Raw genomic sequence first — 280,312 nt, 5'->3', positions numbered from 1 at the left:
TCAAGAGTCAGATCTCAGTTGTCAATGATTGAGCCCTGCATTGGGCTCTGTGCTCAGTGGGGAATCTGCCTGAGATTTTTCGCTCTCCTTCTCTCTCTGCCCTTCCCCCCTCTAAAAAAAATCACTTTCTGAGATTACCGTTTGTGAAATTTTTTTTTTAAGTCTTAAATTCTTTTTTTTCAGGTTTTATTTATTTATTTGACAAGAGAGAGATCACAAGTAGGCAGAGAGGCAGGCAGAGAAAAGAGGGGGAAGCAGGCTCCCTGCTAAGCAGAGAGCCCGATGCAGGGCTCGATCCCAGGACCCTGAGATCATGACCTGAGCCGAATGCAGGTCATTGGGCTGCACTGAGCCCACCCAGGTGGGCTGAGTCACCCAGGTGCCCCCATGTTTGTGAAACTTTGATCACATGTCACCTTCACAATTTTTGCCATGTACTGTACTGTACCATTTTTCTTCTTATTTAGATAGTATTTTTCTTTAAATTGAAAAATCTTTTTCTTTAAATATATATATAAATATATAGAACATAGAAATAAATATGTATTATATATAATGTCTTTTCAAATATCTCTATACATAGTGTGTATTTGTATTTATAGTATATATAATTTTTAAGTATTTATATAGCATATTACATAATAATATGATATAATTATATATATTTCCATATCACACATATATTGGTACATTTATAAAATATGTCACTGGTTTAAATGGAGAAACAGTGTTTTTCTGATACATATTCAGATAAAGGCATTGTTACTTAAAATAAAACTTAACACCTGAATTTCATGTCATAGCTAACATTTGGGGAAACATTAATGAGTTTATACTTTAGGCAGGAGTCCTTTTTACTATCTCAGATAGCTGACAGGCTTATTTTTAAAGACCTCGTGAGTAGGTTTTATAATTGGTCTTAATTACAACATGAATACAGACTCTGTAAAGGTGTGATCTTTTGTCTTATTCAGTGCCTCATAAATATTTGTGGAATTAATGAATTGCTCTCTCCCGGCATGCCATGCTCTGGGGGTGCGATGGGAACTGTCATGTTGTGTCATGTTATGTGCTCTTCTGGTTTATGGTTAGTGTGCGGTGCATGTAAGAAATGGCAGAATGGAGGAGAATGTGCCGCTTCTAGAAAATACACTGAAGAATAAGGAGTTGCATTGGCTGGTCATAGTTACCTCTGTTTTCAAGGGCTTGTTTCTCATGTTATTTGCTTTTGATACTAGGCCATGTCCTCATTCACATTTTTCCCCTTGCTTCTGGAAGTTTCCCTGCAGATTATTTTTGAGTCATGAGGTTTTAAACTTTTGCAGAGGGTAGTGCTGATGCCATCACAATATAATTAGAAATTTAGAAATGTGGGGTAAAATCCAGCTAGGGTATATTTGGCTTTAGTTAGATCTGCAACTTACATAACCAGCAAAAACTCGGTCCCAAATGCTAAATGTTGCCTATAATTAGAAAGGCCCACTTTTATAATTGATAGTTAAAATTATTGTAACTGGTACTTAATGGGCTTACTTTAGGTATCCTTATAATCAAGAATGAGGAGGCAGCCTGTTTATGTCTTTCAAAGTAAGATTCACAAAAGTTGTCCCTTTAAGAAAATAAGGTCACTTTATGAAGCATGATTCTCTCATGTTCTGCTTTGTTAAATGACATAGTTTGTAAGTTTTCAAATTGCCATCTGCATGCTATAATTAGAGCAGTATATTTTTCTTCCAAACATTTGACAAATTAAGGATCCCAAGGTCTCAAACATAACTTTTCACAGCATGTGCATAATGCTGGAAGCTTCTGTATACATCAGTTCAAGAGGATGATAGGCCATTCGTCGGAAAAACAAAATTAAAAAAAAAAACACAGAGAGGACTAGGCTTGGGGTAAAAATACGTGAATTAAAATCATGGCTCAGCCGTGTGTGGGGAATTCTCTGACCTCCTCTGGGCCTCAGTTTTCCAGTTAAGAAATGGGAACAATGGGAAAGGCATGAGGGGGTCTGGAAGGGAGGAGGTTCCCGTTCAATAAATATGTTCCTGAGTTTGTCCCATGTCAGGTCCTTCCTAAGTGTAGGTGAGACAGAGAAAGATAGGATGAAGCCCAGCCCGCAGGGAGTTTGTAAGACAGGAAAATAGGGATAATTACATTATAGTATAGAGAGGGAGTGTGTGTGAAAATAAGCATGGCGGGGTGACCGAAGATCAGTGGATAATCATTTCGTTATTCATTCAACAAATAATTGATTGACTACTTCTTGTGTGCCAGAGACTAAAGAGGCTGGAGATTCACCATAGACTGGAACGATGCATGCCATTTCATTCATGGGAGGGGCACAGGTTCTGGGGAAGGACAAAGAAGGCATAGGAAATAGAGAATCAGATCCTTGCTTTAAACGTGTTGACTAGAGAAAGCCTCTGCAATAAGATCCTGGAGCCAAGACCTGCGCGGAGGTAAGAGGGGAACCACGTGCCAGGCAGACACAAGTGTGACCTACAAACCTTGAGGTGGAATGTGCTTGGGGAGAGGTGGGAGATGAGACTGGGACAAAACATTTTAGGACCTTACAGTCCTAGTAAGGATATCAGGTCTTCATCTCTGTGTATCGGGGAGCACTAGGTGGTTTTAGGCAGTGACATGATCTGAATTATGTATTTCGGAAGTATTACCCTCTTTGCTTGTGTGGGACAAGGGGGTGGGCGGGAGAGAAGGTGAGAAGCTGGGTGGACGGCAGATGCCATGAGTCCCAAAGCAGAAGGCATTTTCCTTCGGGATGTAACGTAGTAGCTAAGGAGGGGTGGTCAGAAGCCAGGGGAATGCCAAGCCAGCCCTTGCCCTGTGGAGACCAGTATGGAGGAATGCACAACGGCTCTTCACTAGCCTACAGAAAAGCAGTGCTCTCAGGGAGTGAGCATTCAGTTGGTACCACAAGATAGCGCCCAGACCAAGTACATGGAGGAACTGGAGGAGAGTCTGGTAACCACGTGACTGATTTTCCAGGAAGCAGGAGGTTTTGGAAGGGAGGGAAGTAGAAGGAGGTAGAGAAACACAGTACAGCAGGAGGATGAAGAACACTTGGGGGACGATAGCTGGCCGGAGGAGCTTCCATATTTCAGTACGGACAGTACAGAGCTGGGGTGGGACAGCTGTGGATGTAGGCGGGAGTCAAGCTCCTGTGTGGCCACGTCACGTTTCCATGTGGCTGCAAGGAGGGCTATTGGCAAAGGCAACCTCATGGTGAATGCAAATTAAAAGCTCCTTATTTATAATTTTTCCTACTATATATAAATTAGTCAATGTGACAGTCCCACTTCTAGAAATTGATGATCTCAAATAGTTACGGATATGTGCAAAAGTTTAACTGAAATATATATAATACAGCATTACTAATAATAGATTAATTTTTAAGAGTTGAGGTATCCAGTAGTACATATACACTGGTAGATATCGTATGTCTTTCTAATAAAATATTATATATACCTTTACAAGCACATTGCACATATATTTACTAATATGGGAACTATTCATGATACACTGGTAAGTTAGCAAAAGCAAGTTAAAAACAAATATTATATTATATTGTATTATATTATTTTATATTATATTATCCCACTTAAGTCTGAGGGGGGTCTCCATTATCTGAAATTTTCTTATCTCAATCCTATGGTTCAAGAGAAATGAAAAGTTATTGTTAGGGTGTCTGGGTGGCTCAGTCGGTTAAGTGCCCCACTCTTGATTTTGGCTCAGGTCATGATCTCAGGGTCATGGGATCGAGCCCACTGTGGGGCTCTATGCTGGGTGTGGAGTCTGCCTAACATTCTCTCTCTCCCTTTCCTTCTGTTACTGTAATATAAATAAAAATATATATAATATATTTTATATATAATTTTATATATAATTTATATATATTATATATTATATATTATATATTAATCTATATAAATATATAATATATAATAATATAAATTAATATACAATATATTATATAATATATAAAATATAATTATACATGTTATATATATTATATATAATTTATATATATTTATATATAATTTTATATATAATATAATAAAGTTACTGTAATATAAAATGGTTGATTAATAAGCTACCTCGAAAAGTAGTCCTTGCTTAAATATCCCTCCCTCTTCAACACTGATATTCATTACAGTAGTGTCCTGATCGATAGAAAGTTGATTTTTGGATGTTATAAATATCTAAAAATGATCAAAAAAGGGACCAAATTTGTCAGTTATTGTAAACAATAAAAGAGGGTTCTACTCATCACCAGTTTCAGTCCCAGATGGAATTCTCCCTACATTCTGTCCTTCATGACGGTGTAGGCACACTAACACAGGTTCCTCCTGGACCTGACTCATCTGTAGGCTACCCCTTGTTCCAATATGGCAGACATGCAAGGGAGTGGAGACGGGCCTTTAGGTGAGGGCAGAACAAGACGGATATAAAGCCAGTGGTAACAGACTTGCATTGTGATGAGGGTTCAGATCTTCTCAGTCCTGCTGGACCTCCCTTCTCTTATCCCCAGAGAAGTATAATGTAAGAATTAAGGGCCAGAATCTGGATCAAACTACAGATTCTTAGGAGTCAAATGCACTTGGACTGGTAGTTATTCTCTTCACTCATCTGTAAAATGGGTTCAAAAATACTTAGCTGTTTCATAGGATGGATGTGAGTCTTCAACAAGATGGAATGCGTCAGGTGTTTAGAACAGGGCTAGGCACACATGAGGCTCTAATTTTGTATTAGTTACTATCTCCACCACACCCCCACCGATATCATCATCATCCCATCCTCACCATCATCACACCCCCCCCAAGTCAGCAGCAACATCCTAACAATAACGGAATTTATAATGCCAACTTTCAAACTGGACTCTTCTAAATGATTTCATTGTTTGATAGTTTTTTTTTTTTAAATCCTATTTCAACTTATCAGGTGTATCACAATCTCTGATAATCTAATAGCATCTGTTATATCATAATGCCTTTATTATTCAACACTTAGCATTCAAGAACCATCATTACTCACTAGTTAAAATGACAATATTTTTATCGACCTGCTGCATTTGCATTTTCATCTTTTTAGATAAAACCCCTGAATTTGGGTGTTTAATTTTTCAGAGAATTTGAGAATAGACCATCAGGATTGATAGATTGGAAATCTTAAACTAGTCCATATCAAAAGCTGTATCTTTCATCTCTGAACCTGTAATCTTATCTATCTGTCCCCCGAAACCAAGGGAAATGCATGCTCATAATACATTATTCAGGCAGAAGATGCCCACCCAATACGTCTTCAACTTCTCTTACTAAAAGAGTCTATGATTTCAATGATGAAAGCCCTGCACTCACCTAGAAGTCTACCTTTCCCATTTCCCATTACCTTTCCCATCATCCCGTGACTAAAGGGTTCACTATATGACCAGTTCAGGCTTGAGATGTAAATGGAAGTTACTTGGTGGGACTGCCTGGAAAGCACATAAGAAAACTCAACTTAATATTCCTATTTGGGGGCGCCTGGGTGGCTCAGTGGGTTAAAGCCTCTGCCTTCGGCTCAGGTCATGATCCCAGTGTCCTGGGATCGAGCCCCGCATCGGGCTCTCTGCTCAGCAGGGAGCCTGCTTCCTCCCTTCTCTCTGTCTGCCTACTTGTGATCTGTCTGTCAAATAAATAAATAAAATCTTTAAAAAAAAAAAAAAAAAAAAAAAAAAAAAAAAATATTCCTATTTGCCCTTTCTCCTTTTTCTGGCTGGAATCTGGACGTTAATGGCTGGAACAGTGACAGCCATCTGGTTATCACGAAGGAAACTTAAGAGGAAAGCCACGCACTAAGAACTATAGGGAAACTGAGACCATCAGAATCACCATACCAGTCCTAGATGTGATAGGTTATACTAACATATTTCCTTTTCATAATAAAAATCTTTTCCTTATTCTTACAACCAATAAATTAATAAATTTGTGTGAAGCACATACTACCTGCCAAGAAGTATGACAGACATTGTGAGAGATGCAGTCTTTCAGATCGCTTATAAACTGGCAAGACATTTACAATCCAGTGTGCGGTTTCATTACATTAGTGTATATCAGTAGGCAAAGCCTGAGTATTGCAGTGAAGTTGTAAAGGACCAGCCAGACTTCCCCTAGGAGAGCATGGCTATGTATTATCCGTGCTTCATATTTGGTAAGAATCAAGCCTAGGGGCACCTGGGTGGCTCAGTGGGTTAAAGCCTCTGCCTTCAGCTCAGGTCATGGTCTCAGGGTCCTGGGATCGAGCCCCACATCGGGCTCTCTGCTCAGCAGGGAGCCTGCTTCCCTCTCTCTCTCTGCCTGCCTCTTCCTATTTGTGATCTGTCTGTCAAATAAATAAAATCTTAAAAAAAAAAAAAAAGAATCAAGCCTAAAATATGCTCCTACAGGACATCATATTTTTTAAAAGTTCTTCCCCCACCCCACGAAAAAAATGCCATTTTCAAATGATAAGTAAAATGCATTTTAGATGATTGTCCCCAGATTATTCATTTCCTGTGGAATAGATCACTACACACAGGAAATGTTCTTTTGAACCATGCATGTCTAAGAAAAGCCCAAATTCTCGAAAATAAAGTTATATATCCAAAAGCCAACCCCATAAAGTTTGTTTTTCTGCATACTTTGTAGGCTTTTGTGAGCCTACAACCATGCCTTTCGATCTCTCTAATGTTTCAGCTCCCATAAGGAGCCTGAGTCCTTGTGGGAATAGTTATCAAGGGAATATTTGTGACTAAAAACAACCCATCTCCTGGGAATTCTCTGCAAAAGTCACAAGGATGACCTTTAAAGATGAAAGAATTTCCTCAAAATTGTATTTATTTAGTTTGAACATTGCAAAAAAAGTTAAGATATAACATTGACCACAAACCCTGAATTTCCAGAAACAAACATGGGTTTGGGAAAGACCTGAGGGTTATTATCATGTTTTTTGTTTGTTTGTTTGTTTGTCATTGAGTCTTATGTCAAGACATTCAATGGCTATAGACTTTTGCATCTTTCTTATCCTGATGATATAAGCATAACATTCGTTCGTTCACTCATTCATTCAACAATATAGTTAGATTCCAGGCACTCTTCTTGGTGCAAAGTTAGAGCAATTAACAAGATAGAACTCACGTCCTGACGAAAGGAGAAAAGCAAAATGAAGTTTCTACATAAGCAAAAATATAATAATTTCGGGCAGTTCTGTGAAAGCAAAAGGAATGAAGGAGTTGACTAGTTGGTAGGGCACATCTTAGAGTGGTAAGAGAGCCTTTCCACAGGAGAGCATTTGTGTGCAGATCTACATGATGAGCAGTGGTGCACTCTGCAAAGATCCACAGAGAAAGCACTCCTTGGAGAAGTAATAGCAGATGCCAATGCCCAAAGGTTGGGATGAGCTTGAATCGTTGAAGAAGCACGGTGAAGAATGGAGAGATTGATGAATTAGATCAGAAAGGTATACAGCGATTGAAACATGTTGGGTCTTATCAGCCACATATAGGACCTGACCTATGATTCTATTCTATTGGAAAGGTTAAGGACAGCAAGACAGGATTTGACTTCTGAAATGCTATTCTGGCCGCTGCTTGGGAAACGAATTGAAACAGGACAAGAGTATCAAGCCGAGAAGCTGCTTAGGGGACCATGACCACTATTCAGGAAAGAGACTGTGGTGGTTTGGACTGCCCGGAGCCGTGAGGATTGTATGCTCATGTCTTAGACATTGCATTCGCACTTCAAGAATGCTAAAACTAACAAAAAATTTCGCAAAGGGACTATTATTCTGATTTTCTGATGAGAAAATTGGAGCTCAGAGAGGTTGAAAAAGTTGCAAATAGCAGACTCTGCATCGAGTCAGGCAAATTTCAGATTGTGCTCTACAGTGCTGTATTATCACGACTTCAAGGAAGCGGTCGTTGGAGGTTTTCATGGGAGGGATGGTGGGAATGAAGGCACATAGTCTTAGGATGTGAGACTGTCTGACTGTCATCAAGGGGGACGTTTTGCTCCACAGGCCTGTTGAGAACAGGGAAGGATTGGAGATTTTTATTCTACTTGCATGGTAACAGTTTCATGGATGCTGCTAGAAGACATGAGGCTCCCGGGTCAGAGACAAAGGACTTTTTTCTGCGCGGCAAACAGCATGAGCTTTGACTCTTTCTTGGCTCCCTCCTTGCCCTCCCAGTTCCACGGGAGAGGGTAAAAGGAGGCTTTCAAGCAGTGGGGTCCAGGTGGATTTGCGCTGCAAGTGAGGGACGTTGAGCTCAGGGAATGTACTGGGGTTACACTAAACTGTAAGCAAGCCTGCTTGCTACCGGGGGGAGACGGTTCCACAGGCCTCAAAGTTGCCGGCTATTAATGGAACCCTAAAAAGCGACCTGAGCAAAGAGCGGGCCATCAGGGCCTTAGGTTCCGGTCATTATTTTCAGCAGCAATGTGTTGGAATGCTCATGGCCCGTGGTGACTGCCTCTTCCCCTCCAGGCCTTCCCTCATCCCAAAGGGAACAAAGCCATCTTCCTCAAGACTGACACGGGAAGTTGTCCCAGATTTAACCCTTACCCTGTTGCAGAAAGAGGGAGAGAGACGCATAAGAAATCAGAGCGCTCGGTAAGGGTTTTGAATGATTCTGGCTGCAAGGAAGGGAACGTTCCCTCGTCAGAATCTTGGAGGAGGGTTTCATTTTTTCACATAAGATGAAATTCTGGCCACAGGTGATTTGTCGGTGATGGTTTGGCGGGTCCACGATATCTGGGCTCCAGACTGGCAGGCATCTCTGCAGTCTTCTGAACTTCCCATGTACAGTTACAAGATGGTCCTGGCTCTTCTGAGCATGGGTCCTTCACCGAGTTGTTTCCAGAACATTTCTTTACCAGTCTGTCCTCTTGTCAGAGGTGAAAACTCGTATCCTCCTGGGGCCCCCAGGGCATTTATGCTTATATCTCAATGGCCACACCTGGGTCCCATGACCACCTGGGTCCCATGACCATCCCTAGGTTGTGGTCTGCTCCTCTCTCTCTCCTGAGAGGCCTCTGCCAGATATTCGAACGCAATCAAGGTTTTGTGAGGAAAAAAGGGAGGTGTTGGCCATTGGGTTGGCACTCTTCCACCCCCATTTACTTTCTGGCATTTAGACAAGGGCGCTGGGCAAGAAGGATGACCTGGAATCCTATAATCACTAAAGCAAGGAGCGGCTTTGTAGGTGGTTTCCCAGGGCTGACCATGAAGAGAGATTGGGTCATTCACACCAGCCCCGTGTGGGGATGGACACAGAGCCTGCCAATGAACCTGGCAAAGAACTCCACTTCGGTGAACTTTAAATAAAGAGCACAAAGGGGGACAAATGGGAATTATTTTGTAATCTGACTCAAAGCCTTGCATGTTCCTAGTCACTGAACAGAACGAGGAGAAGGTCTTGTCGGCATATGTTGTCAGTGGGCTAAAAGCAGAAGGACGTGGAGAGGAAGCTGTTCGTTGCCTGGAACCTGTCACGAAAATCCCAAACAAGCAAAAGGAATGCTACGTTTCTCAGCGGGTGAGGCAGCCTGGGACGCAGCCCGGCCTGCTTGCTCACAGGTTGAGTCAGCGTCCCATTTTTTCCCTTTTAATAATATTCACCATATTGACAGTCATTTGCAGGTTTTTAAGTTCTGCATATGTTCCCACTGACATAATCCTTCCTTTTTGCCTCCCAGAGACCTCGTTCAAGAAACACCTGAGCTAAGCCAAACAGCAAACACATAAATGAAAATTTTCTTCCTTTGTGCATTAATCAGAACACCTCTCTGGAAATTTCTCCAGGCTCTTGCGTGTAAAGCACCGTACCCATTGAAATGACGGTGGCAACATTAGGGAATTAATTGTTAGGAACTGGAATCAATCATGGGATATTTTTCACTGAGAATTAGGTTACACTATTAGGTCTGTAATATATGGTTTAAAGGTTGTTGTTTTTTTTTAAGTAACTGAAATTACTTCTTAGTTATTGTAGGTTTTTTTTTTTTTTGGACTTGACAAACACAGCACATTTATCACACAAGGAGTCATTTTTAGAATTGATTAGCTGTCCTAAGTGTTTCTGGAACTATGAATGTGTTTTTATATGGACAGCTGTGTGTGTGTGTGTGTGTGTGTGTGTGTGTGTGTGTAGGAAAACTAAATGGACTTAACAGATGGATCCTATAGGCAACTGTTTCAAGTTTTGGCCCAAATAGGGGCACCTGGGTGTCTCAGTCATTAAGTCTCTGCCTTCAGCTCAGGTCATGATCCCAGGGTCCTGGGATGGAGCCCCGCATCGGGCTCCCTAGGAGCATAGGGCACAGCGAGGAGCCTGCTTCTCCCTCTCCCACTCTCCCCATTTGTGTTCCCTCTCTCACTCTCTGTCAAATAAATAAATAAAATCTTAAAAAAATCTTTTTTGGCTCAAGTGGTAATATATTTTCAACCGATAATTATCATTGTAGATCTGGTGTGGGCTGGCGGCTCACAGTACGGCTCTAAACTCAGACGCTGGGGGTTCAGTTCTCATGCTGTCATTTGACCTTGGGGAAGTTACTGAATTTCTCTGAGCCTCAGTTCCCTGATTTATAGATTAATAGCAAATACAAGAGTCATATTAATAGCAATAATGAGAATGATGGTGATGATAGCAGCTAACGGTAATTAAGGGCGAGGTTCTGTTGTAAGCACTTCCGTGTTCACTCATTTATTGTTACTAATACTAATAATTATAAGGGTTTACAAGGATAAAAATGCAGTAGTGCCTAACATAGGACTTCATATGCTGTAAATATTTCAAAACATGTATTCGCCAGAATCATATTAATTGACTAAATGAATTAGGCAGGTCAGTCAAAAGGGAGCAGACCAATTATGCGTCTAGACCCAGCCAAAGAACTCCAGGCTATGTTAGTTATTTATTTCGGGAGGCAATGCCAAAGTGTTGTGGGCGAAGGATTTTAAATTATATCCTTCCCTTACCGGAATTCACAAAACACATTAACAGCAAGGGATCCCTTATCTAGATTCTTTAAAACTGGAGCCTGAACGATTTCCACATGTTTGTGTGTCCATCTGCACGTTTCTAGCTAGAAGCTCAAGAGTTTAATTAAATATTTGCACAACAGACTTTTTCAGGATCGTTTGGGGAGGACAGTTGTACCCCCTGCTGCCGTCGCAGATCGGCTCCTCACCCGGTTGGCGTGTTCCTTTCCGGGCCTGGCACACAGCAGCCCTGAGCGGCATCCAAGGGCACCGGCACTCACTGCGTGGAAGGTTCCGATCGGCTTTCTGTGCCTTCCGGTTTCGGCAGAGTTGAGAAGCCCTCCCCTGTTGACTTTTTATTAATGAGCAGGGCACACTGGCTGCCACCATTCATCCATTCATTCATTCACTCACTCCTCCATTCTCCAAAGAGCACCCAGACAGGTCTATGCGGAAAGTGAAGCAGATCACAGACATCCTTAAATGTTGGAAAGCTTCAGCACTTTCTCGTGCTTCGGGTGAAACCCTGTCCCCTCACCTCAGGCGTGAGCCCCACATCCTGGCAGGCCTTTTGTCCTCGTGTTGCATCACGATCCCTGTCTCTCCGCTTCAGCCCCATCTGTCTTACTGTGTTCCATTCGAGGGGCCAGACTCACCACGCTTTAAGGCCTTTCCACTCCCAGCATGCTCTTGTCTACCTTTTCCATGCGGGGCTCAGCTCCAACACTTCCACCCCGCGGGGGTTCTAATGGACCCCGCTCAAAGGAACTCTCCCCCAGTGCCTGCAACGGTGCCAAACACCTAACAGGTGCCAGTAGTTAATTAACTCAGATCGCATGAATTATGCTTCTACTGCGTGCAAATTACTCCCTTTTAAAGAAACTATGTAGGTGTATAATTAAACCCAGTGAGGCCTCATGAGATTATAGCTGAGCTCTTGGAAGAGAGGCAGTTTTAGGGATGGGTAGTATCGGAGGTGGTGGGCTCCTGTTTAGGTGGGCACAGGAGCCCGGCAGGGAAACAGCGTTTGAAGTCACTTCCTGCTCCTTTTCAGAACAGGAGAAAGAGGGAGAGGTGTGGCCCAACTGAAGAGTCATGCCCCGCCTTAAATAATTCAAATTCAGTTTGAAATATAAAACCGAAAACTGTAGTCTTGGCCACGGAGTCAGCTGGCTGGTTTCTAGTCCTGGATGCAGCGCTCACTCTGCCCATTGCTCTCCTACACGTTCTCTTTCTTTTCTTCCATCCGACATTCCTAACAGCCCCGGAGGAAGGTACTGGAATTGACATCGTTTTCAGATGCAGTACCTGAGCTTTCGAGAGGGGGGCAGACTTTCTCTGTAAAGGGTCAGACAGTACATAGTCTAGGCTTGGTAGGCTCTCAGGTCTGTGTCTACTCTTCGGCTCTGACTTCGTGGCTGAGAAGCAGCCAGAGCCATGATCTACACAAATGGCTGTAGCTGTGTTCCAATAAAACTTTGTTTACAAAACAAGTAGTGGGCCAGACTTAGCCACGTACAGTTTGCCAGCAGGAAGGAAATCTGCGTGCATTTGAACAGCAGCCAAGTGACAGTTATGGTCTGGACTCAGGTTGTCTTGATTCCCAGACGGTAGGTCTCAAATACTGCGTTTCCACACTTACTGCCCTCTCCTTTCTGCTGGCCCATCCCGTAGGTCAGGGGCACCACAGTTTTTTAATAACGGTAATGAACATACTGACCGCTTACGACACACCAGGCACGATTGAAGGGATCTGTGTCTATAGTCAGGGGTTTGATCCCTATGGTGTTGAAGAAAGAAGCCAGGACTCAGTATCTGAAATAAAAAGTTGAATTTCTCGCTTGCTAGGAAGGGACAACTGCTCTGGTTTCGTATGCCTCTGAACAAGCAGAGAGAGCTGAGCCTTTAACGGTTGGTTTGGGGACGTGGGGAGTTCAAGGATGGGTGGGCTTTCAGAAGCAGAGTTGAAGGGTTGGTCGCCTTTAGCCCTCTGGGTCTGCCTAGTTGTCTGAGGCTGAGTTGCCGTGGATAGTTGTAGATGGATTTAAAACCAGTTCTGGTGATTACTTGGTCCTGGTATGGACTAAGGTCAAAGCATCATCAACACTTTCTCTCTTGAGTTTGGGTACTAAGAACTTTTTCTGTGTACAGCAGTCCTATGAGGGAGACACTCTAATTACCCCCTGCTTGGTGTAGGAAGAAACAGGGCACATAGAGATGACATGACTTGCCCAGGATCTTAAGGCCGGTGAACGGAGGAGCCAGGATTTTAAATCTGAAAGGTTGGATCTGTGTTCTCTGCTCTCCAAGTGGACCTCTTCTGCCTCCTGTGCCATGTGTTTCTTTCATGAGAATTGCAGGTTGGTCACGCACGGGCACATCAAGGAACTCCTTGTTTGAATCCATCCATTTTATTCATTTCAGCTCATCATTCCTTCCCACCTCCGTTCCCTCTATTAGGTAACAAATGGCCACTTAAAAAAGAACAGTCACAAGGCCAAATTCCTTGATGTGAAATGCAGTGCCATTTAAGGTAATCATTCCTAGTACTTCGGCTTCTAACTGAAAAGTCAGGCTTGCTTTTGCTAAAAGGTTAATAAGCAGAAATCTTGACTTCACAGTACATCAGGACAGATAAATGACTACGTGAAAGATAATGCAAAATTACAGCCTACTTTAACCCTACCGGGTTTGTTCTTGACTCTGAGACAAGCCTTCCAAAAGGTTAAATGGAAAATTAAGGGAAAGACAAGTCTGTCTCTCTGCAAATTCATGTTCCACCTTCTACGGCTCACCAGACTCAACAGTTCATGGCCAGTATGTACAGCAGAACGAGGAGAATTATACGTAGAGAGTTATAATGGTCTCCAACTGGACGACTGACTGACGCAGAGGACAGAGGACGTGGACTTCATTCCGTTTTCACCAAAAACTTAGGTGCAAAATCCTGGGAAATGGGTTGAATCTGTCCCTATGTATTTGTTTCCTAAGGCTTCTCTGAGAAAGTACTGAAAACTGGGTGGGTTCAAACAGAAATTTATTGTCTTACAGTTCCGGAGACCAGAAGTTTGAATTCGAGGTTGTCGGCAGGACCATACTGCTTCTGAAGACTCTAGGGGAGACTCCCTCCCTGCCTCTTCGAGCTTCTGGTGTTTACCAGCAATTGTTAGCTTTCCTGGGCTTACAGATGCATTACTGCCGTCTCTGCCTGTGCCGACACGTAGATACACTCCCTGTGTTTCTGTCACTGAGTCTCTTTGCTTCTTGTAAAGCCACCAGCCATATTGGCTTAAGAACCCACTCTACTTTACCTTGACTCGTCTCCACCAATTATATTGACAATGACCTTATTTCTAAATAAGGTCGCATTCTGAGGTACTGGGGGTAGGAACTTCAGCATATCTTTTGTCAAGGGACACAGTTCAACCGGTAACACCAGGATTCCATGTTCTCATTGGTTTTATGATAAGATTGCTTTCTTCATAGGGGTACTAAAGGGCAGATAATGAGATTCAAGTCCTTTGAGGAAAAAGTACTCTGTAATTATTAAGCATATCACTGACAGATTAATCGAAAAGATGACAACTTATTCATAGGACAGGCTTTATGAAGTCTAGAATTCTTTTACTACCTATACACACCAACTGACATCCTTTTTACAGGAGCTGAGCTCCCCAAGGTGTGTTTTTGCCAGAATAATAAGTAACTTCAAAAATAAATGAGATATACACAAAGGGAATGATAATTTCTGACCTAGATGTGATTCTGCAGCAAATTTCAGAAATTACTTCCTTTATGTATGGACTGGACCCTTCTTAAGAGAAAACCAGCTTCTCCCCCGAGATGCAAAAGATTGTTTCTTCTATTTGTTCTGGAAGAAAGAAAGTTTTCATCAGCCTGGACCATCCATATTTGGCTTTTTCACTAAACTTGTAGAAAAGAATGTCAATTCAGACAGTAATTTTTATGGAGATGCAGAAAGTAGGCCCAGATCTCTCGAGAAGTAGTGTTGGCAGAAGATAGGGAAACAAAAGCTCCCAAAATCTTGTTTTGAGTTTCGTTGCTCATTCACTCATTTGTTATCGAGCCCCCCTGGATGTCGGGCAATGACAAGGGAGATACAAAAATATGTAAGGTCTGGTCCCTTGCCCTTGGGAGCCCATAAGCAAGTAGAGAAAGCATGTCAAGAAATAGGATAATATGATACGTTCCATTGAAGAAGTTATTTCCAAAATGCTGTGGAGATAACTGCTGTCATTGAAGGAAATCAGGGAAGGTTTTCTTGAAGCAGAAACAACACAAGCAGGGAACGTGATTGTGCAAAGGCCAAGCGGTATAAGTCCCTTACAACCTCTTCTGTGGCTGGAGTGTAGAGTGTCACGTGTCTTCAGGGACCATATTATAAAAATTTGAACTCAGTCATCAAAAAGTAATAATCTTCTTTTATTTTCTTAATATTAATTTTTCTTCATTTAAATTAACCTCACCTTGGGGGCCCATGGGTGGCTCAGTCAGTTAAGCCTCTGCCTTCGGCTCAGGTCACGATCTCAGGGTTCTGGGATGGGGCCCTGTGTTGGGCTCCCTGCTAAGAGGGGAGTCTGCTTGTCCCTCTCCATCTCCCTCTCCCTCTACCCCTCCCTCTCATTCATGCTCTCTCTCTCTCTCTCTCAAATACATAAATAAAATCTTTAAAACAAACAAACAAACAAAAAAACCTCAGCTTTTTACACAAAACCTAAAGCAGCGGAAAGTACAGTATGGAAGTTAAAATCACCTTTAACCTTTATATCCAGAGATATATATTTTGTGTTTTATGAATGTTCTTCAGTCTTTTCAGAAATTATCCAATGAGTTCGATATAATGTATTTAATTTTAGGGGTGCCTGGGTGGCTCAGTCGGTTAAAGCCTCTGCCTTCAGCTGGGGTCATGATCTCAGGGTCCTGGGATCAAGCCCCACATCCGGTTCTCTGCTCAGGAGGGAGCCTGCTTCCCCCTCTCTCTCTGCCTGCCTCTCTGCCTACTTGTAATCTCTATCTGTCAGATAAATAAATAAAATCTTTAATGTATTTGATTTTAGTTTATTATAATGATAAGGTATACATACTTATGTCTGTCTCTTTCTCTCTCTTTTTTCACTTAATTGTACCAAGGACGTTATCTGGAAGAAATTTTTTCTACATAGCAGTGTAACATATCTACATTTTTAAGAACTCTGGTACTCTGGTAGCAAGCAGAGGTTTCTACAGTCTAGGAGAACATCAAGATGGCTTAGAACTCCTGCCATTCCTTGCTGCCAAATGATTGGTGTTGATGTGTTTCAACTCATCATGTGATTCACAGAAATCAAAGAAATGGCTCCTTTTTTTTTAAAGGGGCATTTTAAGTGATACATGGAAAGGACCATATCTTGAGAATGAACATGTAAATGAGGAAAAATGGCAGGTTTTTAAAAATTATTTAATTAATTTATTTGACCGGGGGTGGGGGGGCATGGGGGACACAAGCAAGGGCAGTGGGGGAGGGAGAAGCAGGCTTCCCACGGAGCAGGGAGCCCAATGCCGGGCTTAATTCCAGGACCCTGAGATCGTGACCTGAGCTGAAGGCCGATGCTTAGCGACTGAGCCACCCAGGTGCCCCAAAATGGCAGGTTTTAAACAGAGTACTTATTTTCTAAAAATAAGCATTTCTCTTTATTTAAACTTCCAGTCGGAGCATGCTGACTCTGTGATGCTTTAAACCTGAGACTTCCATAACCGGCATCATTACAAGCCCCACAAGCTTTGTTGACAATATAATAGCCATCTCAAATCATCTGTCTGGAGAACAATTCTTGGATCAAAATAACATATCAGATTTTTAAAATTTATCCTTGAAATAATAATAATACCATTAGGCTGGATCAAAACAGGCCCAGTAGACATGAAATAAAAACTCTGCCCAGGAGTGTAGGTTTGTACAATGTCCTCTAGGCTTTGTCTAATTCTAAGATGGTTGAATGTTTTTAATGTGGAAAATCCGTAGTTAGTTGCTGTTTCAGCAATATTTAATAACATTCGCAAATTCCACTAAACCAGAGAGTTCACAGTTAAGGGAATCAGAATGATTTTTTATTTTGTCTTAAATTAGAGGCTGTCAACTATTTTTAAATTCCCCATGTCACAGTGAACTGACAGTATTCATCTATGGTGGGGGAAAAAAAACAACCTTGATTGTTATCTAGAGGGAAAAACCAAATTATCTCTAAGGAAACAAAAGTCAGGCCAGCTCCAACCTCCCGTTCTGGGAAAGAGAGGATTAGGAAGCAGAAGCACTGACCATTATTGAAAGGTACTTTCTGGGAAGAGGTAAAATCCTTACTTACCTACAGACATCCAATCGAATACACGTTAGAGGTTTTATTTTATGCACATGAAGGATACCCAGGCTGATGTGATAGCTAGTCAAAGGGAAAGTCCAAAGAGCCGAGATTTATCTAGAGTGAAGAGATGTTGAGACAAGCTGTAGTCAAAGATGAGGACTGTTTTTTCCAAAGAGTCGGAGTGAAGACAGTTTGAACCTCTCCCCCACGAAGACACACTTTGCACATGTCTCAGTGATCTACAACTTGCAACTTGCAGCGTCAGAACAGAGCTGGAATCTGATAACTCAGAGAATGTGCTAGACCTGTGCAGCCTTCCACGGAAGCAGTTTTTAATGCCGTGATGTAGAGACCCATCTCCCACTGCCCTCTTGTCTTCTGGTGCCCACTACTCCAGTCTTTTGCAATTCTAAAACCCAGGATCCAATGAAATGAAGGCTGCAGGTTTAGGAGGGGGAAAAAAAGATAAAAAAAAAACCAAACCCAAAACAAAAAAAGCAAGAATCTAGGGTCAAACACTCACTCTTACTGCTCAAGGACAGTGGACACTTTCCCGCTGCTCTATAAACTCCATTTCTCTAGGCATCCACTGTTAATGATAGACCCTGGTTTTTGAGACTTGAAGGTTTTACAATTAATAGAGCCCTTTTTCAAAAGAAAATGGGGGCCTTTGGGGGGTTCAGTCATTGGGCATCTGCCTTCAGCTCAGGTCATGATCCAGGATCCTGGGATCGAGCCCCACATTGGGCTCCCCACTCAGCGGGAAGCCTGCTTCTCCCTCTCCTACTCCCCCTGCTTGTACTCCTCTTGCTGCCTCTCTCTGTCAAGTGAATGGATAAAATCTTTAAAAAAAAATTTAAAAAATTTAAAAAATAAAAAGAAAATGTGTCTAAGATTTTGAATTAGATAAAGGGCAAATTAGATAAAGGGCAAATATTTACTTAGAATGAGAAAATAAATATGAAAAATAATAAATGATTTAAAAAATCATAAATCACAACTTAAAAGCTTACTTTAAAAAAGCCATATATGGGGCACCTGGGTGGCTCAGTGGGTTAAGCTGCTGCCTTCAGCTCAGGTCCTGATTTCGGGTCCCGGGATCGAGCCCCGCATTGGGCTCTCTGCTCAGCAGGGAGCCTGCTTCCTCCTCTCTCTGCCTGCCTCTCTGCCTACTTGTGATCTCTCTCTGTCAAATAAATAAATAAAATCTTTAAAAAAAGCCGTATATGCCCAACGTGCAGCAAAATAGCATAGAGTTCATTTTCTTGTTAACGGATTCACGCCTCTGTAGCTCCTTTTTCCCTACATTTTTTATTCATCTAGCTTCTGATCAGCCTATCATATAATGATGATTTCATGATTTTATTTCTAGAGGGAAAATGGAAAGGTAATTCCGGCTTTTTTCTACTGTGGTCGGTTATTTCTGTTCTGAGAGTCATTTTCTGTGCTGTTCCGTCTAGATCCATCAGACCTCATTAAGACAAGATGAGTCACAGGAGCTGAGATGTGATTTAATACACTTCTACTCAATTTTTGTGTCTTACACACTATGAATTCAGGAATTGTGAAGCGCTGTTTCTCAGAATTCCCACCAAGAAGAACGAATGTGTATGGTGTGTTTATTGTTACGTATGCTCTATTTTCTTTCTTTTTTTTTAAATTTTTTAAAAGATTTTTATTTATTTATTTGACAGACAGAGATCACAAGTAGGCAGAGAGAGAGAGGGGGAAGCAGGCTCCCTGCTGAGCAGAGAGCCCGATGCAGGGCTCGATCCCAGCACCCTGAGATGATGACCTGAGCCAAAGGCAGAGGCTTTAACCCACTGAGCCACCGAGGCGCCCCCGTATGCTCTATTTTCAAGTGGATTCTCAATGATAGAGACCTTGGATGTCAGAATTTTTCATAGCTGGTCATCTGACTCTGAGCATTTCAAGCCTCGTTTCCCATCCGTGGCCCATGCACTTGTGAGGTCAGGAACATGTTTCCACTGGGATCCACTTCTGCCTTTGCATCTTTGTGTCTTTGTGAGGGAGCCAACCCAGGAGACCCAGAGAATCTCTCGGGAAGCAATTCCCACACCAGGACAGTGAGCACGATGTTAACACACCAATGATTATGAATCCCATACCTATATCCCACAAAAACCAAATAGGTGTGTCTTAAATTCACCTTCCCCTTAGCCAGATCCAATCACTTTAATACCACCCGATGACTGGGATGTGTAACAAGCAGGAAGATGGTGGTGAAGGAAGCGTTCTAACTTAATTGTGCCTAAACACCTCACTCTCACAAACTATGGAAAAACACAAAAATAAGTGTTTGTGTGAATATATTGCTAATAACCCTCCCTCATTCCTCACTATATCCCCAGTGTCTTGACCATTACCAGGATTATAATAGGCACTCAATAAATCTCTGCTTAATGATTAAAAAAAATGCTTAAGGAAGCAGTATGAAAGGAAGGATATGTTTATGGGGGCGGGGTTGGTGCCCTCAGGGGATGCTTGTATATATAGAAAATACTATTCAAGAGGTTGTTTTGTTTTGTTTTGTTTTGTTTTTAAATAGTATTCAATTTATTGCAGTTCAAGAGTAGTAAATAATATTCAATTTATTAAAGTTATAATCATAAAAGAAAAACTAACTCTCGGGCTTAAGTTTAGCTCACAAATGTATTAAGCTTAGCTTGCAAATATATCTGTGAGCTCAATATATTTTAAATCGAGCTAATAGAGTAATCACTTTCATGGGATCTCTGACAAATATTTGGTTTCTCTTATAAGCTTAAATGCCTCAAATATTTTAAACGGCTTTTATAAATGTAACATATTCGCTTTCTTTAAGTGTCTCCCAAGAGACTGTATGAATAAAAACCATCTTTCTGTATAGTTACCATGTCTTTTTAATTTATGAATATTTAAGTTCACAAAAATTTTAAGTTTTAATTTTGTTAATGTGTTCCAAATGCATATGTATAAAGTACATGCAAATTTATTATTTACAGAAAGCTGTTAATACTACGGTTTTGTTACTCTTAAATTTTAAGACTTAGCTTTAAGGTTTAAGAAATCTATTGCCATTGAAGGGGATATAGTTCTCATTCCCACGAACCGGAATGATCTGTGATCAGAGACTTTGCCCAGAGATTCTGTCCACTATGGGTGATCACCCTGCTGGGGCTCACCGAGTTCCACCTTAATTTCCTCCTGTTTTTGGAACTCCAGAATATGACTGAGTAGCCCTCTTGCCCTGAATTCATGTCCATTCACAGGCTCTGTGACTCTCACCCAACTTGGTGGCTCGATGTAATTTTGCACTTGCTTTTTTCCTTCCCCCATCTTAAAAGTACACGGCATTGCTCTTTGCCGACTCAGACTTGAGCATTTGATGAAATTTTAAAGACAGAGAAATAGAATTTCCACCCAAGGATAAACACTCCTCTGCTGGATGAGCTCGTTTTTTAAAATACGGATTCTCAAATTCGTACCACCGGTGGAAATGTTGAGAATGCTATCCGGTTGAGTTTTGTATACTTCACATGGCCTCTGTGTGATTTGCATTTAAACTCATGAGGTCGTTCCACTGGCAGCAGAGGTCAGTACCTTTCCTAAAAATAAAATCAAAGCCACCCTCCTGCTATTTGTAAGAATGTGTCAAAGAATTTCAGAGAAGGAGAACGACAGTCAGACAAACTGCCATGGAACAAAATAGGTGAGATTTCATTAAATGTAGTAGTAACAGTGAACACAAATTTTAAAAAATAACTTTTTTTTTACTTGCCCGTATTATGATATTATTTTTTTTTAAGTTTTTGTTTAAATTCCGGTTAGTTAACATACAGCACCGGGTGATGTACAGAATTGTTGAATCACTATTTTGTACATCTGAAAAATAACTCTTGATTGACAAGGTGCAGAAAAAATGAATAATAGATCTATGAATTGAAAATCTCAGGTTACATAAATACATACTAATAGATACTAGAAGAGGTAGGATGGGAATGATATAAAACAATGTGCTAAATTTTCCACCATAGATGTTTATATGCTTATAAAAGCTGATACAAAGGTCAAAAGTGATTATTCAAAGGGCAAGGATGTTGTAAACTCATCACCATCTTTATCATTATAATCTTATATCGTATATCATAGTAACAAAAGCCAGAAAGGGAAGGCTCTAGGGGAAATAAAAATTGTTTAATTTTTTAACTTGTACAAGAAGTTAGACTTTCAAAGATAGATTTAAATATATTCACAAAATTGTAAAATTTACAGCTGGGGGGGAGTAAAAAGAGGATAGTGTTGACTGCTGACTCCCCAAAGAGACCATTAAAATAACCTACAGATCAAGCAAAGCCAAGTTTATTGTTTACTGCAGTAAGGGATAGCAGAGTCTCTGTAGCATCTCTAGAGGGGAAAGTCAAAAGCGGACGTCTGTGAGGTGGTTGTGGTCTGATTTCAGTGGATCTTTCAGTGCAGGGACCTCCCTGGGATTTGGCAAAGTTTGTGATGTCGTTGAGGAATGATGGATGTGGAAAGGCGAACATCTTGAAGTGAGTCTTCCCAGAATAAACAATAATTTAAGGAAGCCACTTGAGCAATCTATTGTTTAGTAGGAAGAAGAAACTACTGTTCTTTGTCCTGAGGGGAGAAGGGGAATAGTCTATTGTTTAGATAAATGGATTTTCAGCAGATTCCTCAAACAAACAGTAAAGTTATTTGCAACTCCATTTTTCTGGGCAAGAATTTCCTGGCATAATAAAGTCATGGTAATGTAGAGAGTAAAGTGGGTTGATGTAGAGAAGAGCTGTTGTCGACAGCATTTTTTAATATCAGCATTATTAAAAATTAAAAAGAAAATACAGCTTATGTATAAATGGGGGAAAATGAAATGTAAAAGGAGTATAAAATCAGAAAACAAAAATTAAGCGGGCAGGAGGAAGACCCAACTTACCAGTAAATGTTAAAAGTGAAAATGAGGGGTGCCTGGGTGGCTCAGTGGGTTAAGGCTCTGCCTTCAGCTCGGGTCATGATCCCAGGGTCCTGGGACTGAGCCCTACATCGGGCTCTCTGCTCGGCAGGGAGCCTGCTTCCTCCTCTCTCTCTGCCTGCCTCTCTGCCTACTTGTGATCTCTCTCTGTCAAATAAATAAATAAAATCTTTAAAAAAAATGAAAGTGAAATACATTATCTAGTGAAAAGATACATTCCATTATATACTAACTGAATACGAACATATTTTAACATCAGACCTATAGATGAAAAATAAAGGATGAGGAGTGATGTCTCAGACCATCACAAGAACATTGAGAGGGTATATTATATTAATCTAAGACATTAGATTTCAAGGCACAATTTACTGATGTGAAGGAAGCTCGTTTCATTTTGGTGTTACAAAACTCAACAAAAAAATGCAATCATGGATCTTTACGTGCAAAATGAAAGGGCATGGACATATATAAATCAGAAACTTTTGAGGATAGAGTGTAGGAGAAAGGAACTAAGGAAGTGTGTGTAGTTTGGGGTTAGGACAGGTATTGAGAGAGTGAGTTGGGTGGGGTGTGGGAAGGGGTCACAGGTGTGGAGGGAAGACGAAAGACTGCCAAGGGGTCAGGAGAACGGCCTCCGTGGTCAGATGTGAGAAAGCAAATCGTAAAGTGAAACCATTTTGAGTATCACTGAGTTGTGTGGTCCAAGAAGAGAATTCACGTACAAGAATTCAGGATTCCTGGGGCGCCTGGGTGGCTCAATCCGTTAAGCATCTGCCATTGGCTCAGGTATGAGTTCAGGGTCCTGAGATTAAGCCTGCCTTGAGCTCCCTGCTCAGCGGAGGGTCTGCTTCTCTCTCTCTCTCTCTCTGCCCCTCTTCCCACTTGTGTGCTCTCTCTCTCTGACTCTCTCTCTTAAATAAATAAATGGATCGTTAAAAAAAAAAAAAAAAAGAATTCAGGATTCCTGACAAATCCACCGGTATTCAGACCCAGCTAGAAATGCAGACTCCATTCAAGAGTGCAAGCAGAGTGGGGGTCCACGATTCTAGGAGTAGACCGAGTTAGGATCTTGAATGTCACTGGAATGTAAGGTGGCGGCACATGTGACCTGTCAGGCCGACGTTTCGTATTTTCTGTGGTCCACGACAGAGCACCTCTAAGGTGGAGCTTATGATGAATGACAGTATTACTGAGACGTATCAATGTCCCAGGCTTTAGGAAACTCCAGCATCACAATAGGCAAGCCCCAAACTGATCTGAATTTAAGGATAGCGGCTTGGGGCTTAGCCGGACTCTCAGCAGGACAGGGATCCCAGCCTGTACACGCTGAGCGGACACCTTCCTCTGTTCCATGCCCCCCTGGGTGCCAGAAAGATTGACAGGTGAGCAGAATCAAAACCACATTACTTATTTTATTTTTATTTAAATTCAACTAGCCAGCTTCTGACTTCTTTAGTTTCAGATGTAGTGTTTAATAATTTATCAGTTTTGTATAACACCCAGTGCTCATCACATCGTGTGCGCTCAATGCCCATCCCCCATTACTTCATCTCCCCACCCACCTTCCCTCCAGCAACCCCCAAGTTTGTTTCCTAAAGTTAAGAGTCTCTCATGGTTTTTCTCCTTCTCTGATGACTTCCTATTTTGCTTTCCCTCCCTTCCCCTACAAATCCTCTGTCCTCTTACGGATATTCCATACATGAGTGAAACCGTATAATTGTCTTTCTCCATTTGACTTATTTCACGCAGCATAATCTCCAGTCCCATCCATGTTGATGCAAAAGTTGGGTATTCATCCTTTCTGATGGCTGAGTAATATTCCATTGTATATGTAAACCACATCATCTTTATCCATTCATCTGTCGTTAGACATCCGGGCTCTTTCCATAGTTTGGCAACTGTAGACATTGCTGCTATGAATATTGGAGTGCAGGTGCCCCTTCAGAATACTACACTTGTATCTTTGGGGTAAATACTTAGTAGTGCAATTGCTGGGTCATTGAGTAGCTCTATTTTTAACTTCTTGAGGAACCTCCATACCATTTTCCAGATTGGCATACTAGCTTGCAAAACCACATTTTGCCACATATTTAATTTGTAAAAATTTACTTACAGAATTTAAAAGACTTTGGTGTATTCAACTGGAAGTTTTATAACTCCACAGGAAAGATTGTCTCAAAATAAATAAATAAAATGTCATTCAAAGACTCTTTAGAAGTGAAAGTCAAATTCTGTGAAACCAGGAAACACAATATTAATTTTTAAAAGATTTTGTTTATTTGACAAAGAGAAAGAGAGCGCGAGCACAAGCGGGCGGGGGGACAGCAGAAGGAGAGGGAGAAGCAGGCTCCCCGCTGAGCAGGGAGCCTGATGCAGGACTTGATCCCAGGACCCCAGGATCATGACTTGAGCCAAAGGCAGACGCTTAACTGACTGAGCCACCCAGGCTCCCCCAACAATATTAAGCTTTTACAGTTTAAGTTAAAAGGAAAAACTAGATTTTTCTTTCACTTTTATTTTAAAATACTTAAAGGACTTACAGGAAGTTGCAAAGATAGTACAGAGAGGTCCCCTTCACCCATTTTTTTTTTTTTTTTAGCAGGTAGGTTTTTTTAATTTGTGAGTTTCAAAAAATTGAGTATTAACAAAATTAAATAAAACGCAAACATGTGGATAATTTTTTTTTCCTACAAGTATCCTGTGTGTGAGTGTGTGAATGCATGCGTGCATATGCACGCACTCAATTCCTCCCGGGACACTGAAAAACTCCTACTAACAATAGCTCATATTGGGACACCCTGAGTTTGACCAGTGCTGGGGACATCCAGCTAGACCTCCCCAGTAAACTGTGGAACAGACTGGCTGAGCGTGTGTCCTGCCCTGTCCCCGGTGTGCCCTGCCTGCCTTCCCCCACTCACCAGCATTGAGACCTTGAGCCTGTCTCTTAACCTGTGCACCGCCACTCTCTCACGGGTGACAGGATCGTGACAGTAGTCGCTGCCACACTGGGTTGTTGGGGGGTTCGGTGAGCGGATGCGTCGCAAGCTCCTGGCTTGTGCTTGGTACACTTCTGTTCTGTACTCAGCCTGTAGGCCACTGTTCTTATACATCTGGTTATGACCTGGGAGAGAGGTCGCAGTTCAGACATGCATTTGGGAAGCATAGGCAAGGAGAGCCTAAAGAATTTGCGTAGAATGAGAAATAAGAGAGAAGTCTACAGACTCCCAAAGAACACCAGCATTTAATCTTTTTTTTTTTTTTTAAAGATTTTGTTTTTATTTATTTGACACAGAGGGAGAGATCACAAGTAGGCAGAGAGGCAGGCAGAGAGAGAGGGATAAGCAGGCTCCCCGCTAAGCAGAGAGCCCGATGTGGGGCTCGATCCCAGGACGCTGAGACCATGACCTGAGCCGAAGGCAGAGGCTTTAACCCACTGAGCCACCCAGGCGCCCCAAGAACACCAGCATTTAAGGCATAGAAAAAGGAGAGGATCCTGGACAAAAACAAAAACAAAAACAGCTAAACAAAAAGCCCCCCAAAAGAAGGAGCACTCTTAGATGAGGAAGGAACATTGATATGCAGCCGTGGTCACAGGGGAGTGGGCATGGGGACAAGCATATAATCGAAGATCCAAAGGCTGACCCACATACGGAAACTGGATCTATGACAGGCGAGACCCTGCAGATTGATGTGGAAAGAGGAACGTTGTCAGTGGTTTCACATGGAAATAAACGAATTGGATTCCAGTCTTCCATGACACAGTCATTCACAATGAATTAAAGACTTAAAAGTGAAAAGCAAAACTTTCAAGCTGGTGGAAAATGTGTTGTAAAATATTTTGTGACATTAGGATCCTGAAAGATTTATTTAAAAAGACACCAAAGTGATTATGACAGAAATGATCAAGAAGTTTGACTCCATTAAAAATTAAAATGACTTGGGGCACCTGGGTGGCTCAGTGGGTTAAGCCTCTGCCTTCAGCTCAGGTCATGATCTCAGGGTCCTGGGATCGAGCCCCGCATTGGACTCTCTGCTCAGCAGGGAGCCTGCTTCCTCCTCTCTCTCTGCCTGCCTCTCTGCCTACTTGTGACCTCTGTCTGTCAAATAAATGAATAAAATCTTAAAAAAAAAAATTAAAATGACTTGTGTAAGACTGGTGAATCACAGACCCATACCCCTGAAACAAATAATACATTATATGTTAACAAAAAAGTAAAATAAAATAAATAAAAAATAAACTATATAATTTGAACATATTTTCATTTGAAATTCAAATTAAAGTAAATGTGTAAGATTTTACAAACAAAATAATTTGTTCTCAAGAAAGTTATTTTTCTTCTAAGATACTAAAATGTGTTAAAAAATAAATATAAATTATAATTAATAAACTTAAATTTTTTTTTAAATTAAAACTTCTGTTCGTTAAAAGACACCATAAAGAAAAAGAAAAGACCTCAGGCCAGGAGGTTTTTATAACACTTAACCACTGACAAAAACTTGTTAGCTAGAACACACTAACAAAAATACAGTAACGTTCGACCCCACTTTCACCAAAGAAGGAAGTTTAAGATCACATGTTGATATCCAGAGAGAAGAGCATTCTAGCCAGAAGAAGTACAAGGCTCCCAGGCAGATATTTGCGTGTCTTGTCAAAAAATAACAAGAAGGCCAGTGTGCTCTATCCACTCTGTTTGTATGCCAGATAAAGACAGGTAAGAGTCTAGATCATTATTTCCATGTCTTGTAATTTAATCTTTGACTTAAGAGGCCAGCCAGCAAGATGCTTCATGAGAAAAAACTAAAATATTTCATCATATAGGGGACAGATTAGAGTGACCGAATGAATTTTGAGATTAAATATTTTGATTTTGATTAAATATTTATTTGATATACACATATCAATATTTATTTGATATACACATATCAAATAAATATATGATAAATATTTATATTGAATTTTGATTAAATATTTAATCATATAGGGGCTGATTACAGTGACCAAACAAATTTTGAGAGAAAGGGACAAAGTATAAGATGAGCAAAATTTAAGATATTTTAGGCAATTCAGTATTTAATTTATCAAGACCACATCAAGTAAGCATCTGCTCAGGGCCAGGCCCTCTGTGAGGGACTGAGTGAGAATGCCTCGGTACCTAATAAGGAGAAGTGATAAAAAATGTAACGTGTGACGTCATAGTAAACATAATGTTTATTTATTGACTTCTCATGCTCCAGACACAGAGCCTTCAACACAAGCTTACCTATCCCCACAGTAATCCTAGATGGTTGGTATTATTTATCCCCAATTTGAAGATGAGGAAATGAAATACAAGGGAGAGTCCGTAATTTGTTTAGAGCAGGGTTTCCCAACGGCGGTGGTATTGGCATTCGGGGCTGGGTAATTCTCTGGCGTGGGGCTGTTCTGTGCATCGTAAGATTTTCAACGACCTCCCGGGCCTCTGCCCACTGGAAGCAAGTAGCTCCTCTCCCCCCACGGTTACGACAACCCAGATGTCTCCAGACCAGTTATCTCCTGGGTGACGAAAGGGTCCTGCTGGGGGAACACTGCTTCAGAGACAGAGTACACACTGGGGTGGGACTTCAAACCAACTCTTTTTGACTCTAATGGCCAGAGTTGCTGGTTGTTTCTGTTTGTTTGCTTGGACTTCTTTATCAAGTGTACAATGTCTCTAGGAACAGGAGTATCTTGGGTCCTACCCACTGATGTTTAACTACCTTCATTGAAGGCAATATCGTGTTGACCTCCAGATGGCTCCCACCAGAGGAAGAGATGCGGTGAAGGCACGGCAGACATTGTCTGAGGTTTCTACCATTTGTTCAGTATCTCAGGTAATGATATCCCATTAAATGATAAATAACAGCCTGTAGACACTGTTTGTGTTGCTTTACTTTCATTCACTCATTCACTCATTCGTTCATTCATTCATCAATGCCCGCCTTGCCCGAGGCACTGAGGCTCATCGTGGACAATTCAGAAAAGTTCCTCCTTGTGCTCCGTTTCGTAGAGGGTGGGGAACAGACAGGAGACATGGTAACACATCGTTCAACAAGGGAATGTCAATTTGTCATACGTATTTTGAAAAAATGAAACGGTTTTATGAGGGCAAGTGACTTGGTTAGAAGGAGCGTGTGAACTGGGATTCAGAGATCGCGAGAGGCTTCTCAGAGGAGGTGACACAAGCAGGGGCATAATCACAAGAAGGAATCAGTCCTATGAAAATCTGAAGGGAGAGTTTGAGAAGAGAGGAACAAGGAAAGGTTAAGACGGGGAGGTGGGAGCGTGATGTATCTCAGGAATGGAAAGGACTTTATGGATGGGAGGGGAACGTGCAGGGCAAGAGGTAGCGGACATCAGGGAGGTGCATGAGGACCCACGGGCGTGTTTGACCTTGCCGGACAAGGAGGAGTGTGGCTTGTATTCTCTGTGCGTGCTGAACATGATCTTCCTGAAGTCGCTTCGAGGGGAAGGCCAGATGTAGTCCTTCTTTGAGCTCAACTGCGAAAGCAATGTCCTGGGTGTCCCTGCTGCTATCCGTTTTATGTTTTATGTTTTACGTTTGCAGTGATTTAAATGGACTGATGTAAGAGTTAGAGTTTGAAGCTTACAAGGGAAATCAAAGAAATATTTAAAATACATTAGTTCAGTTTGTTGTTCTCCCTGCAGAGCTTCTGCAAAACAGATTTTTTATTGCACTTGTTCCTTAGAAGGTCTGTTGAGTGTTTGAATTCATAAAGAGAGCCCACAAGCAGCTCTAGTGTTTTTAAGAATTTTGATATTGTCAAGGACTGTCAGTGATTGTAGATTTTTTTAAGAGAGATTTTATTATGGTGGTCATCTCCTTTCATGTTTTAGGCATAACAATTTCATGCCTATTGCTGATAATGGGATAAAATGGAAATAATTTAGATGTCCATCAGTAGAGAAAGGAGAAATAAAATGTATTATGGTCAAATGATGGAATGTGATTCAGCAGGTTAATGACCTAGATCTACATGGATCAACTGTGCAGGCCTCCATGAAATGAGGAGGGGGAAAGGTAAGTTGTAGGACAATAGGTATAGAAAAATGTGATTTTTTTCCTGAGCTACATTGAGATATAATTGACACATTACATTGAGTAAGTTTAAGGTGTACAAGTGTTGATTGGATACATTTATGTATGGCAAAATGATTACCCCCAGAGCCCACAGCATGATGGCATGAGACAGAAGGGGCGTGAGAATACTTTGGGGGATGGAAGATACATTTATTGCCTCGATTATGGGCATGACTTCGCCGGTGTACACGTATGTCAGAACTTGGGAAATTTTACATTTCACATACCCGTGGTTTGCTCTCTGTCGATTATACCTCTGTAACAAGCCATTACAGACTGTTGTGGTTGGTCATTGATGTGAAAGCCTAGGCTGGCAGCAACTTTTCTTCCTTACTAGGACCTACAAAGTGGTGGTACCCTTTGAAATGAAAGGCGTCTTATATTTTTGTCAACTACAGCAGTAAATGCCTTTGGTCTGAGATTCCGGTGGCTGAACTTTTTGCTATTTTCAGCTAAAAACATGCTAACGGACAAAATAGGAAATACTGCGGGGGGCGGGGGGAGATGTCAAGGAGACTGTGGATCTGTGTTTAGCCATGTTAAGATGGTAGGATGTTGGGATAACTGGTGACCCCCAGTCATTTCCTTACGGGTCACTCCGTGCACTCAGGCTTTTTTCTCTGATCCATTCTTCAAGCCTGCAGCTCCTTGCTGGACACTCCGGCACTGAGCCTGGCTCATGGCTTCCCGGAATACAACCTCCATGTTCCCACTTGCTCATCTTCTTGTGAAGCCAAGGGCCTGTGACTCAGCTCTGGCCATTGAGATTAAAGTAGAATTGATGTGTGCAGCTAATACAGTCACCAGCTGAAGAAAGGCGTCCTTAAACTTGCCAATGGATCTGTCTGTTACATTTTTTGGTCCATGTGGCTGTCTTTTTTTTTTCTCGCCTTATAATTCATCGACCCGTAAACTATGTTTTCAAAATAAAACCATCCCAGGCACAATTCACCGAATTGTATTTTATGAGCGAGGAGAAAATGATGCCTCTTTGGATGCCACCACTGTCACAGGCTGAGCCTCATTCTGATGCAGGCTTCTTCTGTCTTTGGACACGTCATTCAGGCTTTCTGCTTCAGATCCCTCAGCTGCGAAGTGCGGATAATATGACAGGGCTCATGAGTGCTGTGAGGATTAATTAACATTGGCAAAGTGTTTTGAACATAAGACGTTGCCCTCTTCACACGTTTTATCCGGGGACTTCAACGGACTGCATCAGCGAGGCTGGTCCCACTTATCTCTGTTTTCCAGATCATGTTGTGAGTCTCTCGGTGAACTAGGGCAACAGGTCTGGAAGACCTCTGGACTACTGACCTTCTGATCTTCTTGCCACAACCCTGGATACATGCTTCATTTTGAAAAGGAGCTCTGTAGATGCCAAGTGTCTTTGTCGTCTACTTGCTTCTCTTGGTCTTTTTCATGCGTTGGCCTAGATCTTCCTGGATTAGCTCTGCACTGACCTACAGCGGGGAGGGCTCTTCTCCTCAGAAAAGAAACTCGAATATCTGGGAGAGCCTAACGATCACAAGACTCCTTTTTTTTTGGTATTCTAAATCAAGTTCACTAGAAGATTAGTTTTGCTTTTGTGTCCTTGGTTATATAAAGACATGAGGACCACCCATGTAGGAATAGTCATCCTACTTTTAGAAGTTGTATTTAGGATTTATCTATTAAAAAAAAAAAAAAGCACACAGGAGAAGGTTGACATCTCCAATACTCCCACAACAAATAACTACCACTACTATTTTAGTGTGGGTATCTTCAACCTTAGTTGTTTTTTTTTTTTTTTAAACTCATTTTTTAAAAACCAGGCCCTCCTTCATAGATCATCTATAATACACTGAGAAACCCTGTTATCTTCCAGGACTCATTTCCCAACACCCACTTTTCATTCTCCAAATCCAGTCACTCTGACCTTCTGGGCTAGATGTTCCGGATGTCCTTCTGTCTGGGACACATGACCCCTGCTGTCCTTCTCCCCACCATCCTCTCTGCCATCACTCAGGTCAGGACACCTTCGCCTTCCTATCCCAGCTCCCAATTTCTCCACCCCCCCCATCTCCCAAAGGGGCCAGGTCCTGTCTCTTTGTCCTTCCTCAAACAGCATCATGTAACTTTCTTCTGTGCATAATTTGATACATATTTGAGTATTTTTTTTAATGTCTGTGCTCCTGATGGATTGTCACCCCCTCAAGCTCAGTCTGATCCTTTCCTGTCTGCTTCCCTGGCTCCTCAGCGCCTAGCAAGCCTGGCTCAGATAATGTTTGCTTGATGAATGAATGAGAGGGAATATCCTTTATGTGCATTCTAATGGCTTTGGTATGGGTTTGTAAGAGAATGGTAAATGTGACTTTCCTTGTTGACTCAGTTTCAGCAGAAGCCTCAAAAGCCCAGTGGGGGGGCGAACATTAGAAAAATTTCTGAAGCCAAGTGTTGGGCTCTCTGTGCAGAAATTGCAAAAAGAGCAGCAGCAAACCATTTGTCTACATTCATTGACCGCGCACCCCCAGCTAAATAAGCCATTGCGATTCAAGAGTTTAAAGAAGGAAGGTTCTTTGGCAGAGAGTTGGTTTTCTTCTCCCGTGAGACAAGGAGGGAAGATCTCTCCCCTTACTTTATAGCAGGGGAGTGATTTTCAAGTGGATCACTCTTGATCACTAGACATGAGTCTCTAGAAGCATAGAGGACACAAGGACTGGTGGTAGACCCAATCCTTAATATTCTAAAGGTGGAGGCCTGGGGTCAGCTGGTTGACTTGCCTTGAGGCAGAGCTAAGAGCAGTGGCCGCCCTGGGAGTGAACTGACCATTCACTGGCACGGATGATACTGAGTCGAGTTTTTCCTTTGACCAGGTAGGGCTTGTCTTAGAATAAATCCACCAGGAGAACCAACTGCAAGGGGCAAAAACCCAACATGGGCCTGGAGCTTGAGACGCTGGGGTGTTCACAGCCCGTCTGAGAAGGGCATTGGAGATAGAATTCTTAGTGGGTACATCTCTAAGGAACTCACAAAAGCTCCCTGAGAGAAAGAGCAAACATTTCATGTCTTTGCCCAGAGGGCATCACCTCCAAGGCAAGACTTGGAGCAAGCAAAACTTTCCTTTCCTTCCACACCACCCCCCACCTGAGCTCCATGGAAGCCTATAGTTACTACACAGAAGAGAGGCAGAGCAGAAAACCAGTGAAGGAGCCATCTCCGAGCCCTGCCCTCCCAGTCCTGAACTGGGTTAAGGGATAAAACCTAAATCGAATGATACTCAGTGTTATACGGCTATTAGGCTGAGATGACTCTTTATGACCTCGTAGTAGCCAAAAAAGCCAGAGACCTTCTGGAAACTTCATTCAGGTTTAGAGAAACAAATTTTCAATAAGCAAAGTTTAATGGGAAAAGAGCATACCAGGTGGATCCCAGTTCCTTCAGAAATTTGCTTACATGTGTGTACCTGCTTCCATGTAAAATAGATGTTTAGATGCAGACAAATTAATATACATGTAGATGATATGAAGATAGTTATCCATATTATCATAAATAATGCTGTTGTGAATATTCTTGTAACTAAATCTTTGTGCCTTTGGATGCATTTCCAGAACTGGATAAGCAATTATAAAAGTTTTTAAAAATCTCTGATAGATATCACTATGCTTCAAAACAGTGGTATCAATTGATATAAATTTTTATTTTCAGTGGAAGGTTCATTTCTCTTTTCTTAAAGATTTTTGGGTACAGGTCTTTAGAAGTAGATTTTTTTATTTGGTCTTACCACTTCCAGTCCAGTGTCCAGTCCACTTCCAATCTATTTTTTATTCATCGGAGAGAATAATGTTTTAAAAAAAATACAACTTTTCTGGGGTGCCTGGGTGGCTCAGTCAGTCAAGCATCTGACTCTTGGTTTTGGCTCAGGTCATGATCATAGGATCCTGAGATCGAGTCCTGTGTCGGGCTCCACGCTCAGCATGGAGTCTGCTTGAGATTCTCTCTCTCTGCCTCTGCCCCTCCCCCTGTGCACTTTCTCTCTCTCTTTCTCTCTCTCTCTCTCAAATAAGTAAATAAATAAAATCTTTTATATATAACTTTCCTGCATTTGGCTTTCTCAAGGGCTCTTCGTTCTAGCTGGAATGCACTTCCCCAACGTTGCCCATAGCTTCTTCCCATCTTTCGTGTCTTAGCTTAAATGTCACCTCCTCCGAGAAGCCTTCCCTGACTCTTTCTTACTGAAAGTTGGGCTGTTTATTACACCCCACCCCCCATAACACACCACTTCTGTTCTTTAAACTGTCACCGATAGTTATCTAAACTGTTTATCTGCTTGTTTTTTCTCTCTCCAACTGGGGCTACAGGCTCCATGGGGGGACAAGATTGTGTGTGTGTGTGTGTAAGCTTATTGTGGACAGACCCCACCCAGAGCAGGTGCTCGGTCAGTATTTTTTGAAGGCAGGACAGAAGAAATGAATCAGTGAAAGACAGAAGCAGACCTGCTTCCAGGTTTTCTCTCAGCTGATTTCTGTGTCATCTTCCAAGTCATCCTTCCTTAGCTGGGTAACGACTGGTGGAGAGGGACCTGGCCGCCCAGCAAACAAGCTCTCTCCTTGGTGACAGCCAAATCATTTTCATTAGCACGGTCTCCCCTTGCCAGAGGAAAGGCTGTCTGTTTCTGGCCTTGCCAAAGCTCAAGCTATTTTTGGTAAAGACATCGGACAAGTGCCATTTCAGCCTCTGCCTTGGTACTTTGTGGTACCTGGTGAAAGTAACACCTCCTTGGGCCAAGCGTGGGAGCCCATCCTCTATTCTGGAAAAGTGCAGAAGCCTCTGGATTTCTGTCTGTCCCGGAGAGTTTTACAATAATAACAATAATGTTAATAATTGGCTGAATGGGCTACAGAGGGGATGGCATGAGTCATTCATATTTCAGGCTTGAGTGGGTTCCCACTTTGAAAATGGCGCAGTGGGGGGACCTGTGGGTTAATTCTTGGCTCTGCAATGTGACACGGTTTTGTTCCTCATCGACACGATGTCCGAAGAAGAGCAAAGTGCTACTGTATGTAATTCATTCTGATCTCACGCTTACTTCATTTTAATGCAACCAACTCTTAGTCCCCCAGCTTAGACTGAGAGCAGGGGATTAAGTATACTCAAAATGAGTATGATTACCACTGTTGGCAGAAGGGAGTCTCAATGCTGAGCAAACAAACAAATAAGCTTGAAGTGTTGGAAATGAGTTAAAAACAGGGATTGAAATAATGATTTTTAAAATGACTAATTTTTTTTTTTTTTTTGAGAGACAGAAAGAGGGAGCAGGGGGAGGGGCAAAGGGAGAAGGAGACAAGCACACTCTGCACTGAGCTCAGAGCCCTATGCCGGGGCTTGATCTCAGGACCCCGAGATTACGACATGAGCCAAAATCAAAGAGTAGGATGGTTAACCGACTGAGCCACCCAGGTGCCCCAAATAATGATTTGTGCGTGTGTGTCACCCTTCTCCTCAGTGAAACTGAATTGTGTGTGACTGTATGTCCATTTGGTGTGAATTGTGCACTGTGCAAGTCTATCAGCACAACTTACATTGTATATCTCTGAATTCCTCTTTTCCTCTTCTGCCATGGTTGTGTATTATGCGATTTGGACAAGTACAAGTGACTGTCCATCATGTGATATTTAAGGGTTTGATTTAACAAAAAACAAACAAATAAAACCATATATTGGGTTCCATCCTGCAGTTAAAAAAAAAAAATCACTCATCTTTTCCCAACCAGTTTGATATTTTCTAGTTTGATTCTAGTTTCCTCGTGTCTGACTTAATTATTTATGGATATGGATTATACTCAACATTAATTATCATGAGATGTATTTCTCAGTTTCTGGTTTTGTCAGTAATTACTTCTTTTTTCTTGAGCCATTCCCCTCTAGGCCCTTATGCCTCCACTCCTTCATTCTTGGTTTCTATGAGACTGTTGATTTGGTCTACAGAGATGTGTTGGACAAATACCTTCCATAAACACGTCTATTTCATGGCAACCATGGATAGCATTTTTTTTAAGTTCTAAGCCTTCAAAAAGAACTCACCAAATGATTTTATCATTTCATCCTTCTTTGGTGAGAGATTGAAACTTAAAACATCATTTATAGCAAATGACAACACATGACAGAGCAAATGATTTATTAGATAATAAAAAGAGTTCTCCTCCCAGAGTATTTGCCTTTTGACCGTCCCAACTTAGTCCTCCTATGACACATTCTTGGGTGATTCTCTTCCTTATCTGACACCTACCAAACCAAAGTGACTAAAAGCTAGAGTTCTTGGCCAGAAAGGAAAGATTTATATAAGCTTAGAGTTGAAAGGTCTTCAAATCTCATCTGGTCAAAGTAGTCAGCACTCAATAAATGAACTTTCTTCTCCCTAGCTCTGAGTAGGGGTCATCCAACCTCGGTTTGGTCCCTCCTGTGAACAAGAACCATCTATTTCTGATGCTGTCTTTGTGCCTTTGCAGATAGGGCAAATTATAAGATCTTCCTTGAAGGAAGCAAGCTGCCTCCCTCATGACCTCTGCTCTTCAGAAGGGCTATAGGACCAAGCTGTCCTAGTATCACACACATCTTCCTTCTGTCCCTGTCCAGCGGTACCTGGGGCAAGTCTCAATTTGTTGGAGCTTCAGTTTCCATGTGTGCCACAGGAGAGATCTCATTATGACATGTGCGTGATAGTACCTATTTCATTATTCCTTTAACAGGATTAGGACCACGTCTAGCAGCCTGGTGCCCCATAAATGTCAGTGGGTATCAACCCAAGCATGCTTCAGGAGGGTCGTGCAGTCGGGGCAGTGAGTCCAAAATCTGTTTCCCCTTTTCATCTTACTCTATAGGCAGCACCGCTTCATGGTTCTGAGGGTGAGCTCCATTGCTAGGCTACTGGGGCATAAATATGGGCCCGGTATTTACATAAGGGAGGACGTATCTCATGGGTGCAGGGGAGTTGAAGTGAGTTCATCCATGCGAGTGGCTTAAAGCCTTGCCGGGCACCAGAATTTATCAAGCACCTGCTCCGGACGAGGCTTTGGGGGTCCACCTATTAATGAGGCCAAGGGTTAGCCCCTGGGAAACTTACATTCGGGCGGGAAAGACAGGCTCAAACAAGGAAAATGTAGCAAATGAGATCACCAGGATGCCAGGGGAAACCGGAGGAAGCTCTTCTGTGGCTTCAGGTGGGGCAGGATCCCTCCCCGCCTATACCAAGGTCAGGGCGAACCATGGCAACACCGCCACCCGCACAACAAAAAAACCCAGCCCTTCTCGGGAAAGAGATGGGGCTGGAGAGGCGGGGTAGGCGGTGGCTGTGATAAAGTGAAATTTCCTCTCCTCCTAAAATCAAACACCGGAGCGAGAGGAGAGGGCGCGTTCTCTCGGCAGGCTGTCCGCGAGGGGCGGGGGCGGGCCGGGGCGCGCTCGGGGTCCGGGAGGAGGGGAGGGATCGGAAGGGGAGGCGGGTCGGGCCAGGTGGGCGGGAGAGGAGGGGAAGGGTGCGGGCGCGCTCCAGGGTGTCTGCCCGCGGGGGGCCGCAGCCGGGCGCTGGGACCCGGCGGCCCCACCTCTTGGGGGGGAGGCCCGCCCCTCCGCGGTCCTCCTTCGCTTCCCTCTGCCTCCTCCTCCTCCTCCTCCTCCTCCTCCCCTCCCCCCTCCTCCTCCCGTCCCCCCTCCTCCCGGGCCCCTGGAAGAGGCAGGGCTGGAGCCCTGAGCAGCCGCCGCTCCTCCTCCCGGCAGGCCGGCGGATGAGTCAGCTGACGGCGGCGCCCCAGCCTCGCCTCGCCGCGCCGCGCGCTCCGCGCTCCCCCGAAGTGGCTGCGAGCCGGCCGCCCACTTTCGGGGCTTGGGGGACAGACAAAGTGATGCGCGCCTTCTAGAGCCGCGCGAGCCGCCGCCGGAGCCGCTGCGCCGTGTCAACTTTCTCCCCCCACGTCTGCTCCCGACCCGGCCCTTAACGCGCCCCGGAGCCGCTTCGGGTGCGGGCGCCTGGGTGAGGGGGGGCCGCCGGCCGTCCAGGATGGCTTCCAATTTTAATGACATAGTGAAGCAAGGGTACGTGCGGATCCGGAGCAGACGCCTAGGGGTAAGGATCGATCCTTTTTCCCCCCGCCCCTTGCCTTCTCCCCGTGCGTTCAATTGTCCCCGTCCTCCGCCGGCATCCCCGGAGGCTGGCGGGAGAGTCCGCGGCGCGTGCGGGCGGCTGGCGCGGGGGTTTTCTCAGCCGAAAGCCACGTCGCCTGCGGCTGCCCCCGTGAGGCCGGGTCCCGGCATGTCACGGATCTATCTTTATCTCTCGGATGACTTGGCTTTCTGGTGGTGGCCGCGTGTTCGGCTTCGGGAGCCGCTGGAGCCCATCGCCTGGGAATAAATATTTCTCGGTAGCCAAGGGACTTGGAGCCCAGCACGCCGGCCGGGGGTGCGGAGCCTGCCGGATGCCCCCGGTGCCCCTCTTCCCCCTCGCCGCCAACTTAACTTTTCCAGGGGATGGATGGGAGGCTGAGAAAGAGGGCAGGCGCTCTCGCTGTGAACGAGGTCGGTGACCCTCTGACCCCAGGGAGAATTTGCTGCCAAGCGGAAGGTCCCTTCCGGCGTCCGGTCCTGGACGATGACCCGCTTCTGTCCCAGGTGTTGGCCAAGGCGGTGTGGGCTGGGCCTCGGGCCAGGCCAGCTTGGGGCGGAGACCCGAATCTGAATTTTCTCTGGTCCTTATCCGGGGTGGTGGATTTCTGTTGCTGTAATACCCACAGGGAGCCCGCTGCGAGATTCTCTGGGGTGGAACATAATACCTGGTGCAGAGCGCGCTCCCCATAAATATGGACCGCGAGAAGGAATGAATGGATCTGAGGGTGCTTGCTGGGGACAGAGGTTGGCACAGGGATGGCTTCTCTCTTAAAACTCCCTCTCTTTTGCCCCCCTTTCCCTTTGCTCTGCCTTGATAGGACTTCAGAGAGAGCGCATTTTGCTTCTCTTTGAGATTGAGGGATGAGGAAAGAATTCTCCAGAGACCCGGAGGATACTGGAATGATTTTTTTCTCCCCAGATTCCAACCTGTCTCGTTTCCCTTTGCCTTGTGTCAAATATTGTTGCTGGGTTTTTTGTTGTTGTTGTTTATTGGGTGTGTTTGGATGCTGGCATTGGCGGGGGGGGGGGTGGGTGGGCAGAAAGTTTACTTTAGTAACGTCTGAAATCATATCCCCAATGATGTTCAGTGGCCACACTGGGATCGTTAGTTACAGGGATAAACTGAACGTCTTTCCCCACAAATACATGTCATTAGCACCTTTCTGTTCCTTGGTTTTTGTACTTTCTTATGTGTTAGATAATTTTACTAAAAACTGAAAAGAAATTTCAAAGTGCTAACCAGCGAGGGAGGATGAGAGGAAACATCTGTAATTATTAGAAACTCTTGCCTGATTTGTTTTGACCCTTTGCTTGCTTGCTTTCTTTTTTTCCCTGCTGGTTACCATGTTTCAGCAATTACGTCCCATGTTATTGTGAATATATACATATATAATTAGGAAGAAATGTAACAGGATTCACCAATCCCTACCGGCCCTGTGCAGGTTTCTTTGATCTTTTCTGCCATGCACATATAATCATCAGCAGGAGCAACTATGGTTAGGGTACTTACTTAACTTAGTGACTCATGCAAAGGGCAAGAAATAATAGGAGTTTTATGTTTATGATAACCTTAAGGGCCAGCTGAGTTGTTACCGTTTTAAAGGGAGCACTAAAAACACCATTCTAATTTTAGATTTACTCCATCACGTCAGTTGAGGAAATTGATAAGAGACATCCATTCTGTGTTAGGGAGCATTCCAATAGGAGGAAGACATGCATTATTAATGCACAAAATGTGAATTATTCATAAGGATCAGGGTGTATGCCAAATTGTGACACGTGGTGATTTATTTGAAAGACTAGTTATCATAACTTCCTAGTTTATGGTAATTGAGATTATTTTTCTATAGGATTACAGCTGACATAATATGGTCCTATAAATATTGTGCCAATGTTTACAGACAGATATTTGAAGCAGAAGGAAAGGAAATACAATTTAGTTTGTATTCATTTTATATTGTACGTACTGTATATTGGATGCCAGCGAGCAGTCTCCTTTCCCAGGATCTCTTCATCTTGTCTGCGTTACTACTCAAGTAGATTTGAGTATCTACGGAATGATGCTTATTATTGCTCATGGAGAGACACGTCAAAGATGTAATCAACAAAATCTGATTGTGCTTATTAATAATTTATTAATACCAGTTTATTTTTTAAAAGTCTTCTTATGATGTAATTGATTTATAAAATGAGAGAGGCTGATTACACAGTTGTCAGAAAACACTACAAACTGAAGTTTTCATGGAGGTCCCAAGTAATGAGGAAGAAGGCTTCAGGGAATGGTATGGACCCTTTGTCCAAAGTGAGGAATGTCAGTGGTATTAATCCAGGCTGCGTAGGGTCTGAAACAGCGTGTGTCTTGTGTAAATCTCAGCCAGCGCTGGGGCATCACTTCTGGTTCAAAGCGGGCGCTCATACATGCTCGTTGGACTACAGGGTGATGTGTGACTTTGCCGTTCATAAGCCTCTTGAGGAACTACTATGACGTAGTCATTTTATTAATGGAATCCAGACAAATATCTGTGGATTAGAACCATGTTTGGGAGGGTTTATAATTAAACAAGAAAACAACCTTTCATGGTAAGCAGCTGTTGTGCCAAGGAATGCTCCCTCAGACTTGGAAAAGGAGGAAAGAGCCATTTCTGCTTCTGTAACTCATGAGCTCCGTGACCTCAACCTCTCTCAGCCTCAGTCTCCTAATCTGTACAATGAACACTATTTCATGATGTTGGAAGCATTGACTGAGATCATATATGTGAGAATGTAATGAAAGCGTAGCATTGTTTCTCATTGTGTTATTTTTTTGATGAAATCAAAGGTGAGTTAGGATTGGCGGAAGGATATGGGGATTATAAATCTCTTTATGTCCAGAAGTGTCCAATGGTATAAATGGTTTTTCAGATCTGGATGTTTTCATTGAGTGAAGTTTTTACAAATTCTGTACATTTCAGTGGTTTTACAGTGGGACACGAGACATTTTAAGACTCTCTCCATTCACATGAATGAAAGATAAATGGTCATGTTTAGTTGGGATCCTATATAGTTTAAGTTGATTAAGCAATCATCTTAATACAGACTTTTTTCTGTAAACATCAAAAGGCTTAATGAAATTCAACTCCTTTAATTCAAAAGTCTCAGTGTCTTTACATCTGCATTCTCCAGCTTAATCTCCGTTGGTTCATGGAGGTCTCGAGCTGTGTCCTGGATGCAGGGTTTGCTCAGCAATGTCTGTGCCACAATTTAGGGGGCTCTGGGAAGGGGGAAGGGAGCAGTTGTCTACAATTATCTGGCGAATCCACAGAAGGCACTAAAAATGCATTCTTAGAGGCATGGTGAATCAGGCAATTTGCAAGTCATTAACCTGACTGAGTTTACATGGTGTCCTATAACTGGCCTCACTTGGTTTCTTACTTTGCAAGAGAGAGAATTTCCAATCAATAATTGCATGCTTCTGAGTTTAAACTCAGACCTGTACACCTCATCTACATGCCTTTAAATCACATCTTGATGCGTCTGTACACCAAGGGCCTCTTCTGTCTAGCCTGCCTTTCCCACCTGGGCATTTAGGAGTTTCATACTCGACGCATCCAAACCCTTGGTTGTTTCCTCCAAACCGCCTTTTCCTGGAGTCTGCATCTCCGCCACTAGAGGTCCCTGCATTTTAGTTGCCCTGGTTAAAATTAACCAGGCAAGGAAACGAATAGCAAGCAAACCTCTGTTGCACTTCTGTCTTCTCTTACTTCTCTCCCCACAACCAATCCAGCATGAGATCCTGTGGGCTGTATTTTTGAAAAATGCATCTACAATCTGTCTTTCGTACTATCTGCCACTACCATCCTGGCCCAAGTCCCCATCATCTCCTTCCTGTAATGTTATAAAAATCTCCTCATTTGTCCCCCTGGCTGTTCAAACCACCAATGCCTTTCCATGCAATTCAGGGGAAAAGACTTAGATGGGCTCAGAGGCCCTTTGCTGACTCAGAACCTTTTCTCTTGCTGTTCCCTCTGGCTGGAATGCTCTTCCCCCAGGTATCTCTTCCCAGCTGGCTCCCTCATCCCCTTCAGTCTTGTCTCAAATGCCACCTGCTCCCTGAGGCCTTCCAGATACTTAATTCTATTTCTTGCCTCCTCCTCCCCCATCTCTTTTCCTGTTTCTCTTCCCCCACATCCCTTCCATTTCTTCTCTCTAGACTTATCACCCCCTCACATACTGGACTGTATTTTACATGTTGATTGCCTGTATCCCTCAAAGAGCACATGAGGCTCTGCGGGGCTGTGACTTCTCTATCTTTTAATTAAAGCTGAATGCCAGTGCTGAAATCATGCCCAGCACTACATCAACAGTCTTCTTGATGACGATTTCTTGAATGAATGAATAAATGAATGAACGAATCACCATGAACTGGTTTAAGAGCATACACTCTGACCTGAGACTGTTAAAATCCCAGGTCAGCGACGGGTTATATGGATTTTTGGTGAGTTCCTTCACATTTGCAAGCGTCAGTCTTCTGTAAAACCAGGGAGACTCATAGTACCCACCTTATAGTTGGTCCTCATAAAGGGCTCCACACAATGCTTGACACAGTGGAAACCTAATTCATGTTTATTACTGCCCTTTCTCACTACCACGGCTGTTAGGGATGATGAGGCTTAGGTGGTTATTACGTTTATTTACTGCTTCTTCTGCAATAACTCTCATCCTTAAAGAACTTGCTGTTTAGTTGGGAAAACAGACCTAACACACGTTGCAGTAATTAATGGATAAGCGCAAATATTGCTTGACAGTGATGCTAGGTATAGAAGGAATATTTGCCTTTGTAAGATTTTTCATGATCCTTGGATAAATGGAACAGATCATCAGAGACAAAGAAACTCATCTCCATGAAACTTCAGTTTGAATGAGCTCATCAGACGAGGAGGGATTTCTGTAAATTTGGGGGTCTTTCTCTTGGGTGCTAGAGAATGGATTTGAAAAACGGGTTTGTTAATGGCTAGAGTTTAGGCAGAAATATTTTCTCACTCCTTTGCTTCCCTGTTTGACCCGACCCAGTGTGACAAAGCAGCTACAATATTCCCTTTAGGTTTTGGGACCTATAGATGACCCACAGATGACCCGCCGTTTTAATGACAAAGTTATAGTCATAACATCGAAATTCAACCATTCAGGAAGCTACACGGAGCACTGTTTTTCATCCTCAAGAAAAAGAGGCTTTGGGGATAACTTTGTAGTGGTGAAATTCATGATCACCTAGACTGAATACACTGGCCTGTGTCCAGACCACTCAGCGTCTTGGCCCCACGTGAATTGACTTCTCCAATTCCTGTGTCAGAGGTGCTGTACAGCTGGTATTTTCGTCATCTTTACATGATGGTCTGTGTGGATGTTATGATTAATGGTGCATAAAGTCCAGCCTTCCATCGTCCTCACCCAAACTGACTTAAGCAAAGAATGGCCGATTTAGTGACTTCATGTGTAGACATAAGCCAGATTACTGATGGCATGATTGTCCCCACATCTGCTGTATTTTGCCCCACATCTGCTATATTTTTTTGGTCATATTCATTGACTAGAAATATTTATTTCTTAAGCAGCTTTGTAATTTTTATGAGAAATCATGATCTTGGGTATTTTAAGAATTTAGTTTTCATTTGGTCTGTATTTGCTTTCATTTGTTTTATCGTTCATCAAACATTTATGGAGTGCATACTAGTACAAGATCAGGGTAAACCACCTTAAGTAAGACAGGTCCGGTCACTGCCCTCAAGGGACTGATGGTCTGTTATTGGACTTGTATTGTCAACATGAGATTAATATAGTCACTGTACTTAAGGATGAATTAGTCTGAGTAACAGATAAAATATTGAAGTGCAAAGATCTCTGCAGAAACCGCCCTGTTCTGTTTTTGTGAAATGAGGAAGGTCAAATTTGATTTTCCTCTTAACTCCAGGAATTTGATTCCAGTTGGGTGGAAATTAAGCCTTTGGAGAGTCTAAGCCGGGAAGAGATTATGATGCCTCCTTCCTGCAACCTATGTTCCTTTGAAACTCAAAATGAAATTGTGAGTTTAGAAATGCCACAGATATGTGTGAACGTTGAAGTTTTAAAATAGCTTCTTTCTAGGATGCAGATGGCTAAATTTTGAGTAAGTATCTGGAAGCTGATCTTTGCCAAGCAGTAGGGGGGCTGTCTTTATTTTACTAGTGTTCTGTGTCTTTCTTCACGCCCTGGTTCCCAGAGAACCTAAATGTTAGCTTGTGTGTATTATGCTCTTGTGTGGAGTCCTTTAAGTAGGTTCTGGGGATAGGACGCAGGTGAACATTCAGGAGTGAGGCTTTATAGCTTTTATCAGATTCCTGGTGATGTCCAGACCACCTTGCCCCCAGGCCTCTCACCTTCCACCCCCTACAACTTCAAAAGATTAAGAACCACTGTCTCATTTTTAAAATTTTTTTTTTTAATTTTTAGATGATAGTAGAGTCACATGCAATTGTAAGAAAGAATGCAGAAAGATCTCTCATACCCAGTTCCTCCCAATGGCAATATTCTTCAAGTATACACTATAGTATTATAACCAAGATACTGACATTGGTACAATCAAGAGAAAGAACATTCCCTCACCACAAGATCCTTCTTGTTTTTTTATAGCTTCCCCTACTGCTCCCCCTCCCACAGCCCTAAAGCCCTGACAACCACTAATCTGTTTTTCATTTCTATAATTTTATCATTTTGAGAATATTATACAAATGGAACCATATGGCGTATAACCTTTTGAGATTTGGGTTTTCTTTTTTCCTTTTTTTTTTACTCAGCATGATTCTCTAGAATTGTTGTGATTGTTTTGGGTATCGTGGTTCATTCCTTCATATCCCATGCAATGGATGGACCATAGTTTGCTTAGCCATTCATCTACTGAAGGACATTTAGGGTGGTTTCCATTTGGGGGCTGTTACAGAAAAAGCTGATATAAATGTTTGTATGCAGATCTTTGTAGGAATATAGGTTTACATACCGTCTAGATAAATGCCCAGGAGTGCCACTGTTGGGTGGTATTGGTATTTGCATGTCTAATTTTTTAAAGAAACTGCCCAACTGCTTTTCATAGTTTTTGTACTGTTTTGTGTTCACACCAGCAACATAGAATCTGGTTTCTCTGTGTTCCTGCCACCATTTCATGTTGTCACCAGGTTTTGGTGTCCCTACTATTTTTTATTTTAGACATTCTGATACATGTGTGGTGATAGCTCATTGTGGTTTTGATTTACATTTTTGTAATGGGTAGTGACGTTGAGCTTCTTTTCATGTCCTATTTGCCAACTGGATATACAGTTTGATAAAATGTCTGTTCATGTCTTTTGCCCATTTTCTAGTTGGGTTGTTTGTTTTTTGACTGTTGAGTTTGAATGTTCTGTATATATTCTAGGTATCAATCCTTTCAGACATGTGGTTTTTAAATGTTTCCACTCAGTAGGTAGCTTGTCTTTCCTACCTTCTCAACAAAGTCTTTCGCAGAACAAAGGTTTTTAATTGTGATGAAATCCAGTTTATTCCTTTCTTGCTTTTGTGGATCATGCTTTTGGTACTAACACTTTGCCCAGCTCAAGATCCCCAATGATTTTTTTCTAGATGTTTTAGAGTATTACCTTTTACATGTAAACCCATGATCCCTTTTGAGTTAATTTTTGTGTAAGTTGCACATTTAAGTGTAGATTCATTTTTTGCCTATGGACGGCCAATTGTTGCAGCATGCTTTGTGGAAAAGTCTTTTCTCCATTGAGCATATTTATGTGTTTTTATTCATAAGTCATTTATTCTGTTCCATTGCTTTGTATGCCCATATATATGTAGCAGTATGTCTGTATATGTCTATATGTATAGCTATACAATAATCTTGAAACAGGGTAGACTAATTCTTCCCACTTTATTTACTCTTTTTCAAAATTGTTTTAGGTATTGTAGTTCCTTTGCCTTTTGATATGGAATTTAGAATAATTTTGATTGTAACTACCACAGATATTGCTGGGACACGCTCCCTCCCTCCCTTTCTCCTTTTCTTCTTTTCTTCCTTCCTTTCTGACTTTCATAACTGAATTGATGTATTATTTTTTTCCGTGGTGGAAGTAGCATACATTTGAAACTGACACTTTTGCTTGGATCTCAACTTGGCCACTTACTGATTTTTTGGCCTTGAGAAAATTGCTTATTCTTTCTGAAATTTTGCTTCATCATGTACAAAAATGAGGATAGCAATATACTTCTCACAAAAGATAAGTATATCAAACTCTTTTTTTTTTTTTAAAGATTTTATTTATTTATTTGACAGAGAGAGATCACAAGTAGGCAGAGAGAGAGAAGGGGGGAAGCAGTTTCCCTACTGAGCAGGGAGCCCGATGTGGGACTTGATCACAGGACCCTGAGATCATGACCCGAGCCGAAGGCAGAGGCTTAACCCACTGAGCCACCCAGGCGCCCCAAGTATATCAAACTCTTAATCCTGTGCTTGACTCATAGGAACTTAATGAATGCTGATAATGTTGATTTTTATTTTTTTAATTATTGAAAGATTGAGGTGATATTTGTTGTTCATTGTCTGTAAGAACAATAAGCCGGTAAAAATAAATTCACTCATCTCAGCAGAAGAGTCACGGTGTTGGTAATGAAAAACAGAAGGCATTTTTAACTTTCCTCTTGCTGTTAACTTTAGTAATATATTTTTATAACATTGGACTCATTTAAGAGTCACTCCTGAAACACTGTGTTAGAAAATATAGAATTGGCCCAAACAGCAGACCTTTGATTCAAAGACTGATCACAGTATTTTTTGTCTACCTACTCTAATAGTGGCCCTCAAACCTGGGAATTATATATCTTGAGAGAAAGTAATTATTAGGGCAGTCAAGTAACATTGAATCACAAGATAAGAAAAATGTTACTTCTTAATCAACTTGTCTCAAAGAACAGATGCCTTGAAGTTCTTATACTTTTAAAATTATATTTATTTTATTTTTGTTTTTATTTTTAAAATATTTTGTTTTTAACAATCTCTGTACCCAACATGGGGCTCGAACTTACAACCCTGAGATTAAGAGTTGCATGCTCTACCAACTGAGCCAGCCAGGCACTCCCTGAAGGTCTTTTAATAGGGAGAACACCGTACTTAGTTGCAGAGGCTTCGGGTAACAGTCCTATGTTTTATTGTATTCATTAACTTTATATTGCATTAAATTTTACATTTACCTTCAAGTGATATTGGTTTTCCATTTAAGATAAAAATGTGTAGCTTCCTTTTTAAATAAGCTTATTTAATTTAAAAAGTAAAGTTGTTTAACGAATCGCTAACTCATAGTGCAAGCATACCACAGAGTAGCAAAAATTAGGAAGGTAATGGCTCCTGGGTGGTTCAATTGGTTAAACTTCTGCCTTTGGCTCAGATCATGGTCTCAGGGTCCAGGGATGGAGTCCCACGTCAGGCTCCCTGCTCAACGGGGAGTCTGCTTCTTCCTCTCCCTCTGCCTGCTGCTCCCCCTGCTTGTGTTCGATCTCTCTCTCTCTCTCTCGCTATCAAATAAATAAAGACAATCTTAAAAAAAAGTATGAAGGTAGGTGGTGGAACTCAGTATGGCACAAATCCAAATGTTGGCCTATGCATGACTGAGCTTGGGAGACTCAATGACGATTGTACTTCTCTTCCTAAGTAGGTTCCTCAACCCTTATATGTAAAGCTTATACTGACCATATTGCTTGATTCAATACAAATACTTAAAAAATTGGTTCCTAAGAAAAAATATCCCAGGTACTCAACACACCCTCTTTAAAAAGTTCTATCTGTTATCACCATAATGTATATGTCCCTTCTCACCTAAAAACCTCCACAAATTTATCTCAAATTTGCCTAAACCTTTCTTTTGTTTTTTTCTTCACTCATGTTTACATTGAGTACTTTAGTGGTTAACAGAAAGAAAAATGAGTTTGTCTTATGAATGGGCTAACTCAAATTAAAGCACTGGTTTAAGTTCAGAGCTTTTCCGTAATACAAGTTTCACTATTTAGGAAAGCTATTAAAGCCTTAAAATGCATTTTATTTTCTTAAAGCCACTCAATAAAAGAAATTTATTTTAAAAACCTTCAAGAAATCATACCTCTCTGAATCCCCTAGCAAAACTGACTCTTCATGTGAACAGTTTCTTTAGGGCTCAGGTTTCCATCTCATGGGCTAATCTGCGAAAGAACCACTTTTTAAGCCCAAGTTGTATTATACCAACATTGACCCCAGATCTAGATGTTACAAAACTGGGCTAGTTCTCAACATCCATCAGATGGAAAATGTGGTGTGAAGTGAAGTTGGAAAGGAACATTTCCTGGGGAGTTTGCCCTGAGAGGTCTTCATCGGTTTGAACAGATCTCCATTAATGGCTCTTCTTTTCTCTGAATTTCTCCTGCATGGCTCTCTCTTGGTCTCCAGATTTTAACTTTATAATTCCTGCCTCAGAACAACCTGCCAGGACCACCGCATCTAAAAAGTCTTTTTCTCACATCCCTCTAGAGCATCCTTCTAATTTAAGAGTATGAATAGGTTTTTAAAGATTTTCCTAACTTTTGTGCCAGATACTTTTCTTCATAATATTTTTGTAGGTTATTTCTTCTCCTACGAGGGTTTAAGTTTTAGGAGGCTAAAGACCTTAGCTACCTAGTTCACTCTGTATCCCTAAGCTCTCTGCCCATAGTAAATGTTCAATATTTGCTGACCAAATGAATGAGTGATTTTGCTACAGATCAGAATAATAGAATGAGATATTCACATTATATCCCACTTAATTTTGTTGTAGATTTTGTGCTGGAGTGGCAGAATGTTCTAGAATTTCTCATAATTGCTGTTGGTATGTAACCTGCAAAGTCAGTATCAGGGAATATAGCAATTAATGCTGGAGGTTTAGACTGTGACCCCCTTAAAATTAAATCTTACTTGGTTTCTTCTTGTGGTAGGCAATATGTATATTGGATTCAGATTAGAAAGTACAAAGTTTGTACATTGAATAGTAAGATTTCCTTTCAACTTTGTTCCCAGGAATCTAGTTCCCAGAAGCAACTACTGTGAATATTCCAGAATAGTCTATGTATAGCTAGTTTTGTATGTGCATGTGTGCGATATATAATTACATACTGTTCTGTGCTGTGGGTTTCTTATTCAGTAATATATCATGCTTTTCAATTATTAGACAGGATTCCAGTGTATAAATAAATTCTGTCCATTTATTTAATTACTCATTCTTCTTTCTCCCTTTTATCTCTTATTAAATATGGGCATGAAGAAGGTGTTTTGTGCCCATTTTACAGATCACAAGACTGAGTGCCCGAGGGTAAGTTTTTGTCCAAGTCACATAGCTGGTATACAGCAGAGCCTAAGTTTGAGTCCTAGCTGCCTGTCTGTTGTGGAAAAGTTGAGTAATTCTTTTTCTTCCCTGTGACAAGCAGTGCCACAGATGACCCCTCCTCCCACCCAGTGGCGAGCATACTAGTAGATGAATTCTTAGAAGTGGGACTCAGTGTCCAAAGTTTATTTACACATTAAGTTTTATCAAAGTTGCCTTGCCATCTATGAGAATGCCTGGTTCTTCTCATCTTGCAAAAGTATGCTTTGAGAGCTTTTCCAAGGTTTTGCTAATCCAGCAGGTGAAAGACGGACCCATTTGTGCACGGATTTTCTCCAGTCTGAGGTTGAGTTCTTGGCAGTTTTATAATTAGAATCTTTTCAGTTTTGTCGTCTTTTTTCTTTTAGGGTAACATTCAACTTTAGTTATTACTAGGATTTAGTAAGGAAGCAAGGATTTGCTTTATTAGAAAAGCACCTTCGTGGGAAAGGCTATGCAGAAATCTTTCACGTAGAAGATACAGTAAATCATATGTTTACTGTGACTGTGTTTTTAATTTTTATTCTAAAAATAAAATTATAAAATGGAAAATTTGATCAATATCTTTTGGGTAACAAGATGTTTACTGAATCAAATAAATAAATATTGACTAATGCAGCCTTTATATATTGATTAATGCAGCTGGTATCTTTATTAACCTGGTCATATTAACCTGTAAGATACTTCAAGTGGGTCTGGCTGGGAGGCGGGATGAGATAGCTAGATGCAATTGCTGAATAATCCATTTATGTGGAATATTAATATCCTAGATATTAAGAACTGCAAGTCCTTGCTTCCTGCGGCACCTTGAACTTCTCTTCATCTTTTTTTTTTTTTTCAAGATTTATTTATTTTATTTTAGAGAGAGAGCATGAGCAGGGGGAGGGGACAGAGAGTGGGGGAGACAAGCACACTCGCACTGAGTGCAGAGCCCGATGCAGGGCTCCATCCCAGGATCCCGAGATCAGGACCTGAGCTGAAACCAAGAGTTGGCGGCTTCACTGAGCCACCCAGGTGCCTTATCTTCTCTTTTCTTCCTCCTTTTTGTCATGTCAGTCTTGTGCTCTTACGGCTTCCTTTCACTTGCAATGCCCTTCCCTGAGTGGCTGGCCCTCACTTCGGTCATCAGCCTAGAAGTCACCTCCCCAGAGAACTGTTGGCCATTCAGTTGCAGGTGCCCCTCCCCCCAGGTATTCTTGGTCTCATCTCCTTTTTGTTTCATCCAGAATCACATTCCTTACGACTGTAATGATCTTTTAGATTACTCATTTCTTCGTCTCTCATTTTTTTCCTACTTACCTCTACACATCAAGAAGATAAAATTGTCAGTTTTGTTAATGGCAGAATTCTCTGTGGCTCAGGTAGTGTCTAGGCACACAGTAGGAGCTCAGCCAACATTTAGGTACAAGTGAAACTCTGAAACAACATTTGGCGTATTAAATTATGAAGCAGACAATAACCCTAACAGATAATGTATGTATGTATTTATAAATACCAAGGAACTCCAAGAGTTCTGTTGTGTTCCATTGCGTGATTTTTGGTCGTTGCCATTTTTCAGGATCCAGTTCGTAGTCCTCAGTACAGGCCTGGCATGTGGAGGAGAAAAACCTGGCTGGCATTACAAAAAAAAAAAAAGGCCTTTCTTTTGCCCTGTCCTAGTGCTGCCGGCCATCTGCTGGGACCGAGCTTGTCATTGAACTTCTCACACCTCGGCTTCCATTGCAGCAAGACGGAAGTATTAATGTCTGACCTTTCTGTCTCACCACCTGTCCACCTCTGAGCCAGAGTGCAGTTGTGGATGGGAAGAACATGCCCAAGCACATGACACGTTCTGTTTCATCCCAGGCAGGTCTTCCCAGGGCCCCCTAAGTGGAGAAAATAGAAGACAAAACTTGGATTCCATTGTGCTGTTTGGGTGAGACCCAGGACAAAACCAGATAACTTTGTAAATCTATTGTTTACCTTGAATTTCTAAAGATAGAGTTCACTATCTAGTGAAAAAGAAAAGAAAAAAAGGAAGGGAGGGAGGAAGGAAGGGCGTCCACTTTAGCTTTTATTGCTTTTATAATAATTATAATAATAATTTATAATAATCTATCTCTCTGTGTGTGTATGTATCAGTTCTTTTTAACTAGTGTTTTACATTACATGTACGTGGCAAATAAATAGAACAATGCAAAAAAGAATGGAGTGAAGAGTCAGTTTTTCTCCTACCCCATGCTTGTCTCACTTCCCAGGCATACCATTCTGGGCAGATACTTGTCTATTTTTGTAGAGATATGTGTGCATAGACATACATAAAAATGCAGGTGTTTTTGTATAGTTCATCTTGTACATATGGGTTCATATTTAATATTGTTGTATATCCTGTCTCTTTTCTTCTAATTTGTGTTGGAGCACTTTTCAGCACCTTTTATGGATGCCCATTGTTCATTTATTTGGCTGTTTCACAATTTCTTTAGTTAACACTATTAATGGACACTTGAAGGTAATGTCTCGTTTTGGCTAATTAAACGGTAAAGCAGGGCACATCCTTGTGCATACCTGTTTGCCTACACAATACTGTATTTCTAAGTTAAATCAAAAAAGGAGTTTCTCTTAAAAAGTGGTGTACCTTACAATTTTGATAAATAGAGCCGATTTTCCTTCAAAGAGATTGTACCAGATATGTCCCCACTGAGAGTGCTCAGGAGTTCAGTACTTGTTTCTGCCAGTCCTAAAGTGTGTGTGTGTGTGTGTGTGTGTGTGTGCGCGCGCGCACACGTAACTCTTGAAGGGTATTCTCCTGCCTCCATTCCTCGGCTCAGTCCTCCACTCCCCAAATCTATTCTGCTTACTGGAAATTGATCACCTAAAAAAATATCAAACCTAATCCTACCCTAATTCTATTTTTTAAATATTCTCAGATGCCTTCCCCTTACACATAATTATTCTATAATGTAATTCTATACTCAAGACATTCTGTGGTCTAGAGCCTGCCATATCTCATACCACCCATATCAGTGTTCAGATCAGTGCACCCCCAAATCAGTGCTCAAGGCAACTAGGCCATTTCTAGTTCCTTCACTGTCCAAGCTTTTTCCTTCATTACTATCCATATGCCTGCTGTTTCATTAATTAGAAAGTTCTTCCTCTTCCTTTTACTTTCTTTATTTTTTTCTCACCCCGAAAATCCCAGCTGGGATAGCCTTGATTTGGAGATGCTTTCCCTGACACTATAACACCCTCCCCCATCTCAGTGGTGGGAGGCCCCACTTGCCACATGTATCGCGTTACATTTAAATTAATTGAAATCAAATAAAATTTTAAAAATTAAGTCACCTAGTTAGACTAGCCACATTTTAAGTGTTCAATAGCCGGATTTCTTTAGGGGCTACCATCTTGGACAGTACAGATTCAGAATATTTCCATTGTCCTAGAGAATTCTGTTGGACAGTGCTACCTTATGTTTCTTCATAACACTCATTGCTGTTTCAAGATACATGTTTTGAGAATATTGTTTTAATGAAGGTAGCTTCACTAGTCTGTGAACTCCGTAAGGGCACAGCTTGGCCTTGTCTGGCTCCTTGCTTTTTCCCATTACAGAGGTTCTATAACTGGTGAATGAATGAAAGAGTGAGTGAGTGACTCTTTATTGTGCTTCACTGATCAGTAGACCTTCTGGGAAGGGGCCGAATCCTCCATGCCTTTACCCAAGTCCCCTTCACAATCCAGTTACGAGCCTTAGTGGGACCCTAATTCTTATACCATCACGATCCAGGAGGATTTGAACTTTGCCATCGGGCTTGATACTTCAGCATCCATTGCCTAACTATCAAAAGGTTGCCCAGGATTGGGTGAGACCTGTGCAGGGGGCATCTTAGTGGGCCTCCCAGATCTTCCTCCCCAACCCTCCACCCCCACTTGGAACTGAAACCTTTCTTTTTCCAGCTGGGAGTGCTCAGAGTGGTTTCGACGGACAACTTGCAACTATGCCCCCTGCTTCTCCCAAAGAGAGCTACATGGCCAAAAGCCAAACCTCTTTCCATGGGGCACAGCCCACACTCAAGACCTGCCCCATTTGGGATGACTCTGAGTGCGTGGTGGATCTTCAGAGGGCATGGTGGAGAGTGGGTCACAGTTGACATGCACCCTTGACTCCCTCCGAGGTGCTGCTCTCGAGAGCCCTTCTCATTGAACTTCCAGAATTCAAATCTCCTTCTTAGAATCTGCTTCCCAGGAAACTCAACTTGCAACAATCTGATTTATAATTGAAAATCTGCAGCTGTAGCTTAGCCTTCCAAAGAAGGATCCGTGATCTTTTGTAATATGTTTTTGCTTGATTTGTTGGCCCACGGATTCTGATTTTTACCTATTGTTCTCAAAACTAAAACGATTCGTTAATTTAATTTTCATAAAAAGTTTGGTGGCTTATTTCATTTATTAGGTTGTTAAAATGGTCCAGTCTATTCAATAGAATCATCTGATAAATGAATTTTAAAAATACCTTAGCCACTTTATTACATTGAATCTGGACTCCATAAATTATTAGCATCAGCCTTGATTTTTTTTTTGTTTTTGTTTTGTTTCTTGGAGGAAGAAGCTCCAAATAAACAGTAGGCAAGATGGGGCGCCTGGGTGGCTCAGTGGGTTAAGCCGCTGCCTTCGGCTCAGGTCATGATCTCAGGGTCCTGGGATCGAGTCCTGCATCAGGCTCTCTGCTCAGCAGGGAGCCTGCTTCCCTCTCTCTCTCTCTGCCTGCCTCTCTGCCTACTTGTGATTGCTGTCTGTCAAATAAATAAATAAAATCTTTAAAAAAAAAACAGTAGGCAAGATTTATATGCATATTACTTTAGCGTTTCTTGCCTGAAAGTCTTGATTTCAGTCCTTTTTCCTGCATACCTGTTCACACTGTCATAAAAGGGGAGTGCTGGTTATAGCTTTGTAGCCAGAGGGAAGATAAATGCTTTTGTCTGCGGGTTTGATTCTACTTTATTCCTGAACAGGGCACTTGGCCATCACGTAGCCCACTCACTGAGAGGAGACAATTTGATTTTTCTTCATAGCTGTCAATTTCACTGGGCAACTATGAATTTCTGGGGAACATTTGTAAAATAGACGGAGTTACAGAAGATATGCTGACTGGCAGATGTTTCGAGATTGATTAAAGATTTAGAAAGAAGTACATTTCCCCAGGCTGCTGGGCTCCCTTTTAATGAGATTGACAGTTTTACACATGGGGCTGAAAAAGTTCTTTATCATACAGAAATAAATTTCTAAAGTTAAATCCACTTGAGAGAGATGGATACAGGGTAAAGTGTGTGTGAAGAAGATTGGACATTTTACTGGTGTTTAACTTTGAAGCTTATTTTCTAGAGAAAGATGAAGTCGAATATTTCAAAGATGAAAAAATCCTTTTGTTAGACTAATTGCTCTAATATTAACTCAAAGAGTGGGGCAGCTTTCCACGAGTTCAGGTCACGCATTCCAGGGAACTTGTAATCGTGGTTTTAGATAGGCTTTAGGCACATGGAGATAAAAATTAGCAATTTTCATTTCATCTTCCAAAGGTTCAAGCTGAAAAAGGCATTGGCACATTGGTTGGAAAAATGACTAATAAGGAGACTATAAGAGTTATTAAAAAATATTTCTTACTCTTCTCTGACCTAGAGAGGCATGCAAGTAAAGGTTATACTAAATATAATATATAAAAAGAATAATGTCTTCAAGTTTTGATACTAGAGGATAGAAAAAAGAGCCACAATAAATAGACATCCATAATAAAAACAATTTGATACTGACTTTTCTGATCCCTGTATTTTACTGATGGGGAAACTGAGGCCCTGAGAGATTTCATGACTTCTCCAGAGCTCTGGCCCCTCAGGAACTGACCTGTGAGTCTACAACCTGGGGGCTAAGAGCATAAACCTCGGTGACAGGTGGCAGACAGATCTTTCTAGGCCTCTGACTTACTGTAATTTTGTTTATGTTTCTTAATCTCTCTTAATTTGTTCTCTCAGCTAATTGGTGTCAATAATTATGGTGCCTATCTCATAGGGGTGTGAAAATTACATAAAATAATTGATGAAGTGGATTTCATAGCTTGTAGGTTACTTTGAAAAGCAGATTTTGAAGTTGGAGAGCTAGGCTGCTGTGTTCCCATGGGTTCGTAAGCCACGCCCTCTGCCAGGAGAGTCGTGGGTGCTTAAGGAATCAAGGAGTGAACACCAAACACCAAAATATGAAGAGGCTGCTACTTGGATATACCAAAGCTAAACTTGTGATCCAATTAAAATGTTAATTTAAATAGTCTTGCATTCGAAGGACATCTTGGTATTTTACTCTTTGAATTTTTGTTTCCAAACTCTTGTAACTCAATTGTGAAATCATGTAATTGAGGTGTTGGTAAAGGCAGGAGTGGACAGTTGAAAGGTGGTGTAATCTGTTGTAAGGTGAAAAATTGCCCACTGAAAATCTGAAGCCTTCGAGTTTTGCTTTGTTCTGCTTTACTCCATTGTTGTACCTTCTGGAAGATTGTCCTGATACCTTGTGGTGTATGAGAAAAAGCAAATGGCAGGGGAAAAAAAAGGGAAATTTTGGTGCACATGTATTCACAGAATATATTACTGTGTGGGCATAGAAAAATGAAGAAAGGAATGGTTTCTGGTAGTACCTATTAGAAATGTAACCGTGCTTTCCTCTAAGAAGTGGGACCGGTGCAGGTGAGGTGAGGTGGGTGGTCATCTGCTTTTTACTCTTACGCTTTTCAACTTCTTTATTTATCTATTTGCTTATGTATTTTTATGATGCACATCCATATCTTTTGTAGTATAACAAAAACAAATATTATGACCCTAATTGGCTAGAGATAAAGAACAAAGAACGTTGGTTGGGAGATGAGACTCTTTGTGAATTCATTTTATTTAAAAATAGGTTGAAAATGCATCTTTATACAAGGGCATATACTTGCATATTGTGTTGTCCTAAAAGATACCATCCAGTAATGGCACTGACCTTTTCTCTTATGTAGCTGTTGGGACTTTGGACAGCAATGGATCATGTTCATTCATACGTAAAGCCATGCATTTGTCACTTTGACTGTGTATTTTCCTTTGCAAGAGAGCTAGCTAGGCAGCGGACCTCCTGCACCTTAGCATAATTATTATGGCTTGTCAGAAACATTATAAGACATCTTCCCAATTAGAATGAAATATACTTTCCTTTAGTGATCATTATTAATGTTGTTTTAATTAAGAGCATTGATAGCTCGGGGTTTCAGCCATATCTCACTCGCTGTGGTAAATTTGAGGATTAAATGGTCTTTTTATATACCGTATTATCAGAGGAACAATAGCAGCTCTAGTCAGTCAAGAGAGAAAGATGGGACTGGGTTCTTATGCTCAGCTATTTCAAGATGGCTGATTAGCTAGTGAGAGACAGTGGTCAGAATGAGAAAATGGGAAATGGAGGCTGGGTCAGATTTTTAGAGCAAATCAAGCTAATTTGGAATTGCAAGTTACCTTGATAATTTGTTCACTTCTAGTTTCCTGTGTTATTTTGCAAGTGTTGGTGTTTGCTTTTATGTAGCAAAATTACATGAACTGTTTTTGAGTTGTGGTCTTAACGATCTGTCTAAATTGCGTAACCGACATATATTGTTTAATACTATAATATAAAGCAGGGAAGGAGAGGATCGTGCCCCTCTGAGGTTTGAATCCAGTCTCAGCCCCTTGCAATGTGCTGTCCTTGTCCTCAATTTATAGATGAAGGAGCTGGGCTTACAGGGAATCATAATCTACTCAAGATGGCTTAGCCTAAGAACCAAAGGGGCGAAAGAGTTGAGGTCCATGCCTGTCTCTGTTTAATCTCTGTCACACTAATGCAGGTCTCTATACACAGTCCTTGTAATTTTAGCATCAGTAATAGGACTAAACTGAATGCCTTGAAATGCTACTAAAGGACTGCCTCTTTTAGATATTTTCTTGACCTATTTTATTTATCCAAGATTCTCTGAAAATGAGAAGAAACTTCAGACTTGCTAATGAGCAAAAGAACTAAAAGAACTGCATTTGAGTAAAAACCAAAATTTTATGACCATGTGAATGTCATACAACTGGCTTGAAAGACAGTGGAAAGATGATACAGCTGGGGTGTCTGAGCATTCTTTTTGTGTTTATTTATTCCTTAAGAAATAGACCGCTGGACTAAGCTAGGTTCTATAAGTGGAATCTTTAGAAGAATTTTAGTAAAAAAGATCTTTTCATTCAAATTAAGTTTGAACACTGGGCACAATGAAAATAGGAAAGACTACATCAGTGTCAATAAAATGTTTTCTGTCTCTTTATTGTTACTGTTTTGCTGGGTTTTCGAATGGTTTCCCTGTAATAATATAAACCTAAAACCCCAACAAGAAATTGTTATTTTAGTATATATACTTTACACTTTTTTCCATACCCATCTAAAATTTCACTTTGCCAAAAGCAAGGGACACAGGGCAAAAATGAACTATTGGGACTTCATCAAGATCAAAAGATTTTGCAAAGCAAAGGGAACAGTCAACAAAATCGAAGACAACTGACAGAATGGGAGAAGATATTTGCAATTGATATATCAAATAAAGGGCTGGTAGCCAAAATCTATAAAGAACTTACCAAACTCAACACCCAAAGAACAAATTCAGCCAAGAAATGGGCAGAAGACATGAACAAACATTTCTGCAAAGAAGACATCCAAATGGCCAACACACACATGAAAAAGTGCTCAACATCACTTGGCACAGGGAACTACAAATCAAAACCTCAGTGAGATACCACCTCACACCAGTCATAATGGCTAAAATGAACAAGTCAGGAAATGATGCTGGCGAGGATGGGGAGAAAGGGAAACCCTCCTACACTGTTGGTGGGAATGCCAGTTGGTGCAACCACTCTGGAAAACAGTGTGGAGGTTCCTCAAAAAAGTTGAAAGAAAGGAGCCTAGATGTCCAACAACAGATGAATGGAGAAAGAAGGAGTGGCATGTATATATGATGGAATATCATGTAACCATCAAGAAATGAAATCTTGCCATTTGCAATGACATGGATGGAACTAGAGGGTATTATGCTAAGTGAAATAAGTCAATCACTGAAAGACAATTATCATACGATCTCTCTGATATGAGGAATTTGAGAAACAAGACAGATCATAGGGGAATCATAGGGGAAGGGAGGGATCATAGGGGAGGATCATAGGGGAAGGGAGGGAAAAATGAAACAAGATGAAAGCAGAGAGGGAGACAAACCATAAGAGACTCTTAATCTCACAAAACAAACTGAGGGTTGCTGGAGAGGAAGAGGGTGCGAGGGATGGGGTGGCTGGCTGATGGACATGTGCTATGGTGAGTGCTGTGAATTGTGTAAGACTGATGAATCACAGACCTGTGCCCCTGAAACAAATAATACATTATATGTTAATAAAAAAATTAAAAAGATAAAATTTCACATCCTTGCAATTATTACATATTTACAATGTCATAGTCTGTGTATAATATCTAAAATGGATTGTGTTCTATTACAGATATTCCCCCAAAGGGTTACATAATTTTTAAAACCATAATTTTGAAGTCTATGATACTCCATTGAGTAGGTACATGATTTACTTCCTAGTTACTTCCTAGTAAAAACAGCTAAATTGTTTCTAATTCAGGTAACACTCAGGCTTATAATAACTTCGACCATGTTTCGGATTGTTCCCTTTCAATGGAGGTGATTAGGAGGCTAGAAAGTGTGAATATTTTTATGGCTCTTGATATACGTTGCGAATTAGCTTCCTTATGGGCCACACCAGTTTACACTTCTGTCAGCAACATCTGAGGGAATGAAGACCAGTTTTTAAGACTAGAACTCTGGCAGCAGGCCACAGACGAGCTGACGCTCTGTTTGCTTTGCAGTCACCCATTCACTGGTGATAGGACTGGGTTGAGGATCCCAAGTTCTACGACAAAGTCATACCTCTAGGCCTCAGTACGTGTTTTGGCTCTTAGCATAAGAATATACACAATGGGGGCGCCTGGGTGGCTCAGTGGGTTAAAGCCTCTGCCTTCAGCTCAGGTCATGGTCCCAGGGTCCTGGGATCGAGCCCCGCATCGGGCTCTCTGCTCAGCGGGGAGCCTGCTTCCTCCTCTCTCTCTGCCTGCCTCTCTGCCTACTTGTGATCTCTGTCAAATAAATAAATAAAAATATTAAAAAAAAAAAAAAAAAAAAAAAAAAAAAAAAGAATATACACAATGTTTTAGGGAAACAAAAGCAGAAATAAACTATTGGGACTACAACAAAATAAAAGCTTCTGCGCAGTGAAGTAAACGTTCAGCAAAACTAAAAGATAACCTACTGAATGTGAGAAGATATTTACAAATGACATCAACAAAGTGTTAGTATCCAAAATATATAAAGAACTTATAAAGTTAGACACCCCCAAAACAAATAATCCAATTAAAAATGGGCAGAAGACATGAACAGCAAAGAAGATACACAGAGGGCTAATAGATGAAAAGTTGTTCCTCATCAGTTACTGTCTGGGAGATGCCAATCAAAATGACACTGAGTTATCACCTCACGCCTGTCAGAATGGCTAAAATCAACAACACAGGAATCGACAGGTGTTGGCGAGGCTACAGAGAAAAAGGAGCCCTCGTGCCCTGCTGGTGGAAATGCAAACTGGTGCGGCCACTCTGGAAAACAGTATGGAGGTTCCTCAAAAAGTCGAAAACAGAACTACCCTACAATCTAGTGATTGCACTACTGGGTGTGTACCCAAAGAATACAAAAACACTAATTCAAATAGATGCATGCCCCCCCTTTATTTATAGGAGCATTATTTACAAGAGCCAAATTATGGAAGCAGTCCAAGTGTCTACTGATTGATGAATGGATGAAGAAGTGGTGTGTATACACACACACACACACACACACACACACAGAGGAATATGATTCAGCCATAAAAAAGAATGAAATCTTGCCATTTAAAATGACACAGATGGAGCTAGAGAGTGTGATGCTAAGTGAAATAAGTCAGAGAAAGACAGATACCATATGATTTCACTCATCTGTGGATTTAAGAAACAAAACAAATGAACAAAAGGGGGAAAAAAGATAAACCAAAAAACAGACTCTTCACTATAGAGAACACACTGATGGTTACCAGAGGGGAAGGGTGTTGGAGGACAGGGTATGATGGGGATGACAATGGGGATTAAGAGTAACACGCCTCATGATGAGCGCTGAGTCATGTGTAGAATCGTTAAATCACTACATTATACACCGGGAACTACTATACCACCGTATGTTAGCTAACTGGAATTAAAATAAAAAATTAAAAAAGGAATATATACAGTGTTTTGTGACTTCCATAATTCAGGCCCTCTGTAAATTCCCTAACTCATTTAGCAGTTTTATTATCGCCAGAGAAAAATGAAATAGGCTCTTTGAAGCAGTGAGCTGAGCTGTCTTTAGCACATTAATAACTGCTGCAAATGATTTCGATGAACTTTTTGGTTTCCTTTGTTCCAAAACTGGAGAGAGGACACATCATATCTATTTCTGAATTTTGAGCAAACTTTGCATTCCTCAGTTAATACTCGGAGTGCAGTTCTCTTGTCATGCTTGCCAACAGCAGAGAGCATCAGATTCGGTTTGTGACCTATTCCCCTTTACTGATTATTCTCCATCAAGAAAACGATCTGCATCGACTCTGAAGTTGGGAAAGTGGGAGCTCTTCTTAGTTAAGTTGTGTCCTGAATGAAGGGTACACCTCCGGCTTTTAGGCATATATGCACAGCACTACCAGAAACCACATTAGCGATCGAGACCTATTTCATAATCATTATATCAGTGATCTGTTCATTCCTGTCATTTAAAATATTTAATACGCTTATTCGCACGTGTGGGTCCGTGCATTTCACACATTCATTTATTTATCCAGCTCCTTTTTCTTGAGGACCTGTTATGTGCAAGGCTCTGTTCTTGGTGCCAGTAGCGAAGTGGTGAATCAGAATAAACTGGAAAGATAGGTTAACGATAAATGCGCTTGTTTAATCCATAATGTTAATGTTACTGTAACAGTTTTGCACTATTTGATTTAAAATTTTTATGGGAGTCACATGTTGGAACATTCGAGCATTAAAATTTAGAACGGATACACAGTGAAAAGTCTCCTTATAGCCACAAAAATATTATCCAAATGTGCAATCAGTGTTACAGATTCTTACGTATTTTTTGAGGCACATAGCAACATACACACATATAGGTAAGTTCCCATATGTGTTATGTTGTATATTCCATTTTCCACATCTGTGGCGTGTGTGTCTACACATTATTCTGCATCTATCCTGTGTTGCTTAATAAATTTGGGACACCTCTCCTCATCATTACTTATATAAGATCAGGCTCATTCTTCTTTTGCCTGGCTGCATGGTATTCCATTGTGTTAAATATTGTATTAACTTTGAATTCTTGAGAAGATTCATTATCTCATTTCTATGGCTATAAATAGGACTGCAAAGAACATCATTGTGCATAGGTTTCATTCCTTTAGACTTTTTTTTCTCAGTAAGTGTAATTGTGAATTTAAAGTGGAGTGAATTTTTAGGGCTATTGAAAAATATTTTAAAAATTATAACCCGGAAGTACAGATCCACAGTGTGTACAGAATACTGTATTTTGTGTAAGAAGTAGGCGGTAAGGCTATATATTAATATTTGTCTGTATGTGCTTGTGTTTGCATGAGAAACTAATAAATGTAGTTATAAACATGTACTGGTTCAGGGGATAGAAAACAGAGATAGGACCCAGGCTGATCAGTATATACCTCTGACAGTTCAAATTTTGAACTGTGTGAATGGCTTACTTATAAAAATTGTAAAATTTCAATTTTAACTATGAAGTTAAGAATTGAAATGTGATTCTCTATTATACTGCCATTTCCAATATATGGATATGAGCAGCTTTTTTTTTTTTTTTTTTTTTTTAAAGACTGGGCTATTGGAAAGTACTACCATCAAGTGAAATGTGGGAAGTCACAAAGTCCACATGGCCATGAATCTTGTTCACGGGTAGGATCTAACTCAGAGGTTTGTTGCTTCCGTCCCTGACTCTTAAAAACAATGGAAAGGTAATGGTATATTTCCCAGACCGCGGTGATTCACGTGTCCCCTCCACAGTCTTTATCATAGTTGCAGACAGCCTTGACTGGTTTACTTTTCTTTATGCTTATTACATTTTCTAGAAGTAGCCACTATGAAAAACCAGTGTCACCTTCCGTATACAGAAGCTGGGCGAGTTTGCGTTCCATCAGAACAGCAGAACCAGGAGGAGGATTTGTTTTCAGGATTCATTCTTAACGCATTTTAGGATCCGGTTTATGGGGTCTGGGTGTGTCCGATGCTGGAGGCTGACATCAGAAGTAAAGATGGACACAAAGGGGTAGGAAGCAAAAACAAACTGGTGCCTGTGAGGACGGGCTGGGAGTCTCTGATCGACAAAGCACCTAATCCACCATCATCAACGATGGGTGTGTCCTCCAAGGAAAAGATGGGAAGACGGTGCCCATCATCAAGGAGTTAAACAGACACTTGGCCCAGGTTTCTGAGGAGCTGAAGGAGGATGTGGCAGGAACCAAAGAAGCTGCAGCCCAGCTGTTGCCGCATGTCCACAATGTGAACCAACAGAGCCCAGACAATCCCTGACGGTCCATATGGCGCCCTGCACTGAGCGTCCAAGGTGTAAAAACAATACGGAGCTTCACCCCCTCCTAGATCTTGTGGTCCGTACTCTGATCTTCGCAGGGATCAGGCGGTTCTTTGAAAAGTATTTCCAGCCTAACTGAGTTGACCTAATATGAATCTACCCCAGAAGATAACTGTCAAAATAAATGCCTTGAAAACTAAGCAATATTATTGAATTCTCACTGGACACATGGCTCACTCGAGGTACTGATCCTGAAGCCCTCTCTTTGTTGAAGCGGAGGATTAGCAAATTTTAGAGAGGTTTTAAACTCATTACTAGCAACTGACTGGAACATTCTCCTTGACTCATTTGGAAGGATTGAAACGACACAATGAGGACCTTGCTCACTGTGAGAGTCCGTGTTACTTAGTGCCTTTGCCGGTACAGTTCTTTCTGGTCCTCCCACAGTTTAAGGAGTATGTGGTCGTGAATAGAGATGGTGCCCTGCTCTGTTCACTCGTCTCTGCATTTTCCCTTCTTAAGTGAAGGAAGTAACAAGGTGGGCGACAGTGTGGTAGACAGGAAAGGACAGAGCAGAGCTCCAGATGTGATTTTATCAGCTGGAGACCCAGCTCATGGAAGACCTGTCGTGGACACCCTTGAGTGCATAGGTCATCAGCATCAAAGGCTTGTTGGCTTTTGAGGGGATGGCTGGGAAACAAGCAGAGCCTGGCTCAGATCTCTGAGGGTTGGTGGCCATCTCCACTCATTGGAGTTCAGTTACTGACAGTAACTGAAATGTGGGGAAAAGGGAGCTAGAGCAGGGTTTGAAGCAAAGATTAAGAATTCAGAGTTGAAAATGTTCATTTTGACATGCCTGTTAGGCTTTCAGGTGGGAATGTAAATGCTTAGAATGATGGCAGCCACTTAGTAAATAGTAAATATTCGCTATCACTACTGTCATGACTGATGTTACTTTGAGAGCTCAGTATGTGTGTCTGTATATATATATACTTACTATGTGTCAGCACTAGAGAAACAATATTGGATGAGTTCTGTCCCTGTCTTCATGGTGCTGGTGGGGAGACAGATAAATACTCAGAAATTTTATGTGAGATCACAGGTATGGGGCAGTGTGGGGGAATTGCAGACACCATGTAGATCCAGATCATGGTTTTTATAAAATTAGTTATTTACTGCTTACTTAGTCTTTCCATATCCCTGTCCTCATCTATAAAATAGAGATATCAACTTTATTTTTATAATGCATCTAGGTGCTCGGTAAACATTAGGTTGGTATAAAAGGTGCTATAAAATCATTTGTTGGTTACGAAAATATTTGTTGAGTGTCTACCATGTGCCAGGAACTTGAATGGCATTAATGGCATAGTGTGAGCAAGACAGATGAAGACCCTGTCTTCCAGGAGGTCCTAGAGGACAGGGGTGGAGAACACATGGTAAATAAATGAAACGGTAGGTGGAGCTAAGAATTACATGAAAAATTCAATATATTCTAGGGTTACACTGTCCAGTAGAAATATAATGTGAGTGGCATGTATGCAATTTTAAATTTTCTAGATGACACATTAAAAAAGTAAAATGAAACAGGTGAAATTAAGTTTAATAATATACTTTATTTAATCCAATATATCCAAAATGTTATCATTTTAACATATGATAAGCATAACAATTATTAATGAGACATTTTACTTTCTTTTTTCCTAGTAAGTCTTCAAAACCTAGCGTTTTATTTATTACAGCACATTTCAAGTGCTTAGAAACTACATGTAGCTAATGGCGAATTGGAAATGGCTCATGGCTGCCATATTGGACAGTGCAGATCTAGAGTGAGTGGGTGCCTGCTTTGGATTGAGTGCTTAAGGAAAGGTGAGTCCTTAAGACAGGAAGGATCCAGCCATATAAAGATTTGGCAGAAGCCCTCCGTGTAGAAGAAAGAAGCAGGCGAAGAGCTTAGGACAAAAATGGGCTTCCTGTGGTAACTGAGAACAGAGCTATAAGGCCAGTGGGGCCAGAGCCCAGAAGGCGAAGGGAATGGTTATATGAGGTTGAGGTATGACACGAGGTAAGATCTTGTAGAATTGAGAGTCTACAGTGAGGGGTGTGGATGAATTCTGAGTGTGTTGACAACTGGTAGAAGGATCGAAGTAGGAATGAAAGGGTGAAGCTGTCACCAGCTGCTGGGAGGACAAAGGAATGGTAAGACACAAGAATGGAAGCAGCAAGTCATTGGAGATACCTCCAGTCCAGCTGTGGGACTTCAAGGATGGCTTGGAGGAAAGATGTCATACAGTGGATTTCTCCAGGCACAGCTGGGTTGAGACGTGATTATAAGACACAGAGGGTGTTTTTAGATTCATATGCTTCAAACTTTCTTGATGACATGATTCATTCAATTAAGGCAACTCTAATACCTTTATTCTTGATTATTCATTATGCATGTGCTCTATGACCAATCCACAGATTACAGTATTACATTTTAGTAAACTTACTTTCTTACTTACTCCAGACACACAAGCAAATGCAAGTTTTCATATTGTTTCCCTTCATGTGGCTGCACCCCAGTTTGGAAATGACTGTTGTGGACAGAGGGAAGGGCACAGGGGAAGTGAGACAGTGTGATGGCCGCAGCTCAACACATCTGGAGGGAAGGGTGTTATAAAGGAGGTGGGCGGGCAATGGTGAGGAATTGTTCAGGGCTGTTTCTACAGATCTGTGAGGGAGCTAGATCATGAAGAGTGTATATACGCCCTCAGAAAGATGTCGGCATATTTCTGTACACGATGGGAGGCCACTGGTGGGCTTTAAGCTAAGAGAGGTTAGCCACCATTTTGGTAAGCACTTTACATTCTCTTCTTATTTGTCTTTAACATACACAGAGCAAGAGCCGATGAAAGGGTTTAAGGCAAGATTATTTATTATGGACTAGAATATTCTCCTTCCCCTCTTCTCCATTTCTCTAATTAAATTCTCTAAATGGAAAACTCATGCCGGCAAGACTCTAGCTTTGATCAGAGAAAGAGATTTCATTCCTGGACAGCCCGCATGCCCTCTCGCCCTGACCTCTACCTCCCAACAGCTCCGGAAGAAAAACACTCCCTCAGGGCTGATCCAGTAAAAACCATCCACTTACACTGGAGACTTAGAAATGTCCACCGGAGCTTTCAGCAAGAGTACGGAAACTTTTGAAAATGCTGATTTATATTTCCTTTCCTTTGCATTCTTTGTTCTTTCACACCCAATGTCCTGGAAACAATGCTGTTGTAAGACACAAAGCTGTTCCTTTCTCTTGGCCGTGGGTTCTTTTTCTCCCTTCCTTGATAGGCTGAGGGACTGTGGGAGTGGCTGGCTCTCTACCACACTCAGTATTTAGCAGTCACACTTTATACCTAATCCTAAGATATATACACTTGAAATATCGTAACATTTAGAACAGCCTTTCTACACTTTGTACTTGTATGATTTTTAGCTTCTTACTAAAATTAAAGAGACAATAAACACTTTCATATTCAACTTCTGGTCATGGTGAAGAGAGGTGTTTTGTTGCTGATCTCTTTAAACCACAGCCAGAGATGTACACTCAGAAAATCACTTTATACTAATGACTCATTGGGCAAACGGACAATATTGCGAGAACAGTAAGAGAGATGTCACGAGAGCTTTCTAAATGGATTCGGCATGGGATCCCATGGCCTAGTTTGAGAGGGAACATTTCTCCGTCCTGATCTGCCAGAATCCAGTCAGGCCATCCCCTCCCTGCTTCGCTTGAGTTCACTCACATTGCCCTGGGTTGAGCTGGATTGGAAGGCTGCCTGGCTTTGTGCCCTCGCTGGGCCAGAGTGACAGTCCCCGTTTGGCCATTGGGAGCACACGCCATCTATGAATGTATCCATTGGATTTCACTTTTGGGCTTCTGGAGTTGAAAGAGCGGCCCGTCAGAACGGGACTGAGTCCGAGGGCTCAGCCAAACTGGCCCGATCAACAGTGCCTGCCCGTTGCACTGCACGGGACAACACAGAGTAGCATTTCCCTGTGAGGACATTCAGAGCCACCAGACTCCAACAACAGTGACAACGTCGGCAGTAATAGCTACCATTCCTTGGGTGTTCTCTGTGTATCCAGTGCTCGGCTAAACATTTTCATATACTTCTTTAGAAAGCCTTATTGTGACCTTGTGAGGGATGTAGCATGACTTTGGAGGATGAGTGTGCTTGTCCTAGGTGTGAATGCTGTCTTGACCACTTTCTTGTTCTGTGACCCAGTAGGAGTGGCCTAACTCCCGGAGGGACGCGGTTCCCCATCTTTAAAAGAGGGATAACAATAGTAGTGACTATCCAGAACTGCTGTATTAAGCAGGATACTGTAGTTTCTGGCCCATAGTAAATGCTCAGTAAAAGTTGTTGAATTTGCTTTGCTTACTAGCAAGGTGGGTGCGGCGGTTCCACAGCCCATATCCTTTCAGATTCTTAGCCAGTGGGAGAGAGAGATCATCTTTCTCCCCTAACAGTTGAAGAAATATTCTGAGCCTGACTCTTCCTGGCCAGAATTAGATCACAGATCTATGATTGAACCAATCCTGTGATGGGGTAGGCGAGTTGCCTTCAGCTAATCAGGTTCCTGTCTTGAACCTGAGCATGGTCGACCTTACCTAAACCAGCAGAGCCAAGGGGGTTTCCCAGGGAGACTCTGGGTGCCGTTCACCAGTGGGAGCGGATAGATGCCAAGTGACACAAACAGTAGAAATCCACTAGATGAATGAATAAATAGTGAGCAAATTGCTCCAAGAAGCTGCAGAGAAACCAATTTCCTTACCTTTTCTTTCTTTCTTCCCTTAAACTTTTCCTTCCGCAAATTATGCTTACTCAGAGAATGAAGGGAAAAAGAAAGATTTATCATCCTCCTGAGAAGATCGCCAACTCTAATGCAACCTTTTATATTTTCTGTGGGTCCCCTGAATATTGTGGCACATCAGTTATACTCAGACAATCATGACATTTAATGGTCATTAGCAGAAATGCTAAGGAAGTGACTCACTTGCACAGTTATACTTGCTAAGACATATGAATTGTGAATCTCATCATTATTTGGGTCGATTTGGGAATTTGATGCTGCCATTTATACCCTGTTTACTTCACCGTGGTAATGTAGGCAATGGCTTAAATATAGGCCCACCAACTCTACCTTTGGGATGGTGAGGGTATAAAATTGGTTTGGTGGGAATGTGTGGCATTTTTTAAAAAGATCTTATTTATTTATTTGATAGACAGAGTGAGTGAGAGAGGGAGAGAGAGAGCATGTGTGCACATGAGCAGAGGCATAGGGAGAAACAGACTCCCCCTGAGCAAAGAGCCCGAAGTGGGACTCGATCCCAGGAACCTGGGATCATGACCTGAGCTGAAGACAGATGCTTAACCGACTGAGCCACCCAGGTGCCCAGAAAGTGCAACATTTTTTTTTTAAAGATTTTATTTATTTATTTGACAGACAGAGATCACAAGTAGGCAGAGAAGCAGGCAGAGAGAGAGAGGAGGAAGCAGGCTCCCTGCTGAGCAGAGAGCCCGATGCGGGGCTCGATCCCATGACCCTGGGATCATGACCCGAGCCGAAGGCAGAGGCTTTAACCCACTGAGCCACCCAGGCGCCCCAAAGTGCAGCGTTTTTAATAGGAGACATTCCTATTGAAATACTGCACCTTGCTTTACTATTTCAAAATACACTTTCCAAAGGAATTTGCCGTGAAAGACCAGCTCTGAGTGATGATGATTAGATTTTGGCCTCAGTCGCTATGTATTTACGGCCACATGGTCCTGAGGAGGACAGTCATGAGAGCACCTAGCAGCTGTTTAAGCACAAGAACGTGGATGGAAAGGGAGAAAGGATGGAGGCAGGAGCATGGTTTTGTGATGGTTTTGTGGAGCGGGAAGCCTGTTTCAGAAGTTTTCCCCCGACTATTTCACACCAAGGCCACCATCCCTGACGGCGTGGTCGGTAGACACCACTGGACACGTAATGGATATCTCTTCTGCTACTTATTTACCAACAAACAGATCGCTGGTTGGCTTGGGGTCATGGCATACCAAGCTAACATGACTCCATTTCTCGGGTTGGGTCCGGTCACTCCATGGGGCTGCTAGTAAAACCCTTCAGTAAAGGTCAGAGTCCTCTGGCAACTCATCTCTTACCCTTTTCTCAGAGCGTAACATGGAAGGGTTGTCAGAGGTTGAGCAGCCATCTCGGGACCACAAGCTAAGAAGCCCCAGTAACTGGTTTTCTGTTACTCAGTTCCTAATAAGTAAAATAATACTTACGGTGGTTTATTGAATTTTAATTGAGGATGTGCTGTCTGCCAGGAACAGTGCCAAATGCTTGAACTTCATTATTTCATTTAATCCATACTCCAACCACATACTTAATGATAATCGCAGTAGTATCCCTGTTTTACAAATGTGGGAGCTGAAGCCGAGAGATTGTAAGTAACTTGTCCTTGAGTGGCTACGTGTGACGAAGGGTCTGTTGCACAGCAAAGCTTCTGCAAGATAGAAGCTGGCTTTTTTATAATGGGCTCGTGTGGTGACATTGGTAGGTAAAACTGAATGAAATATAAGCTAAATAAACAAGTAAACACGCTGCCTCCTAGGAAATGCTCACAGCTACACTTCATTTCAGAAGAATATGGAAATCATAGATTCTGTGTGACCCGGTAAAGAGCAGAGAAGTTGGTTCAGTTCCTTTGTCCCAGATTTTAAACTGGTCATCATCTGGGATCTAGCTTTGTCAGTTCTTCTGATTTTTTAAGCAAAATAAGAATTCCAGTTTTATAGGAAACTTGATTGTAAAATATTGGTTCTTTTTTCTTTTCTTTTCTTTAATGCTCTTTGGACAAAAAATTCTCCGTTCTCATTTGCAAGCTGCCATTTTGTCACTCCCGATCATTGATTCCTTTAATGTATTCCTTCGACAGAGTGTGGACAGGTTGAAGGTAATTCAGAAGTGAGTCACAAAAGAGCCAGAGAATAAGACTTTCAAAGGAAGGTAAAAGACACTGAGATGATTCAAGTCCGGGGCCGTGAGTTGGCTAATTAATATCAAGGAATTTAAGCAGTTGATGTTGACTAATTATCCTTTATTTTCTAGAGAATAGTACAAGAGGAAAATGGGTTTATTTTTTTCAAGGAGAATAATTATGAAGGAATAGGAGGAGAATTTCCTGGATACTGGGAGTTACTAAGTTTTAGGAAAAAAACCAAAAACCAAAAAACAGGAGAAAAGACCGTAAACTCTTAATTGGTAAAGTCTTTAAAAAAAAAAATAAGACAGCCTATCAGAGGGATTTGTTTGTACGGTTTGGATGACCTTGGATGCCCCCCCCCCCCCAACCATCTGGAATTGTGAGGCTGTGCCTCCTTTTACTGAAGGGGTCCAATGGCTTCACCCAACATTTTTGTTCCCCGCTGTTCATTGCAAGGTGCAAGGCAGGGGAAGGGCTGCGAGGTCCTGAGTGATTTTGGATTCTGATTACTCGAGAGAGTTTTTTTGCCTCCCGTATGCCAGCAGCGCTCCAGCTAACGGACACATGCTTTGAATACAGGGTTCCTTTTGGTGATACAGAAAAGGGGTTTCCCCCAGGGAAGTCACGTCTCCGGCTTGACAGATGCCAACTTGACATTTTCGTCCTCTTTCCTTACTCTGAATTACTCTGCAACGCCCTCCTCATTCCAGGACTGTACCGAGCATGAGAATGTGCTTTTCCACTTGTCAAAAGATGTCAAGAGTTTTTAAGAGTCCACAGTCGTTCTCCAGTTTTCAGATGGAAGAGGAATTCCAAGGATTCCAGAAAGGGCAGGAGATCTCTTTTCTTACTAACTTTGGCTCAGGTGCGCTTTAAAAATTTGAAGCTTGACAGGGTCTTGAATATTCCCTTTCCTTTTGCTGAAGAACCTCAAGTTATTTTAAAATATATGGAGGGTTGCCTAGTAACTGCAGCTTCACTAGCTGTGCAAGAGAAGTTTGCTTTTTTTTTTTTTTTTTCTTTTGCTCCTACAGAATTGGCAGGTCAGGGAAGAGTGACAGGAGACAGGGCTCGTTGAGGAATTAATGAAAATAAGGTGTCTCTTTGGGATTTGAGGTCACACAAAACCGATGTTAGTGGGGACAGGTAGCAGTAGGTTCCTGTCAGTGGTAATTAGGAGCAAGTTCAAGGACATCAGCTACCCCTTTATCTTTGTTGATGCTGAATAGTTTGAAGTGTATTGTAGAGAGTCGAATTATGTAAATGTTCTGTTTCTTCCTTTTTCCCTCGGTCTGTCCTTCCCTCCCTCCTTTCCTCCTTCCTTCTGTCCATCCATCCTTCTGTCATTCTTTCCTTCCTTTTTTAAAACAGCGTATTAGTCCGCTCACACTGCCATAACAGAATACCACAGATCGGGTGGCGGGGGTGGGGGGTGGTGCTTAAACAACAGAAATTTATTTCCTCACAGTTCTAGGGGCTGGAGGTCCAAGATTGGGGTCCCCAAAACGTTGCTGTCTGGGGGAGGTACCTCCTTCTTCCTTGTAGACAGCTGTCCTCACATGGCCTTTCTTCTGTGCGTGTGAGGAGACAGAGATCTCTGGTGTCTCTTCCTTCTTTTACAAAGACATCAGTCCTGTAGGATTAGGGCTCCACACTTATGACCTCATTGAACCTGAGTCACCACCTTAAAGGCCTTATTTCCAAATACAGTTACATTGTGGTTGGAGGCTTCAACATGTGAACTTGGCCAGGTGGGTGGGGGGGGGTGGGTAGGACACACAATTCAGTCCATAAGGAACAGCATGGACTCTCTTAGTCTCTTGTGGACGTGACTTTGGGCTCTGAGATATGGGTTAGTTATAATGGATTTCATAACTGACTTTACTCCTTGTGTTAATTCTGCTTCTTTTAGCCTGGGGGGGAGATCATTCATCACCAATCAGGATACGGTCTAGTTGGTGCTATCTCCTGGCTTTGTGGAGCCCGTCAAGATTTGCAACTGACTTGTCAAAAAGCTGAAATAATTGGACTTTGCCGAGTTGTATGGGGATGAGGAGAGTTTCATGAACTTCTAGGGGTCTCAGTGCACCTTCCCATATTCGGGGACAGTGTGTGTTCCCTCCCACCCCCCTTCTCTCTTTCTCTCCCTCTGTTTTAACACGCTTTGACCTGTAAGGAAGAAAGACTGAGGGAAAATTTATTTTAAGGGAAGGGAACTCCTGGTACTGTGTGAATCAGGGAACCTTGAATAAAACATATTCAGTAGTTGCCATCCCAGAGCCAGGAGGATGCCCTCAGGATAGTACGATGACCAAGATAAGACAAGATGCAAGGCAAGGACCATGCCCCTAGAACATTCCTTCCCAGTTGATTAAATCTCAGTCTTCCAGCCGTGGAAGGGCACTGAACTTGATAGAGGTGTTTTTGTTTTTTTGTTTTGTTTTGTTTTGTTTTAGGGAAGGGACCATGAATTAATAGTTTACTGAAGGGCTGGGTTGATTCACAGCGGTTTTAGGTATGCTGCAGGCACAGTTCGTTCCAGGAAAGTCAGCTACCATCCAACCTTTCAGAGATGATGACCTTGTTCTTTCACTGAATGTTCTCTGGAGTCTCGGCCTTGGATGAGTCATTGGCCAGCCTGCTCTGTCTTCTGAATTTTTCTTGTGTTCCCTTGAAGCCCCAGGCCATGATCGCCCGTCCTTCTCTTTTCTGTATCTGGCTGACTCTTCCTCAGTTTCTCCCCATTGACGTCTTCTTGCTTGGCTTCAGGAGCATATGTCACTGTAATGCTTTATTGTTAACTTTACATGAATAATGCAAAGCACGTTCTCATTATAGGAAGTTGAAACACTACAAATAAATGCCAAGGCTAGTGTCCCTTGGCAATATCATCCTGCCTTTAATTTCTTACCAGGGGTAACCATTGTTATTAATTTGCATAATATAATTACTGACAGTCTCTAGGCATATGCGTAAATGTATATAGCCCCAGAAACATAGTTATTTGGTACGTGTGTTCTTTTATGTAAATGATACCTTGTGGGGAGTGTTCTGTAGGTTGTTTTACTTACTTAGCTACAGAGAAATACATGTGCATAACCAGAGATCCAATAGGATGATGACCGCATCCAGCTTGTATGGTGGTATAAATTAAAAACAATATCTGCCCATTAACAGAGAGCAGCCAAATGGCTGTTGATTACGCATGCTGTGGGATTCTGTATAGTCTTAAAAAGAAGGAAGGAGCTATGGAATGAAATATTCACATGTGTATTTATATATTATTTATTTAAAATCTTATTTATATGTAAGATTGGAGAGATCATCTCTATAGACTATATGTCATATCTGTGTTTTTCCTGAAATTGCTTATGACGCGTACTGACATTTTTGACCTGTGTTTTTCCTGTATTAGACCGGGAGCGACAAGAGGGTAGGAGATGAAATTTTCATTTATGTCTTTCTCTAATCTACTTTTATCTCAGAGTGGGCTTTCAGTAAGGGCTGTTGGAGAAGTGAAATAAAGTATTAAATGGGTGAATAAATGAATGTGTTATACTTGGGCAAATAAGCGAAGAACCACGATAATAAATACATTTTTTAAGAATCAGAAGTAATTTTGTTAAGTTACAGGATGTCCTGTTCAGTGGTCAGAATAGTTCTATGTTTGGATTTGGTTCTCAGACATGGAAATTAATCCTAAAAAGATTTGTCTGAAATTTAACAAAAAACAAAAAAACAACCCTATATGCATTATGTTCCTATTGCTATTGTAACGAATTATCAGAAACTTAGTTGTTTAAAAGAACACAAACTTACTAGCCTACAGTTCTGGAGGTCAGAAGTTGGAACTGGGCCTTTGGGGGCAAACATCCAGAGGTTGGCAAGCTGTATTTCTCCTGGGGACTTTCAGGAAGACTGTTTCCCTGCGTTTTCCAGATTCTAGAGGCTGTCTTGTTCTCCTTGGTTCGTGGCCCCTTCGTTCATCTTCAGAGTCCGCCTCTCCATTCTCTGACTCCAGTGTCACGTGTCCTTCCGCTGACTTTGCCCTCTTGCCTGTCTCTTGTAAGGAAATGTGTAATGACATTGTGCCCCCTCGGATAATCCAGGATAATTTCCCCATATTAAACTCCTCCTCTCAAGCCCGTCTGCGGCTGTCTTCTGCCATGGAGGACAGCCTCTTCACAGGATCTGGGTATTAGGACATGACCCTCTTTGTGGGGATACTTTCTCGTCTACTGTAGTCGATCTTGTTGTTATTGATTACTAAAATCTTCCTTTGAGGTCGTATAAGGGGGAAGATCCTACCCTTGTCCCTTCGGATGCAGATATGCAGAGTTTTGAGCTTGGGTTCTGTCTGCGTAACCCATTTTGGAAAGTTAATTTATTTACCCAGCAGAGCAATCGTTCCCTCTACTGGTTGCCAATGAAGAGAGTCATGGTTCAGCCAAGGAGCGCGTACCCTGATGGGTTCGGTGCCTCCTGAGGAGAAGCTAGCTACCCAGAAATGTATGCTAGTGACACAGAGACGTCAGAGTGCTGGCCCCGAGCCAGCTGTCAGGTGATGGCATCAACGTTGTGAGTTCGCTTTTATGCTATCCGTGATGTGGCAGTAATTGGGCAGTGCCATAGCTGACAACGATCCCTGACACAGCCCATCTCGTTCCAGCTCTTGTTACTTCTGACTCTTAAAGTGGACAGGGGAAACAAAGAGAAAGGTGTGTATAATAGTAAAATGTTCATTTGCAGTGTGTCATGCACCCTGAGGCTAAAGATAGACAGCGTCTCAGAATCCAGCTCCCAGATGCTCATTTCCCTGTATGTGATTCCTTAAGTGGGCAGAAGTGTGTCTGGTTATATAACCGTGTTGTAGTGGGAAGAGGAGCTATATTTAAGTATGCATGTGGAGAACCCATTGTCAGCTACAGATACATATTTAATTACTGTAGAAAAAAATCCACAAATTTGAACATGATGTAGAGGTTGATTTTATTCAAATTAGGGTTCTAATTCAGTCTAAAAAGAACTGAACAGTGTTGTTTAAATGATTGCCTCCTAGGAGAGACAGTATGTGTATGAGTATCCATAACCCTGCTTTATTTAAAGAGACTTTTACAGCAGATGGAAAGCGGTAAGTGAGGGAAGAAAGTAATTTGCATTTAACTCTTTGGAAATACTGTAGCTTTAGGGACATTCTGTTGTCTTCTTTGGGTCTGGTGTCTGAAGTCCGTCTTCTCCTTCTAACGTCCTGTGCTAAGACCTTTATTCTCACAAAACTCAGGTCCTTCTAAGTGATAGAGACGGGAATTCAACTCAGATGGTTTGACCCCAGGTCTGTGCTCTGCACTGACCCAAGATCAAGCCTAGCAGGAAGTGAGTAAAAAATTAACACAGGCATTCATTCATTCAGTTACTAAATAGGCACTTACTACTGACTATGATCGGTTCTTACGCACAGAGTACGTCTGACAACAAATGGGTGTGTGGTTTTCCCACGCCAACCAGTTCTCCAACCCTCTTGACATCAGCTACTTTCCTAGAATTCAGTTCCATTCTGACACTAACTATCCAGAGCTTGGGCAGACCCCCTAGGTTAAAGGCTCACCCACAAGACTGCCCGCCAGTTCAGATGCCAATTGCAATAGTGGGTCCCCGAGGTTACCCACAATTCTCTCTGACTTAGCTTCAAATTGGGGGTTCCATGACCCCTCCTTGGGTTTAATAATTTGCTAATGGAGCTCGTGGAACTCAGGGACACCCTTTATTCTGGTAATGGTTTATTATAAAGAATATAAATGAACAATCAGATGAAAAGGTACATAGGGTGAGGGCCTGAAGGGTTCTGAGTCCAGAAGCTTCTGACCTGTGGGTTTGGGGTGTGCCACCTTCTGGTGGATGCATTCACCAACTGGATGCTCTTTGAACTCCATTGTTGAGGAGTTTTGTGGAGGTTCCATTCCATTGGCATTATTGGTCTAATCATTGGTCATTGGTCATTGGTCATCTCCAGCTCCTCTCCCCTCTCCCCTCCCTGGAGATGGAGTGGGGGATGGGGCTGAAATTCCAACCCTTCAATCACAGGGTTGGTTTCTCTGGCAACCAGCTCCCCATCTAAGGAGTCACCTCATTAGCCTAACCTCAGGTATGGTTGATGGGACTTATTATAAATAACAAAGGATGCTCCTCACCTCTTTCACTCAGGAAGGGGTTTAAGAACTCTGTATTAAGAAAACAAGGATGGGGGCACCTGGGTGGCTCAGTGGGTTAAAGCCGCTGCCTTCGGCTCAGGTCATGATCCCAGCATCCTGGGATCCAGCCCCGCATCGCATCGCATCGGGCTCTCTGCTCAGCAGGGAGCCTGCTTCCTCCCTTCTCTCTCTGCCTGCCTCTCTGCCTACTTGTGATCTGTCTGTCAAATAAATAAATAAAATCTTTAAAAAAAAAAAAAAAGAAAACAAGGATGGAGGCACCTGGGTAGCTCAGTGGGTTAAAGCCTCTGTCTTCAGCTCAGGTCATGATCCCAGGGTCCTGGGATAGAGCCCCGCATCCAGCTCTCTGCTCAGCAGGGAGCATGCTTCCCCCTCTTTCTCTCGGCCTGCCTCTCTGTCTACTTGTGATCTCTGTCTGTCAAATAAATAAATAAAATCTTAAAAAAAAAAAAGAAAAAGGAAAACAGGGATGAAGACCAACTGGATATTTCTTGTTATATCACAAGATCACAATACGGAAGATCAAAGTTTTTGCTGGGCTGTGAAATGTAGACGTTAGATTTAGTTCCTGCCCTTCAAGAATCTACAGGGTGGGGGGAACCCACTTTGAAACCAGCAATTAAGTCTTTAACATCCTTGCGTTTATTCTGCAACACTGAATTTAAAGCAGGTTTTTCACAGAAGCAAGTTCTGTTTTTACAAACTGTTGCCCGGGCTCGAAATTCCTCCTATTATCAAGTTTCTTGAAAGCCTTGCGCTCACTTTTAAATATAACATGTATCGGATTCATATTTTCTTTGTTTTGTAATATTCTTTCCATTTCTTCTGTTTGTTCGAGAATTTGAAAAATATTAGTTGCAAAAGCCCTAAAGAAATAGCAGGGTTGACTTGATGCCGATGTGACTTCCACCCCTGTGCGGTATTAAACCACGGAGTGTGATAGATCTGAGTTCTAACCCCTTCTGTGTCTCTTGTCAAGGTTTTGTTAGCATTTGGTTGACTCACTTGGGTTAACTTGGCCTCTGTGTCTTCACGTGCATAATGGGCATGGCTATGGATTCTTAGGAGGATCAGATGCTATTCTGTCGGCGTTCCCTGAAACACAGTAATGCCATAGCAGGTTTAAGTTCCGAAATAAATTAGAAGCATCCGTGATTTCGCAACATGCGATACCAAAACGGGCTCACCTCTGTGTGCACTGGAGTCATCCAGCTTGACTTTGAATGAGTCTTTGAAGTAAATCCTGGCTCTGACATTCACAAGCTGTGGCTTTGGGTTATTTATTGAGCGTCTCTGAGCTTTAGTTTCCCTCTTGGTAAAACAGGAATGAAAACAGATTTTCCCTTGTAGGATTGATGATGGTGAAGGTGCTGGTTGGGATGGCAAAGTGATGATGTTGATAATAATGCCTCATGGTCCTTGGTGAGCACTGCGCTGAGCACAAGCGAGCATCACCTCATAGTGTCCTCTGTGACTCTCTATGACAGGTACCATAATAATCTCATTTGTTCTGTTTTTTTAAAAGATTTTATTAATTTATATGAGAGAGCGCGAGAACGCATGAGTAGGGGAGAGGGCAGAGGGAGAAGGAGAAGCAGGCTCCCCGCTGAGCAGAGAGCCCGATGCGGGGCTCGATCCCAGGACCCTGGGATCATGATCTGAGCTGAAGGCAGACGCTTAACCGACTGAACCATCTGGCCACCCCAATCTCGTTTGTTTTAAATGGAAAGGAAGGAAAATGTGATTTAGCGGCATTATTGAATGTGTTCAGATTCACCAAGGTAGGAATTAGCACACGTAGGACTTCAGTGTAGACTTGACTGGCTTTTAATGTGCACCGTGTCTCATTTCCTGTTCTCATTGTCCTTTGGCAGTTTGAACTGCACTCTCTGGTGTGAAGATTAAAAAAGATGTAGTAGATATTAAATGTTGAGTATTTGTCCCAGACTAAATGCTGCATAAATACTAGGTATTTAATTAACATTGGGTTTATATTGTTTTTACTTATCTGTTATAATCTTTATTCCAATACTGTTATTCCCTTTAACATTAAAACCACCCAGAAATGACTAAGGTATTTATTCTCCTCTGCAGAGACACAAAAGTTAGCAGTGACCGTACCAGTGAAGATGAGGGAGAGACAAGGTTGCTGTTATATCTGTTGAAAGGCAGAAACAAATTCTTCATTTAGGTCTCAGTTTCAAGTCAAAATATGACTTGTACTCATTTTTTCAAATAACTAGTTTGTATTAAAAAAAAACCAACCATGAAGTCTGTAATACCATCCTCTTGGGATTCGGTTAAGAAAGAGCAATGGGTTGTTTAACCATGATACTGTACCAGTTCATTTGAGAGTGAATGATGCATTCAGTAAGTATTTGTGAATTTGGCTCTGCTGTGTAATCATCAATTTGTTTGATTTTATCTTCAAATTAATACTTGTTTTGACTTCAGGGAGACGTGATACATTAGAAATTGCATATCACCTGTGGTAACTCTGATTTATAGGCTTTTAATAACAGCCTATTTAAAATTCTTAAAAGAGAATTCCGGGGCTTTTTTTTTTTTTTTTAAGCATTTTTGTCCTTGAAAATCAAGTGTGTTGTAACTTTCATAGTGCACATTCCTGCCTACTGATGCTCATTGACCTAAAGCTTCTGCTGAACATCAAACTCCTTTTTTTTTTAGATTTTAATTATTTGTTTTTGAGAGAGAGAGAGAGAATGAGTTGGGAGGGGGGCAGAGGGAGAAGCAGGCTTCCCGCTGAGCAAGGAACCCAATGCAGGACTCAATCCCAGGATCCTGGGATCACGACCTGAACTAAAGGCAGACGCCTAAACAACTGAGCCACCCAAGCACCCCCGAGCATCAGACTCTTGTTGCAGTGCTCATGTCCCTGGGTCCCTTCCTCTTCCAGTCAGTTGGACCAAAGGTATCTCAGTCAATCTCCTTGCCCTGTTCCCCAAATATGTCCCTCATATGTTCTTCCCATCTCAGTTGATGGCACCTCCATCCTCCCAGTCGCTTTGACCATGAACTTGAAGTCATCCCTGACTCCTCTCTTTCTCCCACATTTCATTAGTCCTTCCTTAGCAAATTCTGTTAGCTCTCTGTTCAAAGTAGATCTAGGATTTAGTTCTTAGTGTCCGTATTATTATCCCTGTAAGTCAAAACTCCGTATCTTATTGGCTGGACAATGACAGCGGCTTCCGAACTTGCTCCCTTGCTTCTATCCTTGCTTGCTTCCTTGCTTGCTTTACTTGCTTCTTTGGTTGAGATGATATTTGAGACTATGAATTAGAGCATGCCACTATTCTCAAAATTCCACAAGTCTCAAATTTTATTAAGAATAAAATCCAGAGTCCATCCGTGGCCTCTGAAGTTTCACATAATCGTGCCATTTGCTCCTTCCCTGGTCTCCTTGACCACTTGTCCATCTGCTCTACAAACAGCGTTGCTTTTGCTTAATTATGGCAGGCACATGGCCTCAGGGCCTTTGCACTCACTGTGTCTTAGAATGTTCTTTATCCGTAAATGGCTCAACTTGCTCCTTTACATCATCTAGCCCTCTGGGTGAACGACACCTGTCAGAGAGACCTGTGAGCAGCCTCTGAAGTAGCACATGTCTTCTCCCATCGGCTTTACCATCCATTTTCTGGCTTCATGCCTTTTCCCACACTGGTTCTCCAATTTTCCAACACCAACAGGGTGTCCAACAATTCTATGCAGTTCTGATGCTGATTCCTAGAGTTAGTGCAGACCCCCATAGGCTAAGGGCTCTGCCCCACAAGACTTCCCCTATTGCAGTCGGGATGCCTAGGCTGGCCACATCACTGTCTGCTGACTACAAATTTGGGGCTCCCATGACTCCCTCTTCAGGTTCGGTAATTTGCTAGAAGAACTACAGAACTCAGGAAAACACTTTCCTTGCCTTTGCCAGTTTATTGTAAAAGATGTAACTCAGGAACAGCCCAATTGAAGAGAGACCTAGAGCAGGGAATGGTGTGGAACTTCCACGTCCTCTCTGGGCCTGCCACCCTCCCAGCACCTTTACCAATCCTGAAGTTTCCCAAACCCTGTCATTTAGGGGCTTCTATGGAGGTTTCATTATGTTGGCACAATTGATTAAGTTATTGACCATTGGTGATTGAATTCAATCTCCAACCCCTCTCCCCTCCCCAGAGGTAGAGGGAGTGGGGTAGTTGTACTACCCCATCTACTTTGAACAGGTAGAGGTAGTTGGAGCAGAGACTTCCAAGCCGTTCATCACCTGCTTGGTTCCTCTGGCTCATCAGTAGTCACCTCATTGGCATAAATTTAGGTATGGGTGAAAGGACCTGCTTATGGATAATAACAGATGCCCCTAAAACTCCTATCCTTCCAGTCACTCAGCAAATTCCAAGGCTTTTTGGAGCTTCGTAACCAAGAACTGGGAACAAAAATGAAATGTCTGTTTCTTAGACCACCCCCGCCAGCCTGGTTCATCTTGCACTTAGGTGTTGATGGTCTGCACCTGCTGGAAGTAAACTCCGCCCCGGCAGGGGATGTTTTCCAGTTGTGTTACTGCTCTCGTTCAGCACCCAGAACAGTGTCCGATGCCCTGTAGACACTCAGTCAATAGTCAATGAATATATTGAATGAGATACTTAATTGAATTAAATTGAAATGTGAATTAATTCAGGAGTTAATGGAGGAAGACCACAGAGAGAGGCTGAGATGAGTAAACACATGCACGTGGTCCTTGAGAGTCAGAACCATGAAAGAGAAAGAGGTTTTCTGGAGAGACGTCTGCTTTGAGTTTCAGTCCTTTGTGACTCTCTTATTTCTTTAACTTAGAAAATTCCATGAGCTTTGCGTGTCTCCTGGAAATAAATCCCTCTTCTCTTAGGCAAGGTTGAATGGGCTTTCCATTTGTTGCAAGCCAAAGTGCCTTGTCTAGTGAAATCCTAGTAAGCCTTGAAAAGTAAAAGAAATGTGCCTGGCACATGATCGGTGCTCAGTGAATAATTTCTAATGAACAAAAATACCCTTGAGCCCTCACCTCTCAGCCGTGACCCTGCACCTCTTAGATGAGCCCAAGTTCGATGTCTACCCATTTTGAGATGGTGGAGGGATGAGGCAAGGAACTTTGTGTGTTGGAAGAGGGGAGGACAGGCTGTGTAAGGAGCCATGACATTAATGCTTCATCAGGAAGAAGTGAAGGGACAACTTTGTTTAGGGTTTTGTCCTCTTGTCCTCATATATCGGTCTTTTCCACTTACTAAGCAAATATTTACTGATAAGTGTCCTCATGAGGATGCAGTGAAACTTAACAGGATTTGCACTTGAAATCCCTACGGCTCTCAGAAACCCCAGATTCTGCATTCCTGACTGTGTACTCTCCTTGAATAATCTGATTTTCGGAATCTCTGTTACGGTGATGAACAGTGAAATACAGACGATCGCATCCCCCCCTCCAGTAACTGCGCCGCGGAGTAGCAAGGAATGTGTTGGTGGTACTTTCTCCATTATTCATTGGGGGGAAAACTGAGACGCTGAGCAGTTAGGGAATTTATTTGCCCAGAATCACACAGTAGAAGGAGGGGAGGGAGAGGGTTTCAAACTCCGCTGCTCCCTGCTGTTCTCATAGCAAATTCACAACACACATCCTTTCTCGGGGTTTTGATATTTCCCCTCTGCTGTGTTTATCTTTCTTCATAACTTAATTTTCATTAAGATAATTAGCGTGTTCTTGAGCTTGTAGCTGACATTGGTCTCTATCAGGTTAAAAATCAGACCTTAACAAGAGAATGAAAAAGGTTGGGTTTTTATAGCTTTTCATATGCGGTTCCCGGGTGTAGTGGGCTTTCAGCTCTTTGGAGAAGAACATTATTCAAGGGGGTTCCTGAGTGGGTGATGGTCACCGTCTGGTGAGAGGGCAGGGCCAAGCTCTTGCCCTGCTCACATGTTAAATATTCCAAATGGCACCACTCTGAAGCCTGAGTTATTTATAGTGAGTCTAATTATGAATGTCCTTGCCCTGAAGGAAGCGTTTTCCCCAAGGGTGGGAGACTGGCTCACACAGTTTTGAGCTCTGGCAGGAAAAGGTACATTCCTGTTCTCCTGGTTGGAAAAACCTTTACATGAGTCTTCGAGGTGATGGTAGGGTCCCGAGAAATATTGTCTGGACGTGAGAAATCTCACTGAATGGACCCAAATTGATTTTTCTGGACTCGAGCATTAAAATTCTTTCTTCGTTTTTGTGTGCCCTTTGAGTATATTTATGCGGGGAACAATTCCTGTGGGGGGGCAGGGAGGTGGTAAAAAACCTCATTGAAGTGCCCCAAAGAGCAGGTAACAGATTATTCGGTTAGTTTTTTATGATTTTATTTCTCAGGGCTTCTAACAATGGTGGGACACCTTTCTGAGTGCGAATGAGAGGGAATAAAGAACATCGTAGATGCGCATCAGGTTTGGAGATGTCAGGGCCTATCATGTAATCTTTGGGGAGTTTCATCATCGATAGGATGGAGACAGTGATCATAATACCCTTGTGGACAGAGTGAAGTAGGCTCCGTTTATGTAGGAAGCCAGAGCCAAGGTGCTCTGTAAATATTGGCCGTTATTATACATTTGAAATTAAACCACATAAAACTCATGCTGCCTACTTTTACAACTTTAAGTGTATTATTATAATAATCGAGGCAGTCTTTTCACCTTTGGGGAGATCATAGAGGGGCTAATGCAGTGTGTTCAGGTCTTCTCTTGCTTCCCATTTGGTGATTTGATTTATTTTGAAGATTTGCCTACAAATTTGGGGCCAAAGTCTGAGAAACAAATTGCGTTTTTATTTTAAGTGTGTGCGCTCCAGTGGGTGATTTTTCTGGGCGAGTTCACTGTACAGGCTCCATTGTTTCCTTTCTGTTCTAACCACTTGTTCTAAGTTTTACTGGAAACCTAGTTGCTTCTTCTGATTCAAGTCCCCCATCCCCCGCCCCTTCTCTGATTGATCTCTAGCCCAGAGGTCTGCCTAAGAGCCAACCAGAGTCTTTTAACCGTTCCCCACATTCCTCTCTCTTAGGTTCAAAGAGGTCAGGTTTCCAAACGGCCAAACTGACAGTTTTCTCCTCCTTCTGGTGATGGTGTTGGATAAAACCAGGCTGTTTCAAGATCGCTTTCAGTCTGAGGGGTGTCCTTTCTCTGCATTGTGAGGAACGAGGCCCCAGACCTGGAACCTCGACAGTCTGGCGCCAGGATTCATGGAGTTCTAACTGGTGAATATTCAGGAAAGAAATGAATTTGTTCTCTTTGATCCAGAGCCAGCTGCCGGGGCTGCTGCTGGAAAGTGAAAGGAAATGTGGGGCCTGACAACTTGGGTATTAAGAACGTTAGAAATAATGATTGTCTCCTTAGGAATGAACTTTTTTGCTGTCGACTCGTAGTTATAAACCAAGTGAGTATTTGACAGAAACTGAGCACAGTTGGTTTAAAAAAAAAAAATGCCTTGAAAACACAAGAAAAGATGTCCAATTGCAGCATGCCTCCTCGAGCCATGTAATTAAATTAAACTGTGTTATTTCAGAAATACCTGGCGCCACTCCATCTTCCAATAATAGATACCTCCTCGCACACACGGCTGGGTCTGAACTCAAGAGAAGGCGGGCCAGCCGCCTGGCTCAGAAAGGAGCCTTTCTTTCTTCCCGAGCACCGGTGTCAAAGCCAAGCACGGTTTCGCATTCAGAGGTAGAGGTGTTTTCAAATCGATGGCTTCCCTACCACAAGTGGGTAATGTCTGTGAAATAATGAGATTTTATTTCTCACAAACAACGTCTATGAAGGCACAGTTTGCCTGGTCTCCTATTGTCCTGCATGGTGGTTCAAAATCGTCCTGGTTTCTGTACACGTCTGATGAGGATGCTGCGGTAATTGTGCTTGGAGCCTAAAGGGCAATCCAGGGAATTCTCTCATTAGTATTTCTCTCTGAAATGGACAGTCGGAGCAACTTGCCTGAAAACGTGGATTTGGTCTTCTGATGGCACAGGAGATGTATGCTGGCCATACAACCACAGGTCAGGGTCCAATGGCAGACTTTAGGGACCGTGTTTAAGAATTTGCCTTCTCTCTGGGAATGACGGCTTTCGGAGTTTATTTTATTATTTGTTGTAATAGCTGTTGTATGGCTTGCCAAGTGGAGATACATTGACGTGTATACTCCTGTGCTTAGAATTCCACGAAGCTTCCTTCCATTTGCAAATACCTGGTTGTCCCAAGAAGCACGTGCTCGCTTCCTTCCTCCCAGGAACCACAGGTTGTCCAGGCACTTACAGCTTCTGTTACACATGCTTCTTCGTATGGTCCATGAAGAAATCTCCTAACACTCGTGAGCCCTCGCCCCTGATTTTCTCTTCTCCTCAATCCCTTGCAACCATGAATCTACTTTCTGTGTGTGTGTGGATTTGCTTTTTTGGGCTATTGCGTGTAAGTGGACTCACACAACATGCGACCTTTTGAGTCTGGCTTCTTCTGTCACACTGCTGATGTTTTCAACTTTCATTCCATCGTACAGATAGACCACGTTTTGTTTATTCGTCAGTCGATGGACAGTTACGTTGTTTCTACCTTTGGATCATTGTTTTGTGTGGATGTCTGTTTTAATTTCTCCTGGGCGTTCGCTTTGCTTTTTCACTTAGCATCCCTGCCTCAAGAGACCATTTTGATAGATTCAGAGTAGCCTCTGACTTCTTGACGACGGCATGGTCATCTCTGACATTTGTGTTTTGTTCACCAGTGGTGTCATGGTGGGTATTCCCGTTGTTTCTAGTCTTTTCTAGTGCGAATAGTGCTGTGGGAACACTCTTACACACCCGTTATTTCTCACATATGAGACTACAAGGGTAAGCTCAATTTCTGGAATTACTGGGTCAAAGGGTATGTACATTTTGGGGGAAGATGTTGCCAAATTGCCTTCACGGAAGTTGATGGAACTCTAGTTCCATCTGTTATGAAGACCCTGAGGAAATATTTCTGTATGGATCTACTATAAAAAATGGTTGCGATCTCCTTAGTGATTGGCTTGTTTTCATCTTATGGAGCACTGACTCAGAACTCCTCAAGTGTGTATTGTGTTGCCACCATTGTTGAGTACATGGGATGGTATTAGATTTTTATGTTGGTGTTTTATTTTTGCTTATCTCATGGTATTGCAAAAGCATTACATTGGATCTTCACATTCTCATTCAGATGAGTCACGAGTCAACTTCAATTCTGACTTTGGACCTCAGAGCTCCGAAACTGCCATAGAGCCTGCCTTCTGGGCCAGGGAAGCTTTCCATTTTGGGCGAGTTTGAGTACCATCCACTACAGATAGAACATCTAGGGATGAACTGATGTTATAAGAGAAAGAAATTACCAACTCGGCTTCATTTCATAATGAACCAGAATGGGAATGCCTTTCCAAGGTCTTGGAATATTCAACAGCTTCCTACATGGCTTCCCTTTGGTCTAGAATTCAAGGAAGATGAAAGTTGAGTCCTTGCCTCCACAAAGCACTGTTGGAGACAGAGTCTTGGGGAAGTTGGTTCCAATTACTTTTTTGTGGAAAAGCTCTCATTTTCTTCCTACTCTTTGTAAAAACAAAGGCATTTGTAGCAAAACTTTGTAGAGACAGGTTTCTAAGAAAACAAAAAGAAGGAATTTGTGTGAAAGCTACTGGCTCTGCTAACAATCTTATTTATTTTTTAAGCATTCATTTATTTCTTTATTCCATTTGGGAACTTTTTTGTTGTGTGCTCGCCAAGATCCAGCCATCAGAGTGATGCAGAAAGCAGGCACTGCCCTTCACAGAACTTAGAGTCTAGAAGAGAGAATGAAAAATGACTGTTCAGTATCACTTTTTTATGAGGATGGAAAGTCAGAGTGCTCTGGGAGGACCTAAGGGAGGACTCTGACAATTTATTTACTCAGCAATTATGGAGTCCCCTCGGTGTGGCCAGCATTGTGCTGGAGCAGAGGATGAAACAGGCAAGAGTATAAACCAACACCTTCTGCTAATGGAGGTTGCACTCTCAGAAGAGCATCTATCACTTACTAAAGGTCAATTATGTTCCAAGCATTGTTCCAAGGTGCTTTAAATGTCGTAACTCATTGAATCCTCTCGAAAGCCCAGTGAGGTAGGTATATTACAGTTATCCCACGAAGCCGAGAGAGGTTAATAACTTGCCCAAGGCCACACAGTGTGTGCATCGTGGAGTGAACATTGGAGCCTAGGAGTTGGGTTTCTGAAGCTGTGCCCCTGACTTCTTTTGGATGTGCTGCTTTGTGTGGTCTGTGTGGGTATTGGCCTGGGGGTGACAAGGGAGGTTTAGTGAAGGTTTCCGAGAGGAAGTAACAGGACACAGGAAAGGTAGGGTGTGATATGGGAAGATTGTTCTCCGGGTGCAGGAAAGAAAGGGGGGGTGGTTTTGGCAAAGAAAGGTACTGATGGTGGGGGAGGCTGTCGGTGGTAGGTGTCTGGCTTGGCAGGAAAGTTCCATATCACGTGCACGCCTGGGCCTTCTGTGCCGGGATTGTGGCTGTTCTCAGCCTCTGTTGTGTTTCTTTTCCTACTGATTAATCCTTACCAGGCCACTTCTTCCTCTTGTTTTCCGCACTTGGGTGCCAGTGACTCTTCTCACCGGGCTGCAACTTGGGCAAGATGCCAGCGGGCTTGGCGAACTGCGGACTGGGTGGCATTTCCTCAGTCTTGGTCCAGACCTCCCGGTCCAGCACTAACTGCTGCCACCTGACATGGAAAATTCTTTGAAGTTTTGAGTATCTTGTCCTGGGACTACGGACATGTCTCAGCTTGTTGGGATCTGTGTCGACCTGACCCTGAAGTAGTTCCAGCACATGAACAGCTGACTTTGATCCATTCGTCCTCTTGAATCTGGGATAAAGGCTCTACTTTTGAGAATACTTTTCTTTATCTAACATTATCTTTTTCTCAGCTTGGGCACTATTGCTATTTGGGGCCAGATAATTCTTGGTCGTAGGGGCCTATCCTGGGCACTGTAGGATGTTTAGCAGCACCCCTGGCCTCTACCCATGAGAGGCTGGTAACATCTTCCCAGGTGTGACAAGTAAATAATATCTCCAGACATTGTCAAGGGTCCCCTGGTGGATAAACTTGTCCCCGGTTGAGAACCACGGATATAAACATACAGGACAATTGTTTATCATCTGCATCCTCTGTCATTCAATTATAGATATTTTTAACATGTTTATTTATCTGAGAAAGAGAGAGAGGGAGAGAGAAAATGAGCAGGGGGAGGGGCAGTGGGAAAGGAAGAAGCAGACTCCCTGCTGAGCGGGGAGCCTGACTCCGGGCTTGATTCCAGAACCCTGGGATCGTGACAGACGCTTAACCCACTGAGCCCCCCAGGCACCCCTAGATATTTTTTTGTAATCTAGGTGATATATAGTAAAAAGCCATTTCACGGAATTTTAATAATCATGGCTTTGAACATCTTTTTCTAACTTGTTATAATTAAATGCATATGAATGGTAATAATAAAATAATAAAACACAATTAAATGAATATATAAAGAACAAAATAATAATAACATTAATTAAACACTTAGAAGTATACACAAACCTGTGCATAAAGTACTAGTGTCACCATTTAACAGCTGGAAACCCATAAGTTCAAAAGGGTAAGTTATTTGCTTGAAGTCAGACTGATGGTATTTTTATTAACCTTGATTAATGCCAAACTTCCTATTTTTAGAGCTTTAGTTGTATCTTTCTTAATACTGAATTTATGATACAGCAACCAGTATTTTTTTTATTTTTTGATCATTGTTTATTATTAGATTGAGTCCACAATATAAATTATTATTTTTTTAAAGAAATGTCAAGATTAAAAGATGAAACTTATCTTCTGATTGACTTCTATAATTTTAGAGACAGTAAGTCCACAGATGCTGTTTTCAGCAAGTGTCTATGGACAGCACCTGTATTATAACTTCTTTAATAATCATCTCATTTTTTTGACAGCTCTGATAATGGCTTAGCTACGTGTCACTTTATTGTCAAGAGTAACTTCAATCCCTGAAGAATGAATTCGAAAAGGAAATGGCCAGTGTGCTGGGACAAGCAGCTATAAAATAAAGACGGTTCTGAAGTGTGGCTTTTGTTCAGATGTTGGGGATTTGAGCTCAGTGCAGATCATAGTCTGGGAGGCAGACAGACCTGATTGCAAGCGTTGACTCCACATTACATTAGCTAGTATGTTCCTGTGGCCATGGGCACATGGCTTCAGTCTCAGCTGTAGTGTTTTCACCCGTAGAAAGGGAAAATTAATAGGCCCTAGCTCACTCAGCATGGGTGACACCTGGGTCATTCTTGTCCATCATGTAGCTGATGCTCAGCGAAGGTTGATGAGGATGAGGATGTGTTCCAGACCCTGAATGCGCTGGCAGTGTTCAAATACCACTCATCTGTAAACAAAACCAAACCAAAACCAAAACCAAAAAAAAAAAAGCCCCAAACAAACTAACCACCTTGCCAGTGCTGTCAATTTCACATCTCTTCCCATCAAGAATAATATTTGCAAATATGTTTCTTTGTTATAAATCTCCCGTGAAAATCTGTGATGGATTTCTCAGTGGCCACCTGGGGTTCCTGCTCATGAATTCTTGGCTCAGAATTTTTTACAACATGACTGTTACTCTTCACCCTTCTGCCCTTCTCTGGCAACGTCTGTTCCTTGTGGGGCTTTTTGGGTTGCTTTTCTTTCTTTCTTTCTTTCTTTCTTTTTTTTTTTTGAAGAATGCCTCCTCAACCGTGGAATTCATTTCTCTTCCTTTCTTGCAGAGTGACATTCTAATTTTCTGTACTGAGCCTTCTCACAGAATGACTTTTACTCAGTGTTGTCCCAAAAATGTGGAGGACCAAGCCTTGTTGAAATGTTTCCTTCTGAAATCATTACAGTAAGTGCTCCAGAATGGAGCATTTTTTAATGAAAACCCCTATTTTTACATACGTATGTATGTATGTATTTATTTTTGCCATCGTGGGTTGATCTCTTTCCAGTTTGGTTAGAGCCTGTTTCTAATTATAGGAGCATATTTGCTTTAGTATATAGGGAAATATAGTCATTTTGAGGTTCTGTGGTTTTAGAACAAAACCCTTGATTTTTGAAAACACTGACATGACAAAGAGCGACTGACATCTTCCTCCATGGCACAGAAAGTAACATTTTGTGAAACGCACTTTTTAAGGAAAAATGTGATTATATGATTGTTTCTTTGAAAAGACTGTCCTTCAATATCATTTTAATGTTTGTATACTAAATAACCTGGACTTTTTTTTTTTTTTGTCTCTTGCTTAAAGATGTTAAGGTTGGTCTGGAAATGTCAGATCCATTATGAAATTCTAGAAATCTCTTTTTGAGTTCTGAGTGTGGCTTTTTTCCACTCGTTTATTTGCTCATTTATTTATTCACTCAGTCATTCAAAATAAAGAGATGAGAGCCTCATGCTTTCCTAGGCCCTGAGGATTCAAGGTAATTAAGATAAAATGTAATTTTTTTCTATATTCCATGTAAATAGTGGAAAAATCAACGAGGGAGATAATTTCAGATACTGATTTGAAGTTTGCGTGTGTGGGGGTGGAGAGTACTGTAGATTTGGGAGGTGGGAAGTTGCCTCTGCGGAGGTGACATTGTGGTCAATTGTGAGTCCATTGATGGTCTCAATTACTTCCATGACTTTTACTCTGAAACTTTGTTATCCCTGTCTGCCCTATTTGACCATGGGGGATGAAATATTAGCAAACTTAATACAGGCAGAGGCTTGATAAAATCATTTTATTCAGAAGCTATAAAAAAACATTTACCTTCTGCGCTGGGGCAGGTGAATAGGCATACCTTTTCCTGTTCTCCTGTTAAGTACAACTAAGACCCTGGCCATTATATGTCAATCAAACCTGAGAACCTGAAAGGTGGAGAGAAGGTAGGCAAGGTAGGGAACTTAGGATGGGGGAACAACACAGTGTTGACTTTCCTGGGTTTTCATTTTGCCTCGTATATGCTAGACTTAGAGCTAAAGAAGGGAGTATGCCAGAAATGCCCATAGGTACAGACAAAAAAGCCCCCCCCCCAAAACCCCCCCCCTTTTTTTTTCCCCACTAGCCAAAGGCCAGGAAATGAGGCATCCCAGCAATACAGAAAACTTTTGGAAAGTAACTACCCTGCATTAGCCAAACCCCATAGAATAGACTGTGGCCGCTTTCCAACCCACGCCAGTGAAGGTAGAATAAGGATCGTAGACTTAAACCCTTGAGAGAATGTGTAGAAGAGTATAAACTTCTCCTATACCCTCTTAATTGCTGTACCTGGGCACTGTGAATTAAGCTGACAAAAACAGGTATATGGGAGAAAAGACATACGGATATCATTGATACTTTTACATGCATGGGGACATCACAGAAAAGAAGTAAAAATCCAAAGAAATGGTTAGGTTTGACATCTTATATACCATTTTAACAGAGGGTGATAAATTGGGGAGAAGTGACTGTACAAAGGATAAAGGGGATTTGAGTTGCCAGGGATGGTAAATTGGGGGAGGGTGATTAGGAAATGTATAGTATATTAGGGTTAGTAAGGTTTGATATACAGATTCATCACAGTGCCATCTCTGGTCTTCCTGGCACAAGACGCAGAAACACCTAAAAATATAGGCTTATGTCACCTTTAAGGGGATATTTATGCCTTTCTCTTAGGCAGAAAGGGGTAATACAGACAGCTTTTCCTGTGTCTGCTGTTTCTCAGTTACTTTCGGCTCAAAATAATCTTATGCCAAAGTGGCATGTTTTAGGGTAGTATATTGTGATCCCCTTCATCTGTAACAAGGTGCTCTGTGAAGTGGTGTCTATGAAGGCCAAGTCAGGGGCCAGGACTTTCTTCCCCGTTGGTTGATAATTAGTTCTCTCCATCATGGTATCAGTAGAGACCTCATGGGGAGCCTGGACTTCTACAGTGAGGTCCTATCTCTTTCCCCACTAGGGTGGTGTCAGAGAAGGCCTATGGGAGAGTCCATACTTTGACTACTACCTAGTAGCAATGAGACCACTCCCAGTGCGGTGGGCATGAAGATCACATGAGGACTCAGAACTCTCATCCCAACTCAGGTGTAAGGAAGGGCCCCCTCACGTTTCAACGATTCCAAGTTGGGAGCCTGGATTTTGACCAATAGTAACAGGGAGGCACATGCTGCCTCCTACCTCTTCCCGTGTTGGAGTGGGGTTGGAGGAAGCCAGCTAAAATAGACAGTTTAACTACGATCCAGAAACTTGTAACACTCCATATGTCCACACTTGCATAACAAAATGTATTTGGTGCACCAAGAGAAGTCAGGAGACTTCAGACAGTGCTTGTCAACACCGAGATGACAGGCCTGCTACATTTATGTGGCAACGATGTTTAAGGAACCGTGATCAAAATTCTCCCACGAGTAATTACCAACATGCTTGAAACACATGAAAAAATTAGATCGTCTCAGTAAAGAAAGAGTTTTTTCCAAAAGAAATAAGATTGAGAGGAGAACCAAGTAAAAGTTTTAGAACAGAAAATATGATAATTAAATTTAAAAATTCAGTAGATGGGCTCCACAGCAGAATAGAGGTGATAGGGGAGAGATAAAACAATAGGAAACCCCAATTTGAACAACAGAGAGAAAATAGACTGGAAAAAAATTACAGAGTTTCAGGGACCTGTGAGACCGTAACAAAGGATCTAACATTCATACCATCCGAGCCTAGAAAGAAGGTGGAACTAGAAAAGTCCTGAAGAAAGAATGTCTGACAGGAAGTAGCGTGAGGAAGTGCACTTTGTCAGGTGCTGAAGAAAACAACCATCAACTCGGATTCTTACACCTACGAAGCATCCATCAGGAATGAAGGGGAAACAAGACATTCTCAGATGAAAGAGGGCTAGGAGAATTTGTCCCCAGATCTACTCTGAAATAATTAAAGGAATATTTCTAAATGGAAAGGAAAGGGTAAAAGAAAGAAGAGTGAAACATCTGGGAGAAAGAAATAAGTCAATAAGCAAAAATATGGGTAAATACAATAGGCTTTCCTGCCCCTCTTAAGTGTTCTAAATTATATTCTGTGATTAAAGCAAAGATTATAACGCTGCTCTGGTGTAGTTCTCAATGTATGTAGATGGAATTTTTTTAAAAAGATAATTATAAGCCAGAGAAGTATAAGTACATAAAGGGTGATGAAGTTTATCCTAGAGAAATGAAGACTTCTCTTCACTCAAAAGTCTGTGTGTGAATGTTTATGGCAGCTTTGTTCACAAGAGCCAGAAACTTGAAATGACCCAGCTGGCCTTCAAAGGAGTAAATGGCTGAAAGAACTATGGTATGTCACTACCAGAGAGAATTAAAACCTGGATGACTCTTCAGAGAAGTTTTCGGACTGGGAGAAGCCAAACCCAAAAGCACCTGAATGACTGAATTTATACAACATTCTTTTTTTTTTTCCCAAGATTTTATTTATTTGAGACACAGAGAGAGAGAGAGAGAGAGATAGAATGAGTGGGGGAAGGGGCAGAGGGGGTGAGAGAGAGAGAGAGAAGAAGCAAACTCTCTGCTGAGCAAGGAGCCCAATGCAGGGCTCAATCCCAGGACCCTGGGATTACGATCTGAGCTGAAGGTAGATGCCTCACTGACTGAGCCACCCAGGTGCCCCAAATATAACATTATTACAGTGTAAAAATTAGAGAAATGGAGAATAGATTAGATGTCGCCAGGGCTTAAGGAGGGGGTCATGCAGGAAGGAAGTAGGTATGGCCATAAAAGAGCGACATGGAAGATTCCAGTCTTGTAGGAAATGTCAGCATCCTGGCTGGGATATTGTACTAACGTTTCTCAGGATGTTACCTTCACGGGAAACTGATTAAAAATACATAGGATTTCTCTGTAGTATTTGCTACAACTGCATATGACTCTACGATTATCTCCAAATGAAGGGATAGATTAAAAAATAAAAAGCATCTACATTTTCCTGCTTGTTCTCTGAGACTACTGCTTGCTCCAGGAGAATAAGCCCCAGCTAACCTGTTGGAGAATCCAAGACAATGTAAGACAGAGCTGAGTCACGCCTCGCACACTCAAGAAAATCTGTGACTTGGCTGCTAACGTGTGAGTGAGCCCATCCATGATGAAAAAATGAAGCCAGGTCAGATCAGCCGTCATATTCATGAGGAATGATTCATGGTTATTGTTTTAAGCTACTAAGCTCTGTGGTGAGTTTTGCGCAACAGTAGTTAAGTGGCAGAGAAATTTCACCAAAGACCCAAAGTATAAAGGGAAGCAGCTACCTGAATGGTGTGGGGAAGAAAGTTCTGGCAGGTTCTCTCATCCTTTGTCAGAATGGCATGTACCATTTTGGAGGCTGGTGTGTCATGCATGAAACAGGAACTGGTGGGAGATGAGGTCCCGCAAGTTGGCAGGAGTCCAATTGTGTAGGGACAGGCTATGAACCTGGACCTTGGTCTTGGTGCTGTGGGTTTGGTGATCACTCAAAGACTGCTCTGGAAGTCACTTTGGAAGCCACAATGAGATCATTTCTTTTTTAACTCCACCAAATACTTAGTTGAATACATACAACCAAATGACAGTGTTCCACAAATGTCGTCTCTTGTTATTATCACTGTGTGCTAGGCATTGTTCTAGGGTCAGGGAGACTTAATTATCTGTCTCTGTACACTAGAAAGTATGCTTCGTGGACTTTGCTTTGTGCACTGCCATTTCTTCGGTGTTGGAATAGGGCTTGGTGCATAGTAGATGCTCAACAAATATTCACAAAATTAATGAGTAAACGAAAGGACCAACATGCGTGTTGTCCTTGTTTGCAGGCGGATCACCCCCTAACTGGGTGGGGTGAGTTACTGACTGCTCTGGAGGGCTCCCCAAGTAACGGAAGCACTTTAAATGCAGCCCTATGGGGAAGATGGTATTATTAATTCATTTTATTTTATTTTATTTTATTTTATTTTTTAAAGATTTTATTTATTTATTTGACAGACAGAGATCACAAGTAGGCAGAGAGGTAGGCAAGAGAGAGGAAGGGAAGCAGGCTCCCCGCTGAGCAGAGAGCCTGATGTGGGACTCGATCCCACACAGGGATTATAACCTGAGCAGAAGGCAGAGGCTTTAACCCACTGAGCCACCCAGGTGCCCCTATTAATTCATTTTATAATAGAATAAAATCTTGTATATACAGGCTCATGTAGACAATGTATATGTAACTTCCTCTTCATTATGTTCGATAATGTAATGTTAATATAAACTTAGTTGTTTAATAGACATGGCAAACTCATTGTATCCATCACCAAATTCCACAACATCTTTACAAACCCTGATCTCCTTGCAGGCTTGCTCAGCTGCTGGGAATTCCATACTACTTGCCTGAGCTAAAAACCCTGGAATCAAAAACAAAAACAAAAACAAAAAAAACCCTGGAATCATCCTTGAGTCTCTCCTTCCTCTCCCTATGTGCAGTCCAGTCCCATCGGTGAATCTTGCTGGTTCTGCCTTCCAACCAGATGACGATTCTGACTGCTTCTCACCCCTGCCTCACTATTGTCCTGGCCCCGGGACCCATCCTCTCCTTCAGGCCTTATTACAGTAGATCCTAAAGTTTCCCTCCTCCTGCCTTCAGACCCCTCCAGTCTGTTGACCATACTTCAGATTATGTTACTTCCACTCAAAAAAAGCTCACTTCTCATCTCATTCAGGGAAAAAGCCAATGTATGCGCATGCGCAGGCACACACATCTTACTGTCTTCTCGATGACCTGTAAGCCCAGCAAAGACGGCGACTTCTCCCTGTTTTAACAGCCGTGGCCCTGGTCAGTGCCTGACAGTGCCGCGCTTGGGGTAGGTGCCCAGGAAATGTTTGTCTGATGAATTAATGATTGATATCAGCTCCCAGACATGCCCATACAGAAGCTAAGATTTTCTGCTCTCTTTTTTTTTTTTTTTTTTTTTTGGATAGTGTGTGCTTTTTGTTTTTTTGTTTAGTTTTTGTTGTTGTTTTTGGTTTTTTTTTTTCCTAAAAGGCTAGTTAAAAATAGAAGCTAAATAAATGACTCTTGCTGCCTATGGCTTCTTGAGGCGGTTCTTTTGTTCCTCATCTTCCTCTCCATCTTCCTCACCCCTCGGCCCCTCTCACCCTGTCGAACTGGAGAACAGAGAGGAACTGGAGACTGAAGGAAAGGGGGCGTAACTTTCCTCTCTCAGCGTTGGCTCTCCTGACACTGGCCGGCTTTGTACGGACAACCAGAGAGTTTCCCTTGGTGATGAGAACCGTTTGTGGCAGATAACTGATTCCATGAGAGTTTTTAACAATTACGTATGACTTGTTTGATCATTGCTAAACTATGCGTGTCTGCATATTTACAACTGAAGAACATAGAAGAGGAAGAAAGCCGCAAAATAAGGCTAGAACGGTAGGAAGGGGCTAGTTCTTGCAGGTTTTGGAATGTCTTAAGACTTCGGTTTTTACCCCAGAGGCAACAGGCAGCCACAGAAATGCTTTAAGCTGCAGATTGATGCCCTCAGATTAACTTTTTAAAAGATCACCCCAGATGCCCTGTGGGAAATGGATTGAAATGCAGCCAGAGGGAAGCAGGGGATCTCTGAACCTCAGGAGGTGGTGCCTTGGGTCAGTGTGGCCATGCCCAGCCAAGCACTAAGGACATTCCCGGCTTAGCCAGAAGGAAAGTACACGGGACTTGAGGTTGCTGGATTGTGTTAAAATATGATTTTCCAAAGCTGGTAAAATCACAAAGAATGAACACGTTACGCATCCCGCTTTAGCTCATTAGTTAAATGAAAGAACAAAGCAGAATATTATGAGTAGTTCAAAGAGTAACCCGGAGAACCCACGCATTTATGTGCAAAGTAAAATGAATGTTGGAAAGGAGGCAGAACCTTGCCTTGTTGGCAGTGGGGGAAGGAAGTGAGTTGAACCTCTGCTTCATGGGACAGACAGAATTTGCCTCTTCATGGACTAGAATTATGTTGCATTTCTGTGAGTTATCTACAATGTAGATGCAGAATAGCACCCACAGAATCTGAAACAGATAATCCTGCAAGTGTATGTGCTAAGGAATGTAGTTTTCCATAAAAGCATGGATTTTTTTCCCCAGTAATTGCATGTATGAGTGTGTGTGTGTGTGTGTGTGTGTGTGTGTGTCTGTCTGTCTGTCTGAATGAGGGCTAGAGGGAAGGGTCAAATACAGCCCACAATCTTAAGCAACACGACTGAATAAAAGTATACTGGACTTCGGGGGAAATTGGAGGGGGAGACAAACCATGAGAGACTGTGGACTTTGAGAAACAAACTGAGGGTTTTGGAGGAGGGGTGGGGGCTTAGGTGAGCCTGGTGGTGGGTATTAAGGAGGGCACAGATTGCATGGAGCGCAGGGTGTGGTTCATAAACGATGAATTCTGGAACACTGAAAAGAAATAAAATAAAAGGAAAAACAAAGGGATGCCAATTAAAAAAAGTATACTGGAGTAGAAACAGGTTAAAAAGCAGGAATAGCCTACTTATTAAACTTAATAATTTACTAATAGCATTTTCTATAGTATAAATATTATGTGACAATATCATTTTTAATAATAGCAATTTCCAGTTTACAGACATGCCATAATTAATTAAATCAGCCCCTGTGGAACGTTGAGAGTATTTCCAGTTTATATGTGGAAGATCCTTATTCCCATATGTTTGCATATTTCCTTAATTATTCCCCGAGGGGGGAAGTTCCTAGAAGTAATATCTCCAGGTCAAAGGGTAGGCATAATTCTGCCTCTGGAAAGTTTGTGCTAATTTACCTCACCATCAGCAAAGGACTGACATAGCTAATTTATCGCCTGTGGATGCTTTTTAAGGCTTTTTAATCCTCTTTGTACAAGTTTTATTTTATGATTAATTATCCTGTTCTTGCTGTCTTTTTCTTTGCAGTGAATTTAAAATGTACCTTGCTACCCACTGTGCAATCTTCTCCAAATTAGCATTCCTTTCCTTACAGGTAAAGGTATGGGTAAATGATAGGCATGGGATCATGTTGTTTACTCATTAACATTTTTTCCCCTTCATGAAATACATAATTCTGAACCGGCTCATTATTTTAGGAAGTGGCTTGGTAGCAGCCTACAAGTTACCATTCCAAGGTGCAGAAGAAATCCTTGTATACGCTTCATCTATCACGTTCTGAAATCCCACAAAGATAGTCGTTTGTAGAACTGGGAAGTTAGAACCGCCTTGGTCTCAGAGATCATCCAGGCCAGAGCTCTCACAGTGTGGAAGGAGAATTCTGCAGACCCTGGCAGGCAGGACAGAGCGGGGATTATCTGCTGGGCTCCTTCCTGCCTCGTCTTTGGATTGCATCGTTGGGGCACTATTCTCTGTGGCCGTGGGGCCATCCTTAGCTACTGGCATTTGCTCCGTCTCGAAGTGATGGAGGAGCCCGAGACCGTCGTGGGCAGCTGGTCACTGACCGTGAGTCATGCACCCAAGCCGAGGGGCGGGCGCTCCTGGTGAAGGGCTGGGGCAGCCCCAGCTCGGTGACTGCAGGTGCCTGTGAGGAGGTGTTTCTTAGTTTCTCAGCCGGTCGGGGTGTTTCTTAGCAGCACCCGTAACTAATTGAGAATAAGAGGTTGCAGTTTAGCAAGGCAAGGAAGGCCAAGAAAAAAAGGAGGTACTTCTAATGTAGTTAGAAATACTTTGGCCTGTTTGGGTTTCTGGACTTCGGTCAAGCATACAGAATACTTTGTCACTTAAAGAGAGAAATTTAAAAAAAAATTTTTTTTTTAATTTTTAAAATCTGTGGAAATGTTTTAAGATTTTAAATTGTGAAATTTTTTTAAAAAGCAAACACTTTATACGAATTGCTAGGATACCTTTGAGTCCTAACCTGGGATGTTAAGACCCCAGTTGCAGACATGCTCCATTAAAAACCATCACTGGAGGGATGCCTGAGTGGCTCATTGGTTAAGCAGCTGCCTTTCGGCTCAGATCATGATCCTGGAGTCCTAGGATCCAGCCCCGCATTGGGCTCCCTGCTCAGCGGGAAGCCTGCTTCTCCCTCTCCCACTTCTGCTTGTGTTCCCTCTCTCGCTGTCTCTCTCTCTCTCTTTCTCTCTCTGCCAAATAAATAAATAAAATCTTTTTAAAAAAATTAAAAAAGTAAAAAGAAATAAAATAAAAACCATCACTGGAGATGAACACTTGGTGCCAGAGACATTACCAATGCAAATGTCACTCTGAAATAGCTAAGCTATAAAGTCGTCGTCCAGATGAAAGAGCATATGGTTACAACGAAATGTCTCTTTTTAGATTGGGATAAGCTTGAAAATAAACTTCATACAGACGGTTCGACCCTTGGCGTAAATGTATGCCTCTAGGAGTCCCAACTTTTCTGGAAAACTCCTGGGGTAATGGTTAGCTTGTTCTCCAGAGCAGGGCAAACCAAAGGTGAAATCCTGGCTTTTTTTTCTGCTAGCTTCATGCCCTGAAGTAATACTTAGCAAGTAACCTTCCTGAGGCCTTGTCCTTATATAGTGGGCACAGTGGGGCACCTGCTTCCCAGGGCTGGGCGGGGAGGGGGTTAACGAGAGAAGAGAATGCACAAAAAGGGCTCCGCACTCTGCAGTGGGAAGGTTCTGTGGGTGCTACGTGTTGATATTAAGATCCTGGATGAGAAGAGCGTTTGGTTTGTTTTGGAGAGGAGGTAAAAATAACATTAGCCCGTGAGCAGTGAGGTTAATTTAGCAGTGTGTGGCTGAGGGTGTATCTTGACAGTTGCAGAAAAGAGCCCACCTGATTAGAGAGAGGGGATGTTGGCAAAATGGAAAATCTACCTTTTCTCCCAGAGTGCGCCTTGACTTCACAACAAAGATAATGATCAAAAGCTAACTATATCTGAAGGCTAAGAGGGGATGCTATGTCGGTGCCTGGGAGAACTCTCTTCAGGACAGCATCCGAATTGATTGTCAAGGGGTAAATCCCAGACAGTGGACAGGACTCAGAAGGGTGGCGGAAGGCGTAGTAAAAGCATCATGTCCACATTTATAATGTAGTTTTATGTAAGTAAAATTTGGGCTTGTGGGGAGATGGAGAGTATTTAGGGATTCTCACCTGGGCTGGGTTCCCTCCTCATTTTCTCTTGAGGGACAAATGGATTTTTAGCTTCATGAAAAGGTCACGTGAGCTTCAACAGTTGACAAATACGGCCATAGACCAGAGGTTGGCAAACTGCAGCATGGCCTGCTTCCTGATTTTTTTTTTTTAATAAAGTTTTATTGGAAGATAACCACACCATTCATTTCTACTTACTCTCTGGCTACCTTTTGCTACAACTGTGGAGTTCAGTAGCTCCAACAAAGACCTATGATCATCAAAGACTAAAACATTTACCCTCTGACCCTTTACAGAAAGTTTGTTGACACTTGTAATGGACCATCGAGACCTAAGTGGTCACATCTTGCATAGGCTTTCTGAATTTTTCTTCAGTATACATGGAGGTGTATATAATTTCCAATTAACAGAAATTTTGTGACCAAAATTTGCTTTCTGTCACCTTTATGACTGTCCATACGTTCTCCAGAAGCTTTATTTGTGCCTCTGTTGTTCAACCCATTGTCACGAACTGCTAATAAAATTAGGAAATCAAAACAAATTCTTACTTGTTTCGGCTGCTTTGTTGGCCCTGAGAGTCTCGGTGAAATTACCAGACTGTTTTTTGTTAGGAGAAGAAGCTAGTAAAAGTGTCAGTGATTTGAAACCAGAGCTAAGCAATTATTAAGGGTATCCAATTTTCAAGAAAGACAATGGAAAAAAACAGTACAAATCATATAGGGTTTGGTGACAATTTAAGGCTGAAAATAGATGTAATAAGGCCACTACCAATAACGAGCAGGTGCACACTGAAGGAAATTGTCATGTAACTGCTAAATCTGGTGTCTCTCCACCCAGGTTGTCAGAGCTGTGTGATGTGCTTATCTTTTTAGCTTCAGCAGTGGCTCACGCAGATTAACTTGTCCAAATCCGGGACTTTGAAGATATTCACAAAGCCTCATATTTTTCAAATGTGCAATCTCCGATCGGCGTACACTTGTCTCTAGTAGTGGTGCTGACTTGTTCCCCCCGGGGACCCTTGGCAATGTCTGGAGATAATTCGGGTTGTCAGCTGGGTAGGAGGAGTGCAGTGCTGGTCTTCAGTTGGCGAAGGCCCAAGATGCTACTAAACATCCCGCAACGCGCAGGACACGCCACCCCCATCACTCTACGAAGAAATAACTTGCCTGAAATATCACTAGTCCTGAGATCGTGGAACCTTGATGCGCGGGAGGTGAGCTATTTCAAGATGAAATGTATTCGACCATCAAATTCTCTAACAGTATTTTTATCATTAGAATAATCTATTCCTTATGTTTAGTGAGAACTACACTTAACTGTTATCCTTGGGATAAAAATTTCCTCTTTTAAATAGAAAAAAATTTAGTTCAATCAATTGACAGAAAAGCGTTAACTAAAAAGTGCTACAGATGGTAAGTCGATGTACTATATAAAATACGAAGGAGATGGTTGAATGAATTAATTTTAAGGAGATGAAAAAAAACTGCTATAAACTCTTGAGTGGGATTGTTCTCGAATTGTCATCTTTTTAACAATGTCTGTTACTCCAGCGAGTCCCACGTGACCATGTTCAGGGAGTCCTGTTTCATTCCCATGGAAGCATACTGAGATATTCAGGGTAAGATTTTAATCCTCAGGTACTTGGTGGCTCTCCGAGAATTCTTAGGACAGAGAGTGTCCAAAGGTGAAGTTGTGAAGTTGTGAGTTCCTCGGAGCTCAACAGATTTATTTCTGCTTCTTTATCTCTCTTCAACTCATGACAGCATCTCACGCTGCTTGACTTCAAAGGCCTCTGTGTGCTCCTTTTGGGAAAGCACACATCTCAGAGGCCCTCCTCGTGGAGCATTTGTTGGTGAACTCTTCGTTGGCAGTCCCAAGTGGGAAGCACTGTGTTTTGTGCATCTTTATGAATATTTATGGCCCGGGGTTTGCAAATTACAAATAAAACACCTGGGGAACGTGTTAAAGAGCAAATTTGTCTGGCCCCACCCCAGGAGGTTCTGAGTCAGTAGACCTTGGCTAATCTCTAGGAATCTACATAATTAACAATTATCTTGAGTGATGCTGGACCAGTGCTGAGAATCACTGATGCGTGATGTCTGGCAGAATGAGGAATGGCCTTGATGGCACGATGGCTCCCAACTTTTGCATTATTTTTGTACCGTGTGCTTGTACGTTACAGACATCCTGAGCGGCCTTTTCATAAGCCAGATTTTGATTTTTTCCTTCTCTTCTGATGAACCAACATGATGTAATCTATTCCACGGTGATTTCCCCACCCGTAGGTGTATGTGAATTTATATAATAGTATTTTTGCAGTTGTTTGTAGCATTGCACTTTTGCCCTTACTACTTAATAAAACAGAAGAAAAACGAAAAATGAAAAAGATCTCCTAAGCCCACTACAGATGGATCAAAGGTGGGCATTATTGGGCGTGCTGAATTCGAGGAGTCTTTAGCTTGTGTTCGACAGCGTTTGGACGTAAGCCAGGAAAAGACTGGTTTGATTGTGGAGAAAATGAACAAGTATAAAAGGAAGTTAGAAATGGTATTCAAGAGTGAGTCTGAAAGTTGAGGCATAATTAGGAAATGTAAATTACCTTCCAAAGTGAAAATAATGTTTTGCTACAGTGGATACATTTTTGCGTACCGTTAGCATGCTCAATTTCTAAAACATTTTCCGAAGCACGCACAAAAGAAAGGAGTGGCCGGTTGTAGAATGACAGCCTATTTTCTGCACTCCTTATGGGAACAGAGTGACGGTTACTCCTGCTGTAATTACAGTCCTCTGGCGGTGATCAAGTTTTCAGGGAGACAGTTGTCTCCTCCATTATTCAGACATGGAGTAAGATGTTGGTAAGACTCCTGTGTGTCAGCCACAGGACTGAAAATGTTAATTTTCGTGGTGGGTTCACTATCCTGAGAACAAGTTTATGTTTGAACTCTTATAAGTGGCTCTCACAACTTGGCTTCTTAAAGTTCCTTAGTCCACTGTTTAATTAGACTGTGATCTGGCAGCAACCGAAGGAGGACTGGTATATAACAGTTATTAAATTAGGCTGTAATTCTAAGATTTTGCTTAATTATCTCTACAACTCTCCATGTAAACATTTTAAGTATTTTATTTTGAAATAGTTGTAGATTTATGTTCAGTTGTAAGAAATATTATGCAAATCCTGTACCCTTTATCCAGTTTCCATGCTGATAACGTCTTCAAAACTATAATGCATCATAACCAAGATATCGACATTAATACAGTCAAGACACAGAATAGTCCTCTTGCTGCAAGGATCCTTCTTGGTCCCCTTTTGTCAATATATCCGCTTCCCATCCCTAACCCCTGACAATCACGGATCTGTTCTCCATTTCTGTAATGTTGTCATTTCACGAATGCTATAAATGGGGTCATATAGTATGTATCCTTTTAGGTTTGGCTTTCCCCTCCATCCCACTCAGCATAATTATCTGAAGAGTTATTCATACTGTTGCAGTATTGATAGTTCAGTTGTTTTTGTAGCTAAGTAGTGTTCCATGATATGGATGTACCACCTTAGTCCACTGAAGAACATGTGAGTGTTTCCAGTTTTGCGCTGATCCGGATCAAGCTGCTGTGAACGTTTATGTTCAGATTGTGTGTGGGTATGTGTGGGTGTGTTTGGGTGGGGGGGATGTTCACATTTCTCTGGGATAGATACCTAAGAAAGCAACTGTGGGTCATACGTTGCTTGTTTAGTTTTTAAAGAAACTGCCCAGCTGTGTTTCAGAGTGCCTGTACCATTCTACATTCTGACCAGCAAAGTATAAGAGACCCAGTTTCTCTGCATCCTTTTCACATTTGGTGGTGGTACTTTTTTTTTTTTTTTTTCAGCCAATCTGATAGATGTGTGGTAATATTTCCTTGTGGTTTTAATTTACATTTACCTGATGGCTAATAATGTTGAACATTTTTTTTCTGTGCTGCTTCATCATCTGTGCATCCTCTTCAGTGAAATGTGTGTTCAGGGTTTTTGCTTGTTTGGATTTTCTTCCTTCCATTTTGTAATTGGATTGTTTGATGCTTTATGTTGAGTTTTAAGAGTTCTTTATGTATCCAGATACTAATCCTTTGTCAGATTCATGGTTTGCAATCATTTCTCCCCAGTCTGTAACTTGTCTTTTCATCCTCTTAATAGGGTTTTTCACAAAGATTTTGTGAAAAATCTTTTGTGAAAAAGTTTAAGTTTTGAGAAGGTACAGTTTGGCAAGTTTTTCTTCGATGGATTATGCTTTTGGTGTGAAGTCTAAGAATTCTTTGTCCAGACCATGATCCTAAACATGGTCTTTTTTTTTTTCCCTTCCCTAAAGTCTTATAGTTTTGTTTTATATTTAAGTCTATTTTGAATTTGAAATGAATATTTTAGGTTAAGATGTTTGTTTGTTTGTTATGCTTTTTTGTTTATTTGGTTTTTTTCCCTACAGATATTCAATTATTCCAGTGCCATTTGTTTGAAAAGTTACCCTTTCTCTGTTGAATTACTTTTCTGTTTCCATCTCCGTGCTTTTATATATCTTGTAAGTTCAATGACTATGCGAGATGGAAGCCAATAAAATCGATTTTAATTGTACTATTTTACTGGTACCTCTGGATATTTAAGAACTAATAATTCTCTTTCATTTAGTTTACAGTACCAATTTTTGTTAAACAAAACAAAATTAAACAAAAAACCCCTCTTTCTCATGTCATTAGAAATTCCTTCTGAAATTTATTTCAAATGATATACCTATGGTATCCTATAGATAGGTTAACATACGTATTACTGGTGTAGTATAATTTCCTATGTGTATTGTGTGTACTATTCATACTAATACATTTTTAATACAATGACTACCTATATTATCTTACAGGTGCATACATCTATATTGTATTATATGTATTTGTACCACATACTTAACTTGTGTAATAGAAATACTGTCATTAACTTGGTCCTTCATTATTATTGAGGCTTTAGTAGTTTCTATTTATTATTATTTAAATAATAATACTAGAATTATACATTCCACAGCATGAGGCATGTGTCTTACCCTCTGTATTCAGAGCAAAACTTCAACGTGGAGTGGAGTTCAATGTTCATTTTACAAAACGATTAATGAATGTTTAGTTTACTGAGTGAAAAGAGAAAAACAGAATCTGTTCAGCATTGCAGACAAGTAGTAGCAAACCTGAATTCCTCAAACACCTGCCAGTTACTAATAAAGTTGTAGAAGGCATTTTAAATGGATTATGGTTTGAATGGCCAAATGTTTTACGTGGACTTTTTGTTTCTTCTTAGTAGCTCAGAGGTTCTTAAGCTTTATAGTGCATAAAATTTATTTATGGGTTGACTATACAAAGCCACATAAACATGGTACTTAGAAGGTGATTTAAGGATTAGGGAGATAATTGTGATTGGATACTTACCCACATGTCTGCACTTGAATTCAGAATTCCTCTGTCAATTCTGGGCTGCATTTGGGCTTTTTCTTTAGGATAAATTCTTATTCTCTTAAGGGTCTTCATATTTGTTGTCAGGTGGCCGTTAGAGGTCACCAGCAAAGTATAAGAGTGCCACTCAGATCTCCGCTATCAGTGAATATTATCGTTAATGTACATCCTTATTAAATTTTGGGTTAAATCATCTCATTTTATTTTGCTTATGGAGAACATTGCTTTTCATTTACTCACTAGCTCTTTGCACTTTCCTCTCTTTGGTATGATTAATATTTTAGTGTCTAATTTAGTCTATATTGGTTATTCCCATCAAGGTAGCTTTGGTTGCTGGGATCAGAACTCCATTCAGCCTCACTCAGTTAAGAGTGCTGTTGATGGTGGTGGGTTGCAAGGGACACAGATGATTTCTAAGGAAACCGGAAGAAGTCAGCAACAGAAAGATTACAAAGGACTAGAATGTCTCTTCTGCCTGGAGGAGAAGTTATCTAGTTCTTTGTACCAGGTCCACTGCCTTACCCTCTGTATTCAGAGCAAAACTTCAACGTGGAGTGGAGTTCAATGTTCATTTTACAAAACGAAATTTACAAAATCATATTAGGCACATGATTCAATATGGTCGCCAACCTCTGTTTATAACCTACTAGAGTGGACCTCTCAAATCAGCCTGTACCTCAGTAATCTGAGTATCTGGGTTGGGTGTTCTGAGGGAGAATCTGGTTGATTTTGATCAGTCATTAGCTAGTCTAGTGTCTGGTCCAACTATTGAACCTCAGTTATGAGGGATGTCCTATGACACATAGGGGTCGTCTCTTTCTAGGGCTGACAATGAAGTCTTCAGCATATATTGGGCCCATGGTTTCCATATTTAATTGCATTTGAAATAAGAGCATGTACCATGAATGCCTATATTATTTGTGCTAATATGGGCTTTTTGTCTCTGGGACATTTTCTGAAATGTTGCTACTGATACTGTTATTGAAATGTTAAGAAATTTGCCCTCAAATATTCATTTTGATTGGATTCCAGTTCTTGAATGACATAATATGCCTGTTGTGGAAACAATTTTGGGTTTTAAAATTTTATTTTCCCAAGGTAGCCTCAGGCTTATGGATTATGAACACATTACAGGTGAAAACCTCAAAAAGAAAACATTTATATGCAAATGTCAGTAATATCTGACTCGGTGATGCTGAACTCTGTCTTTGTATTTCTTCCCAGATATATCAGCGATGCTGGCTAGTATTCAAGAAAGCTTCGAGCAAAGGTCCAAAAAGACTGGAGAAATTTTCTGATGAACGTGCTGCGTATTTTAGGTGTTATCATAAGGTAAAACTTGATTGTTGTGGCTTTCTAGAGATCTGTTCACAAGTAGGTAACCCGAGTTCATTGAATCTGAAAACTTGTCTAGATCATTTACCAGAAGTACAAATAATACTTTGTCCAAGGACAAAACATCTCTAAATTACTATTTGTTAATTGTTTAAAATAATGGACCACTGTAAAGTTACTCTTCTGATTTCGTACTATTTGTTGTTTTTCCAATCTGTAGTATAGAATTCACCATGTTCTTTTTGAATTTTCAATTTGTGTAGTAAACCTAACTCCACCATTGAATCCCCCTCACAGTAAAGATTAAGTCTCCATGTATCGAGCACATCTAGTGCCTGAAACAGATTAGATCCTTATTTAGTGCTTGAAATGGGGGGTGAGCGTGAGGGCAAGAACCTAGAAAATGGGTGAATGGCGAAGGAGCGGGAAGTTCCACTCATTAGTTCCTTTTCTTTAAGCTGGATGACTAAATTTCATTCAGTCTTGCAGTTTGAACAATGGTCGTCAGCTTTCCTCACTAAAAATAGGAACTGTGTGTTAAAATACATCCTCTGGGAGTAGAAAATGAGGGAAGATACAAGGCATACTTGAATTTACAAATTAACCATGTCTTTCTCTCTACAGGGCGATGTTTTTCATGGCCCTTGTTAATGGGCCTGTGTCTTTTCTATTTTCCTGAAAATATATAAAAATGCATGGTTTAACTTCTTTTTCCCCCAAGGTGCTGGTTATTTCTATTTTGGGAAAACACTACTCTTGTCTATGGAGGAATTATGTTTACTTTTAGGACAGAACATTTTAATGTTTCAGTTTTCAATCTTGAGATTCTGATCCTTATTTGATGAGATTTTGTCAGGAGTGGGGCTACCTGCCTTTTAAAATTTTATGTGAAACCAGTACATTCCTTAGCACAGAAATTTGGCTAGGTGATGGAAACTGAATGATCTTTCCTTTTTATGCAAATTCTCCACAGGTGGCGACTTTATGACTTCTTATTAAGGGGTTGTTGTTGACACCTTGGTTTATCCAATAATGAAAAGCAGTAGGGCAAGCTGTATTCCTTTGCAATTTAGAGAAATAAAGCATATGCCATGCTTTATAGGCACATCTGTACACACATAAGGGAAGAAAAAGCACTGAGCAAGACTTCTGAGATAAGGAGGGAAGGGAGTTAAGAATTATACCTTCCATGTGAACTCTTTCCCCACCGTCTCGTAAGGAAGCTCCATATTCCGAGGTCAGCTTCCTTCCCAGCCTACCATTAACGTAAGGGAGAAGGAACCAAAGGAAACCTCTTTAGGAGTCTAGAATTTCCTCCATCATTTCTCTTCCCTGTGCCACGCATTTCCACTATTCAGATAAGGGTGCTTGTCCTCAGGCAAGAGTTGTTGGGTTGCAAATCTATTACATAGGAGCGGTGATCCAGGAAGCCAGTGAGAGCACACCATTGAACCCTTGCAAATAATCTTGAGCCAGTCTCAGTATTTCTGTAATGGTGGAGTCGTCATGACTGGAATTAGTATACTCTTACACCAGAGAGCCCAGGGAACTCCCTCCTGAAACTCTTGGTGTCCAGACATTTTGGACCAGGTGTATTATGTCCCAGTGATCCCACGTGTACCCAGTATCTTCTCTAATAGTAAGGTGGTGAACAATGATATGGGAATGGCTTACTTCATATTTACTTGAGAGGCCTTGCCTTATAAGGGAGCTCAAAATGCCCGAGGGGTATTTTTTTTTTTTTAATTTTATTTATTTATTTGAGAGAGAAGGAGTGAGAGAGAGCATGAGAGAGGAGAAGGTCAGAGGGAGAAGCAGACTCCCCAAGGAGCTGGGAGCCCGATGCGGGACTCTATCCTGGAAGTCCAGGATCATGACCTGAGCCCAAGGCAGTCGCTCAACCAACTGAGCCACCCAGGCACCCCCCGAGGGGTATTTTTTTTTTTTTTTTTTTTAATCTCTAGGACAAAAGGAGAGCCTTCTCCAGGTTTCTGTTCCTTAACTGATCTCAATTCCTTCCCTCCTCCTCTCAGGTCCATCAAATCCTGGGGACCACATTTCCTACTCTGATTGACTATTTTCTTCATTGTTCTTTATTTCCTTCTCATTATAATTAACAAGGTCATCTAAAGGCTTCATCTCCTAAGTGGCCAGAAGTTGTGGTTCTGCATCAGCTCTCTCTTGAGAACCTCAGCAGGCTGTAACTTTACAGTTCACCATCTGCCACCACATGATGGCATGTTTGTGTCACCCCAAAATTCATGTGTTGAAACCTAACCCCCCAGTGTGGGGACATTTGGAGATGGGGCCTTTGGGAGGTGGTTAGGGCGTGAGGGTGGAGTCGTCATGACTGGAATTAGTGCTCTTACACCAGAGGGCCCAGGGGACTCCCTCCTTCCTTCCTCCACGGAGGACGCAGCCATCTGGGAACCAGGAAATGCGGCCTCACTAGACACTGAATTTGCCGGTGCCTCTGCCTTGGGCTTCCCAGGCTCCAGAACTGTGAGAAACAAATTTCTGTTGTTTATAAGCCACCCAATCTGAGGTAATTTATTACTGCAGCTCCGATGGACTGAGACACCATCATACTCTTGTCCTGTCTAGTCGTTGTGTGTGACCGCTAATGTTGATCAGTCCTTTCTTGTTTTGGTAGAGTTCCAAGTAGAGCATAGAAATCCCGGATTCCTCACAATCCCCTATACTGAATACAGAAAAATAAAGAAATAGGCTGTGCTTTGTTTACAGACCTTTCCATACCTACGAGGAGAAAAAAGATAAGTGATGAATACATTATAGGAACTCCCCAAATCCAGTCCATCAGCAAATGGTGTTGGCTCTGTGTTCAACATGGAGACTCTGCACATTCTCACAACCTCTTTCGCTACCACTGTGGTCCAAGCCACTGGGCTGCGTGATGGCTGGCCCTCTACAGTGTATTTAAAACACTCCTATCACATCATGGTCCTCTATGCAAAACCCTCAGCCAAGTCCTTATAATGGCCTACACGGTCACATGATTTGACCCCTTGTCCTGCGTTTCACCTCGTTTGCTCAGTCCTCCCATCCTACTTTACTCTGTTGCAGGCACCCTGGGCTCTTTGCTTTCCTGAGAGCATTGTGTGTGTGGTGTTTCCTTTTCTGGAATGCTCTCCCCACAAATATCCATGTAGTTCATTTCTCTGTGGTGTTCAGGTCATTGCTCAAATTTCTCCTCTAAGAGAGGCTGTTCCTTGATCTCTTGTTTAAAATAGAATCCTTTGACACACCCTCCCATCTCTGTTTTTCTCTTCAGCACGTATCACTACATGCATATTTGTTTGGTTATTTCTTACTGTCCTCCCTACACCACCACCATTAAATAAGGTCTACAAGAGCAGATTTTGTGTTTGTTTGTCTGGTGGCGGGGAGGGGGAGCCATGGTTCACTATTTAGTGATCGTTGCCTAATACATAATGGACATATTTTTAACTATTGGTTGAAAAGCAATGAATGTTATCAATAGATGAGATAGAGTACATGCAAATGGCTTTGTGTCCTATTTTTATTTAGCTTACCAAAAGAAGTCTGTACTTGAGACACCTGAAACCAGGAAAAGGAATCTTGGTTTGAGGGATATGGGGTAGATGGTAATGGGGGCAGAAAAAGCAAGGGTTGGGAAGTTTTGGGAGGTCAGACTCAAAAGTAAAACCAAAGTGGATTGTAATGATCCCCTCTGAATGTGAACCGAGTAAGGGACGATTGAGGACAAACTTGTCCTACTTCAGACTTCTACCTGCTGGTTTTGGAATTTAATATGTAAATCTTTGGGGACTGTGGTAAGCCACATTCTCTTTCATCTATAATAATCATTAACCAAAGTTCAAAGCATTAGAATGGAAGAATTATCTACATTAAGCCTCCAAACCCTTGATGAGTTCCTGTAGCCATTCATCCTCCTTACTCTCTCAGATCTGATACATTTAGTATTAATCTCTTGGGGGCATGTAAAAAGCCAGAATAACTCTGCAATATGTATTTTTTATCTAAATGCTGTGTAATTTATGAATCTTGATAATAAAATACTGAGGTTATAAGTAGCATGCTGTGACCAGATTTCAGAATTTATTTGCCTATAAATAAAGCAATTTCTGAAAGAAATGAGGAGCTGTCCATTACGCTATTTGATCCGTACAGAGCTGGTGTGGCATATGTAGCCACATTCCTCCCGGAGGAAAACTGTAGCATTTATGAGACCATAGCGCCTCTTTCATTTCATTCTTTGAGATATTATTAAGAAAAAAAAAGGCTGTGATGCTTGGGTGGCTCAGTCTATTAAGTGTCTGCCTTTGGCTCAGGTCATGATCCCAGTGTCCTGGGATCGGTCCCAGGGCTCCTTGCTCAGCGGGGAGCCTGCTTGTCCCTCTGCCCCTCCCCCTGCTTGTGCTCTCTCTCTCTCTCTCTCTCTCTCTCAAATAAATAAAATCTTAAAAAAAAACTTTAAGAAAAATAATATTTTTTTGCATATCTGATTTCTATTAGAAGTTATAAAACAGGAAATTGACTGCAGAATTTTAAAACTTGGTGCCTTCCTCACTGAAAATGTAGCTAAGGAGGAGCTCATGAAAAAAAATTGGAAAATAAATACATAAATAATGCACATATAGAGCAATTCATTTTTCATTTCTTTACCTCTTCTGTGACGTTCCCCTCAAGCACCACAGCTGTCAAAGATGGCTGTGAAATTGATTAACTGTAATTGCAACAATATTAATACTCCAGTGACTTTAAATATGCTTTCCGACCTTCTTGTTAAAGGCAAGTTCACCGTTTTCATTCAGGAAATCAAAGTTGCTCACCCCAACCAGAAAAGGTTGAGCGTTTCTATGAATAATTTTACTTTTTTAAGACGAGTGACAATTGGAAGGCCATTTAAGTGGAAGGAAGACCGTCTCCCGTTTTTGAGACCAAGCCAAACGGTGGGGTGGGACCTACGCCAGACCCAGATTTGGGAAACCTGCTTTCTAATCCTGGCTTTGCCCCCAGACATATATGACAGGTTGCTTCCCTTGTGTGTAAGGGTGATCTCTGTTAAAAGATAAGCTGAGGCATATTAAATATTTTAAGAGTTTACGTGAGCAAAAATCGATTCAAATTGTGCAGCACCAAACTGGACGTGGTAGGAGTCCCCCACCTAGAGGAGTTGGGGAGGGAATTTTATAGTGAAAAGGAGGAAGCAAAGTGAGGCAGTTATTCATTGGCTGTAGCTTAAAGCCTAGTTGTCTGTGATTGGTTGGTTGTCCTTAGCATTTGGACATCATAACCTTGAGGCATTTATAGGCTCAGGATTTGGTTTTCTCCCATCGGCTCTCAGGGCATGAGAGCCACATTGGTCTAATGGTCTCCTTGTTTAATTAATTTAACACCTCCAAGACAAGTCCTGTCATGGCTTCTCCATCATCACACATGGCTGAGCTTGCAGGATTCAGTTCACTTTGGGCCAGAAGGACAGTTCTAACCGATTGTCTAATAGAGTGTTTCCCAAAACGTATGCCAGAGACTGCGGAAGAGGAGGGTTCCAGGAGGACGAGCGTTCTGTGGTCAAAGAAGTTTGGGGACTGCAACATTTCCATCCATTCTTGAGGGTCAGAATCCACTGTAGCTTCTCAGAGGCTCTGAGGAGGCCTGTAATCTGGACACCTGAGTAACTTTGAGTCAGCATTTCCACAGTAATGGGGCCATGGAGCTCCCTTTTTTTATATCGTGTGTTCCATGGAACAAAGACATTTAATTCTGAGGAACACAGTTGTGGATATGTATGTCACCTTGTTTATTATCTGTCTACTCAGCCTGTTGTCATTTCAACAGTGAGCATCTGGGGATGGTCATTCCTACTCTACCGAAATCACAGCCTTACCTTATGTATCAAATGAGTACATGTTTGTGAATGTATCAGAAAATTGAGAGACCCTCTCACTGCGAAGAGTAATCACTGTTATTATTTTTGTCAAATGTGTTATTATTTTTGTAATGTGTTCTGTCATTCTGTCCTTCCTGAGTGAGCAGGTCACTTTCCAGCTCCCCAACCCATCGTCAGACCTTGTTCTTGGTTTCTGCAAAAGTAGGGTTCCAGGTTCTTCACAGTAAGGTAACATCTTAAAAATTATTTCTCTGAAATTTCCACCAGCTTATCACTTGTGTCTGTGTGTCTGGGTCAGGGTTAATGTTTTCTGTACTAATGACTCGTTCTTGTTGACTCGGCTTCTCTCTCTTCTAAAACTTTCCCTCTGGTGATGGAGCTGTCTATAATAGATCTTTTCAAAAATCTTACCATATATCAAAGCATCTTTTTTCAATATTCACACAACAGCTTTGGAGTCATTCCCTCTTTGTGCAAGAAACTACCTACCAGACCCTGTTCTGGAAGCTGCCTTCACTTGGGCCAGTGAGGACATGCCTCTTCACATCCCCACAGATTAAATTATAGGTTATTACTTGGAAGCTTTCCCCAGATGGTAAATGCTTCCATACTCACATTTCTTAGGCAAAGGTAGAGTGGATAGAAGGGGTTAACTATGGTATCCAAACTACGTCTTCCTGTTTTAAGTACTCAAGGTTGAGTCTGCACCATTGTGCCAGAGGCTCCTGAAATATGTTCAAAATTGAATGAACTATCTTTCCTACCTGAGCTTGGCCCCTTTCTCTAGTTCCCTGCCTCAGTGTAAGGCACCGGATTCACCTAGATTCACCCTCTTCCTTACCCACCTCTCCTGTCTAGTCCATCACCATGTTTGCTCACCTCCTGCCGTTGCTTGGATACCCTTCCTTCCCTGGTCCATGTGGCAGACATTAATCGATCTCTCAGAGTCTCTACTATGTCTTTATGTCCCCGTGACTCTTCCTGACCCACTTCAAGGAAGCCTTCTTCTGGGCACCTTCTGCCTGGATGCACTGGTCATATTGAAAGCGGTGATTTGTTCTCACGCTGGTGGCAGATCCTGTCTGGTTGGTGCTGACCCCTTAATCATACCCTTTCTTCTTGGTGATGCACGGCTGATTTTTAGCTGGACACAAGGTTGCCCAAGGAAAAGACCCCTGTGTAGTGAGGTATGACCAAATGACTAAGGCCTGGCCCAAGTGTAATCAGGGAAGGTGATATTTCCTTCATTTCTTTTTCTTTCCTTTTGATTAGGAAATGGACATTAGCCATCTTGGCCCACAGTGTGGAAAAGACCATGGGTCGAGGATGGCAGAGCACCAGGACATGTCCCATAGAAGTGTAAAGGAAGATGTTGAGGGCTGGTCTGTGTCCCCTGACAACCTATGTCCTCATCTGGTTCAGGCTACAGTAACAAAATATCATAGACAGGTGACTCATACAACAGGCAGTCAGGTCTCGTGGTTCTGGCGGTTGTAAGTTCAAGATCAGGGTGCTGGCATGGTCTGATTCTGGTGAAGGCCCTCGCCTGTGTTTCAGATTGCTCACTTCTTGGTGTGTCTGTATGTGGTGGAAGGCATGAGGGAGCTCTCCACATTCTCTTCTATAAAAGCAATGATTCCGTTCATGAGCACTCCACCTTCATGATGGAATCACTTCTCATACCGTCACATTGGGCATTGGGTTTCAAATATGAATTTTGTGGGGACACAGATACTCAGTCTGTAGTGCCACAGAACACCAGGTCAACCCTAGACTCTCTGTTTCTCTCATATGACAGGAGTAACTCCTGTCGTATTCGGACTTCATAATCTTGGATTTTCTCTCATGTGCAGCGAAGAGCTGATAGAGTTTACCCTCACTTGTAGAGACAATAGAATACATTTTCCTCCTTGCCCAGTGCACTCTGGGTAGGGAACTCCGTTACAACCAAGAGGATCTGCTGTGATCCTCTCTGTTGAAGTGTGATTTCCTTGAAGGTGGGAACTGTGCTTTATTCAGCTTTACGTGTCCTTGGGGCCCACCACAGTGTCTGGCACAGTGACTGCTTTTGATCCCAGGGACACTGAGGGTACCTGGGAAATGATCTGTGACCTACTTATACTAGTACCGCATAGTGGAAATGTTAGAAAACCCTTTGGTATATGGAGCATAAAAAGAGCTGTGTGAATCATACCAAAGTCTCCATCACTAGAAATTACTGCACGGTTTTGTCCTACAGAGAAGACTGTCTAATAATAAAGACAGCCCTGTCATCACAGTTGTACAGATATTTAAATTTTTAAAAATCTATATAAATTAACACACAGGGTTAAAAAAATCAAATGATACTGCAGGGCTTATGATAAAAATTAACTCTTGTTTACTTCATCTCTCCCCTCCAGTTGTGGGCTGAATTACATATGTAACTCCTGTGGATATGGCCTTATTTCAAAATAGGGTCTTTGTAGATGTCATCAGTTTAGGATGAGGTTACTGGGTTTGGTGTTCTGGTAAGAAAAGACGCAGACACACCGGGGGAGATGGGGGCAGAGATTGGAAGGATACAGCCGCAAACCGGGGGATGCCAGGGACTGTGGGCCTCGGCCAGAAGCTAGGGGAGAAGCCTAGAATGGAGTCTCACTCAGAGCGTTCAGTAGGAGCCACCCCTGCTGATGCCTTGATTTTGGGCTTAGGGCTGCAGAGAGAAGACATGGCTGATGTTCAGGACCCCCAGTTTGTGATGCTTTGTTATGGCACCCTAGGAAGCTCATACACCTCCCCTAATCAGCACCTTCGTAACTTGCTTTCATTTTCTCGGTAGTTGTTTCTGTAACTCGAAATGATGTTTCTCTCTCTCTTATTTTGTCAACCTCCTACATTATGAACAGATTCCCCACGTTAGGGAAGTCAGTGATGTGGCTCATGCATACAGTCCCTCACCAGCTCTTTCCTTTTCCTTATGAATGGTGGTGATTACATTATTTTAAAGAACTACCAACTATATGTGCAACATTCAGTAAGATACTTAAACGTCTGTACCTTTCCCCATTAATGCTGGGAAGAACTTCTCGACACACAACCTTATACGATGAAGGTACCGTTGCCTCTACCCTTTGCTTGTCTCTGCTCCAACTTGCTGGGTTTTCTTCGCTTTCATATTATCCAACCCCAGATTATTGCTGCTTTGTAGAAAGGGGAGCCCACGGTTGTCACCCATTCCACTCTTTCAAGGGAAACTGGAAATGCAGATTTTTTGGTAAGAACTTCTAACATGTAAGTGTATTTGTAAAACACAGCATAGACCAAAATCAAATGTCTCTCTGGGTTGCACTGACTTGTAGGCTCTCCCACCCCCAATTTTTTTTTAGTCTTTAAGTCACCTCTTGGACAATAGTAGAAGGAGAACGTGATCATGTTGCAGGAGTCCGCATGAGATAATGTACTTAGTAGGTTGACTGTTTTAGGATGCGTAAACTGCAAAAAACTGTCATACTTTGTGATGAATATAGCATTTTACTTTCAGATATTTATATGGGGCTTATGTGTGTGTATATACATACCCACACATACATATACACGCACACACATGTATATATGCATTGTGATGAGGAACTTCACAACACTTCAACTACAATAGCATTTTCATCAGAGCCACACACATTCGTCATGAGATATTATTTTAGTCCAAACACCCATTAAAACTGCCGAAGATAGGTTTATTCTGTATATGGCCCCTACAAGAGTAGAGGAAGGCAAAGAGAACCAAATCAGAGAGAAGGAATAAGTCTATCAGGTAGTACAGCCATGTGTGATTCAAGACTGAAGGTGCTGTCATTCCAAATTGTTACACTCAGCATGATGTCTGTCCTGGGCATTGGGTCCTTTATCATCTGTGAGTTGTAAAACAAGCTGGTTTCAAAGTGATGCCTCCGAAGGAAATTTTTTTTTTTTTTTTTGGAGGCTTCCCAACACCCTTAGAATCATAATTAAACCCATTGCCATTACCACAAACAAAGGCCTTGAGTGATTCTGCTCCAGCACACATCTCAGACTATCTCATGACACTCATCACCTTGCTGAACTTTTGTTCCACCTCAGGACCTTTGCATTGGCTGTTCCTTTGGTTTACAAAGACTTTCCCATGGTTTCTTCTCTTATTTTATTTTTTTTTAATTTTTTAAAAGATTTTACTTATTTATTTGACAGAGTGAGGGGGTGGGGAGCACAAGCAGGGGGAGTGGCAGGCAGAGGAGAGGGAGAAGTCTTCCCACTGAGCAGGAAGCCCAATGCTGGGCTTGACGCTAGGACCCTGGGATCATGACCTCAGCTGAAGGCAGACGCTTAACCACTGAGTGACCCAGGAACCCTCTTACCTTAGATATTAACTTAATTATCATTGTCTCAAAAAGGCCTTATTTGAACCCTCTGTGCAAGTCTGAGTCACATTTCTTATTAAATTCATAACACTTACCACTGTTGAAAGTATGTCATTCATTTATTTCTATACTTGTTTGCTGCTAGTTAACAGTACGCCTCAGGAACACACAGACAAGATCCTGTCTTGTGTGTTCAGCTCTGTGCCCTCAGCATCTTTATCAACATAGGGAACATAATAAGCATTCATTAAATGTTGGTTGAATTTGTGGTAGAAGGGAGAATACAGTACGTCATGGGTTTTGGGACAGAAAGTCTGTCCATTATGCTTAAATTATGTCTTAAGTTCCTAATCTACAACGTGGGAAAAAGATAATAAGACTGGCCTCCCAAGGTTATGTGAAGATTTTTTAAAAATAATGTAAGGTGGGTACTTTATACTTTGTAAGCCCTTTGGAATAAATCATAAATTAATTCTTTAAATACATGTGCTTTTGGACAATACCATTTAATCTAGAGGTTTTCCTTTGATCATTATAATAGTGGCTATTTATTGAGGCCTGACTTTGTCCCAGTAGGCACTGAACAAAATACTTCAGGTATGTTAGGTCAATACAACAGCAGTTTTATGAAGCAGAGAGTCTTATCATTCCCATTTTACAGATGAGGAAATTCAGGATGAGTGAAGTCGAGGCACGTGCCCAAGATTATACAGTTGGGAGGTGGCAGATTTAGAGCTGGAGCCTAGGCATTCTGGCTCCAAAGCCCACATCCTTAACACCCATGGCACACTGCCTCCCTGACACAGAGTCTTTAGTTCATGTACCTTGTTTCGCTAGCCCAGCATTTAAGTGCGTAGAAGAGCTGTTCTCACGGAAGCAGGAGTGGAGGTTGGAGTGGGGGAAGAGAGACCCCCACATTCATTCTCCCCCCACTGGTCTTCATGTTCCCAGAGGCTCATAGAGATATTCTGGGGAACACATTTGAAAATCATCTGTTTGCATTTTTCAGTGTTACATTTTATTTTGAGATAATTGTAGATTTCTATGCAGTGGTAAGAAATAACACAGAGAAAATGTGTATCCTTTATCTGGTTTTCCCCAGTAGGAACACTCTGCAAATCTGTAATACAACATCCCAGCTAGGATCCTGATGTTAATACGACCCACTGATTTCATTCAGATTTGCCTGGGTTTACCCGTACTCATGTGTGCGTGTGTTTATTTCTATGCAGTTTTTTTCACCTGTGGGCTTAGTTACGAGACAGAAGGATTCCATCAGCGAAAGTATCCCTTGTGTTTCCTTTTGTAATTACATCTCCCAGGTCCCTACCCCAGCAGGCACTAACATGTTTTTTATATTTTTTTTCTTTTCAAGAATCATGCAGTATATAACCTTTTGAGATTGGCTTTCTTCAATTACCGTAATTTCCTTGAGATTGATCCAAGTTGTGTGTATCAATAACCCTTTTTATTGCTGAGTAGTATTGCTTAGTATGGATTACCACAGGTTGTTTATATTCCCTGATAGAAGAACATCTGGGTTGTTTCTAGTTTCCGGTTATTACCAATAAAACTTTTATTTCTCTGGGATAAATTCCCAAGAGTGCAATTGCTAGATCGTATGGGGTTGTATCTTTAGTTTTATAAGAAACTGCCAAACTGTTACAGAGTTGCTGTGCCATTTTACATTCTCACCAGCAACATATGAGTGGTCCAGTTTTTCTGCATATTCCCCAGCATTTGGTGCTGTCACTGTTTTTTTTTTTTTTTAAGTCGTTCTGTTAGTGATGTCTAATGTTGGTTTTCATTTATGTTCCTTAATGGCTAATGATGTTGAACATATTTTTATACAGTTAACTTGCCATCTGTATATTTTTTTCTATGAAATATCTCTTCTTGTGTTTTGCCAATTTTTAACTATTGAGTTTTGGAAGTTTTTATTTTATTTTATTTATTTTTGGTTTTGAGGTTTTTCGTAGTTGTTTTTTTTTTTTTTAAATATAGTCTAGATATGAGTCCTTTGCCATATATGTGGTTGCAAATAATTTCTCCCATTCTGCAGCTTATCTTTTCATACTCTTAACAGGGTCTTTTGCAGAACAAAAGTTTTAATTTGGATGATGTCCAGTATTTGAATTTTTACCTTTATAGAATATACTTTCATATCAAATATAAGAACTCTGCCTAACTTTAGATGCTAAACATTTTCTCCATTTGTTTGTTTGTTTGTTTTTCCCCAAACATTTTATAGTTTTACATTACACATTTAAGTCCATGAATCACTTTGAGTTTGGTTTTTGTATAAGATGTCGGGGGTAGGTTGAGTTTCATTCTTTTTACCTATGGATTTCCAATTACTCCAATGCCATTTGTTCAAAAGAAAAAAGTTTTTCTTTTGGCATTGAATTGCTTTTGCATATTTGTCAAAAATCATTTGGGCATATTAGCATGGATCTGTTCCCGGATTCTCTATTCCTTTCCGTTGAGCCATGTATCTATCTCTCTAGTAATACCATACCCTCTTGATTACTGTAGATATGTAATAATTTTTAATATTGGATACAATTATTCTCTTGTCTTTTCATAAAATTTTAAATAGAGCTGATCTGTGTCTATAGAGAACCTATGTTAGGATTTTGAGAAGAGTTATATTAAACCTGTATACCTCAAATTGTGGGCGAACTAACATCTTTTCTGTATCGTCTTTCACTTCATGAACATGGTATATCACCCCATTTACTTGATTCTTTTAAAATTTCTTTCATCAGCATTTTGTAATGTTCCACCTCCATATCCTGTGCATGTTTTGTTAAGTTTATACCTGATTATTTCATTTAATTTCCATGAGGTTTAAAGCCCTTTTGGTTTAAATACTTAACTTGTGTAAACCAGTCATTTCTGACCTAGGACCTGATAAAACAATCATGTCATTTAAATGACTTTTTTCTTATCCCACAGTTATTTGACTTATCATTTGAAATGATTAATTGTCATTGCATTTTGCGTAGAGTCCCCAGTTTTTGAGAGTTTATGAAAATTTAATCTGCTTACTCTAACACTGTTAGTTTGTTTGACTTAGTTATATTGTTAAGAAACACACATAAACACATACCAAAATAAGGATAAGACAAATAGAACATTAAGCTACAAAGTTCATTGATTATAAATGCTTCCCCCCCACCCATGCATGTATATTACATGAATTTCTTAAAAGCATGTATCTTTAGGACTTGATCTATATAGAAACACTTGACTATAATGGAGGTGCATACAAAAGCTCTCAATAAATGGCATCAAAAGAAAAAAGTGAGTTTTCTGAAGTTGGTGAAAAATTAGCCAAATGGTTTTGGATGTGGAAGAAATCACAGAATGCTGTTTGCCAAGTGAATCACTAGTGAAGGAGATTTGTTGTTGACAGAGGATGGAGAGCCACTTCCTCCACCTAAAATTTTTTGGCAGATTTCTTCCTTTTGCTTTTCTCTTCTTCTTTTTTTAAGTTATAAACATCATGCAGTAACACATTTAAACAGTTCTGAAGTGCATGGAGTAAAAGGAAAGAAAAGAACCCTATCCTGGACCCTAGTCCCCGTCCTCAGGAAAAAATACCAATAGATTGTGTACTTTACAGACCCTTTCTCTCTACATACAATGAGAAACACATTCACACACATACACGGATAATATTTTTAAAACAAAAATGGAGTAATTCATTATATGCTATCCATATTGTGTTTAAGGAGATTGTAAATACAGATTTCCCCAGGATATTCACTCCTTGTGAGCCTCAAGTCCTTACATAACTTTTAGTAGGAATTCCTTTCTCATTCAAAATATTTTGGTTTCTGAGATAAACGTTTTGGTTTATTATATTTATATAATATATATATATATTTATTTATATATCTATTTATAATATAATTTACATTTATATATATCTATATAATATATATATGTTTATATATTTACTATTATAAATATTTTGGTTTATGAGATAAATGTTTTTGACTCTAATTTCAAGCCAGTAATTAGTGGTTGCACCTCTTTAATTTAATAGCTCAACAGTACACTTAAATATTGATAGACCCTCATCTGTTTAAAAATACCCAAATCAGTGGACAAAAGGGTTTCCAATATTTTGCTAATACAGATTCTATCACAGTGGAAAACATGTGCATCTGTCTTTATGTGCTCATGCTCTAATCGTTTTGGAAGAAAAGTCCTAGAAGTGATATTTTCGGATAACATCTCGCACCTTTAAAATGTTTGTAGCTCCTGCCAACTTGTCTCCAGATAGATTATCCAAAAATGCATACCCACTGACAGTGTAGGGAAGTGCCCTTCACTCCAAATTCCATTCTATCAATTTCACGTTCAGACTTTACAGTTTAAGCACCTTTTTTGGTGTGTGTGGGTTTTTATTTTTAAGGAAGACGCAACAAATGGATCATTTCAGTTATTTCCATGGACAAATAAAGATCCCTTCCTTGGGGAGACAGTCCAAATTTATAACTCAGACAGGCGCTAGTCCAATTTATTTTAAGTGACCAAGGGCATGTAGGTATTTTTGGAAAGAATGAAACCGTCTATATGGGGACTGGAATATAACTGTCTAGACTGGTTCTTTCTTAAGAAATCTTTTATGAAACATTTATTTAAACTGCCACGTTCAGGGTCCTTAGGGGAAGCTAGTGGGCAGGGATGTTTTGGATGGTGACTTGATGAGAACGGAGCATATCTCTTCTTATTTGCCTGTCCCTGCTTCCCGGCACTGTAACTTTAAACCACTGGTGCTTTTCCGGGAAAGACGATATTAAAAAAGTTAAAAGGTTTGGAATATGCCGTAAGAGATTTTTTTGGAAATGTGTAACAGAAATGTATATTAGGGTGTTTTCAAGTACTTTGAACATTTTCAACAGATAATAATAATGTAATAACCACAATAATAGTAGTTATTTTATCAATACTTAAGAAAACATTATGGACCCAGAAATGGATTGTTTTCATGTTGCTTTTATTTTCAAAGACAATCCACAAAAGTTAAAGGGGCTTATGCCTCTTCATTTTCAGTAAGATAATGGCCTTAATTTTTTTTTTTTTGAGAATGAAGCAATTTGAAGCTTCCACAGAGCTTTGCCATTTGCATATACAAAGTGAATTGCTTACTTAATTCATTCAGTCCCACAAGGGGAAAAATAATTAGGATATAGCCTACAAAAGCAGAGCAGAAAATTGCCTTTTAGGTAGTGGTCTTGTTTTTACTCTGTAAACATAAATAAATCATCATCTGTAAATTACCTTCAGCAAAAGAAGGAGAAAAATTGGAAATCAAATTCTTGTTTTCCTAAATGGCTTTTGACTTTGCAGCACACAATATACTTTGCAGTATATTAAGAAATATACTTAATATTCCCACATAATGTTGACTAATCGCATAATTCTGACAGGAATATATCAATTCCTCAAGGGAACGTAGGCACTTTTAAAAACCCCCTTGTATTAATCTCCCCTTGAAACACCAGAAGAAATTTCAACTGTTTCTCCGTCTGGTTCCAAAATAATCCATTTGGAAAATTGAATTGTGCAATTTGCGATTGTTTTCCAAGTTGTTAATGCAAAACTATATCGGTAGCAAATTAAACTTTTGTGAAGTGTGCCCACTTTGTTAATTGCTGGCTGTTAAACATGTATTTCCATGAATGCTATCATTTATGATAAATAACACATCTGGAGCACGGCTTTAAAGAGCCAAGTTAATTTGGCAGTCCTTTTTGGGGGGGGGGAATTCCTAATTGGATGGCATACTTCAAGATTTATCCGAAATTGGGGGGAGTGTTGGATATTTCTTTCCTTTGATGGAGTCCTAGTACTTTGTGTTTTTGATATGCAGAAAACTAGAAACCAGGAACTGCGTAGCGACCAAGAAGCTGGCAGATCTCTCCTTGTCTTCTCACTCCTCCTGGTCTGACGTTGTTGTCACTTACTGCCTGGTTGTCTGCTGGCCTCCCCAGACCTCACCTGCGCCCTCAGGTCATGCTCCTATCCTTCCCGTGCCCGCCACGTTTGGGCAAGCCAGCTGCTCACAGCTCATCTCCATGGGTTGCCCTCCCTCCTCGATTCCACATGAGTGGCTCTCTGCCCCTACTTTAATGGGGAAAGAAACAGACATAAAGGAAATATACAAGTAAAAGATATAGTATGTTGGTATGACTGATAAATGCTAAGAAAGAAATTAAAGCAGGGTAAAGGGATAAGAAGTATGGAAGATAAGAAGTATGGGATGAGAGTTTGCAATTTCAAGTAATCAGAAATGGTGTTATTGAGAAGATAGTATGTGAGGAGCTGGAGGCAGGGCAGAAGGGAGCCATGGAGATATCTAAAGGAAGAGTGTTTCTAGGCAAAAGAAAAGCAAGTACCAAGTGTTCCTGCTTGAGGGACTTGAAAAGACCGTATAAATGAAATGGTTTTCGGTTGAGCTTTTAGGATAAGGAAAGCAATAAATTGTGCACTGCCTTTATTTCCGGAGAGTTGTACCCCTTTGTATAATGACGCCTGGCGTTGCAATAGACTGTATTTGCAGAGAGATGTTTAGGAACACTCTGAGATCTCCCAAGAACTGTCCATTAGATGAGCAGGATGTAGACAGATACATGTGCAGTGTGCACCTTTATTTCTTCCAGTCATGGAAAGAAATCCATTTCCCTTAAAGGAACCCAGAATCTGTGGGTGGAAAACACGATGTTGGAATTTATCTTGAGAAAAGTGAATCAAAGTTTGTTCAGACTGATTTTCAGGCCGCGCCATCCAACATAATCAGACACTGGAGCCAAAAAGCACACCACCGGCGAGGTGGCCTTCTGTCGTTCCTGTGTCGGTCCAGGAGCTGGACCGCCTTCACCATCTGCCTTGAGTCTCTGATGAAGGAAGGTCGCCTCATTGCAGGCAGAAGATTTGACATCCCGGTAAGACGGTATGCAAGTGCCGATGAAGGCTTGAGAAGCAAAGAATCACCAATATCCCTTCTCAGTAGGCACTGGAAATATGATCCGCGTGGACTCCCGTATTCACCTGTGCATGGTTTCCTTAGATCCAAACTAACTATAGTGAGGAGTTGGTGGTTGGGCTAACAGTTGGCTGGCTGTCCCTGCAGAAATGCCTGGGACAAGACTGATGATGGTGTCAGGTCACTAATGGCCTGGTTCTCTTCTCATGGAAGCTACCCGCTTGTGTACAGCAGCTCAGTTATCGGCAAGTCGCCATGAAAGAGTAAGGATGAGGATGCTCAAACGTATAAGGAGTGTACGGTGGGTACGTACATCAGCTCGACAGACACAATAAATTCTAGATAGGTGAGCTTGCTCCCCTGATTAAACGCAGGAGTTACACAATTTTGAAATAACAGCTGAATAAGAATAGCGACTCTAGTAATATTTGTGATCTGTGCTTCCAGATTATTTTAATAAAAAGCAGAATGGGGGTGGGAACAGTACTAGCTCCCTCAATCAGTATTTATCTTGAATCTGGCGATCATAGAATACGGGCTTAGGGTAAGAGACCAATTATTAAAAAGAATAGTGTTTTTAAAACTTTCATTGAAATATAATTAACATGCAGTGTTATGTTAGTTTCAGTTGTACAATACAATGATACAGCAATTTTATACATTATTCTATCCATCGTGTGACCATCGTGATAAAAAGAATAGCATTTTGTTTCAGGTGAGAGTCTTCAGTGGATGCTAAGATAATGCTTGGACAGGTGGTTGGGGAACAGGACAGTCACATGATGCTGAAGTGTCACCCAGCTTAAATACAAATGCAGAAATTGCTATTTTATGATAGAGAGAAATGATGATTACCCCCAGGTGATCAGACTGCACCTCACTAAAAGAGGGGGATTCTGACATTATGTGTCTTCTGATATATGATGTGATGTGAAGCCCACAGCATCCCTTCCAGAGTATTCTCAGCAAAAATGTTATCTGAATCTCATCAACCCTTTAGATGTAGCTTCCATTCGGAAGACATGCAAGGGGTAGGAACACTGAGGTCTCCGTGGAAAACCAGACCTATCTAGAACACGGAATATTCTCCCTGAAAACTGACATGATCTTCTCAAAGTGATAATGTCATTTATAAAGTGTGGGGACTCTTCTAAATTGAAAGAAACTCAGATATAAGAAGTGCAGCACATGCATCTTTGTTGGATCCTGGACTGGGTGGTGGCGGAGGGACGTGGGCACAGCTCTAAAAGACATTTGGGGGACTCTTAGGGAGCTTTGAAGATGGGCTGGTAATGACATAATACGAGGAGTTATTGCCCATTTTCTTAGTTGTGAAAAATAGCATTGAGGTGATGTGGGTGATCCCTGGTATTGGTAAAAACTATTTGCAAAGTTGTAGGGGTAATGTGTGTTTCTGTCTGTTATTTACTTTCAAATACTTCAACCCAAACCAAGTGTGTATGCAAGTGTGCACACACACACACACACACACACACACACACAAAAACACATACCCTCCCATATTTAAATGTAAAGAAAGGTGAAGCAAACTAAGTAAAGGTGGCAAAATGTTGATAATTGTGAATTCTAGGTGATGGAGCCTATTGTATTATTCTTTTAGCTTTTCAGTGTTGGAAATATTCACAATGAAATTTTGGAAAAGAAAATGATGAACATAAAATTCATTAAGCAAAAAGCAAAGGGCAAAAGACAAAATTTTTATTTTTAAAAAACTAAACATAAGGGGCACCTGGGTAGCTCAGTCACTAAGCATCTGCCTTCTGCTCAGGTCATGATCTCGGGGTCCTGGGATTGAACCCCATATTGGGCTCCCTGCCTAGAGGGGAGCCTGCTTCTCCCTATCCCACTCCCCTATGCCCGTGTTCCCTCTCTCACTACCTCTGTCTGTCATAAATAAGTGAAATCTTAAATAAATAAAAAACAAATAAATGGACGAGAAAGAATAAAAAAAAGTCTGGGGCTACTGGGTGGCTCAGTCAGCTAAGTGTCCGACTCTTGATCTCAGCTCAAGTCATGGTCTCAGGGTCATGAGATGGAACCCCATGTTGGGCTGTGCACTCAGCGCAGAGTCTGCTTGAGATGCTCTGTCTTCCTCTCCCTCTGCCCCTCCCCCATTAGTCTTTAAATAAACAAACAAATAAATAAATAAAATCTTTTAAAAACAGCATAAAAAAGGACTGAACTAATTCCCAAAATGACAATCATAGGAACTGATTTACTTTAACAGCTGCACCAAGAGACGATGGATAGAATTAGATAAAAATGTAATATTCCAACGGTATGTTTCTTAAAATCACTTACGCATTTCTACCAGAGCTACATCTAAAATGAAGGCAAGCCCAAAATTAAAAACCAAATGGTCATTCACAAAGTGGAATACCACATAGAAACCGAAACCTCTCATATCTGAGACAACCTGGAAAGACCTCGCAGAGGTGAGGTTGGGAGAAAGGATGTAGACACGGAAAAATACATATGCAATGATTCCAGTTGTAAAAAGCTTTTTAAAAGAACTAACCACCCATGATCGGGATCAAAGTCGTGATCTTATTTGTGAGCAGCTCTGACCCAGGAAGTGGTGATAGTGACTAAAATGCTTTTCATGAGTCGGGATGCGTGGTGGTTACACAGGTGTGTAGGCACGTAAAGATGCGCTGGGCTGTGTTCTCCAGATTTCGTTCCTTTACCGTGTGTGTCTAATCCCCAGGACCGGTATGTAAATTCCTGCTCCGGGTGTCTCAAGCAGGATTGCCGTGAGCAGTAGCCCAAGTTATAAGCCATAGTACCATATGTACCCGCAATAAGCAAGTGGTTTTTGAAAAGCTGAGTTTTCTTCAACACTTTAAGGTCCCAGTAGGAAAGATGAGTTTAGTTCAGATTGTTTTCTTTTAATTTAACAAAGACTTTGTTTTTACTTTGGGACACTGTGCAAGATTTCTTCCGAAAAACTTTAAAAAAACAACTGATTTGACTACTAAGTAAAACTGATAACCAATGTCCTAGTTGATCATTATGTATTGGACTAGGCAATCTGGTCTGCTTTGTTCAAAAAGCAACATTATTGTACAGCGAGATTTGAGAGGAAATCTCTATGAAAATTCCTGGCCAAAAGAAAATCGAACAGAGGGTCTATTAACTAACTTCTGCTGTGGCAACCATTCCAAAATTTTAGTAGCCTATAGCTGTGCGTCTTTATCTCCGGCCCTTGTTACAGGAGGGGTCTGGGTTGGCTGTAGGTGGACTGAGCACAGCTGGATTAATTTTACTCGGTTGAGATCCATCTGTCTGTACATTCAGAGATCCAGGAAGGTGGGAAACGTTATGCTCATAGTGGAAGGTTGAAGCTTAAGGAGGGTAGAACTGATCTAATTATGCATGCATTTAAAACATCTTCTTGGGGGCGCCTGGGTGGCTCAGTGGGTTAAAGCCTCTGCCTTCGGCCCAGGTCATGATCCCGGGGTCCTGGGATCGAGCCCCTGCATCGGGCTCTCTGCTCAGCAGGGAGCCTGCGTCCTCCTCTCTCTCTGCCTGCTTCTCTGCCTACTTGTGATCTCTGTCTGTCAAATAAATGGATAATCTTAAAAAAAAAATAATTGAGAAAAAATAAAACATCTTCTTGGACATGGCCTATCAGGTCACGTTCTGTTAGCCAAAGCCAGTTGCATGGTCAAGTCCAAACTCATTAGCAAAGAATCAGAAGGACTGGGGGAGAATGGATGCTTATGAACGAATAATTCCATAAATGGTAGAAAATGGAGATTACAAGGGGCAGATTTTACCTTTGGTCTTATTTTAAATTCCTCCAAATCCTAGAGACAGAATTATTTTGCCAAGTCTTATCATTGCCTGATCTGTTCCAACCTCCATGCTTAGAAGCACACTTTATGCATCAGAGAACTCCCTATTTAGTGTTATCTTTTACCAGCAGAATTTTTAAGGAGCCACTGTCTTCTGTGAATTTTTAATTACTCCATGATAATTTCTCTCAGAAAGAAATGGCCCCAGGATGTGCAAAATCAGATTAAGCCTGACACTAAGCGGGGCTCTTGAAAGTAAACATACAGTTTCTAGAGAAAAATCAAGCATTTCAAATGTCCTAATATTGACATTTTCAGTAAGCTCTATAGATATTTCCAGGCTTTTTTCACAGCTACCTGTTTTTTAGCTTCGTTTCAAGAGAAAAATCTCTTGAGGCAGTAAGCTTAAATATATTCTAGTAAATGAAAAGCGAGGTTGAAACTGAGAGGTCACAGGTTAATTTGAAAAGTCAGCAGACTGGTAGCAGCCCCCCAAATAAACAGAGGTTATTTTAATTGTCTAACTTGGGATCCGCTATTGTTTTAGCATGGAGAGTATATAAAAGAATAGGTAAAAATATTTCAAGTCTGTTTATATACCATTTTTAACCGCAAAATTCAACTTCTTTTCTGCTTTCCAGACTCTTCTATTAGAGATGAAAAAGTGTCTGGACCTGCCTTTAGACCTCTCTTTGGAATAGTTCTTTCGTCCTTTAGATATACGGTATACTCAGAAGTTAGATTGCTTGATCACGTGGTAGTTCTATTTTTAATTTTTCGAGGAACCTCAATCCTGTTTTCCATAGTGGCTACACCAATGTACATTCCCACCAACAATTCACAAAGCGTCCCATTTCCCTTCTGGTTTTTTGTTTTTTGTTTTGTTTTGTTTTTCTTTAAAATCATGGCCATCCTCACATGGGAGAGGTGATATCTCGTTGTGGTTTTGATTTGCATTGCCCTGAGGATTAGTGATGTTTAGCAACTTTTTACATACCTTTTGGTAATTTCTAGGTCTTCGGGAAAATGTCTGTTCGGGTCTTTTGCTCATTTTTTTAAATTGGGTTGCTTTTTAGCTATTGAGTTGTAAGGGTATTAAGCCCTTATCGGATATGTGGTTTGCACATATTTTCACCCATTCCTTAGGTTGCTATTCATTCTGTTGATTGTTTTCTTTGCTGCGCAGAAGTTTTTTGTTGTTGCTGTTTTGTCCCATTTGTCAAATTTTCAATGTTGTTGCCCGTGCTTTTGTGCCATATCCGGTAAATCATTGCCAAGGCCAGCGTTACGACATTTTTTTTCTTCTGTGTCTTCTTTAGGAGTTTATACTCTGAAGACAGGCATTTAAGTCTCTTACCAGTTTTGAGTCGATTTTTATGTAAGATGAGGACCCAACCACATGCGTTCCCCTGTGGATATCCAGTTTCCCAACTCCGTTTGTTGAAGAAACTCTCCTTTCCCCGCTGTGGGTTCCTGGCATAGATGTAGCAGCTGAGCTCCTTATTTTTTTCTGTCGGTCTGTATGTCTGTCTTTGTGCTGGTACCATCCTGTTTTGGTTACTGTAGCTTTGTAATATGTTTTGAAGATCAGGAAGTGTGAAGCCTTCAGTTTCATTCTTTCTCACGATCTTTTGACTATGTATTCAGGGTCCTTTGTAGTTCCGTATAAATTGTAGGATGGCCTTTTTATACCTGGCAAATAATGCAGCAGGATTTTGAAAGAGATTGCATTGAATCTGTAGGTAACTTTAAGTAGTATGGACATTTTATCTTATTTACTTATTTTTTTAAGATTTTTAAATTTATTTTAGAGAGAAAACGTGTGTGTGAGCACAGGGCTCGGAGGAGCAGAAGGAGAGGGAGAGAGAAAAATCTCAGGCAGACTCCTTGCCGAGTGGGGAACCTGACCCTGGACTTGATCTCATGACCTGAGCTGAAATCAAGAGTCAGATGCTTAACTGACTGAGCCACTCGGGCAGGCGCCCCAAATGTGGACATTTTAACAATATTAAGCCTTTCACTGCATGAACTAGGGATGTCTTCTCACTTATTTATACCTTATTTAACTTTTTTCAGCATTGTTTCGTAGTTTTCAGTGCATAATTTTTTTCTTCCTTGGTTACATTTATTCATAAGTAGTTTATTCTTTTTAATATTATTGTAAATGGGATTGTTTTCTTAATTTCCTTTTGAGATTGTTCAGTATCTAGAAACATGATTGATTTTTGTGTGCTCATTTCGTATCCTACTACCCTACTGAATTCATTTGTTACTTCTAACAGATGTGTGTGTACGTGAGAGAGAGAGCAAGAGAGAGAGACAGATCTTTAGGATTTTCTACATGTAAGATTATGTCATCCGCAAACAGAGATAATTTTACTTCTTCCTTTCCAATCTGGATGCATATAATTAAAAAAACAATAATACAAAGAGACAAAAAATAGAAACCTACCGAGACCCTTCATCCTCCTCACTAACATACATACAAGGATATGTATGTATGCAAGCATGCACGTATAAACATTTTTTATAGAAATGGAAATAAACAGGTGCCTGGGAGGCTCAGATGGTTAAGTGTCTGCCTTCAGCTCAGGTCATGCTCCCAGGGTCCTGGGATCGAGTCCTGCATCAGGATCTCTGCTCCGTGAGAGGCCTGCTTCTCCCTCTGCCTCTCTCTTTCTCTGTCTCTCATGAATAAATAAATAGTCTTTAAAAAAAAAAAAGGAATTGGGAATAAACCATGCCTACCATGGTGTTTTTTAAAAAAACTATTTCTGTTTTGAATATGATGTTTTAACATTTTATATTTTAAATTATAGTTTGGCTTCAGTTGAAGTAAAATGTGCTGTAAGGATTTAGCTTGTGATGCTCTAACAATGAGTGTGGTTTCAAATGTGGCTTTTGAGTGTGGCTTCAAAGTAATACATAAATCCCAGTAATGGATTAAGCCCTTGCTTTGTTCAGATATGCAGGGACTAATTCCAGGTAACCGAGTACTGAGATAACATTCTTATCCCAAACATGCAATTCTCTTATTCATGCATTGTTTTCCTCTGACTGGATAATTTCAAAGGACTTGTCTTCAAGTTTTCTGGTTCTTTCTTCTGTTTGATCAGATCTGTTCTGAACCCTGCTAGTGACTTTTCAATTCAGCTATTCTTTAGCTCAAGACTGGTTCTTTCCCTGTACAAAACCAGTCCAAAAAGTCTGAGAGACTGGCTGTTTTTTTCAAATGTGTGGATCCCAACCTAAACTTACAAAGGACATGAAGAAACAGGAAACATAGCTCAAAGTAACAAATCTTTAGAAAATGACCGTAAAGAAATGGAAGTATATGAATTACCTGAAAAAGAATTTGTGATCATCATCATAAAGATGCCTCAAGGAGCTTAGGAAAGCAAATGTTGGCCAGATTAAAAGGGGGAGGAATGGAAAAGCTTTGAAATATTGATCTCCTTAGGTCCCCTGACTTTGCATGAGCTGCACAGCCTTATGGGCAGGGAGATGCCGGGGGGAGGTACTGCAGAGAAGGCTTATCCTTGAGTGCACATGTCAAGGGTAGGAGGTCAACTGTTCTAACATATATGATACTTCGTCCTTGCCAAAAGGTGCTCAGAGTCTTTGCACTTTCTGTTACTTCTGCCTGGGTGGCTGGGCCCAGTATTCATATGATTCAGTTTTTCAGATCTTTTGGGTCTCTGCTCAAATGCTCCCTTCTCTGAAAGGACATCCTTATCCCCTTTCGTAAAATAGGAGACTTCTCCTATCTGAGCCCACACGAAATCCTTTTTCAAATCTTTGCTTGTCCTTTTAGCACTTCCCTATCCCTGCCTGGTGAAATGGTTCTTTGCTTATTTCCTCCCTTTAAATAAGAATAAACAAAAAATAAATAAATATTAATATACAATGAGTTTTAAAAATTTGATGAATGAATGGGTTCCAAGAAGATTCTTGAAGAGGCAATGTGGTTCTCCTACAACTGTGTTTAAAGCACTCCCTCCTTGATGCTGTTACACCTTGAAGAAATTTTTACCTCTTATTTATAAATCTCTACACAAAAATGACATAATTCATATAGAGTTTAGGGTGTGTCTTTTCTCTTACACTGTGAAAGAAAAATAAAATTTCTGACTATTGAGTCTCAGGAGGGACTTTTCCTAAAATGTTTTGAACTTGGTAAGAAATAACTTCTGATCTGAGACATAAGGAAAAGACAAGAAATTCAAACTGAAGGTGACCTAAAGGTATTGCCTCTCCTTGGTCCTGAATGCCTGTCGTCTTTGAGGTCATATTGAGGGTCCAATGCAGTTCACTTTTGATGATCAGATACGCTTATTAGCCCCCATTTAAAAATACCATTCGGGGGCACCTGAGTGGCTCAGTGGGTTAAGCCTCTGCCTTCCACTCAGGTCATGATCCCAGAGTCCTGGGATTGAGCCCCATATCTGGCTCTCTGCTCAGTGGGGAGCCTGCTTCCCCCTCTCTCTCTGCCTGCCTCTCTGCCTACTTGTGATCTCTCTCTGTCAAAGAAATAAATAAAATTTTTTAAAAAGTAAAAAAAAAATAAAAATAACATTCATATTATACAAAAACCTGAGACCTTATCAAAATCTGTTTGCTTCAAAAGTGATTCTTTAGGGGCAAATTATGTCTTTGTAAAAAGAATATTAAAGGGGGGCCTGGGTGGCTCAGTTGGTTAAGCATCTGCCTTCATCTCGGGTCATGATCTCAGGGTCCTGGGATCGGGTCCTGCACCAGGCTCCTTGCTCAGCAGGGAGCCTGCTTCTCCTTCTGCCTGCTGCTCCCCCTGCTTATGCTCTCTTCTCTCTCTCTGACATATAAAATCTTTTTTTAAAAAAAGGAATATTAAAAAAAATACATTCCGCTTTTATGTCTTATACAGGTTTTAAAGTGACTTGTAAATATACCTGCAAATGTTCTTATAATTTTCATTCTAGCATGTATTTTGAGGAAGGCTCTGTTAATGGACTAGCACAGACTGCAATTCTTTTGAAAGTAAAGAGTGTGTATGTGGGTGGGGGGGGGAGGGATGTGTGCAAGCACGCGCTCATTGAGATGTGGTTCTGAACTGTTGCCTTAGAACCTGCTGGTCCTTTGACACAACAGACATAATCCTGCCTGCTCTGTGAACACTCACCTCCCCCGAGCCGGGGGTGTTGGGTTGCTTATAATCTAAACCAATTTCCCAAATGGGCAATTGTGTTCTGACTCATGCAATTCTTCCTACATTTTCTGACCCTTTTGGGTGGCATTCCTTCCTCTTTACCTTTAATGGATGTGTAATGAAATGACATATTTCAAAATCGTCGCTGTGCCTCAGGTTAGGATGGACTGCTTTTATATAATGTCTCAGTAGAGGGTTCAGAATAAAGGCTGGGGCACTCACATGCTGCTTCACCCGCACCCCTCCCCTCCACCCCACACCAGTGAAAAGAAAGAAGTCCTCAAATATGAGATGACCTCCCCGGCTAAAGATTCTCTGGGCTGAAAGTATTTAGGGTCAGTCTTTAGTATTTCAGATGGGTGAAGAACACAGCTATTAGGGTCAGGTTGCCTCATTCAGAGCTTGGTTCTGCCATTTTTTGGCTGTGACCTTGAGCTCGTGACCTTGACCTTTCTCATCTACAGCTTCTTCAGCTGGAAAATAACTGATAATATTATCTATCTTGCACAATGTTTATGAAGATCGAATGAGACACATCATGTAAGACTGGTCTAAGCACAGTGTGTGATAAACGGTGCAGGCTCGATTAATGTTGACTCTCAGATGATTATCATTGATTCAGCCCATCAGTAAGTCATTGATAGGTGACTCACGTCTAGCTGGGTATTGGAGAGATCGATGGATTAATTACGATAACAGATAATAGAACAAAGCTTCATACAGCATACACAGGAGCAGAGAGAAGGCAATGAGTAATTCACACTGAGGTTAGGGCAAGTTTCCCCAAGGAAGTGGGCCTTGAAGGAAAAGTGAGATCTCCCTGGAGGAAGAAGCATTCACCTTGGAGAGGCTCCATGCAAGTAAGTTTGTGGGTGTATTTGGTCTTTGGTTCATCAATCCACATATATTCATGGAGTTCTCACTATGCGGCAAGCTCCGTGTTAGATTCAGGGACACAGTGGTGAGCAGAAACTTAGGGAATTTTCATTCTAGAGGCAAGACAGGCATAAAACCACAGCCCATGTGGCTTGTCAGAGGACCTTGAGGGCAAAGATGTCATTGGAAGATAGAGCCTGGAGACTCTGATTAGATGGAGGGATAGGGGGCGTCCAGTAGGGCTCTGTGGGTAAGTGAGATTTGAACTAAGATCCCTAAGGTGGGCACAAGTAAAGTAAGGAGAGCGTAAGGAAGGCTCTGTGCCCGGAGAATCGTGGTGCCTTCTGAGGCCTGAACAAAAGCCAGTGTGGTTGGAACTTATGACTCATCCAGAAGGTGTAAGGGAGGAGGCTGGTAAGATTGCTACAGGGAAGACCACAGAGGGCCTTGATGGTTACCCTAGGGCTTGGCTTCTTGTCCCAGGGCAATGAGAAGTCACTGAACTGTTGTTTTATGCACAGAAATGCTGGTATCAGACTTGTGTTTGAAAAGATCATCTGGATGCTGTGTTTATAGTGAATTATGAGGTTACATGGAAGTGGAAACACAAGTAAGTAGTTGAGGCTATTAGTGCTTGTATTGGGGTATTGGCACAAAAATACATAGACAACGAATGAACAGTTACAGGACACCTGGGTGGCTCAGTCAGTTAAGTGTCTGGCTCTTGATTTCAGTTCAGGTCATGATCTCAGGATCGTGAGATCAAGCCCACGTCAGGCTCCATGCTTAGCGCAGAGTCCGCTCAAAATTCTTTCTCTCCCTCTGCCCCTTCCCCTGCTCACGGTCTCCCTGTCTCGAAAATAAATAAATACATAAATAAAATCTTCAAAAAATCAACAGTTGTATCTGGTAAACTCTGAGGGATTTGGAGTAGCTGGAGAATAAAGTCAGCGGTGTTGAGCTGCTAAAGCCACCTACTGAAGTAGGTAGTGCTGTAGCCAGCTTTGGGGGAACACTGATGTCTTAGTCCATTTGGGCTGCCATAAAAAATACCATAAACCATTAAGCCACAGCAATGTAATTCTCACAGTTCTAGAGTCTGGGAAGTCCAAGTTCAAGGCACTGGCAGATTTGATGTCTGGTGAGAACTTGCTTTCTGGTTCATGGAAGGCATCGTCTTGCTGTGTCCTCACATGGCGAAGGCATGAGGGATCTCTCTGGGGTCTCTTTTATAAGGACACTAATCCTGTTCAGTAGGGCTCCACCCTCCAGATGTATCACCCTCCAAAGGTCCCATCTCTTAATACTGTCTCCTTGAGGGGTAGGATTTCAACATGTGAATTTTGGGAGCCATAAACATTTGGTCCGTAGCAACTGTTAAGATATTTTATGCCAAGAAATTTGCATTTATACTATAAAGAGAGCCGATGGAGGTTAGGAAGTAGGGGAATGAAATAATCAAGTTATTTCATATGTGGAGAATATTGGCTTCTCCCCCCCCCCCCACCAACTTCTTGAGCCAAGCATTCCTTATATGTAGAATAAGATGAGAGATAGTACTGAAGCCAAAGACTGATGGGCGATATCTTCTTTTCTATAACACAAATAAGGGGAGGTCAAACTTGTTAACGTGCATTATTTATCTTGTAAGTGCCTTGAGGCCACCCACGCCTTCTCTCAGGCAGCCCGTCGTCACAGCCCTTGAACGCAGCAGCCGGGAATCTGGATGTAACTGAAGGAGGGGCAGCCATTTTGGAAACACAAGTAGCCAATACCCTTGGTGGGAGGGGGGTGGTTTATAAAAGTGTTAACATTATGAAAGTTTGTAACAGGGACCAAGAGCCTGTGGGAGAGAGGAAGGAAGGAGAGCATGCGTGATGGGGAAGGCTTTCCCTATTGATGAGAAAAAGGTGATACATTGCAGGGTAGCACGCGGACTCTACCAGAGGCCCTGCGAACTATTGAGGAGCTGGGAGTAAGCCAGAGAGACTGGGGGTGCATGGAATAAAACCACTGTCTGTCTTGGAATATAGGACTTGAACCCTGAGTAGAGGGGCATTCTGGGGACTACTGACATTCCATTCCAGATTATCGAAGAGTGACAAGACTCAGTTATGAATTGGGCCACCGCTTCCTTCCTTCCCTGGGGTAGACGGGTATAAGTTACCTTCACGGGGAGTACCCCAAGGGGTTGGAGTATTTGAAAGGCTTTCCACGGAGATGGGGATAAAGTTCCGAGAACTATTCATTAGGGAGAAATCTTCGGGGAGATAAAAACACCAAAATGAGCTTTCTAGCTCTATGAAGTTTTGAGCCCATGCTATTTCATATGCTTTAGAAGACTTAAAAAGGAAGGTCATTCACTAGCCTTCCTTGCTATGTATGAAGGATAAAACAAACATAATTCACAGCTTTCAGAAATGCACTTTGCAGTCAAGCGGTGTTCATGTGTGCTGTGCCTTCCGCTCACTATGCCTCCCCGTGGTGTGGTGGTGGTGACTGGGCGTGTTCCTTCAGGGAGTGTGATCAGATCTGCAATTGTTCATTTTTCAGGTTACAGAGCTCAACAACGTGAAGAACGTAGCTCGGTTGCCCAAGAGCACCAAGAAACACGCCATAGGGATTTATTTCAATGATGATACCTCCAAGACCTTCGCTTGTGAATCAGGTTCGTCCAAGGCAGGGAGGGCTTTTGCTTTTCGCTTTTAAGCAGGCACTGGGCACACGTGTTAATCTTGCGGACGTTTCCACAGATCTGGAGGCCGATGAATGGTGCAAAGTCCTCCAGATGGAGTGTGTGGGCACGCGGATCAATGACATCAGCCTCGGAGAGCCTGACTTACTGGCTACTGGGGTTGAGAGAGAACAGAGTGGTATGTAAAGAAAATTCTCTCCTTCGCTCTCCTGAACGCTGTTTTTGTCCCACCACAAGACGTCTTCATTGCGTGACAGTTTTGTAGATGTAAGCAGTGGATGGAGTAAAAGGAAGCCTTTAGCTGACCCAGATCCTGTATTACCATTGCAGTGTCTTCCTTTTCTTAATGTGTGTTCAGTGCACAAATATGGACGTAACTGTATGAATGCCACCGGCTGGGAACCTGGGGGAACCTGCCACGTGCCAGCTTCTGTGGCCGATGAATTGGGTCATTGGATTTTCCCGGCGGCTCCGGGAAGCAGCCGCTGTTCCTTCCCTCATTTTGCAGATGAGGAGACTGACGCTCCTGCTCTGATCCCGTCAGCTCATGTCTGATGCACTCCTGCACCTATAGTCCTAAAATACGGATTTTTACCACATACTGAGGAATTTTGTTTTTGTTTTTGGTCTTGAGTTTTTCATTGAAAATATCTCACTGAAAGCTTTCTGATTTTTTAGAATAGAATTTTTTTAAAGATTTTTATTTATTTCTTTGACAGGTAGAGATCGTAAGTAGGCAGAGAGAGAAAGGGAAGCAGGCTCCCCGCTGAGCAGAGAGCCCGATGTGGGGCTCGATCCCAGGACCCTGAGATCATGACCTGAGCCGAAGGCAGACGCTTTAACCCACTGAGCCAGCCAGGCGCCCCAGATGTTTTTAATAGAATCCAAACTTCATGATTATTTTCTCAGGTTTAAATCCACCTAAGTCTGTGTTTTTGTTTTCGTTTTGTTTTTTGTTTTTTTTTTTTTTAATTGAAACACATGAGCCCAACTCCTTGAGCTCAGTACTCAACCTGGGACGAAGTCATTTTAGGTACCAATGATCAAAATACCCATGAACATTTCGGCAAAACTCAGTATTGGTTTACAGTATGAGCCTGGATGCAAGAGAGTATTTGTTTGCAAATAACCAAACGTTATGGCAGGGTAGATTGACTTGATCTGTGAGGATGGAACACACCAGAAAAGGCCATGAGCCCCTGGGGTTGATGATGAACATGGCAGAAGTGGAATTATACTGACCCTTCCCGTGGGCACACACTCCAGCTCTCAGTAAAAAAAATGCCCTTGCTGTCACTTGGAACTCTGTCTTCATGACACGTTTACAGGCTGGGACTATTTTGGATACCCCCTATGTGCCGTAATCCCTCTCCACGGAAATGTTATCGACTGAGACTTACAAGTGCTTGGCTAATTCAGAAAAGTCTCTTTGTAGACCGGGAAGAAGCTGAGCTGTAGGGAAGCCAAGCCATTTTCCAAGGTCATACAACCAAGCCCTGGGCCCTTCGTCGTGCGCTTCCCTGAATCAGGGGGCTCCGGGCTGAGAGGACGCACCTGTGTTGCCTCACGGACAGATGCCTGTGAAGCCAGACATAGGAAAATTTGATAGGTTTTGATTTTTTTAAAAATCTACAGGGCTCAGATCGGCACCCATTTTTTACAAATTTATATTTATGAAGCTGTATCCCAGTAGTGTGGCAAATGGAATCCAAGAACCCTACCGTACCAACTGTGCCTCAGTTTCCTCTTCTGTCAAACAGGAATAGGAATATCCCTGGCACATAACTAGGAGGGATCATCACAAAACTCAACTAAGTCTTGGAAGGCACTTTACGATATTAATTTTCGTGACTTCAAGTAATTGTGACCATCACAGGCACTCTTACGACTGTCACTATTGTTATTCCTAAGTGAGGTAGAGTTACAGAAGAACTTCTAAGTGAGTGAATTGATAATGGTCTCTCTTACTTTTTACTTTAAAGATGACAGTCTTTCAGACTTGCTCTAGAATTCCCCTGGGCGAGATTTTACTCCATTAAAATATACTTTTAAAATAGTAGTTGCTAGAAAGCAGCAAACAATTAGTTATCGGGAGTCTGAAATAACTTTAGAAAAATGGAAAAAGAGATCCATGAAATCATGCAGTCATGACGCTCCCATTTACTAAACTGAGCTAAAATCGACAAGAATTCTAATAACTTCCTTATTATAAAACAATTAATTTAGAATACCACTAATAAGATCAGTGCCACACTATTTTATCAGATAATAGGCAATCTACCATAATGATGGATAGGTGAAAATGTGTTTGCTGTAGTAATATTTTTGCTCATGTTTCGCTTACAGGTTTTGACTCATAATTTTCTTAGTTAATGAATTTTCTAGAAATGTAACAGAAATACCATGACTGAATCTGTGGGGATGAAAATTTGGTTGTAGTGATAAGCCCAGTCATTTACTGAGAATGGTCTTGGTTAAATTTTAACGGTCGTCCAAATGAGCAAATGGATATTTGTAATTGGCTAAGGAGAGTTCTTGTTAAAACTAATTCAAGTACATTCATTGGATTTTTCCCAAACCGGTGGTCAGTTAAATGCATGGTATCAGCATGAAGTTCTATTTAAATAACTTGGGATGTAGTTTTATTCATTTAGTTATGAAAATTATGAGTTGATCAATATAACTTCAATATCATTAAATCATGTGACAGTTATTTTGCCACCTGCATCTTTTGTGAACACAAAAATGTGGGTGTAATTAATATGTACTTGGCAGGAAAAAAAATGTTTTTCATGGCTTCATTGCTCTAGTCTTTTATTGGCATACATATTTTTTATTATGCAAATTCAAAAATTCTAAAAATGGTCTTTGTTCATGTAAATAGTGTTTAGTGTATGTTGACAGCCAGACCGTGTCATTATTATGTTACTTAACATGGTCTCCATTTAAAAAACCATTTTCGGGGACTGTGAATTTATGAGAAAGGCTTATCTTCCTGAATGTTCAACCTAAACCTAGATTATGAGCTAGAATTATTTTGAAATGCCTCTTTGTTCCTACAATGTCTTTGATGTTTTATTCCCGGGATTTTAGAACTAACCTTCTGTTTTTCTCCCAGAGAGATTCAATGTGTATTTGATGCCATCCCCTAACTTAGATGTACATGGCGAATGTGCCTTGCAGATTACATATGAGCACATCTGTCTTTGGGACGTCCAGAATCCCAGAGTCAAACTCATCTCTTGGCCGCTAAGTGCCCTGCGGCGGTACGGGCGAGATGCTGCTTGGTTCACTTTTGAGGCAGGGAGGTGAGTTTCATGACTGTTCTTCTACTTTTTTCCCTCTCCCCGGGGCTAACGTGTCAGGTCCACCCTGCTGTGTGTTTCTGCAGCCATGTCGAGCTATGATCCTATAGGGCTCGGCATGTTCTAAAGGACTCATCTATGCAGGACGGCTTTATTTCCCCTGAGGGTTCTAATGTTTCATGAATGTGACATGAATTTTCATGGCACGGTTTGATTCCATATCACCAACTGAAGTTGAATTAGGTAAAGAGGCTGAAAATGTACCATTTACTGGGTCATACTGGACCCAGGCCAGCTACTTGGGTTTTGAAAACATCCATGTTGTTATTCTGTTTATGTTTTCTCCTTGGCTCACTGTGATAGAGGGTCAGTGGGAGGGGCCGTTCATTTCTGAAGGCGCCATTGACTGAGTTCCATCTACGGTGTAATGAAGAGCCCTAACACTAAGAGGTTGATTCTAGAACTGGCTTATTGCGATCAAGACCCAATAAGCCTTTCTAGGGCTTTCTTTTTTTCCTTTCAGAAGTCAATTTTGGAAAGAGAAGAGGGTGCCGATAATCTTTGGGTTGATCATTAGCTACAAAGAGATTCATCTAAGCAGGATCTCACTCTTCTCCCCCGCACGCACAGTTCCTCCCTCAGAATTTGGGCTCTTTTTTTTTTTTTTTTAACATCACAGATTAATTTTATATTTTAGAATTTTAAATGGCTAAATCTTAAGAAATGCAAGTGCTTCTGTAACATGGCCTGACGTTCATATTCAAACTGAAAGCAGCCAGCTTGTGACTTTGAAAAATCTTTTGTGTGTTGGTAAAAGCAAATGGTTCTTCCCAACGAGAATACAATACTTGATATAAGGAGAGTAAAAACAGAAGTTCCCCACACCTAAGACCCTAATTTGTGTGACTATATGACAGTCATGCTCTACTCAACTTAGTCTGCTCGTTCCGTGATAAGCAAAGCCCAATTATTTAAGCTTTGCTTTTCAGAAATAATGATGCATTTGAGTCTCCTACAACTCTCCTTGAAAGTTTTTAAGCTCTTTTTTCCCAAACAGCTCTTTCCCATTGTTTTATTTTTAAGTACCTGGAAATTGAAATGCTATAAATGAGTTTGTGAATCTCCCAGAGATGGCAAAGGTCCTCACATTAGAAAATAAAACTGTAATTTTCAGAGCAATGTTCTGTCAGAATTACTTGTTTATTATCCTTATGGGAACATTTCTGTAGAAAGATCAGAATTTGTTTGGGAAAGTGGGTATATTTCCCTGTTTCGGTCTCAGAAATTATTTATGTATTAATCATTACCAGTGAAATCTATGTATGAAAAATGTTTTATGATAGAAGTAGACTTTTCTATTGATTATATGCTTCATAGCATCTCCCACTTGTGTTTCATATTGATGCAGAGTGGAATTCTGCGTTGATCAGGATGTGTGGGGCCTATTTTGGGTAGCCCTTATTCAAACATTAAAATTTTTCAATTATTACTTGGATTTATAGGAAGAGTACATCTTTCTATCACAATTTCTGGAAACTAAAACCTTAGTAAACTTCTCTAGTGTCTCATGACTAATATTAAACTTTTTCTGACATTATCTTTCAGGTTTTAATGTTACTCACTCATATCTTGTGAAAGTTTAGTTTATTCTTATTAATCTAGTAGCCTGTTAAGGATCTAGGAGATTATTTTAAAGACTGATATTTCTCCTAAGTGTGATAAGAAACCACAGAGATTTTCTAAGCAGGTGTGTGTGTGTGTGTGTGTGTGAGAGAGAGAGAGAGAGAGATACCATAGTTATATTTTGTGAACAGTGGGATAGAAATGGCAGAGGTACATATGGGGATTTACTGCGGTAGCTCAGGTAAAAGAAATGGATGAAAATTATGATATATTGGAGACATAAATTTCAAAAATATTCCAAGACCTTTGACCAAAAGCCATAAAGTGTTGACTCGGAAAATGAACACATTTTGTTCTATGACTTTGTTCTGTTTATGGTCTGACCTTTAGGGTACTTTGTCCAAGCTCTCCAGCTGTTCGATGACTAGAATACCTACCACCCACACGCCACAGTGTTGCATCTCAAATATTGTACAGACTTAGAACGCTCATACTTTTGAATCCTTTTCTTATTCAGTGGTCATGCTTTGTGGGGCTGGTGCTAACCGGAGGGCGAGTCCTCAGAAGGGAAAGTGTTGTTGAGTATGCTCTTAGGATCCTGTATGCTCTTAGGATCCTGTTCATTTCTCCGACACCTCGGTGGGGCGGAAGCCCTGACAGGAGTCAGAGAGACCCTAGTTTCTAATGTCTGTTCTTTATTAGAAATTGACCTTGAACAAAGGTTTTAACTTCCTTTTTAAGTTTTTCCAAGTCATAACTTCCTCGTGAGGTTGTTGTGGGTAACAGCAGCGATGCACGCAGGTGATCTGGAAGGGTGCTGGGCTTCTGCCCCGTAGGGTCTTTGATGTTTTATTATGATTGCTTTGAGAGTAGGACTTGAGTTTGCAGGGTACAGACAGTGTTAAACACAAGGTAATATGACTATTTTATATTTTGCCTGAAACTCAAATAAAGATGAATTTTTATAGTTACCATCAAGATGCTCAGGATAATAAGATCATTTGTGTTCCCCCAAGCATGAAGGTTTCATATCACCTTGCTTTATTAGTGAAGCTAATTTTTTCCTTGGCTATTTTTGGATGTGTTCAAAACAAAGCAGTTTCATATTAACTAATACAATTTTCTCCTTGTCTCATGTCGATAAATGAAGAGAACTTAAGTCTCTATGCAAATAGTTTTCATGGGTCCAACATGCATCTGCAGAGATTTTGCAGTGCTTTGCAGAACACAAGGAATCTCCCCCAAAAGTTTGCACCGGTCTTTTTTGGACAAGCTGTCAGCCTCTGTTAGAGTTGAGACTCAGTGTTACTCCTGTTCAGTGGCCCCACTTTGCCCCACCAAGACTGACACCAGGGCACATGTAATAAACTAGAAGGGAACTGGAGGAAATGAAAAGAGATTGCAGCTCTACCCCATACTGGGTGTGGACCTTGAGGGAATGACCTCACTCTCTGAGCTCCATTGGCCACCTGTAAAAGGGATACACAAATACCTAGCATAATGCCTGGCATGGAGTAGACAGTTGTGTCAACCAACCCAACACAACAGGAGAGAAGTTCATTGGCTCACATACCTGAAGGTCCGGGCGGTAGGCATGGCATCAGGCATGGCTTGATCCAGAGGTTAAATGACCGTAGGTTTCATCTCTCAGTCCTGTTTCTTCTAGGATGGCTTTGCTCTGGCTCCACTTAGAGGCTTCCAAGAACTTTGGGATCTTCTCACCTCCTCAGCCGATAGAAGGGAAATTCCTACCATATATTGACTGTCACATTCCCGAGAGTATCAAGTACTACACTGAGGACTTTATACAAAGCAAACAGGGTACAAATACAGTGGGGTGGTTCTCTCAAAGCAGGAAGAGGGTACCAATGCCATCAGAGGAAGGATGGATGTATGGTTTAAAATGGAAGAAAATCTAACCAAATGTGTCCAATACAGCATTTAATAACTGCCCAAAGCAAAGAGGGCAAAACCGCTATTGGACTGTAATTAGCAATATCACTCGTAAGGGCACTGAGATACAGAACAGCGGTTCTCAGCCTGGCATGTGTTTGTCCCAGGGGACATTTGTCTATGTCTGGAGCCATTTTTTATTGTTACAATCGAACAAGGATGCCATTGGCATCCAGTGGATGGAGAGGCCAGAGACGCTGCTGGCTTATACTGCCCGGAACAATCCCCCACAACAAATGGGAATCTGGTCCAGTTATCCAGTTGAAAAATTCTGTCCCAGCAGACATACCAGCCATTGAAAATAACCCCTGATATTTACGTAGCTGTTATTACATGAAGGTCACTATACTAAGTGTTTCGCATGCACTGTCTCCGTTAAGCCATTTGCTACTCATAGAAAGTAGGGAATATTACCATTCTCATCTTAAAAGGAAACTTGGAGACCTGGATGACTAGTCCTGGAGACCTGGATGACTGGTCCAGAGGCATTAGATGAGTAAATGGTGGATTGAGGAGTCACACTCCAGTCTTCTTACTTCCAAACCCTGATACTATCTAGGAAGGCTGAATGTCATAGTCCACTAGGTGAGCCTAGTTCTTCATGAACTTCTGCGGAGCCAGGGAAGGGAAGGAAGGTGTGCTCATGTCGCCAGAGCACCCTAAAACCATCTGGATGTGTGCTAGTTTCTTAGTTTCTGGAACCTCCTGTTTGCTCTTTCAGCATTCCAGAGCCAGGATTGTTTGTCGCTCGTGGACAGCAGTATCGTGATCATAGATCGTTTAAAGTCTTCTAGATGTTTCTCCCCCTCTTCACCCAACAGAAGCAAATCAGATCATATCTCTGTTTTTTTTCCTTGAGAAATCCAGCGTTGAAATATAAGCTTTTTAATAACGTGCAGTTGCCTGATTAATTGCCACTCCTTGCCCTTGGAGACAAAGAATGGTGAGATTATTTGGTGGGCCAGGAGACATATTGCTTACTTTGTTTGAGGTTTTTCTGGTCTTTTGTTTGTTTCGTTCCACTTGGAAGCTCTGAAACTTCAGTGAAACACATCAGGCTGGTAGGGGCTCTGATTTTTTTTTTTTTTTTTTTTTATGGGAAGATCTAACTGTAAAGATGGGAAGATCTAACTTTTAACTGTGTTAGAAGGTTCTAACTGCATCAACACGTCCCCTTGGGACCATTCTTGAAATGTGATTGTTTAAAGAAAGGTGGCAGGTGTCCAGTAAGTACCCCTGTTAATTTTATAGCTGTCTGCTGAGCTAGCATGCTCTGGTGTCAGGCTCTGCCTTCCCTCCTGAGTGATTTAAATTAATACCCTGGGTTTAGCACCTGCAGGAGGGAAAGCAGCTCAGGTGACATTTGGCAGAAGGTACTGAATAATTACCACGCATGAGTGCTTCTCTTTACCAGCCAGAGAGAGTCTCTTTTGTGCTTTTGACATCATTTTAAGAGAAATTTTTAGGTATGCCAAGTATATGTGAAAATTGACGATGCATGTACAAATTACTTTTCTTAAAGGGAATGCACAAATTTGTGAAAAGTTTTTTGGGTTGGTTTTTTTTTTTGTGTTTTGTTTTGTTTTGTTTTGTTTTTTGGATTAAAGGCATCTGAACAGCCTCCAAAAAAAAATTATTCATGTCTAGTATATATCACTCTGAAAACAAGTAATTGGTGAAATAGTTTTTCACTGGGGAAGAAAATTGTTTCCCCCCTGTAACTGATGAGTTTACAAGATCGCCCTTCTAATATAAATCGTTGCATATTCTCTTTCTCTTCTTGATTTTAAGCTACTTAGTAATCTCTCATTCCTGTGTATTTTAGGGAACATACACCCATTCTTATTAAATGATCGAAAGCAAATTGACAAACTATACCCCATTCTTCCTACCATGTTGGGTAGAGAAAATGGCATAAACATGTGCTGGATCTCACACGTGGGCTTGCTTAGAAGTGTGATTCTTATCTGGGCTCTCTACTGTTGCATTGATCTGTGTGTCTTTTTTTTTTTTTTTAATTTTATTTATTTGTTTGACAGACAGAGATCACATGTAGGCAGAGAGGCAGGCAGAGAGAGAGGCGGAAGCCGGCTCCCTGCTGAGCAGAGACCCTCCCCCACCACCATGCGGGACTCGATCCCAGGACCCTGGCATTATGACCTGAGCCGAAGGCAGAGGCTTTAACCCACTGAGCCACCCAGGCGCCCCTATGTGTCTGGTTTTTTACCAGTACCATACTGTCTTGGTGATCACAGCTTTGTAATATAGCTTGAAATCAGGCAACGTGATACCCCCAGCTTTTTCTTTTTCAACATTTCATTGGATATTTGGAGTCTTTTCTGGTTCTATACAAAGTTTAGGATTGTTTGTTCCAGCACTTTGAAAAATGCCATTGGTATTTTGATCAGGATGGCATCGAAAGTATAGATTCCTGGGCGCCTGGGTGGCTCAGTGGGTTAAGCCTCTGCCTTCGGCTCAGGTCGTGATCTCAGGGTCCTGTGATCGAGTCCCGCATCGGGCTCTCTGCTGGGCAGGGAGCCTGCTTCCTCCTCTCTCTCTCTCTCTCTCTCTCTCTCTCTCTCTCTGCCTGCCTCTCTGCCTACTTGTGTTCTCTCTCTGTCAAATGAATAAATAAAATCTTTAAAAAAAAAAAAGAAAGTATAGATTCCTGTGGGCAGCATAGACATTTTAACAATGTTTATTCTTCCGATCCATGAGCATGGAATGTTTTATCATCTTTTTGTGTCTTCTTCAATCTCCTTCATAAGTGTTCTGTAGTTCCTAGGGTATAGATCCTTTACCTCTTTGGTTAGATTTAGTCCACTTCAGTGTGAGGCAGGAATCCATCAAAATCCTAGAGGAGAACATAGGCAGTAACCTTTTCCACATCTGCCACAGCAACTTCTGTCAAAACGCATCTCCAAAGACAAGGGAAACAAAAGAGAAAATTAACTTTTGGGACTTCATCAAGATAAAAAGCTTCTGCATAACAAAGGAAACAGTCAACAAAACAAAGAGACAATCCAGGGACTGGGGGAAGGTATTTGCAAATGACACTACAGATAAAGGGCTGGTATCCAAGATCTGTAAAGAACTTCTCAAACTCAACACCCATAAAACAAATAATCATGCAAAAAATAGGCAGAAAACATGAACAGACAATCCTTTAAAGAAGACATACAAATGGCTAACAGACACATGAAACAATCATTAGCCATCAGGGAGATTCAAATCAAAACCACACCGAGATACCACCTTACCCCAGTCAGAATGGCAAAAATTCATAAGGCAAGAAATAACAAATGTTGAAAAGGATGTGGAGAAAGGGGAATCCTCTTCCACTGTTGGTGGGAATGCAAGTTGGTGCAGCCACTTTGGAAAACGGTGTGGAGGTTCCTCAAAAAGTTAAAAATAGAGCTACCCTAGGACCCAGCAATTGCACTACTGGGTATTTACCCCAAACATACAGATGTAGTGAAAAGAAGGACCGTATGCACCCCAGTGTTCATAGCAACAATGTCCACAATAGCCAAACTGTGGAAGGAGCCGAGATGCCCTTCAGCAGACGAACGGATAAAGAAGATGTGGTCCATATATACAATGGAGTATTACTCGGCCATCAGAAATGACGAATACCCAGCTTTTGCATCAACATGGATGGGACTGGAGGAGAGAGATCGTGCTAAGTGAAATAAGTCAAACGGAGAAAGACAGTTATCATATGGTTTCATTTATACGTGGAACATAAGGAATAGCATGGAGGACATTAGAAGGAAGGGAAACATGAAGGGGGGGAACCAGAGGGGGAGACGAACCATGAGGAACTATGGACTCCAGGAGTCCTGCTGAGGGTTTTAGAAGGGAGAGGGTAGGGGCCTGCTGAGCCTGGTGGTGGGTATTAAGGAGGGCACGGATTGCATGGAGCACTGGGTGTTGTACGCAAACAATGCATCATGGGACACTACATCAAAAACTAATGATGTACTGTATGCGGACTAACATAACATTATTTTGAAAATTATAAAATAATAAATAAAGTGCAATTCTTTCCTTTTGCACGAAAATACAAACAATAGTTGTGGCATTTATGTGGACTTTTATTCCCCATCAGCATTTATCTCAAAAGTAATTTTAACTATAAAGGTAATGCACACGCATCATAAATATTCCTTTAATGGAGACAGGTGTGAAAGAGAAGAGAGTCTCCTTTCTACTGTACAGAGTCAGCTTTTTAGTAGTCACGTTCAAGAGATCTGTGCTAGGTGTGGGGGTGTGAACACAGACCGGCAAGGCCACATCATACATGAGAAGCTTAGCCAGGTCCCTTCTGCCTCCTTGTTGTGATTTTAACATGTTTAATCCCTAAAGGAAAGGATGACTTTGTCATGACCTTTGGGAAAAACCTCTCGTCAGTACATCCTGTCATGTGGCCATCATTTATAAGAAAAATTGTATGTGTATTTTTATTTTATTTATTTGCCTAGCTTTCTTGAGGTTGTATGGACTTACAACATTAAGTGTAATGTGCACAATGTGTGTAGCAGAAGGACCACCGTGGTGAGCTCGCTTAACACCGTCCCCACCTCACGTCATTACCTTTTGTGTGTGTGCAGTTGAGAACATCTGAGATCTACTCTCTTAGCAACTTCCAAGTATACAATACCGTATTTTTCACGGTACTCACAGTGCTGTACCGTAGATCTCCAGAACTTACTCACCTTCTCACTTGAAGTTTGCGCCCTGTGCTCATCTCCTCATTTCCCCACCCTCCAGTCCTTGGTCACCACCATTCCGCTGTCTGCTTTTGTGAGTTTGGCTTTTTTATGTTGCACATACAAGTGAGAGCATATGGTATTTGTCTTTATCTGTCTGACTTATTTCACTTACCCTAATGCCCTCGAGGTCTATCCACGGTGTTATACACAGCAGGATTTTCTTCTTTTTTATGGCTAATATTACATTGTGTACGTATGTGTGTATGTATGTATTTTTTCTTTATGCACTTACATTGGTGGACACTCGGCTACTTCCATATCTTGGCTATTATAAATAAGACTGCTGTGAACATGGGGTGTGTGTATCTCTTTGGGATGGTGATTTCACTTTCTTTGAATATATACCCAGCAGTGGAGTCGCTGGGTCGTATGGCAGTTCTAGTTCTAGTTTTTTGAAGAACCTCCATACCGTTTTCTACGGGGCTGTACCAGCTCATATTCCCGCCAACAGTGAACAAGTAGTTCCTTTTCTCCACATGCTCTCAGGTACCTGTTATCTCTTCTGCTTTTCATAGTAGCCATTCTGACAGGGGTGAGGTGATACCCTATTGTGGTTTTGATTTCCCTGAAGGTTAGTGATGCTGGATGTATTTTCACGTACCTGTTGGCCATTTGTCTGCTGCAGCCGTCTTCCTGCAGGCGATAATCCGCTAGTGTAAGTGGCTACTTTCTGTGGGACGGTACCTTACACTCTAGAAGGGTCTAGTAGAAATGAGTCATTTCCTTCTTACATCAGATGTCCGCTGAGTGTCCGCGAGGAGCCTGGTGAGGAGCCGTGAATGAAACACACAAGTGTTGTGCTGTTGTGAAATTCACTCCGTAGAGGAAAGGGGGGTATAGACCATAATAGACATTTTAAAAAGTAAAAGAGATGTTAGATTGTGTAAGACCACAGCAAAAAATAAAGTCGTTCAACAGAAAGTGCCAAAGCGGGGGGGGGGGGGCGATTTTAAATAGAATGAGTGGGACTGGCTTTGCCAAGTCAGGGATGCCTGACAAAAACTCTAGGAGGAATCGCGGGGAGAGCTTCCAGCCAGAAGAAGGAGGTTGGGAAAAGGTGCCGAGGTGGGTAGATGCGGAGCGTGCAAAGAGCCAAGGGGCTGGCATGACCCGGGCAGAACAAGGGAGGGGGAAGCACCGTGTGTAAAGGTCGACATGCAGCAGGGTCTGGCTATGTGGGGCTTGAAGGCCACTGTAAAGAATTGGGCTTTAGTCTTTGTTGGGCTGCCCGTGGGGGTGGCTGGTAGAGGAGGGTGACTGCAAGGTTTGCAGGAACAGTCCCCGAGACCTTTCCTGCTTCCGACACCAGCTGCAAGTTGAGGGATTCCCACAACCGCCAAAGGTTTCATAATTTGCTAGAATGATTCAGAGCTTACTGACATCTATGAAACTCGTGGTTAAAGGTTCTAACAGCGAAGGATACAGAGTAACTAAGATCAGCGAGGGAAGAAGTGCTGGGTGTGTGTGTGTGTGTGTGTGTGTGTGTGTGCAGAATCCAGAGCAGTACCAGGCATAGAGCTCCCGTGTCCTCCCCCTGTGGAGTTACAGCGTCCTGCCCCCTAGCAGCACCTGACAGTACACGTTGAGTATCGCCGACTAGGGAGCCCCCCCCTCCCCAGCCACAGTGGAGAGGTTTTACTGGGGCTTCATTACGTGCATGTTTGATCAACTCATTGGTTGTGCACGTGGCCGATCCCATCCTGCAGGTCCACTGACGACACGTGACCCAAAGCCTCACCCTAAATCCCATTCTTACTATTTGTCTAACCTAAGAACCCCAGGCAAACAAAAATTACCTCCCAGATAATTGTCCACGCCAAGACTAGACAAGATGTTTTGGACAAGTTTAAATTCTTCACTACCTAGGAAGTGGTGAGCAGAGAAGGGACACGGTCTTTTTTTTCTTTTAAACTAGACTCTGAAGCTAAAACCAGTTAGGAGGGTGTTACAGTGCTCACAGTGAGGACAAGAGTGGCTGCAGGAACGTTGGTAACAATGAACGTGGGCTCAAGTGTTTGGATACTGACATGTTTGACGCTAAAGCCAAAAGTGTGTACTGACCGGCCATGAGTTGGGGTTGGGGGTCAGGATCTTCCTGGAGCAGCTCAGACTACAGAGGACCCCCCGGTGGGTGGAGGGCAGCGGAGGGATGACCAGACTTCACTTTCGGCCTTGTTAACTTCAAGGCTTGTCCCGCGGTTTCCCTCTGGGGCTAACCCGACTTTTCACGTGTTTGGGCTTCGACATCGTGAAAGCCCTTCCGTTTCCCCCCACTGCTGGGAGAGCCCAATAGCAGGAAAAATGAGGGACAGATGCCCCCTTAGATCTAGGTCAGGGCATGGCATGGGGAAGCAAAAGGGGAAAAGGGATGTTTCTTTGACTTTACCTGTTACGTGATTAAGAACAGATACAATTAACAAACTACCACTGTCTCTTACGCTAGCCATGTTTTATGACTTTGGATACTTAGTTTTGTCGTTTTGTTTTCATAAACTCTCAAGTCCATATACGTGGGGTTAGAATTTAAATCTAAAAGGTAATAATGTGCACATTTAAGGGAACCTCTGGGAAGCCTGGCGACATCGATGGTGGAACCAGGGGAGAAAGGACAGGCTGTGACAGTCAGAGCACCCTCCAGATTTGGGGACCTTGTCGTTCCTCGCTCACCGGGCTGATGAGCTTTGTGGAAGTTGTTGCTAGCACTCCAGAGCACTACTTCACTGGGGCCGGAGAAACAAAGCCCCCCCGTCGTTTGCGTTGTAGTTTTTATATAGTGAAAGCTGCTGTTATTCCTGAAGGGAGAATCCTATTCCTGAATTCATATTTCCGTTCTCAGAGAAGAGGTTTGTATTATTCTGTTTTCATAGCTTGTGAGCCTCAAAGACTCATCCCCAGCCACACACCTTCCATGCCAGGCATCTTTTCTTGATCCCCTGCTGTCCCAGGATGTGGTCACCTGAGTTTCCTTCCAAACAAAAATGCAGTTGTGCCTCCCTCCTGAAGTTTTCCCTGAGGCTTGGACTTTTTAAAGGGTTAAAATAAGAGCAATAAATCCTAATTCAGTGCTTACCTTGATGCAGGATCCTTGATAAAGATAAAATACAGTCTCCCAGTATCTTCAGAGGTTTGGGTGATCTTATTATTAACATCTGGGATATGAGGCCGTGGAAACTTCGAGAGGTCAGTATACTTGACCCTGATTCCAACATATGAGGGAACTGGAGGAGACGGTCTTTCCTACCTCTCCCTCACATCACCTCCAGGAGGGCTCCGGGAAGCACACCCACATTTCCCCAAATGTGGGGTGATTTTCGTGATAGAGGCATAACATTAAATGAATGGGACTCGCACAGTGATAGTATTTTTCTTCCCAACTACCTTTTCGATCCTTTTGATTAAATTACAGTAAAAAACATTTTGGTGGGGTGCTGGCACGTCTAAACCCTATTTTCTAACACTTTCTTTTTTTAAAAAGATTTTATTTATTTATTTATTTGAGAGAGAGAGAGAGAGAGAGGTGGGGAGGGGCAGAGGGAGAGAGAGAGAGAGAGGGAGAGAGAGAAGCAGACTTCCTGCTGAGCAGGGAGCCTGATGCGGGGCTCTGTCCCAGGACCTTGGGATCATGACCCGAGCCGAAGGCCGACGGTTAACTGACTGAGCCACCCAGGTGCCCCTAACACTTTTTAATTTACCTGTGTTACTAATAAGGGAGCACACGTCCTGTTGGAGTCTTTGACAAGAGGACCAAGACAGGGTTCAATAACGTATTTTGTTTTCATTGCATTCATTTTCACGTCTGCCTTCAATTTATTGCGGATCATACTGGCTTATGATTATGGATTTGGTGGCTTATGGACAATACATTTGTCTAAGAGAGAAGAAACCTGAGTTGATTTTAAAAGTATTAAACAGGCGGCACAACGATTTGACGGAGAAAAGTTGTACGACGGTGACTGACATTCCCAAGAGCTGCCCCGTGTTCGGTGTCCTGAGTGGCTCCGTGATGTGCTGGTTTCTCTTTCCCACCCTACTGGTCTCCAGGCAACACACACGCACACACACGCACACACACACACACACACACACACACACACACTACACCAGCAGAGTCACGTGCCGCCTCATCTCCAGCTGAGCTGAGATCCAGGCAGTGACCCCAGTGACTGGAACAGGCAAGACCACGCCGACCACAGGGTGGGGCGTACTCTGCTTCAACCCGAATCCCGTCTGTGGCGGAGCAACAGCTCCCCCGCACCCAGAAGCTTCCTTCTGTGTATGGAATCTCCACCGCTAACCCATAAGTTCGGTGCTCCCTCAGCCCCTTGTTTTGGGTCTATTTCATTGCTTCTCGGCTGGGGACATTTTGCCACCTCGGGGACATTTATCAATGTCTGGAGAGGTTTGGGGTTGTCACAACTTGAGGATGCTACTGGCGGCCGGTGGGTAGACTGACCAGAGATGCTGTTCAACCTCCTACAACACACAGGAGACTTCCCACCACCAAGAATGATCTGGCCATGCAGTATTGCCGATGTCAACTGTGCCAGCGTAGAGAGCCCCTGTCCTAAATTACAAGCCCCAAAGACCTTTCCCCGCATTTTTCTTCAAGGTGGAGCCACCAGATCCCATGTGGTTAAGCCTCTTGTTTATTTCGTGTTGTGTTTCTGTGTGTCTGTTTTTCTTACCATAGTGTCTCTGGCCCCCTGCGGCCACAGGTTGGGGGGGGGCCACACTCCATTTGTTGACTTCACTCTCTCAGACAAAAGAATGACAACATTCTACAGTGTTTTGCTCTCATTTTGTCTCTCTTCTGTATGGTGCTTCTGATCAGTTTCTCTCCAGTGTTCTGGCTTCCTGAAATTCTTCGTTACTATGTAACATCGACACCCACCCCTTTCCCCATCCATACTTTGCTTTATCAGGGGCTCCTCGGACCCTGTATGGCTTGTTGTGCCCTGTTGTTAGTCTAGAACTTATTCACTGACATAGATCCCCTTTAACCAAGTGAATTGTAAACTCCTTGAAGAAAAAGCCCATGTCTCTACCTTTACATCTGTTGCTGAGGCTCTTATGATTTGCCTTGTTTGTACTGAATCCTTTCAAATATAATGTAATTGTAAATGTGAAAGGTAACTTTTTAAAATTAACATATAATTTATTATTTGCCCAGGGGGTACAGGTCTGTGAATCATCAGGCTTACACATTTCACAGCACTCACCATAGCACATACCCTTCCCCATGTCCATCACCCAGCCACCCAATCCCTATCCCCCCAACACCCAGCAACCCTCAGTTTGTTTTGTGAGATTAACAGTCTCTTGTGGTTTATCTCCCTCCTGATCCCATCTTGTTTCATTTTTTTCCTTCCCTACGGTAACATTATTGATTTAATAACCGCTATGCCAGGGTAGAGAGAAGAAAAGATTACCATAAATACACATGTTGAATGTAAGATACATCCTGCTTGCCACAGTGTCCAAAAATTCTAAACACGCACGTGCCCACGCACAAAATACATCTTGGCCGTGAGGCAGAGTGGAACTGACTTGGATTCCGATCTCTCAAGTTTGCTTATCAATACTGCCCCGCCATGAGGTCATTTATTTTAGTTCTCATAATTGCAGTCCCATTCGTGTTTTTCTCAGACACGATGTTGGTGTGGAACGTCCTGGGCAAAGAGAGGGAACGGTTTCCAAAGTCGGCATCCGAGCCTGTGGGAACTGTTGCCCTCAGGTGGCGATTCTGCCGAATGAAGCCCCTCACCTCGGGGGGCTTACGCTGGTCCCCATGCTCCAGGAACATAGGCTGTCCCTCCTGCGCCCCTCTCCCTGGTGTGCTGGCTCACTCGCCTTGGTCCCATCTGAAGGTGTTCTCTGTGCGGTTCCTTGCCAGAGTGTTCTTCCTGCCTTCTCTGCCGGAGCCCTGCCCTCCCCAGGGGATCCGGAGAACTTCAGTTTAAATAAAACTTCTAAATAAATAAATAAATAAATAAATAAATAAATAAAAACTTCCGCAAGGAGGCCCGGATCAAATTCTTTGTTATACCTTTGCCTAGCGCCACCCGTCATCTCCCAACCCATTCTACAGTTCTTTATTGAGGGCCAGATAGAGGGTGAGTCCTGCTCTAGGCACTGGTCACGGAACTGTGAATGAATCAGGAACAGTTCTCGTCTACCTGGAGCTTACCTTCCAGTGGAATAATGGACGTAAAGATTTCCTTTGTGTACTCACGTCTCCTGTCTAACACTTTCAGGACACTTAGGGGGTGGTTACTATCATTCTGTTTATTTTACAAGTGGAAATGCGGACGCAGAGAGGCTAGGTAGCACATACCGGCTCACGAGGCTGGCGAGGGGCAACCCCAGCCCGGCGGTCTGGAGCCCGGGTTTGCTTATTTTACTCTGCCCTGATACATCCTTGCTACGTGCAGGCGTCAGCGAATTTCCCACTGCTTTCTGAGCTCCTGATTGTCTTCTAGATTCTTGACTAAATTGCAAAATCCATGGTTTGGAGTGACAGACTTACCATGTAGACAGAGTAATTCTGGGGAAATTTAAAACTGTTCAGGGTGTCTATAGGGCCATCATGTTCTTATGTCTGAATCCTTATCTTCCCAAAGGGCATAGGAAAGGCTCAACTGAAACTCATTATTTTACCTTCTCTTGGCTCTGGGTTTCCATCTACAGGTTTCTGTTAGCTAAGGCCATAAGGAGAGAGTGTTGGGACATTTGGGACCACTTTGGATGCTGGAACAGTGTCCAAGGTAAAAGTCAGTGGGTGAAGTGAGAAAAAAGGAATCCAGAATGATTTTGGAAATGAAAGAATCCATAAAGCCATTGTCTCTGAGGAAGGAACAGAATCTGGGAGTCATAGACTCCTTCTTCCTCCTCTGCGCTGATGACGTAGTTTCTAATGAGCTTCTGATTCATGGACAGTCATGAGAACACAGTGTACAGGTGCCTCTTGGAAAGTGGGAAGGCGAAGTACTGGGATTATACTAAGAATCAAGAAACAGCTGTTTATTAACCTTGGCTCCTTGACTGAAAAAAAAAAAATTCAATACCGAGGTAGCCTAGTATGGATGGTCTCCTGCCCAGATTAACAACAAATCCATTGGGAATGTTGATTCTAGTTAACGTCATTTAACCAACGTGGACAAGAATCCTGAACACGTGTGAAATAAATGGGTCTCGTGTCATGGAGTGTTCTAGGCTCCCCTAGAGCGTGGCAGTTCTTGGAGCTGGATTTTCAAAAGCTTTTTGTTTTTGTTTTCACAGGATGTGTGAAACTGGGGAAGGGCTGTTTATCTTTCAAACGCGAGATGGGGAAGCCATCTACCAGAAGGTCCACTCCGCTGCCTTGGCGATAGCGGAGCAGCACGAGCGCTTGCTCCAGAGTGTGAAAAATTCAATGGTACGTGCGGAATTTCTTCCTTATGACCCAGCGCATACCCTTGTAGAATGCAATCTTAGAATCTTTACGCTGAAAAATATGGCCTGTAGTATTTGAGCAGATGGCTTTCTCCTGTACTCAACTGTGTATTGCTTGGATTAAATGCCATCTTTGCAAAGCCCCAAGAGCCAGCTGGTGGCACAGTGTCCAGACATCCCTGTTGATCTGCTTTGTACTTCAGTTACTACTTGTGTATGTCTTTATCAGTTCAGGCTCCTCCAGCAAGTACCAGAGGACTGGGTGGCTTATCAACAGTAGAAATTTATGTATTTCTCACTGGGAGGCTTGGTTGTCCAAGATCAAGGTGCTGGCCTATTCAGTGTCTGGTGGCACCGACTTCCTGGTTCATAGATGACTGTCTTTTCTGTGTCTCACTGATGGACGGGGCAAGGGAGCTCTGCCCTCATGACCTGATCTCCTCCCAAAGGCCCCACCTCCTAACCCCATCACCTTGGAGGTTAAGATTTCAATATATGAATTTGGGGAGGGAACATCATCATTAGTCCACCGTCATGAGTATGTTCATCAGAATTAATTTGGATGCATATGGACACCTGTAGACACAACTGTGTAGATTATCCACCTATAGGTATATATTCATAGCTGTACGAGACATTATCATTTCAAATGGTAGTAGGAGCCAGACAGAAGAGGGCCGAAGGGAATGGGGGTAAAATATCAAAAGCCCAAGACCAGAAGACTGTTGATGAGCCTAAGGGCTCCACGTAGGACATCTCTTGATTTTTTCCAGGGAAGCCAAGAATTTGAGTCTGTATATAATATCTTGTAGTTTGCCACTGTTGGAAATGAATTCTAGCTAAAAACAGCAACATAACAGTGACACTTCGTGGGCCAAGGGAAACCTGTGCAGAGACTCCATCCTGCCCAGAGCCATGCATCTCCCATCTCTGGTTGGTCAGCCTTCAGGGACGTTGATTCATAAAGACAACACAAACACAAAGACCCATGAGCACAGAGCTCCCTGGGAATACCTGCTCTGTTCATTGCATCGTACTAGGGACTGCACAGAGAGTTAGGATTGGGTCCTTAAGGCGCAACAGTTAAAAGTAATGCAAATCATGCATTGTGGCTGCAAATACATGCATAGAGCCTCACATCTGGAAGGAAGTCTGCAAAACCAAAAGGAACTGGGCTGGCACGGTAAGGTTAGGGTAGCTTGAAAACTTATGATTTAAACATGTGGGGTGGTTGGATTTAAAGAAAAGGAAAAGCATGCCTGAAATATGATCTGTCCCAACGTGGCCTCAGATTATTCCCAAATGACTTGTTCATGCAGTGGTCTGGGATTTTAGAGCATAGATCAGCAAAACTTTCTGTGAAGGGCCAGCCGGTAAATACTGTAGGCTTTGTGGAGTAAGATGGTCTCTGTTGCAACTACTTCACTACTTGCAGAAGCAACTCTAGATAAAAATGTAATCTAGTGGATATGACTCTGCTGCGAAGCAAATTTATTCATGGACACTGAATTCAAATTTCATGTCATTTTCACATATCATGAAATATTCTTCTCTTGATTTTCTCCCCACCAATTTCAAAATATTTTTTTGAACTAATGTAGTCTCAGTATCCATTTCCCCTACGCCTCCCAGTTCTGGATAGTGCAGTAGAGATAGATAAATGGATGGGTGGATGGGTGGGTGGCTGGTGGATGGATAGATAGATAGGTAGGTAGGTAGACAGACAGACAGACAGATGGCTGTAAGGTAGACTTCAAGTCCACTTGGAACTTTACAGGGCAACATTTCATTGCGTTAAAATTGTTTACGTGTTCCATTAGATGCTTTTAAGCATCTGACGGAGTTTTTCCAAGATTACCTTACTGGTAAAGCCATCAATTAGCATAAATTGTTTTGTGCTTGAAAAGCAGGTTTGGTATGCACATGTTTTTCCATTTACAACCTCCTCATTACTTCCACTAAAAATTAATCAGGAATATGAGTAATTCGTTTAGATCATCCCTTTGCACATTTAACTGGAAAATAATGTTGTTTGCTCTTAATTTGCTGTATGCTTAATGAGTTCCATAAAATGAATATGATTTTTAAAGTAACAACTTCCTGTTTTAGATGGAAATGAGTAAGCTTCAAAATGGGATCTGAATCTCAAGGATGTTAAGTGGGGATTATGAAATGCTCAAAATTAATGTACGTGAATCAGTCCCTGATTTGGGGAGAAAAGAGACGCCCCGGGACAATGAAGCCAATGAAGACAGCCCTTCCAGCCCACCCTCCCGGGGTTACAGTTTTGCATTTTCTGGTACTGAAGAAGGGATCCACATAGATCTGGCCATTTTCTCAGCTAGGAATTGCGTGTTTACCACTACTGGCTTGCTTCTCTGGGATAGTCACGGTCTTAAGTGGAGAAAGATGGTGATGCCCACCCCTGGGCTCAGCCTCATTATTAGGAATCCCTGACCCACTGTTGGCTGCCTCTGTTATAAAAATTCGCAAGACCACCTCTACAGACAGGTGCTTCCCCGCGGGACCTGCACCTGTTTGAAGTTACAGCCGTAAAGTGCATTGGTTGGGATCAGACTTGTGACCTGAACCCAGCAGCTGTAAAGAGGAGGTGTGTGGGTCCCATCACAGGAACAATAGTAGTGATAGGCTGAGTCATTAGGACACTCCAAAGATGTGTCCTACTCGCCGGAACCTATAAATGTGTCCTTACGTGGCTAACGGGAGTCTGCAGATATGATCAAGTTAGGGCTCTTGAGATGGGGAGATTATCCTGGCTCGTCCAGGTGAGCCGGTATTATCCCAAGGGTCCTTATGAGAGGGAAAGAGGAGGAGGAAGAGAAGGTGAAGTGACAGAGAGCGAGAGATTTGAAGTTTGTATGCTGATGGCTTTGAAGGTGGGGGAGAGAGATGTGACCTGAAGGATGTGGGTACCCTAAATGCTGGAGAAGGTAAAGAAGTGTTCTCCCCTGGAGCCTCCAGAAAGATCCAGCCCGGGCAACCTCTTGACTTCAGCTCGGTAAACTGGCTTTAGACATGTGGTCCCCGGAGCGGTAAGAGGATACAGCGAGGTTGTTTTAAGCCCCCAGTCATGGTGCTTTGTGACCACAGCCTTAGGAAGCTAGTACAGTAATGATATCCGTAGAATAAATACGTATCTTGTGTCTGCTCTAGAGCAAACAGTATTTTCAGGACTTTCTAACCCTACAACCGCCGCTGTATGGAAGGCCCAGAGCCACCAGCTTGGAAATCCTGGGGCTCAAATTTGGAGCAGGTGTTCTGGGAGAGCCCCGCTTTTCTCCATATCACTCATGACTGGTTTTCTTTGTCCTCCGTGAGATTAGCTTGCCGGTGTTCTAAAAATACCAAATTAGTGACCAGCGTTTAAAAATTGAGAGGTTTCGCATAAACTCTGATTTCTACGCTATCTTTGAAAAGTGAAAAGGTCTGACAGCACTGACCTTGTACCCCCCAAGGCAACAACAATCGGATGTGCCAGGTCTTACCTGCCCTCTTTGGGGGAGGTCCCTTGCCCACAGTCCCTATGTCCCTCTGTTGTTACTCCCCATAGGTCGGCTACGCATCTGTGGACCGTCGACATCTGGCCTGTTTGTTTTCTATTCTTTCATAACAAAGTCCCAGTGACAACGCACCATAACACAACACACGCTCATCATCTCACAGTTGTAGCAGGCCAGGAGGGTTGGCATGGCTTCAGTTCCTCACAAGGCTGCGATGCTTCAGGCACATCTCAAGGTTAGACTGGGGAAGGGTCCACCCGTGAGCAAGCGTGGTTATCCGTGGGACTTAGTTGCTGTAACAGTAGGATTGCGGGCCCCAGTGAGTTGCTGGCTGTGGCCTGGAGGCCATCCTTGGCTCCCAGAGGCCACCATCAGCTCCTTACTGCATGGGCTCCCCCAGCACACCATGGACTTCATCAAAGCCGGCAAGAGGGAGAGTTTCCTTGCGCACCGCAAACTGCACAATCCTGTGTATCCTAACCACGCAATGACATCCTGTCGCCCTGTCTGATGATTAAAAGCAAGTCACGAGTCCTTCCTACAGTCAGGGAAGAGACCCACACAGAGACACCTGGAGGAGTAGACCATGGAGGCCGCCATCTTGGTGTCTGTCGCCACACCACACAAACGTCCAGAATAGTATTTATTTAGTGCTTTGATTTTTACCTTTGTAAATACTTCCTGCTTGAGGGTGTTTTGCTGATAATACCGTGCATCTCCTGGCCATCTGCTGTCCGTCTTTAGTCTCTTCCTTCGCAGCAGCCAATACTGTTTACCAAGCCTCCTACGATATGCCGAGCACTTTGCTTGCTTTTTCTGTCATCACTACCTTAACTGGAAGGTAGACCCATTCATTCATCCCTATTCATTTGTTCATTCAAGAATGTCCATTGAGGACCTGACGTGCTCTGCTCGGTGCCCCGGGAGGTAGTGGTGAGTGGACAGTAAGGCTCATGCTCTTGTCGGGCTCACCATTCAAAAGAGTATTGTTCATGACCTTTGACTTGGAAGGAATCACAGTCTCTGCCAGAGAGAAGAGAAAACTCACTCTCAGAGCGGATCCGTCACCTGCCTGCAGCCAGGGGCTGCAGAGCTCCTTACTACCGGAGCCCAAAATGCAAGATCCTTGTGTCTGATTCCTAAACCTCTACCCCTGGCCACAGTGCCTTGCACCCGAGGAGAGTCTGAAAGCTCTCCTGTCCCCCCAGGTCTCCACTAAGAACTGGCTTAGTGTTTGCAAATTACCTCGAATATCAGAGTGCCTTTCGGAAAAATCTGTCAACTTAGAGTATGCCTTAGAAGATCCCTGTGACAAGAAGTCCCGTTTCTTTGGGTAGTTTGGACCTCAAATAGCAATATTATATCTCAAAATCCCTCTCTCCTGTTCTCACTTTCTAAAGGCAAAGTGTGCTTATTCCGTACTCTCGGGAGTGCTGGGGGTTGGTGGCTGGAGTCCTGGGAGGGAGGGACAAACCGTTGAATGAGACTGAGCGGCGAGAACTTGTCTGCTCACCAGCTGCCAGCTGGCCTGCCGGAGAAGCCACGGGGACTCTGCCGGGACAGCGCGGGACTCCCCCGAGCAGCTTTTGCTATTTTTGCCACCTTGGAGATCAGTGTCTGTGACAAAGTCTAATTTGGGACCAAGGAGTGGCGGTGTGTGGGATGTTCCTCATTCCACCCCTGGGCCTGCCATTTTTAGAATTTCCTTCAGGGCTGATCAAGTGATAAAGTAGAGGAAGACTAATTTAGCAGGCTTGCCCTAGGGGCTGCAGGCGAGGCTCCATCCAGGGTGCACCGAGGCCCCGGGAGACATTGATAACCGAGGCCCCGGGGTAAGATTTCTCCCCTGTGCTCTAGAGCCCTGACTGTGAACCCAGGCCTTGAGAGTTCCTCCGAACCCTTCTTTGTCACTTTTTTTGGGGTTTGCCTGATGGATAGGTTTTCTTCCAAGCTTGGTTTTGCAAAGAAAATGTAATGAATTTGTAGAATTCAAGTGGCATTCTTCCACAATTCTGGAAACCACAGTAATTCTTACTCAACCTAATTCAAAAAGCCATAAACTATCCCATTGGTTTTAATAGAGAGAGAATCAAAGAAATCATAGGATCCATTTCATTACTATCCAGACTCTGAAATAAGCTCTTCCCTGATGTTTTTATTTTATTTTATTATTTTTTAAATGAATCTAAACACTCTTCTCAGATACAGGCTCAACCTGCCCCTCTGTTCCCAAACCGCCCCCTCAAAAAAAAAAAAAAATCAAGTTTTATCTCTTCTCGTCTTTGTGGGCTCTGGTTAATTGGGTTCACTTATGGATTGATTTATTCATTATTTAATTAATTTGTTTGTTTCTTTGTTTATTGTGTACTGCTTAAAGCAATTATCAGCTTCCTCCCCCCCCTTCCCAAGTAAACCCTTTTTGTATCCTGGCATTATAATTACGATTCAAAAACCTTTTGTCGAACACCTATCTACTGCTTGCAAAGTAAGCATTGTAGTAAGTCATATGGAGAACATAAACAAACAAACAAACAAAACCCTGTTTTGAATCTTTACCAGAGCTTAAAATTTAGGTAAGGAGTTACGATTTACAGGATTTACACCCTCTGTGCATTCAGCCGTGTAGTCCTGTGAGTTCAGTTTCCTACAGTCTCCCTGGAGGGAAATTTGTCCTTACTTATCAAAATTAAATTCACTTACCTCTTTATCAGCAATAATACTGCCAGGAATTTACTCTAAAGATAGGACAGAAACAGATGAAATTCAGGTTTCTTTCTTAAATTTGCTATGACTTTCGTTCTGGTATATTAGGGGGGAAATGTCATTTTCCGAGTACATCCTTCCCATCTCTTATAATAACCTCATAACTTGCGACGTGCAGTGGCGGATTTCAGTGGTCCCTTTACTTGGTTATGAAGTGCTGCCCTGGCTTATGCATCTCCTCCCCATAGCTAGGCTCCTGGGACCTAGCCATGGTCATTGTCAGCTGGTGGCTCTGTCTCCACGAGGAAAGGAAACAAACTGAATGATGCCAACAGGTTGTAGCTTTGTGTATAACTTCTGACACTAATATTAATCTTTAAGATGGTGGCGCTGTGAATAGGCAGCCCATGGAAAGCCTGATGGTGGTAAGACAGCATCAGTGCATGATAGGAACCGAAGATGTTCATATGAGAGCACAGGGTGCATCTGGTTGACCAGATGGGCAGTGGTGAGTAATACAGTTTTCCAAAATCAGTCATCACAGAGAGGGTAGAGACGGTGTTGGTGCTGGGGATAGAGAGAGAAGTAGGATCATTTCAGTGACATTTTTAATCAATGTTGAGAAGTTAGGAGATGAGTGATGTATCCAACTCCAAGGGTTGGTGAACATTTTCTGTAAAGGGTCCGACAGTAAATATTTTATATTTTGGCGGCCACATATAGTACTGCTGCTTCCTCCTCCTCCTCTACCTCTTCTCCCTCCTTGGCTCCCTCCCCTCTTCCTTTTTACTTTAAAAATGTAAAAACCATTCTTGGTTCTGGGCCAGAAAACACAGGCCACCCGGATTTGGCGTTCTGGCTGTAGCTCACTGACGGCCCCTCTGCATCTTGGCTCTCATTGTTAGACACAAATGTACTTTTATTATTAATCAGTCCCTCTCTTCCACACCGTGTGGATTTGCTTTTTCTCCCAGGAGTTAACTGAAAGCAAAGCAATAATCCCAAATGCCTGTCGACAAAACCAGAGGCCATTTTCTATTTTAACCAGAGTCAGTCATTTTAAGAAATCATTTAATAGAGGTTTCAGCTTTTGGTTGCCCCAGCGGATGTGCTCTGCCTTGTATGGCTCTTTTTTTCATGCTCTTCAAGTGTTAGGTATGGCCGGGATCTGCCAGCCTGAATGTTGCCTAGAGAATGCATTCAGAGGTGGTGCCAGGATGGGCTATTGTCGCCAACTATGCAAGTTTCAATATTTTAAGGAGATTCAGTCAATTATTTTTGCGGAACTGGAAATTGATTACATGCTAGGTTCCTACCCAAATATTTATCAACCCATGCAAGCATGAAATACAATTCCTCCTCCACTGTGTGACTAGCCAGCAGTGGCGGGGGGGGCAGGGTTAAAATTATCTATGGATTCCTCTTTAGGCAGTAAGGAAACTTTGGTGGAGTCCCCAAATGACCAGAGCAGAGAAAAGGAGTTAAGACGGCCGAAGATGATGGCACAGGTGTTGGGAGCTCACGTGGGGAGATCACTTTTTGTTTGGTCTACAAGCGATGGGCACAGATGATCTCTTTTAAATTAAATTAGTTCCCAGTGTTTATAGTGGGAGGTTTCACATAAAATACGTGGTTGTATGTTTTGGAGGAATGAGACGATCTGGTAACAGCATGTCCACCTGAGTTACAATTGAGTGGTGGCTGCTATTTTGAGAGGATGAATGGCCTTCAGGGCTGCCTAGTTCTTAGCATTTCTTGTCTCAACAACCGGAAAACTTCACTGATTTCTGCGACCTGCACGACCCATGTAGGCATTCAAGGTTGCAACCCCTGCTTCAGGGGAACAATGCATACCTCTTGCCCTTTATATTTTTGCCAAGACACCTATGTCCCTGAGACCTCTTTTTATGGAGGATGACGGCCATTTGCCTGGTGGCAGAGGCTGGCTCTTACTGGGGAGAATGTCAGGGCGGATATGCACCAGGGAATCTATGAGGCAAAATGCAAAAAGTGTAAGTATGAATGTGCTGCTTGGTGACTAAAACCAGCTGTGCAGCCTCTGACGGAAGAGCAATTTCACTCAATAAGGAAAAAAAAAAAAATCACATGGTGAGCTTTTAAAGGCTCTATTACATCTAATCAGTAGGGTTACCCTAGGAGTTTTTTCCCAGCTGGGACACTTTTGAGAGTCAAGGTCAGCCTACTTAAGAGCAAGACTGGCCTTGTAATTTGCAGGCCCGATTCACGATGAATACGTAAGGTCCTTTGTTCAAAAGTTAAGATTTTTCAAGATGGTGACGACAGAACGTCAAACCAAGCATGGGGCTCGGTGTGACTACAAGAGTCATCTGCCCTTGACGTTGGCCCTGATGAAGAGTAATGCCTGCATAACAGATGTAAACAGGATGTAGCCAGGAAAACTGAAATGTAGAGTCACCCTAAACCGGTGATTCTCAGTGGCTAGCAGTTTTGCCTCCCAGGAGACATTTGGCAGTATCTGGAATCATTCTGGTTGTTAACACAGGGTTCAGGGTCAGAGGCCAGGGATGCTCTGAACATCCTGTAAAACGCAGAACAGTCCCCCACAGCAAAGAGTAACCTGATCCCAGATGTCAACGGCGGGAGGTTGAGAACGCTGTTCTAAAGATCGGCAGGTTCTGCATGAAAGCTGGGCCAGAAATTGATGGGTCAGTGTGTTTGGGATTGAATGTCACTTCCGCTGTATGCAGCTTGGCCTCCCTTTGCCTTGTTTGCTTGATGTGTCATCTGGGGGTGATAATAATAGTGTTTATGCCTCACCACGTGTTGTGATTCACACGGGTTAGTACGTGTAAGGCACTTAGGAGGAGCATAGGAAGAGTCAAATGTGAGCTACCTTAATGATTCCCTTTTTACTCACAGAAACTGGCATGGATGAGCCAGGAGAAAGAGACTCACACTGTAGCAATGGCGATGTCAACGGGCAACACCAGGAATTTTGTTGATGGGGCTGAATGCTGTTGTTTGTTGTTTCCTTAAGATCTTCCGTGGTGTTTGTGTGAGCATGGTGGCATCAGATTGTGAGGTCAGGTCCTTGTCTTATGTGTGGGGCTCCAGCAGGGGCTGGCACTCCGCAGGACCCCATAAATATGCCCAGAGTGGTGATTCCCACTCCAGAGTGCAACCGAACAAAGTATACCATATCTACATGGCCCACCTGGGCCACCGGGCCACCTCTCCGCTCAGTAGACTTGTGCCCAGAGTAAGCATAAGACAGAAAACACAAAGTGCACTGCAATTGTGTCACAAAAGCATCTGCTTCTGGTGAGGTGAGCCGCTGGGTTCAGTCGGACCCTATGGGATTTTTGCCCCGTGCATTAGCTTCAAAATCTAACCGAGTAACTGGCCGGTCTTCTAGAAGCTGGAAGCCTCCAGAGGGCAGAGGCCAGGCTCCGTGTGTCTGTAATACGCTCAGGGCCTGGCACACAGGACTTACTACATGTTTGTCAAATGGACAAAATCTGGGCCAAGTGGGCCATTTTATGAGGATAGAGAAAAAGAAAAATGAAGCCCCGTCCAGTTCCCTCTTCATGCCACGCCAAGGTCCAGGTTTCAAGCAAGTCTGCTTGAAGAGGTTGTAGAAAATAGTCCCCGAGGGGTGCCTGGGTGGCTCAGTGCGTTAAAGCTGCTGCCTTCGGCTCAGGTCATGATCCCACCGTCCTGGGATCGAGCCCCGCATCGGGCTCTCTGCTCAGCAGGGAGCCTGCTTCCTGCTTCCTCCCTTCTCTCTCTGCCTGCCTCTCTGCCCACTTGTGATCTGTCTGTCAAATAAATAAATAAAATCTTAAAAAAAAAAAAAAAAAGAAAATAGTCCCCGAGGATATCAATTTCAGTGCACGGATGGGGAGAGGATTTCCTTAGTAAAGAGGCATAAAAAGTTACCAGAAGCAAAGGGAGCAATGATTTTGTTTTATGCATGTGGCTGAGAACTCAGATGGCTCTGAATAAATTGATGCAAATCACTTTCATTCCCCATGAAAATAACCGTTTGAGTGCATCTGGTGTTCAGCAAAATGCTTCACTTGGAAATTTGGCCCCAAACGGCTGGTTTCTCTAACAGTCTGCTTTCTCAAAGCTGTGGGCGACAATGGAGGCATTGTTTTAGCGAGTCCCGTTCGCCCAGTCGTGTCTCTGCTGCACTTTTCCTTAACAGGAGAGCGGGCTTGCGCTCCTCCTCACTTTTTCTCTTCTCTGTCTGTCTCTCCTTCTCTTTGTGACACTCCACGAGTAAGCCTCTGCCGTGCTGTCTTTCCTTGACACTTCAGTAATACTCTGGGATAGCTCGGTAGCGTTTCGGTGATGGGAATCCCCATCACTTTTCCTGCAAATGTCAGAACGAGGGAGAGGGGTTAGAGGAAGTCAAGACAGCGCTTTGGGTGGTTTAAGCCAAACATCTGTCAGAGCCGGAATCAGGATCGGACTGCCGTGAGAATGGGTTTCGTTAGGAAGGCAAGGAAGGACCACATGTTTGGCAGATTGCTAATTTCCACTCGAGAGAAGGCCCCCGGGACCGTGGGGGTCTGAGGGCCTGGCAGAATCACTGGTAGCTTCTGTCGCCCAAGATCGCAGGGGCATGACCCTCTCCTAGCAGCCTAGACTTCTGGCCACTCGCCATTTCTCTGAGCTTTGGAAGAAAAATTCAGGTGTCTTTTATCATTCAGAACAGGATTTGAGCCCATTCTTTTTTATTTTTTTTTAAGATTTTTTATTTATTAATTTGACATACAGAGATCTCAAGTAGGCAGAGAGGCAGGCAGAGAGAGGGGGGGAAACAGGCTCCCTGCTGAGCAGGGAGCCCGATACAGGGCTCGATCCCAGGACCCTGGGATCATGACCCGAGCCGAAGGCAGAGGCTTTAATCCACTGGACCACCCAAGCGCCCCAGATTTGAGCCCATTCTTCAAGGCCTTTGTAACCACCTCAGTGCTTTGTAGAACACACGATGGTGGTATGAGCTTTGTCTCTGGGGTAATAAAGAGGCCCGGTCCTAAATGCTGGCCCAGTGTCTTTGGCAGGTGACGTCACCACCCTTAATTTTGCTTCTCGCTCTGTAAAGGGGGTTTTTATTAATACCTACCTGGCCAGGTGGGATAAGGCAAGTGATTTCTTGACATAGTGTCGGGAACTTACCCAATACAAATCAACGTGAGCTGTTATTAGCATTGACTTACAGTAAGAAAGGATAACATGACAGAGGGGGGCGGGATGTTGCAGAGGTTTCTTACTCACTTCATGATTCGGTCATCGATCCCCATCTTACCGCACACCTCCTGTGTGCCGGAAATCATGCCAGGTACCCGGTGTGTGACACACGCGCGTACGAGGAATCTTCTTCCCTCCCCCCACCCGCGCGAAGGAGAGCTCTACTACCAGGGGTCTGTTCGCTTTTTGTAGAGGTGGGAGGGCCGTTGTGGAGGCAGATGGCAGGCCACTTGACCAAAGCTGGCCTTTAGCTGTCTGGCCATTCACTCTAAAATCCTGGGGAGTGGAGGAATTGTGTTTCATTCATTTTCAAGTTTCCAGCCCCTGGCATTACTGCGTGACTTAAAAGTGGTGCCCAGAGCATATACATGGATGCAGTGAGTGAAGGAACTGAAGAACATTCAGTACAGAACTCACTGAACGGGGTCGGGGAGAGGAAGGACCGTCAGGGAGCGTGTGAGCAGCAAACCAAGTTACGGGGCTTAGTCTAATAGCGGAATGATTAAAGGTGGAATGAGTCGCTCCATCTGGCTCTACGCTGAGGGTCTGAATGCTGTATTTCATTTAATTTTCACAGCTCTCTTAAGAGATGGGGTTGGTTTTTGAATCTTGTTTATTTTTACAGAAACACATGTATGTGACATTTACTAACTACAGAGATAGGATCATAGAGATGATGATTGGTACGACAGTATTTTCTCTCTTTGTAATTTATGTGTATGCATATACCACTCCCAACTTTCCCCTCCTTAGCAACTCCTAAATCTTGTTCAGGAGTTTGTATTCTGCTTTCCATGTTTTTCTTTGTACCCATGTGATCCATACAAAAATCCATACGTACAGACACACACGTAGATACATCCGTAACATGGGTGTTTGGAAGTCATTGTTTATATTATAAAATTGTAATTCTGTTACACATTAAAGCTACCTCCTTGGCTTTCTCATTTACCAGTAAATACCTAATGGAAATACAGTACTTAAAAGACATTTATCATAAGTCTGACTCAAGGGTTAGCCAGCTCTGACCCATGAGTAAAATCTAGCTTATGCCTGTTTTTGTAAGTAAAGTTTTATTGGAACACAGCTATGCTCATTCAGTGATATCCTGTTATGGCTGCTTTCATACCGAAGCAAAAGAGTTGATTCATTGGCTTGATGAGGACCGTACAGCCTGCAAAGCTGCTTGCTCTCTGGCCCTTGACAAACAGGTGGCCAACGTTGGTCTTAATTCATTCTTTTTAATGGATTGCTTGGTAATTCAGGGTCTCGATGTGACACTCACTTATTAGCCTACCTATGGGAATATCAGATTTTGGGGGGTCACTAATAAACAATTCTACATCATACATCTCCATATATGTGCTCACTCTTATGTATGTTAACTTTAGCTGAGTTTTTTTTTTTTTAACATTTTATTTATTTATTTGACAGAGATCACAAGTAGGCAGAGAGGCAGGCAGAGGGAGAGAGGGGGAAGCAGGCTCCCCACTGGGCAGAGAGCCCAATGCAGGGCTTGGTCCCAGGACCCTGAGATCATGACCTGAGCTGAAGGCAGAGGCTTTAACCCACAGAGTCACCCAGGCACCCCACTTTAACTGAGTTTCTGAATGTTACTTTATTTGTAATGTTGTAAACCCAGGAGCAGGATTGCTGAATTAAAGGTTGTAAGTATTTTTAAATTTAAATAGGTGTTGCTGTATTGCCTTCCAAAATACTGGAGTACTTTGCATTTCATTGGAAGCACTATTAGGTCTGTTTCATAGAGAGAGAAACTGAGGCTCAGTAGCTCATAATCAGTACGTGAAGAGTCAGGAGAGGAATGTTAAGCCCAGGATGTGGATTTGATGGGAACTGGCAGGGAGGATAAAATCTGGGGACTTTGCACAGATGGAAAACAGACTTCTAGAGCCCCAGTAGGTGTTTGTGGGCTGGGCACCGGGGGAAAGGGTGAGAGAGTGGGGAGGTGAGACTTGGGACGGTGCTTCTGCACCTTCAGAGTGCATCAGGGTCACCTGGAAGGCTTAGTGAGCCCCAGGTCACTGGGCTCAAGCGCCACTGTTTCACAGGTCTGTAGTGGAGAATTGGAATTTGAATGTCTAGTAAGTTCTCAAGTGATGCTGATGTTGCTGGTCCAGGCACCACACTTTGAGAACCACTGCTCTATATTGACTCGAGTCTGGCTCCTTGGTCCCTGGAAGAAATGGGACAAGTGCTAAAGACAGCACGGCAGGGGACTGCGTGCCTTGATGTCCTGTATACCTGTAAAGATTCTCAGGAAGATATATGCCAATCAGAGAACATAGTCCTCTGCTGGGAACGGAGTGTTGTTGCGCTCAGAGTTCCCTCATTGTCTAATTATTGGACACTAACCACTCTTTACATGTGTTGTATCAGTGGTCTGCATTTAAGGGTTTGGGAAAGCGAGATCATGTGATGCTCTCTCACCGAAGAACACTAGACCCTTTTAAGAAATCCTTTTAAAATCCTTCTTAAATCCTTTTCCTCCTCCCACACAAAGGGGAGTATACCTGTCCAGCAGGCGGAGGAAAGGCAGGCAAAGGAGCCTCTCTGCATACCTCTGTACACTGCCATGAGAATGAATTCCATCTTCTCATGCACCACGTGGTTGCCCCGCAATGATGACAGAACTTTTTCAGCAACATTTGCATCTCTGTTCAGGAGGGATTGGTTACCGCCACTTAGCGTAGCAATTAGCATTTTAAGCAGTTTGTATTGATTAAATGAATCTGCTTCATCAAGCAGAAGGAACCCCACAAAATGCAGCAAATGTAGTTATCTCAATAAATGACTCCCAGCACTGAACCATACAAGATAGATCTGCTGGTACTTTACAGTGTGTTTGATAAACTTCAGAAACAGGGATTTGTCAGACTTGGGAAACAGATTGCATGCTCCACAAACACATGCTTGATCTTTATGTCTTTTTTCTTTTTTTAAGTATTGTCTAAAGCCACTGTTCTCTTTTAAGGGAGACATTTGGTCTGGATTTTGTAAGAATAAGCCTAACATTTTAAGATTCAGTTCAAAACATATTTACTATTCATGAGATATTTGAAGTGCTTCTCTCTGGCTAGAGATCTGAACTTATGTTTCAGCTTCTTTGAGAACTCTTTTCTCGTCTCCTTTTAACTTCTCCTGGATTTCATCTTCTCGTAAAGTCTCATTTGAGAAGACCCAAAGGGCTTGGGGGGTGGGAGGGTCTGTAAAGCTGCAGTGTGGGAAGAAGAGAGATGTCTGCTCTGTGCAAGCCTGGTCTTGGAGGGGTCTGTGCTTACACACAACCGTCAGTGCCCGATTCAGAGCTACCAAGTTCTTTAAACTGGTGAATGGATGTGGTGCCGTCGAGGGAGGAAGCTGTGATTTGAGATGCATTTAGTATCAAAAAGAGACTTCTGGATTAAGAATTGGATCTGTGCATGATGTAAAATGCAAATCTGCTTATGAATACATTCATTCGTTCTACAAATTTGAGTATCTACCTTGTGGCAGACCCTGTGCTAGGAAGCAGGAGTACAGCGGAGAACAAGAAACACTCCTTGTCTCCAAAGAATTTGCTGCGTTGTTGTGGGGGATGAGACGATCAACAGTAGACATATACATCTATATATCAAGACTTGGCGAATGCTCTGAAGAACATTACAGCATAAAGCAGGAGAGAGCGATGGAAGTTTATTGCTCTGATGGGGTGATACGCTGGCCGAGGGCTGAGGGAAGTACAGAGTGAGCCTTGAAAATTTCTGAGCGCCAATTGTTCCAGCCAGAGGGGGCCTTAAGAAATTTTCACGGCTCACCCTTAACTACCCTCAGCTCTCTGCCAGAGTATTGAGGCCATTTTATGCTTTGCATGTTCAAGGTCAAGAAGGCTGTGATTTCGAAGCAGATAAAGTGGGGAGATGGAGGAAGAGGGGATGTGCTCTAGAAGTAACGAGAAGCCAGGCGCTGTATGACCTTGTAGCTGTGATAAAGACTTGGATTTTTCTTCGGGTGGGTTGGAAAGTCATTTGAGGGTTTCGAGGAAGGTGAGATATGCTGACTTCACTTTTAAAATTTGGAAAAGACCCCAGATAGGTGGGATAAGAGTCTCAACAGGAAGAACATTCGGGGGCTCCTTCAGCCGTCTTGGGATCTAGGTGAGAGCCATGACGTGGACCAAGATGGCGGGCTGGACATGGTGAAAGGTGGGGCGTTCTCCACACATTCTGAAGGTTGGGAAAACCAGATTTGCTGGTGGGTAAGCAATTCCGTAGGCTAGAGAGTCAACAAGGTAGCCTCACAGGGTTTTCTCTGCTTTAAGCAGAGCAGTAGGTAGAATGGAAGAACCATTTACCTGGAAGGGGAGGAGACTGGAGGAAGTAGGCAGTGAGAAATGGTAATTCAGGAGTGGACATGCTAAACGAGAGAGACCTACGAAGCATGTGGGCCGACATGGGATGATGCACGCAGAAGTCCGAGGTTTCGGGGGCAGAGGGGAGCTCCAGGTGTGCGTTTGAGAACCATCCTAGTGTGGATGGATGATACTCAAACCCACCCCAGTGGTGAACTCTCCCTGTGATCTTGGACAGAGAAGTAATTGTGACTCCTTATTTTTAGGGTGGTTTCAACATCTCTTTAACAGCGATCTGCCTTTTTCTTTCTAATGGCTACAGATTAGTCTGTTTTACAGACGCCACAGTAATGTGAAGGTAAGACAGCTTTAAGAATAAAAACAAAATTGGGGCGCCTGGGTGGCTCAGTGGGTTAAAGCCGCTGCCTTCAGCTCAGGTCATGATCCCAGCGTCCTGGGATCAAGCCCCACATTGGGCTCTCTGCTCAGCAGGGAGCCTGCTTCCTCCTCTCTCTCTGCCTGCCTCTCTGCCTACTTGTGGTCTCTGTCTGTCAAATAAATAAATAAAATCTTTAAAAAAAAAAAAAAGAATAAAAACAAAATTATCAAGTCATCTACTTTTCTGATGTAGCATTTAAAGGTAATTTTTGAGTCACTCTAAAATCCAATTGACATGTAAATTAACATTAAATTTTTAAAATTCATTTAAAAACTGGCTATTGGAATAGTTGTTGATAGAGTGGGTCCCAGAATAACAACTGTGGTTAGCAGAAAAAAAAAATGTTAGGAAGGAGATTGGGTCAGAATTTCATTCCACGATCACATCTGGTAAATAAGAAATGATTAAGGAAATGAGCAAACAAAGTAAGGCACAGACAAAGGATGGGCTATGGCACAGACATTAACGTGGTCATACAGAAGATAGTAGTGTTTAGGAATGTTAAGGTCTGTTCACCATATATTAAATATAAAAAAGAGGATGGCACAACAGCATATCCACACTAGTGCAGTTTGTGTTAAATACACTTTACGGGGGCGCCTGGGTGGCTCAGTGGGTTAAAGCCTCTGCTTTAATGATCTCAGGGTCCTGGGATCGAGCCCCGCATCAGGCTCTCTGCTCAGCGGGGAGCCTGCTTCCCCCTCTCTCTTTACCTGCCTCTCTGCCTACTTGTGATCTCTCTCTTGCTCTCTTAAATAAATAAATAAAATCTTTAAAAAAAATACACATTACGCATGCACAGTTAAAAAAAAAGACTAGAAGGTAATTATTAACATGTTAAAAGTTCTCTTTTTTTCTTTGCTTTTGTTTTTCCTAGGTGATGTGTATAGGGCTAATTTCAAATCTACCTTATATTCTTTAGTGTGTTCCCTGAACATAATAGAAATATGTCAGTACTAGAGAAGAAAGAACACAGTTTATTACAACTTTTAAAGAAATGGACCATAAACAAAATGTGGACCTCCCTCCCACCCCCTTTTGGGTGCTGAGCAAAATGCTACCAGATGTATAGGCAGAGATGCCTTGGAGATTGTAAGCTCCCCAAGGTGGGGAAGAGGGAGACTTTGGTTTTAGGGGGACTTTTGGATTTTCTCCTTTTCCTACAGTTATCCATGTGCCCACTCTAAGAGCTGTGTTCATCCTTATTCATTGAATGCCTTGTGTACTAACTGGGACCAGGTGATTAAATATATTCTCTAAACATATTTATGTTTTTCGGGATTTAATTGGGTGGGGTTTTTTTGTTGTTGTTGTTGCCTGAATATTTTTTTAAAGCTCCTGTCGTGACCCAGGAAGAGTCCAGTATCAAATATTCAGGTTTAAAAAGATGTGAATGCGGGTGCCTGGGTGGCTCAGTGGGTTAAAGCCTCTGCCTTTGGCTCAGGTCATGATCCCAGGGTCCTGGGATCGAGCCCCGCGTCGGGCTCTCTGCTCGGCGGGGAGCCTGCTTCCCTTCCTTTCTCTCCGCCTGTCTCTCTGCCTACTTGTGATCTCTGTCAAAAAAATAAATAAAATCTTTAAAAAAAAAAAAAAGATGTGAATGCTCCTAATAAGACCCTTTTCAGAAACTCTTGCTAAAGACAGTATTTTGATTGATACTGGGCTTAATCACAATATTGCTAAATTGATAGAACCCCAAAATAAGCCATGGATGTTCTTAAAATCAGCTGTGAAGTAGAAGCTAATTTTTTCTCCTTTTTACTGATGAGATGGTATAAGGAGTAAAGGAGGTTAAATAACTAGCCTAGGGTCCTGCAGTTATTAGTGGCAGCTTCCAGACCTTCTCCTGATTTCTGGCCAAATCTGGGCTCTTACCACAGTGGAGAACTTTTTTTTCTCCGTCATGATTGGTCCTAAGGACACAGGACAGTGGTTCTCGAAGTATATGGTCCCTGGACCCGTGAGATCAGAACCATCTGGAGACTTGGTAGAAATGCAAATTCCTGATGGATGGGAACAAGGAATCTGCATTTGAATGAACCTTCCGGGTGATTCTTCTGCTTGTTGAAGTTGGAGAACCGTTGACCCATGGTCTGGAGAGCAAACGTAAGGCATGTTTTCAAATGTTCTTTTCATTGGAGAATAAGTAGGCAGAAAATGAAGGCATCGTTCAGGACGCCCAGTGGAGAACGTCAATGAACCGGGAGGGTGCTGGTAACAAAGCTGAGTGGTGAGTGGAAATAGGGAGACGCTGAGATGCCGACTTTTTTCGGAACACACTTTTACTATTTCTCTCTTGAATTGTCCCTCTGACTCAACTTTGCCCACACTTGGTGCTTAAAATATCCGCAGAAAATAAGTTGGTTTATATATACTTAAAACCGCGGATACTGTCAGAGCTGCCTGAGCTCTGGAGGTCTGTCAGGTTGAGCAGACATCCTGGCTGAGAGGCGGCCCTGGCTCTCGGCTGAATCCCGCTGTCAGAACCGTGTCCTGGTTCCGTCCCGTCAGGATTCAGGTGGGGTGGACGGAAACTCCCGACCTGATTTGCCTGCGCAAAGTTGCTCTTTGGCAAACCCCGGGCTCTCGTTACCGTAAGGAGCCTCCTGGAGCAAGTTTAAGAGCCTGTGAGGAGGTTGGAGTGAGTTCTAGAAGGGCTGACCTGCCATTGTGGTGATGCGAGCCTGTGTCTGAACGGGTGCAGGCTGATGTCACACACACACAGCATATGGTACTCATGAGCCACCACCGCAGCAGAAAGCCTCACCCCGTCGAGCTGTTCAATTTCAACAAACACAGGGCTCTGCTGTAAAACAGCTGGAGAAGGGCGATAGGGTGGCGTGTTCCGGCCAAGAGTCACCGCTGCTCTGTACTCCAGGTCTCCCTCTCATAAAAAACAAAACAAAACAAAAAAAAACATCTAAGCCACTAGTGTCAGCCAGACCCAAGGAAGAATGCAGAAACCAAGAAAGTGGTTGGTGGTGTGGAGGACAGTTTTTTGTTTGTTTGCTTGTTTGTGTTTCTCACTGAGAAGCTATAAATAGCAATCATTAGAACTTTTTCCTCTCCCAAGAGGCTTGATGTGTTTTGCCCGTCATGAGGCGAGAAGGGACTGGGCAAGCAGCATTTCCCTCACTGCGAGCCATGGGAGGTCTTTAAAAGGACCCGTCGGTGTTGATGATGATGATAGTGGCGGGCCAGGTGTCACTCAAGTTTACGTGTCCTTTCCCCTGGGACTGATTGACTGGAAGTCGCCACCCACTAGATTATTATATCCTGAATTTGTTAATAGGCTGTATGGCACACACTGCTATCTGATCTTACTTTTCTGAGGACAGTTTACTGAGCTACTGTTCGCATACCATGCCATACACCCCTTAACCGGTACAGTTTAATGGTCTCGGTATATTCACAGAGTTGTCTCTGTCTCCACCATCGACTCCAGAGTATTTTCATCACCCCCCAAAGAAACCTGTCTCCCGTAGCCATCACCCGCCCAGCCACAGGCAACCGCTCGTTTGCCTTCCCTTTCTCTCTGCATTTGCCGATTCTGGACATTTCCTATGTGTGGACTCAGACAACATAATGGTCTTTTGCAAATGACTTCGTTCACCCGGTATCACGTGTTCAGGTTCATCCGTGGGGTAGCAGGTAGCAGGGCCTCATTCTTTTGTACCGCAATCTGATGACTTTTTATGTGTTTCCTTTCTTTGTCTCATGAAAAGAGAAGTTCTATGAGAAAAGGCACCTTGAGGCTCAGACAAGACGAGGGTGTGTCCCATATGCCACAGTTCTTGTGGTGCACACCGTAAACTGGAACACGGTCTCTGAGTCCGTGGTCGGTCTCTCTTCCCAGCAACATAATGTTTTTGTGCCTTCGAAACCTTATCAGTTACAACCAGTGATTGGTTGAGTATTTCCGGCCACTGGGCAGCAGCAGAACTCACTTAGCCTGGGTTAGGAAGAGACCTATGTGCATCCCTGCTGTTTAGGGAGAAGGTTCGAGTGTTCAAGTACAAGAAGGCATTTGTTTGACTTTCACGAAGCCCGTCTTTGTCCCCCGGTGGGATCTTGAGCTAACACTGCTAACAGAATAAGTGCGTAGAGTTGAACTCCCCGGCTGCGGGGCTGTTCTGGCCGACTGCACGTCTGCACGTGGGTCTTACTGCCGCTCATCACTTGAGTAGCAAAGTAGGAGGAAGCAGAGTGTCGTGACCACGTCCCCCCCTCCCCTCCCCCCCCCCCCCCCAGCCAGTGAAAGCCACGTTAATTGAACCTGGACTTAGAGCTTCTGCAGGAGTTCAGCCTCGGGCTAATGGTGCTTCTCATTGGCTGAGTTGATGAGGATTGATTTCTAAAATCTATCCCCTGCTGCCTGGGCAAAAGTGGGGTTCATTTTTCACTCATTCATTTATTCATCCATCCATTCTGTATTTGTGAGGCTTTTGGAGGCCCTAGTGAGGCGCTGGGGATATGGAGAGCACATATATACTCACCGTTTTCCAGGAGTTTGTGGTCTGCCGTGGAGATGGGGCAGTCCAGCTGCTATCAGCAAAACAATGAAATTATGGGAGTAAGAATGGAACACGAGGGGCGCCTGGGTGGCTCAGTCGGTTAAGGTCAGGTCATGGTCTCAGACGGCTGGGATGGAGCCCTGAATGGGGCTCCCTGCTCCATGGGGAGTCCGCTTGTCCCTCTGCCTCTTCCTTCCCCCATGCTTGTGTGCTCGTTCTCTCTCTCTCTCTCTAATAAATAAAATCTTCAAAATTTTTTTTAAAAAAAATGGAACTAGAGATACCTGGTAGGAGCACTAGATGTCGTTAACAGAGACGCGATGTCAGGAAAATGTTGAGGGGTTCCTGATCTGACTCCTGAAGGGAAGGTAGGCGTCAGCCAGGTGAGAAGGGGGGGGTGGGTGGGGTGCACACAGACCGCACACAGCCTGCCTGGTGCTCCACGTTTGGCTGGCAGGCCCTTCTTTTACACTGTGGGCTGGATTTACTCATGTGCTCGCAAATGTTTAAGAAATGGCCCTCTCAAGAAAAGTGCATGCGTGCAAACGCAGAGCTGGGAAGTGATCTAGAGAAGCATGCTCTTTTACACTGTCTCTGCCAAGTAGATGCGACCGACTCAAATAACCTTAAAGCATGGACGATAGTTAAAATAATAACAGGAAGCGATGAGTTTTGAGTAATACATCTGTTGTGACTTGAATACCATGTACACCATTGTGTGTATTTTATATATACAATTTATGTAACTGTAAGTTTGCATGATTTAAGTTTTATTGATGGCTGCATTTAACAACCAGCTCACAAACTCTCCGAAAATGTAATACTTGGCTTTCGCAAGCTGGTTCCAGCCAGCTCTCCCGCATCATTGATTGGATTCAGTCTTTCACTTGGCAAGAGTATGCCGAACAGCCACCGTTCTGAGAGCTGAGAACACATCAGTGAGCAAAACAAATACCAAAATTCCCTTCTGGTTCTAAAATTCTGGTTTTTCGTCACTGATCTTTCTAACGATCCTGGGCCTCCATGTTGGCTTTGGCGTCTCCAAGCCTTGACTTACGCCAACCAAAGTCATGGCTCCCTGGGCATATCGTCCCCAGAGCTGCGAGCGGATACACATCCAGGCATCTTAAGAGTCTAACATTTAGAAGGAGCAGCGAAGGACGCCTAGTCTGATGTCAGACATCCTGCAGCCCTCCTGCGTGCTGGAGGTGATCGGGGAGATGAACTAAGATGTGAAGCTCCCGCAACCCCTGTGACCTGGGGGAGGCAGCTGGGGATTCGGCTGTGTGCCCGGTAACTCTTCTAGCAATTCCTCTCAGATGCCTGTGTCCCCTTGTCACTCCCGCTGCTCAGATTTTGATGTCCTGTTGTCCCAGGGCCCCCAGATGTCCTCTGCTTTGTCCTTCTTCTGCTTCTGCTTCTTCTTCTTTTTTTTTTTTTTTTAAGATTTTATTCCTTTATTTGACAGAGAGAGATCACAAGCAGGCAGAGAGACAGGCAGGGGTCGGGGGGAAGCAGGCTCCCCGCCGAGCAGGGAGCCCGATGTGGGGCTCGATCCCAGGACCCTGAGATCACGACCCGAGCCGAAGACAGAGGCTTTAACCCACTGAGCCACCCAGGTGCCCCTGCTTTGTCCTTCTTGGATTGTCTTAGACAAAAGCTCTTGGAGGTTACAGACTATGCCTCAAAATCAACAAGTATTTGGCGATAAGCTGAATAAATGTACTTTCCATTTATTTGCTCAGGCGGCCAATCTCTGGAAAAATCCAACTTAGAATGTTCACGAGCACCTGTGAAGACTGCTCCCCACTTGGCAGCCATGGTTTTAGGAGGCGATTGGAATTTAACCTTGAACTTTAGTAAATTCAAGGTGGAGAGCAAGTAGGTGCCTGTCAGTGGGTTCTGAGAGATGGAGTTTGGGTCCTGGGAACCAGGTGCCAGCTGCCCCCATGCTGTGTGAACTCGGGTACTAATTTTTTGGCGTGTTAGCACAGGAGACTGGGCTGGCTAGTCCCATAGTTTGGTGCTCCATGATTGTATTAAACTTTCCTAGTAGTCGCAGGATGCAAAAACAATGATTCAGATCTTTTTTTTGAAAATGTATGTAGAGTTCAAGGACACCTGTTTAATGGAAAGGTGGGAACAAGCCAGTCAGATGTGGTAGACAGTTCTACTTAAAACATCCTTTCTGTGTTCACATTGAGTTCAGATGCATTTGATAAATTGGAGAATGATTCATTCTAATATCAAAGTGCATTGGTGCAAGAAAGTGCGTTGGTTCCCTTCCTGGGCAAGGGAGGCCCAGCGTAGTAGGAGTAGAATTACAGCCTTTAGCAGGAGAGGGAAAAGCTCTCAGTAAACTATGGCACAGACAGAGCGTCTTCGAGCTACAGTTTAAGGAGATTAAGAAATGAGCAGAGCAGAGGGCGCCTGGGTGGGTCAGTTGTTTAAGCGACTGCCTTCAGCTCAGGTCATGATCCTGGAGTCCTGGGATCGAGTCCTGCCTCAGGCTCTGTGCTCAGCGGGGAGTCTGCTTCTCCCTCTCACCTTCCCCTTGTCATGCCCCCCCCCTTCTCTCTCTCTCAAATAAATGAATAAAAATCTTGAAAAAGAAAAAAAGAAAGAAGTGAACAGAGGGACCATAGGCTCTACCCAGAGAGGGGCTTGGCCACCTTGTGGAGGTCTGGACCAGGCTTTGTTCACGTGGCTACGCAGTCAGGGGTGCACACCCTTTGGGAAGAGCCTGGGTTCCGTCTGCATAGTCTGGGCTTCGGAAGACAGCATTTCTAACTAAACGTGTTTCCGTGTGTGTGTGTGTGTGTGTGTGTGTGTGTGTTTTAACAACCCTTGCAAACCCTCCAGCCTCCAAGCTGTCTCTCAGCGGAGTGATGCCTTTGGTTAGAGAGCAGCAGACGTCTTGAGGGGTCATCCCATAAACGGATTTTCCCAAAAGAATTGCAGGTGGGAAGGTCCGTGTCCCGTCACAGCAGACATAGCTGCACTTCAGATTCTTATGGTTTGGGGTCATCTTTACTTCTTACTTCTTCATGTGAAATTACTATGATTTTTATAAACAGAAAAAGAAAGCTAACTACGTACAAGAATAGAAGGTTAAAAAAGAAAAAGGAGGAAGAGTGCAGCCTTTCTTTCCGTGTACTCGAGATGACCTAATTTTAAATCCTCCGAACACATTGCTTTCTCTCTCCGCTGGCAACGCCAATGAACGTCCGTTCAGGTCCCACACCCTGGAGGCTGAGAGTAAGGCTCGGGGTGCCTGGCAGCAATAAAGAATGATGTGGGGGGCGCCTGGGTGGCTCAGTGGGTTGGGCCTCTGCCTTCGGCTCTGGTCGTGATCTCGGGGTCCTGGGATCGAGCCCCGCATCGGGCTCTCTGCTTGGCGGGGAGCCTGCTTCCTCCTCTCTCTCTGCCTGCCTCTCTGCCTACTTATGATCTCTCTCTCTCTCTGTCAAATAAATAAATAAAAATCTTTATTGGAAAAAAAAAAAAAAAGAATGACGTGGAAACTTCCCTGACAGATATCTCACCAGACGACCTCTCACCCTTGAATTGCATTGCTGAATAAGATTTTGTTTCATTATTTTTCTCTGGAGACAATTAAAATGCCCCTTTTTTTCCATAAACTATGGTAATCTTCCAAAGGGTTGAGGAGGAAACAGAGAGCCAGGCTGTGTCATGTTCTCCATGAAACATGATGTTGGTGTCATTGCATTCTTGTGCCTAAATAAGCTTTCTAAAAATACAGTCAAATCACGCTGGTCTGTGGAAATATATTCACGGTACTGTAGTGAATAATTTGACGGGATGGCTATTTCCCGAATGTTTTCTTTACGTTAGATTTTTTTATTATGTTAAATAGAATCTGCTTTTATGAGGAAAATCCAATAATCAGTACCTTGGAAATCCATTCTTTTTATTTATTTGTTTGGTTGGTTATTTTTATGTTTCATGTAAAGGAGGTTTAATGTCACCAGAAGTCACTGGTAAATGGGTTTCGGCTTCTTTGTTTTCATTTTTTGGCTCTGAAGCTTTGAGACATTCAAGTGCACAGAAATAGAGAAACAACCACAGAACTTTTCTGTTAGCTTTGTTCTCGGCTCTTTGCCCTTTTGATCTGATAGGACATGTTTAGGGAGAAAAACGCTGCCGTGAAACCTAGTGCTATCTGATTCTTCCGGGGGACCCATTTGGGTAATTGTCCTATTGTGATAGGACCGAGTATTCAATCCATTGTATGTAAATGCAACACATGTAAATTAAATTATCTTTGGAATACTTGGTTCTAATCTTTGTTCCAAGTTCAGTCTCATCACCTAGAATGAGTTTTGGTCACTGGGGGTATGAAGCCTCCTATTATTTTGGTTACACTGAATGAATGGGTGTGTATTAGGCCTGGATCTACCGTACAGATGAGGTGTGGAGAATGGAGAGTTTTCTTTTAAAAAATATTTAAATGAGGGGCGCCTGGATGGCTCAGTGGGTGAAGCCTCTGCCTTCAGCTCAGGTCATGGTCTCAGGGTGCTGGGATCGAGCCCCGCATCGGGCTCTCTGCTCAGCGGGGAGCCTGCTTCCCCCTCTCTCTCTCTGCCTGCCTCTCTGCCTACTTGTGCTCTCTCTGTCTCTCTGTCAAATAAATAAAGAAATTATTTAAAAAAATAAAAAGTAAAAAATATTTTTTAAAGATTTTATTTATTATTTGACAGATACAGATCACAAGTAGGCAGAGAGAGAGAGAGAGGAGGAAGCAGGCTCCCCGCTGAGCAGAGAGCCCGATGCGGGGCTCGATCCCAGGACCCTGGAATCATGGCCCGAGCTGAAGGCCAGAGGTTTTAACCCACTGAGCCACCCAGGTGCCCCAAAAGTAAAAAATATTTAAATGGGCCTTGTAATTCATAATAATAATTATATATCCTTCATTTTTTCCTGTATTTAGTTTGTGCTAGATAGGTGCTGAGCAGGTACTGAACTCTAATACAGCCCAAGTGGGCAGGCATTTAATGTCACTGCTTCTCATATGAGCAATTAAAGCGGCATTCCACTAGATACAATGGTCGGCAACTCACTGTTTCCCTAATAATACAATACATACATGTTTTGTTTTTCATTGATGTGAATCTGCCTTCCTCCGGTTTTCCATGGCCAAGTATGCCCTAGGGTCTCAGTGCCATTAACCAGGTCCTCAGGGGCAGAGACCCAAGCTGCCTTCGGTTCTAGAGGCTTGCAAACTCTGTCTTACTGCAGAAGCTTGTGCAGATCTGTGTGATTCTGGGCACACTTGTAAGACCGAGGTGGGTTATTTGATATTCGGACAACTTTGGGAAATTGAACATTGCAGATAGTCACTTCTGTTAATGCGTAATAAAACTGAACTATGGGGACGCCTGGGTGGCTCAGTTGGTTAAGCAGCTGCCTTCGGCTCAGGTCATGATCCCAGCGTCCTGGGATCGAGTCCCACATCGGGCTCCTTGCTTGGCGGGGAGCCTGCTTCTCCCTCTGCCTCTGCCTATACTCACTCACTCTCTCTCCCTCTCTCTCTCTGACAAATAAATAAATAAAATCTTTAAAAAAAAAAAACAAAACTGAACTATGATGGCATTCGGAGCGGGCGGAGATGAGACACTTGGCTCTTCCTGCTGTATTGTCCCCATGTACCTATCCTTCTGCTCAACTCCTGCCCATCCTTGAGGCCATCTTCTTTCTGAAACTTCCCTTGTAAGGTCAGTTCCGCCAATGTGTCAGACAGGCCACTGACGACTCCCCAGGACCCGGAGCCTACAGCCCCAGCGTCCCTTTTCCTCCCTCCATATCTGGACCCAAGATCAGGCGCTTGGAAGAGGAGACAGTGTTTTGTTCTGATCCTAGTGACAGAACACCCAATTCAAATCAGCTTGAACTGAAAAGAGATAATTGGCTCATATAATTGAGAAGTCCGGGGCTAGTTTCCAGGTTTAGGTGGGATCCAAGGTCGCCCCCTTTTCTTGGCTGTCTTCCTCTGAGTCAGTCCATCGGCTGGCATGCTCTCCCTTCGTTGTTCCAAGGCAGGCTCCCGCCCATCTCCCGTCCCCAGCAACCCCACAAGGAAGCCCATTCATTCAACGCAGTGTGCATTTGCTGTGCACCTGCCACGCGCCAGGAAATGTTCTCGACCTGGAGGAGAGAGCGCAATGGATCGAACAGACAAAAACACTTGGCTTACCTCCGTGGGTTCTTTCTTCCACAAAAGTTCTGATACATGTTCCCAGGGATTGTGTCTTATTGGCCTGACTTAGGTCACCGAACCATGCCTAGAATCAGTGGTGAGGTCATCAGCCCCCTGTAACCAGATAGACGGAGCTGAACCGGCGGGAGGGAGGTTCTCCGAAGGAAAGTGGACAGGCTGTTGCCAGGAGGGGAGGAATGGTTGCTGCCAAGTGAGCAAAAGCGAGTAGCTGAGCCCCCCGGGGGGAGATGCCCGCAGAGGGGCCCCCAGCTGCTCCGAGGTTCTGATCCCCGGCGCTCCGGTTCTCTGCCAAGCCTTTTCCAGCCCCCGGGGCACTGACACGCTCCTTTCTCCCCTTGGATGCAGCTCCAGATGAAGATGAGCGAGCGGGCCGCCTCCCTGAGCACCATGGTGCCCTTGCCCCGCAGCGCCTACTGGCAGCACATCACGCGGCAGCACAGTGCCGGGCAGCTCTGCCGCCTGCAAGGTAAGTGGGCGGGGAGGGGTGTAGAGGCCACACGCCAGGGCACGTCCCTGATCGATCACCGTGACCTGGGAAAATTGTTTACAATGCGGATCCCTGGGCCCTCAACTCCACTGGGTTTCTCGATCTTAGGAAGTGGATGAGCAAACCACCTTGAGCAGACACCTGCGGAGGGTGCGGGCAGGAGAGGCAAGGGTCCGCGCGGCGAGAAAACAGGCTGGTGCCCTTGGCACCAACGGCACCAGCATCTTTTGGGAACGTGCTCGAAGGCAAATGCACAGGCCCCTTCCGGGATCCTGAAAGTTCCAGGATCAGGAGCTCCGGGGTGGGGGCCCCGCCATCTGTGTGTTCATCAAGCCCACCAGGGGATTCTCGTGAATGCCCACGCTTTGGAACCTGTGCCGTTGGAAAGGGATGCACCAGGCGGGGTCCCGGGTTCTGGCTCTGCGGGGACTCTAAGCAAACCCTAGGAGGCCTGCCTTCCAGAAAAGTGGGTTCAGAAGCAGGATGCAGAAGAGCCCGTGGCGGGGACAGCAGGAAGAATGAGAAAAAAATTTAAACATTTTCTTATCTTTTCAAGTGCAGCTTTTATGGTTTATAGTATGTAAGAACAGCTTGTCCGTGTGTAACTTACAGAAAAAATAAATAGGCCTCTGCGGGGGACCCCTGCTGGAGAACTTTGCATGACGAGCAGCAAGATGCCAGGACTTAGAAGGGTGTGTGGAGGACGGCACCTAGTTCGTATGCAGAAATCTGCCGAATGAATGAGTCTGAGAGCCAGTGAAGGGCCACAGGAGACAGGCCTCGGCCATCAAGAGCACTGTCTGCTCCCTGGTCACTCAGCCTTTTCAGCCCTTCCTGGTGGCCATTTCTCCCCCAGGGAGCTTTTCCCATTCTTTCTTTCCCCGCATCCTGGGTCACTCTTTGTCATCTCCGGGTCTTACCTTCTGACTCCAAGGTAACCCTCCCAGACTCCCTTACAGCTGGCCCGGGATCTTCATTATGTGTGTTCCCAAGACGAGGGTGCTGGCCCCTCTCTTTAGAGTCCTCCTTCCAGGGCTCACATCATGTTGTTTTGTGTGGCCAGTGGCCTCCTCTTCCAGGAAGCAGTAAAGCCAAGGAGAATGGGTCTGTTTTGTCCTCCTGATTTCATCCCCCAGTGCCTTGATGCAGTGGCCATGCCCTGAGTCTTTGTTGAGTGAATGTGTACTGAGGGTCCTTACATTCTAGTCTTTGTGACTCTATAAGCTCTGCCCCTTAGCAGAGAGGGGAGCACAGGGTGGGTGATCGTTTGTTCCCCAGCATGTTCAGAAAGTTTTGCAATATTTGAATTACATGATCAGCATTTTTCTCATAGGCGTACCTCCTATACTATGATTCAATTTTATGCAGTCTCATCTCCTTAAATAGATTCATTTTTGTAAAGAAAATTGTATGCCACTGCCTGTATACTCTTAGAGCACCTGGCTATGTTTTCTGATACACAATAAGATAAATAGTAATTATCGAAAGTTTAAAGGATTACGCATAACATGAATTCACACAAAGCTATTGAATTGCTTTGTAACTTGACTTTCTACACTTACCGAGACGATCTTTACAAAGAAAGTAGGTCTTTCTAGATTGTGCGTGTCAGGCTTGCAAAACAAAGTTGAGAACCAAAGCGATGTAGGCTTCCTAGGGAGGAAATTGATAAGTGACCTTAATTCCTGACAATAGTGAATGATAATTTGCGAAGTCGGTTTGCATCAAAGGTGATGCATTGTGGGATTTCCCTAGAACAGCATGTTTGCAAAGAAGCACCAAAGAGTGAGATAACCTGAACACCTAGGATATGTAGCAGTTTTAGAATTTATTAGTGAATATCCCAGAGCTTAAGAATCCTTAGGACGTAGAAGATGGCATGTAAAGGGCATACTCACCTTCCTCTCCCTAACTAATCTAATAACTATCCTTAACCAAAATGAGGAGACATTCATCAGAAATGATGAAGCCTAAGGGTCTTATCAGGACCCCAGTGTATAATAATACTCTACAAACTCTGTTGGGGTTTCAAAAAACATCTGTTTAGGTATAAAGAGGGTGTTGTGGATACTGTTACACTGTATGCTCCCAGGGTGTGTATGACTCTTCTGACAACATCTACCCTGTGGTTACTGGAAAGGAAACAGCTCGATATCCAGCATACAAATACTTTTTTTTTTCCCAAGAAAAACAACAAAATTGGCAAATTTACCTGCACGCACTAAAGCCCATATTATGTGTGGAAGGGCCTGCACAGCTCGCAGGTCCAGAATGGTCATCAAAGACTAGTAATCCGCTGATTCCAAAATAATAGTAGTAGTAACTGTGTCTCTAAAAGCAGAGCAGAACTGTACACGGCATCACAGTAAAGAAAGAAATTTGCATCCTTGGAGAAGTTCCCATTATTTCTTTTTATCGAAACTAGCATGTCACCCATCAAACAACTCATCAAAATTAGACGTGGGTTTATGCCCTTTACTGTTTTTATTTTGAATTATCCCTACAGCCCATCACTCAAAAAGTAATGAGATTACTGTAAAATCAGGTCGAGTTTCTTGGTATAGATTTTTCAAGTGATCACAGTCATAGCAGTCCCAGAACAGTAATTTGAGGATAGTGATTTCTTAGGTTCTAGTGAGATTAATGGCCATCATCATGAGAATGAATACCACAGATTTTCCGCAGAGCTCTTGGACTCTCAAGCTTTGTATTGATAATCTATAGGGTTTTGAAGATGATTGTGTCCTAGGTTTTGAAGATGATGGTTAAAGCTTACCTTGGTTGCTTTTTGTCAAATATTAAGATCTTCATTGAACATGAATTTGCATTTGAGTTCTTAGAGTTTCCCTGTTCAGCACACGGATAATACTTGGGGAACACCCTAATATCTTAGAATATCTGTATGCCTGAAAATGGCATGGTAATGGTCTCAGAATTATTATTATGATTTGCTTTCTGTTTGGGGACCGGTCATTCCATCCGATTATTTGCTTCTGCATGAATTTCGTTACCTGTGTTGGTGAATGTGTTTTATTTTGTATTCAATTCGTACCAGTGTTTACGGAGAGATTTCTTCACTGCATGTTCTGCATAGATCTGTCTGCATTTGTGTTATCTTGTGGATCACTTTTGAGTAACCACTATTCATTGAGATACAGGGCCCCTATGTGGTCTATGTCATGTGGGACTCAATTTACCAGTAATTTGTTACCTTAAGGAAAAAAAAAAAGTTCTCAGACTACCTAAAATCTTCTTATCAGAGGTGGTCAGTTCCATGACAAATAGGATAAGTTCATCTGTCCATCTGTCTATGCTGTCTGTCCTCCTCCTTCTCTTCCCCCCACCCCCCTGAATAAAGCTGGAACTGGAAGAAAATGAATGACATCATTGTCTGTGTGGGCCATACACTGAGGTTACGCTGCACGTGATATCTTGTTTTGATGATGTTTTTGAGTTGTGGTTCCTCTGGCCAGCTCGTTTACCTGGGGGTATTTCAGGAGGACTTTTCTAGATGACAGATCTGGAAGCTAACCTTGGAAAGCCCATAGACCCTTACAGGGGCACTAGTCCATCTGGTTGGAGAACAGGTCATTTCCTCTCCAAATTTAGTCCTACAGAGCCACCTGCTGGTTAGTTTTGGAATTGTTATTATTATTATTATTTTAAGATTTTATTTACTTATTTGACAGAGATCACAAGCAGGCAGAGAGGCAGGCAAAGAGAGAGAGAGAAGCAGGCTCCCTCCTAAGCAGAGAGCCTGATGTGGGGCTCGATCCCAGGACCCTGAGATCATGACCTGAGCTGAAGGCAGAGGCTTAACACACTGAGCCACCCATGCACCCCAGTTTTGGATTTATTATTTCTGGTGGTGGTGGGAAGAGGTGCTGACTTTGACACAGCCTGGTATATGAAGACATATTTAATCCACCATCACCGCCTCTCCTGCCCCATTTCCAGTTTTCATCGAAATGCCCTTCTAGGGTTGAGCACCTACAAAATCAACATGTGGAAAGGGTTTATCATGAATCCTAGAAGAGATTCAGGAAGGAGAAGCATTTATCGAGTTGGACACTGTATTCACAGGATTCTTTCAGGAATGCATCGCACAAAATAACCCCAGACCGGTGGGTTCCCAAGTGTGTTCCGTGGAGTACTAATTCCAGTAGATACGGCCCTTTCCCCAAACAGTAGTGTGGTCCAGTGAGTTTGGGGGAAATGCTCCAGGTTAAGTTAAATTCTTCTTTCAGAGATTGAGAATGCCAATCACTGTTTTCAAGGTTTCGAGATGTCCTGCCATAAAGAAACCGTTTTATCTTGTTTAAACTAGAGCTCTGCAAATTTATTTGCATATGAAACCTTTTCTCTCCTTGTTTTAATGTAAGTAAACATGGACACACCACTGGAAAAGTGCCAGATTGGGGCGCCTGGGTGGCTCAGTGGGTTAAAGCCTCTGCCTTCAGCTCAGGTCACAGTCCCAGGGTCCTAGGATCGAGCCCCGCATCAGGCTGTCTGCTCAGCGGGGAGCCTGCTCCCCCCCCACCCCCTCTGCCTGCCTCTCTGCCTACTTGTGATCTCTGTCTGTCAAATAAATAAAATCTGTTAAAAAAAAAAAAAAGTGCTAGATTTGTTCCTTACAAGGCACACAAGGCATACTGAATGAGTCTCTTTTCTGAAGATAGACTTTCTTAAAGACCTGTTCAGGGGAGGAAGGAGCCAGCAGGTGTATCCAGCCTCATCGGGGGCCCTTCTTAAACTCTGTCACTTCCTTCTCAAAGTTATCCTCTTAGGAATCTTTCTCTTACTCCAAAGGTTCTCCATTGCTTAATATTTCCAGAATCCTTTTACTGGCATTGCCTTGGAAGACAGTGTCCCTTGTTTAAAAACAAGAAGCAAATAGGCATCGTTGATCAGATTTGACTTCAGATAATTTTAGGAAATCAAAGATTGGCACCACAGGTTTGTGTCACCATCACCCCGGCATCCCTCGTGTTGCCGTATCTGGTTCTCCTGGCAACACTTTGAGTTGGAAAGAGCAGGACTGTGTTCTCCATTTCCATGAAGGCAGAACCTGAAGCCCTTGGAGGTCAAGTTTTTGCTCAAGATCACAGAGCTAGTGGGCGAGGGACTGGTGTTAAAACTCCTCTCTTTCTTTAGCATATATTCTTACCTGTGAGAAGAAATTCTGGCACCATGGCTGTTTCAAAGGCACGTGTCATAGAAAGAAAACAACCCCTCGAGAGGACTGGTTCCAGCTCGTGCAATTTGCATATTCATTTTAACGATGGTAGATTCCCAGAAGCAAGTGGCTACTTCAGAGACATCAACGCTGGTGTTTCAATATTAATTCTAACGCAGTCACATACATGGTGTGTGCATCGGTGAAGAGAGAAGAGATTAAGACGTGAGCAAATGTAAAAGGGTAACAGATAGATGAAAGGCTCAAACTCTCACGTCTGTCAGGATCGGGGAGGACGTGCAAACAGTGAAACAGGGCACGGATGGGTGTGGTGGGTGCCTGGTGCATCCAGGGCCCCTGGGGCAGAAGACAGAACAGGAAAACAGGGAGATCCGCACCTTTATGGAAGTTTGGAGTTATTTAATGATTGACCATAAGTTCTAAACATTTTATGACCTCTGTAGGCCAGAGAAGAGGTCTGGGCCCAGATGGGGTCTACAGGCTGGTCCCAGCTCATGACCCTTGGTGAGCTGCGAAAATGTGGGACAGGTCATTCAATCCATTTCCTGGCTTTAAGCTAACAATAGCACTGACGCCAAGCCAGAAAGATTCCCTTGGCCAGCGTGATGATCGAGGTTGCCAGTGCTTCCCTTCTGATGTGACCCCAAGTGAATACGATCGTTCCCTTTTCTCACAAACTTTTACAATCTAAGGGGCAATGGATGAAGGTTCAGAGAGGGCTTTATTCTTGACCGAAGACTTGGGTTTTGCATCGATAATATTTGTACACAGCGTACTTCGCATGGGAATTTTTATCCAACTGTAATAAGGGTGTATGGTGTATTTACCTGTAGTCCCCAAATTCATTAAGTCATCCCTGCAGCCAACACGGGGCTCGAACCCATGAGCCCGGGATCAAGAGTCAGATGTTCTACCGACTGAGCCCGCCAGGCGCCCCTTGTAGTGTTCAAATTCATTAATACAATTTCTCAGTGTTACCGTGTGTGTGCACATGTGTGTAGTGGAAACAGTATAGGATCTGTGTTCAGACTGGTTAGGAGGTTGGAAGAAATGATTTCTTGTGATTTCGGACATCTGACTATTCACGCTTCTCTACTAATAATCACTGCCCTTGCGCACCAGTGACTGTCTGACTAGGTCTAGGATTTCCCTGTGGTTCCATGTTGAGGCTTGCAAATGTCCAAATCCATGATTTCTTATGTCAGGAAGGGTCTTGGCAGGTCTCACGGAGCTCAGGGCTGTTTGCGAGAAGGTAATAGCGGTTAAACTAAGCCATATGCCCCCATGAAGCTTTTTGCTTGGTTCCTGGTTTAAAAACATCATTGTCTTGAACTTGTTCCCGTGGCGCAACCCTATCGCTGCAGTACCCGGGTTTGACCCACACGTATGGTTACCGACATGCTGCCCTCGGGGCCCTTGGCGGGCTCAGTCAGGGAAGCATCTGCCTTCGGTTCAGGTCATGATCGCCGGGCTCCTGGGTGGAGTCCCAGGTTGCTCTCCCTGCTCCGTGGGGAGCCTGCTCCCCCCTCTCCTTCTGGCTGCTGCTGGCCCTCCTTGGGCTCGCTCTGTGTGTGTCAAATCAATCAATCAATCAATCAACACATACACACACACACACACACACATACATACCTAACTAACTTACTTACTTACTTAAAAAAAAAAATCTTTTAAAAAGAAAGAAAGAGGGTGGTGGGGATATGGACATTGGGGAGGGTATGTGCTATGATGAGTGCTGTGAAATGTGTAAACCTGGCGATTCACAGACCTGTACCCCTGGGGCCAATAATACATTATATGTTTATTAAAATAAATTAATTAATTAATTAAAAAAAAAAAAGAAAGAAAAAAATTGCTGTGTTCAGTTGCTCTGGTTTTGCTCTGCCCCGGTCTGAGAACTCCCAGAGCCGCCAGCGTGGATTCCCGGACTTGTGGCAACCCCCGGCCAGCAGGTGGCAGTAAAACCCCTCGTATAAAATCCAGCGCCCTGTCCGCGGGGGATGGACCAGCCAGGGCCTGGGGGCCCCGTGCAGTCCGCTATGTTTTTGAACCAAGTTTTGCTGGAGCGTCCATGCCCCTTCGTCCTGCACTCCCTGTGGTTGCTCTCATGGGGCGGGCAGCGGACTCGAGTTGCGGTGAGACCGAATGGTCTGCAAAATTTAAAATATCTAGTATCTGGCCCTTTATAGACGAGTGTGCCCGGCTCCTGCCTTACCTCCCGGAGGCCGCTAACACGGGCCCTCCGTGTTGCCTTCCCCGTGTCTTCGGTTGTCTTGGCTTGGAGCCTAAGCCCGAAATAAGAAGGCCTGTGTGGGCTTTAGGGAGTCCTTGCAACAAAATTTCCTAAGTATAAATAGCATGTTGCCTTCTTTCTAGTCGGATTTCCAGAGAGTATGCTAGACAAAAGTTTTCACAGTTCTAGGATTCCTTCTCCTGCCCCTTCAATATCCTGAACATGGGAGCCGATGAAGAGAAAAAATTAAGGAGGAAAGTCGCGGCGAGTGGTCGGACCGTAGTTCAGCGCAAAGACCCCGTGCAAATGACACGTTAATCGCGTTGTCTCTCCTGACTCTTATCTGCATCTCACTGTGATCCTGTGTTGCATGTTACTTACGTCTGTGCTGTAGAAACCTGTTGCTAGCTAATGTGATGGCGTGCTTTCTTGAAAGATAACGGCCGGTTTTAAATTCTTTTTGGAAAAGATGTCTCCAGCCCTCTGAAGCTTCATCGGACAGAGACTTTCCCTGCCTACCGATCCGAGCACTGACAGATGCTGCGGAGCATGGAGGATGGTTGTGGGACACACCTGCGATGTGTTGGCCGCTGCAGATCCACCGGGAGGCCACGGAATGACGGCGAGGGGAGCCATGAAGGGAAGAGGCTGGGAGTCCTGGCTAATTGGGTGGTCATTGGGAAACTGCAATGCAATATTTGTCTTTTTCTTTAAAAAAAAAAAAAAATCTTAGCGTGATTGAAACATGCTCTGTAGATATCGACTTTTTGTTCCCTCTTTTACAGCTGGACGGAAAGGAGTCAATGCCGCAGAATGATTTTCTATTGTAGATACGGTGTCCCTTGCACTTCTCTGAATCTGTCCTTTTGTGGATTCTTGTGATTTTTCCTTCTGAGTGTTTCAATTGTATGACGGTCGGTACTGATAATAAATGGCTCTTCATTATTTGTTATCCGTTGATACCGTATTCCTCCGTTGTTAATATTATGGTTCTGGTTAACTACTAGAAATTATTTTTTTGATGTTACGAATTAGTTAAATCAGTGCTTTGATTGACTCTTACCTATTAGGTTAAGAAATAACCTCCAAGGACCCTTTAGTCTTCTTTACAGGGTTACAGTTTTGCTCTCACACCATCTTCCTCCTACCCCCACCTTCCTTTTTTTAAAGCCTTTGTTTTGTTTGGAGTCCCTCCGTAAAACATTTTAAAATAAATGAGCATTCTTTACCCCCATGTTCTCCGGATTCTGGCGATCTGGTTTTCTCTTCTATCTTTGGTGTTTATGAGGGTATGTGGATATCCTCCTTACGAGCCAGGAGCCCGTCTGGCATTGCCCTTGATGTCAGTGTGACTGTTTACGCATCTGCCTGCTTACTCATTCAGCTGGTCTGTTCTGAGCATCTTCTCGTTCCAGACACGTTGCTAGATAGAATCCAGGGATAGAAGGATGAGGAGACGCAGGCCCTGTCACATTAGGTGCGGAGGAGTATGACAGGGAAATAAAGTTGCAGTGATAATAGAGAGTGACATTGGCTAAATGGGTCTCCAGTGGCCATGTGCCTCTGAAGAGGCAGTCAGTCTGTGCCCCAGGCTTTCCCCCCTAGGAACTGCCAGATGGGAATTCAATCTTGGGAGGTCCCGAGGCTAGAATGGCTATGGTTTTGTAGGAAGCAGGGATGGTGTGTGTCTCAGTCACTACCCTATTGTCCGTAGTGTTCCCTTATACAGTATAGGGCGTCGGGTTAAATGTGATACACAAATGACTAAGTGTTTAGTGTAAGTATATCCCAAATATTGCATGGGATATAAATATACTAAAAAATGTTCATTGTATATCTCAGATTGAAATTTGATGGGATGGTCTTTATTTTTCTTTGCTAAATCTGGCCGTCCTATTTCCCAGGCTCTAGACCTGTGCCTTACACATAGCTCATGCTTGAAAAATACGTGATAATTGAATGGAGAGATGAATCAACTCTTATCCTGGGGATAGAATTCTTCCCATAAGGGGAGGCAAGTTAATATTGATTGTGTACTTTCTCAGTGCCAGACACTGAGCTAAGTCCTCTAAAATTATCCTTTTCCCCAGAAAAATCTATCCTGTATTTTTTAGAGAAAAAGTGAATTTTACTCAGCACCAAGCAAGGGCCATAAAAAGGTTCATTTTCATTTGTGCTCCTTCCCAAAGTGCATAATATCTCAAAATGGAGACTGACCAGTGAGACCCTAGTGGACCTGCTAAAATCCCAAGTCTTCCTAGTGAAAACCCCAACCTGAGTTAGTTGGGGTTTGTCTTGGAGGTGGAGAAAAATCGGGGGGTGGGGGAAGGAGGGTTAAATTCAGCTAAGAATTAGCAGATTAGGGACACACAAATGACACAGTGAATAGCTTTGTGTTCTCTGGGTTCCGTGTAGCTACCTTCCCCATTATGTTAGTTTGTCCGTCTTTTCCCAGGTGCATTCAGATTCATCTTTTAAAAATCTGGTTTGCCACCCCCATTTGACTAGTCCCTCACTTCATTGTCCTAACTCTAGCTGGCTCTTGTTTTATCTTCTTTCTCTTCTAAAACTGTCTCATAAGAGGTTCTCCCTGGTTCCTGGTGCCTTGGCTGCCAACATGGGGGCTCACCTTGAAGAAGGAGATAAAGGGAATGGAATTAAAGGAATAATCATAATTTTAATGAAGTCAGAGTTGCTGAAGCAAGTCTAAACCTAATGAGCGTGTAAAGAAATGTCGCTGAATGTAGTAAACTATGCAGCAGAAATTCCTTTAGGATTTTTAAAAACTGAAACCGATCAACCAAAAAAGAGAGTCTTACTCGGTTTCCTAGTGGTTTTTTTATTTATTGTCAAGTGCTCTTCTAAGTGCTTTCCTTGTGTGATCTTACTTAATCCCCACAACGGGTCCACAGGTTAAGTATAATTCGTGGTTCCATTTTATAGATGGGAAAACTGAGGTTGAAGGAGCCTGAATAATTTAAAGAATATGTATGCCCGAGATCTCTTAGCTTTGTTGAAAGGTCAACAGAGGCCTGTTAACGTTCTCCAGTTTCTTTGAGCAAAAATTGCCTGAATGGGGCAAACCAAAGACGGCGAGGGGTGCTCCGGGGACAGGAGGCAGGGAGAGGTGCTCACAGAGCAGATGTAGAAGCAAAGGAAGGAAATTATCTGACCGACTCTAGTTTAAATGCCTGTTTTACTTGAGAAAGTCTTGTGTCTGGTTGAGCTTGAGTTTCGTTTTCTAGGAGGCCCATGCATCGACTCCGGCTTACGTTTTGGCTTGCTTAGTCGGCCGCTGGCTCATTAACCCCAACCCCATCCTTGTTTACTTACTTTCATGGCTACTAAATGGCAGACTCACGTTGGAACCCAGACCCTCTGATTCCTGGGCCTGTTACATCAAGCCCTACCACGTGCTGCCTTCGGGGGCAGCACACTTTTCTCCAAAGTGTGAGAATATAAATATTTTAGGCCTATGGTCCCTGTTTCTGCTGTATTGCAAAGGCAGTCATAGACAGTACTTAAGCCGATAGGCTCGGCCATGTGCCAGTAAAACTTTATTTACAAAAACGAGTGGCAGGCCAGATCTGCCCACCCTGTGGTTGCCAGCCCCTACTCTACATCGTAAGAACCTCAAATACTCCCTTTTAGTGGTTTCAGGTTTGGAACCAAAACCATGAGAAATTTAAACACCATAATCTTGGGCCTTAAATAAAGGGAATAGGGATTTGAAATGATTCTTGTTTGTCTTTTTTCTAATCTCTAACCCAAGTGGTGACCAGGGAATGTAAGAAAAGGGGGAGGTTTCCAAAGCCGTGTGGATTTGTACACGATTCAAACCATATTTGAAAGCCCTCGTGCCAACATTGGAAATGAGCTGAGTCTAGAGGTTACACTACAGAATTCTTCTTAGGTGTAGTTGTTTCTGCTAAAAGCAACATTATTATTATTATTTATTTTTTTTTTTTTGGTGGGAGGTGAGGTGGGGGTTTGGGGAGTAAAGTGTATGTTCTGTGTGTCCCCTTTGCAGGCAGGGCCAGTGCTATGAAGATTTTTACTCAGGGGACATGTGGGTGGCTCGGTCGGTTAAGCTGCTGCCTTCGGTTCAGGTCATGATCCCGGGGTCCTGGGATCAAGTCCCACATCGGGCTCCTTCCTCAGTGGGGAGCCTGCTTCTCTCTCTGCCTCTGCCTGCTTATGCACGCGCGCTCTCTCTCCCCCCCCACTCTCTCTCTCTGATAAATAAATAAATAAATAAATAAAATTAAATCTTAAAAAAAAGTCTTTCCTCAGTTTGAGTCCGATTAATGTAGTAGTTATGAAAGTGCTTTTTAGGGTGAGACTGCCTGGCTTTCTGAAAGTCATTCATGCATTTACCAAGTACTGATTCGGTATCATACCCGAATGTGCCAGGCTCTGTGTGCGAGTTCCCACGAACTGTATGGATCCACTTACATGTGGATTTTTTTTTCATAAATACAGTATCGTAAATGTATTTTCTCATAATAATCTTCTTACCATTTTCTTTTCTCCAGCTTACTTTATTATAAGACTATAATGTATAATACACACAACACGCAGAACATATGTGAGTCAGCTATGCTGCTGGAAAGACTTGCAGTCAACAGTAGGCTGTTGGTAGTTGTTTTATAAGTGAAGGGGAAGCTATCACGACCTGAGAAGTCGTTCTCAGGTTTTCAACTGAGCAGGAGTCAGCGTGCCTTTCCCTTACGTTGCTCGAGGGTCACCTGTGTTAACACAATCGTCTTCCCTCTAGTCCCAGCGGGAAAAAAAAACCACATCCATTCTCCGATTCCCATTAAGACGGCCAGCTCAATACTTTGCATTTGTATTGAGGTTTTAAGTTCTTTGGTTAAATATTGGCGGTAAGTCTGCCCCTCTTTTTTTTTTTTTTCAAGATTTTATTTATTTATTTGACAGAGAGACAGAGATCACAAGTAGGCAGAGAGACAGGCAGAGAGAGAGGGGGAAGCAGGCTCCCCACTGAGCAGAGAATCCCAATGGGGGGCTCGATCCCAGGACCCTGAGATCATGACCTGAGCCGAAGGCAGAGGCTTAACTGAGCCACCCAGGCGCCCCAGTCTGCCCCTCTTCTGATGAAAGTCAGCGGTTGGCTGATTTCAGAGTAAACCCATTGGCTGAATCTGTGATAATTTGACTCAGCCAAGGCAGGACCCTGTGATAATCATTTACCTACAGTTGTGCTGAATGAGATGGAACCACCCACATTCTACTCTCTAAGCCTGTAGCTCTCAAGTGTTGGCAGAAGATACTCCTTCAGTGGATCTGGGCTGGGGGTGGGGGAGCCCACGATTCTGCATTTTCAATCCGTGTCTCTAGGTAATTCCGGGACAGGGGGTGTAAAATCCCGTCTTGAACCTTGAGAAGATAGAAATGGAGAGTTCTCATCCCTGAGATCTGGCCACTAGAGGCAGTCAGCAAGGTGTTCTTAACCAGGACATTGCCAGGAAGTGAGCAGGAGGAGCTGGGAGGCCAGGTGATGGGGAAACTGAGGCACCCAGGTACAACAGTGATTGTGCGTGGGGGCTGCCCACGAAAGGAGAGACATGTTGGGGCCGTGGCTCTGGAAGTGGACTCCCACGTGGCCTTTGCAGGGTATTTTCTTTGTTGCTATAACAACTAACAAGGAGACTCGGTTTGACCTTCTTTGTTGCTCTAAGATGTCTGACGTGCAAGGTCTTCCCGCACTGTTCTTTTGAATGGGAAACCGCAGCCAAGAAGGACTCATGAAAAGCAAAGTGCAGGCTGGAAAAGACGAGCAGGGAGAGGAAGGAGCCAGAGTCCGGTTGCTACTGTTAACCACTCAGGATTCCACGAGCACTGAGCCACTTGCCAACCAGCCTCCCGGCCCAGCCTGCCCCAGGCTCTCCCAGCCGTACTGCAAGAGCCACGGTCTTTGTTTGGCCTTTGGTGAGGTTGCATTTCCCTCTGCTGGAGAGCGGGAGCTGCTCGAGCGGACTGAAGACACTGAAGGTGGATTACAGGAACAGTACTTTTGGCCTGAGTTTTGGCAGACGGAAGGACCGCTCCGCTTTGTGTCTCTGTATTAACATGTTGTGTTTATTTGCTTGTTTGCCCTGGAAACCCCAAGAGGCAAAGAACCAGTTTCAATCATCCGTCTTTTCGGTAGGTAGTTACCCTTCCTGGGCCCAACCGCTGTGGTGCGCGGGGAAGCCCTCTTCAGAAAGGGTCTGCAAACTGGACAAAGTTGACCTACTCCCTGCCTTTTTTTTTTTTTTTTCTTTTTAAGATTTTATTTATTTGAGACAGGGCATGAGCAGAGGTGAGGAGAGGGAGAAGCCGACTTCTGGGGAGCAGAGAGCCCGACATGGGGATCGATCCCGTGACCCTGGGATCGTGTCCTGAGCCAAAGGCAGAGGCTTAACTGAGCCACCCAGGTGCCCCTATTTCCTACTTTGTAAAAAAAGTTTTATTGGCACAGGGCCATGCCTATTGGTTTATGTATCGTCTATGGCTGCTTTGGTGGGACACCTGTAGACCTGAGTGGCTATGACAGGGCCATATGCCCTCTGCAGGAAAGGCTTGGTGGGTCCTGCTCCGGAGGAGCCCTGCTGTCCCCGGGCTGTCCCCCCGCTGATGGCTAGGATCCCTGCTACTGCTCGTGCCTCCCATCTTCAGCGTTACCTGTGAAACGAATGTTCTCCGTGGTCGGGAATCCTCCGCCCTCCCCCAGGACCCGCTCCCTCCCGTGGCAGAGCTCATTGTTTCTGCAGTTCCACTGGCCTAGAAAAATCTTATCTTCTTGCACTCTTGCAAAACGGACCCTTCAGACTTCCACTCAAACAGCAGGTTGTCGGAGTTCCTTCCTGAGACCCCCCAGGCTGGACGAAGTGTCCCATCCTAAGCTTTTATGACGGCTTCGTGCAGCGCACACATTGCGGTTCAAAAGGACATTTTCCTGTGGTTGCCAGGTTGTCGGGCTTTTCTGTGCTCCTCAAGCTCCCTGAGAGCAGGCGTTATATGTCTGTGAGGCTTAGCTTTGTACGCCTGGCACCAGACAAAATACCCGGTGAATTTCGTGGGTGCTCAATAAATACTCATTTTGTAAATAAATGGAAGGTGAGTCCCCAACAGATGCGTCATTAAATCACGGGGTGCGTGATCTGGGTTATGCCTTGGCTGAGTGGTCTCGCTCTTACAGAGAAGTCGGTGCCGGGGAGCTCTGACATTTCTGGAACTCGGGTGTGCTGAACATAATCCTTCCATCATCCCTGTGAGGCAACCCCCGCCCCGCCCCCTATTTTATGATGCACCGAGCCTTGAAGCAACTTGCCCGCAGCACAGTCTAACTCCAGTTTCCACACGCTTTACTTCTGCACTTGTGTTTCCCAAACTGTGTGCTAAGGTGCCCTGGGGTGCCGCAGTGAACTCGCACAGGTGCCGTGGGGTGCCGTTGAGTGTTTGCAGGAGGGAGTGGTCCTCCGCCTCTACTGGACCCGTGGGAGCTCCTGCCGGCGAGGGGCTGTTCCGTGCCCACATTAGATCACACTAAATTCACTTCTGGGATAACATTTTTGTGAAGCTGGGTTTGGGGTACTTGCTCTGGATAAAAAGCAGAAGTGCTTTAGCAAGGAAAGTAGTTGGACACTGCACAAGAGAAGGGTGACCAGTAAAACTCATGCTAATAACTTGGACTTTAATTGTTCTAACGATGACGTTAATAGCAAGTGAGAAACGAGGGAGAGCTTGGAAGAAAGGAAGACCATCGACATTTCAGTGCCTTAACCCGCACTTCTTTCCTTCCTGCTTTTTGCACGAGGAGCTCGGCATTTTCCCTTTACACCTGTTCCCATGGACTCTGTGGCCCGTCCCGTGCAGAAGGAGCTCCTCGAAGGAAGGACGAGGTGAGCAGGATGGCAGATGACACGCCGGTGTCTTTCTGGGCGTCTCTCCTGCTTCCACGGGAGGCTCCCACCCAGACACCGGGGCTCGCCTTTGTAACCTCCCAGTGCAGTCCTTTGATAATTGACCTCTATTGAAGCCACAGGGCACAGTTCCTATTTTGATCCAATGCCCCGAGCCAGTCACAGTGACTGCCTGCACGCTAAATACTGTAGAATTATTTTCCTCATCACTGAGTTTCTTTTCAAGTTGTACCTTCGTAACAAAGAAAGAAAGAGAAGCATTTGGTTATCAAAGGAAGCCAGCCCCCAAATTTACTTTCCTTCAGCTGTCATGCAAATCGGGAGCCAAAGGCCTAGCTGGAAGACTTTGAAGATAAAGATCACAGTGAGGTCCGAGAGAGGCTTCAGTAGGGTTTCTGATGATCCTGTGATACACTTGGAGAAGGAAGAAAAGACCCGGAGAACAGTAGGGAGAGCTGGGCTCTGAAGTCCTAAAAGCCCAGCACCTCCTTCTGGTCCTTCCGTTGCCTGGGGGAAATGGCAGTTAATCGGGAAGGGGTCAGGCAGGGCTAGACCAGGATTTCCCCAAGGGCATCCCAGGAGATGCCAATTCAGGTTCCTGGAGGGGGGTTGTGGGGAGGGGGTGCGGTTTTGGCCTGCAGTGAATTTTTGGTGAATGCAGAGTCAAACCAGTTTTTTTTTTTTCCCCCTCTGCGGACTTCTTGAAGGCGGACGTTGAGTAAATGCAGTGTAATGATCTAGAGTCGGCCGTACGAGGCAGAATGTTCGTTGCAACTGGACTTAACACCAGTTGGGTTGTGGTTGGTTCTGAATCAGCAGCTTTCAGTGACAAAGTGGGTGAAGGCAGGTCTGCTCGCTCTCACACACGGCCATGGGATAGGCATTTACAGTGGAGTTGCACCGAATCTTCAAACACCTGCTAACAGTAACGAGCCATCAGGTACAGAAGCAGTGATGTGGACCGAGGGCTGAGCTCCCTGTGCTTTCAGATGTTCTGATTGTGGTCAAGATTTCACTGAGGCAGACGGGACGTATTCCAGCAGCAAGACTGAGCTAAGGTTCTGGTGGGAGGTGGGAGAGTCTGCTGACTGTCACTCAAAAGGCGGATCTGTCGGAAATCCTAAGCCTGCAAGGGCACCATTTTGCCAGGTGAAGGTTCTTAGGTTTGCCGGCGTCTTACTGCCTCATCCTGAAAGAGATCGGAATGTCTGTAGCTTTCCAGAGTCCCTGGATTCGTGGACACCCCTTTATTCAGCTAGAAAAACTACTTCTGGGGCGCCTGGGTGGTTCAGTGGGTTAAAGCCTCTGCATTTGGCTCAGGTCATGATCCCAGGGTCCTGGGGTCGAGCCCCGGACCGGGCTCTCTGCTGAGCGCGTGGCCTGCTTATCCCCCCACCCCCACCCCCGCCGCCTGCCTCTCTGCCTACTTGTGATCTCTGTTTGTCGGATAAATAAATAAAATCTTTAAAAAAACTAAAGAAAAACCACTTCCGACATCTCTTTCGCTAATACGCAAAACCAGACCTAAAGACAGCAGAATCCGCTTTTGGAGTGAGGGATCTGACAGGTATTTTTGTTTTGTTTTGTTTTCTTTTTGCAGATCCCAGCTCGCACATTCTGGAATGTAGGTTTCCAATGAGGGTGTTGCACGTATTAAATATGGAGCTTAAAACGCATGTACACCTGTATCATCCTCTTTGTTGTCTTTGCTAAGACATAACTTGTAGATACTACAGTAGTTTCTGAAGTTTAGGAGAGCCTTTCCCCCTGGAGCATCTTTTAGGATTGGGGTCGTGAGGAGCCCATTTTAGGAACTGACGGGTGGGAGGAAAGAATCTCGAGCCCGTCAGCTCCCGAATGGTCGTGTTACTCCGTTCCACGCACTTAACCTCTCTGTGGATTCTTGGATTCTTCCCTCCCTGATGTAAGGATAATAATAGAAGTTATTTTTAAGAATGCCTTGCAGGCTACTACAAAAGAGTACAAACTGGAAAAGTTCCAGAGAGAGCTGAAATGCAGACTCCTGACCCAATATCCCCAACTACAAAACAGCAATACCAAGTCTCCTGTCCGTTGGGTTAAGACCCCCTGAAGTCGTAGGTGCGGAAATTCTTTGAAAATCGTAAAAATACTTCAAGTTTGGAGTATTCTTCCCAAATCAAGTGCCTCTCCTCCAAGATGGCATGCAATGAGAGACTATGTTTAGAATGAAAGATGCTTCTGGCCTTATTTATGAAAAACCGTGACCTCCACGTTGTAGAAGACAGACAAAGGGAATAATAGTGAATGAGGAATTGCTCTTTTCCAGAGGTTTTTAATAAACTATCTTGTTTGACCCTCACTTACACCTGAGTGGTATTATTTTAGGAAGAGGAAGTTGAGATGCAGAGGGTTGGGGTTGTGGGGGGAGGGGGTCAGAGAATTACTTAAATTCTCACAACCAGTAAGTAGGAATTGCCTTGAATTAGGCGGGTCAGAATTCTAAAACAGGCATTGTTCCTAGTGCATTGAGCAATTATATTGCTCTGCTTGGCCTTGGTGTTCTTTGCTGTGCAATGGGACGATGTTGGCTACCGTTCCAGAGTATGCCGGTGAGAATTACAAGCCGGCTCGTCACGGTTTCATCGAACTAATCTGTCAGCAGTAAGAGACAGCATTAGTGTTTTGTTTTGTTTTGACTAAGATAATTAGTAATGGTCATATTTAAACTGAAGGCCAAATTCAAATGCCTGTGGGGGCCAGACAAGTAACACCAATCAGGGAGGCTGGGCCAGGTTTGGGTAGTAGGGAACCCCCGGTTCGGTGGGCCAGCCAAGGGCCGGCAAGCAGAAACATGAGGCCAAGAGTTGCTAAATCGTCAGGGTTTCTGTTTTTGTGTCTTTGGTCAATTCAAAACTGCAACTCTGGATTAGTGAAATCTCCCAGCTTTTAAATATTGGAAACTAATATGAGCCAATAAAAAGAGAATCTGTGCTTGTTAATGCCTCCCAGGTCCAAGGGTAGAAGGAAAAATAAATGTCTGTGAGCTAAAATCTACAGTAGGTCTCCCATTGAAACCCCCAAATTAAATTGGGTTTGCGCTGGTATTAAGGATGTTATTAGCTATTACTAAAATAACCTTGCAAGTGGGGACAGAGACCAAGAGTCGAAAGGGACGGGGAAATGGCACCATGATTCTCAGGGTAGGACAAGGAGACCTTTCTTCTTCTAATCTTTTTTCTTCTAATTATTTAATATTTTTGTTCCTTCTCTGCTCCCGCCACCCCTCCCGCCCCCCAGCCCAAGCCATTCTTGAGACTTTAAAGCTCTGATCCCTTAATTCATCTTCTTTAGCAATGGCAGCTCCAGAAATTTTGTCACAGGCATGACAGTTCAGTAAATACCTCCGTCCAGAAGTTACTAATCGACTAGCTGGTGTGATGAAACCACAGTTTTCTGGAAAGACCGCAAATGCTGGGACCTTGGTCTTTGCTTGAAGGTCCCTCAAATTCGTGGGAAAAAAACTTGTATTTGTTGTTATTCATCAACCTTCTTATGGAAAATCAAACTGATAGAATCCTGCTTTGGTGCTGGAGTGTTACTCGATACGTAACATCTAACATCTGTCAAAACACGTAAGATCTATTTCTTCGAGTGGCAGCAGCAGATTGGATCCAACATTTAAGAATGACAAACAGTCATTGAAGCCAAATGACTCTGGGAGTGTTTAGAGGGAAATAGAAAATAAAGACTCGCCTGAGTATGGGAGGTCACGTTAAACCATGGACTGTGAGATGAGACGTCTGCTTTGTTTTCACTGTCAACACTTCTGATATCAAATGTGTGGATATTTTTTTCCATACCAGTTACCAGGTCTGGCACCAGCGGGTGGTCTTAAAATTCAGTTCTGAAGCTGCGTCCCCAGAGTTCGTGCAGACCCCATCGATGGAAGGCTCAGTCCCACAAGCCTGTCCCCATGTCAGCTTGCTGCCTGCATTTCTGACCCACTGACTCGGAACCAGGGATTCCCAGGACACCCCTGAGGGGGCAGAAATTTGGTAGATCAGCACACGGCACTCAGAAGACAGGTTATCTACCACATTATCTATAATAAACTACCAGTTTATTATAAAGGATGAAACTCAGGGGCAGCCTAACAGAAGAGATGCACGGGGCAAGGCGCGAGGGAAGGATATGGAGCACATCATCCTCCCGGAACCACAGGATGGTCACAAACCCCTGTCCGAATACTGTTGTTTAGGGGTTTCTATGTAGGTCTCATTGCATAGGGCACGATTGATGAGATTATGGACCGTTGGTGATTGTGGACTCCATTTCTCTCCCCTCCCCAGAGGTTAGGGGCGGGGTTGAAAGTGCCAATCTTGTAATTATGTCTTGGTCTTTCTGGCAACCAATCTCCACCTAAACGCTATCACCCGGAGATAACAAGTGTTGGGCAAAGACCAAACAGGAACTGTTGGGTCACAGATGACCCCAGGATTGAATCTCACCTTCTACCGTGGTTTCCACCACGTCAGGTAATGTTACCTGTATATGCCTCGGTTTTCTCTTCTTTAAAATCACTGAAATGACTTCCAACACAGAGTATGACTGTGACCACTGAGTGAGCTAAGATGGCCCTAGGATCTGTTTTGATGGCTGGCCAACAAGGGTGCACGATTCTTGTCTTCTTAGGTAGTATGACTATTCCTGGGACATGTCTTATGGGTGTGAGGGAATTCCAAACCCGGCAGAATAGAACAGTGGCATTAAACGATCATAATGCTCTGAAACAATCAGTGTTTATAGCACTCCAGTTAATAGAACACCCACCCTTTTTATTTGAACAGTTTGGTGAATTTTCACAAATTTACACTGTCCTACAACCACCACCATAATTGAGATCTAGAACATTCTATCACCCCAGAATTTCTCTCCAGCCCCCTTGCTGTCAGCTCCCCCTGTGGCCCTGGGAAATGACGAATCTCACCCTATAGCTTTGTCTGTTGTAGACTTTCATATAAATATATCATACAATATATAGTATTCTTAACCTGTGGGTAAAATTACTGTGATTACATTACAGTATTTTAAGAAAATATTGTATTTTAAGAAAATACTGTATTTTTTAAAAAATATTTTATTTATTTATTTGACAGAGATCACAAGTAGGCAGAGAGGCAGGCAGAGAGAGAGAGAGGAGGAAGCAGGCTCCCTGTGGAGCAGAGAGCCTGACGCGGGGCTCGATCCCAGGACCCTGGGACCATGACCTGAGCCGAAGGCAGAGGCTTTAACCCACTGAGCCACCCAGGCGCCCCAAGAAAATACTGTATTTTAAGAAAATACTGTAATTACATTACAGTATTTTTAAAAAACTGAAATAGAAAATATCAGAATGACTCCTATTTAGTAACGATAAGGATATAACCTTTTGTTTTAAGGGTGTGTGTGTCCTGTATCCTAACATAAGCTGCATTTCTCACAGTGGGCCAGAATCAACAAAGTTAAAACAAAATGAAAAAACAATCCGGGGGAGCCTGGGTGGCTCAGTCAGCTAAGCGTCTGACCCTTGATTCCGACTCAGGTCATGATCTCAGGGTCGTGAGATCCAGGCCCCCCCCCCCACACTGGATGCTCAGCGGGGAGTCTGGTTGGAATTCTCTCTCCCTTTCCCCCTCCCCCCTGCTCGTTCTCTCTCTCTCTCTCTCTCTCCCTGTCTCAATAAACATTCAATAAAAATTTAAAATCTTATTTTAAAAAAAGGCCACTCCTACTCGAACAGCCTTAAAGTGCTCTCTGATACACGGAAATGCTTCCATTTCACCTGTCATCCGAGCCAGATTTTTGGCCAGAGGTCGCAGCAAGCCCAGCTAATGAGTTCTCGGGCCTTCACGACCGCGCCAGGCGCAGAGCTCACGCGTTAGCTCGTTTGATCCTCCCCGCGAGCCTGGACGGAGGCCGATCTGCCTTCCACACATGAGGGCGGCGAGGCTTCAAGAAGCCAAGATCAGGTCTTCACAACCTGCCGAAGGAAAAGTGAAAATTCAAACGGCGGGAGATTAGGACGCACCACGGGGCATGCGGTTGGACGGTCGATAGCACGGAAGAGGGAAAAGAACAGGAGTGAAAATAGAGCTTTAAAAAGCCCTATTTCCGGCCGCTCCTGGATTATCGAACTTGCTAATGGACAAATCCTCCTTATGAATCTGCAAACCCTTGGAGGAGGCAGGGGGCCGAGCGGGCCGAGCAGATGCGTGCTCTGCGCACAGATTAGATGGGAGGGCGGCCAAACCGGGTAGTGGGGAGCACGGGTCTGGCCTCACACCCGGATTCTGGTCCCTGCTCTGCCACTTCTGGGTCCCTTGACTCCCTCACAGGACCCTCAGCCTCGCTGAGGTTCGGGCTCCTACGTCACAAGACTTGGTGTGGATTCGAATAAAGTAGGGTTTCTCTGCGTGGGCGCTCGGGATATTTGGGGCTGGATCATTCCTCATCGTGGGGGGACAGTTCTGTGCCCGTTTGACGGTTAGCAGTGTCCCCGACCGCTACCTGCCAGATGGCTGCGGCGTCACCCCACCACCAAAAATATCTCCAGTTGTGGCCGCGTGTCCCCTGGGGACACCGTCTGAGAAACACCGAAAGGAAGCAAACCCGATAGTCATTTGCCTTAATCCTGCCCTAGCAGAACTACAGAATGTTCTGTCAAGTCCTGTTCCTAGTTCCCTTCACAGACCCTGACGGTGAGCTGTGATGACCAAGGACAGTGCTTGGTTCCAGCTGTCTTGCTATGCAGGGGGAGAGCCCCCACGGAGCTGAGTTTTGGGGGAGCTCAGGTCAGGAGAGCACCCTGAGGTGTTTTCTGCCCACTGGGCTGCATCCGGCCATGTTCCTGTTGACGGGATGGCACTTGAGGTAAAAATTAGCCGGCCGGCGAGATCTAGCCCAGCGGACAGGTAGACGGGAATGAAACACCTATTCTTACCGGCCTAGAAAGATGCCGCCAGCATCTTGTACCAGCAAATAAGGGATTTATAAAAATGCATACAGCCTGGGGACCTGGTTACGGCCGCCATGTTAGCAAATACCTGGCATGACATCACGTCATCTCCTTTTGCCCAGCGGCTGACGCGGGGTGGGGTGGCCCAGATTCTCTCCTTCCAATGGAAACTGAAAACCTCTCCCTGTTCTCTGCTACACCCAAACTTTCCTGAACTTGAGTGGTCTTTTCAGAGATTTGGTCATCCCTCAGGACTAGAGAGTTTTGTTCTCTAGGAATTATGGCTGTTGAAGCCCGCACCATGCCTGCCTGCTTGGGCTCCATTTTTCTCTCTTACTGACTGACCCCTTTTCCTTAGGAACCTGACTTTGTGTGGGGGAAGCAACGATTCTGATGTAGGAAAGACAACATTAGGGTTAGAAGCCAACGGCCAAGAAATAATTCTCGAGATGTCTTTGGCGCAAAATGGTGGTTTATTCAAGCACGGGGACAGGACCCATGGACAGAAAGAGCCGCTGCCCCCTGGGTTGTGAGGGGAGGCTGACTATGTAACCGTGGGGCTGGGGAAGTAAGGAAAAAAGGAGGTTTCAAAAGAACTTTCTCATGCTAAAGAGAACCCACAGGATACCAGAGGCCGTGCCATTGTCAAGTTAAGGTGGTTTCAACCCTCTAAGCAGACATTGATAGGAAGATAGTTGGGAGATTCCTGGAAGAAAGTCACACATGTCCCACCCAGGGATGGGGGGTGGGGGGTGGGGGGTGGGGGGAAGTAGCAGGGTGCCGCCTTGTGCTTTGTCTTCAGCCAGCTTTCTGCTCCCTCATCAGTTCCACTTGAAAGTCCTTTTCCAGATGCTCTGGAACGTCCTAGAACCCAGTTCTGGCCTGCAGGAGGCTTCGTTCCCCAGTGAAACAAAGCTTTGGGAGGCAAAACCTTTTATCCTTTGGCCTTGGCACTTTCCTCTTGATCTTGCCTGGAATACTGGCGGGCTGCCTGGAGGTGACGTCCTTTTCCTCCATGAGGAGCAAATACACGTGGGAAGGATGCCAGAGAGGAAAGTAGAAGGGACATGGGTCCTCTGTGCACGCCCCCCACCCACCCCATGAACAACCGTGCCCGTGCCCTTGCCTGGAATTATTTCATATGAAAAATTCCTATGTGGGCAAGCCACTTAGATGGGTTTTTAGTATCTGGAACCAAACATAATCGTAATTGAGCTGTCTGGTATTTATTTCCATGGTGCTTGGCAAGCGTTGTGAGCATCACAACCTTGTAAGCCTGTAATCTGAGCATATCCTTTTTGTGTGCGGGTTTTCTAGTTGATGGCATCTTTACTTGACGCTGCCGGGGTCCCCTCGTCTGTTAGACACAGTAGGTACATGGCCTGGGGTGCCTGGGACCCCTGATACTTTTAAAGGCCCATAAAAGTCTCTTACGCTCTTTTAAAATCAGAAGAAAAAATCCAACGTGGCTTACACTGGTCTTTTTTACAAACTCAGTTGTCTAATATAATATTTAATATCCTTTTACGGAAGAAGGGGCCCACGAAGGCAGAAGTATTTACAGGCCCATGAAAGTCATCGTGTGACCTGGGGTATCTCTTCATTGCAAGAAGGAATTGGTCTCTCTTCCTGTTCATTTTCTGCTCCCAAGTCTTCTGTGGCTGGAGGACCACGCCTCTGTTCAACAGAGGAAGCCGGGGACATCAGAAAAGGCTTTTCTGTGTTCAGCAGAACTGGGTTTGAGCCCAGTGCAACCTTAGGCAAGTTTCTTCCGGCGTCGGTTTTATAAAATGGAATGACTGATTGATATATTTACTCCACGGTGATCTGAAGGCCCACAGGCACCGGCACTGTGTGCAGGGCAGGGCGGTGGTCTTTGGAGATTCGTGGGAGTTGATACGCCGAGTCCCTGGTACTCAGCGTTGCTTTTAATTTTCTGCCATGCGGCTGTGAGCTCCAGGCCCGCTTCACAGTTCCTTCTCTTTTGCTGTGTGACCCGTCGGAATTCGAAAGTGGTGTCTTCCCAAGATGGGATCAGCCCAGCTTTGGCAAAAGAGGGATGCCTTTGCCTTGAATTTAGTGAAGGCCCAGGACTCCTTCTCACGATCATGACCGAGATGCCTCAGTATTGCTTCTTGAATAATGTCATTCTATGGACGTGTTTGTAAAACTCATTCTCTAAGCAAGACCATCAGACCGCCGTGTAGGAGCTGGTAATTCAAAGACCCATTTAACTCCCTTTTATTGGAAGAAGCTGTCAGAATTTCAGACCTGGTTTATTTTTGTTATTGTGTGTGGTTTTTTCTTTTCTTTTCTTTTCTTTTTTTGCCTTATAATAACTCCTTTACAGACCTGTCTTCGAAGAAAGCAACTGGTTATTAGAAAACTGTGTATTTCCCCATTATAAGATTATACTGTGCCACATTGGTGTGCCTTGAAGATTCTGTAGTATGTTATGAAAGTGCCAGATACCATTTGTATGCAAATATCTGATGCAAAAGATGAGTTTTCTTTATTTTTTCAATTGCATGCAGAAAAACACACCAAGCGAATTTGAAACAAACACAGGACGGAGCCTGCTGTGATAGGAAAACCTGGCCAGAGGAGAGGATATTTCTCTTGTAGCAACTTACTCAGATTCTCTGTAAGAAAGAGCCAGGCTGCTTTTCTGCAGGAGACAGCGGCTCAAAATCATCTTCCCTCTGCTATCTAAATGTGCCCCTTTCCAGCCCTTCTGTCGCCTGGGGTTCAGGAATCCCAAAGAGGTGCCAGGGAGAAGGGTTTGCCCCTGGATCCCACCCTGGGGCAGGAGTAATTCCACTGAAGCCTTGCTGATGCGGAGTGAGTTAACTCAGTCATTGCCAGATCTCCTCCCCACCGTCCTGCTGTGTGGGGAGGCCTGGGATGGACCCTCATGGCTGGATGTTCCTTTTCCTTAGTTGATCCGTGACGGTGATGCCCATGGTGTGCCTAGCAGCGCAAAGGGCACCCGAGAGTTAGAAGTTCCAGACATACCCGACACATTATTAAATTATGTGAACAAATAATTTGGGGATGTTAGGAATGCTGGGGCCCCCCAGATATGTTCCTTGTTGTGTCTTTCATTTCATCTCAAAACACACTCTTTTGCTTAAAGCTGAACATACCCAGGGAAGCAGGGAGTAATCATTTATTGAATGATCATACTGTCTTCATCAAAAAAGCCCAAAGTAACACTACACATACATTCATACCTTCATTTATCTATTCATTCCCTAAATGGACAAATGCCCTTGATACATACCAAGCACCACAGGAGGTTGTAGGGAACATAAAGAATTACATATTGAAGTGACTTTTCTCAGATTGCTTAATACCACGGGGCAGAGCTCGAGAGGGAAGAGATAGAAGTTCAGCGTGGTGATCGGGCTCTGATGCAGGTGAGTCCTGAGTATTCTGGAAGCCCAGAGGAGGGGGACCTAATCCTAACTGGAGTGGCCTTGGAGGGCTTCCTGGAGGAGGTGACGCATGAAGAAAGAAGATGAGTGTGGAAGCCTCAATAGGCATTGCCCCCTGGGCAGGTAGATGTTGTTGGGGGAGGACAGGGGACACCCTAGAGGATTTTTGGAGCCTCGGAGGGGGGTGAGACCATGGAAGAAAAGGACAATGTTGTAAAACTCATGGAAAAGAAAAGGAGGTAAGGAGGACAATTTGGTAGACTTAGCCTTGTGGCCGGGGGGTATAGAGCCCAGCATAGAGCGACAACTGGTGTCTGGTCCCCGAGTGCCCCCTCTCCAGAGTGGCATGCAGGAAGCCTGCCCATCTCATTGTCTTGCGGAAAGCCCTTTCTCCCCCATTTCAAGGGACTATTGGACAGGACTCGGTGATTTTTTTGCCAAAGAGCGGGTGCTCTGATGGCCCAAAAGAGGCAAACCCGTACAGGGCCTGGATCCTTTACAGCCGCCACCCGCTCAGCAAGTGTCTGCCAGGGCCTCTTACAAGCGTTAGACAATGGAGATGGCACAGTGAATAGAAGACCAAATTCTCTGCCCTCAGGGTCCTTATCTTTCAGTCGAGGAGAGTCGGAACAGGCCGCACTTGTGGCCTGGCAGCTACAGGTGGGCGCTGCCTAGAAAGCCGGGCAGGGATGGCGTGGGGAGCTCTGGGTGGGGTGCTGCGATTTGAAGTAGGGGGGTCCCGGGGGGTCGCCATGAGAAGGTGATTTTGAGCAAAGCTCTGAAGTGGGTCAGCCTCAGAGTCGAGAGCAACGGCCTTCTCGGAAGGCTGCAGGGAGGGCGAAGCCGGAGGCAGGCATGTCGAGGACCAAGTGTTCCTGGAGAGAAGTGAGCTTGTTGTCAGGGTTTGTGGATGGGAGAGCAGGTCAGGGTGCGGGGACCGGCCAGCTGTCCCCACAGCACGGCAAGGACGGAGGGGAAGAAAGCCCAGAGAGCATTTTGTTCGTCCTTGACTCGACCGAGACCGCGGAGCAGGAGACAGCCGTGGAAGGTGTGCACGTCTCGCCCCGAGCGACCGAAGGATCTGTACCCGCTAGGACAACACCTGTGTCATTCCACCGATCTCCAACACCTGTCTCCTGTCCAGAGGCACCTTCTCCCCCTTGTGCGTGCGTGCACACCTTTCCCATCACTGCATGAAAAGCTAAGCCTACTTTTCACTGGTATGTTTGAATTATATCTCGGAACGCCCACTGGACCCATCACAGATTTGAAATATAAAGCCCATGTTGCATAACTCATGCACCGTACTTTCCTGTCCGTAAATTAGTGGGCTGACAGGGATCTCCGATGCGGGGCCCAAGGATGCCACCTTCATTGTCGGTGATGACCCATTGCCTCCATTTCTGTGTCTGTGGCCGCCATCCCCAATCAATCACAATATTTATTCCTGCCACGTTGAGAGGAGAGGCTAAGGTCCTTCACGAGAGCCTCAAACAAGTCCGCGCAGCCTGCCACTCCGACGTCCCCTGCCTCTGCTGTTTTTCTTGCTCTCCGCCCCCCTCGCCCTGGGTCCCTCTGTCTCCCACCATCCTGAACCCTCCAGCTGCATCTCAGTCAAGGCCTCTGCCCTGCCTGTCCCCTCTGCTTGACTGCCCCCCACCAGCCCCGCCCACCTCTCATCTGCTTTTTGTCAAGCTCTTGGCTCAAATGAATCCTTTTCCAAGTCCTACCCCAATAGCTTTCTTTAAAAAAGGCTGCTGCCCGCCTCTCACCAGCCTCGGATCCCCAGTGCTCTACTCAGCGGGTCTTTGTGGTCCTTTCCGTGTCTCCCTTTCTCACGTGTCATGAAATTTCATCCCCTTTTCTGGATTTTGTCGTTGCCACTGCCTCCCCTTCCCTGCCCCAGCCCGAAAGTTAAGTTCTATGAGGGCAAAGATCTTAGCTTTGTTCGCTGAGCTCGTCTAACCACCTGTGAAAGTAGCTGGCACACGGTAGGTGCTCAGTAAATGTTTGATGAACGGACAACATGTTCCTGAGTGAGAAAGAGAACAGTGCACGTGAATAACACCATTTCCGTGATAAGCTGTGGATTTATACGGTATGTATGTATTTCCACAGGTACATGTGTGTGAGTAGCGAAGGCACACGTGTGTATGTAATGAGTCCGTGTGTACACACACAGCTCAGCGGGGACACACAGAGCCTGCACATGAAGTATTAGCATTCAGGTCGAGGGGTTCAGCATACATTTAAGCTTTTTTTTTTTAAATGAATGTCCATTTATATTGTCTGATTCTTGCAGGGAATAGATAACATTTTTATAATCTAGAAAACATAAAATTTAAAAATATGAATTCTTAGTTTTTTTTTCTGGGGTATTTTTTCTGACTTTGATTTTATCAAAGGAGTTGGTTAAAACAAAGTGCATTTGGCTTTCTTGAAACAGTTAATTGCTTTTTTGTTGCATGTCTCCATGAGGAAAACTTGTTGTAGGTCAGGTGTGTGGGGCTCAGGACAGACCCTATAGTTCAGGGTGCTTCCTGTCTGCAAGAATGTAGAAGTTCTTTCGACAGCGACGTTCATGAACTGAGCAGTAGAAACCCCAGGAAAGGGCAGGCTAAGTAATCATTAATTTGCTCTGAACTCCCTATTAGCTGAAAACCCTACTGCTCAAGTTCCCTGGAATTACTAAACTCTTTCGTTTGTGCTGTTATTTATATAAGCCTCTTTTGTGTTTTCTTGTTTAAACATTCAGTCAAGGACTGCCTGGGTGGCTCAGTGGGTTAAAGCCTCTGCCTTGGGCTCAGGTCATGATCCCAGGGTCCTAGGATTGAGCCCCACATCGGGCTCTCTGCTCAGCAGGGAGCCTGCTGCCCCCTCCCCCTTTGCCTGCTTCTCTGCCTACTTGTGATCCCTCTCTGTCAAATAAACAAATAAAAATCTTAAAAAAAAATAAAAATCAACATTCAGCCAAGTACATTGTGGAAACCACAGAAGTAGGTAAGAGACAAGAAAATAAAGCAAGCTGTATACTAGCCAACTGCGTCTGACCACTTTCAACATTTTGGGGTTTCCTTTGTCATTTCTGTGCATATACGTAGAGTCCATTCTTATTGCAAAAATTATAATTATACCTTATCATAATTGCTTTTTTCACTCAGAATGATAGCCTCAGAGTTTATAGATCATGAAAGAAATTTAAAACACCTGCTTTTTATTGGTTTCGTATTTCAACATATGAATTTTTCCATGAATTTGTTATTGGTCTACACATGAACATTTAAATTGTTTCCAAAAATCTTTCCTCTCGTCGGTGGTGTTGCAGTGAGCACCCATGAATGTTCATCTTCAGCTATGAATCCTGAAAGTGGTACCCCTGAGTCAAGGGAATGTATTACCCTGGTCATTTTCACAAAAAATTAGGACAAACTTACACTTTCTTCTTTGTTGTTCGCTGTGACTTTCTCCTCGCTGTGAACAAACACTGCCATCAGGCAGAACAAAACTTTTTGGCTAAAGAGATTAATCCTGGGATACCCACTCGGAAGAACTAGGCGGAGGATAACCAGGCAATGTCCCTTCTGGAATTTGCTCTCCCGTGGCCTTGGAGTAGGGAGAATTCTTAACCTATTAAGGAATTGCTTTGTGGTGGTAGAGAACATCTGTGGACAAAGGGTACCACATTCTTTCTTCTGTAGGGGACATACCTGACCTCGGTCTAACTTTCCACCTCTGTTCCCTGGGGAACCTGATATAGATAGCATGCCTGCTGTGTTATCAGGAAACATTGGTCCGGGTAAAAAGGATCACTGAGTAGAATAGTTCATGGGCCTGGGAGCAGCCACAAATGAACTATAATCATACGGTGGGAAGCAGAACTCTGTGTTCCCCTTCGGGTGCTGACTCCTGTCACTGGGTGCCTTCCTTCCATGGAAACTCTTCCTACTGAAGACCAGGCTTACGCTGCACCCTTGGCCGACTCGCTTTCCTGGACCACATCTGCCTGAGCGCCCTGCGTGCTTGATGGCCATCTTCTGGGCCGGTGTGTTTAGTTAAGCCTAAAATGATGACCCTTGCTGCTGTTACAGACGGAAGGACCCGGATCCCAAGCCTGTGATCTCTCCCCCAGCTGCACACACACCCTTGAAACCTGGTTTTCTGGTTTGTAGAATAAGGAGGTTAGTCGTCCACATCCCCTCCGTGTTAGGCGGATGAGAACATGGGCCCCAAAAGAGAGTCTGACCCCAAATTAAGCAGTCAAGAGACAGCGGTAGCAGAAATTGTGGTTGTTGCACCAAAACTAACAGGAATATTCTGACCTGCCGTTCTAGCGAGGTCTGCCTTCGCGGATGTAGGACCATCCCTTAGAACGACCCCATGCTTGGATTGACGCTCTGCCGTCTTTATCCTGAAATTCCTGGTAATTCCGGAACAAGGGCGTGCCTTTGCTGTTTGGCTTGGTTCTGGGCACCTCCGGTGATGGAGCGGGGAAAGGATTCCAGCATCAGAAAAGCCTAGTACATTAAACCTGTTTTCTACGGAGCCCAGAGAGGCGGCACTCGGGAGCTCAGGCAGGAGGTCAAGAGGAGGAGGAGGGGGGCCGGGCAGCAGCTCGCGAGCCCGCAGAACCTCGGGTTTCTTCTCCGCAGCTCGATGGCGGAGGTGACACTCATCTCCATTTGATCGGTCAGACACTTGAGGGACGTAGAATTTCCAAAATGGAAATTCTGGGCTGGTGAACACTGGGCTGGTGAACACTACCTTGGACTGTTCTGAAGACTGAGCGGTTCGGGTCCGGTGCTCCAGGCCCCCCCGGCTCTGAAGGGTGCTCGTGAAACTACTCCTCCCAGGGGGTCCTCTCTGCCTCCAGGGGGCTGGAGAGTCCATTACGCACATGGTAAGCCCTCCATGTCCCAGGCTCTGGGACTTTATACACATCAAGCCCTGCGCTCCCCTGGAACACCAAAGGATGGTCTCCCTTTGTTTCTGTGGAGCTCTGGAGGTCCAGGCACTGGGAGCCCGGGTGTCCCTGTGATAGCCTCATGTCCCCCTTAGCTTTCACAGGGACAGATTCATCTTCTGTGTCTCCAAGCTCTAATGATGCGTCTCTGCGGGCACTGCCCTTGGAGGCCTTACCTGGTGCCTTGGCTGTTGTCAGACTTTGGCAGGAAAATGATTATTCCTGCCTTCCAGAGCGAGGAGACTTAGCTCTAAAGAGTGTATCATGCACCTGATGGGGCTATTCGGGGGCCATTCAGGGGCTGCTTCTCTGCCATGTTTGGGAACGGGTTTTCCGAGGTCGCTGGTTCTAGACCTCTTTGGTCTCCAACTTCATCTGACCTAGTCCAGTCGTATCTTGTGTTTTCAGGCAAAAGTCATCTCCTTGACTCCTAAGACTGATTTTAGGGCTCTGGCCATGGACCGCTGAGTTCCTCAGTTAGGGACCCCAAGCGCCTTTTTGGACTCTTTGTCATCTGTTGACTCCGTTAGACCTGAACCTTCATGAGGGCGGCCACCGTGCCTGTCTGGCTCATTCCTGAATCTTTTGCATTTCCAACAATGTCTGATGAATAGTCAGCAAACGTGGCTAGAATTCTCTCTTTGGAAAAATCAAGCCATGCACATTAAAGTCTGAGATGACCTACAAGATCTCAGACTCCCTGAGGTGATTCATGCAGATGTCCATGCATCTTAGGATATAAAACCTCCTCTCAGTGCTCTGGCATATCAAATACCATAATCTCTGCTACAAAAATCTGCTGAGAATAGTTCAGACATTATTTGGATGTCTCCTGTGATGGTGAGCTCACTACCCCTTTGAACATTTCATTGATGAAACAAAGTACTAGAAGGTAGGTGGGTGGGTGGAGGGTTGGATGGATGGATTCACTCATCACATAGATTTATTGGGTGCCTTCTCTATGTCAGGCCATTTTCTAGGGAAACAAGGGTTGACAAAACCAAACCCCTGTTCTCCAAGAGCCATATTCTAAGAGAGAGGACAGACAACATTCGAATAGATAATTAACATGTCAGGTATGATTATTGCTATGGGAGAAGTAAAGCAGAACAGCCAGAGAGTATGGCAGGGATGGGAAAGAAGGCCTGTTTTGTTTTGTTTTGTTTTGTTTTAAAGATTTTATTTATTTATTTGACAGGCAGAGATCATAAGTAGGCAGAGAGGCAGGCAGAGAGAGAGAGAGAGGGGGAAGCAGGCTCCCCGCTGAGCAGAGAGCCCGATGCGGGGCTCAATCCCAGGACCCTGGGATCACGATCTAAGCCGAAGGCAGAGGCTTTAACCCATTGAGCCACCCAGGCGCCCCAAGAAAGCCTGTTTTAAATAGAATAGGCAAGAAAGATCTTCATGAGACCTGAATAAAGCGAGGGAGGGAGCCATGAGAAATTTTGAAGGAATTTAGAAGGAACCGTGAGAGCAAAGGCCCTGTGGCAGGAAGGCCAGGGTGGCTACCTACATCACTATAAGGACGTAATTTTTCCCCAGGTTTGATGGGAAGCCATTGGGGGTCTTAGAAGGGGAGCAGAGTGGTCCCATTTTAAAAGGATCCTTGTTTTGTGGAGAGGAGACTCTAGGGCAGAAGGATGGGAGTGGAGATCAGTGAGGAGGTGACTCTGGTCCCCCAGGGGAGGGTTTGCTTGGACACATTTGTCCTTCAATCAGCCCAGCTCACAGCTCTGCCTCTCAAACAGAAAGATGTACTTTTCCCCAGGGGAGGTAGAGATATCCCTGCTCTTGGCACTCTGCTTTCTGCTGGCGTGGCAGAGGAATGAGTCTGGTGCAAGGTTGGGTGCTGGATACATGGAAACCTCCTTCCCCGGCCAGATTGGACAGTAGGCATGGATCTGGGTCTGCAAGCTTGAGAAGGCTAGATAATATGGCATTTCTAAGTTTCCTTCCAATTCAATTAAATTTCTCTCTGGTCCCCATGCAGATGGATTGATAGGCAGATCTCTCTCTCTCTCTGCTACTACCAGAGCTCATGCCTCACCTGGGTTGTCCAAAGGTCCTGGGGTCTTTTGTTGAAACACTAAGAAGCAGCTGCTGGTTATCTCTGAGATACCTTCGGCTTCACTTCTCCTTGTCCTCTGAGGTCTGGGTTCTACTGCTTCTAGGCTCCATTAGGGGACTAGAAAATTGTGGCAAGGCTGGAAGTCCCTGTTTGAGACGGATGGCAGGGAGGTGGCTCTCATTAAGGGAGGATATATTTAAGTCAAAGAAATTAATCTCTGTGAACTCTTCACTTTTATGCAATCAACACAGCACTAATGTCCTTTTTGGGAAGAGAGCATATGCGTAAGTAAACACATTTGTCTTCTTTACACATGGAGCTCGTGGTTCTCTAGTGCCCCCTGTGGTAATTAACACATTGATCTTTACTCCAGCCACGCGCACACGGTAGCCGAGGAAGCCATCCTGAGAAGCCAAGGCCGGAGGCAGGGTCCATGGGCAACAGCCTGCCGGCGCTGGGTGGGATTTCAGTAAGGCCATTTCTCTTCTTGTCGGACTCCCCACAAACCGGGATCGTCAGGGCGAGCCTGAGCCTGGGTTGTTCCGTGCAAAGTGTGTGGAACCAGGAATTCTCTTTTCCTCTTCTTCCTCCCTGTGAAATAAAGACAGCGGTGACTCATGTATCCATCAGTATTTATTGGAGGCCTGCGAAGGAGCGGGCCCTCCCTGTCCTCATGGAGCTTGTACTCTTGTATGTGAGCAGATGGTAAGCAAATCAGCAAATACAAGTATCAGGTTAGGTTCTGTAGGGAAAAAAAAAAAAAAAAGACAGCAAACTGATAGACAATGGGAGGGGGAGGAGAGTCATAGGAAATCTTGAAGAACATTCCAGGCAGCAACAGTGCAGAAGTCCAAAGTGGGGGCATGCTTTGAATTGTAACAATAATTCTTAGGGAGAATTTACTTAATAGACCAATGAGTACCTAAAATAGAAAGGGTTATGGCAGAGTCGCATGATAGGCCCTCTTCCATCTGCTTTCACTGACACTCACCTGTGTTTTGGGAAACATGCTCAGGAATTTACGCTTCTTCGTCATGCGAGCATGGTGGCGGGAGCTGGCCCAGCCACCTGACAATACCCCGGGGTGTCCTATCTTAGGGGACGAGACTACAGGTGGAGGGGAGCCTGGGTCTCTGAGCCAGTGGGAGCCCCATATCAGCTGTGAAGTGCTTCTCCTCAGATGTGTTACCAGAGAGAGACTGTTCTTCCCGATTTGTACGTCTTATGGCGAAAGAGCTCCATGGGGAAGCCTGAGGTGGGAGAACTCCAACGTGGACCATCGAGGTGGTCTCTGCACTCTTTAAGGCGGTGGGTAAAGCACCAGGCATTAAATTCTGGGTTTACCCAGAGTTAAGGGGAGCAAGGAGAGTTGCCAGACCCGGACAACTGTAGGCGGGGAAGTTAAGAGGAGTAGAAAAACAAAGGAGGGTTTGGAAGACGTTTGGTCTCCTGAGAATAAGTCGTATATAAGGGATTCTAAAAGGTCAGCAAGCAATTTGAAATCTGGGCTCCTTCTATTATCTACAGTTCCTTCTTTCTGTCAGCTGTTGACCTCTGGGGCTGGGTTTGGGTTTGGGTTTATATTTTCTTGGGGTTGTTTCCAAAATTGCAGGTGGCGATCTACACATTTCCCAGCAGGTGGCGATGTTCTCATTCGGAAAAAAAAGGAAAAGGCCCCCCCAAAAGCCACGAGCAACTTTTTGTTTAAGGACGTCTGCCGGGTCCTCAGATTCCTGCCTAAGCCAGGGTTTATCGCTCATAAAGTAAAAATAGCTTACACACTTTTCCTTTTTTATTTATCTTAGGGTACTTTGCTTAGATCCTTGCCACACCAAGACCATGATATTTATTCTGTAGCAATTGCTGTGCAAACCGCATACGAGGGGGAACATCTGTATTATTTTAGGCATCCTCTCTAGAAGCATGGCTGCAGGAGTCGGCAATAGAATAGAACAAAATAGAACAGAATCTACGTGCACATAGATGGGTGGGGAACTGTCGGGATGAGGGTAGCAAAAATAAGCCGTGGCTTCCACTCCACCTTTCTAAGACCCGTGGATTCCCACAGAAGGCCTGCTGCCAAAAGACCCTACGTTTAAAGTGATAGGATATGGAACCATTTCTAAAAGATTTTTTTTTTTTTCCCAGCCTGTCCATTTGCAGAAACTCAGCACAAAAGCACCCAGTCCGAAGCGCATGGCTGTTTCTGCATGATGGTCAGCAAGGGGCAAATGCCAGAGCTGGGAGGGCAAGGTGGAGGATGAGAGAGAGAGAGAGAGAGAGAGAGAACAACCAGCAGGTTGGTTTAAACTGTTCCTTTGTTTCTTTGGTCCCGTGGATAGTGGCCTCATGTAGATGTCCTCAACCCCCAAGTGACAATGTTGAATCAGGACACGTCCTTAGGAGTTCATGGTCAGCTCTCACTGCAAGAGCCAAAATGGTCCGTATCATGGTGAGGACAGTAGGAGCAGGTGCACAAGCCCGGGAGGGGCACGATGCTGTGAAGGGCTTGTCGGTGGTCGCCAGGTATGAAGTGCTCAGCAAATGTCCCTAATTCTCCTTGGAGGTCAAGGTGTGTTAATAGATTCAATCTATTTATTCTACTGAGATCCACCCCCCCCCCCCATTTCTGGTCCCTTCTCTCCGCTCTCCAGTTCTGTCTATTCATATACCTGTCCGTTCACAATCTGCCCCGCTTCCTCTAACAGGAATAAACCATTTCTTCCCTTTTTCTTGGCGTATTTCCTCCCTCTCCCTTGGCCCTCTGCCAGCTGTGCTCTCTGCACAGCTCCCCTCCTCCTCCTCTCATTTATGGGAAGGTGATCATGGGCATGATGGCCTACAAATCTCCTGGATTTCCCATCATGAAAAATGGAGCAAAGACTGGTCCTTTGCTACATAAAAGAGTATCTCTTTCGGGTGGACTGTGCCCCACCCTGGGCGACATGGGGTAGAAAAATGGGGGGGGGGGTGCAGGAGATGCAGGCTAGAGCTGCTTTGAGCATTGGGCTCACCAGGGGCGGCACACATGACCTGCCTGCTACTGTCCTCCTGAAGGGGCCCCGCTGGGCATCACAGGTAGGGCCCAGGGGCCTGGGACATCCTCCTCTTGGCCACAGTCTGTCCTGCAAGCTTCAGCTATGGCCAGCAGACTGTATTTTGCAGTGGAATTTCTGTGTAAGACTCCATCTGGTCTGTGGGTAGCGGGCTGAAGTTGATTTTTAAGCTGTGGGGTTTTTTTGTTTGTGTTTGTTTGTTTTTAAGATTATTTATTTATTTATTTGACAGAGAGATCACAAGTAGGCAGAGAAAGGGGGAAGCAGTTTCCCCGCCGAGCAGGGAGCCCAGTGTAGGGCTCGATCCCAGAACCTTGAGACCATGACCTGAGCCGAAGGCAGAGGCTTCACCCACTGAGCCACCCAGGCGCCCCTAGGCTGTGGGTTTTTGATGAGTGGGCCTAGTTTCCAGAGGATTCAGCCACCTGCCCAGAGAGACAGCAACCCTCAAAACCAGGGAGGAATTTCCTATTACAAAGGAACACGCCCCTCCTCACTGGGCACCACCGAATTAAGCCACAGCTCTGAGACTCTCACTGACCTGCTTGGTAGGGATGTGGCCTCTAGAACCTTTCCCAGAGTCTGTGCTAAAAGGGCCTTTGCCAGCAGCTGGCTCTTAGAACTGCCCATTCCAGGCTGGGACATTGCTCAGATCTTTGATTTCGGGGCATAGGTCGGCCTGGGCGTGATGGTGGGTGTGGTCTTTTGCCTTCGTGGCAGGCAGCGTAGATGATTGCTGCTCCCAAATCCCTTCTAGCTCTAAGTTTTGTGACTGGTAGCAGTCTAGTCCAGGGGCATCAGAACAGCCTCATTTATTCAGCAAACATCACAGAGCCTCTCAACACCATTCTGGGCATGGGGACTCTAAGACGAGTTTAGCAAATTTTCTGCTGTCCTGGAGAATCTGTTAGAGTGGGGTAGATGCAGGCAATGCACGGCACAGACACAATGTGTCAGGTGGCAATAAGGGTAGGGGGGGAAATGAAGGGCAGTGAAACGGGAAAGCTGTGTGGTAGAAGTGGTATTTGGTGGGGAGCTGGGAGAGGGAGCAAGGCAGTGCTTTGGGGAAAGAACATTTCAGGCAGTGAGAAGAGCACATGCAAAGGCCCTGGGGTAGAAGTGGAAGGAATGTTTTGGAAGAATAGCAAGGAATCCAGTGTGGCTCTGATGAAGTAGGAAGAAAGGGGTAGCAAAGGAGGTTGGTGCCACGAGGGTGGGGATCACAAAGGCTGTAAAAAGCTTTGCAGACCCTGTCTTTTGACAGGGTGAAACGTGATACTTCTGGAGGGTTTTAAGCAGAGGTGTTCTCTAATAAGACTTCAACATTTTAAGAGGCTCATCCATTTTCCTTCTTTTTCTAAAGGGGACTATGCAGGTGTGTAAAGTTGCATGTAAATATGTACAATCTGTGGTACAACTCATTTATCCTTGCAATAAGAAAGTCACTGTGGAAGCTTCTTGAGGCTCTGACCCCACTGCTTATCCTCCCCAGGGACATCTTAGCAGAGAGTGATGACCCATACCTTCCTTTTTCTTAAGCAACAGCTAGAGGTGGGGATGCCTGAGAAAGGGTGGGAAAGGCCAGGGAAGGAACATGAAACACAGGCAAGGGAACGTGATTTATAAGATCTCCTTGATCACTGCACGGCTCTCTAAGAAGGCGCTGGGAGAAGCTGGTGTTCTCATTACACAGAAAGCTTGTTTCTCCACCGATGCAAAATGACTCAAGAGAGAGCCTTCTGGTGTTAATGAAGTGCTATGTGTATTTTTAGAAGAATGCAGGACAATAAAAGAAATAATTCATGATGAGACCATAGGATGTTTCAGATAGGATGCGTGTGTGTGTGTGCGCGCGCGTGTGTGTGTATGATGCTTTTTAAATGGAGAGTTCTTCAAAAAACAGCTCTTATTGAAAATGGATGTTTTGGTTCTCCTTCAACAGAGGTAATCTGGTTTGGTATCTGGGTGAGCATCTGTGGAGGGTACTTTGTCCAAATCAAGGATCTGCCCGGTATCTTTGGTCACAGTTCTAAGGCTTGGCTGTGAACCCGGGCTTTCTCCCATTGTTTTGCTCTTCATGGACCATCTCCTGAAAGTTCGCTTTGGCTCACTGGTGAGGGTGGGGTTATCTGAGCTGTGGGGGAAATTCTAGGAGCCTTTCTTTGGAGTCTTTCAAGTGGATGATGAACCTGTGTTCTCTAGTCGAATTCATCTGGATTCAGATGTTTTCTAGAGGTACCTGAATGGTGCAGTGAGGATAGCATCTGGCTCAGGTCCTGATCTCAGGGTGGTGAGATCCAGCCCATGTTGGCTCCATGCTTGGGGACCAGTCTGCTTGGGATTCCATCTCCTTCTCCCTCTGTCCCCTCCTGCTCCTGCTCTCTCTAGTTCTCTGAAGTAAATATCTTTTAAAAATGTTTTATAGGGTGCCTGGGTGGCTCTGTCGGTTAAGCATCTGCCTTCGGCTCAGGTCATGATCCCGGGACAGTCCGGGGATTGAGTCCTGCATCGGGCTCCCTGCTCAGCAGGGATTCTGCTACTACTCCCTGTCCTTCACCCCACTTGTTCTCTCTCTCTCTCTCTCAAAGAAATAAAATCTTTTAAAAAATGTTTTCTAAATCTGACTTGCATCGTGGACGTATTTATTTCTTCCTAATGTGATCTGAACTAGCAATGAACAGGACACGGGCCAAACAGCTCTCTATGGGGATAGTATGCAAAAGCCCATCCTTTGGCTAGCTAGGGGAGGAGACTAAGGCAATCTAAAAGTTAAGGACAGCTCCCTCATGCGTCTTTACCGTGACTCCTGCCCAGCTGCCTGACCTAATCCCATTGTCCACACTGCAGCCATTGGTGGTGTTCCAAAATGGCTTACATGACCAAGTCCTTAAAAGGCCTTTCGTGGCTGTCACCCCAGGCCCTCTCCAGCCTCACCTGGAGCTTCTCTCCTCTGTCAAGTCTGTGTTGCAGCCACATGAATATGCCCCCTTCCTCCCTCATTTCCTCCAACAGTCACCATGGCTATGCTCATTCTCATGCCTGAACTTCTCACAAGCTGTGTCTCTTAGCCTTTCCTTAATAATCCCTCTGCTGCCCCATCCAAACTCACCTTAAACCATCCTTTCCCAGAGATGTTCTTCCTGACCTCCAGCCCCCAGACGGCAGTAGGCAACCGGGACCCCAGACTCTTTCCCAGAACATATCACAGCTGGAATCAAATAAATAAGTTTTAAGTTTAAGAATTTGATCTTGTCAAGAGTAGGGACCTGGCATGTTTGTCCCATTCATGAATATCGATCACGCAACATGCCTACTACACACCACGTGCTGAAGAGATGTCTCTGAATATGCGATCTCCGTCCCTCTGTGAGTTCTCTATTCCTGTTGGGGAGACAGACAGAAACACATAAACAGACAAACATTAAAATCATTGCAAATTTTGGTAAGGGTCGTTATGAAGACAAGGAGGGGAATAAAGAACAGTTCTCGGGAGTTTCCTTCAGCCGGAAGGACATCGTGCTGATTAGGGGTTGACAAAATAGTAAGTGAATGTTGAATAAATGAAGAATGCTAAAAGGTCCCCAAAGGTACCAGAAGGTCTCTAAAATGATCATGTTTGTTTTCACGCTGAGGCTGTGGTGAGTGGGGAATCCCACTTGGGGCCCGGCACGAGTAGTCTGAGTCAGAGAAAATGTAGGGTTCAAGCCCGACTGGAGGAGACAGGCAGGAAATCAATTAACTGTAGGACAGCCTGTTAGGTATGCAAAACGGCCTGAGCATGTGGTAGAAATTCTCAACTCGGCTCTGCCAGTACTCCGTGCCTTTGGCAAAGCCGCTTGACAGAGCCATAATCATAACAGATAAAAATGCATTGAATGATTTCTAGATGTATTTTCCCAAGTATTTTACATAAATTGTTTGGATCTTCACGCTGACCCTATGACATGGTGATTATATACATTATTACTATTAAATAATAACGTAACAGCAATAATAGCCATAATTATTGTTACAACATTTTTATTATTATTATAATGATGGTATAATTATAATCATTGTATTATCATTATTATTACATGCCGCAGACTGCTCTAAGGGCTCTATTAATATTCCTCACTTAATTTTTGCAGCCTCGCTAGGAGGCAGTTACTACTGTATCTATTAGATTGTAAATTCCATGAAGCTCCACACGCAAGAGCCTGTTTGCTTTTCCTCAGTACATCTCCTGGGGCGGCACAGTGTTTACTGAATATCTGTTGATTCGAATTGAATCCGCGACACACCAAGTGGTACCGAATTCTTTACCCGAGGTCACGAGGGCAGTAGATGAACTCGGGTGTGAATGCTCAGTGTCTGGATCCAAAGCCCATGCAGTCAACTTTTTATTTTGGTTGTTGAGTTCTTGCCTTTGCCTCTGATGGTCTCTGCAGTCCTCCGTGGCTCTGAACCTTGACATCAAAACCATGTCACGGCCCCGCGTCTGTGTGATCTGCCCATACACTTGGGGTGAATCGGGGAGAGACAAATTTAGGGAAGAAGGAAAGGTATTTGTGAGGAAATATTCCCAACAGTTTGAGTCCCCTTCCCAGTGTAGGAAAAGGGGTGGAAAGTAAAAGAGAAACAGCTCGACCATCTACTCAGCTGACAGATTGGGACATCAAGACATTCGGTCTCCAAACTTGATGCATGTGGGACGGAAGGCAGGTGAGTGCCAGACGAGGAAGAGTTCTAGCTCAACGTTCTCAAGGTTGTCATTTCTTGTCATTCCCGTAGGTTCCTTTTTCTTAGTTTAAAAACAGTACTCTTTTTTTTGAACATTTGTATGTATGTATGTATGTATGAATGAATGTACATATGTATGTATGTGTATGAATATAGTCTCCAAGACCAACATGGAGCCCAACATGGGGCTTGAACTCATGACTTTGAGATCAAGACCTGAGCTGAGATCAAGAGTCAGATGCTTAACTGACTGAGCCACCCAGGCACTCCTAAAAACACTACTCTTAAAAATTATACAAATAAAGCATGTTTATCACAAATGGTGACATAAAATAACACCTTCAGATGGCTGCCACCCAGCATCAAAGATGCAGTAATGTATTGATAATGGACAAGCAACATTTGACTAGAATGAAATTTTGCCTTCAATTCCTGGGTATATGTGTAAAACTCTGGCAGCCCTAAATTGTGTTCTAAAGGCTGACAACAAATAAAATCGTAAAACTGAATGGTGTCCCTGTTGGAAGCTTGGCATCATAATGCACCTTGAAAGAGTTCTGTTAGAGAATACTAGGGATTCAGTTAAATAAGTGAGACCACCCAGTCTGATTCATGTCTTATTATTCTATTTTCTCTATAACAACTATTCTTACCTGATGTGATCTTGCTCATTTATTTGCTAATTCAGTTGTCCAGCTCCTCCTATAGCAAGATGATTAAAGTTACCTTTATGCCTAGAACAAGGCTTGTAATGGATGCTTAATTAGTATCAGTTATAATAATGAATGAGTGACACAGATGAAATATACCTCCATATTCTGCTTCCCCTACCTGTCCACTAGCTTCCCTCTATCCCACCTAGATTCCCAATATTAACAGCATAGAGTATATCCTTTCATATATTTCTCTATGTTCAATATAAACAAATAAGAATATTCACTTTTTCTTAACTATGATATTATTAATGTTATTTCAAATCCTCTTTTAAAACTAACTCATCACAAGGATGCCTGGGTGGCTCAGTCATTTCAGCATCTGTCTTTAGCTCTCCGGGAGTCCCAGGATGAGCCCCACATTGGGCTCCCTGCTCAGCAGGGAGACTGCTTCTCCCTCTGTCCCTCAACCCTCTTGTGTTCTCCCTCTCTCTCTCTCTCAAATAAATACAAAAAAAAATCTTAAAAAATAATAATCATAAAATTAACTCATCACAGACATTCCTCCAAGTCAATAGAAATTGGTAACCTATTGATTTTTTTAATCTATGTAATAATCCATAATATGAATAAACCACAGATTATCCTACCATTCCACTAGTGATACATATTCAGAATATTTCCACCTTTCCAATTATAAATAATGCTGCCACAAATACCCTTGAACATATATCCTTATGTGTTTCTACTTCATTCCTATAAGTTAGAATCTCCAGATTGGGTTTGTACTAGTTTTCTATTACCACATAATAAATTACCACAAATATAGCTACTAGAAGCAATATGCATTTATTATCTCACAGTTTCTATAGGACAGGTATGGGTCAAGTGGGTCCTTAGCTCAGGCTCGCATGACTGCAATGAAAGTATCTTCTGGGATGTGTTCTCATCTGGAGACTCGACTGGGGCAAAGATCCACCTCCAAGCTCACTCAGACTGTTAACAGAATTCATTTTCTTCTGGCTGTGGGACCAAGGTCTCATTTTCATGTTGGCTATTGGTCTAGGGCCCCTCTTAGCTCTTAGAGGTGCCCACAGCTCCTATCATGTGGCCCTGTCTACACAGAGTTCACGACATGGCTGCTCGCTCCTTCAAGGGGAATAGGTACATTTCTCTCCCTCTGGTCTGTTAAGATAACCTAATCATGAGTGTGATATCCCATCACTTTTTCTATGATCTGTTTGATTAGAAGCATGCCATATGATCTGCCTGCACCAAAGAGGAGGAAATTACATAAGTCACTTAGGGTGTGCCCACCACAGGCTTGCTAGGTTAAATGATAAGTGTAATTCAATATTACAAGATGTGGTCAAATCACACAGTACAAGGGCTAGAGATTCCCTTTCTACCAACAGTGTATGAGCCTGTCTGCTCCCCAATGCCCTTGGTGGCTTTTTTTTCTAATTTATCTATCTCATTCATTTGGAGATATTTAAGAGTTGTAATTGTTGGGTTTTACCTATTTTATATACAACGATGTTTTTGCTTCAGAGCCCCAAGTAAATGGATTATAGCACAGACTAGTGCTTGATAGGTCAGGCGACGGGCTTGGTTTGATTGAAGCTCTACAACTGATTGGCTCTGAGACCTTGGGGCAGTTCTGCAACCCCTCTCAACCTCAGTTTTTTTCTCTATAAAAGGTGATAACTATAAAACCCACCTTATTTCGCACTTGTGACAATTTAATGGGATAATAAATGTATGTTTCTTAACCTTGTGCCTAATAAATGGCTCTGGGTGGGCTGAATGGGTATGAGATGGGGCCATCACTACCAGGAGCAGCAGTGCCTTCAGCATCATTACAAACATTAGGGAACCCCTCCTTGACCAACATTATGGTTCGTTTTACGGAACCATCTTGCTTGTTAGTATCTGGAATAAATGCCCTAGATTGAATCTAAGGGGTGGCAGGACTAATGCAGTTGGGGAAGTTATATTTCTTTAAATGTGGATCTTTTTATCTATCTATCTAATCTATCTTTCTATCTTTCTGAGAGATTAAGAAGACCATGAGTTAAATATAGAACTTGGATCTCTGGCCTTTTGAAATCTTGCTTTTTGATGATTTCCCAACCCTATTTAGTAGAAAGTATATCTATGTAGAGCAGTGGCAGGCCATGTGTAAGGAGACAAGACTGGTTTGTAATTAAAACATTGGCTGAAGATTCAGATGAACTCTAATTGGAATCCTAGATTCATTTTCTCTCTATTACCTTTGGAACTATACATTTTTCAGCAAAAGATCATAATTCATTAGAAGGCTCGACAGATACTCAGTGAATCCAAGTCCACGTGTAAGGAACTTGGCTGTCACTGACAGAGACAATAAAGAAATAACAAGCATTTGTGTGACATGGTACAAGTTAGTGAGAAGTGGGGAAGGGCAAGTAGAATGGAAGTATTTTAGAAAGGAGATTTGGAGGAGGCTCCTTTGAGGAGGTAAATTTCAGAAGCAGAAACCTGCTTTGTTAAGGTTGTTGTGAGGATTAGCTGAGCCTATCAAGTCTTGAGAATAGAACCTGACAGATATGCTTGCAATAATCTCTCCCAGTTTTTGTATCTTTTCATAAGTAATGACACAAATCTGCCCATATAGTCTTTCAATAAACACCCACATTTTAGAGCCGGAAGAAGCAGGCTTATGGGCATGGGTATATGAATGTGTGAGCCAGAATGCAGCGATCAGGAATGGGAAGGTAGATTTCCATAACTGGGCAGTGTGGTTCTGGGTGAATCACAGCATCTTCCCATCTTGGCTGGACCAAAGGGAAAGAGTGTGTGTGTGTGTGTGTGTGTGCGCGCGCACGCGCGCGCATTGGCAGAGGGAAAGTTATTATAGCCCTAAGTCTCTACTCTTGAAATATTCTCTCCTTTACCAGCAATTTCTTGAGAAACTGAGATTCCGTTCACAAGGTCAACCACCTCAACCCTTCGCCGGCTGGGGATGATTTCCTCTGCTCTCCTCTAGCCTTTATTTTTGCCAGCGATCTTAAGCAACCAGATGCAATGCCTTTTTCACTTGGACCGGGTTTGGGGTGGACCAAGCCTGTTACTTCTTGCCATTTGACTCTCAGATGGATTATTTCATTTACTTGTTTACACAGTGAAGCAAAATCAATGCAAAGCCGTCTTTTTTCCCCCCAGGACACGTGACTGTCCAATCCCAGTGGAAGAGTGCTTAAATCGCATGATCCATTGCTTAAAAGGGGACAGAGCATTTAATTACAGTTTAATTATCTTCGTAGCCGTGCGGTTCAGTGGGGATTGGGTTGGTGGGTGGGCCGCTGCAGCATCTGCCGCCTTTTCTGAGAGTGAACTTGTTTGTAACACAATCAGATTCGCCGGTTATAGCTTCCCAGGCCCTATCAACTGAGAATTTCATTGCTTTTAAATTGCAAGGCTTTTGTTATCACTACAACTGTGAACCAGACAGCCAGAATCAAAGCAAAAAAGAAATGCTCCCGGATGAGGAAGATTGAGTCACAGCTTCCGTCTAGCCCCAGTTACGGAGAATGCAACTTTCTGAAGATTATTGGCAACCTCAGTTCTTTACCCACGATGGCGTGGGCTGCTTTTTATTTGCAACTTCCCGATGATTATCCTCGGCTGAAGTTTAATTGTGGTCTCTCTGCATTTTTGCCGCAGAGGTGTCTGAAACCGTTAATATAATCTTTTTTCCCCTCTCACAAGGAAAGGGAGCAAAAACTGTTTCCATATAAAGACGATGCAAGAATATAAGCATTGTGTAGATGACTTCGGAGTCTGGCTGCATCTGGCTAATAGGATAACAAAAACAGTTATCAGAGAGAAGAGCCAAAGAATAAGATGTCATTTCCCAGAACCTGGGCTACATTTCTATTTGTAATTTCAGCTGGGTGCGCATTAAAGCACAATGGAGCCATCGGGAGCGCATAAACTTCGTGGTGGGAAAGTTGCCGCTCCTGGTTGTCAGCTGTCACTGGATGCGAACGTGGGACAGCAAGAGCTGAGCTTGTCACTTACGCTTCTGCCATGAGGGGACCATAAATTGGAGGCAGGGACAAAAAGTGATGAAATCTCAATGAGTCTTCGGGATTCAACAAAGACTTTTCAGGACCAGAGGGTCCGGGAAGATGTCTCAGTGTCAACGCCAGCAAAATGGTTTCTTTTTCTGGCTTCCGCTTCTGACCTTGGCGATTACGATCCCGAGTAAGCTGCCTGGTGTCCGCCTGCCATGTTCCATTGTGTACTTTGCACAGATATTTAGTGCAAAGGGGGTGGGTTTTATGTGGCATTAGTGTGCTCTTCCATGTAATAAGATGTTGATTTCCCGTGACTTTATTTGCACAAACCTATCTTCACTTATTCATGTCGGTACTGATGTAGGGTTGTCGAATAACAAAATAAAGGGATAGAGTCCATCAAAATTCTGGAGACTGTTGTCTCCCCTCTCTTTCCTTATGTCTTCCCTAAAAATGCAGTTGCAAAGAAGGAGAACTGTAGTCTGGAGGGGGGCGGGGGACCTCTTTTTGACCGAGGGCTACCTGTCAGGTGAGGGAATGGCGTTTTGCCTGATGTCTACCCTTGAAATAACTTCCCCATCATCCTGAGAGGGAAGAGGATCTCCCCATCGTGACAGGAAAACATGGAGGGTGAGAAGCTGAGGCTCTTACACAGCTCAAACATATGGCCGGATGAATTAGTTGCCTATTGCTGCGGTAGTGAATCACCACCGATGAGGTGACTGAACACAGATTTATTATCTTAAGTTTGGGAAGTCAGAAGTTCGAAAATCAGTATGTCAGCAGGGTTGTGTTCCTTCTGGAGGCCTTAGGGGAGAATCCGTGTCCTTGCCTTTTGCAGTTTCTAGAGGCCACCTGCTTTCCTAGGCTCAAAGCCCACTTCCTCTGTCTCCAGAGCCAGCGTCCCAGAATCTTTAAATCTATCTCTGACCTCTGCTTCTGTTGCGTATCACTGTCCCTGACGCTCCATTGGACCCACTGGATAATCCAGGAGAGTCTCCCCCACCTTAACTTAATTACATCTGCAAAGTCCCTTTTGTCACATAAGGTAACATTCACAGGTTCTGGGATTGGGACATGGACATCTGTAGGGGGCATTATTCAGCTTCCCATAACACCAGACCTATAGCAATTAGGGTTAGGAGAAGAAACCAACTCTATTCTTAAGGATATCTCTGGACAAAAGGGCCTAGTGTCCACAAACTTTTTGGAAATTTCTAGAAATATATATATATTTCTCCTTGATTCAGGTGGATGATTCAGCCCCTGCAGAACCCATCTACCTCCCTCGGAGTGAGTGATTATTACACACACGTCCATGAAACCTTTCCCACCCTAACACAATCCCCCTGCATTCCCTTCATACCAGGAATCAGATCCCATATGTTTTTTTAAAAAGGTAATTCTAGGGGCACTTAGGTGGCTTAGTATTTAAGTATCTGCCTTTGGCTCAGGTCATGATCCCAGCATCTTGTGATCAAGCCCCATGTTGGGCTACCTACTTATCAGGAAGCCTGCTTCCCCCTCTCCCACTCCCTCTGCTTATCTTCCTGTTCTCAGTCTCTCTCTTTGTCAAATAAATAAATAAAATCTAAAAAAAAAAAAAAAGTCATTCTAGAAGAGGGATGATCCATTCCCCTCTGGTTTTATATGCATTTCCAAGTTTATCATCAATTCCATGATCTGGAAATTATGACATGTGAAGACATATGCTCACAAATGTTTGTGTGTTGGGTGGGTGTAGTAGGCAGAATTTTGGCCCTTGTGATGTCCCCAATTTTACACCTGGGAACTTTATGTTATCTGGTAAAAGGGAGTTTGCTGATACAATTAAGTTTGCTAAATAGGGAGCATTCTTAATAGGCTGACCTTAAAATAGGGAGGTTATCTTAGATGATCAGAGTAGGCCCAGGGTAATCACACGGGTCTTTAAAATAGAGCTTTCTCCCGACTGAGAAAAGAAATAATTCAGAGTGATTGGAAGCAAGAGGTGGGATGGATCCACTCTTGCTGGCTTGGGAGATGGAGGAGGTTACGAGTCAAGGGATGTGGACACAAATGACCACAGCTGGCTGTAACCTCTGGAACACTGTAGTTCTTTTTTTATTTTTATTTTTATTTTTATTTATTTATTTGACAGAGAGAGAGAGAGAGAGAGATCACAAGTAAGCAGAGAGGCAGGCAGAGAGAGGGGGGAAGCCGGCTCCCTGCTGAGCGGAGAGCCCGATGCGGGGCTCGATCCCACCACCCTGGGATCATGACCTGGCCGAAGGCAGAGGCTTAACCCACTGAGCCACCCAGGCGCCCCTGGAACACTGTAGTTCTTACTGCAAGATCCGGGGTGGGTGGTCTGGGTAGCAGCTGAGTTCATAACACACCCCAGTAACAGATTTAGTCCGTTCAGCCAACCCATGAGTTTGTGAAAGTTTTTAGTCAACCTGTTTCTTTCAGGGTTACTCTGCCAGAGTCCTTTTCAGAGCCTGGGTCATGGCAGCTATCCAACCAGTGAATGACAGAAATATTCCTTGAAAAGGACCACAAGTAGAGAGGACAGAAGACAGTGATGAAAACACAGACATAGACATAGCTACTGACAGAGTTCAGTAGCTGCATTAGAAGTTGTGTTTTTGAGTCCATTGCCAACCAAACCCATCTTGATTTTTGTGTGTGTTAGCTTATTCCTCAAAAATCTTTTTTTTAATAACTTCATGAAAGTTTAGCCCATTCTTACCCCATTCTAGTTACACGTGAGTACTGATACCAAAATAAATACTGTCCGGTTTCTGGTGATATGGGCATGAAATTCAGTATCTATTCACAGAACTGATGGTCTGGCAAGTGAAGGAAACACACTTGGTTTCCCAGTCACTATGCTTTTAAGTCTAGGTCCCATTTGAGGCATCTTGATTAATTGAGGTTTTGTGGGTATGTGGAAGAGTTGCCATCTTAATCATAATATCCTTTTGAATTTCTATGTATTTCAGACCAAGTGCCCTGAATAGAACAGAGGTAAGATGCTTCTTGTGGCTGTACCTACAAGTGAGGGCCATTATCTGTGAGTAAATTACGTACGTTTATTTTCCCATTATATCCTCAAAACCACTGTGTGGTAGAGATTTGTATCTTCCACCTGCAGGAAAGTAATGGAATATGAAGCTAACTATCTTGTTTGAAGTTATTCACCGAGCAATGGTTTTATTAATCAAGAAGCTTTAGAAGCAGATGGGGGGCGGGGAACCCTTCTAGATTGAGAAAATAAAAGGGATATGTTACTTTGTGAAACTGAAAAGCTTAGGAACAGACCCAGGGACCATGCTATTAAATCTCTGTCTTTCTAGATTTCTTGGTTTTTTGTTTTATTTATTTATTTATTTTTGTTTTTTTGGATTCGCTTGATTCAGCATGCGCATTTCATCCCTTCAAGCTTCTCTGCATATCTAAGATACAAGAAGGTCATCTATTTTATAATAGTCCCATGAAAAGCCTCAGGATTGAGTCCTGTCGGAGTGGAATTCCCGAACCAAGGTCAGAGAAATTCAACTTGCTGCTCGGCAGATGGTATTTTTCCCCAAATGGCCACAACAATAATCTGTTCTGGTAGGCTCTTGCAAGAACCTTGCCATGACCTATTGAAAGGTAGTCTATCCATTTTCTAGAAATCGGGTGAGTTTTTGTGATTGCCTCAGTGGAGAAAATGGTGAAAGGGATGCTGTAGGATGTCAAAGGCTAGATCATAAAAAGTGAGCATGCTTGGGTATGGTGCATAAACAATGAATTCTGGAACACTGAAAAGAAATAAAATAAAATAAAATGAAAAAAAAAAAAGGTGAGCATCCTTTCACCTGGATCTTGTCTCTTAAAGATACTCACCTTTGCAATACTGCTATGTTGCAAGGAAGCCCAAGCCACATGCAGGGGTTACGTGCAGGAATTCTGGGCAACAGAGTTAAGGTCCCAGCTGACAGCAAGCACCACGCACCAGTCTTATATGAAAAAGACTTCAGATAATGCCAGTCCCTGCCTTGCAGCTGATGCTGAGTGGAGCAGAGATAAACTATCCTCATTGAACCCCACCTAGATAGCATATTTGTTGTCCAAAAGGGACGCTTTTCTTTATCTTAAGCCACTATATTTGGGGGAGATTTGTTATGCAACCATGTTAACAGGAACTTTGATCATATCTGAATTCCATGAGCACAGCTGGAGTTGGAAAAGTGTAGAATAGAAGTTCTCTAACTTTGGCACTGAATCATCTGCAGGGACATAGAGTTAAGGGAGGTGGTTCATAACATAAAAATTGAGGTGACATGGCCAGAAGAGGGAGAATGAGGAGTAACAGACACAACAGTAGATACCCTTTACAGTGGTAAAGGAAATCTCTCAATGTTGTCTTCAAAATTCATTCTCTTCTGACTTCATGAGGATGTTCTTTTCATACCATGAGCTCCCCACAGGATAGCTGGGACAGAATGTAAAAATACAAATTACAATATAACACGAAAGGTGATTATCCTTTCCACTAGAGCAGATAATTGGAGACTGGCTGCATGAGATAGCATGCATTCTGTTTCCATATCACAGCCTGTAAAGGTATAGTCCAGCAGGACTGACGTGGCTCCTGAGATACAATTCCTTGCCCTGGTGCCTGTAAGTCCAAGATCCAAGTCACATTTGATGTTTTCATTGTTTATTTATGTAAGCTTTCATATGGCAAAAAAGGAATCTGGGTCCAGAAGGCAAATGAAAAATGTTAATTGAATTCACTTATAATTACAGTCATATTGTATTTCTTCCCTGGTATTGGTCTCTGAGCATCAATGGGAGAGTAAGCACATGTTGATCACACGGATTTCACTGGAGTTTGGGGGGAAAGTGGCCGCCATGGCAGGCTGACACACTGATAATTTGTCACGAGCCCCCACACGGGAATATGCTTCAGCAATGCCTTCTGACGGCTGCACAGTGAAAGGATAATTTATAATCCATCAATCAATATTCCACTTACTGATGGCAATGTACATTAATACCTTTTAAAGAAATAAAATTCTTCCCAAGTTCTAAGTGGTTATCAGTTGGCTTGCCAGTATTCAAGTGAGAAAATATATCTGGGAGATATTTTTACATATTAAATGGAGCAACTGTTTCCCTGCCTCTAACTCTTCCATGCAGATTTGCTGATTCATCCTACCAGGTTATCTCTGTACCATTGCATTATATCACCTGCTTCTAGGACGGAAACAAGCAAACAAAAAAACCTAAATATCAACTCTCTGTTGCGTAAAGCTTCATTGGGACCTATACAGCCTTCTGAGTCTTGGCCCCATCCTACCTAGCCTTGTCTCCACTGTGTCTATACGCCGTCTCAGGTGTCTGTCATTTGGCCTGTGCTCATTCCTCTTCCAGAGGTACCTTCTCTCCATTATCCATGTTTGACATGCCTTGTCAGTTTCCTAGACATAATCTAAGGCATTTCTACTATTTCCTCCATATTCCAACAATACTGCGTATTTAAATTGATCTATATATGTGTACATATTTATATTTTAATTATGTTGTCCATGCTTAAAGCACCAACTAAACTGAGAACTCTTTGACAATTAGATCATGTTTAATTCTTTGCATTCAAGGCACGCATTATAAGAAACGGTGAATGGAAGGGTAGATGGCTCACTGACCATGTGAATCACAGTCACGTTTGAGAGTATGGCCCTGTCTTGTGTACTCCAGCTTTATAGTAAGCTTTGAAGTCAAGTAACAGAAGTTCTCTAACTTTGTTAATTTTCAAGACTTCTTTGGACATTCTAAGTTTTTTGAGTTTCCATATAAATTTTAGACTCAGCTCAAGTTTTACCAAAAAACCCAGAAAACAAAAAGAAAAACAAAAACAAAAACAAAAAAAAACCCAAAACAAACCACAAAACCAAAAGCAAACAGAATTATGATTGAGGTTGTCGAATACTATTGAGTGATTCTACCCATAACAGTAGCATATGTACCCATTTGCCTAGTTCTTTGATTTCTCTTAGTAATCTTTTGTACTGTTTAATGTAGACATCTTACCTTATTTTACTTCTTTCCTTGATTTCAGTTCCTTCGGGGGTTATAATCCATCCAACGCTTGACTTCTTCCCTTCCCCTTCTCTCTTCCTACCTTACTCTCTTTCTTCCTCTACCACTCTCTCCTCTCCATCTTCCATCCAGCAAATGTATTTAAGTTGTGAAGTTCAGCGTGCACATCCTGTGACTTCTTGTTAGTGGTTTGTTTTTTGTTTTTTGTTTTTTTTCCAGAATCTTCTCCTCAGGTATCCCAGGCAATACATTCTTTTAGAGGAGAATGGTTTTTCTGAGGCTTCTGTAAAACTGCAGAAACTCCATGTTTCTCACAGAAATTCCTGGAGATTCTGGGTATTTGGATGACAAACCTTCATTTCCAATTCTGAAGCTGCCTTTTGTTTCATGGGCTGTTTCTTTGGAGATCTTGGTGGGTGATTGGTGCTCCTCATTAGCATACATCCTTACCTGAAGGCCTGTTATCCCTTTTTTTAAAAAAAATATATTTCAAGTAAACTTAAATCTTTTTAATTTTTGAAAACCATTATATGGAATAATTGAACTGATACAGGTTTGTTTAATACTAATAAATGAAGAAACTGGTAGCGAGCAGAGCTTTTATTCTTTGGTTAAAAAAATGTATGTATTTTGTCATCAGGATTTTTCACTTCAAGCTTCATTCATAATGACTTTAGGTTTGTTTGTATTTCATACTTGGATCATTCTAAAACATCAGTTTTAAGCATGAAATTATGGTTTGTGATGATCAAAAATTGTCAAATAACAGTAATTTCGTATGTTCAACTAATAGATGAATTCCTGCTCTGTATACTTGTTAGTGAATGTATCATGTGTCTACTTATAATAGATAAATTTTTAAAAAGGAAGAAGGAAGCTTCATCACTCTTTTCCCAGAATGTTGTACAAGACAGATGATACCTCCCTTAGATGGGCAGCTAGGTGACTCCTTTTCTCAGTGAAAACTTGAGAATCTGGATCAATTTCTCTTCAAATGCCTTCTTTCTTCTTCACCAGAAAAAATATATATATACAATCTGGAAAAAGTCTCTTATCAGAATATATTTTCTCATGTTCCTACACTGGGAGATAAAGATTATATTCCTAACAAATATATCTTGGTTTTTAAAATTTCTACTTTAGCAAATCCTGAGCAGGCATTTTCCCTGTATTTTTTTTTTTTAATATCTTGAGGATATAGAACTTTTGTGAACCAGATGTGTAATTCAAAAACTTTGCAACTTTCAACAAACACTGTCGGTTCCTTCACAGAAGGAAAAGACTAAATTCTAGTTTTGAATAAGGGATATCTGCTTCTCAGACTGTGAGACCCAGGGCTTCCAGACTCTGACTGGTCTCTTAATCTCCTACTCAATCAAAGGTCGAAGAAGTTCACATTGGGGCTGGGGGCTAAGTGAATAACACGTTCGACATTTAGCACTGCCCGGAATGTACTAAGAATTACAGAGTGGAGGGCTGGTGTCAAGCAAGTTCAATCCTCATACTTGCCTGTACAAAATCAGATTTAAAAAGAGTGGAAATTGTAAAATCACTCAAAAAGAGATTCTAAAACATATCGTTGCTAAAAGAAGATAACCAGTTATTTAGAGTTAATATGTGATTATCTGGTCATGTGAAGAAACCAATGCGTGCCGGGAGGTCCATGTCTGAAGTGTTCAGGGACATGAGCAGCAGGGGGAAGTAGTCACAGGTCTATAGGAAGAGGTTTAGGAAGACTAAGGGTCGTGATGCATTAAACCTTGTGGAAATATTATCTAGAGGAGAAAATGCTTCATAGTGACGTGCAGGCAAGAAGACAAATTGGAATCGGCACATCTGCTTGGGGCATAGTGGGAAATGAAATGATGGCACAGCCATTCATTCATTTTGTCTCCACCTTCTTTACCAAGAAATCTGACCTTCCGTCTAAAAGTGTCAAACAAGCATCATTAGGGGGAGTATTAAAGACATAGTACAGCATTAAAATAAGCCAGGGGTTGGCAAAGTTTTTCTGGAAAGGCCTAGAATCTTCAAATAGTTTATTTTTGGGAGCCTTATCTCCAGCACCTACTTAACTCTGTGGCCACAGCACAAAGGCTGCCTAGATGATACATAAACGAGGAAGTGTGGCTGTGTTCTAGTAGCACTTAATTTAGGGAAACTGAAATTTGAACTTCATGTGATTTTCACATGTCATGCAATGTCATTCTACTCTTGATTTTTGTCAATGTTGTGGAACTATTTTATAAAAAATGTTTAGTTGTTGAGCGCTGTAAGAATATGTGTTGGGCCAGAGTTGGCTTGTGGGCCATGATTTCCTGACCCCGACCCCCGCCCCGCCGCCAAAGAAGAGATCACTTAGTCACTTTCAATGTGAGATGCCATTCTTTACTATTAAGTATGATAACATACTGAGAAACTCAGACACGTGGCTAAGAAATCACTCTGCCATCCATAACAGATGGTATTGGCTGAGTGAAGGATCAAATTTGGAGACAGACGTGTAGTAATTTTCTAAAAGGTGGTAAATTGTCACTTCTGGGAACCATAGACCAGAATGTTTGAGACCGATCACCGGGATATATTGGAATGCATTATTAAACAAGCAGGCACACTAAGAATTGATTACTCCCTAATGTGAGTTAACAAAAATAAATGTCAAACTTAAAAAAAAAATGGTAAATCAAATTATCAAAAGAGATGAGTGGCATAGACAGAAGATATATTGAGATGGCAGGAAATATTTGGCAAAATCTTTTCGACATATACTACTGAACAGAAGGAAGAAATCAGCTAAATAATAGCCCAATTACATAGGGTGTGATTATCTTAACAATGGCCAATGTGTATTAATTGATGAGTCCATGCTGGGTTGACGATATGAGATAACTGCTATCCTCTTACGATACTACATGCTAAGTTAGATGCTTAAGGGCCAGATCAGCATTCCAAGTTGCCTTTTTACCTGAATGTCTACTTGAATCCTAAAACCATGCTTCTCAAATTTTTAAATGACCTAAGTTCAGCAAGGGTTTCCAATGGAATCACACTGAAAAATACCTCAGATTATAAAATGATAGATGTAAACCAAAAAGACAACATGAAACAGGCATAAAAGCAAAAGTTCAATTAGGTTGGGGTGCCTGGGTGGCTCAGTGGGTTAAGGCCTCTGCCTTCGGCTCAGGTCATAATCCCGGGGGTCCTGGGATCGAGCCCCGCATCAGGCTCTCTGCTCAGTGGGGAGCCTGCTTCCTCCTCTCTCTCTGCCTGCCTCTCTGCCTACTTGTGATCTCTGTCTGTCAAATAAATAAATAAAATCTTAAAAAAAAAGTTCAATTAGGTTAAAACAAATTCCTTTATTAACATGTATAGATGGCCAAGTTCTTAGCACAACTGCCTTTGTTATCTCTTTGGTGTCTGTATGTGTGTGTGTTATTTTTCAAAAAATGGTGAGGACGTTTTGGTTAATCACAAACTCATTATTAGCCAGTGGGTTGACATTTCTGCTTGAAGTGTGTGGTACGTCTCCTTTTCTCTTTCTAGTCCCTTGAACTATAATTTAGGAAGTCACAAAGTAAAGGAAGAATTGAGTTCATTTGTAGTTTGGGAATTTTCCTCATCAAGATGACAGCTTGGAAACGTTCTTGGTAGCCATTTTGTCTAGTGAGGTCATGTTTTGGATGGCTTGGCTGGGTTAAATTTTCATAACTTGGTTGCTCATAATGGGCCATCTGCAGTCGTAAGTGTTGAGTTGATTACATTTTTGATCCAACTCTATATTAAATGTACCAGACCATCAATGTAGGAGGTAACACAGCTTGGCAGCAAATGCTATACTGATGACGGTAAGAATATAATGAAACTTAGGCTCTTGTAAGTTTCTAGCAATTCACATTGAAGTGTTATGCAAATTATTTAAGGGCTTCGGATTCTTTAACAGAAATACCTGTGTACTTGGGAATGAGGTGGAGCTGTCACTTTTCTATATTCCTGACTATATTCTTTCTTCTTGAGCCTCTGTGAAATAAGGATACATTACATATATCCTTATTTCATATATATATATATGTGTGTGTGTGTGTGTGTGTGTGTGTGTGTGTGTATATATGTAAATATAAATTTTTTTTTTTCTGGTCTCTGTCTCCAGTAGCTGACACAGTTTCCTAAAATCCTTATAATCTGAGTGATTGAGGTGTTAGGCGCTTCTTTTGTTTTATTATTTGGTCTTTGGCCAAGGTTTCTGACACAGAGCTCCTAAAACCATTGTAATCTCCTGGGGGACAGGAGTGTCTTCTGTTTTAATTAGGTGACTCCTGGATAGCTTCAGGATGGAGCTGTTCATCAAAAAGAGTAAGTGTGATTAGAAGCTTGGAACTTTCAGCCTCTGTCCACCTCCATCTTCTAGAGAAGGAGGAAAGGGCTAGAGATTGAGCTAATAATCAGTCATGCCTCCATGAAAATCCCTGAAGTGTAGAGTTCAGAGAGATTCCAGGTTGGCAAACACATCCATGTGTTGGGAAGGTGATGCACCCCAACTCCACAGGAACCGAAGCTCTCGAGCTGGGCAGCCTCTGGACCTTGCCCCATATACCTCTTTGTCTGATCATCTGTGATCTTTAGGATTGCCTGTATTATATGATGGCTGGTAAATATAGCATACCATTATAGTAGCCTGAGATGGGGATCCTGGGAAATTCCAATCTGCAGCTAGTTTGTCAGAAGTATGGGAGGCCCCAGCTTGTGACGAACATCTGAAATAGAGCCAGTCTTTTGCCGTTAAGCCCTTAACTGGTGAGATCTGATGGTAACTCCAGGTAGATAGTGTTGGACTTGAATTGAATTGTAGGACACCCAGCTGGTGCTGAAAAATTGGTCAGGGTGAGAAAAACCACACATTTGTTGTCAGAAGTGGGGTAAATAAAGGAAAGCCAGCTGTTTTCCCATTTAGCCTCAGAATCCCTCTTAACACTTGGAGTTAGATTTGACATAGAAATGGAAGATTATCTGGCATGCCGGGTGAGGTGATTTGTGGAGTTCCTTCCCACTGAGTCTCTGGATGATTTCCCAAATCTGTTCTCATTGCTCTTTTGCTTTTTTGACATCTGTCCAAATCCCCTCTTTTATCAAATATTATATAGTAAATCTTTATAGTTTGTCAATATTTTAACATTACTATTTATAAAAAAAGATACTTCAAGACTTTCTAGGTTCAACTTTGGGAATTTTGCAAAATAGTCCCTCTGAATCTTATCTTGAAACAGCCATTCTAAAATGTAAAGGTGGATATGTAGAAAGTTGTAATCAATGTTATATGGAAATCAATAGTGCAGAACTCCTCCTCCCCAAAGATGTTAAGGTCAATCAATAGATCTAGGGGTGAGGATAATTCTGTTATCTTAGAATGACAAATTGGGACATTAAATTCCCACTCTATATTCAAACTAACTTTCTGTCCAATATCCAATACCTTTGCAATTCAATATGGCAGTCATTTATTAATTTCAACTCAGTAGAGTGTGGGTCTCTAATCTGGAGGCAAGTCAAACAATGCTTGATAAAGCAATTGACAATGCTACCATTTTCCGTCCGTATCTTTTTTTCAGTACTTCTGTTCACCACCTACTTCCTTCTTACTTTGTTCTTTTATGTTTCTTTTCTTTCTCTCCCCACTCTTTTTGTGTTCCCTTCACTTTGCATTCACCTAAGCCACTCTGTGGCATATATCATAGTGGTGCACTCATGGAAGTAAAGACATATGCTGTGGCTGTCTGCCCAGATGCGTGCAGATGTCTGGGTGTATGATATATGAGAGACATTTAGCAATGGTTTGAAATTCTACAGTAGCTTTGATTTTTGGTTCTTGGTCCTATTCCAAAGAGGGCTTCTCTCCTCCAAATACTGGGCTACTGGAGGACCTCCTTTTCTCCCTGGCAACACACTAGTGGTGTAGGGTGCATACCTTGTCTCCATGTGTGCCTACAAAATTGTGCTGGAGGGCAGGCCCAATATCATTCTTACTTTTAATGCTTAAAGCGTTCCCAAATGAAATGCCATTAACATCATTTACAGATAGTGAAAGTAATGCTCTGGGTTCACAGAAGTGGACTTGGAGGAAGTCTGTGGGATGCTGAAAAATCATCTTTTACAATTTAGGCACGCAGTGGAAAGATTTACAATGTATTTTCTCTTTGACTCCTTCCAGCTGCCTGGAGCAAACATTCATCTTCTGCTTCCTTTAATAGGATCTGACTTGTGACATCATGCTCTGAAAGGCTGCAGTTTAATGGGTGTGTTTTCTCTCACACACACACATATTATGAAGAGACTCTAGGATTTCATTTTTATTTTATTTTTTTAAGTCTGTAGAGGCCAGATGCTTTGGGACACCCTTCTCCTAGAGACGGGTGATGCCAAGGTAGCATTCTGGCTGTGTAGAAGTGCATCATAAATAAACATCCTCCCATAATGTACGCTCAGGGCTTGGCTTATACAAGGATGGCTTGTCTTGCCAGTTGAGTGCAACACTGAGTTGCTAACAATGACATTTATCTTCATTGAGTTTCCAAAGCAACAGGCTAGACATGTCTGTACAATATTGCATATTCATTTTTAAGGCAAGTATCCTTGATTCTGAAGTTGCTGGAATGGTAGCTTCAATGTGTTTGAAGCCTTTTGCCCAACATGTTGACCTTGGATGAGAGAATAACATGACGCTATGCTTTGTAGAGAATTGTAGCTTATTATAAACACTCAATGGAGAATCAGGGAATCATTGACCCTTTGAGGAGCATGAGCAAAAACGGTCCTCAGAATGTCTCAATATCATGAGACACAGATGTATTCAAGTCTGGTAAGTGAGATGCTTGCTACTTACTCGAGAGGTGGGGATTTTGATCTGGCATGGCTTCAAAGAACTCAAGGTGATTTGTCAATGAACTTTAGTAGCATTTCTAATGCCTAAATTTGTTCTATGACATGAACATGTCATTAATTTTTTCCTCTTGTTTCTAAGAGAGGGAGTGTCAGTGCAAGCACTCAAAGTTTAATATCTCCACAATGTAGGGTACCTATTAGATTGGTTAGCACTTTTTCAGCTCCAAGAGAAAAACTCAAATTCACTTTAGAAAACAAAGCTGAAAAGCTGAGGGTCATGTTGCTTCCAGGCTTGGGACCAGAGTCAGGATTCACACGATGTCAATAGAACTTGCTCTTGATCTCTCATTGGTTCATTCAGTTGAACTGAAATTATGGTCAACGTCTGTGTGGTGTACCATTCCGCCCATCACCCTACTGCAGGCTCTCCCTCAGTGACGGCAAGTTGACTGCTGTACACCCTCACAGATTAAAGTCTACCCAGAAGCAGCAAGCCCCCACTCATTCTTACAGAATTCCCGAGATCCGCTCTGATTGGATTTATGCCTAAACCCACTACTGTGGCCTGGAGAACATGGTGTGCGGAAGCTAGTGTTGGACGTTTCTTCAATCCAGGTAGACCCAGAGGGGAGAAAGTGGACTCCAAATAAGAATCCATTCTTTTGCTGAAGAACGGGAGGCCAACGACGTGCGCTTGGTGCTTTTATCGTATCCATCCATTATGGGTTGAACTGTGTCTCTCCCCTGCACCCCTAAATTCAGATGCTGTAGTCCTAACCCCCAGTACCTCAGAATGTGACTGTGATATGGGGATTAAGTTAAAATGAGATAATTAGGTGGGTCCTAATCCAATCTGACTGGTACCCTTATTTTAAGAAGAGAAAATCTGGACATACAAAGAGAGATAAATAAGCAAGTGGTTAAGCCACTGCTATTTTGGGTGTTTTGTGGGGTTTTTTGGGGGGTGGGAATTTAATACCTCAAACAGTGCAGCAATCATCACCTCTTTAAGCATCTTGACTTCCATATTAAGATTTTGTCATCCTCTTCGGTTTCCCTCTAAAGGATATTATTAACTTGAATTCTTCAAGGCTTAGAGAATGAACACAGAGGAGGGCTGCATCTCAAAGTCAAAACAAATGGTTGAAAGCCAGTTTTTGCAATTCTTCTTATTTGCTTTCTATTCACTTGAACTTAGATCATGCAAATGTAGCACAGAGTGCAATCTTTAGGGGAGAATTTGAAAGCTAGACACTATAATCAGATTTCTCTGTTCCTTCTATCTTTGATTCTGTGAAGGATCATTTCTACTGTAGTGCTAGTTGTTTTATCAGCAGTATGAAGGAAATTTTTTTAGCTGACACAATAAAAAATACACCATTTAAAAAATAAATAATGCAGAGTGTTCTCAATACTTCTTTCAAGACACATAAAAATACCCTATTTCAATTATTTTAGCAGCTCTTTTAGCTGCTGAATACTTGCTTCCAGGACTTGTCTAATCTACCCCCTCTTAGAAATTTGTCTGGTCTTTGAAATTCATTCCTGGTGTATGTGAACATTGCTATTGTGTTCTAGTAAGTGTAGGATATCATTATAGCATGTGTCAGTCACAAGAAAAAAATTAACTTCACGACTCTCTATGTGTACGCGAGCATAATAAATTCTAGAGAACAGATGTAGCTGCCAGTCTCTCCTTCTGCCACTTTCCCCAGTTCAATAAAGAAGTACAGATGGTTATGTTCGCTCTGGTCTCTTGAATCTTGGCACGAAGGCACTGAATTTGTTGATCTTTCTCTGGAAACTTCCTTTGACCCAAAGGACCATGGCAAGCTAAGTACTGCATGAGAGTGCCTTGTACAGATCTGGCCATTTGGAATCCTGAAGCCTTTAACGGTTGAAGAGCAGCTCTGAGTACCCCTCGACATTCTGCACGGAGAGACTGTCGAGTTCTATTTTCTCCTCTGCTTTTGATTTCTTACATGTATGGTCTGTGGAAGCCCAGGGCTAGGAAAAAGGTCATCTGGATCTTAGCTGTGCCTTAGGAAGAGCCAGAACTAATCTATCAGAAAAGCAGGAGAATCCAGGCATGGCTTCTAATTTTTCCAATCAACCAAGAGAAACCGAGGTCACCAATTTTTTGGTGGTGACAAATAATGTTCAAGGGTGTTAAAAGAAAATAAAAGGTCCTAACGTATATACTCTAGGAGATAGATGCAGTTTGGGTTCTTCTCTGTAGAAAATGCTTGTTCTTTGAGGACTGGTATCAGTGATTTGTAGTACTCATGGGTGTCACAGAGAGGAGTCCCACATGTTGAAAATCTGCTATACTTACATGTCTGTCCTTATGCACGAAATGCCTGGCAGGTTCCTAGGTCATGGCCAGATTTTGAGCCATGGGACGATGACACTCAGCCCTCTCAACCTGGATTGGAGGTTGATGTCTGTTCCAAAAGTAAATATAACATGGGATACATACGATGCCCTAATAACGCATGGTCAAAATTATGCAACTATTATTGAAAGAGAGAGAGTCCTCACGAATACTGTGCTGGGGCGATCAGTAGGAACCGGACCAGCCTGGACAACCTGGCCGAGGCATAGGACACAGCCTACACCACCCGAACACCTCCCCATGTATCACGTCACTGAAAAAACGTGCTGTGATAACTCCTCTTTTACAAGCACGGAAACTGAGGCACGGGGAGGCTAAGGAACTTCCTAAGATGACATAAACCCGAAAGGGGCCAAGTCAGGAGGGAGGCCAGGAGCCTCTGGGACCACCTGGTTGGAGGAGTCCTGCTCGGAAGGATGCTCTGTGTCGGGGAGGTGGCGACTGGTCTATCGGATTCTTTCCCTCGGAAGGTCTGTCACGGCACAGAGGGACAGAGCATGCAGGTGGGGTAGAATCACAGTTGAGGCACGTGGCAAGGAGGCCACGATCGAGCTTGGGAAAAGAGGAAAGAGCATCGCAATGGACAATCTTTAGAAGATGAGCCACCAGAGCTCTGCTTTACCCCTTAAGAGAGTACCGGCCATCCTTCCCCCCCTCGGGGGATCTGCTCCACCGGACATAGCCCGATGTGGGTTCCAACAGCGGGAGTGGGGTGAAGTCCGAAGCCAGCCGCGCAGCCGGTCACCGCAAGTGAGGGGGACGGCAGGGGCGGCCGCTCCAGAGGCGCCGCCAGGAAACGTGCAGGAGAGGCTTGTCTCGGGCCGGAGACCGGGACATCTCAGCGGCACGCTGCCCTCCAGCATCTGAAAGGTTAAAGAGGCCTGCACGGGGCAGCCATGCCCGCTGTCCAGAGGGCCTCCACACCACGCTGCTCGTTCCGGGCCGCGACCTTGAAAATAGCTGCAAGGGCGGAATCCCGCAGGCGCGCGCTCCACGGACGGGGCGGGGCCAGGAGCCTCCAAGGCCGGGCGCTGGGGGTCAGCGGCGGTCACGGCCGGTCCATGACCTCTCAGGCCCCTCTAGACGCCGCTCTCCCCGCAAGTGAACAGGTCTGAGAGGGACTACGGACCGCTGCCCTGGGCCTGGTCCGCCGGCTGGGCTGCTGCAGGAGGCTGGACCCAGCGCTGCGGTTGGAGGGAGCGAGCCCAGTCCCTGGTGAGCACCTGCGAGTTAGCGGGCGGGGCTGGCCTCGGTAGGCCGGGTGGGTGCGTTGGCTTAAAGCCGCCCGGTGCGCCCCAGCTTTTTCTTTCTGGAACATGGCCAGGCCCGGTTCAAGCGCAGACACATCCCTGTGCTCTAAATGTCTTTGCTGGAGGGGTGGGGGGCGGGGAGTGCTCCGTGCTAACTGCTGTTCTAGAAAACACGTTTCGAGAAGGTCTCAAGGATCACGCCTCGCCGATACCAAAGATTCCTGCCACGAGTTGTAATGGTTTTCTGCTCTTCAGTGCTGCTTAAGGGGCACCGTGAAAACGTGCTGTATTCTATTTTTCGTTTTAAGATTTTAGTTTTAAGCAATCTCTAGACCCGTGGTGGGGCTGAGACTTAAAACCGATGTAAGAGTCGTTTTGCGTTTCCGACTGAGCCAGCTAGGCACACCCTGTATTTTATTTTTCAGACTTGCTTAAGATAGTTTGAAAACACCAATGGAAGTGAGGGACGCTACTCGATGAACTCTTGAGCTAGGAATCTAGACTTCAGAGCCGGAGCGCCTGGTTCCCATGCTGCCTTGGTGCTCTCTGGGTGTGTGATGTGGCCGATTGCTTGTGTTCTTTGTGATACACTTCCTCCTCCGGGAAATGGGCGCAGTCATAATACCTGACTCCTGCAGCTTTGTAAGGAGTGAATGACCTTAAATAGGTAGGACACTTCGAACAGGCTGGTGCCTAGGGAGCACAAGATCAATGCCAGGTCTTACTTGTTCCTGCAGCTGCTGCTGGGCAGAGCTCAGAATTAACCTACCATCTCATTCACCTGTGTGAACTTTTCTGTAACTGTATCATTAGTTTGGAAAACCTGCAGCTCTGCCCTCGCCATATTTATGTATCATTAGCTACTGGTGTAAGGACAGGCGATAACAAGGAAAGGTATAACATCTATCAGAATGCTATAGCAATTTTGGGAGTGTTCTCTGTTGTTTCTCCCTTGATTGTAACATATGTTATGTACCGTATTCTGTCATTTTCTGTCTCTTTTTAAATTTTTTTTTTAACTCCAGTATAATTAACTTACAGTGCTATATTAGTTCAGGTGGATAACATAGTGGTTCCACAATTCTCTGTATCGCTCAGTGCTCATCACGAAAAGTATACTCACAATCTTGGAATGCTTCTCGAGTTTGTGTGTCATCTTTTGCTCAGGGGCCATGCTAATCTTCTCTGTATTGCTCTAATTGTAGTAGATGCGCTGCTGAAGTGAGCACTGTAGTTTTCCAATTTTGAATTATATATATTTATTGAATGCATTATATATATTTATATATTTTATATGTAAAGTATCTTTCGTAAGTATCCCTATATTGTATATGTACAAATATGTGAACATCTGCAACATAGTAATGTTTTATAGTATATAAACATAGGCATATCCTTAGAGATACATTTTACATATGTATATATTATGTAAAGTATCATTTTTATATCATTTGAGATGTGAAATAGCTCAAAAGTGGAGAGAAATACAGATAATAGTATAATCAACACCTATGTGTTACCCAGATATAATAAATACTAACTTTTTAAAAGTTAATTTTTTAAAGAAGCAAAACACTACAGATGCAATTGCCTCACTCCTATCGCTCCCCTACCTGAGTCTTTTTCCCACCTCCAGTTAATGCTGTTCTGAAGCTGCTGTGTATTTTCTACACCTCTGATTTCAGTATTTTAACATAGATGTATGGCCCACGGGCCAATATTTAAAATGTATCATATTTTTGTTTTTAAGCAAGGAAAATAATATTTTGCTAAATATATCTTTCTGCAACATTCTCTGATCATTTCCCCTATTCACTCAACTTTTTTTTTTTTTTGATTCGGGCTGATAAATCATCCCTATTTCATTTATTTAATCATTGTGCAGTAATACTGTTGTTAAGAATATACCCCGATGAATTTATCCTTCTCTTAATGGATGTATATATATGTTACTTACAATCTTTCTTTCACACAAAGATTGGTGCTGTGTGTATGGTGGTGCACATCTCCTTGGGCAAATGTGTGAGAGCTTCTCCAGGGCACACATGTAAGAATGGAATTGCTGAGCTGTACTTCCTTGTCTCACTTTTATATTTATTTTTACAACAGCAGGCATTTATTAGATATTCTTAATTTTCAACTTTGAAACAAATATGATTACTACTTCATTCTTATGCTTTTGAATGAGTCAACTGAAGACTAAAGTTTGAAAGGAAATTGAAAAATGTTTGGCATTTGGATCTGCTTATCTGTAAACCCAGGACTGACTTGATACTGTAGGGTATGCAAGGCAAAAAACAAAAATAAATTGGATGATGAGAATCATAGGAGACTAGAGCTATCACTTCTTTCTTTCTTTCTTTCTCTCTCTCTCCCGTTCTTTCTTCCTTTTTAAACTAATTTATTTATTCAGAGAGTGAGTGAGCAGGGGGAGGGGCAGAGGGAGAAGAGGAGAGAGAATCTCAAGTAGACCCCATGCTGAAAATAGAGCCGGACTAGGGGCTCGATCTCGTGACCCCAAGGTCATGACTCTAGTCGAAATCAAGAGTTGAACCCTTAACTGACTGAGCCACCCAGGCACCCCTAGAGCTACATTTTTTTTAAAAATTTTATTTTATTTGACAGAGAGAGAGAGAGATCACAAGTAGGCAGAGAGGCAGGCAGAGAGAGAGGAGGAAGCAGGCTCCCTGCTGAGCAGAGAGCCCGATGCGGGGCTCGATCCCAGGACCCTGGGACCATGACCTGAGCCGAAGGCAGAGGCTTTAACCCACTGAGCCACCCAGGCGCCCCTAGAACTACATTTTCTAATCAGTGTGAATATGGTGTGCTCTTCAAAGCCATTGTTTTGCATATAAAATACTTTTACTTTAAATGTGTCTAGGGGCACCTGGGTGGCTCAGTGGGTTAAGCCTCTGCCTTGGGCTCAGGTCATGATCTCAGGGTCCTGGGATCGAGCCCTGCATCGGGCTCCCTGCTCAGCGGGGAGCCTGCTTTCCCTCACTCTCTCTGCCTACTGCTCTGCCTACTTGTGATCTCTCTCTCTGTCAAATAACTAAATAAAAAACAAAGCAAAACAAAAAAAAAACCTTAAATGTGTCTTTATTAGATTTTTATTTTGATAATACATGATTATACTTGAAAAGTGTAAGAAGGAAGAGGAATACTCTTAAATCTCCTGCACTCGATTTTATTCAGTAATAGCTACTACTTACACTAGCTCGATATTTCCTAAGTATTTATAAGAGTGTGTGTGTGTGTGTGTGTGCATGTGTAGTTTCTAATAAATGGTATTTTAATATATATTCAATTCTATAATAATCTGAATCTCTATTTCACTCTGAGTTTTTATGTAAAATAACTAATTAAAGTACAGTAATGATATTTATACTATTAAATACTGCATTATTGTTTTGCATATAGAGTCACTGATTAGATTAAGTGAACACAGAAACTAAGGCCTTCCTCAGTATCAGGCTTTCCTGATTACTTCGAGGACACAAGTGGTCATGAAGTGTAGGTGAAGCAAGGAGGAGCCAAGGACTGTCAGTGTTGCTCCCCAGGTCCTTTCTTGCTGTATTTGGGCATGCGCCAGCCACATTTTACACGCAAGGTGTCTAAGAAATGTATGCAGGTACATGACTTACATAAACATCTCCGCTTTATACCCTGATAGCTACACAGCTCATTCAGCATTGTTTAGGGAGCCATGCCCCATAGTTCCATGGAGTCCGGATCTGTTTACCACCTGCAGACCCGGTACACGCTACTGAAAGCATTTCATAGATAAGGATTCTCCTACGAGTGAATGTCACTCACAGATTTGCCGGTTGATCCATCATCGGTGTATTTTCAAGATTTGATCAGGACACTTTACTTTCTTTTCTGAGACATTCGTAATGAAGGGGAGAAAAGATGACAGGCTAGCTATACCGCAGACACTCGACAGTGTCCATGGAATAATCAGTCTCCATGGGTAAAGCCAAAAGTCTCGGCCCATAGGTCCCATAGCAAGACCAATAAAGCTAGTGGTGATCATGTTTGGTACCTGTTTTTCATTTTCTCCATGTTTGAGATAAAATTTTGATTCCTCTTTAACATTTCCAGGCAAGCTTGAGTCCTAGCTTCTAGCTCCCGTTTCCCGTAGAGCTTGTCACCAATCCTAAATTCTGACCTTCACGGGATCATCTAAGTGGCATGTTGGATTTGCTCTGTTTAATCCCATAAGACATCAAACCTACTCATTTTTTTTTCAAGATGTACCTTTGTAAGGGTCATAACTTATTCTGGTTCCTGGATGTAGCTCTTCATTTGTTCATTTTCTGCATAAACCTAAGCTGCTCTGAATGGAAGGAGAACTTAGTCATTTCCTGTTGATGTCCACATAGTATTGGGGATGAGAGATGGGATAAGTTGAGTCACTGGGACATTTGCTTTTCAGGTATGGAATTCTTCCCCTGGAGCTCTGCAATGCTCCCACTGGTCCGTCTTTTCCCCTGCTGAGTTTTGCCAGCTTGCAGAAGGCCTTCTGTGATCAAACAGTTGCAGGCCGATGAACACTGAGTGATAGGAATAGAGATGGTATTCATAGTTATGTAGCCTCTGAACAGTGGAGTTTTCACATTGAGAATGCATATTCCACTGTGCCAAACCCAAGAAAGAAATTAATTATGTTTTGAAACAGTATGGGAAGAGAAAGCAAATAGTTAATTCAAAAGAGATAAAACAAATGAGCTTCAGAACAGATCTCTGAAATGATTATCACTGGTTTCCTTTGGAAAATGTTCTCTTCCGGACCAAACATTTCACATTAATTAGGGAATGTGCTGGAGATTAAAGCAGCAAAATGTCACTGTGTACCTGCCACACGACCTCACACCTGGTTTTCAGAATAACAGTGGAAACTATGCAAATATTAACGACAAGACATGAATGAATGACCCAGGGGAATGGGAAAGCTATTTTGTAATGTAAAGTTTAAACATGGTCAACAGCATTTGGAGGATACAGTCTCTAAAATTATGTATTTTTCTCTGCTCTGGGAGTTCCTGCCCTAAGGTCAGTTTTGTAGGTCCCAAGGGCAACCTGAACCAAGCATTAATACTGTCTTTTAGACAGCTAAGTGGTTTTTGACTTCCTGCTTTTAGGTTTCAGACATTACACTCCTTAAAGTCAGCATGTTTTCCTAATCAGATAACACTCACTTAAGAAGTAAACAATGGTCCATCAGTAAGTTTAACGGCCAGAGGCGTTTTCAGAAGGAGACACAAGAAAGCCCATTTAGTTTCACATCTTCCAGAATTTCTTAGTATTATGAGACTCAGGTGGCCGGGAATCAGGATTTGAGGGGTAAGAAATGGGATGGAACTCAGAAAGGAAAGCCTTTGGTCTTAAATGTTTATATCACCAGAAAATCATGGTTATAACTGTTAAGTTAATCATAAGCAATATAGGTAAGTGGGTACCCGTCGATTAACAGCAAGGAGGGGACACTCTTTACTGCCTGAACCTAAGAGCTACAAGAAGAATTGTGTGTGCTGGGGGGCTTCCTAACAAGGCAGGTGGTGACAATGACTCACATTTATGAGCACTTACTCTCCGCTTGAGGGCTTCTCCAGGAACTTCCAAAGCATCCTCACATTAACTCTTTACAGCAATCTCCTGAAAGGGGGGATGGTTCTGTTCATTTACCTGCCAGGAGCCTGATGCTCAGAGCCGGTAAGCGGCTTGGGGAAGTTTCTGCAGCTCCGAAGGGGTAGCATGATCCGTCTTTCATCCGTCTGGTGCCAGAGAACTATGTCCTTACCTTCACAGCAGTTGCGGTTGGTGACCTTACATTTTATGAGCACCTTATCTGATCTGGAAGTAAAGATGCTGTCAAAGATCTGAACCATTAATAACCGAAGGGGCAGTACAGGCTCCCAAGAGAACTTTGCATTTTCCACTGGGGAAACCATGTTTCTCCCGAGACATCCATTTGTGACCTGTGAGCAACATCTTAGGGACGAGATACACACAGTGGCTCACGGGGCATTGGGCCATAGGACTCTTGTGGCCATCAAGGATTCCTGGTTTCAGATAGCTGACTTATTGGGTCTTGGCCCTATGACTTTTATGACTCTTACATGATCTGTTAGATCCAGTGTCACCTCCTAGTCCTCCTTTGTGACTCTGAAGCTACCCAGAGACCTCTGCCCCAGGGGACCAGTGCAAGCAAAACATAAATTTTGTCTGTTTTATGAAATATGGGTCATTAAGAGATGTGGCCAATTTAGGTACCAAAATAAATTATAGGGTGTTTGATTTTTTTTTTTTTAAAGATCTTATTTATTTATTTGACAGAGATCACAAGTAGGCAGAGAGGTGGGGGTGGGGGGGAAGCAGGCTCCCTGCTGAGCAAGGAGCCCGATGTGGGGCTTGATCCCAGGACCCTGAGATCATGACCTGAGCTGAAGGCAGATGCTTAACCCACTGAGCCACCCAGGTGCCCCTTGGGTGTTTGATTTTTTTTTTTTTAAAGATTTTATTTAATTTGACAGAGATCACAGGTAGGCAGAGAGGCAGGCAGAGAGAGAGGAAGGGAAGCAGGCTCCCTGCTGAGCAGAGAGCCCAATGTGGGACTCGATCCCAGGACCCTGGGATCATGACCTGAGCTGAAGGCAGAGGCTTTAACCCACTGAGCCACCCAGGCGCCCAGGGTGTTTGATTTTTTATATGTTATCTTCGTTGACTGAATTGCCATTATAGAAATATTGGCATTTTATTTATGATGAGTAGACCCCACTGAGCAATGCGCTTCATTGCTATTTTTGTTATAATATCTTTGATTCTTGTTCTCAGTAATTTTTGGTTCCAAGTAACAAACCTAATGCAACTTAATTAAGTTTTAGGGGAAAAGGGGCACCTGGGTGGCTCAGTGGGTTAAAGCCTCTGCCTTCAGCTCAGGTCATGATCCCGGGGTCCTGGGATCGAGCCCCGCATCGGGCTCCCTGCTCAGCACGGAGCCTGCTTCCCTTTCTCTCTCTCTCTCTGCCTACTTGTGATCTCTGTCTGTCAAATAAGTAAATTAAATCTTAAAAAAAAAAAAAAGTATTTGCGCACATTGGTGTGTGTGTGTAACTATGTTGGGAGGACCGGGATGTCTGAAGAACTTAGGGGAGGAAATATCCATAATTGAGAGAATAGAACCAGAAACTATCAAGTTCAAAACTGAAGTTATTCTCTTTATCGTTCATGACTCAAATGGAATCTATTTCTGATGCTCGTGTAGGTATAATTTGTTCTCTGTCTCTGTAGTTAGGCCATTCCAACCTGCCAGTGCACAGCTTTTCAAGTTCGGAGCCCATGTGAGTCTTTTAAATCCAATTCCAAAATCTCTGGGGTGGGGAACCTAAAGGGCCAAACAGGAGTCCTTGGTGATGCTGGGGCAGTGAGGTCAGAGGGGGTCCTGCCGGCTTGTCAGGGCCCACTGGGAATAAGCCTTTGGGAGGATGGGAAATGTACTCCCACGGAGGAGTAGAGGCGGGGGCAGTGATCAGTGATCAGTGCAGGAGATTACGGCAGCCTCTGATCCACCTGTCTGGATGTTACCTGGCATGAATTTGAATTTTTGGTCATCTGATGCACTCCCAAGGCTTACCTTCCACGTGATTCCCTACTGTTCGATGGACCGTGCCGTTTGGAATTTTCCTCTGTGTTTGAATTCAGGAGTTTCATATAGGGAATATAAGTATTGCACTTCAGGGTGTGGGTTTTACATTCAAACCCACTTGCGTTTGCAGCCCAGCACCAGAGCTTACTAGCTGTGACACCTTGAGAGAGTGACTGACCCTCTCTGTGCCTCTTTATTCAGTTCTATCCAACGGGAGGGATAGTAGTGACTACCCGTGAGAGTTTAGTGAGGAGTAGTTGTTTGAATACATGGGTGTCCTCACAACAGGTCTCGTCACGTTGGGTTCTCAATAGAGCTCTTATTTGGCAAGAGATTTTGTAAATTCTGAGATTTTATAATTATGAGATTAAATATGCTTAAGGATTTTTACACATTAATTGACTGAAGTAAAAGTCAGGGGATTAAAGAGAACGTAAACACTGAGAGGAAAATGAGCAAAGCGGAAAAGGAGAGACCGCAAAATCGTTACGGCCTCACCATGGCGAGAGGGTGCTTTGCCCTGGTGGAAGGTCCGGTTAGGCTCAGCCTGTGTGGCCCATTCCTTGATGGTCTCTGCTGGGGGATGCCGTCCCCCATCCTTTCATGCCAGGATGGTCTGGAGAAAAGCCACATGCAAATTCAGCAAATTGTCACTGGGGAGAGCAATGGGCATTTTGGCTCCAGTGGCGTTGGAGGAAATTTGGGAGAAGTTTGGGCGGAGGACACAAGACGAGAGCCAGAGGGAGTGGGGTTAGCTGTAAATATGAGGGTTTCTTCATCTCTTCTGGCTGGGAGCTTTTGCACGTGGGGGAAATCCTGGGGTGGACGGTGGTACACTTCTGCATCCTGGTGGCTTTTCAAGTTGGCCTGAGCCCCTTGCCCTGCGGTCACTTCTGGCTTAACTGATCACCCCCTCCCTCCCCCCAGCAACTGGCTGCTCCCAAGAAGGGTCAAGCCTTGCTAAGGAATATAGAAAATCCAACTATAGTAATGGCAAAATTAGTGGATCATCTTTTTTTGTTGTTGTTCGTTTTTAAAAGATTTTCTTTCTTTCTTTGAGATAGAGAGTGAGTAAAAGAGAGAGAGAGAGCACGAGTGAGGGGCAGAAGGAGAGGGAGAAGCAGACTCCCTGCTGAGCATGGAACCCGATGGGGGGCTCCATCCCAGGACCCTGGGACCTCAACTGAGCTGAAGACAGACGCTTAACTGACTGAGCCACCCAGGCGCCCCAGCAGTGGATCATCTTAAGTGAAAATGTGGGCTCCATATGTCGCGCATTTTATTTGCAAAGAGATGGCCAACACTTTTGATCTATCAAGCGGCATCATTGGTAAGGTGGGATCATAGTTCTTGAGTCTGGGATAGGGCTGGGGTTTCCAACATGTTGGCCTTCCCATTCTCTCTTTCCAGAACACCCAGCCCAGTTATACCACAGGCAGGCTGGGCAGTGAGGCGAAGTATTTGAAATGTGAGCATCGTGTTCTGCATCAGAGCAGACCGTACCACGCTTCCCCCTGGTTCGACTTGTCCAATTTGATAAAAGAGTTACTGAAGACAGACTGATTTCTGATCATTCTAGGAGCAAATCATGTATTTAATTATAGGCTTTCTACCACCCTCCATTACTTTTATTCTTTCAGCATTGTGGACTGACCCCATGGTATTGAAACCCTTAGTCAGACTCACTGAAAAATAACTGTGAAAGTTTCAGTTTTAAATAAGTACTCGAAAAAAAAATTTAATTAGTTGTAGAAATGAACCTTGAATTATTTCTGTGAAATCAAATAATGGGCAAAATCACCTTCAGATGTCCTATTTCTTATTAAAATTTAATTCAAAGATCAAGTTTTATTTATTTTTTAATCTGATGGAAGCACCTAGAAATGTTCATTTGTTCATTTGGCTTTACTGATTTTGAGATAAGCTTTGATAACAGGGTATGTTTCATTTTGTGGTGAGTAAAGCTTTGCTCAAAATGCAGCTAAGCAACTATTTACTTTTTGAACTGATCAATATTATTGCACTGTTGTGTGGGCAATATATTACAGTGGTATTTACTGAAGTCAGTCTTTCTGAAAGAGGAAAAAGTGTGGACGTGTAGGTACCATCACCCATCATACCAGGAGTTTTTGAAGACTACAGTGTTAAGGAGACTCTTTAAGAACAGGCATCATGTCTTCTCGTGTCTGTATCGCTAATACCCTAGCCTATTGACTTGCACATAGCAGAGCCTCAGAAAACATGTCTGGTGTTGAATTGGGTAGAATTGGATCTTATGTCTCCCAGCATCCTGAAGAAATGGACACCTAAAATTGAAATATGCAGATACAATGGCGAATGAGAGGTGCTGTCTTTTAATCGAGGAAGATGGTACTGGGGTTAATAACAGTCATCATAAATAGAACAGAAATAACAATAGTAGCAAATCCACACGGGCTTTTTCTACATGCCAGCTGCTAAGCTTATAATTTTCCCTGGATGCCCTCATTTGTCCTTTTGGCAAGGTGCTTGTAGTGTCCCTCTTACAGATGAGGGATCTGAGACTAGGTGAGCTCGAGTACTTTGCTAAAGATCTCCCTTGTGGGAAGTGTCAGAGTTAGAATTTAAATGCAGACAGTTTGATCTGAGAAAATGCCTTCTTCGCCGCTGCTAATTTTCTTTCCTTTCCACATATGTTGGCCTCTACTAAAGGTCCAGTTAAAATTGATTAGCTAATATCCAACAGATTCTAGAACCTGTCTCTTAAAGCCCGTGGTGACATAAGACTCATTGGAAATAGCAGCCAGATTCCTAACAGATTTTCAGGCACAAGATTTTGTTCTTCTTTCATTTATAATTCCTTGTTGAGCCCCCTCAAACCTCACCTGAGAAGTACTTGTTTCCTGGATTTACGGGTCCATGTTTTTTCAGTTGAGCTATGAGCTAGTTTCTCTGTGGGCAGCCACTCCCTGAGGGACTGAGGGGATATATTCAGGTAGAGGTGTGTGTGTGCGCGCGTGTGCGTGCACGCACGTGTACCTGCATGCCTGTGTGTCTATATACTTTCTTTTAGAAAACTTAGAACTTGTAAGCCTTTGAATTGATTTGGGAACATGTGCTTTGAAATATAGATTTTGCTGAGGTTTCGTGATATTGAAAGGTACTTTCAGACAGTGAGAATGCATGCTTTTTCTCCAAGAAAATGAGTTGGCTGTGAATCCCAAGTTCATTCTACCATTCTGAGTAGCAAAAGACAAAAAATACAAGATAGGATACCAACGGTGACTTTTTTTTTTTTTTAAAGATTTATTTATTTGAGAGAGAGAGAGAGAGCGCGCACCCCCGGGGGGAGGGCCAGAGGGAATGGTGAGAAGCCGACTCCCCACTGAGTGGGAGTCCGAAGCAGGGCTTGATCCAAGGACTCTGAGATCCTGACCTGAGCCAAAGTCAGTTGCCCAACTGACTAAGCCACCGAGGCGCCCCAAGATACCGACACTGTGTTACTAAGTGTGGTGGTGGACTAGAGAAAATAATGCTTTGAAGAATTAGAAAGTAAAAAGGTGCATCATTTAAAGACTTAATTTATGGATTTTCAAGAAAATTCATAATGAGAAATACATTTTGCATTGTGACTTACTGTACCCAAGCATATGTGTATAGGTGTGCATATATGTATGCACATATATGCATGTGTGTACACATATATGTGCGTAGTTATATGTAGAACAGACACCTGTCTGTTCTGTACAAAACAATAGTATATGAGATAACACCCACCTTATGACATACGGTACATTCTGATACTTTCAGTTATGTTTTCTTTATATTTTATTTCATAACATGATATTGGTACAGCTAGCAGTTGCACATTAATATAATTAGCAGGAAATTGAAAAGAAATGAGAGTACATATGAATATCCATGCCCTATACATATATGCCCATCTCTCATGATCACTAAGAACAAATGCTAGAGTCGTTATAATCTATGAATCAAAAATGTGGAAACATTGGGCCGTCTGGGTGGCTCAGTGGGTTAAGCCTCCGCCTTCGGCTCAGGTCATGATCTTGGGGTCCTGGGATCGAGCCCGACATCAGGCTCTCTGCTCAGCCAGGAACCTGCTTCTTCCTCTCTCTCTGCCTGCCTCTCTGCCTACTTGTGATCTCTCTCTGTCAAATCAATAAAATCTTTAAAAAAAATGTGGAAACATCTAAAAGGTTTTTGGTTCCAAGGGCAAGTTTTTTCACTTCTACAGACATTTCCATTTATTTTACTAATTCTTCGAAGACACATGTTGAATACCTGCTATGTGCCAGGACTGTTAGCTTGTTGTAAAGCAAACAAGTTCCCTGACCTCATAGATCAAAAACCAGCAGACAAACAATCATTGAAAGATGTCTACATTAACTATATAATGAAAGATTATGGGAGATGTCAAGAATATATATAGCGTGTTCGATTAACACTTAAATGAGAAGTTTTAATTATTTAGTAATGCCAAAGAAAATTTCTAAATAAATTAACTGTAAACTGTAAACTGTAAATTAACTATAAAGATCGTGGGAAGACTTAGAATTGTCTGGGTGAGAGAGATTAGAAAGTAAACAGGCCAGGCCTGAATCTGGAAGGGACCCGTGTGAGAAAATGAGAAAAACCAGAGACTGAGGCAGGAAGGGGAGTCTAGACAGATGAAGAGAACAGGTGGACGTGAATCAGAATGTGGGCCATTCTAAGCATAGTGGGGAAGTGTTGGAGGTGTTCCAGTAGGGTATCTCAAGATTTTGCTGGATTGTTCTATTCTATTCTATTGCATTCTTTCATTTCATTTACAATATCTCTGCTGATGAATGAAAAATGGGCTATAGGGTGCCAAAGTGGAATGGGTTTGAGCTGGATGGTCCCTGTGGCCACTGAGGCTTAGAAAGCCTGTGACTCTGTAACCTTTGTATGACCAAACAGCTGTATGATTACCCCAGACAGCTGGTTTCTTTTTCTTTCTCCCCCCCCCCCATCATTTGGTTTTCAGTGGTTGGTTTGGTAGATGAGAGAAAACTAATGACAGATTCTTTTCTAGGACCTCAGGTGATTGGCTGGTGCTGTGTCTTCTTCCAATTTCTTTTTCACCAAACTAGATATGACACTTGCCACTCTGACTTTTAGGAAGGTGGGGCATGGAAGGAAGCGTGCTGCATAGACGATGAATCAGGTTATGTGTAAGCTAGCTTGGCCGAAGTAGAAGATAGGTTTTCAAGACCTACTAATAAAATTGTCTCTGTCTCTCTACCAATCAGAAAATTCATTTGTCAATTACATATAGATGTATATTTAAATGTTTTTTAATACTTCCTTTGATTTTTTAGAGGAAAAAAGAAAATAAATGAGTATCAGCTACTTATTTTATAATCCCTTATTTCCAGGGTAGCTTCAGAGCCAAAAATTATTATAGCTAATCTCCTCCTCCTGTAAGATTGAGATTTGATGTTCTGCATAAGACCCTACCTTGGCAAGGAAAGCTTATGGTATCTATATTTATTATGGGAGGAAAGTAGAACTCTTCATTTTAAAAGTAGCCTTAAAAAAGATAAAAGCTAAAATTATTCTTAGAGTTATTAATCAGAACTTTTCTGCTTGTAAGTGAACTGAATTCGTCCTTAACCTAGTCCAGGAAGAAAAGAAAAAAAAAAAAGGAAAATTCATTATGTTATGACTTAAGAGGTCCCGGGGTAGACACAACTTCAGATAGATCTATGGGCTCAAATAGCATCATAGGAATTTTTCTACGTGTGTGTGTGTGTGTGTGTGTGTGTGTGTGTGTAGGAGTCTTCTCTCTTGGGCACTCTCTCTCTTTGTGGTGGCAAGATGGCTACCAGCTGCTCCAGGATTACACTCTACCATCCTCCTTGGCTGCCATTTTTTAAAAATTCCAGAAAAAGTCCTAAAATAAGTCTCATTTGTCCCGTTTAGGTCATACACCCCTCTTGGAACCCATCAATATCACTGATGGAATGGACAATGCTGATTGGCTGGGGCTGGGTCATGTGCTTCAACCTTTTTCACACACCACCCTCCTTCAGCAGCCAGGGCTGGGCCAGATTTACCCAAACACTCGGACTCAGAGAGGCAGAGCGTTGGCTTCCTCAAAGGACAGTCAGTTTTCAGGGATGAGAAGAAGATGTAAAAGGGACTTAATGTTTGCACAAGAGATACCCTGGACCTTGTAATCTTCACATGAACAGAACACTTCTCTCTCTGGCTTTTTGTTACACAGCACCTAGCCCATACTTTGGCACTCTTTGAAAATAAATTTAATCCCCGAGATTCCTCTTATATAAAATATAATTTCCTACTTGCCCAATGCATTGTACTTAATCAAAACTTGATTATAGCAGGCATTGGATGGGAAGTAGTGTTGAACCTTTGAGTCCTTCAGGCTGACAGGAGGGATTTTGTCTGATGAACCACAGTGTTAAACGGATGGTGGGAGTGATTAGTGAAAGACCAAAGAGCGGAGAGCCAAGGAGTCCCCACGGCAGGGTGGTCAGAGCCCGTGACTCAGTGCTATTGACCTTCTCAGGTTTTAGTAAATCCAGTTGGAAATTCTGACAAAGATCGGTATGTCACCATCAAGAAGACATGGAGTTTGAAATGACCTTTTTTGAATAAATAGATTAGAAAAGACAACAAAATTAAGCAGCAACCTTGAGACAGCCAACACCGAAATCTGCAGGGGGGATGACGTGACCTTTAGGCTTCTGGCCTTTATTTCACTGTCCTCCAGCCACCAGATATTTTCCAGCTTCTTTGTCTCTCCTTTGTGAGGACTCCAGGCTTCAGTCACACTGGAGCATGTTAAGCTATTAAGTTTAACTTTAACTGATCATAGTGAATGTTTCTGGCTTGTGATCCTTTTGTGCTGTCGTGTCGTGGATCTGGAAATGGGAAAGAAGGCAGGGGAAGCAAGGCTTTGGAGTCAGGCGTCCCGGGGTTCATGCCATGCGGCTGCTACTTTCTCGCTATGTCTTCGGACAAGGGACTTAATATTTTTGATTATGTTTCCTCACTTGTCCAAATAAGGATACCTACAGTTCCTACCTTACACAGTTGTGTTATGTGACACAATTCATTTTACCAATGCTTAGCAAAGTGCCTGGCGCATAGTGAATGCTCAGACAATACTCAGGAAAGTGAAAGTGGCTATCAGTTGCCTACACTGTGTTCTTCTAGTTCAGGGCATTATCAGTTTGTCTTTAGTTAGAATCGCTAGATGGACAAGCCCACTACTGATTAACTTGTGAACTGTAACCCTATATCATCAGGTGGGATGCCTCCTCTCTTTTATGTCCCCTGGGAAAGAGGTGAGGAGAAAGGGAAGTCAGAAACGGTATGATTTCTCAAATTAGATGATAAAGAAAGAATGACAAATTGGCTTTCTCAACATCACTGACAGAGACATTTCCTCTGGATATACAGATGCTTTCTCAACTCTCTTTTTTTAAATGAGGACCTCGGGTGAGAGGGCAAATGTGAGAATCAAGCACTTTATTCCTCCATTTTCACATAGACTTAAGTATAAAATGAAGATAAAATGTAGTTTTCACTTGTCTGTGCCAATGCATGGCAGCTCCGAGGTTTACAGCATCTACTGTTGTCAATACTTGGTCTTGGAATGCATTATTTAGTTTGGCTGTGTTTTGTTTCAGCAGACTCACCTAATTATGGTTTGCTGAGGCTCATGCTGAAACCACTGTGAATTTTCTAAGTATAGCCCAATCAGCAGTGGGGAAAATTGGCCTAGAAAACTCTTCTTGGCAGAAGGATAATGGCAGACTGGGATAACGAACACATCGGAAATTATTTGCATATGGATAATTGAGTCTTGACTGTAAGCAACAGTCATTTATGTACTTTTGCTGGAATACTCAAATAGTTAGTCATTTTACCAAACAAAAAAGAGATCAGTAACATCTCTGGGGGAATACCATCCCCCACAAAAAGGACAAAATTATTGCTTGATGAGGTTTATAGACGGCAGCTGGTTATTTGAATTGTTCTCTTCTTGCCTGGAAGATGTAGAGCATTACCGAAGATGTTTGATAACACAAATAAATGTAACCTATTTCAAAAATTTCTGAAATTGAAACAAATTTATATATGTTTGTGTATATAGACATGAATATTGACTAGCACTTAAAATCGAATTTTGTAAGTTTGGAATTAACATTTTGCGTCCCATGCTGTTTATTGACACACTCATTTTTTGATGTGCCTTTGTTTTTCTGAAATATGTACTTTTAGTGATGTCAGGCCTGAAGTTCCATGATTTGGTCCCAAATTTTCACTTAACTCTATTTTTAGGATTGTAATACTATATGCAGTTCTAATATATAATATAATATAATATAATATAATATACCAGTCTCTTTCTGTCTGTGACAGATAAATAGGCAGAGGTCTCTTCTACTTGTCTGTCTGTCTCTCTCTCTCTGTGTCTCTCTTTTTATATGTATATATTGATCTATCTACTATGTCTATATATCCGTATATATGAATTTATTGGCATTAAAGGATACAAATGTAAATGTACATTTATTTATTTATTTTAAGATTTTATTTATTTGCCAGAGAGAGAGAGAGTACACACAAGCAGGCAGAGAGGCAGGCAGAGGCAGTGAGAGAAGCAGGCTCCTACCGAGCAAGGAACCCGATGCAGGACTCGATCCCAGGACCCTGAGATCATGACCTGAGCCGAAGGCAGCGGCTTAACCAACTGAGCCACCCAGGCGTCCCTAAATGTACATTTAGATATCGCTCTCTGTCTCTGTCACTTTCTCTTTTTATATATACAGGTAATCCTTGAATGACACAGAGATTAGAGGTGCTAAGCCTCCCCTTTCCTTGCCTCCCCCCGCATTGTCAAAAATCCATATATAACTTGACTTTCCCAAAACTTAACTGGAAGCCTTACTGATAACATAAACAGTCAGTTAACACCTCTTTTGTATGTTAAATGTATTGTATATTGTATTCTTAGAATAAAGCTAGAAAAAATAAAATTAAGAAAATCATAAGGAAGAAAAAACACATTACAGTACTACATTGTATTTTTTGAAAAAAATCACATGTTAGTGGATCTGTACAATTCCAAACTGTGTTGTTCAAGGGTCAATTGTATCTCTCTCTCTCTCTATATATATATATCTATATCAATATCTATATACTCTTTCATATGACATACATAATATATAATTGGTATACTTACAATACTATGTATAATTCTATATATATATTATATATGTTATACACACATATGTACAGAGAGAGAGGGGGAGAGAGACAAACAAACATCTTTGCAACAAAGTTTAACACATAGAATTGTTTGTTATTTTATTGTAGAGCTGTAATTTGAATCCAAGGCTTCCTGTAGTTTGATTTTCCCAAGGTATGCCACTTACTTCTTTGGGCAAGCTACGTTTTTATGGAACTCAGATGGAACACTAAGTAGCATTCAATGATGAGACATTGGTTTTCTTTTCTTCTGGTTCCTTCTTCATTATGTCAAGCAGAAACTCCTGGTTTGGGGGCACCTGGCTGGCTCAGTTGGTTAGTGATCCTGGGGTCCTAGGGTTGTGATCCCGGGGTCCTAGGATCCAGCCCCATATCGGGCTTCCTGCTCTGCAGGGAGCCTGCTTCTCCCTCTCCCTCTGCTGCTCCCTTGCTTGTTCTCTCTCTCTCTGTCAAATAAATGAATAAAATCTTTAAAAAAAAAAAAAAAGAAAGAAAGAAACTCTTGGTTTGGTTCTAGTAGGTACTAATCCCTCCCTGACTCTCAGTAATCTCTATTTTTAATGTTGACAACAGACCTCAAGCAACCAACAAGGCCTGGAGAAATTTTGCTTTATTTTCAGTTAAATTTTATTTATATCTGTGTTCTATTTGTGTCAAATGATATTTTTTGATGATTTTTTTGCTTGTTCGTAATGTTTTTAAGTACAATGTAAAGTGTTAAGGAAGAAAATGAATCAATTTAACAAAAAAATTATTACATCAGTGGAAGTGAGTTGATATGCAAACTTCATAATCGGCAGTACAGCTATTACTGGATAATAGGAAAGACAATCCTAGGACATGATTTCACTTTCTGATGAATGCTGCTCTCCAAACATATGCTTACCTTTCTCCACGAACAACACATTTTCCAGTTATAATGCCTTAGCTGACTGTTCCCTCTCTCGCTCCTAGGTCATCGTAACTAAATTCTAAACAGTCATAAAGGTCAGGTTCACACACTGTGTCTATGAAGTTTTTCTTTATCTCATAGCTGAAAATGTCCCCATACTGGTTTCCCAGATTATTTTATATCCTTGAAGTCCTCATCTACTTTTCACATGTCCTTTTTTTTTTTTTTTTTAAGATTTTATTTATTTATTTATTTATTTGAGAGAGAGAGATCGCAAGTAGGCAAAGAGGCAGGCAGAGAGAGAGGGGGAAGCAGGCTCCCCGCTGAGCAGAGAGCCCGATGCGGGGCTCGATCCCAGGACCCTGGGATCACGACCTGAGCCGAAGGCAGAGGTTTTAACCCACTGAGCCACCCAGGTGCCCCTACTTTTCATAAGTCCTTATAAATATGCTTGTTTTCTCCTTCTGTCATATATATGCTGAAGGCAAAATCTGTGTTTGGTACACTTGTCTGAATGCATCAGCGCCTAGAAGAATGCTTTGGACATAGGGACAAGACTGACATTCATGGAATCAGTAAATTCATATGTGAGTGAATAAAGACAATTTGAATAGGTACCTGATTCATCAGATGCTTTGCTATTTTGCAATGACTCAGCCTCACCTTAGGAATATTAAAATTTTGCTTTCCAGAACACCAAATAACCCAGATGTTCCATGTTAATTGCCAAGGTATTAGACATACTCTGGGGCCCGAGACATGAATTAAAAACAACAACAAAAAAAACCCCTCTAACACATCATTTTCTAAAGAAATCATTTGGTAGAGCATACGTACTTCATGAAAAGGGAAGAGGAATGAACTTCACTGACTTTTTTTTCTTTTTGACTTGAGTTTTCTGGTTATCACCAGCGCTTCTGTACCATTCACTTAGAAGCATTTTCTGAAAATGTCCGTGAATGGAACCTCCCCTGGGGTGATGGTCCTCCTATGCTCCCTGCAGGGGGACGCAACTGATGGAAGAGAATGATCCAAGGTGCCCCGTGGGCTCTGTGGGACTGTAACCGTGGGACTGTAACCGTTTCTCTGGCTGATTAGCATTCCAGACGCTCGAGGCCAGCCGGCAGAACTCAAGTGAACCCAGTTCTTTAATCAGCCCGGTGTAGATGTGGCCACTGACTGGGGCAGGGGTTCTGTGCCTTCCCCATCCAAGGCTCTCTCTGTCGTAACCTCTCCTTTGTTTCACCACCGCTAAGATTTTCTTCTCTGCTACTTTATCTCCTTTTTTCTCTGTCAGTAAGACGATTCCCCAAATACCTCGGGGTATAGTCGAACTTCTGGATGTTCATTATCTCTAGATTCCCTCTGCTACAGATATTTATTTTCTGCAGACCTCAGTCTGCAAACAAAACAATAAACCTTGCTACTTGTTATGGCAGCAGAGCGATCTAAACTGTTTTTCTCTTTCCAAGGCAGTTCAGAGACCTTAGTGTCTGTATTTTTTTTTTTTTTTTATCCCTCTAGCTTTTCTGTTTCTCAAAAGTGAAATTATATGCCAGGAATCATTTTTCATGCCACCTCTCTCCCGAAATAATCTGGACCATTGGAGTCTCTGATCTTCTTTCCTTAATCGTTGCAACAAAACCACTTGCAGATGAAGACTGCATTTCTGGAAGTGGCGGCTTTTGAGGCAAAGGTGCTTGAAAAGTTAGGAGTGGACTTTCAGAAAAGTGAGAATGTACTTGGATATGTTCTCTTTTGAAAACCTCACAGTCCAGGGGCACCTGGGTGGCTCAGTGGGCTAAGCCTCTGCCTTCAGCTCAGGTCATGATCTCAGGGTCCTGGGATCAAGCCCCGCATTGGGCTCTCTGCTCAGCGGGGAGCCTGCTTCCTCCTCTCTCTCTCTGCCTGCCTCTCTGCCTATTTGTGATCTCTGTCTGTCAAATAAATAAATAAAAATCTTAAAAAAAAAAAAAAAAGAAAAGAAAACCTCACAGTCCTTTTCCTAAAGAGTCAATTTAAGGACCTGCTCAAGTTCTTTGAATTCAGATCAGATCATATCTGAGATTGAGGCTGTGTGATTTGCGTCGTATTCCATGGATATTTCAGAATACTTTACCCTCCATTTTTATGTTTCTAGGGTCACCATTGTTCCAAGTAGCTGGTCAATACCAGAGGGCCTAAATTCAAAATGCAGCTTTTATTTCTCTAGCACTCATAGGCTACAGTAACCAGGAGAAGGAAGCGTGCTAGAAACAACAGATAGAAACAAGAGGGAAAGCAATTTCTGAGTAACGTCTTTTTTTTCTTTTTTGCGTGGTATTGCTTAAAATATGCACCTTACCTTATTGACATTTCCTTGGCTGGTAATATTTACTGTAAGCACTGGGTAGTTACAGTGAGATGTTCACCAAGAATGAGAAAATCACATCAATAAGTTCCCTTTCAGAGTTGGTGTGTGTATTACTTCTGCTCGTTTTCCGGTGCATGAGGCATAAACTCTACTGTAATGAATGAACCAAGTGAACATTTATGTTTCTCTCGTAGTTCAGTGGGCTAAAAAAGAAATCCAAGATGAAATGGTAGCTCCATGATGCTGGCATGGTATGTAGTTCGGCTTTCTTTTTCTCAACCACGTGGCCTCCACTCATGACCTCAGAGTTGCTGCAGAAGCCCATGACACGAGCATTCCAGGCAGGGGGAGGGGAGGGGTAGAAGCCACAAGGCAAGGGCCAGGCGGGTCTACCTCTGTTTTTAGCAAGGTTACAGCTTTCCATGCAGTAGATTCCCACCTAAATGTTATAGATGAGAACTCCGTCCAGGTCCACCCCAGCTATGAGGAATTTGGGGGAGGTGAAACTTTGATCTGAGTAGATTGCTACATAGAAAAAACTCAGGGGAAAGATCCTTGTATACAGCTAATAGAGCCTTCTTAACATAGAAAATCGGCATGTTGTTGGACAGGGCAGGAAACATGCCAACTCATTTCAGATTAGGTCCCTGATTTATTTTATTTAATAAAGAAAATGTCAGCAAGCAAAGGAAATAGAGTAAAAGTTTGTTTGTGAGAAATGTTGGCAGTTCCCATCCTACGTACGGCCCAGCAGAGGAAATCTGAATTAAAATTAGAGAGCTTCATGCATTTATATGAAGATGAGTGTGTGTGTGTGTGTGTGTGTGTGTGTGTGTGTGTGTGTGTTGGGGGGAAGGGAACCAAGAAAATAAACAGTTCTATTAAAACAGCATTGATAGTGATTTCCTGGCTCCATTATCTACTGGATGTACGATAGTAACCTAGTTACTCAACCACATTTTACCTTGGTTTCCTTATTTGTAAAACAGGGATTATAATAATACCTACCAATATAGATTCTCTCCTTGACCAAATTTTAGTAGAGACATCTCTACCCTTGGCCAGAATCCTGCTAAATCGGTTTAGCCAGACTCTCCCACCCTTGGTACATGATCTCCATTGATATCTGACCAAATTCTTCACCCCCCAGGTAATATCTCAGTATCTTATCACCCTGGCTTGCCTTTACCTGTTAGGTTACTTAGCAAGAATTACCCTAACCCCTTAGTAATTTTCCGTCTGCCAACTATACCTCCCCACTCTGGTCCCTGGCTATAAATCCCCATTTTCCCTTGTTGTATTCAAAACTGAACCTTATCTTTCTCCTTTGCTGCAAAACCACGGTGCACTAGTTCCCCCGAAAATAGAAGTCTGCCTTCTCCTTTTAATAAGTGTCATGAACAGTTTTTTCTTTAACACTACCTCCTGGGATGATTGTGATAAACAGATTAATATTTGCAAAACACTTCGTGGCAGTGTCTTTTACATAAATGGTTATTAAAGGAGTGTTAAACAGTCTGTGGTGTGGAAGGAATTCCTTACGTCTTTCTCAGGCACCAGGTTAGCTCTTTATCAGATCTAACTGATCTGTCCTATTGACTGTGGTGGTCCCAGTCTTCTGGCATATTGTGGGAGTTCAGTCAGTTCCTATGGAATTTACAAGTGAAGCTTAGCTGATGCCAAAGCATTTTTGGTTCATACTCGTTTGTTGCTGTTTTAGCAGCACTATTGTAATTTCTATGTAATATGGTGAAGGACTCAGCAAACAGACTTTGCGTAATTCCGTTCTATATGAGAGCAGGTTTTCATGGCATATTCTTCTGAGGATGACTTGATTTTACATGAAGCTTGATTGTTATGTGGCAACGAAGGAAACATATTCTTATCTTGCCAACCCAAGCCTTCATCATTCCTTTGACAGTTGGACTTTTCTCTCAAATTAATCAATTGGCACTGTATCTACCTTGTTTTATTGGGGGGGGGGGTGGAATTTAAGACCGTTCGGTTTGTCTCAGGGCCTGATCATTTTTGGAAGCAAGAAAAACCGATCTCTAGGGGAATTGTGGTGAGAATGTCTGGACTGTCCTCTCAAATGATTCCACTGAACTCATTTTAATTTTTTGTTTTCATCTCTTCTCAGCTGATTTACAAATTAAGTAAGTAATTTACTTGGATTAATTCTGTTTTGAATCTAATCCCAGCTCCACAATGTTTTAGTTGTAGCATTTGGGCAAATGATTTAAGCTCTCCGTAGGTCAGTTTCCTTGACTATAAAACAGGCTTCGTAATAGTGTCTGCTCTCTAATAGGAACATGTAGGTTAAATGAAACAGTCCTCTGTAGTATTAGAGTGGTTCCTGGCATGTAATAATTGCTCAGGAAAAAAAGAAATAATATCCACATTTGCCAGTTAATTCATCATTTGAAACGATTTTTTCTATTGTTCAGTTGACCACAGATGGATAAACGAATCGTCAGTTCTGTAACAAAAATGATCCGTCACTCTAAGTATTTGGGTTTTTTGGTTTTGTTTTGTTTAAGATCAAAAGATGGAGTTTTGGCTGAATTTTTCTATCAGGTATTGTAAAACCATAAACAGAGAAACTGCACTTTAGGTTAGGCCAAGGGACTGTTACTGAGTTTGTTCAGGACGTCATTTTGGCTGCACTGTTGTTAGTGTTCTATAGCTACATGGGACTGCTGCGTGCTCTAGGACATACGCTATGGCCCCACCATCTGTACTGACTGTATGTACTACACAGCGGACCCTTGAACTGCATGGTTTGAACTATATGGGTATGTGCAGGTGTTTTTCCCAATAAATACAATACGATGCAGTAAATGTATTTCCTCTTCCTTATGATTTTCTTAATAACGTTCTTTTCTCTAGTTTACTTTAAGAATGCCGTATATAATACATATAATATACAAAATATGTGTTGATCTACTGTTTATGTTATCAGTAACACTTCCGGTCAACAGTAGACTATTAGTAGCTAAGTTTTGGGACAATCAAAAGTCAAATGCAGATTCTTGACTATGTAGAGGGTTGGTGCCTCTAACCCCCTTGTTGTCTAAGGGTCAGCTGTGTGTGGTATACAGTGGCTGTACTTTGGTTTATTTAGTGGGTATTGATCACTTACTAGGCATTTTGCAGATGATACTGCATTCCATATATTTTTTAAAATTTTTTATTTAAAGTCAAATGACTTAACATATAGTGTAGAATTAAGAGATTCATCAGTTACATATGACACCCAGTGCTCATTCCATCAAGTGCCCTCCTTAATGCTCATCACCCAGTTACCCCTTCTCCCACCTACCCCCCCTCCAGCAACCCTGTTTGTTTCCTAGAGTTAAGAGACTCTTACGGTTTGTATAAGTCTCTGTTTTCATCTTATTTTATTTTTCCTTCCCTTCCCCCATGTTCGTCTGATTTGTTTCTTAAATTCCATATATGAGTGAAATCATGTAGTATGAGTCTTTCTCTGACTGACTTATTTCGCTCAGCATAATACTTGCTGGTTCCATCCATGACGTGGTAAATCACAAGATTTCTACTGCATTCCATTTAAATCTGCAGTTCATTCTTTTGAAAATTGCCACGTTTCACGCCTTATGTGGCAAAATGTAACGTACAATTTTTAAAATGGTTTTTAAAGGAAATTAGCAATGAAATGAGATTAATAACTAAAAGTAAATTTTAATAAACTTTCCAATGCAACAGTTTATTTATATTCCCGGAATGTACTAAAACTTTTCAGTTTCACTTGAAATTTTAGCTTTCTTTATTCCACTTCCTTATTAATATTAGTAGAGACTGTTGAAAGTTATAAAACTGTCAACATTTTTCTAAGTTCTAAGAACCGTAAATTTGGATTAATTCATATTTGTCTTTGTTTCCCTCCTAATTTAACTAATTCAGTGAGATTTTAGTGTATCTATTTGAAAGTACTATTTGCATTTTTCCTTATATGTTTTCTTCTTCTTCTTTTTTTAATGTATTTATTTGACAGAGCGGGAGATCACAAGTAGGCAGAGAGGCAGGCAGGGGTGGGGGGAGCAGGCTCCCTGCTGAGCAGAGAGCCCGATGCGGGGCTTGATCCTAGGACCCTGAGATCACGGCCTGAGCCGAAGGGAGAGGCTTAACCCACTGAGCCACTCAGGTGCCCCCCCTATATGTTTTCTTAATGAAATTCATTCTTGGTTTTCTACCGGGCTGTGGGCAATAGGAAATCAGAAGCTTTTTGTTGTAATCCAAGCACCCAGTGTTCGTTCACTGAGCAGCAAGTAACACAGATAGTATGTTTACTGACTAAGTGGAAATGTGTATAGAAAACTGAAAAGAAATATATGGAAATGTAACATGAGAAATCCTTGTTAATAGCAGCCTGCTAACAATTTCGTGTACGTTCCTGTCTTTTTTTTTTTTTTATTGTGGGTGTACTTTTAGAATTTAGGTGAGATTAGTTCTTTATATATAAAAGTGCAAGCAGTTTCCTTTTAAGCAAAGTTTTTTAAAAAGTAGGTTTTGAAGTTATTACTTAAAAAAAAATCATTTGATAATGAGAGTTTCTCCCCCCCCCAACCCGGCCCCCGAATTCTCGTTCCTGCGGGTGCTTTAAAGCTGGGGTTATTAGTGTCGGGGGTGTGGAAGCTCAGAATCCGAGTGTGTCTGGTGGCAGTGTCTCTAAAGAAGGCTGTGGTTTGCATAAGAGTCAACTTGGACAGGCAGAAGGGATCACATAATATGTCACGAGCTTCTAGATGAACTCAGTGTGACACCAAGTTGGCAACAGCTCTGCCTTAGAAAACAGACTCACATATCCCTTATTTGTAATTCTGGGGCGCAAAGTGTTCTGAACATCAGACTTTTTGTTTTTGGTAAAACTATGCCAAAATTCATGTGGTGATAAAACATAATCTAAACCAAGTTGAGTAACCCTCAAGGCACGAGTAACCCTCATTCATACACTGGACTGCAGAAATAGTAAGATGATTGGTTACCAGGTAACTGTAGTCCCCTTCTAGAACTGAGAAGTTCTCAACACAGAATCAAATTCTGCCCCTTGGGTTTCAGATAAAGGATTGTAGACTTGTGTTTGCTTGGAAAACACTTAAATTTTTAATAAGGAGACAGTATGGCATGGCTGTTAAGAGTTGAGCTCTAAAAACAAAAAGTCTACTTTACCATTTACTCGGTATGACCCCTTGAGAAAGCTACTGATTCTCTTTATGCTTCAAATTCCTCCTCTTATAATGAAGTACCTAATTTTCATTCATATGGTTACTGTATGAATATACACATAGCACTTAACATGTTACATTAGTAAGTCTTCTGCAAGCAATGGCAACATGCACACTTTCAAGTATATAGTGTTTTGCAAGTTTGTTGAACACAAGAATGAGAAGGGGGCAGTCAGGTCTAATGCTAATTATGGGATTTGCTCATCAAATAGCCAGTAACATTTGACAGGGGAATAACTTCATCTCAAAATGTAGACATTTAAAAGACATACCCTAGGATAATAGCACTTCGCTACACTGAACAAATATTGAATCTCCAGGTCAGCAAATATCCAGGGATTATCCCTGAATAATTATTCTGATAATTGGGACTTTATAAAGTGATGTTCAGTTTAACTGAGAGTAATAATTTATTAATAACTATTTGAAGAGAAAAAAAAGCAAGGCAGTGTAGGATAACATTTTATAACGTATCCAAATACGCTAGTTCCTTATTAAACACGCAACACTGAATGTTCTTTGTTAAAATAAAATCATTCAACATCACAGTGTATAAATTATTGATAGGATCATTTGAACAGTTTCCTAGTGGAATTCTAGTCTAGTTTTCATTTTTAGGACACAGTGTCCTTCTTCTAGAGAAAACCATCCGCAGGTAGTCAATTTCTCATCTAACTATTGGCTTTTTATGTCTCTTACATGGAACTAACATCATTCTCTATTTCCAAAGTAGTGAGAAGAAATGGGCTGCAGTGTTTCTTCATTGATGGTTCAAGATGATTCTACTGAGGAAAAACAATTTTAAAGGCTAATTTTCTAAATGTATTTTTTGAACATCCACTTTCCATTATTTTTAGTGTTCATATTCTTAAATATATATTCTTTGAAAATAAGTGAGGTATGTGAAATATCTGTTTGTTACTCATTTAAAAAAACCTAAAGAACATTGTTTCTCTAGAGACATTCATAAATTGGGCTTGAAATGCATATTTTTTTATTGTTCGGGTTTCATTTGTGGTAGGTGTTTTTCCTACCACAGAAACATATATATATATATATATATATATATATATGTATATATATATATAGTGAGAGAAGTGTTTTGTTTTCATTTTATACAAACCTTTTTTCAAAGAATGACCTAATGAATGGTAAAGATGCGTAGTGTGAAAAAGTTCAGGTTTTAATAAGAATGTCTGAGTGGTACTTCAATTATAACAAAAATGTCCGTGCTCACTATACTGGCTTCATACTGCCCTGTAGTCCTCATTAATGACATTCCTTATGGTTCACTTAAGAAGATTGACATTTAAACTGGGAGAAACCTCTGTTAACTAGTAGGACAATGATATTATGACAGACTTAGGGATTTGTGTATAAATAGTAATGCCACATATTTCATAATGAGGCTTAGAATGGATGCTTTGATATGGATACTACTTATGACTGCTTCTCTTGTAACTGTATGTTGTGTTTACTTCATCTCTGTGATCCTAAGCCAACTATATGACCAATACATGTTTATAGTTCAGTTTATCTTTTCCAAATAGTTATTTTCTCATATATGTAAATTATATACATCAATGAACAATACCTGTGAATTTCATAAAAAAATATCATGTTTGTCCTTCAAAAGACAAAAACCAAGAAATGCAGTAGAACAAACCACAGACTAGAAGAAAAGATTTGCAGATCAAATAAATAAGGGACTTGTATCCAGAGTATACAAAGAACTCCTATAACTGAGTAATAGGAAGACAGATGACCAATTTAAAAGGTGGTCAAATGATTTGACTAGAAATTTCTCCAAAGAAGATGGTTGAGTGACCAGTCAGCATGAGACAATGTGCTCAACTTCATTGGTCATTAGGAAAATATAGATTAAAACACAGTGACATGCTGCTTTACACTCATTAGAATAGTTAAAATAAAAAGATAGAAATACAAAGATTTGGTGAGGATTTGAAGACATTGAAACCCTAATACAGTGCCAGTGGAGAATATAAAACGGTACCGTTCACTGTTGAGAACAGTTTCATAGTTGCTTGAAATGTTAAAAATAGGATTACCGTATGACCCCATAAGTCTGCTCTTGGGTATATAACCAAGAGAATTTAAAAAATATGCCCACGCAGAGACTTTAACACAGATATTTTTAGCAGCATTGTTTATAATAGCCACATAGGGGAAAAGAAGACAGGTAGATGGAAAGTGAGCATATGAAGAGATGTGCAAATTAGCTCTCAGAAAAATGCAAGTTAGAACTACAGTGGGATACTACTATATGTTTACTGTCTGCTAGTGTGGCTACAATTAGAAAAACAATCATGACAATTCCAAGTACTGGTAAGGATGAGGAAAATCTGGATTACTCATACATTGCTGAGAAAAATTTAAAATGGTACTACCTCTCTGGAAAACAGCGTGGCAGTTTCTTAAAAAAAAAAAAATGTGTGGCTCTTCTGACCCAGTGATTAGATTTCTGGACATTTATCTCCAATAAAAAGTCATAAACTACTCATATCAACCACAATCTGGGTGAATTTCCAGGCAGTTTTGCTGAGTGTGAAAAGCCAATCCCCAGTGCATACAGTCTGTATGATTCCATTTTTTTTTTTTTTTAAAGATTCTTAGAAGGATCACATTATAGAGATGGGGGAAAGATTTGGGTTTTTGGGGGTCAGAGAGTGCCGGTGAATGGGAAGGGGTGTGGCTAGGAGAGGTCAACGAGCAGCATTGTGCGGATAAAGTTTTGTATCTGTGCCAACCGCATCAGTGTTGACAGCCTGGCTATGATACTGGGCTATGGTTTTACAAGATATCACCACTAGAGGAAACTGGATGAAGTGGGTGAGACATCTCTCTAGATTATTTCTTACAAGACAAATCTGTAATTATCTCAAAATAAAAGTGTTAATTAAAAATCCTGCAAACATAGAATAAAGAATTTTCAAATCTCCTTCACTTAGATTCCCCGAATGTTAACATTTTATTACTTTGCCTTATAATCTGGACCCACGCCTGGGTGTGTGTATGTACATATATTTATTTATATATTCTATTTTCTCAATTGTTTGAGAGTAAGTTGTAGAAATGATGCCACTGATAAATATTTCAGTGGTGTATTTTTTTAAAATTTTATTTATTTAAGAGAGAGAGAGAGAACACAAGCAGGGGGAGCAACGGGCAGAGAGAAAGGGAGAAGCGGGCTCCCTGCTGAGCTGGGAGCCCGTTGTGGGTCTTGATCCCTGGACCTTGGGATCATGAGCTGAGCAGAAGGCAGCTGCTTAACTGGCTGAGTCACCCTGGTGCCCCTCATTGTGTATTTTCTAAACAAACAAACAAACAAAACAAGCATATTCTCTTATGTAATCAGAATACAAATTATAAAACCAGGAAATTAACAATGACTATACTGTAACATGCCTTTTCAAATTCTTCCAGTTGTCCCAATAATGTCCTTCCTTAGTCTGGGATTCAGTCTAGAATTCTTCCCTGCATTGTTGAGTCTGTTTGTTCTCCTTTAATCTGAAAGAGTTCTTCAGTGTTTGTTTTTCAGGACCTCACTGTTTTTGAAGAGCAGTGTCTGTACAGAAAATATCCTTGTTTGGGTTTGATGGTGTTTCCTCATTTGTGACAGGAGTACTATAGAAGTAATTTTTTTTTTTTTCCCCAGTCCATAGCCTCAGGAAGATTTGTCCACTTGATTAAGGAGGGCATGTGATGTAATGAGTCCTGGATATTATATAAAGCTAATGAATTACTGGCCTTTACCTCTGAAACCAATAATATATTATATGTTCATTGAATTTAAATAAAAATAAATTAATTTTAAAAAGGAGGTATCTGCCAACTCCCATACTATAGAGTTACTATTTTTCCCTTTCTAATAAATGTGTATGTTGTGGGGTGATGCTTTGAAACCATGCAAATATCCAGAAAGTCCCATTTGAAAAATGAGGTATGATTGGTTAGTTAGGAGAATTCTGTTGGGAGGCATTTCAGGAGGAGGGAAATGGCATGTGGGAAGTCCCAAGGCTAAGAGTCTAGAGCTCTTTGAGAAGGAGAGAAAAATCCCATTGCAATTGGGATCGACAGAGAGAAAACGATAAAGTGGAGTGGTGGATAGGTACCATACCATGCAGGGCCTTGAGGCTGAGCCTAGTATTTTTTACATTTTAAACTTTAATACTAATGCAGGGGAAAGCCTTCCAAGTTTCTAAACAGAAGTGTGATATGACCAAAACTGTGCTGTAGAAAGATCAGTCAGACTGTATGAGGAATAGATTGGAGATAGGATGACACACTTAAATTTTATACCCAAGCTGTGTATCTCTTTGCAGTTTATTTTTGGTACATGCTATATTGTAGATACCCAGTTCTTTTACTTTACAGATGATTAATTTTCTCAGCATCATTTAATTAAAAAATAGTCTTTAAAAGTATATAATGAAATAATATACATTCATGCTTTCAAACATTATATATTAAGTGCCTAAGACATTTCAGGGACCACTCTAGAGAATGGGATACAGACAAAAATTCTTGCCTTTGTGGGGCCACATCCTATAATATTTGTTTAGAATAATTAGGCAATAATTATATTAAATTATATTATATTAAATAATTAGGCAATACAGGTAAGTATTTTGAATTTTCTTCCAGATTTCATCAGTGTATGCAATTTACATATTTATGTATACATTTTTATAGTTTTTTAGAGCCTATAATCCCACAATGAAAAAAAAACAAAAAACAAAAAACCCTATTATTAAAAACTGTGATCTAGGTATACACAAATGCAACTTAAATTTTCCCTTTGAAAGGGTATAATATGTTTTCTCCTTTTTGTAACCTTAATATATTTATCCACTCAATATATTCTAAATGTCTTGCCAGATTATTAACTGTTCTCATACAATATAATTTTTTCTTTGCTCTCTAGTATTCTGTTGTATTACTGTACTGTAAATTATTTAGCCAATCCCAGAGTCTAACCTAAAATGGAGTGATTGAGTGAAGGACTTGAAGGAAGTCGATTGTTCTGCATAATGAAAGAATTCAGCATGTTTTCCCCTGATGGCCCTAGAGGAGGAAGTATGGGCTACTTCATTGAAAGCCAATTCACTGAATGGTCTGTTTACCCAAAGTGGAGGTCTGTAGATGTGGATATAAAAACAAATGAGAGGAGTGACTTGGTGTAGAAGAAGCTCATTCTAGAAATGTAATGGTATGGTGACCCAAAAAGAGAGACAGCCAGCAGGGGTCTGCAGTGTGGGGCACCAATAGATTTGAACAGATGTGGCACCTGATGCTTAATTTTGAGCTGTTTTGTTGTCTCCCAAATTCTCCAAACTATTGAATGGAAATGACATTTCTGCGAAGAAACGTGAACGAGAGGCTCAAGAAATATAATTTTAGCATGACACAAAATGACATGGCAGGAACATTAAGCAAAACTTAAACTTTGGGTTTTGAAGCCCAGAATTATTCTCATATAATTAGTAGAAATGGTATGCACAATAAAAAATGCATTACGTTATCTGTTTTGGGACAATGTCCTGGAGCCGTGAGATGCTTGAGTCTCACGTTAGAAGTGGCTCTGTTTGAATTTTGGTTCAGTCACGTGATCGCTGGGTAGCTCGGTGCCATGTCTCTTTCCAAGAATGCTTCCTTTCGTGTGAGCCTGGAGTTACTAGGAATATCTAGCACATAAGCTGTGAGGAGAATTAAATGAACACGTGCATATTAAGTACTTGGAACAGTGCCTGGCATTACCCGCTAAGAGGTATTGAGCTTATATGATGATGATGATGGCGATGATGATGAGACACATGTTCAAAGCTTTTGATACAGATTGCCAAATATGCTCTTTGTAAAGTTCACAGCAAATTGTATTTCCACCACGGCATTTGAGCGATCATTTTCCCCCTGCATTCTGGAAATTATAGGTTGTAAATCATCAATAATTTGAATTTCAAATCAGGTGTCTGTGCAGAGATTACTTACTGAATACCTTGTCTGTGCCGGTCACTCGGTTTGGCTCTGAGGACACGCACGTTAGACCCAGTCCTGTTCTCATGGAGCTTATGTTCTGGGGATGTTCCTTTTTGGCTCATTGAGTTATAAGGATGCCAAGCCCCCTTCTGCAAACACATAAGGCTATCTTGCGGTAAATTGTTGATTTTGTTTATGGAACATAGGCGGAACAGAGGTCTTAGATTATATCTAACTTTCTGCCCATGGCAATACTTTGCCCTGGAGGAAGTCTTACGGTCTTTCCTTTCTGCTCCCTGAAGCTGCCTTCTTCAGTGGAAAGCTGACATCCACTCCCATGAGTGAGTCTTTTCACCATGTTATATGAAGATGGCTTCTCAGCCAATAAACTTACACTCATAGGGATAGGAAGAGATATAGTTGTGTTCTTCATGTAAGGCTGAGATTCGTTTATGAAGTACCATGCTAAGCACTGGGAATCCGGTCCTGGTTAGGTTTCCTTTTAGTATAAGAACACTCAAAACCTTCCTCGCCCACCTGTCCCCAGAGAGCATCCTATTAAAACATCTATTACAGAATTTAGACAGTCCTTCTAGCCAGCCTCCTCTTCAGAGACATCATTAATTGCTTCCTTCTCCTGTGTGCCACAGCAGTGCCCTGCATTGGATTACCACGTTACATATGGCTCAGGCATGTGGCTCTGAGTTCTCCGAGGGTACGATTTTTGGGAAAATCCATTTTTGTATCACCAGCATTTAATATAGCTCCTAGGAAAGAATTGGAACATAGTTATTGAAATATATTGTCACATCGCTTTTCTATTATTTCGGGTTTGTCTTCCCCACTAGAGTGGGAACAGTTTCACAACAAGGATTATATACTATCAGCTGTTGTAACTCTCCCCCATCTCAGAGTGTCTGTCACACAAGTAGATGCTAATAGATGTTGTGATATAGAAGAATTAATGAAGGACTATGCTAATTAATTCCCTTAACTAGAAATGTCTCTTTGGGGATCATGGATCCAAATAGGCCCTAAAAAGGTCACCATTTAAGCTGAATTACTTCTTCTATCCAGGTAATTTTCTTCTGTCATGTAGTAACTGCTCCATGAACCTATTTCAGGTCCCTCAGACTCTAATATTGTTGACCTATTCTTCTGTACTAGGACATGATCTTCATTTTTAAACAGAGGGATTATACATATAGAGTAAGGTCAATGCATTAATTATAACCAACTGTTTCCTCATGCCTGTGAATCAGTTTTTAAGTGCCTTTCCAAGTTTAATTTGTTTGGGACAGAATGGGAAGAAGCAGGGAAACCATTTCTATGAGCTTTTTTTCAATGTACTTATGGGTTGGCGGACCCTGGGGAGCAAAATGGCAGTGGGTACCCAGCAGGGAAGAGGTGATTTTAGACAAGGAAGCAAATGTTTAAAAATTTAAAAACTGGTATCCATGGTTGATATATATTCATCTCGGTTGATATAGAACATTTATTATAAATATGACAGCTCCCAGGTGAATGAGATTTTAAGACTGACATTTCATTCATTTACATTAAGAGCATGCCAGATACTGTCCTATGGTTCTCATAAATTATCCCATTCTTGCCTTATGATACCCATGGAAGGAAAATGCTTTTATTATAGATGAGGAGACTGGAGCCCAGGGTGGTGAAAGGGCTTGCTGGTTTCATGGTGGATGGTGAAACGGGATTGGAATCTGCTGCTCTGGCTGTGTAGACTGAGCTCTTAGCTCATGCTCTATGGGTCGTATGAACCAGATGGATGGAATGGTCAGAACTTAGAGCTGATGGGAAGTGCTTCCAGCCATGCCTATCAGATGTGCATTGGGGCCTCTTTTGTTTATTTCCTTTAATCAAAATGGACAAGGAAATGATCTATATTCATTTAACTACCACCAGAGATGGTATCTTTTTGCTCTCCTTTAGTGGCAAGTGTCAAATATCCATTCCAGTTTGTCCTAGGTAGAAAACTTAAATTTACTGGCTCACACGATTGAACAGAACAGGGCAAGATCTAGTTCAGGTTGGGCTGCACTGACAGAAGTAACTCGCTTCTCTCTCTTCATCACTCAACTCCCCATCTTTTCTTGATTCCATTCCCAGATAATATTTCTTTTCTATTTGCAGCATCATTGCTAGGACAAATCAAGGACTTGGAAGGACAAGTCTTTCCAAAGTCAAACCCAGTGAAGAAACATGAGCCCTTTCTCCCTCATATTTCTGGGGAAAGCCCCTCCGTGAACTTTCTTGATCAGGCTTAGATAACACACCCGGATCTGAGTGTTCTCGGGACAAGTTTCCTCACTCTTTGGTTTAGTGCTAGGATTGATCATGTATCCTGGAAAGGGAAAGTGTGAAGATGCCCTTAAAAATCCACAGATGGGGGCGCCTGGGTGGCTCAGTGGGTTAAAGCCTCTGCCTTCAGCTCGGGTCATGATCCCGGGGTCCTGGGATTGAGCCCCACGTCGGGCTCTCTGCTCGGCGGGGAGCCTGCTTCCCTCCCCCCTACCTGCCTCTCTGCCTAGTTGTGATCTCTGTCTGTCAAATAAATAAATAAATCTTAAAAAAAAAAAAATCCACAGATGGCTGGCAAAAAGGGGGGACATAGATGCTGAGGAGTCAAGGTGCAAATATTCATTGCAAATTCTGCATATAAGTTCTGTGACAAGGTAATCCAGCTTCTTTTTTAAACTAGTCCATCCTATTTGATCAGTGGAATTTAATACTTGAATGTCCTACCTCTTTTGCGCGACATCTCGATTCACGAAATTAGTAAACTTAGGGGATTGGTTTGAGGGCAGGTTGGGGAGATAATTTAACGAAATGCTCCAGTGTAACACCTGTAGATTGTTTCCCTCATCCTCCTACAGCAGGAAATGCTTACTGGAACTAAGGTTGTGGTTATGTGTCTGACCGGAGACAGTCAGTGCCGTATCAATGTAGATCTCCAGTGGCTGGTGGAGAACAGACACAGGGTGCTTTGGCAGAGCAGGGGAATCAATTTTCCACCTGGGTGGGCGACAGCAGAAGGAAATATTTCTGATCTCTCTGAAACTCATGACTAATGTATATTTATCTGGACCAGACTCTCTCTCTACTCCTGTTCATAATCATGGTTTCTGACGTCAGGGTTTTGCTTTTTTTTTGTTGTTGTTGTTGTTGTCCCTCAATGTTCACTCAGGAGTAATCTAGTAGATCCATATGCAAAGAGGATGGGGTGACGTCCACAAGGTTCTTCTTCTTGCTCTGTGTTGGGTGGGTGTGGGTGAAGGAGGAGGAGGGGGTCTCCTTGGGGCATTAGGCGTTTGTGTGAAGAAAGGCGACAGTTCAGTGGGCACGGGCACGCCCAGTGACTTCACGGATTTGTATTTGGCTACTTCATAACTTCCGTCTGGAGCATCCATCAGATGAGATGCACAGAGACTAAAGGGACAAAGAAGCCCCAGTCTCTCCCTTTAGAAAGAAAAAGAATTTTTTCTAAAACCTAAGGAGACTGATGTGGTACTTACAGCAAAGCGATTCTCAAAGGACAACCTGAGACACATTTCCTTGTATCATTACCTGATAATACAGGGCACGTCATGTTAGCAGATAGGCCCATTCTTCAAAAAAAAAAAAAAAAAAAAAGTACAGGGAAGTCAAATTTTTGCTAAAGAGCAGTAGTTAACAGTGGGCAGTGGGGAGGCGAGGGGAAGCACGATGATGTCAGCTCTGAAATTAAACCGCTCTCTTTTGATTCACTAAGCATCTATGGAACTCTGGGTGAGTTCCCTGGTCCCTCTAGGGATTAGTATTACCATGTGTAAAATGGGTATGATACAACTACATATTTGTGATAAAAGTATAATGGACTCATGAAAGTAAAGTTTTGGTTCCCTATCTGACATGTAATTGGTATTTATTAAATGTTTTCTGTTACTTACTGACTGCGGGTGCTGTGCCGAGTACTGTACTGAGAACTCTCCTGGTAGTCCGTCATGAAAGACTTTGCATGTAGTAGTTATTATTGGTCTCTGCGTTTTTCAGATAAGGGACAGGAGGCTAGGAGGAAAATAATTTTCTTAAGTCATACACCTTGTGAATTTTAGAGCAGCCAGAATTAAACCCAAGTTTCTCTGACTGCAGATCTTCTGAAATTTTTATATTTAAAAAAAAAAAACAAACCTGGAAATTCTGCCTCTTCTGGCTTACATCCTGATCACTGTTAAATTCTTTCCTTGAACGCTCGTTTTCACCAGGATCTGGCAAGAAATAAAGAATAGGTATTTTGTCAGGCCGTGTTGATGAGCGGTTGCAAAAATGGATACAAAACCCAGTGATGACGAGTTTGTTTTTTTTTTAAGCTGTGTTTTTTTTATATAAAATATAATTAGGTCAACACTACAAAGCATTACATATTCTTAATCATTCTGTGTTTAATACCTCATAAAGGGGGAAAACCAGGAATGCTAGTTTGAACAGAATGAGGCAAGATCTGACTCAGTTCTTTAGATCTTCCTCCCAAACTCTGTACCTGCCAAAATCTGTTACATCAAGGAGTGAACCAAGGTGAGGCAAGGAAGCTTCTGGAAGTGCTTACTCTTAGCATCATGCACATGCCAACATTGAAGGTCGAAGGTCGCTTGCATTGCTGCATGGCAAATGGCTGCAGGCGTAGTGGTTTAAAATAAC

The 280,312-nt window shown here is 42.8% G+C and overlaps 1 protein-coding gene across 2 annotated transcripts; it reads left to right on the top strand.

Moving 5' to 3' along the window:
• The first annotated feature begins 36,984 nt into the window (after positions 1-36,984).
• Positions 36,985-191,002, top strand: DOK5 (docking protein 5). 2 transcript variants are annotated; one of them, XM_080814655.1, is made up of 8 exons: positions 36,985-37,586; positions 105,802-105,909; positions 135,617-135,731; positions 135,817-135,936; positions 138,877-139,066; positions 154,693-154,828; positions 182,195-182,315; positions 190,236-191,002. In XM_080814655.1, the coding sequence occupies exons 1-8, from the start codon at positions 37,521-37,523 to the stop codon at positions 190,298-190,300; spliced, it is 921 nt and encodes a 306-aa protein (XP_080670781.1). In that variant the 5' UTR covers positions 36,985-37,520; the 3' UTR covers positions 190,301-191,002. The 2 variants fall into 2 exon arrangements, with proteins under 2 accessions (XP_080670781.1, XP_080670782.1); XM_080814656.1 differs by lacking the exon at positions 182,195-182,315 and having other exon boundaries at positions 37,239-37,586; positions 190,236-190,725.
• The last annotated feature ends 89,310 nt before the right edge of the window (positions 191,003-280,312 follow it).

The sequence above is a fragment of the Martes martes genome (assembly GCF_963455335.1).
Source record: "Martes martes genome assembly, chromosome: 9".
Lineage (NCBI taxonomy): Eukaryota > Metazoa > Chordata > Mammalia > Carnivora > Mustelidae > Martes > Martes martes.
The sequence above is the reverse complement of the archived record's forward strand: the minus strand, read 5'-3'. Positions and strand labels throughout refer to the sequence as shown.

Bases quoted from the DNA above. Each gene is read 5' to 3' on its own strand.
- DOK5 (XM_080814655.1), top strand. From the start codon at position 37,521: ATGGCTTCCAATTTTAATGACATAGTGAAGCAAGGGTACGTGCGGATC. The intron at 37,587-105,801 runs GTAAGGATCGAT...ATTTCTTCCCAG, and splicing joins TCCGGAGCAGACGCCTAGGG to ATATATCAGCGATGCTGGCT. The intron at 105,910-135,616 runs GTAAAACTTGAT...TTCATTTTTCAG, and splicing joins ATTTTAGGTGTTATCATAAG to GTTACAGAGCTCAACAACGT.